Source organism: Mirounga angustirostris, unplaced genomic scaffold (assembly GCF_029215605.1).
Source record: "Mirounga angustirostris isolate CCGP_5_RB_7025 unplaced genomic scaffold, mMirAng1.0.hap1 SCAF_4, whole genome shotgun sequence".
Lineage (NCBI taxonomy): Eukaryota > Metazoa > Chordata > Mammalia > Carnivora > Phocidae > Mirounga > Mirounga angustirostris.
The window spans coordinates 157,408,561-157,676,385 of NW_026991712.1; the positions used below are offsets into that span (position 1 = coordinate 157,408,561).

General features: G+C 41.6%; 4 protein-coding genes, 1 long non-coding RNA gene and 2 pseudogenes across 14 annotated transcripts; 2 read left to right on the forward strand and 5 right to left on the reverse strand.

Annotated features, from left to right (window-relative positions):
- Window positions 1-397: 397 nt before the first annotated feature.
- On the reverse strand, window positions 398-50,757 carry LOC129046467 (uncharacterized). Of its 2 annotated transcripts, XR_008507857.2 has the most exons (5): window positions 50,511-50,757; window positions 42,982-43,071; window positions 40,585-40,684; window positions 40,365-40,493; window positions 23,704-24,090 (listed from the first exon to the last, which is right to left on the reverse strand). It is a non-coding gene; the product is annotated as an uncharacterized LOC129046467 (long non-coding RNA). The 2 variants fall into 2 exon arrangements; XR_010410963.1 differs by lacking the exons at window positions 23,704-24,090; window positions 40,365-40,493; window positions 40,585-40,684 and adding exons at window positions 398-3,113; window positions 7,525-7,964.
- On the reverse strand, window positions 27,829-28,754 carry LOC123858387 (peroxiredoxin-1-like; annotated as a pseudogene). The gene has a single exon (XR_006794153.3). The product of XR_006794153.3 is annotated as a peroxiredoxin-1-like (transcript).
- On the reverse strand, window positions 32,690-33,284 carry LOC123858388 (large ribosomal subunit protein eL39-like). Its single transcript, XM_045895443.2, has one exon. It carries the CDS (start codon window positions 33,282-33,284, stop codon window positions 33,129-33,131), a length of 156 nt encoding a protein of 51 aa, XP_045751399.1. The 3' UTR covers window positions 32,690-33,128.
- Window positions 49,921-195,833, forward strand: FOXJ3 (forkhead box J3). 7 transcript variants are annotated; one of them, XM_054512936.2, is made up of 15 exons: window positions 49,921-50,101; window positions 54,245-54,398; window positions 73,067-73,127; window positions 92,260-92,584; window positions 104,952-105,026; window positions 132,994-133,077; window positions 152,068-152,169; window positions 166,599-166,727; window positions 168,987-169,028; window positions 169,823-169,997; window positions 173,532-173,948; window positions 177,595-177,696; window positions 178,082-178,273; window positions 190,682-190,789; window positions 192,825-195,833. In XM_054512936.2, the coding sequence occupies exons 3-15, from the start codon at window positions 73,084-73,086 to the stop codon at window positions 192,938-192,940; spliced, it is 1,911 nt and encodes a 636-aa protein (XP_054368911.1). In that variant the 5' UTR covers window positions 49,921-50,101; window positions 54,245-54,398; window positions 73,067-73,083; the 3' UTR covers window positions 192,941-195,833. The 7 variants fall into 7 exon arrangements, with proteins under 7 accessions (XP_054368911.1, XP_045753900.1, XP_045753898.1 ...); XM_045897944.3 differs by lacking the exon at window positions 54,245-54,398 and having other exon boundaries at window positions 92,148-92,584; XM_045897942.2 differs by lacking the exon at window positions 54,245-54,398.
- On the reverse strand, window positions 172,453-172,583 carry LOC123860559 (U4 spliceosomal RNA; annotated as a pseudogene).
- A 6,649-nt stretch (window positions 195,834-202,482) lies between the features above and the next one.
- Window positions 202,483-207,192, forward strand: GUCA2A (guanylate cyclase activator 2A). 2 transcript variants are annotated; one of them, XM_064587495.1, is made up of 3 exons: window positions 202,483-202,719; window positions 206,380-206,575; window positions 206,971-207,192. In XM_064587495.1, exons 1-3 carry the CDS (start codon window positions 202,654-202,656, stop codon window positions 207,033-207,035), a joined length of 327 nt encoding a protein of 108 aa, XP_064443565.1. In that variant the 5' UTR covers window positions 202,483-202,653; the 3' UTR covers window positions 207,036-207,192. The 2 variants fall into 2 exon arrangements, with proteins under 2 accessions (XP_064443565.1, XP_045751400.2); XM_045895444.3 differs by lacking the exon at window positions 202,483-202,719 and adding an exon at window positions 205,621-205,883.
- Window positions 207,193-210,099: 2,907 nt separating this feature from the next.
- Window positions 210,100-212,794, reverse strand: GUCA2B (guanylate cyclase activator 2B). The gene is made up of 3 exons (XM_045899116.2): window positions 212,711-212,794; window positions 211,456-211,642; window positions 210,100-210,780 (listed from the first exon to the last, which is right to left on the reverse strand). The coding sequence occupies exons 1-3, from the start codon at window positions 212,792-212,794 to the stop codon at window positions 210,719-210,721; spliced, it is 333 nt and encodes a 110-aa protein (XP_045755072.1). The 3' UTR covers window positions 210,100-210,718.
- Between the last annotated feature and the right edge of the window lie 55,031 nt (window positions 212,795-267,825).

The window sequence follows — 267,825 nt, forward strand, 5'->3', positions numbered from 1 at the left end:
TTGTTTCTACCTGTAGTAGGTACTCTGGTATCTGTTGATAACAGTGATGACTGTCATTAAGAGACATCATTGCAATTTCAGTTGACAAAACTGAGGTCAATTACAGATACACAGTTGGCCTTTGAATAACATGGGGGTTAGAGATGACCCCTTGCACAGTCAAAAATCCATGTATAACTTTTGACTCCCTAAAAACTTAACTACTGGGGCACCTGGGTGGCTCAGTCATTAGGCATCTGCCTTCGGCTCAGGTCATGATCCAAGGGTCCTGGGATCGAGCCCCGCATCGGGCTCCCTGCTCAGCGGGGAGCCTCCTTCTCCCTCTCCCACTCCCCCTGCTTGTGTTCCCTCTCTGTCTCTCTCTCTGTCAAAAAATAAATACAATCTTAAAAAAAAACTTTACTGGGGCGCCTGGGTGGCTCAGTTGGTTAAGCGACTGCCTTCGGCTCAGGTCATGATCCTGGAGTCCCGGGATCGAGTCCCGCATCGGGTTCCCTGCTCGGCGGGGAGTCTGCTTCTCCCTCTGATGCTCCTCCCTCTCACGCTCTCTGTATCTCATTCTCTCTGTCTCAAATAAATAAATTAAATCTTAAAAAAAAAAAAAAAAACTTTACTAATAGCCTTCTGTTGACCAGAAGCCTTACTGATAACATAAACAACACGTATTTTGTGTTACACGTATTTTATACAGCATTCTACTATAAAGTAAGCTAGAGAAAAGAAGGCGTTATTGAGAAAATCAAGAGGAAAGGGAGCCTGGGTGGCTCAGTCGGTTAGGAGTCTGACTCTTGATCTCAGCTCAGGTCTTGATCTCAGGGTCGTGAGTTCAAGCCTCATGTTCAAGCCAACTTGAAAAAAAAAAATCAAAAGAGAAAAAATACACTTAGTACTATACTATATTTATTGAAACAAATCCATGTATAAGTAGATGCACACAGTTCAAGTCTGTTGTTCAAGGGTCAAGTATACTAGGTCTTGTAACCTGGGATTCTGGGGCTCTATTTCTTGTCTTACTTCTAACCTTCAGTATATATTGGCACAAAAGGGTATTGAGATGTGGGTCTGGACAGTGGAAAGAAAGTGATAGTCTTCATAAATATTACATATGACCCCAAGCAGATGGATGTGCCAAGTATATAGAAGATCAAAATTCAATTGACCTCAATAAATTAGAGAAATGGTCATCAATGGCAGGTTAAAATGCATTAGGGAGCAAAAGAAGCATCACACACACAAGAATTCAAGAAAGAAAAACTAGCCAGGCAGAAATGTGGCCAAAAAGACCTGATAGATGTGCAAAACCAATAGCAAAATGAATAGAAAAATAGCAGGATATATTAACAGAAGCCTATGAAGCCAAATTCATCTTCACATCCCTGGGACCTCGCATATCGCATAGCGCCTGGTACACAGTGGACACTGGTAAATATATATTGAAAAAAATGTGTGACTTTGCCTTTGGTCGGATCGTCCATGCTGTTCCCTTCCTCTGAAAAGCCTTTGCATGACCAATTCCTATCCATTCTTCAAGGCCCAGCTCAAATGCAACTCCTATCATGTTGCCTTCTTTAAATTCACCCTACCCTCAGCTAGAAGAAAGCTCTTTGTTTCTGAATTTTCATAATTGATTAATATGTGCTAGTGATGAGTAAGTATTCCAGTAATGGGCACTGGGTCATTATTGGGTGAATGGTAACTCAGATTAAGACAGTCCAGGACACATAATTGCAAATTACAGAATTAATGACTAACAGAAAGTATCTGAAATTCTAGAACCGTTAATCACTGGCATTGACTCTCACTTTCTGTGTTCTAGTTTCTTCTCTCTATGCTGTATGTAATCCAGATGTCAGCATTTCCCTCATCCTCTCACTCAAACTCACACCCCTTATGCCTCCTCAGACCAATATCTTAGTGAACAAGACAGAATTTGCTGAAGGGGAGACATGATTCACATCACGTAGGCTGTTGCAACTGAAGACCCCCATGACATACCTCTTCTCCAGAGTACTTTCTCTCTGCTTCTGCCACAGGGGTCTTTTCGCATCCCCTACCCCAGCCTCCAGCCTTGCTGCTCTTCACCACCACCACCCCCAGCCCTATGCAGATTCCTCAACCCTTCATTACTGAGAGGAATGCCTTTTATTCTAGTTTCTACTTTCCAAACCTGCGCCCGGCAAATCACCATGTTTAGCAAAACAGAAGTTCTTCCAATTAGAGAACCCATCCTCTTTGGGAAATAGAAGGCGATTATAAATAATATTTTTCTTCTGCAAACATAATTAACACAAAATGACTGAGTCGGGTTTGTCCTCGAAGTCTTCAGGCGAAGCTTGTTGGAGTCGGCTTTTGAAGCTGACAGCGCACCTGGCTTTGCAAGGCAGAGTACAAAGAAGACATTCAGGAGGTTGCTTGCTGGCTGCTGTCCTGGATGAACTTGGCTCTCAGAGCCAGGTAGAAGTCTATAGTTCTCAAGGGGCCTTCCCTCTCTTGCGACAAGACTGCATGATTGCTTATCTCGCTGTCTGCCAGCCCCAGCCCCGTTCAGCTCTCATCATTAAAGACAGACCGTGTTTTCTCAGCCTTTCCCAGCTCCTTAGCCATTGCTGACCGAGTCGGGAATTCTCTTAGAAAACCTAACACCGGGCGCCTGGGTGGCTCAGTTGGTTAAGCGACTGCCTTCGGCTCAGGTCATGATCCTGGAGTCCCGGGATCGAGTCCCGCATCAGGCTCCCTGCTCAGCGGGGGGTCTGCTTCTCCCTCTGCCCTCTTCCCTCTCGTGCTCTCTGTCTCTCATTCTCTCTCTCAAATAAATAAATAAAATCTTTAAAAAAAAAAAAGAAAGAAAACCTAACACCATCTTTCCTTCCGTCTCACGTTAAGGTACCCGCTATGCTGCAATAAGAGCCCCCAAAGACTGTGACTCAACAAGAAATGTATTTCTCTCTCCTTCAGTAGTCCAGTAAAGAGGATGTCTGGGATGAGGAGGTAGCTCACGGGTTTACCCCAGGACCCAGGTTCCTTCCATCTTTAGTGCACCACCTACCCCAGGGCATGGTCATTGTTGGCATGTCTGAGGTTGGCTCTCTTGGCCACATCTGTGTTCCAGACCCCTAGAAGGAGAAAGAGAGGAAAAAGAAAGTGGAGAACGAGTGGCTTCCCTTGAATGCTGTAACATGAACATTATACTCCTAACTTCCATTCACACCCCAAGAACTTGGTCCCATAGTCGCATCTACTACAAGGGAGGCTGGAGACTGTACTTCCTAACTGGGGAGGTATATGCTCAGCTAAAACTCAATGTGGGGAAAACTCAATTACTAGAAGGAAGAGGAGAAATGGACACGAGGATGACAAATAGCTCCCACCAAACCTCCCTACCGCCATGTGGGATAAACATCTTAGCATGGCATAAGAGACTCTTGCCACTCTAGTAATATCCAGTCTCTTGAAATGCCCTGATTGTGCTTTTCTGTGTCCCACCTCCATGACTGTTCATGGTAAATTTTTCTCACTTTTCTTTGCCTGCTAGAATCAGCTCAACTAGCATCTTCTCCAGGAAGTCTGCCTCAACCTTTGTTTAGGGTCAGTGACCTTTCTTTGTGTTCCCACAACACACTATGCATTCCTCTCCTTCGGCACTTGTCAAAGTCCTTCAGTATCTGCACATATTTTAAATCATCTCTTTAGGCTCTGTCTCCATCTAGATTTTAAGCAATTTGAGAGCAATTATGCTATGTCTCAGTCTTTTCTGTATCCTTACTACCTAAGTCGAGCTGAATTCCTTTTGCCTGCCAGTGAGTAAAGTAAGTTGCACCATCGCCTGACCCCCAGGCATGCCCACTGAGTTATAGCTTTCATCCGTAATGGCCAGGCTGGATAAGTGCACATTCTTCTTCCTATTTGGACAAAAGGACTAGCCTGAAACCCCTGCTAGTCTAAACTCCTGATCCTCTTCTTTCTTATTTTTTTTTTAAATGACATCTATGGCACCATGAGCTCTATCAGTCTCTGACTGTGACACACACACACACCCCTTCTGAAATGTATTCTAGTCTGATGCTCACGTTTATTTATTTATTTATTTGACAGACAGCGAGAGAAGGAACACAAGCAGGGGGAGTGGGAGAGGGAGAAGCAGACTCCCTGCTGAGCAGGGAGCCCGACGTGGGGCCCGACCCCAGGACCCTGGGATCATGACCTGAGCCGAAGGCAGACGCTTAACGACTGAGCCACCCAGGCGCCCCCTGATCCTCTTCTTAGCTTTTTGCATTCCTGCTTCTGGGGAGCCCAAGACCTATTCTTGTTACCTCCTAGGGGCTGACTGCCAACCTCGAACCAGGGTATGACTGCCATTTGCTGCCATTGATCTTGGACCCCTCGGTTGCTAGGCTTCACCTACTATGCATCTCCTTGATACTGAAACCAGCTGGAACTAGTCCTGGCATATTTTTAATCTTGGGACATTGACAAATGACCCTTTAGTTAGGTCAGTTTTCCCCAGTTCTGCTCTTAGTGGGCTCTGGCCATTTTTCCTTCATCACTGGTCATCCTGCTAAAGTTCTATCACGCCTGATCTGTGAAAGAATCTGCCCATGTAAGAATTAATAAGTATTGTTGGTACCTTCTGTTTGAAGTGAACTAGTCCAACATAGGAGTGGATTCTTAGCTTTGTGGCATATCACTGGCACAAAATGATATATACTTTTTCTTTATATAGACTTTCTTTGGATGAAGAAATACAAGTGTTTGTGTATATATTTTTAAATTTATTTCATAATGTACATACATAATTATAAAACAATGTACATTATAAAATAATGTGCATTATAAAATATAATATATAAAATATATTTATAATATATATAATAAATAATGTACATTATAAAATAGATATTTTGAAAAATATATATCTGTAGCTTAAAATATAAACATTTGAGTATGCAAAACCAGTGTACTGAGCAGGTTACTCATTTTGCAAACATGTTTTATTTTACAAAAGGATTTACCAGTAAAATCTTAGGAATAAATATGTCTCTCTTTTGGTAGAACTTTAGTAACTGTTCAGTGAGGCAGAATTCCCAGTTCAGATGGATGATTTGGTCAGCCACATAATCTATCCTTTTGTATACCAAAGCAATGGGTTAGAAGCAAGGGGATTTAACCATAAAAAGTCAGGAATGTGGTGAAATCATCCAAAGACTTCGGCAATATCCAGGGAACAGAGAGGCAGTTAACTCTAGCGTTCTCGAGATGAAGATGCATTGGCAGTTTGTAATGAACTGAAGGCTCCCAACTCTAAAAGGTCACTTAAGAGTTAGAGATAGATAGGTTTCACCTGCATAGCTCAGGTGCTCAGAACCCTTCCAAGTTTCCCTGCCTGTATTCATTAGAAGCCATTCATTTATAAATGACAGAAATTCGTTCAACTAACATAAGCAAAAAGGGAATGTGCTGGCAGCTTATAACCCTGAAAGTCTAGGAGTGGACTTCAGTTACAGCTAGATCTAGGGGACTAAAAATACATTTTCTGAATTGGTCTTTCTCACTCTTTCAATTCCTTTCCCTTCCTTTTTCTCACTCTTGCTCTGCTTCTTTCTTACATTGACCCCATTCTCTTCTACAAGAGATACCTTCCTCTAGGGCACTGGGTAGCTCAGTTGGTTGGGTGTCTGCCTTCGGCTCGGGTCATGATCCCAGGGTCCTGGGATCAAGCCCCACGTTGGGCTCCCTGCTCAGTGGAGAATCTGCTTCGCCCTCTGCCCCTCCCCCCTCTTTCTTTCTCTCTCGCAAATAAATAAATAAAATCTTAAAAAAATATTTAAAAAAAATTTTTTTAAAGAGACACCTTCTTCTATATTGCAGAGAAGATGGCCATTCACATTCTTAACACTCTTTATCTGGAAGGCCAGATGACTTTTCTTCTACCTCTAAATGAAAAAAACAATCCTCCAGAAGAACTTGATGGGCTGACCCCTGGGCTAATCATAGCCAAGGCTATGGGGTTCCTTGGTTGCTGGGCCCTGTGGCTGTGAAGTGGGGTTGCGGTCATTGGCAGCCTGACCAGACTCCCACAGGGCAGACAAAACAAGAAATACCACCACACTCTCCTTTCTAACACCTGAGAGTCCCCGGTAAATATTTCGAGTGTTCCCACCAAACGGCCCAGGCTTCATTTCATACTTCTGCTGTCTCTACTCATACGTAAGGCTCCACACTGCTCACTGCTTGCCTGCTGCATGGATCCCTGCTCCATGGTTCCCTCGGAGCGCCTGTCACTTATGCTGATACCACTTAGATGGACCATGGTTGGCCACTCTGCTGCTCAGGCCAATGCCTGTGCTCTGTTTCTTTCCTGGACCTCCTCTCACTCCTCTATTTGGAGATGTGCCCATGATTTGACAGGGGCCAGTGCACAGAGCTGTGCAGTTATGCACAGTTGTGTAAGTTGTTTAGTGCACAAGGGCACCCAGTGAGGGCATGCATGGGGACCAAAGTCTAGCACGAAATGTAGTTCACTCCCGTTAAGCTACCCAACCACCCGCATGTGTTCTCCAGGAGGAAGAAGCACTTTTTCTATTTCTGCAAGGGTCCCGAGCCATGCCTGCAGGAGCTGTGAGTGCCCATAGGCAGCTGAAGGCACAGCTCCAACGGTCTCCTCTGAAAAGCAGAGGAACAGCTCCCTCTCTTGTTTGCCAGTGTATCAGAGAGAAGCCACTACCTGAAACATAACGCTGGGGGGGCAGCAGGGATCACAGGCCCAACCCACCCTGTCATCCACCCATAACATCCTCATATGCCCGCCCAATAGGCCAGAGCAAAAAATCATGAAAAACCATCATGAATGTGACAGAGCTGTCAAAAGCACACAGACATCAACCGTGGAAATTATAAAGCATTTTGGGTTCTATGTTTTCTAAAAACGGGCACATTTCTTATCAAGATAGAAAATAAAATCTAGGAGCTCCTGGGTGGCTCAGTTGATTAAGCATCTGCCTTCGGCTCAGATCATGATCTTGGGATGGAGTCCTGCATCGGGCTCCCTGCTCAGGGGGGAGTCTGCTTCTCCCTCTCCCTCTGCCCCTCCCCCTGCTTGTGCTCTGTCAAATAAATAAATAAAATCTTAAAAAAAAAAAATGAAAGAAAGAAAATCTAAGAAAAAACTGTGAGAACCAACTCATGGCAATACCGACGACCACCACGTGTGAGCAACCCATGTTCACATCTAGAGACGCAGTCAGATTGTGACGGCTCTCCCCTGTACAGGACTTTCCATGTTACAAGCAGCTTAAACTTGCCCCTGTCCCGCTCCCCAGAACATAGGGAAGACCCTGATGGCGAGTGGCTGGGTTTGACAAGTTTAGGTAATAGCTGCCTGTTGGTCCCAGAACTACCAGACTAACCAGACCTGGAGCCCTGATGCTGCAGGTGGCTGATGACCCCACACCCTTTCTGTTGTGGAGAAAGCTCTCCTAGGAATCTGGAGTCCCTCTTGCTTTCCCCCAGCCCCTCAGACATACGTACATAGAAAGTGTGGATGTGGCTTGAGTTCTTTTCCTGAAAGGCTCCTCCGCAGTCAGGCAGCACGGGAAGCAACAGAAAACTGGAGGAGGTGCCATCTCCCTGTACCCCAGCAATATCCAGATCCCACTTCCGTCCCAGGGGGCAATCGCTTCGGTAGGAAGAGGGGGCTGTGGCCACTGTTGCCACCTGGTGCACCCCCTGGAGCGGTGACTCCGTGAGATCAAAGGTGGTCACGCACACGTGTACATTTCTCAACCTGTGTCATTGGTAGGGCTGCCCCAGGGCTTTATTTTTTCGGTAGAAGACGTAGGAGTGCTTTGTAATCGGCCACTCAGACGTTTTCTTGTTCCCCTTGTGTGTTATCCTCAGTAAGACGAAATCGGACGTGTTCTAGCCAATGACAGAGGCAGGTGTGGAAGGGAGGTCTCCTGAGGTGGTTCCTGAATACATCAAAGAGAGAAGACACTCATCTAGAGACAGTGCATGGGGTGTGAGAGACGCCGTGAACTGCAGGAGCTTCTATCCGACTCAAGAAAAGATTCAAGAAGAGAACAAATGGCAGAGAAAAATCATTTCAGTAATGCGAGTGACACAACTGTGAGTAATTCCTTTTCAAACTGAATTGCCAACAGAGAGCAGTCCTATACCTCCTGAACTGAACCCCCAGTGAAAAGCAAAGGTGACGTGAGTCACACCCATTACTTGGGAAAACTGAGAGTCATTGACTCTGTCCCTTCTTGCCTGGGAAGTGGGCAACACACTGTGTGGTATTTATTTTGTCATGTCTTGCTGAAGCCTTTAGATTGTATTATTTTTTAATTCTTGATGCCAGCTAACGCATCAGATAATTTAGTCGTGTTCAGTAGAAGAGAGTGTACTATACGCAGCAGACATGAGGTGGGATATGTGGGAGGCAGCACAGGTAGGAGGAAAAATCCCCACTGAATCAGGAGACCCAAGTTCTTCTCCTGCCTCGCTAGCCCTGCTAACTAGCCAGCAATGGGATGTCAGAAAAGTCACTTAACCCTCACTAGCCTTATCTGCAAGATGAAGAATTTTAAATTAGATAACTCATTATTTAAATTAAATAACCTCTGGGGCACCTGGGTGGCTCAGTCAGTTAAGAGTCCGACTCTTGATTTTTAGCTCAGGTCGTGATCTCAGGGTTGGGAGATGGAGCCCCGTGTTAGACTCTGCACTCAGCAGGGAATCTGCTGGAGCTTCTCTCTCTCCCTTTCCCTCTGTCCCTCCGCCTCTAAAATAAATAAATAAGTCTTTTTTTTTTTAAGATTTTATTTATTTATTTGCGAGAGAGAGCATGGGGCAGAAAAAGAAGCAGTCTCCCCGCTGATCAGAGAGCCCGATGTGGGGCTCAATCCCAGGACCCTGGGATCATGACCTGAACCAAAGGCAGATGCTTAATGACTGAGCCACCCAGGTGTCCCAAATAAATAAGTCTTTTTTTTTTTAAAGCATTTTTTTTTTTTAAGATTTTATTTATTTGCGAGAGAGAGAATGAGAGACAGAGAGCATGAGAGGGAGGAGGGTCAGAGGGAGAAGCAGACTCCCTGCTGAGCAGGGAGCCTGATGTGGGACTCGATCCCGGGACTCCAGGATCACGACCTGAGCCGAAGGCAGTCGCTTAACCAACTGAGCCACCCAGGCGCCCCCAAATAAATAAGTCTTTAAAAAAAAATTAATTGGGGTGCCTGGGGGTCTCAGTCAGTTAAGCTTCTCCCTCTCCCTCTGCCACTCTCCCTGCTTGTGCTCTCTCGTGTGCTCTCTCTCTTTCTCAAATAAATACATTCTTTTTTAAAAATGTAATTAATTAATTAAATAAATAACCTCTAAAGCCAGCTCTAAAATACTATAATTCTGGGATGCCTGGCTAGCTCAGTTGGTAGAGCATAGGGCTCTTGATCTCAGTGTTGTGAGTTCGAGCCCTGTGGTGGGTGTAGAGATGACTTAACATCTTTAAAAAATAAAATAAAATGCTATAATTCCATAGTCTCATTAGAAGCATCACTAGGTATTCAAGAAACTCATAGATAAACACCAGGAGCCAAGAGTAAATGAACTGAACTGAGCCAACTACCAGCAGGAAACAAGCCCAAGCTGGTGAAGACCAGAGAGACAGCTGTGAAGTCTGTCCTTGTTTTCCCGGGAGGAGCGTGATGACTGGGCACTGTAGCCACGACAGACAGTCCTGGGGAAGTACTTAGTCCTGGGGGTCACTAAATGTTCCTTTCAATCTAGGTGTGAGATTAAGATACATCTAAATATTTTATTAAGATATTCTACATCTAGGGCGCCTGGGTGGCTCAGTTGGTTAAGCGACTGCCTTCGGCTCAGGTCATGATCCTGGAGTCCCGGGATCGAGTCCCGCATCGGGCTCCCTGCTCAGCGGGGAGTCTGCTTCTCCCTCTGACCCTCTCCCCTCTCATGTGCTTTCTCTCTCTCATTCTCTCTCTCTCAAATAAATAAATAAAATCTTAAAAAAAAAAAAAGATATTCTACATCTAAAATTCTATTAAGATACATCTAGGGGGCGCCTGGGTGGCTCAGTCGTTAAGCGTCTGCCTTCAGCTCAGGTCGTGATCTGGGATCGAGCCCCGCATTTTGCTCCCTGCTCCGCGGGAAGCCGGCTTCTCCCTCTCCCACTCCGCCTGCTTGTGTTCCCTCTCTCGGTGTGTCTCTCTCTGTCAAATAAACAAATAAAATCTTAAAAAAAAAAAAAGATACATCTAAAAATTCTCTGTGATTTACTTTTTTGGTCTTTTGTCTATTATATCTCTAGAGAAATCTATCCAAAAAGACCTACTCACACAGTAAAGTTCTTCATGTACCTGTAGAGCTGAGGTTGTACACAATATAACAGACCAGTAGTTAACACCAGCATAAAGAATTATGTTGTTGTAGCCATTCTAGATATACCCAAATGTGGCCCAAAGGTTACTGGTTACCTCCCAGCCTTCCTTGGTCTATGGTACTGTTCATGTTCATAATATACGATCTGTACTTTGTTGATGGCACAGCTTAGGTTCCAAATGTCCCCTTAGTTGTCTACAACGATAGGAGATAGGAGAGGGGTGCCTGGGTGGCTCAGTCGGTTAAGCGTCCGACTCTTCTTTTGGCTCAGGTCATGATCTCAGGGTTGTGAGATTGAGCTCCATGTTGGGCTCTGTGCTGGGCTCTGTGCTTATGGTATGGAGTCTGCTTAAGATTCTCTCTCTCCCTCTCCCAATGCCCTGCCCCCGCTCAAGCTCTATCTCTCTAAAAAAAAAAAAAAAAAAAAAAAGACACTTTTACAGACTTAACCTTGTTTTTGGTGACCATGGTAGTTTTCAGGACAATTGGTCAGTTATTTTTTTTTTAAGATTTTATTTTTAAGTAATCTCTATACCCAACATGGGGCTCAAATTTACAACCACAAGATCAAGAGTGGCATGCTCTACCAATGAGCCAGCCAGATTACTGCCTTTTGGGAGGAAGACCACAAGAGGTAAGGTTTGTTAAGAAAACAAATTCAACTGAGTAAATTTGATGATCTAATTCACTTTATTAAGTGAGTCATGAGTTGGACAGCATCCCACCCTAACAAGTAGGAAGGAATTGAAGGAGTTGTATAAAATAGATTTTTGTAGGAAGGAGGGTGGGGCAAGGAAGTTATTAGCAAAAGAAAGAAAAGATTGTTTCAGGTTAGGTCTCTTTCCCTTAGGGGGGAAGAGCAGGTAGTCTTATCCTGCAGATTACCTCCTCTTTCTTTGGGGATGGGGAGGAGGATGGAGAGGCCCATGTGACAGATTATCTCATTGGTGCTTATCAGAAAAAAAGGGGTTTTTTTGTTTTTTTTTTTTTTTAAAGATTTTATTTATTTATTTGAGAGAGAGAATGAGATAGAGAGAGAGAGCATGAGAGGAGTGAGGGTCAGAGGGAGAAGCAGACTCCCTGCTGAGCAGGGAGCCCGATGCGGGACTCGATCCTGGGACTCCAGGATCATGACCTGAGCCGAAGGCAGTCGCCCAACCAACTGAGCCACCCAGGTGCCCCAGAAAAAAAAGTTTTAAGTAAGCTCAGTGCCCAGCATGGGGCTTGAACCCAGGACCTCAGGATCAAAGAGTCGCATGCTCCACTGACTGAGCCAGCCAGGCGCCCCAGAAAATTCTTGACTGACTGTTAAGACTACGTTTCTGGGGGGAGGTTGAAATTGCAGTTAGGTTAGGTATTAAGCCTGGGTTTGGTGAGTTGGCCTAAGTGACACCATTTTGGGTCTGTGGTTTTCTTTTTAACAGATGTCATTTTTCATCACATTATATCAAGGATACATACTATCAATATGACTTGTTACTACTGATGTTGACCTTGATCACCTGGCTGAGGTAGTGTTTGTCAGGCTTTTCTACTGTAAAATGACACTTTACCTCCCTTTCCATACTGTACTCTTTGGAAGGATGTTACTCTGTGCAGCTCACACTCAATGGGAGTTATGTTCTACCTCCTTAAGGGCAGAACATCTACATAAATTACTTGGAATTTTTTTGCACAGGACATTTGTCTTCTCTCACTTTTACTTATTTATTCAATCATTGGTGTCACCCACGGACTTCTTATATTCAATTGCTGTTCCTGTCTGGAAATGTAGTTTTTTTTCCTGGTCACATGCTCAGAATTTAGGAGAGAATCACATTGCATTCTCATGGATATTTATTCTGTACATTGGGTTATAACCCAATACTAATTTGTTTATTTTGTTGCTTAAATTGTTCCAGCTTCGGCCATTAGGAGCTCTTTCAGGTGGTTGCTGTATCTCTTTGACATATCCCCATCATTGTCTTACTGTTTTTTGTTTTGTTTCGTCTTTTAGCACTTCATTACTTTTTGGTACTACCAAGATACTTCAGGCTCAGGGCGCCTGGGTGGCTCAGTCGGTTAAGCATCTGACTCTTGCTTTTGGCTGAGGTCTTGATCTCTTGGGTTGTGAGACTGAGCTCAGTGTGGGGGCTCTGCGCTCTTCCTGGAGTCTGCCTGAAGATTCTCTCCATCTGCCCCTCCCCCTACTCGAGAGCTTATGTGCACAAGTGTGCACTCTCTCTCTCTCAAATAAATGAATAAATCTTTTTTTTTTTTTAAAGATGCTTCAGGCTCATCTTGAATATTTCCTGTCCCAATGCTAGAATCAGCCATTCATCCAAGGAGCCAGAGTTCATTCCTGATTTGCATATTTGTATCTAAAATGAACTCATTTAAAGTGGCAAGGGACAGAGTGCCTGGATGGCTCAGTCGGTTAAGCGTCTGCCTGCCTGCCTTCGGCTCAGGCCACAATCTCAGGGTCCTGAGATTGAGCCCTGTATCAGGTTCTCTGCTCAGTGGGGTGTTTGCTTCTCCCTCTGTGCTCTCTCTCTCTCTCAAATAAATAAACAAGATCTTTCATTAAAAAAAAAAGTGGTGAGGGAGGCTGGGAGTAGAATGAATGGGACCCCACTTCTGCTTGATTCAACTATTTTACCATGCTTAACCCCAAGAAAATTTGACACCTATATTAGTTTCCAAATATTGCTGTTACATACATTATTTCCTATTGCTGCTGTAACAGATGACCATAAACTTACCTTAAACTTTGTAGCTTGAAACAACACAAATTTATTATTATCATCATTATTATTATTATTTTAAATAATCTCTACACTCAGCGTGGGGCTTGAACTCAGAACCCCGAGATCAAGAGTCACATGGCCCTCCAACTGAGCCAGCCAGGTATCCCACAAATTTATTATCGTACAGTCCTGGAGGTCAGAAGTCTAAAAATGGGCCCTACGGGGCCAAAATCAAGTGTTGACAGGGCTGCACTCCTTCTGAAGACTCAAGGGAGAATCCGTCCCTGGCCTTTTTTAGCTTCTAGTGGCAATCCACATTCCTTGCTTCCTGGCCTCCTCAGTGGCATCACAACAATCTCTACAACCTTTAAAATATTCTTGTTTTAAAACCTCTCATTTAGGGGCACCTGGGTGGCTCAGTCGTTAAGCGTCTGCCTTCGGCTCAGGTCATGATCCCAGGGTCCTGGGATCGAGCCCCGCATCGGGCTCCCTGCTCGGCGGGAAGCCTGCTTCTCCCTCTCCCACTCCCCCTGCTTGTGTTCCCTCTCTCGCTGTCTCTCTCTCTCTCTCTCTGTGTTAAATAAATAAATAAAATCTTAAAAAAAATAAAAAAAATAAAAAAAATAAAACCTCTCATTTAATCACACTTGCAAAACCCTTCTGCCATGTGAGGTGACATACTCACAGGTTCTGGGGATTAGAACATGAACATCTTTGCAGGGTCATTCGTTATTCTATCTACCACAAAACCCTACAATGAAAAAGTGACATTGGCTGATAAATCACAGTCTTACCTATTTATACTACACAGGACATTCTGAATCTAAATATTTTGAAAGCCTCAGACAATCATTTCTCCTTTTCTCAAAAGGAGATATTAAGAAAATTATCTAATAAACTCTTTTAAGCAACTTATGTCAACTTTCTGGTACTTTGCCCATAAAAAGTAGCACAATTTTCCTCACTAATTCTAGTGATATTATTCCTAGTAGCAATTTAGAACATGTGGGTTAAATAGTCCATGTAGTTGATTTCCTACTTTAACCAAATGCTCTCTAGACAAGAAACACTAAAGCCTTTATCCAGGTTCATAGGGTCATAATGGCTCTCATAACCTGTCCCTTTACTATGTGTTTTTCCATCCTGACAGTAGAAGGCCCATCAGTCAATCATGTTGATCAGAGACTCTCCAACTCTGTGTCCCATAAGGTGGACCCACTGTATTAGACTTAAATAATTATGGATTTTTTCCAAATGGGAAAGAAGTTACAGTGATGAATAGATTGTTATACATTTCAAAAATGTTCCCCATTCATCTTCCTTAACACTGGGGCCTCCTACTGCTTGACTGTCAGCACATGCTAGCTGACAACAAAAGGAATGCACAGGAAGCCAATTAAAATTAACAGAAAAAGTCAGAGATAAGAATAACAAATCATGCCTGGTTCGACAGCTCCTGGAGCTCTTCTGTAATTGTATGTTCCATACATCTAACAGAGAAACATTTTGCTACCCAAGATGCCTTATCACATCAAGGACTCTAGATGTAAAGGATAAACATCTTTCCCTAAATATGATGGAACCTACCACTATTTCTTCATTGCATTGCAGAATCTTAACAAAAGGATACCATTTTTTTTTAAAGATTCTATTTATTTGTCAGAGAGAGAGTGAGAGAGAGCACAAAGCAGGGGAAGCGGCAGGCAGAGGGCGAAGCAGGCTCCCCGCTGAGCAAGGAGCCCAATGTGGGACTCGATCCCAGGACACTGGGAACATGACCTGAGCCGAAGGCGGATGCTCAACCGGCTGAGCCACCCAGTCATCCAAAAGGATACCATTTTTGTCTCATAAAAGACTAATTTAATCCAGGAGGGGCAAGAATATGGGCTTTGGAGCCTGGTAAATCTGAGTAAACATCTTCCTAGCTGCATGACTATGAGTACATTGCTTAACTGAATAATTTGAGTTAGTTACGAATTACATTTGGTTGTTTGTAGGTCATAAAGCAGCTGAAATGTGAAAGAGGCTGATCTCTCCCTCAAAATAAAGAAATGAAGAGTTAGGTGGTTCAAGATTGGGATGGTGGCTCCTTGATCATTACGTTTCTAGGTTCTTCCTTTCGGCATGTCCCCATCATCTTTAGCACATTCTAGGTCACTCATGGTCTAATATGGCTTTTGAAGCTCTGGTCACCTCATCTGCTTTCCAAGCAGCAGGCAGGATGAAAGGAGGAAGGACAACAAAAATTTTCCTGGAAGCCCCACACAGTGACTTCTCTGTATATCTAACTGGTGGCTCCTATCTGCAAGGTAAATGGGAAATGTAGTTTTTCCTCTGCACACACTGCTCAGAACTTGGAAGGAAAGAATCATACTAGATTCTGGGCAGAGAGGTCTAAACAATCCTCAATGTCCATGATTCCCTTCTTTTAGTCACAGAAGCACCACCATACCTATCTACCACTAGTTTTACCTTGGCATGGGACCACTGAGTAGAGGTTATATTTTTCAGCCTCTCCTGCAGTCAGTTGTGGCCATGTGACTATGATCTTCCTGGACAAATGGGACATGAACTGCAGGGTTTGTGTGGAATTTCCTTAAAGAAATGGCCTGTCCTTCATCCTCTCCTCCTCCTTCCCACAGGCTGGGGCGTGCGTGTGTGGTGGTGAGCCAGCTTTTACCAAATAGGTGAGGACAGCACCCTGGATGATTCAATGGTGGAGTAATGAGACAGAAGGTACTGGGTCCCCGGATAACTGGGTGAGGCCGAGACACCCGCCACCTGGACTTTTTGCCTGTCTCTGTTCTGTGAGAGAGAAATATACCTTCAGCTTGTTCAAACCACTGTATTTTGTTATCTCTTTGTTACAGCAAGTTAGCCTATATCCTAAGAAATACAGGCCACCTTTCTAGGCCTCAATTTATTTTCCTGTAAAATTGCAATGGCATTATGTACTCCACTGGGTTATAGCCAGAATTAAAAATAATATAAGGAAGGCACCTGGCAGGGCTATTAGAAGTAATAGTTACTAGCATGGGTTTCATGAGAGGATTCTGAGGAGCCGAGGAGCTGAGTAAAGCACTGGGAGGAAATCGGCAACTTGCTTCCCCACCAGTATGACTGGGAACTATTCTGTGTGATTGGATTCTTGATTTAGCAACAAAAGCATAAGAACCATAAATGTCTTGGATTTAAATGCTAGTTAAAATGTTTAGAAAATACCTCCGGATGCATTTTTCCCTTCTTAATTTGGATTATTTCCCTGCCTGAGGTTGGCACAGAGAAGTGCAGAATGCAGAGATGATGGATCTCAGTAGTAGACAGCGGAACAATACTGCAAAATATAAGGTAGGACCAGCTTTTCCTCAGCGGGCTTGAACAGTGGGATCAGGGAAGGCCACAGGATAGTGTGGGGTTTCTCCCCTGCTGTCATGAGGAGGGAAAAACAGCCAGCAGGAAGTATAATTCTGAATTGACTAAATTCAATTTGAACTCATAGAGACATAAACATAATTAAAAGGGTTTTTTTTTCCCATGCTATTAGCAGAAGTAGAGCTTGAGTCTAACATAGATTTAGTTGTAGAAAATAATGAACATTATATTCTTTTGCACATCTGAGTCATAGTATGCAAATTTCTATCCTGCTGCATGATACTTACAAAGTTGGTACAAAAAAAGCACACATATAGTCAATTTCATTTATGAACAGAGATTCCATAATCTTAAATAAAACATTGACAAATTTAATCCATTAGGACAGTAAAAAGAATAATACATCACATCCAAGTAGCATTTAGCTCACAAATGCAAGTGTAATAGGATTTTAAATTGGAAGTTTCAGCCAGAAACCCTAAGACAGTAGATATTAGATAACGAAGTTGTCAGCAGGCCATCTTGTAGGAGTTTCAGAGTAAATGGTCAAAAACGAGTTGCACATCTCAACCCCCTCACCATCAGGGGTATAAAGGTTGCTGTAAACTTTGTGAAGAGGACTTTTCTGAAAAGAACTAGGCTGTATCTCTCCTCCCCTCTCTCAGGGAGCAGGGGTAGGGGATACTTTCCCCTTCTTAAGTCAAGAGGGAACCATTTCAATGGGACCACCTGGAGACTTTGATCTGTAATTCCTCCAGGTAGTAGGTCAGTGTCTGCCTCATGCCTGGAACATGGGAAGAGCCGAGATGGGCTAGCTAGCTGTTCAAACCACAGGGGAGGAGGGGCATTGATTATGTCAAGAGGCCTGCACTCCAAGAGTTAGCCAGGGTGGAAGATTTCTTTGGAAGGGGAGCTGGCTTAAACCCTATTAACTCTTGCCCAAGAGAATGGCTTGGAAGAGTCATGGGACTCCAACAGAAAGAGCCACAATAGAGTGGGCCACCAAAACACAAGAGCTGAGATGGGAGGAGCCAATGGAAGAAAATGGTATCACCAGCACTGTGGCAGGTACAACAGAATGTATCTACTGGGGGCCTCTGCAGAACCCATAAACATAGCCAAGAAGGAAATAGTCAGTTTGAGTATTTACCAATCCCAAAGAACTTGAAACTATTTAATGAAAGTGTTTCTTTCCCAAACCTGAGAGAAAGTTCTTACTTGACTCTCCCAAACCTGAGAGAGCCACCTGGAAGAGAAGGTGATAACCTAGACAGGGAAAGAGAGCATAACCATGGCCCTACCTCCCTCCATTCCTGTTGTTAAGTGTTCATGCAGAAGGTCCAAGTTAGAGGAGAGGAGTTTTCACTTTAATAAAGTTTGGAATTTTGATTATTACATAGAATTGGGCATTCCAATGCCTGAACTAAAACTGTCATTGATTGTGACCATGGGATCTTTTTATTATTTAAGAGTCATGTGAATGCCTGAGATTCATCAGGACCAGAGGGGAAAGCTTCCCCAATGAATAAATTTTAAAGGCACATTGTGAATGAGATCCAAAAAGCATGGAATTTTTAAAAATTGGTAAATTGGGTCCCATCAAAATTTAAAAATTTGGAGATGTATCCACACAATGGAATGCTAATCAGCCATAAAAACGTGTGCACTAGTGATCTCTACAATAACATGGATGAATCTTACAAACATTATGCTTGGTAAGAAAAGCCAGAGAATACATACTATATGATTTTATTTATATGAAATTCTAGAAAAGGGAATATTAACCTCTAGTGACAGGTACCAGATTAGTGATTGCCTGGGGCCATGATGCTCACTGCAGCATTATTCATAATAACAAAAATATGGAAACAACCCAAATGTCCATCAACTGATGCACAGATAAATAAAATGTGGTATATTTTGGTAATAAAAGGAATGAAATACTGATACATTCTACAGTTTGGATGGCCCTTGAAATATTATGCTAAGTGAAAGCAGTTGGACACAAAGGACCCATACATGTTGTATGATCCCATTTTTATATGAACTGTCCAGAATAGGCAAATTTATAGAGACAGAAGGTAGACAAATGGTTGTGTAGGACTGGGAGAAGGGTTGGAGTGAAAAGGGGATGAGGTTCTTCTGGGGATGATGAAAATATTCCAAAATTTATCGTGGAGATGATTGTACCACTCTGTGAATATACTAAAAACCATTGACTTGTACATTTTATTTTTTTTAATTTTTTAATTTTTTTAAAGATTTTATTTATTTAAATCCCAGAGCGGGAAGCCCGATGTGGGACTCGATCCCAGGACCCTGGGATCATGACCTGAGCCGAAGGCAGACACTTAACGACTGAGCCACCCAGGCGCCCGACTTGTACATTTTAATTTATTTTTACTTTTTTTAAGATTTTATTTTTAAGTAATCTCTACACCCAACATGGGGCTTGAACTCACAACCCTGAAATCAAGAGTTGCATGCTCTACTGATTGAGCCAGCCAGGTGCCCTCATTGACTCATACATTTTAAATGGGTGGGTTGTACGGCATGAGAATTCTCTCTCAATAAAGCTGATGTCCAAAAAATGCAATTGGAGACAATTGGAAATCCTTTTGGGGAAAAGAGTCAAATTGGATTCTTACCAATACCATTAAAAATATGCATTTTTAAAAAGATTTTATTTATTTATTTGAGAGAGAGTGAGTGAGTGAGAGAGAGAGCACACAAACCAGAGGGGAGAGGCAGAGGGAGAGGGAGAAGCAAACTCCCCACTGAGCAGGGAGCCCATGTAGGGCTCAATCCCGGGACCTGGGGATAATGAACTGAGCCAAAGGCAGATGCTTAACCAACTGAGCCACCCAGACACCCCTGTACATTTTTTTTTTAAGTAAACTCTATGACCAACATGGGGCTTGAATTCACTATCCCAGGATCAAGAGTTGCATGCTCTAAGGATTGAGCCAGCCTGGTATCCAAAAAATATACATTTCTGATTAATTAAAAACCTGAATATTAAAAAATGCTATGAAATTATTAGGAAAAAAAACTATAGAAAAATGTTTATGACCTAAGGAGTAGGGAAAATCTTGCTGAGGGAGATTCAAATAGAAGAAAAACCTTAAGGGCGTCTGGGTGGCTCAGTCGTTAAGCATCTGCCTTCAGCTCGGGTCATGATCCCAGGGTCCTGGGATGGAGCCCCGCATCGGGCTCCCTGCTCTGCGGGAAGCCTGCTTCTCCCTCTCCCACTCCCCCTGCTTGTGTTCCCTCTCTCACTGTGTCTCTCTCTGTCAAATAAATAAATAAAATCTTAAAAAAAAAAATAAAAGGAAAAAAACCTTAAAAGAGAAGTGATACATTTGACTATGTCACTATTAAAAACTTCTGTAGAACAATAGATACCATAAGTAAGCTAAAGGCAGCAGACTGAGAAAAAATATTTGTAGTATATGTATTAGGAATTAAGACTCATTATGTATAAAGAACTCCTATAGTTAATAAACAAACAAACAAAAAAGAAAACAGGATACCAACAATTTACAAATGGGAAAACACAAATGGCTAATATACATATTAAAACACACTTTTGATCAATTCTCCCAGGAATCAAGGAAATGTAATTTAAAATAAAAAATTTCAGGGGCACCCAGCTGGCTCAGTTGGAAGAACAAGTGTCTCTTGATCTCAGGGTTGTGAATTTGAGCCCCGTGTTGGGTGTAGAGATTATTTAAAAATAAAATCTTTAAAAAAATTTCACCCATTAGATCAGAATTTAAAAGATTGTTAATATTAGGTGTTAGGAGGGATACGAAAAGCTTTCACAAAGTTGAAATGCCTAATTCTCATAGAGACTGCTGGTAGGAATGTAAATTGGCACAGCCATGGGAGGGCAAATGGCAGCACTGACTAAAATTTTAAATGTGTGTATATTATGACCTGGGAGCTCCCTCTCTCAGCATCTACCATAGTGAAGCACTTACAAGTGCACAAACTGGGGGCGCCTGGGTGGCTCAGTCGGTTAAGCATCTGACTTCTGCTCAGGTCATGATCTCAGTGTCCTGGGATGGAGCCCCAGGTGTGGCTCTCCAGTTATAGATCTTCAGGGAGTCTGCTTGTCCCTCTCCTCCTCCCCTCCCCTTGCCCCTCCCTGCTTCGTACTCTCTCTGTCTCTCAAATAAATGAATAAAATCTTAAAAACAAAACAAAACAGAACAAAACAAACAAACAGGGGCGCCTGGGGGGTTCAGTGGGTTGAGTGTCTGCCTTCGGCTCAGGGTCCTGGGATCGAGCCCCAAGTCAGGCTTCCCTGCTCAGCAGGAAGCCTGCTTCTCCCTCTCCCTTGGCTCCTCCTCCTGCTTGTGCACCCTCTCTCAAATAAAAAAATAAATAATAAAATCTTAAAACAAACAAACAAACAAACACGTGCACAAGCGGCTTGTATAAAGATGTGCATGGCAGCTTTGCTCATCCTAGGACAAACTGGGGGAAAATTTAAAGGTCTAAGTTTTATTGGGAGTGGACTGGCTATGCACGGTTTAAAAGACAAGGTTGATTTTTTTTTTTTTTAAGATTTTATTTATTTATTCATGAGAGACAGAGGCAGAGAGAGAAGCAGGCTCCCAAGGAGCAGGAAGCCCGATGTAGGACTCGATCCCAGGACCCTGAGATCATGACCTGAGCCGAAGGCAGACGCTTAACTATCTGAGCCACCCAGGCGCCCGACAAGGTTGATTTTTATGTGCAGAGAATGACCTCCAGGATTTATTCTTGGTGACAAAACAAATGTTTTGTCGACCAATATGTTTGGTATGATACCATTTAGTAAAATCAACCTCACACAAAACAATGTTATCTGCAGGTATGTGTAGATTTAAAACATAAGAGTAAAGGCTGAGATACTATCAACCTGAAAATAACAGCCAATAATAGCATATTATTGAGTGTTTTCTATTAAAAAAAAAAAAAAACTGCTCTGAGCCCTTTGAAAGATTTTCCTCATTTAATCCTTATAATGACCCTATAAGATGTGTACCACTACCATCTTCATGATGATGAACTGAAGCTGAGAGAGGTTAAATGACTTGATCAAGTCATGCGTAAGTTGCAGAATCAAGATTTGAATTTGTAGGGCGCCTGGGTGGCTCAGTCGTTAACCATCTGCCTTCGGCTCAGGTCATGATCACAGTGTCCTGGGATCAAGTCCCCCATCAGGCTCCCTGCTCGGCGGGGAGCCTGCTTCTCCCTCTCCCACTCCCCCTGCTTGTGTTCCCTCTCTCGCTGTGTCTCTCTCTGTCAAATAAATAAATACAATCTTAAAAAAAAAAGATTTGAATTTGTAAATAATCTCTCTTATATGTGGAATCTAAAATAGTCGAACTTATAGAAGAAGAGAGTAGTCCGGTGATTACAGGGGCTGGGGGGAGAGGGAAACTGGGAGGTGATGGTCACAGAGCACAAAGTTTCAGTTATGCAAGATAAGTAAGTCCTGAAAATCTGTTCTACAGCACAGCACCTATAACTAGCAATATTTTATTTTATTTTTTAAAGATTTATTTACTTATTTATTTGAGAGCTAGAGAGCAGAGGGGCAGAGGGAGAGGGAGAGGGAGAGAAGCAGACTCCTGGCTAAGCATGGAGCCCTACATGGGGCTCAATCCTGGGGACCCTGAGATCATGACCTGAGCCAAACCAAGAATTGGTCACAACCTACTGTGCCATCGAGGTGCCCCACAGGATTATATTTTATAATTGAATTTTGCTAAGAGGGTAGATGTTATGTTAAATGTTCTTACCACACAACAAAAATAATAATAAAGAGAAGGAAGAAAACTTTGGGGGAGGATGGAAACATCTGTGGGCTTGATAGTGGTAATGATTTCACAGGCATATACTTAATCTCAAACTCATTGAATTGTATGCATTAAATATATATCTCTTTTTACATGTTAATCATACATCAGTAAAGTGGGTTTTTTTTTTTTTTGAGAGAAAAAAATCAAAAACCAAACCCAAACCAACCAAACAAACAAAAGATTTGAACTTGGAGAATCTTGCTCCATAGCTGTAAGTCTTAACTTGGGTTATATGTGGGGAAGGGGAGGGACGCCTGTATTACTTTGGCTAAATGTGGGCGGCTCAGTCTGTTAGGCAGCTGGCTCTTGATTTCAGCTTAGGTCATGATCTCAGGGTCGTGAGATCGGGCCCTGCATCACATTCCATGCTCAGTGGGGAGTCTGCCTGAGGTTCTCTCTCCTTCTCCCTCTGCCCCCCGCTCTCTAAAATAAATAAATAAATCTTTAAAAATTTTAAAAATATATGGGGGGACAGGGAACTAGCATTGGGATGGTGGTCAAAGGAGCCACGGCCCAATTTGTAATGTCTTTATTTTGTTTAAAGGTGCATTAATTTTTTTTAAGATTTTATTTATTTTTTTATTTGACCGAGAGAGAACGAGTGAGAGAGAGCAGGGAGCCCTACACCGAGCTTGATCCAGGACCCCAGGATCATGACCTGAGCCGAAGGCAGATGCTTAACCGACTGAGCCACCCAGGCGCCCTGTAAGAGTGCATTAATTAAAAAAAAAAAAAAAAAAAGTAAAGGTGCATTAATTTTTTGTATCAAATTTACTTAAAAAAGAAATATGGCAATTTACTAATTTTTATAGAAGGTGAAAGAGATAACCCTGATCCCACTGTGTTATTCTTAGAAATGACATCAGGATAGGCTTTTTCCTTTTTTTTAGTACTTTTTTTTTTTTTAAAGATTTTGTTTATTTATTTGAGAGAGAGAGAGAGAGCACATGAGGGGGGGAGGGTGAGAGGGAGAAGCAGAGGGAGAAGCAGTCCTGATGTGGGACTTGATCCTGGGACTCCAGGATCATGACTTGAGCCAAAGGCAGTCGTTTAACCAACTGAGCCACCCAGGCGCCCCTCCTTTTTCTTTTTTTTTTTTTAAAGATTTTATTTATTTATTTGTCAGAAAGAGAGAGTGAGCACAAGCAGGGGAAGCGGCAGGCAGAAGGAGAGGGAGAAGCAGGCTCCCCACTGAGCAAGGAGCCCGACACGGGACTCCATCCCAGGACCCTGGGATCACGACCCAAGCCAAAGGCAGACACTCAACCAACTGAGCCACCCACGTGTCCCAACATAGGCTTTTTCCGAAGCGCTTTAGAAACTGCGGATGAGCACTCTCTGACATGACAACTCAAAATATGATGAATAAAGAAAAAACATGATGAGTAAAATGCATTCAATTTGGAAATTACGGTATGCTAAAATTGAGATTAAGACAAAAGTCAAGTACCTCTTTCTTCGGTCTTACCATAACCTTATTTCAACTTCTTTCCTGCTCCTACACATTCCAGGAGAAGAAATCCATGCTCTATTTCCTGTCCATGTTTTGCTGAATTTGCTCCCATTTTATCCTCTGCCCAGAATGCTTGCACCCTCACCTCCTTGGTTCACTCACTCCTTCAGGGAGCCATCTGTACCTAGTTCAATGCATAGCGCGGAGGCTTTTAATATGTGTTAATAGACCTTGGAATGATTACTGAAGAAGTCTTCTTATCCAACAGATCAGGACCAGAAATTGAATAATTCTGTTAAAGAAAGAAATCACAGAATGGGACCTATACTTACGTTTAATATTTCATTCTAACATCAAGCATATTTATATACATTCACACACCAATGTTTGATGTAAGGCAAGGTTGAGAATGAGTCCTCTGGAGCTCTACATTATCTTTCTTGAGCAACTTACAACCACAATATGCATTTTGATGATTTCCATTTTGGGTTTCTTTCTTTCTTTTTTTTTTTAAAGTAGCTCCACGCCCAACATGGGGCTTGAACTCAGGACCCTGAGGTCCAGAGTCACGTGCTACACCAACTGAGCCAGCCAGGCGCCCCACTTTGGGTTTCTTTAAAGTGGAGCAAGAACTTCAACACACCTGAGAAGGAAATCTGTGTCAGGACTTGAAAACTGTGCTTAGAATTATTTACCCAACTTTTTACAATTGTTTTGCCCACACTTATTTCAATGGTAATTTTTGTGCTTTTCTGTTTTTCTGTGACTCAGCTTTTACTGGATCTTTTCAAAGCATTCCACTCAGTTTAGAAAAAAAAAAAACTTAATGAAATGTTGCAAACATACAAGGAGAAAAACAGAAGGAACACTTGTACCCACATTGAGCTTATGAATGCTAACATTTTGCTAAAGTTGCTTCAGAGTTTTCAAAAAGGAATAAACATTACAGATAGAGTTGAAACCTGCTGCACGCACTCCACACTGATTTCATTTCTATTCCACCCTCCGCATCCAGGACAACTATCCCAAATTCAGCATTTACCTTACTCATATGCGTTTGTTTGTTTGTTCATTTATTTGAGGGGGGGAGGGGCAGAGGGAGAGAGAAGGTGGGAATCCATAGCTGACTCCCTGCAGAGCATGGAGCCAGACGCAGGGCTGAGATGAGCCTGAGATCAGGACCTGAGCTGAAAGCAAGAGCTGGACACTCAACCGACTGCACCACCCAGGCAACACCCCATATGTGTTTTTATACTTATTACATATGTGTGCCAATACGTATATGACTGTGTTTGACATATTTGGGCTCTATATGTAAATGGTGTCCCATGCACACATGATTCTGCAACTTGATTTTTTTCTCTCATCATTCTGTGTTTACAATTAATCCTTGTTGTTATATAGAGCTCTAGTGAATACATTTGCATTCAATTCATAGTATTTTGTAAATATTTCAAAACTTGTTTTTTTCTCTTGTTGAACATTTATTTCCATTTTTTTCCATTACAAACAACACCGCAGTGATCATTCCTTCATAAATCTCCTTGTAGATACATGTGGGAGTTTCTGTAGTATAGACAATATAGGGACGCCTGGGGGGCTCACTTGGTTAAGTGTTTGCCTTTGGCTCAGGTCATGATCCCAGGGTCCTGGGATCGAACCCCATGTCAGGCTCCCTGCTCAACGGAGAATCTGCTTCACCCTCTCTCTCTGCCCCTCCCCCCTGCTCATGCGCGCTCTCTCTCTCACAAATAAAATCTTAAAAACAAAACAGGGACGCCTGGGGGGCTCACTTGGTTAAGTGTCTGCCTTTGGCTCAGGTCATGATCCCAGGGTCCTGGGATCAAGTCCCACATCAGGCTTAGTGGGGATCCTGCTTCTCCCTCTGCCTATCTCTCTCTCTGACAAATAAATAAAATCTTAAAAAAAAAAAAGAAAAGAAAAATTGAATTTGGGAGTCAAAGGGCATGCATATCTTTACAAGTATATCATCCAATTATTTTCTAACATGGTTGTAGCAGTTGATGCTCTTTCTAGCAGTGTGTGAGAGTTCATTGCTCCATACCCAACACTCACCCTATCATTCTTTCAAGTTTTTTCCCAGTTAGATAGGTGTGGAATGGTATCTCAAGTGATTTTAGTTTGATAATGAGGTTCCTTATCTCTTCATATGTTTATTGGCAATCCAGAAGTCTTCTAGGAATTGCTTGTTTCTGTCCTTTGCTCACTTCTCTGTTATCTTTTATTCTTGACTTGTAGAAGTTTTTATTAAATTCTGGATACCTAGCCTAGTCGATTAAATGAATTGCAAATATTTTTCTCAGATTGCAGCTTGTAATTTATCTTTGTTCATGTCATCTTTTCTTTTTTTAAAAGATTTTTAAATAAATCTCTGCACCCAACATGGGGCTCGAACTCACGACCCCGAGATCAAGAATCGCACAGTCCTCCAACTGAGCCAGCCAGGCACCCCTGTTCATGTCATCTTTTGTTGAATAAATGTTTCTAAACTATAGGTAATCACATTTATCAATCTTTTCTGTCATCGTTTGTGCTTTTAGGTTTTAAGAAATACTTGCTTATTCTGAGAAAAAGGTTCTCCTAACATTCTCTTCAAAATGTTTTAAGCTTTATTTCTAATGTTTAGGTCTTTATTCCACTTTGATATGGTTTTCAGTATGGTGTGGGGGGTAGGGACCTAGCTTTCTTTTTTTCTGTATACACAACCATCTTACCCCAGGTTCTCTGAAAAATAGAACCCAAGGCACCACCTCTTGCTGAAGTATTGAGAGGAGTAATCCCAAGGCAGCAAGAGTTAAGGAGAAGGGAAATGGAGAGTAGAAGAAAAGAAAACAAGTATCAGTTGATATGTTGCCAAGCTGGCCATAGCATCCCAAGGAAATCCAGCCCGGGTCACCTAGGACATCTTTCCGACATGTTCTGTGTATGCACCACACCTCTGAATAGTCCATCAGAGAGAGGAAGAAGGGCAAACAGTTTATCTGCCGGATCCTCTTTTCTCCTCCCTGTTCTTGGTTGAAGTTTACTCCACTGGAATTTTACTCACTTCCGGGTTGAGTTACACATTTTCTCTGTGTAGCCAGTGGGCAAACCAGTCTCCAGCACTGTTGTATGGAGCTTGATGCTTTATCTGAGCCTGACAGTGATGGAAGAGGCATGAGTTTGGTAAGGTGGGACCTGGGCACCAGAACCACTTCTGCTGTGTTGGGAGCAATGGAAGCCCCACCAAAGCCAGGTTCTCACTCTACGGTGAGATTGAGATAACTAGAAGTAGTACAGGAAGAAACATCAACAGCTTCTGGGGTTTCCAGGGGCAGGTGGGTCCAGGTATATTATTTGAATTCTTTACAACCAATTTCCTTATAATTGAATAGTTCATTCTCCACCCATCCACCCCCTGCCATTATAATGCCACTGTTGAATATATCCAGTCTGCATATATTCACAGACCTCTTTCCAGAGTCTCTTTTCTATTCTGTCCACCAACGTGTCTATCCTCAAGCCAGGATCACACCGTGTTAACTGTAACGTTAAAGTAAGTTGGTAGCTGGAGTGACGGTCTATTTTGTTCTCATCTTCAAAACTGTCTTATCCTTTTTCTCTCCTATATGAATTTTAAGACCAGTCTGTCTAGTTTCACAAATAGTCATATTTGGATTTTATTTAAAATTATATTGGATTTATGAACTAATTTGGGAAGAATTTACATGTTTATGTCATTAAATCTTCCAATTCATGAACCTGGTAGATCTCTCCATTTATTCAGATCTCTTTCTGTGTGTATGTACAGGTATTCTTCAATTTTGTAATTTTCTTCACAATGACACTTTTTGTCAGATTGATTCCTAGTAATCTTATTCTTTTCCTTATTGTAAATGGGATCTTTGTTCTTAACACAAGTTCTGATTATTTACTGATGTTGAAAGACTACTGATTTCTCTGTATTGATCCTGAATACAGCACGTTTGCTAAACTCCCTTATTAGTTTTAGCAGATTCCTTTTTTCTTCCTCAGTTCAAGTTTAATAGAAACAACAAAAGACAAAAAGTGATGCCCTACTACTGTACATAACAGTTGGTCTGCCCCATAACAGCTCAGGCCCTTCTCTCCAGAGGAAGAAAGGCTGGCCTCCCCAACCCCTGCAGGAAAGGCCTGTCCTGTCCCCATACCACATCTGCACAGTGTCTAAAGTTTTATGTTCTAAGCATGACAATAATACAAAAAAGATTTTGTTTTCATGGCCACCCACTGCAGCCCAGCCCTAAAATGACCCGGCACTCACTTCTGCTTAGAGAAATATTCTTTGCTCTTCTGGACATCAGGCTTCATGGTATCACTGCCAGGCTTCCAGCCAGCTGGGCACACTTTCCCACGCTTGTCAGTAAACTGGAAGGCCTGAACCAGTCGCAGAGTCTCATCCACAGAGTGGCCAACAGGAAGGTCATTTACCATGATCTGCCTAAGGATACCTTTATCATCAACGATAAAGAGGCCCCTGAACGAGATGCCTTCATCAGCCTTTAAGACTCCATAGTCCTGAGCAATGGTATGCTTGGGGTCTGATACCAAGGGAATGTTCATGGGTCCCAGTCCTCCTTGTTTCTTGGGTGTGTCGATCCATGCCAGGTGACAGAAATGAGAATCCACAGAAGCACCAATCACTTGACAGTTGAGTTTCTTAAATTCTTCTGCCCTGTCACTGAAAGCAATGATCTCAGTGGGGCACACAAAGGTGAAGTCAAGAGGGTAAAAGAAGAACACAATGTCTTTTCCTTTGTAGTCAGATAGGCTGAGGTCTTTGAACTGGCCATCTGGCATAAAGCCGTGGCTTTGAAGTTGGGGCCAGGATGCCCAATTTTGGCATTTCCTGAAGACATCTTGCTATCAGCGGCTCTGAGAACAAAAACGCGGAAGACAAGGCAGGAAGAAGACCAGTTTTAATAGATTCTATTCTGTGGATTATCTAGGGTTTTTGTATGTAATCAATCATGATATTTGTAAATAACAACAATGGCTTCTGATCTCAGTTTTAAAGATTTTTAGAAATCATGAATGAGGGGTGCCTGGGCGGCTCAGTCATTAAGCGTCTGCCTTTGGTTCAGGTCATGGTCCCAGGGTCCTGGGATCGAGCCCCGCATCGGGCTCCCTGCTCAGCAGGAAGCCTGCTTCTCCCTCTCCCTCTGCTGCTCCCCTGCTTGTGTGTTCTCTCTCTGTCAAATAAATAAATAAATAAATAAATAAATCTTAAAAAAAAAAAGAAAGAGGGGGCACCTGGGTGGCTCAGTTGGTTAAGCGACTGCCTTCGGCTCGGGTCATGATCCCAGGGTCCTGGGATCGAGTCCCACATCGGGCTCCCTGCTCGGCGGGAAGCCTGCTTCTCCCTCTCCCACTCCCCCTGCTTGTGTTCCTGCTCTCGCTGTCTCTGTCTCTGTCAAATAAATAAATAAAATCTTTAAAAAAAAAAAAGAAAGAAAGAAAGAAATCATGAATGAGTATTAAATTTTGTTGATTTTTTTTTGTATTTATTGGAATGGTCAGGTTTTCTCCTTTAATCTGTTCACAAGGCAGACGCTTAACCAACTGAGGTAGTCGGTTTTATAATTTAAGTATACCTGGCATCAATAGGTTAGAAATCAAATACAGCTGACCCTGGATGAGCATAAAACTCACATGCACAGCAGCCCATTACCTACAAGGATTACACTGATGGTTCTTTTTTTTTTTTTTTTAAGATTTTATTTTTAAGTAATCTCTATACCCAACATGGGGCTCGAATTTACAACTCCGAGATCAAGAGTTACGTGCTCCACCAACTGAGCCAGCCAGGTGCCCCGCACTGATAATTCTTTTAAAACAGAATGGAGAGTATCAGTTAAGTGGAAGTCAATTTAAAAAGTGTTCACTTGGTGCCTGGTGACTCAGTTGGTTAAGTGTCTGCCTTTGGCTCAGGATCCCAGGATCCTAGGATCGAGCCCTGTATCGGGCTCCTTGCTTAGCAGGGAGGCTGCTTCTTCCTCTCCCTCTGCCTACCATGCCCCATGCTTGTATACTCTCTCTCTCTCAAATGAATAAATAAAATCTTTAAAAATAAATAAATAAATAAATAAAAAGTGTTCACTGTTTAAGGAAATCTGGTTGTGGTGACAAAGCACATGCTTTATAAGTCGACGTAAGTTGTCTCCATTCAACTAAATTCAAGAAATAGTTACTGGGAAATGACATTAAGTATCACATTAGGCCATCATGGTTAAAAACAAAGGTGAAACAAATAGTTCCTGGGGTGCCTGGCTGGCTCAGTCGGTAGTGTGCGGCTTTTGATCTTGGGGTCGTGAGATTAAGTCCCACGTTGGGTGGAGAGTTTACTTAATAATAAAAACAAAACAAAAAACAAACAAGCAAACAAAAACCAAATAGTTCCTGTTCACAAAATATTTTCCAACCTAGTAGAGAGGTTAAGACCAAGTGCATACAGACATAATCATGATACAAAAAAAGTAAGACAGATGTCTAGGATGTACAAAAACTGTCATGGAGGGGAGGTGTAACTGGGGAAAAGGAGTGATCAGGAAAGGAGTCTTAGAGGAGGTAGATTATGCGGTAAACTAAGAAAGGTGTTAGACCGTTGATGTTCATACCAGCTAGCGCCTTTCATTGCTTCCTATCTGTCGGTGGTTGCCTTGAAAGCAAGGAGAGCTATCTGCCCTGATTACCATTTCTTTTCTTGTTAGCCTTGCACACAGATTCTTCCTCTCTGTCCAGCCCTTTCAGATGAAAGGTCCACACCCTAACCCCTAGAACCGTGAATATGTTATGTTACATGGCAAGGGAGAACTAAGATTGAATGTGGAAATAAATTTGCTAATCAGCTGACCTTTAAATGAGGAGATTATCCTGGATTACCTGATGGGCCCAGGGTAATCTCAAGAAAGCTAAGAAGTGAAAGAGGGAAGCCGGAGAGTTAGTGCCAGAGGGATACAGCCTGAGAAAGACTTGACCTGTCATTGTTGGCTTGGAAGACGGAAGGGCGTCAGGAGCCAAAGAATGACACAGCCTCTAGAGGCTGGAAAAGGTAAGGAAAATGGATTCTCTCCTAGAGCCTCCAGAGGAAAATCCAGCCTGAAGACAACTTAATTTTAGCCCAGTGGGTCCCATTTCAGACTTCAGACCTACAGAACTGTAAGATAGTAAATCTGTGTTATTTTAAGCCACCAAGTTTGTGGTAATTTGTTACAGTAGCAGTAAGAAAATAACACAAAAGTTTAATAAAGTCAATCAGGAGAAAGAACAGGTTTTGAAGGAAAGCTCATGGCTTTGTTCTTGCAAAGCTAAGAAGCTTGTTATTTGTGAAAGAGCCAGAATTTCTGGCCATTGGAAATGTGGGTTTGGATCTCAGAAAAGACACTGGGATTTGCAATCCTAGAATCATCTCATAGAGGAGACACTTGACCCCTAAAGCATGGGTGAGATGGCTTGAAAGAGAAAATTTAGAGCAGTGTTGTGCAATAGAAATATAACACAAACCGTGAATGTGAGCCACATTTGCAATTTAAATTTTTTAGTAACCATGTTAAATACATTAAAAAGGAACAGATAAAATTAAATTTTAATGGCATACTTGGTTGTACTCAACATATCCTAATTATTATCATTTCAACATATAATTACTATAAAAAGTATTAATGAGATATTTTATATTCTCTTTTTGGTATGAAGTCTCTAAAATCTGGTATGCATTTTATACTTATAGCGCTTTTCAGTTCAGTACATCTATAATTAATTTCAACGGCTCTATAACCATCACGTGGTTGGTGGCTACTCTATTGGGCAGTGCTGTTTAGAGAAAGAACAGACACAAAGGATGGAGCCTTGAGAGATACCTGCATTTAGGAGACAGGAGGAGGAAAAGGACCCAGTGAATGAATAGAAATAGGAGGAGAATCAGGAAGTGCAATGTTTCAAAATCCAAAGGAATTTTACTTAGGGAAACATGGGGGGTGAGGGGTGGGAAGCATCACATGCTCTTTTTCTTCAGTGCTCTGGCTCATTCAACTCTTTCATTTTAGAGGGTTTCCCCCATCTGTACTGAAGCTCTATACTACAAAGTCACTTTCCTTTGCTCTCCCTTTAATAGTCTCATATATACATCTAGTTATATATTTAGGGGCTCAAACATAGGTGGCTGGGTAACAGGGTGACTAGGGAAAAAAGAAAGGAGCACTGAGGTGGCATGAGGTTGTTGGAGGATGTGATGATTTGGAACAGGTGCCTGGTGGGAGTAAGATGGAGATCATGTTACCATGACAACTGATTATTTCATTGGTCCAATGACCAGTTGCCATGGTGACAAAATCTTTGTGTCAATGTGACATGGATCCCAAGGGAGAAGAGGCTTGTGCAAAGGACCCTTTGCTCATTGGTAAAGCTTTTATATTTGCAATAATTCCTGCATTGCTTGATGAAACCTCCCCCAGGAACTTCAATCAACACTGATGGCCCCCCTCCTCCTTCCTGTTCATTTATAGCAATCACTGCTTGCAAACTGCACACAGTTTCATTGTTCATGTTCTATATAGTGTTTTCTTATCTGATAGTCTTTAATTGTTTCAGCAATTTATCTCTTTCTCCTACATAGATATAATCCTGTTGAAGGCAGGGATCATTCTTATAATTCAGTGGGTTTTCAAAGGACTGGGGGTTAGTGGAAAAAGGAGACCTTTGGGCCAGACAGATCTGCATTTATATACCACCTCTGCTTCTGCCATTTGCCAATTGTGTGGCCTTAGGAAAGTCATTTTATCTTCTTGAAATCTAGTTTTCTTCTCTAAAATGGGGATAATAAAACTTGCATTGCAGGGTTGCTGTGATGATTACAGATAACCTAAATAAAGTAGCTGGCCTGCAGTAGGGACTCAATAAATAGTTCTAATTATTACAGCATGACACCCAGCCCAGTCCTGGATGCCATGATTAGCACTTAGTAAAACCTGGTGAATAATAAGACAATGATGACAGATGATAGGATAACAGTAGGACTAGATTTAATCTTCCAGGTCCTTAAAGATCAGTTGTCCTATGATGGCCGAACTACACCTCAGCTGCAATTCTTTTTTTTTTTTCAGCCGAGAGGTCTCACACTTATTACTGAACCAACCTGGTTCAGAGGCATAGTAACAGAGAAAAATCATTTCCCTGATAAAACATGGCCAGGTAGGAGGGATGTTTACAGAGTGGTAGGATAGGAACACATGATCTTCATGCAGCTTAAAAATGTGTGCTTATTAGGTGTGGCATCTCATGATGTGTGATGCCTTACAGACCCAGCTTGGTTCTTCTCCAGTGCCTCCTCTTGGAGTTGTACCTGATTTTATTACCAGTTTTCATCCGAATCCACTGGGGAATGGGATGATTCTGCTTTTGTTTCTTGGCCAGGAATCCCTTGATTCCGAAAGTCTCGTGAGAAAACATGACAGAGAACAGTCAGCCACACACACCAAGATGGCGGCAAAAAGGGGGAAAGCTCAGCTGCAATTCTTTTTTTTTTTTTTTTAATTTTATTTATTTTTTTGACAGAGAGAGACACAGCGAGAGCAGGAACACAAGTAGGGGGAGTGGGAGAGGGAGAAGCAGGCTTCCCGCCGAGCAGGGAGCCCGATGTGGGCTTCGATCCCAGGATCCTGGGATCATGACCTGAGCCGAAGGCAGACGCCCAACGACTGAGCCACCCAGGCATCCCAAAGATCTGTCTTAATATATGTCTTCATATATTTATTTTCTGACTTCAGAAATTCCCATTAATTTTTAGATAAGATAATGTTATGATGTGTCAAAATAGCAGTTCTTATCTTTTGGAGATTCACTTTTAAGATATGTGTGTATTGATGAAGTATGGTTTCTGGAATTTGCTTTAAAATATCACAGAAGGGGCAATGTGAGGGTGAGGGTAGTGATCTAGATGAAACAAGGTTGGCTACTACATGATTACTGTCGAAGCTGGATGATGGGGAGGGTTCAGTGTATTATTTGCCTATTTGCATTGGTTTGAAGTTTTCCATAGAAAATAGTTTGAAGAGATTAAGGAATCGTATTTAAAACAGTAAGTCCAGGGGCATCTGGGTGGCACAGCTGGTTGGGCATCTGACTCTTGGTTTTGGCTCAGGTTGTGATTTCAGGGTGGTGAGATTGAGCCCTGTGATGGGCTCCATGCTCAGTGTGGAGTCTGCTTGAGATTCTCTCTCCCTGTGCCCCTCCTGCGTGTGCTCTCTCTCCTCTCTCTACAATCAATCAATCTTTAAAAAAAATAAAACAATAAGTCCATTTATCCAAGACTGTATGCACAGCAAAGATGCTTAGATGTGAAGAAGTACAGAATATTCCTTACTACAGTGTTGGATAACTGCATCATGTTGGTTTAATGAATAAATTAATGTGTATCTCCCCTAGCTGGCTCTCCATAGTGAGCCTTCTACATTGTGCACACAAATAATATTTTTTCTATTTCAAATTACAATTAGTATCATTCATGATGTTGTGTTAAATTCCTTGAAAAAAGACTCTGATAGGGAGTTTGTGGGCAAGAAGTTTTTTGGTGGTGAAGTGTGCCTTTGTGATCAGTTCTAGTGGAGGAGTGAAGTCAAGAGGAATATGTAGAGGAAGGAGTTGACCTGTGATACAGTTGCCAAACAGCGTCATCTGATCTAGCACCCATACCCCTAGGTCCTAAGGAGCTCAGGAGAAAGAAGGCCCTTCAAATATGTACAGCCTGGACCACTAGGTCCAGGCCTTTATACTTGGAATCACCCTCCTGCCTCCCTTGCCCCAGTAAACTTGAATTAATCCTTCAAGGCTGATCTCAAATGTTTCTGTGTCTGCACACTTTTCTTAAAACATCCACCGCCATGTTGCTGTCCAGTTTTCCCAGCACCATTTGTTTAAGAGTCATTCTCTTTCTCCTTGGATAGTCTTTCCTGCTTTGTTGGAGATTAACTGACCATGTAATTATGGGTTCATTTCTGGGTTTTCTATTCTGTTCCATTGATCTGTTTATTTTTGTGCCAATTCCATACTGTTTTGATCATTACAGCTTTGTAATATAACTTGAAGTCCAGAATTGTGGTGCCTCCAGCTTTTTCTTTTTCAAGGTTGCTTTGGCTATTTGGAGTATTTTGTGATTCCATACAAGTTTTAGGATTGCTTGTTCTAGCTCTGTAAAAGATGCTGTTGGTATTTTGATAGGGTTTGCATTAAATGTGTGGATTGCTTTGGGTAGTATAGACATTTTAACCAGTTTCTTACATGATACCCCAAAATAAATTCAAAATGGATTAAAGACCTAAATGTGAGATCTGAAACCATAAAAATCCTAGAAGAGAACATAGGCAGTAACTTCTTTGACATCAGCTATAGCAATTCTTTCTAAATAGGTTTCTCTCTTTTTTTTTTTAAGATTTTATTTTTAAGTAATCTCTACACCCAACATGGGGCTTGAACTCATAACCCTGAAATCAAGAGTTACACACTCCACCAACTGAGCTGGCCAGGCGCCCCTCCAGATATGTCTCCTGAGGCATGGGAAACAAAATCAAAAATAAACCATTGGGACTTCATCAAAATAAAAAGTTTCTGCACAGTGAAGGAAACAATCAACGAAACTAAAAGGCAACCTACAGAATGGAAGCAGATATTTGCAAATGACATACCCAGTAAAGGGTTAGTATCCAAAATATATAAAGAACTTATAAAATTGCGGGCGCCTGGGTGGCTCAGTCGTTAAGCGTCTGCCTTCGGCTCAGGTCATGATCCCAGGGTCCTGGGATCGAGTCCCACATCGGGCTCCCTGCTCGGCAAGAAGCCTGCTTCTCCCTCTCCCATTCCCCCTGCTTGTGTTACTGCTCTTGCTATCTCTCTCTCTGTCAAATAAATAAAATCTTTAAAAAAAGAACTTATAAAATTCAAAACCCCAAAAATGAATAATCCAATTTAAAAAAGGGCAGAAGACATGAATAGACATTTTTCCAAAGAAGACATACAGATAGCCAATAGACTCATGAAAAGATGCTCGACATCACTCAGCATCAGGGAAATGCAAATCAAAATTACAATGAGATATCACTTCACACTTGCCAGAATGGCTAGAATTAACAACACAAGAAACAACAGGTGTTGGCGAGAATGTGGAGAAAGGGGAACCCTCTTGCACTGTTGATGGGAATGCAAGCTGGTGCAGCCACTCTGCAAAACAGTATGGAGGTTCCTCAAAAAGTTAAAAATAGAACTATCGTATGATCCAGCAATTGCACTCCTGGGTATTTACCCAAAGAATACAAAAATACTAATTCAAAGGGATACATGCACCCCAATATTTATAGCAGCATTATTTACAACAGCCAAATTCTGGAAACAACCCAAGTGTGCACTGATTGGTGAATGAATAAAGAAGATGTGGTATATATGTACAATGGAATATTACTCAGCCATCAAAAAGAATGAAATCTTACCATTTGCAACAGCATAGATGGAGCTAGAGAGTATTATGCTAAGTGAAATAAGTCAGTCAGAGAAAGATAAATACCACATGATTTCACTCATATGTGGAATTTAAGAAACAAAACATGTAAGCAAAGGAAATAGAAAAGAGAGAGAGACAAACCAAGAAACAGACTCTTAACTATAGAGAAGAAACTGGCTACCAGAGGGGAGGTGGGCAGGGGGAATGGGGGAAATAGGTCATGGGGATCAAGGAGTGCAGTTGTTGTGAGGAGCACCAGGTGATGTATGGAAGTGTTGAATCACTATACTGTACATCTGAAATAATATTACACTCTATGTTAATTAACTGGAATTTAAATAAAAACCTTAAAATCCACCCCCAGTCTGATCAACTTTCTTCTTCTACTCTCCTTCCTCTATGAACCCTACAGAGGAATAGGAAGAGCTCACATTTATAACACTTCTTAGGATCTAAGCACCGTGTTAAACTCTCTACAAGTGCATGGTTTCAGTTAACTCATAACATAGCTATGCAGTAGGTGCTGTTATTATACCCATTTACAGATGAAGAAATTGAGGCGCAGAGAGATTAAGCAATTTGCCCAATTTAAGTCATTGCGCTACTGAGTGGCAGGGCTGGGATTTTACCCCAGGCAAGGGAGTCCCTACTCACTTATCACTAGTGCTTACTTATCACTACCACATAGTCACGTAATCACTATTATGCTGTACTGCCCCCTAGCTATTGTTTTTATCTGTGTACTACAAACCCTGAGCACAGGACCCAGCCTGAGTCAGCATTTAATAAATGTTTACTGAATGAATGGATAGTCATCACAGCAGCATTTCTAGTAAATTTCATTTCAGAAACAGATCAAATCCAGATGCAATTTACAGGCACAAAGATGACAAATGTATTTCATGTAGCAAGGAACAACAAACCCCACTAGAAGGGTTAAGCTTGACTCTACTTAACATGGAAGAAAAAGCAATTGGATAGAGGAAGTGGGCATAGCAGGCCACAAATTAACTGCTAAGTAGTGAAAAGGAAAAACTGTACTTAAGTACTTAAACATAAACTTTGTGTTTATGTGTGTATATGCATGTATATGCATGTGTATATGCATGTGCACGCATGTGCATGCATGGCATCTCTCTCTTGCTTTGAGAATCTTTGCAAAAACAAACAAAAAACATTCCAGGGCGCCTGGGTGGCTCAGTCGGTTAAGTGTCTACCTTCGGCTCAGGTCATGATCCCAGGGTCCTGGGATTGAGCCCCACACCGAATCAGGAGTCTGCTTCTCCCTCTCCCTCTGTGCATCCCCCTACACATTCATGCCCTCTCTCTTTCTCTCAAGTAAATAAAATCTTTAAAAAAAAAATTCCATATTCATTCTGTGCTGAATGGTGGGAATCAACCATAGATGGATGGATCATGAATTCAGATTAAATGAGATTAAAACAACTTCATGAGTCAGGAAGTAATCAAAATAACTGCCCAAAATGGAGATAAGAGGGGTGCCTGGCTGGCTCAGTTGGTAAGGCATCTGACTTTTGATCTCAGGGTCATGAGTTTGCGCCCCGTGCTGGGTATAGAGATTACTCACCAAAAAAAGTGGAGATGAGAACCTATAATGAAAGGTGAAAGATATAGGAATTGTAAATAAGTTTCCATTATACAGAAAAACTTTTCTCCATTTCCAGTAAAATGTCAGAATCTGAGAAAACACATTTAGACAATCAGTGTGGGTTATTAGCAAAAGGAAAGATTTCAAAGTCATAAGACTGAGGCTCAAGTTCTTACGTTGTCATCCACTAGCAATGTGACCTCAATTTTTTTGCCCGTGAACTGGGGACAATGATCTCCAAATTAGCGTCATTATAGTGATTTAGTAAGGCAAACTGTTACTTCCTTTTTCCACTCCACAGGGAGCCATTGTTCCCTCCTCTGAACTTCTATAGACATGAACATTTTGCCAATCTTATTTCATAGATCTCCCACACATTTTTTTCCTGGAGTATTTAAAAGCAAATCCCAGACATTATTTAAATATTTCAGTTGCAAGGATTTCTGTCATTTTTTTAACCAAAAAAACCTCAATGTAGTCTCCTGGTAAAAAAAAAAATTAATAGGGGCGCCTGGGTGTCTCAGTCGTTAGGCGTCTGCCTTTGACTCAGGTCATGATCCCAGGGTCCTGGGATCGAGCCCCGCATCGGGCTCCCTGCTCTGCGGGAAGCCTGCTTCTCCCTCTCCCACTCCCCCTGCTTGTATTCCCTCTCTCTCTGTGTCTCTCTCTGTCAGATAAATAAAATCTTTAAAAAAAAAATAATAAAGACTCTTGGGGCACCTGGGTGGCTCAGTGGGTTAAGTGTCCAATTCTGGATTTCAGCTCAGGTCATAATCACGGGGTTGTGAGATCAAGCCCCATGTGGGGCCTGCTTAGGATTCCCTCTCTCCCTCTCCCTCTGCCCCTCCCCCCTGCACTTTCTCTAAAAGAGAAAGGAGGGAAGGAAGGAAGGAAAGAAAGAAAAAGAAAGAAAGAAGGAAGGAATCTTTTTGTACATTATTCAATTTGGTTAATCTGCTAAGGTTAACCCAAATAGGTTCACTGGATAACTCTTCATTTCTCTGCTTTGCATTAGCCCTTTGAATATTCTAATTATGCCCAGACACTGTTATACTTCAGAATTAGATGTATATCATATTTGCAGTGTCTTAGCTTTTTAAGTGAATAGTAATAATAACAGATTGAATCTCTTCCTGGTTTTGAAGGACTGATCCATAGATTTGGGCAGTCCTAATTCATTTTCAGAACTTTCTTCAATGCTTGCTTCGAGGACGTTCCAAGGAAAGTTTTTCCAGTTACTGCTCTGTTCTCTTTGGAGATGCCTCAGGGCCCTGCCCCTTTGTTTGTCTGAGTTTGACCTTCACCTGCATATTCTCTTAGTCTGGTCCCATTAAAAAATTGATCCACAGTGCACTTCAAGCTAGATTTCTCATTGCCAAGCCCCCTGGGTTCTTCAAGGTTTTCTACTCTTTGTAATTTACTCAGGGAGGTTTGTGTGCCTTTACTGAATGCCTGTGATACTCCAGCCCCGCAGATGCTAATGCTCTAGACATTTTTTATTTCTGTGGCATTTCAAATAAATGGAATGCCTATAAATTGTAAGGTATTATATAAAAATTTGCTAATAATATTACCATAAATATGACACCTAAAGCACAAACAACAAATAAACCAGTGAGACTACATCAAACTAGAAGCTTCTGCACAGCAAAAGAAACCATCAACAAAGTGAAAAGAAAACCTCCAGAGTAGGAAAAAAAAATATGCAAACCATTTATCTGATAAGCAGATAATATCCAAAATATATAAACAACTCATACAAGTCAGTAGCAAAAAAACCACAACCCAATTAAAAAATGGGCAGAGGACCTGAGTAGCTGTTTCTCCAAAGAAGACATATGAAAGGCCAATAGGTAAATGAAAAGATGCTTAACATCACTAGTCATCTGGGAAATGCAAATTAGAACCACAATGACACATCTCTTCACACCGGTCAGAATGGCCATCATCAAAAAGGCAAGAGATAAATGCTGGCATGGATGTGGAGAAAAGGGAACCCTTGTGCACCGTTGGTAGGAATGTAAATTGGCACAGCCACTATAGAAAACAGTATGGAGGGGCGCCTGGGTGGCTCAGTTGGTTAAGCGACTGCCTTCGGCTCAGGTCATGATCCTGGAGTCCCGGGATCGAGTCCCGCATCGGGCTCCCTGCTCGGCAGGGAGTCTGCTTCTCCCTCTGACCCTCCCCCTTCTCATGCTCTCTCTCTCTCTCATTCTCTCTCTCAAATAAATAAATAAAATCTTTAAAAAAGAAAAAAAGAAAACAGTATGGAGAATCCTCAAAAAATTAAAAATAGAACTACCATATGATCCAGCAATTACACTTCTGGGAATATATCCAAAGAAAACAAAAACACGAATTCAAAAGATATCTGCAGCCCCATGTTCATAGCAGCATTATTTACACCAGCCAGGACATGGAAACAACCTACCTGTCCACTGATGGATGTAGGGATAGAGAAGTTGTGGGATAGGCGGCGCCCGGCTGGCTCAGTCGATAGAGCATGTGGCTCTTGATCTCAGGGTCAAGGATTCAAGCCCCACGTTAGGTGTAGAGCTTACTTAAGAAAAAAACAAAAAAGAAGCTGTGGTATATATACATACAATGGAATATTATTCAGGCATAAAAAAAAAAAAACAAGGAAATCTTACCTTTTGGGAAAACGTGGCTGGACCTTGAAGGCATTATGGTAAGTGAAATAAGTCAGATGGAGAAAGACAGATACTGTATGATCTCACTTACGTGTGGAATCTAAAAATGAAATAAAACTCATACAGAAAGATCAGACTTGTTGCTAACAGAGGCGGGGGGTGGCGGCGGAATTGGAGGAAGGTGGCCCAAAGGTACAAACTTTTAATTATAAGATAAATCATGTACAACATGACTACAATTAACACTGCCGTATGATATATAGGAAAGATGTTAAAAGAATAAATCCTGACAGTTCTCATCACAAGGAAATTTTTTTCCTTTTTTTCTTTTCTCTTTTTCCTTTATTATATCTGTATGAGAAGATGAATGTTAGCTGAACCTATTGTGGTAATAATTTCACAATATATGTAAATCAAACCATCATGCTATACACCTTAAACCTATACAGTGATGTATGTAAGTTATTTCTCAGTAAAACTGGAAAAAAAATATTACCGTAGCCTTCCCCTCCAAGATCCCTTAACCCAAGTGGGCAATACACAACATAGGAAGAGCCTTTGTGGAGAGTTAAGAAATATGAGTTATAATTCCAGATCATTCCACAGCATTAGTTAATCAAAATTTTATAAAAGTATATTGAGTGCTTGGAACACTACATCTAAAACTAATGATGTAATGTATGGGGATTAACATGACAATAAAAAAATTAAAAAAAAAAGTATATTGAGTGCTTTGTGGATGTCAGGCACCTACTAGGGTGCTAGGTTTAAAAATGAACGTGAGAATAGCCAAACTATGGAAAGAGCCCAAATGTCTGTCAACAGATGAATGGATAAAGAAGATGTGGTATATATACACAATGGAATACTACTCAGCCATCAAAAAAGAGTGAAAGCTTGCCATCTGCAACAACATGGATGGAACTAGAGGGCATTACGCTAAGTGAAATAAGCCAATCAGAGAAAGACAATTATCAGATGATCTCACTCATGTGGAATTTAAGAAACAAAACAGAGGATTATGGGGGAAGGGAAGAAAAATAAAACAAGAGGAAATCAGACAGGGAGACAAACCATAAGAGACTCTTAATCATAGGAAACAAACTGAGGGGTGCTGGAGGGGAGAAAGGTGGGGGGATGCTGTAACTGGGTGATGGACATTAAGCAGGACCCATGATGTAATGAGCACTGGGTATTATATAAGACTGATGAATCACTGAACTCTACCTCTGAAACTAGTAATACACTATATGTTAATTAATTGAATTTAAGTATAAAAATAAAATTGTTAAAAAAAAAATGAATGTGAGGATGGCCCTTGTCTCAAGTACAGAGACCATATCTTAATCTTTGTAACTTCCTCTGGGACATGACATAGTCTATGGAACCTATCTTATCCTTATAAAGTCTTATCTAAGCCCGTAGATCAAGACTGAGTTTCAAATCTTCTATTTTATGGGATACCTGGCTGGCTCAATCAGTGGAGCATACTACTCTTGATCTCGGGGTTGTGAGTTCAAGCCTCATGTTGGGTGCCGAGATTACCTAAAAAAATAAAAATCTTTTAACAAAATCTTCTATTTTAAAGATTTTATTTATTTATTTTAGAGAAGGGGGGGCAGAGGAAGAGAGGGGAGGGAGAGAGAACCTGAAGCAGACTCTGCCCTGAGCACAGAGCCCGATGTGGGGCTTGTTCACACCACTGCAAGATCATGACCTGAGCCGAAACCAAGAGTCAGACAGTTAGCTGACTGAGCCACCCAGGCACTCCGAAAATCTTCTATTTTAAACCCTTGTACTAGGGGAGGGGGGTGGGAGGATGGGTTAGCCTGGTGGTAGGTATTGAGGAGGGCACATTCTGCATGGAGCACTGGGTGTTATGCACAAACAATGAATCATGGAACACTTCATCTAAAACTAATGATGTAATGTATGGGGATTAACATAAGAATAAAAAAAATAACATAAACCCTTGTACCACATTATACCCAATCATTCCATTTCCTATCATTTATTTATTTATTTATTTATTTATTTATTTGACAGAGAGATGGAGAGAGAGCACAAGCAGGCAGAGCGGCAGGCAGAGGGAGAGGGAGAAGCAGACTCCACACTGAGCAGGGAGCCCGATGCGGGGCTCGATCCCAGGACCCTGGGATCATGACTGAGCCGAAGGTGGATGCTTAACCAAATGTGCCACCCAGGCGCCCCATTTCCTATATTTTCTCATCCTTCCCAAACAACCTTTTATACTTGGGGATGACACCAGAAATTTGGATCACCAAAGGGAAAAAATTCAGCAGGAGTCTGCATTAGTCAGGATAGGCTCTGTTACACTGTGGTAGTAACTCCCAAATTTCAATGACTCAATAAGCAAAAGTTGTTTTTCTCACTTACGCTTTGTGTCCTTCCCAGGTCAGCTGTAGCTTTGCTGCATGTTGTCTTCACTCTGGGATCAGGCAGCTCCATTAGCTTCTGTCTGGAATGCTGCTGGTCATCGCGGCAGCAGGAAAGGAAAACATAGTGAAGCACACTGACTCTTAAAGCTTCCATCTGAAAGTGGCTCCTTCAGCCACTCACACATTTCATTGGCTAATGCAAGTCACATAATCAAGCCTGCTGTCAAAGGAGTGAGGGAAGCACAATCCATCCCGGATTTACCCATGAAAGGCACAGTAAGGGTTTGGGAACAATAAAATGGTCCATAAATGGTCTCTTGATCTTTTTTTATTTTTTATTTTTTTTTGGTTGCAAAACAAACAGATTTTCAGCTACCTCCCCCCTCCTGCAGCAAAAACTATTTGGACTGTGTGTCCATAGAAAAAATGAAGAGAATTCTTTGGGACTTTGTGTGTAGGTCCCAACCCCAACTGTCTCTAACAAGGTTTTTAATTTTAAAGATTTTATTTATTTATTTGAGAGAGAGAGCATGTGCAGGGGGAGGTGGAGGGGCAGAGGGAGAAGCAGACTCCCCACTGAGCAGGGAGCCTGATGTGGTACTCAATCCCAGGACCCCGGGATCATGACCTGAGCTGAAGGCAGACACTTAACTGAGTGAGCCATGCAGGCGCCCCTCTAACAAGGTTTGAAAGCTTTCCTAAAGTAGTACTTGGATGTAAATACACTCTCTTGCAGTGGCTAGCACCCAGAAGTTTACAATTCTCGTATCTATGTGAACTGATGGTTTAGAGGGTCTTCGAAGATGAGCCTAGAGCCAGCCAGTTCTGGGTTCAAATCCTGACTACCACTGTCACTACTGAGCCTCTATTTCTTCTTCTTTAAAATGGGCATGACTGGGGTATCTGGCTGGCTCAGTAGGTAGAGCATGTGACGCTTGATCTTGGGGTTGTGAGTTTGAGCCCCATGTTGGTTGTAGGGATTACTTAAAAGAATAAAATCTTTAGAAAAACAAATAAATAAAATGGGGATGACTACCTCATAGTTTTACTCTAAGGATTAAATTAAAAAGTATGAAAGGGGCTATCATGTTCCCAATCACACAAGGAACACTCAATAATTATTAGCCACTCTCTCACCATGCTAGGGTTTCTTGATTGTTCTTATTCAGCTCATTAGGCATGAACTAGGTCAATACTTCACAACTTGAAATCAAACAATTATTTTTTAACTACCATGTTTGTACCCAGAGTTTCAGGCTCCTATGAGCTGCAAACCTTGGCTTTCTTTTCCTGCTAACCAGGTTTCTCATTCAGTCATTCCAAAAGATACAACTTGCTAACTGGAAGAGAGATTTCCTCTAAACCTACTTTATTTGAATATCTCCTGACTCACTCTTCCTAGTGCCATCCAAATTTCTTCTACACCATTGCTTACACGTAATGTAAATACTTTATTTAATCTATGTATTTGTTAATATTTGTTCAGCTGTCCTGATGCCCTTGTGTCTTTCTTTATGCTTTTAATTAGCTTGGCTGATTCTGAGTGGAGGCAAGCCAAGGTTTGAGCCAGGTGGTTACCAGGAAGATGGATGGGGGGGGGGAGGTAGTGGGGAAGGTAGATGGTATGAGTGCACTTGAGCAAATGCATGGCTAGAACTTGGAAAAAGTTTAGGCTACTACCTTCTGCTGGGGAGAAAGATTCTTAACTACTCCTTTCTTCTGCCGTACTGATATAATAATCTGAAGTTAATACCAAGTTCTTAGAGGGCAGGAACTCACTTTATGGATGGTTTATATAGAGTGATATGGTCTCGTTTTATGAGTTAGTTATTTCCATCAGTTACTTGTGTTTAATGACCACCTACACGACTGTAATTTCCATGGTTTCTATTTTTCTCATATTCATCCAACCTCTGACTTTATATAAGCTATCCTCTGCTACCCCAGATTTTCTTCCTCTACTCCAGCCTTGCTTCTGTCTCTACACGGCAAATGCCTACTCATTTATTCAGACTTAGTCTTAACCTTACCATTAAAGGTCCAGTTTTTTTTGGTGCCCCCATCCCCATCTAATCCGAGTTAAGCCTTGTTTTTTCTGTTTCCATGGCACAAGTACAAATCTCTACCAAATTGCACTGGGATTGTTTACATGTCTGCTTCTCCAGAAGCCTAGGAGCACATTGAAAATAGAGAATTTATTTATTCCCTTTTGACTCCCTAGTATTCAGCCCAATGCATGGTACAGAGTAGGGTCTCAATAAATGATTAGTGAAGGCTAGTTAAGGATGCACAGTGACCAACACCCAACTCCCAAGTGTTGTCTTTAAATAGCATTTGTGGTGCTGAGAGCTTCCCAGTGGCCTTTGTATATAGGCTTTGTTGTTGTTGTTCATCCAATACACAAAATATAAAGTATTATTTAAAGATATCCAGGGAATCGGGAAGGATCCTCTAGGGCTGGGAATAATAGGAGGGACTCGCTCATGTTTTTCTCTCTTCCTCTTGTAGGTCTTGGCTCATTTTAAATTCATTTCTTATTTTCTGCTTTCCTCTTACAATACACGAAGAGAGAGAAAAGGATCAGGTAAAGCCTCATTTGTGTAAGTGGCTGGGGGTCATGCGAAGTGTTGAACATCCCGCTGTTGATGAACCGCCCATGCAGCTGAATCGAGGTTTTTGTAGGGCAATTGCAGCCCAGCTCAGGGCTGTGTTTCTTTCGGGGAATTTATAATCCACATGAGGCTGGGAAAAGATTACAAACAACACAAAACAATAAAACCTCTATCTCATTGCTGTGAGCAATCTATTTCTCTTAAGGCTCTGTCCCTTGAGTTGATCTCCTCTTTGAGGACCCTCCTGCTCCCCCACCCTGCCGGCCAGCCCACCCCTCCCAGGACTGTGTGAACTACTTTCTTCTGTGCCAACACTCAACCTCGTACATAATAATGCATTTTGGGGCTTTTATTTCTATTTATTTTTTAATCATTATTTTTAAAATATATTTTTAAAGATTTATTTATTAATTTGAGAGGGTGGGGGGAAGGGGCAGAGGGAGAGGGAGAAAGAGAAACCCAAGCAGACTCTGCACTCAGCACACAGCTGGGCGCTGGGCTTGATCTCATGGCCTTAGCTAAGATCACAACCTGAGCCGAAATCAAGTCAGACGCTCAACCGACTGTGCCACCCAGGCGCCCCGGCGGGGGGTGGGGTGGGGGTGTCTTTATTTTATGGCAGCATATGCATGGTATGGTCTCTTTTGCTAGGTAGTTATGATTCTTGTTTCCATTTAATAGGCAAGAAAACAGAGACTAAGTGAAAGTTAATCGCTTGACATAGACACACAGAAAGCTATGGAACACGAGATTGAACCCAGGTCTGCCTTCCCAGTCTGAGTTTTAAGCTTTTCCTCCCTGGTCCTACCAGGTCCCAGAATCCCCCCATAGCACCCTGCTGGCTATGGCCATTAAAATTTTTTGGGGGGGCGCCTGGGTGGCTCAATTGGTTAAGCGACTGCCTTCGGCTCAGGTCATGATCTTGGAGTCCCTGGATCGAGTCCCGCATCAGGCTCCCTGCTTGTCAGGGAGTCTGCTTCTCCCTCTGACCCTCCCCCCTCTCATGTGCTTTCTCTCTCTCATTCTCTCTCTCAAATAAATAAATAAAATCTTTAAAAAAAAAAAATTGGGGGGGGAGGGTGGGGAGGGGTGCGGAGGGGTGCTCCTCCATCTTTGACATTCTGGGACTTGTGTTTCTTTCCTTCTCAAAGACTGCTGATCCGCAAGCCCCCAACCCCATTCTGGCAGCTGTCCAGATACAAGTCTTTCTATTCCTTTACCCCATTATCTGGCTGACCCTGCTCAAGCGGCTCAGAGAGACTTCTGGTTTGGGACTCTGATGACCTCGATCCTAGTCTCAGGTTAAAACCTGGTGACTATGGGCCACAGTTTCTTCCTCTGACAAATAGGGATAATCTCAGCTTTCCCCATATTCTTAATTGCATGACCCAGACTGTTCTTTAGAACCTTTCTGCCTATGGCCCCCAGATGATGGTGGGTTTTGGGACCTGAAGGGCTGGGAAGAAGACAAATTTTAGCCATGTTATCAAGGATTCACCCAACGGCCCAAAAAAGAACTAGAGACATCCAATTCCCTTGGCAACTTGGTAGAAGATGGGTCTTCTACCCTCTCTCAGGGAAGCTGGCAATGGTAGCCCCTTCTTCAGGATTCTCTTTCCCTTATCACAGTGTATTGTGATTGTCTAATCTGTGTGCTTCCCACTATACTGTGAGTTCTTAAAGTATAGAGACTGTTTCCTATTTTTCCTACTCATTCTATTGGTCTGGTCCAAGTCCTCATCTTGAACCAGGATAGTGGAGCCTCTGACTTCCAATGTTGTCGGCTCACTGCTCACTCTACTCCTAGCACGGCAGCTAGAGTGATCGTTTGAAAGCATGAACTGCCCTATTGCTTCTCTGTTCAGAGCCCTGCGGTGGTTTTATTTTAGTCAAGATCCTTACAATGGCCCACAAGACCCCACTGACCTTATCAGCCCATTCCTGTCTCAGTTGCTCACCCTGCTCTGCTGTCCTGGATTCCTCACTGTTTCTAACACTTCCAGGAATGCTTTCGCCTCCAGGCCTTTCTACTAGCTATTCCTTCTGCCTGGGACACTCCCAGACAATGGCATGGCTCATTCCCTCACCTCTTTCAAGTTTCTCATTAAAGTCATCTTGAATTGGGCTCTCCCTCATGGCTGTTTAAAAGCCCATCCTGTAAAACCAGAACTGGAATATTATGAATCTATCTTCATTTCTCTTCCGCTAAATCCTCTTTGCTACCCCTATTACTTTGCTTTACAGGTCTAGATGTTTTGATAAGTCCTCCCTCTCCTCTAAATATTTTCCTTTTCTCCCTCCCTTTTGCCCCAATACCGGCCTAAGGCCATTCGCCTAGATTAATGCATGAGTTTCCATGATGAAAGAGGTGAGGTATAATGAAACAGAAAAATATGAGATCTCAGCTGAGGTGAAGCTAGAAAGGGAGTTGGACTCTGAAGACCTCAGGTTTGAATCCTGGCTGGTTTTTCTCTCCTGAGCCTTAATTTCATTAGCTGCAAACATGAACAGAGGAGTCCTTTCTCACAGACTTGCGAAAAGCATTGCATGAGAGGACACGGGAAAGCACTTGGCATGTGGTCTCCACTATAGCTGGGGAGTCCACCAGGTCAGAGCTTTGGCTTATTCTCCACGGAAGCCCCAGCACCTAACACATGGTTTGGCTGAAGTATTTGTTGAACAAATAAACCCATTATTGATAAATAAACCGCTGTTGTTTAAAAAAAAAATCCCAAGCCCCACCCTCCTCCAGTTTTCTTCTTACCTCTTAACCGTCTATTTTCCCCCATAATGCTAAATACCTTTTAACACACCAAATAATTTTCTTGTTATGTTAATCGCCTTTCTCCCCATAATAGATGAAAGCTCCAAAAGGGAAGGATATGTTTTCTCCTCTACCATTTGCTGATACATCCTAAGCACTAAAATAGTGTGTGACAAACTTAGTAGTAATTGGAAAATATTTGTTGGACAAATGCGTGAATGAATATTTTTATTTTCAGAATCTTGCTACAGTCTTTTTCTTTTTTTAAGATTTTATTTATTCATTTAAGAGAAAGAGAGAGAGCATGCGCCTGCGCAAGAGTGGGGGGAGAGGCAGAGGGAAAAGGAGAAGCAGCCTCTTTGCTGAGCAGGGAGCCAGATGTGGGTGGGGCTTGATCCCAGGACCCAAGGTCACATGACTTGAGGCCAAGGCAGAGGCTTAGCCGACTGAACGACCCAGGGGCCCCTAGAATCTTGCTAGAGTCTTAAATAGAGAAGGAATAAATGCTTGGCAAATGGCAGGTGTTCAATGTTTGCTGAAGGAACTGGGTACTCAGCTCTTTAACTACCTGAGGTCTTTATCTGATCCCTACAAGACCATGTCAAAAACGGTTCCCAAGGCCAATTCACTCAGGCCTCTCCTTTTTCTTTCATCCAATCAACCTAGTATTCACCCAACAGATATCTGAGTATCCAAATACTGAACACCTACTATGAGTTCAAAAGCATCCTTGGTGCTTGCTTATATATATGTGACTAACCCAATGAAGCAATAGCAAATTAGAGGTCTGAATGTAATTAAGTATGAAATTACAGGTCAGATTAGCAGTGCTAGTAGTTTAGAGAATCAGTGAAGATTGACGTAGAAGGAAATTCCAAAGTTCACAAGTATTCCGAACTACCCTTCTAAAGGTTCCACCTGTTGATAGCAAGGACCATAACCTGAACAAGTCTTTTAGAATCAGAAGGGCCTTTAGAGTGCCAGCTGCTCTGTTTTAAGAAGGAAACTAAGGCTAGGACGGAAACGGCCTCGGCAGATGGGTCTAGAACCTGGGACTTGTAAAGTTCTAAAAGGGTGTCCTGAAGGTCTAAGGTGCTCTTATTTGGGGCCTGTAGAACCCGCGCTGTGCAAAGTTGGAAAAGGGGTCTGGTTTCCCCGGAGAGGCTGGGGTGCCTGTCGCTACCACGAGGTGGCGGGGTCCAGGTGGGGGGCAAGGTCACGAAGCGCCATCCCTCCCGGGCATGGGGCCTGAGGAATTCGTGAGCAGGGTCCAAGGCCGAGGGTCCCTGCTGTCCTCAACTACGGGACCGTCCTCGCCGCCCCACTTCCTAGCCGCCACTCTGAAGCGCAGGGACCCCAAATCGTTCGGAACTCCAAAATACTGGCTGCGTTAAGGTAGATATCCCGGCGTCCCAGGGCACTACTTGTCCCAGCGGAGGGATCCCGCGCGCGTCGCCACGGCCGTGCCCGCGGCAGGGAGGGGACGCCGCCGACGCCGTGCCGGTGGCGCAGCGACGTCGCGGGAGGCGGGGGCGACGGCGGGGGCGGGAGAGGAGCGGGTCGGGAAGTAGTTCCGGGTGCGCGGCCCCGGATGTTGGCTGCTCCCGCTGCCGCCGCCGCTCTCGGCGCTGCTCGGGGCCTCGGCCGCTCGCACCAGGCGCCGTTGGGACCTTTCCCGGGAGGCGGAGACGCACGCAGCGGCCGGGGGCTCGGCCGAGCCGTCCCGGCCTGCGCAGCCTGAGGTGAGTGCCCGCCGCCGGGGTGGCGGGGCCGAGGCGGCGGGCGAGGAGGCGGGGCTGGGGCATCTCCCGGGACGGAGGCAGGGGCTGCCCTCCGCGAGACGTCCTCTCCCTTCTCGGCCGCGCCGCGCTGCGGGCGGGCGGCGGGCGGGGCAGGGGGCCCGGGTCCGGGCTGGGGCCTGGCGGGCGGCGAGGGCTGGGTACCTCCCTCCCCCGCGGCGCTTCTCCTCAGCTGCTGCTGCCCCTCAGCCGGGAAGCGGCGACTCCGCGCCTCCCGCCTCTCCGCGCCTCCCGCCCCTCCCCCAGGCGGGGCTCGGGGAGCCAGACGGGGTTCCCAGGGGCGCCAAGTCCGAGGACAGCGGCCGTCTTCTCCTCTCAATGACCTGCCCCTTGGCTTGGGCTGGCCCCCTACCTCAGCACGATGCAGCTTCTTCCCCTCAAGCTTGGGGGGTGTTTTTCGGCCGGCGAGGCGGGCAGTACCTCGAGCCTCGGGGGTGCCCTTCGGGGTGAGGCCCGTGAGAGGGGCCTCCGTTCCCACCCATCCTGACGCCGTGTCCTCTGCCGGCATTGGGGCAGAGGCAGCCGTTCCATGCGGACGTGTTGCTGTCCTGTGTGTGTTGCATCCTGCCCACGTGGTAGGGTGTCTCCCCCCTCCCCCCTCCATTTTTTGCAGCTGGTGAAGAGGGAGGTTTACGCGGTGGTTTTTCCTCTCTGATTTCCGCCCGTGGCGTGGAAGGTGTTAGGGTCAGTTTGCTTTGCTGAGGCCGACTGTTGGTTAGCTGGAGAAGCAAGAGTTGTACTCCCTGAAAATGAGACCAGCAGGGGACATGGCAGGGCTTAGTTTCATAGACCTCTTTCCTCCTCTGCTTTTAGCTGTTATCGTTCTTTTCTCTATTGCTTAATCCAAAAGAGTGTGCTCTTGCTGCTGATGCACTGAGGTGTGTAGTTTTCACTTCTCCGTTCTACTTTTTGCGTGTTTGGTTGGCAAAGGTTCTTTTCTGTATTGTGTGGTTCACGTCTCTGTTGCTTCTAGTTGGATTCCTGAATGAGCTGAGTTGGGCTGGCCCGGCAGTTGGCGTTTGGTGGGCATCTTTTTTGTCTTTTCCTGACGTTTATTTTTTTCGTCTATTTTGCTTCCCAGTGAAACGAGTGCATGTTATGAAAGTATTACATGCATGGCTCTTTACTTGGAACGCGGTACTAGATAGTTTCACTGAGACACATATTTCGTGGGAGCTCTTTTATTTCACTTTTGCTCTTTTTCTGTTGAGTATCTTTACGCTACTCTGTTTTTTGAAACTGGTTTTGAAACGGGTTTTGGGTAGTTTCTTTCCTTAATGTCCGTTCCAGTTTAAGGTTTCCAGTTTCCTGTGTTTCCCTCTTGTGTGACCACAGATTGCTCCCTTAACAGGGAGCAGGCTACAGTAGCAGTGAGAGAAGCCTTATTCCTCCTAGACCATAGCAAATATTTATTATAAAGCAGTAACTCCCTTCATTTTTCTGTTTGGGTGGCATATATGGATGTGGTTGAAGTTTTTAAGTTTTTTGTTTGTTTTTATTATAAACCTGAGGATTTTTGTTTTCTTTTTGTGTCTTTTGGAGGTGAGGTGAATCTTGGTATTGGTTTTTGTTATACTGGGGACTTTTCATGCTTTTATGAGGTATTTGTTGGATGGGTTCAGGACATGTTTGTTTTGGCTCTTTTTGGTTCATTAGTTTGGGTGAAATAAAAAAATCTTAATATTTTGAAGTCACTTTTTAGATTCCAAGTTGGCTAGCATGCTCACATTTTCTTGATTTGTTTTTTGCATTGTGTGTTCTCTTTGTGCGTGTGTGTGTATTCCTTTTTTGTGGTACAATTGTTAGTATATTTTTCTATGCAAAATAAAGATATTTAAATACAGATTCTGTCTGCTTTTATCATGCTAAGTATGGGTGGGGCAGTAGAAAATAGAGACTTTTTCTTATTCTGATTCTGATTATTATTTAGTAAGTCAGCATTTGTATACTTCTGCAAAATACTGTGCTGTGTGTGAAGTAGTCTGTATGAAGAGATAAGGAATAAAATATGTGGTCTCTATAAATGTTTCAACTTTGGGGAAACAACATGTAACATACATATTCATAAATTACCAAGTAACATCAGACTCCTGGTTGGGATAACAATGCAGCCAACTTCAAAGGTATAAGTGAGATTTGCAAAAGACAGGAATTTTCAAAAGGGAGGAGCTGTATTCCAGGAGAGTGAAGGAGTATTTACAGAGGTAAAGAAGTGACAGTGTATAGGGCGCCTGGGTGGCTCAGATGGTTAGGCGTCTGCCTTCGGCTCAGGTCATGATCCCAGGGTCCTGGGATCGAGTCCCACGTCGGGCTCCCGGCTCAGCGGGGAGCCTGCTTCTCCCTCTGACCCTTGCCCCTCTCATGCTTTTTCTCTCTCGCTCGCTCTCTAAAAAATAAAATCTTAAAAAAAAAAAAAAAGTGACAGTGTATAAAAAGATATAGCAAGGGATGCCTGGGTGGCTCAGTCAGTTAAGTGTCTGCCTTCTGCTCAGGTCATGATCCCAGAGTCCTGGGATCGAGTCCTGCATCATCGGGCTCCTTGCTCAGCAGGGAGCCTGCTTTTCCCTCTGCCTTCTGTTCCCCCTGCTTGTACTCTCGAGCTCGCTCTCTCTGACAAAAATCTTAAAAAAAAAAAAAAAAAGATAGCAAGTAGGTTGACCTGTATAGAGAATCTGTATTGGTAATGGTAATATATGAGTTCAGGATTGGTGAGTAGGTGTTGGAGGACCTGTCAAGGATGTAAGGTTTAGTTTGATGGGGTACCATACTGGGTTCTAAAGACTGGGAATAAGATAATGCCTATTGTCCCTGAGGAAGGTTCTGTATTAACTGAGTGTTCTGGAGTGAGGAGACTGACTAGGATGGTCTTGGAGAATTTTAGGAATAAGGTGAGAGTCTGATATAAGGTAATGATTATGGGAATAAAATAATAACTACATTTATTGAGTGTTTCCTGTATGCCATTGTTCTAAACTCTTTACATGTATTTATCTCAAAATCTTCTCAAAGGTCTTAACTATTCCTATGAAAAAACTGAGTTACAGAGAGGTTAGATAGCTTGCCCCAAATCCCGTAGAGAGTAAGCTGCAGAGCCAGGATTTGAAGCCAGGCAGTCTCATCTTTGAGCTTTTGCATTTAATCATTAAGTTACACTGTCCTAAGGAAGAAGCATAGGATATATAATAAGATGAATGTGTGAGTAAAAATTAATTTGAACTTAGTGATGATTGTGGACAAAGGCAAGAAACAAAAAAAGCATTAAAAGATAAAAGCCTGGAGTCCTGGGAGGATGACTGATAATAGGAAATTAGGAAAGTATCACTGTGAAGGAAAATGAGCTAAGATTGGTTATGGGCAACATTAGATGGGGTACAGTCAGTTTTTCAGTAGCAGACTAGTTTCCTGCCAGTCCTGACGGCCTTTTCTCCTTGCTGGTTTGACTCTGGAAATGAAGACTAGTTTAAGCCAAACAATTAGAAAAACAGATCTATTCAGAAGAAAAAAATGTACCCCACATTGCAAAGCCACATAGAAATAGCATAGGAATTATTTTGGTTGAGCCACTGCTGCTTCCCAGCCTTAGTGAAGACAATGAAGTATTGACTAGAGTAAGATTTGAAGTATCTGAAGTATCTGTAGTACATTGTTATAGGATTAATAGAGATGAAAATGTAGATTGTTCACTGACCAGAGGGCTGTGTAGATGGTAGTAAAAAACAGGTGAGTAGATGAGTGATGGGAAGTTAGTAGTATGATGGTGAAAGAGCTTCAAGGTTTGGAATTTTGGGTGACCTTATAGATTAACAGGTAAACATTCTGAGAAGAACCAGGAAGTACATCATTGCTATAGAAGCCAAAGATAGGAGAGGTACTGTGGCTGATAGTATCAGAGGTAGTCTGGGAGTTCAGAAACAATCATCATGATGAAAAGACTATTGAACTAGGATGGGAAGTAATTTTTAACCTTAGAATTTTGAAAGGAAGGATAAGAATATATGTCAGATTTGTTTTCCACAGAAGGATTTGTAGAGACATTATGGTCTGGTTTGGTAATTTTTTTTAAAAAGATTTATTTATTTATTTTAGGGGGTAGGGAGAGGGAGAGAGAGTCTCAAGCAGACTCTGCGCTCAGCGGGGAGACTGATGCAGGGCTCCATCTCCCAACCTGAGATCACGACCTGAGCCGAAACCAAGAGTCGGACTCTTAACGCAGATGCACCACCCAGGCACCCCTGTTGTGGTAATTTTAAGTATTTTCTCCTAATTCTTCCACCAATCTCATTCTTTCTTGTCTACATGTCAGAGATACTCAAATATCAGGAAACTCTCTTTCTTTCTTTAAGAAAGAAACAAATGTATTCTAAAGCTAGTGATTTTATACTTTAACTGTTCTCACAAACTTTTTTCTTACTCTTTTTTTAAAGTTTTTTTGAGGTATAATTCACATACTATATAGTTCACTTATTTAAAGTATATAGTTCAGCAGTTTTTAGTATATTAAGTCGTGCACCCATTACCACAATCATCTTCAGTCATTTCATCATCCCCAGAAAGAGAGTCTGTACCCTGTTCTGTACATTTCATGTAGGTGGAATCATGCAACATATAGTCTTTAGTGTCTGGGTTCTTTCACTTAGCATACTATTTCGAATGGGTTATCCATCTTGATGTTTGTTATCAGTATCTCATTCCTTTTTATTGCTGACGAATGTTCCATTCTATGGCTATACTACCTTTTGTTTATCCATTCATGAGTTGGACATTTGGGTTTCTTATTCTTGTAAAAACCTTTCCCTTTCTTCATCTTAATCCTCACCCTGCCAATTTCACTCTTCCTATGGCTTTTCTTTTAGAGTGTAACCTCTGCTGTGCATTCCTCTAGGCATTGGGGATATAAAAATGAGTAAGACATGGCCCCTGATCACTCATGTAGTGTTTATGGTTTACATAAATTTTCTCATACATCATTTCATTTCACAACAGCCCTGTGATGTGGGCAAAGTATTTTTTAAGATGAGCAATTTGAAGTTTAGATTAAGTGACTTGCCCAAGATTGTGTATCTAAATCAGTAATGGAGCTTTGGATCTTCTTGGTCCATGTTCATTGCTATTTCTACTACTCTGTGCTGCTGTTCTAAGTTAAAGGATTCCTATGTGAAGGAGGGGCTGGGAAATTTCCTTAGTGAATCAGTAATTTTTAATGTTTAATCTTCAGGACTTAAAATGAAGTGTGTGTGTGTGTGTTTTAAACGGATTCTGTCACTTGTTTGCTGTGTGATTTAGGTAAGTCATTTCATATTCCTGCCTTTTCTTCAGAACATCAGTGGGTATTTATGTGGTGATGATAGTGGCATTTTCTGAAGCCTTACTATGGGTCCAAAAGTATTCTGAGTACTTTACATTTTTTATTCATATAATTCTCATAACAACTCTAAAAGGTAGATTTTATTTTTATCAATTTTACAGGCACAGAGAGATTAAGTAGCTTGCCTGAGGTTGTATGGCTAAGGATGGAAAGAGGCAGGATTTGAACGCCTGCAGTCTATTTTCAGAACTCAGTGGCTGTTAATCACTACATTGTACTGCTTACTGTGTTATGAGTTAATAGAGGGTAATATTTCAAGTAAGGGCATGATGAGAATATGAAGATTGGATTTTGAGTGTGTTGGGGAAGCAAACAGCAAAATTACAATTGACATTGTGTCCACATTTTTTAAAACTGTGAACCCGATACCGCAGTGTACAGAGATGTTTATGCTTTCAGGTACACTTTTTGTTTGTCCTTCCTAATAGCCTTTCAACTCAGAAATTGCATTATTTTCAGTGCTCTTCACTGTTGGCTTTGTTAGTCACCTAGCTTTCCACATTGCTGCTGTTCAGGAACCTTGGCTTGAGACAGCCAAAACTCACTTTTACCTCTCCTTAGCCATCCTATAACTAAATTTTTGTTTTCCATTTTCAACAGTTAGTATTTCAGTCCTAGATAAAGTACTCTACCCTCCTTCACTTGAAAACTCAGAAAACATCACAGTGGCATTTTATAACTGTCAAAAAAATTTGATCATCTTAATTGGCATAATTGGATTTTAGTGCACAAATAACAAGAACCAAAGCACAGTGTTTTGGTTAAAGAGATTGACTTATACTGAAATTGGAAAAGGCATCTGCTATACAGGATTTTGGATTTAATAGAATTTGTTATAACCAGATCAGCAAAGCATTATTACTGTGGGCCATCTGTTGGGATATGGAAATAGCTTTGTTATATGGAACCAGATGTTGTATTTATATTTATAACAATGGTATTCTACTTATTTTAAGTAACCTTTTGTGGTTAGGTACCTTCAGCTTCTATTCTACTTGACATGTCAACTGATAACTTGAGAATGTGATGTCTTTCAAAATGGTTATTACTTATAGAATTGAGACAAAGTAACTGAAACAAAGCAAATGAGACTCATATATGATGTCAAACTTTTGTACTGTAACAAGATAAAATAGGATAAATAAGAATATGATTTAATTAGGACCATATTCAGTAAGAACTCTTACTTTGACACATTTAATAAGCATAGATTCTAATAGTTACCAAACCACTCTGGTTGCTTTAAGATTTTAGCATAAATCTGAAGTGATTTTGTTTTGGTATAATCAGACCTACATTGACACTGCCCTGTCTGACTTCTTTCCCATCATCAATGGGTGAAGTAGTCTGTAATGGACTCACGCTTATGGAATGCAATAAGAGGAACTGTTGTTGGAACTAATCTTAGAGGACTCTCTTCTGAGTTGAATGCTAATAGTTTAGGGGTGGGGAAAATCCTTGTGTGGGAGTTTTTGGAGAGAGTATAAACTTTACATGTTGGCTGTCTTAGTCCAGTTGGGCTGCTATAATAAAATACCACAGATGGGTAGCTTATAAGTAACAGAAATTTATTGCTAACAATTCTGGAGGCTGGAAAGTCTAAGATCAAGGCACTAGCATTGTTGCCTTTTGGTGAAGGGCCCCTTCCTGGTTCAGGGCTGGCACATATAGAAGGTGCAAGGGATCCTTCTGGAGCCTCTTTTATGGGACACTAATCCCATTCATGAAGGCTCTACCCTCATGATCTAAGCACCTCCCAAAGACCATTTTGAAATACCATCATTTTTGGGGATTAGGATTTCAACATGTGGATTTTAGGGGGGACAGAAACATTAAAACTGTAGCATAGTATTGGCTATTTTTTCATTATCTTCACATGTAGAGAGGGTCGTGAAGAGTTAGGTCACATATGGGAGAGGGTCACTGAAAAGTTGATCCGTTATTCCAGGATGATCCTATATTTGAAGGAGACTACCCAGTAAACTTTCAGCTAAACTTTTTTTCTGGAGTACATAGCTAAAAGCTGTAACTGAATTCACCTATTGGACAGCATCCTGCCCAGTGATATAGTGATATCAAGGAAATAAGATTGATCTGATTGATATAGTGTTGATGTTACCTTATCAGAGATCTCAGAAGTTGGGATTGGAACTTTTCTTAGAGACCTGCCCTTACTGTATGTTGACACAGATTTGTGAGGGGAATGGATGAGGGGCGCAGACTGTTAGAACTCGCTAATAATTTCAGATTGTTTGCTTACAGAGAGATGGGACTGAGAGGGGAGTGCAATATGTTAAAAATAAGTTATCGTTAAGATCCTAGATTTTGGTTGGTTGGTACGTGGGTGCTTATTAAATTGTTAAAAAATGACTAAAGTTTCTGTGGCTTGGCTGTAGAACTTTGGGAAATATTGACACAACAGTCAAATATGCTGTCGTCAGGAGCAGGTTGACTGTCATAGCAAGAGAATAATACATGGCATCAGTTTCTGCTGGTGTGGTTGGGTCTGCATATCTATAACATGCTTTACCTGTCTATCCTGTGTAAGGAGGTCTTGATGGTATTGTCCCACCAGGTATATACATAGTAATCACCATCAGAAAAGGCATTTTGCATATGTGGTTGCGGAAGTCATGTTTTATATTGTTTATTATATTTATTATAGGGGATGTGTGTTTTGGAAAAATACCCATCTTATAATTGGAATAATACTTTTTGAAAAGCATTTTCTCTGATCTGTTGGATTTTGGAACCTCCCAACAGCCCAGTAATAGAGGTAGGGCAAGTAATATGCTTACTGACAAATGGAGAAAATGGAAGAAATGAGATACAAGCTAAGACTTAGTGTTACTCAAGTTGTTCAATAGAGCAGAGACAGGAACCAAGATTGTGCATTCTGTTTCTGGTCTTGTACTCTTTATAGAAAACTGACAACGTTTTTGTGAAGAACATACTTTGGATTTTTGAGGTAGAAATGAAAGGTTATGGACCCCAAAGGACCTGGGCTACTTGCAGCAGAACTTGTGATAATACCAGACTAAGGGACATAAACCTATTGAGAACAGCTTCTTCCCTTGTTAAATTTGGGTCCATTTCCAGTCATTGGATGTATTTTTACTTGAGTTTGCTTTTTTTGTCTTTGTAGAATTCTGGAAGCAAGGAGGAGACAGAATCAGGAGGGATACTTTTAAGAATGAGAAAATAGCAGATTTGGCCTTATCTTATGGAAGTACACATCTATAACATGTAGACGTTAAGAAAATGTACCTGGACCATGAATCTACTAAGGGAGCTAGGGTTACTGTCATAGTGTGAGTCTATTGTCTCTTGCCCAGTGGGTAGGAAGAGTGATAGTATATAAAGAAGTTATAACTGCACAGGAAAAAAGACTGTGAGGGTCACCTGGGTGGCTCAGTCGTTAAGCGTCTGCCTTCGGCTCAGGTCACGATCCCGGGGTCCTGGGATTGAGCCCCACATTGGGCTCCTGGCTCAACGGGGAGCCTGCTTTTCCCTCTTCCTCTCCCCCTGCTCATGCTCTCTTTCTATCTCTGAGTCTCAAATGAATAAATAAAATCTTTCAAAAAAAAAAAAAAGACTGAAAGAAAGCATCGCAATGGGTAGTCTTTATTTTCTCCTTTGAACTGGTTTATATTTTTTGAGTTCTCTACAATGAGCCTATACCGTTTTTTATAATCAGAATTAAACATATGTGAGAATTTAGAATGAGAATTTAGAGAATTTTAAAAAATCATAGCACTTTTGAAGAGCAGTTTAAACACTTGGTGTTGGGGCACCTGGATGGCTCAGTTGGTTAAGTGTCTGCCTTCGGCTCAGGTCATGATCCCAGGGTACTGGGATGGAGTCCTGCATCGGGCTTCTTGCTCAGTGGGGAGCCAACTTCTCCCTCTGCTGCCACTCCCCCTCCTTGTGCTCACTTGCGCACTCTCTCTCTCTCTCACAAATAAGTAAATAAAATCTTTAAAAAAAAAAACACTTGGTGCTATCAAAAGTATTTTGCTTTTTAGGCAGTTATGTTAATAAATCAGTTTGATAATTATTTCATTATAGTCTATCGGTCAAGTTGTGGGTGTAATAAGTGTTTTGGATTTTTCTTTGCATTACAATTTGGTCATTTTTTTTTTTTTTAAGATTTTTATTAATTTGACAGAGAAAGACACAGCGAGAGAGGGAACACAAACGGGGAGTGGGAGAGGGAGAAGCAGACTCCCCGCCGAGCAGGGAGCCCGATGCGTGACTCGATCCAGGGACTCCAGGATCATGACCTGAGCCGAAGGCAGTCGCTTAACCAGCTGAGCCACCCAGGCGCCCTACAATTTGGTCATTTAGCTCTGCTAATTAAGGAATTAATTTTAGTTCCTTAGAAGCAACCAAGGCCTTAGGTTTACTTACAGTAATTACTTATCAATAAGTAACCTAAAAATAGCACTCCAGTTTATAATGAAAACCAGACTTAAAATCTCCTTGTATACTACCATATCTTTGGCAGGTTTCTTTCTTTTTTTTTTAAAGATTTTATTTATTTGACAGAGAGACACAGTGAGAGAAGGAACATAAGCAAGGGGAGTGGGAGAGGGAGAAGCAGGCTTCCTGCGGAGCAGAGCCCGATGTGGGGCTCGATCCCAGGACCGTGGGATTATGACCTGAGCTGAAGGCAGACTAACAACTGAGCCACCCAAGCGCCCCCTTTGGCAGATTTCTAATAAGAAAAACCATTTGTTAGTGCTTCTTTAAGGTACTGTTTTCATCCAGGGACATTGGACTCATTGATTTCTCTCACTTGTTTGCACATTTATTCACCATCTGCTGTGTCCTGGGCACTGTACTAAATGCCGGGGACACAAGTAAAAGACAGGGTGCTTGCCAGCAAAGACGACAGCTTTTAGTTTGGGGGAGAGACTGCAGAGATAATCCTTGGCATATGGAGGTATCCTGGAATTTCTTCTGTTTTTCTAGTTTTTAACTAAAAAGGTAGAGTGGCTACCTTTGTTTTTTGAAGAACTTAAATGTATTTAGTGGTGTCAGTAGATGGCTTTAAGAGGAGCTAATGACTTCATAGTTATTTCTCTGCCTGCAAAATATTCAAAATCATTTATTCAAAGAATTTCCTCATCTAATGAGCATTATCTTATTGAGGTAAATACCTAGGTATTCAGATTTGCTTTGGGAGCAATCTTGTATTGACTCTTAGGATAGACTGTTTTTTTGTTATTTATCCTCTGTACTTAGCACTGTAAATGACATTAACAGGCATATTATATATTCACTATAGTTGTAAATGAAAGGATATTTCATGTTTAAGTTTAATTTTAAGAATTTTTTTTGAAAGATTTTATTTCTTAGTGCAAGAGAGCTCGAGCATGCTCTCGGGAGGGACAGAGGGAGAGGGAGAAAGAATCTGAAGCAGACTGCACTGAGCAGGGAGTCGACTTGGGGCTCGATCCATGACCGTTGTGAGACCATGACTTGAGCCAAAACCAAGAGTCAGATGCTTAACTGACTGAGCCACCCAGGTGCCCCTAGAATTTTAGTATTGATACAAATATATCATATCAAGAAGTTTTCTTTTGTCTAATACGGTGAGAAATACAGTAGTTCCTAAATTTTAAGAGTTACTCGTTCAGGCCATCGAGATTTCCCCCTAAAGCACTTGATACATACTTATTTGGCTACTCTTAGAACACCTGTAGTCACTGATACCTGTAAGGTAGACTGTCGTTAACTCTAATTGATGTAAAATTTCCTTTAACTTCATCTCTTTCTTCGTTCTCTTTAGAACAGTAGAGACCTAGTTTGTGTTCTTTAACAAGATAATCCTTCAGATATTTCAGTGATTATTCATTCAGCAAATATTTCTTGAACACCTGTGCGTGCAAGACACTGTCCTGGGCATTATGAGATCTGAAGGTAATTAAGAGGCATAGTCTGTTCACAAAGAACTGATACAGAGAAGGAGCCACCAGCTTGTTGGAAAGCAAGTTTTTGCTTGTGATCAGAAAAGCTTTGTGGAGGAGATAATGTTTGAATTAAGATTAGTGATGGACCCTCTAGGCTGACAGCATAATAAAAAACCTAGAAATAGAGGAGCACAGTGCAAGTTAGAGGAGTAGCAAGAGGTTCAGGTTGTCTGTTTCACAAAGTACCCTCCAGAATATTAAAAATGTTCATTGTATCCCCAGCACTTGGAATGTTTGGCAGATAATTGGGGCTTGGTGAATTTTTGTTGAATGAATGAATAAAGGGTTCCTTTTGGGAAATACTGAACATCCTTCCTGAAGAATCATAAAGCACTTGAGGATATTGAACATTTTGATAAGTCTGTTAGAGAAAAAAATATTTGTCTCAAACTTATCTGACAGTGGAATGCCTATTAATACTCTTGAAATCCTCTGGAAAATATTACACTGGGGGTCTCTGTCGTTGAGGTGACAAGGAAGGCTGGGAAGTGTTTTCTTCTCCACACTAAACACACCCACTTTTTTCAGACATTCTGCACTTGACATTTGGCTTCTAAACTCCTCACTAGTCTGATATCTCTCCCTGCAAGCATTCTAGCTTGTAAGTGTTTTTTAAAATGTGATGCTCAAAACAGAGCACAATACTCCATTTGTGAACTAGTAGAGAGTGCATGGGACTGCTACCCTCCTTGATCTGGATACTATTCTTTTAATGAAGTTTAAGATTGTATTTTGTTTCCTTTTAGCAGCTGAGTCACTCTCTTGGCTCATGTTCAGTTCTCATATTAATTTACAAGAAGTTCTTTGAGTAGATTCAGAGAGATTTCCTATTAGTAGAGCTAACAAATGAATGCCGGTTTTCTTCTGATTGAGTCTAGGCTGTTTTCTTCAGAAGTACTAGTCATTCTTAAGCTTCCTGAAATCTGAGAAAGAAAAGAAAAAGAATTAATTTTACAGTGCTGGACTTGACCAAGTAACAGGAAAGTCCACAAGTGCATTGCTGAGCATTTGCAAAAGTAGATAAAATATAATGAATCCCCATACATCACAGATTTGACCATCATTAAGTTATTTGCCACATATGCCTCAACTGTCTTTTTTTTTTTTTTTTTGCTTAAGTATTTAATTTTTTTAAGTTTTTTAATTTGAGAGAGAGAGAATGAGCCAGAGGGAGAGGGACAAGCAGACTCCGTGCTGAGCAGGGAGCCCGATGCAGGGCTTGATCCCAGGACCCTGGGATTATGAGCTGAGCCGAAGGCAGATGTTTAACCTACTGAGCCATCCAGGCCCCCCCCCCCCCCCGCAAAGGTTAGTTTGACATGTACCTGGCCCACTAAGAGCCAGTAATCCAATGTTAGAGACAGATGCATATAAAACAATACAAAGCAGATTATTTGCCTTCCAGGGCACCTGGGTGGCTCAGATGGTTAAGCGTCTGCCTTCAGCTCAGGTCATGATCCCAGGGTCCTGGGATCGAGTCCCACATCGGGCTCCCGGCTCAGCGGGGAGCCTGCTTCTCCCTCTGACCCTCTCCCCTCTCATGCTGTTTCTCTCTCGCTCGCTCTCTAAAAAAAAAAAAAAAAAAAAAAGATTATTTGCCTTCCAGTGTCATGCCTTGATTATATAGCCTCCCCCTGTGTCCCCCCCCCCGGAAAATGCTACCAGGGGAATCTTAATCCATTACTTTAGTCATGTATTGATGAGACCCCCCCTCCCCGGTTGATTTCCTCTTGAATCAACCTAAATTATACTGTTTTTGCTTGGTACTCAGTCTTCCCACTAGCTCCCACCTTTACCTAACATGGAACTCAAAAGCACAACCTTCTTTTTTTTTTTTAAATTAAATTTATATATAATTATGCAGAATTTTCATTTTTCAAACAAGATTATTGGCATTTTGAGAGCAGAAGCCTTGTCTTTTTTTCTCTCTGTAATACTGGGAAGCGTTTTTTTTTTGTTGTTGTTGTTGTTGTTTTTCAAGATTTTTTTATCTATCAGTAAGAGAATGAGGGAGGGAGGGAGAGAGAACGGGAGCATGAGCAGGGGGGGAAGAGGGAGAGGGAGAAGCAGACTCCCTGCTGAGAACTCTGGGATTATGACCTTTGCTGAAGGTAGATGCCTAACCAACTGAGCCACCCAGGTGCTCTTTTTTTTTTTTTTTTTTAGATTTTATCTATTATTTGAGAGAGGTGCTCTTTTTTTTTTCTTTTTAGATTTTATCTATCTATTTGAGAGAGAAAAGCTTAGTAAGTACTTATGGAGAGTATTGATACATATACCAGTGGGCCTATTCTTGCTGCCTCCTACCTAGCTCCCAGAGTCAGCTAAAGCTTTTGCCAGTTAAAAGTAAATAATTCAGATCTAAGTCTCTTTTTCTCTTACCCCAGAAGCCGCCTTAACCTTTCAGTGGTCTGAATCACAGATAAATAATGTGGTTTGCATGTGGCCACTTGCCCATCACTTTGTCCATGGCAAACTACTTTAATTACTGGTTGTTTTTAGACATGACCTCCTCAGTGTAGCACTTCAGGTAGCCATTATCTATTGAGCATAATTGGTAAATGATATGAAACCTTTCTGCTATCCTTGTCCTAAACCAATAGTTCCTGAATTAAGCTGTGTATCAGAATCACCTGAGATACTTTTATTTAACAGATTCCCTAGGTTTCACCCTAGACTCTTGAGTCAGGGTTTTCAGGAATGGGTTATTAGAATTGGTTTTTATAAAGTTGGCAGTAGTTTGTAGACTGGCTTTGGGGACCAGACAGGTAATTTTTTATTTTGTTAAACAGCTCTAGCAGTGGGAGACTGTAGCTTCCCATCTTTTCAGTTGCAATACAGCATGACAGTCCTCTGGTAATCAGTACATTCTGATATGTTCAGTTTACTTTTCAGGGATATGGTAGGATCTCTTGCTTTGAATTACACCAGGCAAAGCACATGAATCAAATGCCCAAGATAAAGATACAGGATCCAGAGAGGTGGCATCTTGGCTTTCTAAATATAACTCAGTTTAAATTTAAAGCCTCAAAACCCTCCAGCCCTCTGAAAGCTTATTCTCTCTGTTTAGTGAATACCTTTAAAAGTTTAAAATAGAAGAGTTCAACATTTTTGGAGTGAACAGTCTTTTGAATTTTTCGTATTTCATGTACATGCAATAGAAGTGACTTAAACATATAATATGATTTAATTTAATATATTTTTGTCAGATTTTCCATAAAAACAAATCTATAAATTGGGAAAAAGTTCTTTATTAGACCACATAATACGATCTTGGGACCGGAAATTGTGGTTAAGTTATTGAGCAAAGTAGAGAGACTGAAGCTTCAGGATTATCCGTGGGTTAATGACAGACCCAGAAATAGAATCCTGTGTTATTTGCTTGGGTTATGATTTGGTTTGAAGAGGGTGGCCTGTGATCTGTTTACATAAATTGCAGGAAGTAAGGTTTGGGGTTTGGAAGAAGCTATATAGCTCTGTGATGTTTGGCCAAGAAGCTCCACTCCCCCCACATTTACCACCTGTTTGATTGACACCGGACCTAAACTATGGAGGGGAAAGAGGCAGTTAGTTCAGACTCTTTAGTCTTAAAACAGTCTTAAAAAGCTAAAGCCGATTGTTGCTTGGCAGGCATTTTTCATATTCTGTTTTAGAGAATAACAAGACCTGGTTTTGGTTTTGTTTTAGGAGGAGAGAGGTATAACCTAAATAGTTGATTTGTAGGTACTAGTAGAATGTTTTTCTGTAGAATTTTGTATAATTTTTTTTTTATGAACCCTAAGTGTATCTTCATTAAACATGTTTAATTAATAGATGGTATGGTTTGGAAATAGTGGAACTCAGCAGCAAACTTTCCTGAACCACTAATGGTTCAGGGGGTTATAGATTTGAGAATACTGCTGTAGTAGCGTTGCTTTCTGGTGAAGTCATTACTTTTACTCTCCCTTTCCTGTTCCAGTTTGGGGGTGGGGGTGGCTCCTGTGGCACTAGTGAGGGAAGAAGCAGGAACTTAACAAGAACATTTGTGTGATGGAGTTCTAAACTTACTCTTTTTTTTTTAAGCTTTATTGAGATAGAATTCATATACCAAACAGTTCACCTATTTAAAGGGTGAAATTCAGTGTTTTTTAATGTATTCACAGGGTTGTGTAACCATCAGTGCAGTCTAATTTTAGAACATTTTCCACTCTGAAAGAAATCCCATACCCAGTCAGTCCCCTTTACTCCCCCACTTTTCAGACCCTAAGAAACTTATCTAATTTAATGTAACTGTTGATCCACAGTGTAACTACTAATAGAAATTTGCCTGTTTTGGACATTTGATGTAAATGGAATCATGTAGTCTTGTGACTGGCTTCTTTCACTTAGCATGTTTTCAAGGATCATGTTGTAGCATGTATCATTCCTTTTTTATTGCCAACTACTATTCCACTGTATGGATATAGCACATCTTATTTATCCATTCATCAGCTAGTGGGCATTTGGATTGTTTTCACTTTTTTGCTATTATGATTTAATGCTGCTATGAACATTTGTGTATAGATTATTCTGTGAATGAATGTTTTCATTTCTTTGGTATATACCCTAGGAGTGGAATGGCTGTGTCATATGGTAACTTTCTGTTTAACTTTTTAGTAAACTGCTCAACTGTTTTCTGAAGTGGCTGCACTGGTATCTCATTGTGGTTTTGATTTGCATTTCCCTGATGACTAATCTTTTCATGTGCTTATTAGACATTTGTAGATCTTAGTAACTTTTATCTTTGCCCATTTTTTTCCAAATGCTCTACCTATGAGCTGTGTCCCCACATCTTTTTTTTTTTTTTTTTAAGATTTTGTTTATTTATTTGACAGCGAGAGACACAGTGAGAAAGGGAACACAAACAGGAGTGGGAGAGGGAGAAGCAGGCTTCTCGCGGAGCAGGGAGCCTGATGTGGGGCTCGATCCTGAGCTGAAGGCAGACGCTTAACGACTGAGCCACCCAGACGCCCTTAAATTGGGTTATCTTTTTATTATTGAGTTTTAAGAGTTCTTCATATATTCTGGACACTTAACTTGCTCTTCTAACTACGGATTGGTTCTAAATTATTTGCCTTGAGGTAGGGAGAAGTATTTGATGGAAGACTTTATTTAAAAGGTCTGGTGAGTTTTCAGTCAGATCTTGTTCTTATTTGAAGTGTACTCTTTTTCCAGCTCTTGAGGAACCTGGTTTATTCATATATTGAACAAACGTGACAGCTAACTGTTATATACCAGGTTTTGGGGACGTAACAGAATGAAACAGACTTTTATGTGCATTCCAGTGGGGAAGAAACAGTAAAACAGAAGTTGTTATCAGTTGGTGACAAGATCTGTGAAGAAGAAAACAGGGTAATGGGGGATACAGTGTGATGAACGTTCTAACATATTCTTCACCTTCTATGATTTCTTAATCTGTTCCTCTCTGACTGCTTGATCTTATTGCACTTCACATTTATCTTCATTTTACATAATTTGTAGCTAAACCTCTATTTCCCCTCCCCTAATTCTTAACCTTTTGCAGTCTGTTTTTGCTTTCACTAGGACACAAAACCCACCCTCTGTACTATTAATGATCTTCTAATGAAAGCCAATATTCTCTTTTCAGTGTGTCCATCTTAATCGACATGTTGCCTTTCTGTGCATTAAATCACTTGCAGCCATTTCCAGTACAATTTTCTCAACTTATTTTTATTTTAAACTAGTTCCTCTTCTCTTAATTATCTTTTAGTTCTCCAAAGTTAAGTTTGGCCTCTCGTCTTCCTTTAATTCTCCCGCGGTGAATTGATCATTCTGACATGATTTTAATTGCTTTCTGAGAGCATAGGACTCTGAGATCTCACTTTTTAGCTCAAGCTGTGCCACTGCCTTTAGGTGTAGCTAGTGGAGGTGAGATGAGCAGCTGATTGCTACTCACTCAGCAGGATTCTTTTCCCCTTACTCCTTCCTCTGGCAGATTTCTTCTGTTCAAGCTGATTAAGACAGGTTATTTCTTTGACTGCTTTAATAATTACCTGTGACTAATGGTGTAACAAGTCACAGTGCTCAGTTAAGTAACATGAGTCAAAGGGGTTGTTTCTTCATGGATGCTAGTGAATTTTATACTTTCAAGTCTTTTGAAAGACAGGTCTAAGTTCAGAAGTTAAAACAAAAAAAAGAAGGAATAGTTTCTTACCTCTAGTGCTGTAGCATTTACTTTCAACAAACTTGTAGTTCTTTTTTCTAATATTATGTTGATGCTTTCATTCAAGCTATGGTCACTGTAATTGAGGCATGGATCTTCTCTTTTGTGGAGAGGAGGAAATTAAGCCTTAGAGAAGTTAACAGTATACCTAAGGTCATAATTGGGATTCCAGTCTAGGTCTTGACTCAAGGTCATGAATGTTGTAAGTTCTTTGTAAACTATAAAGCATTATATTCCTGTGTCGGTGGGAGAGAGGAGAATAAGAATTAAGATAAGGCTTTCTTGGGAGCGGGGCGCCCGGGTGGCTCAGTTGGTTAAGCGACTGCCTTTGGCTCAGGTCATGATCCTGGAGTCCCGGGATCGAGTCCCGCATCGGGCTCCCTGCTCAGCAGGGAGTCTGCTTCTCCCTCTGACCCTCTTCCCTCTCATGCTCTCTATCTCTCATTCTCTCTCTCTCTCAAATAAATAAAATCTTTAAAAAAAAAAAAAAAGAATTTCTTGGGAGCTTTTTCAAAATTCGTCATCACCTCCGGCTCCCAAATAATGCGTTATTATACTACTGTTTTGTTAAACATCTGCTTTCTAAATGGAAATAAGTTTATAATTAAGTTTATTTTATTTTATTAAAAATTTTTTAAGTCATTTCTGTGCCCACTGTGGGGCTCGAACTCACAACCCTGAGATCAAGAGTCGCATGCTCTACTGACTGAGCCAGCCAGGTACCCCTGTAACTCAATATAATATACACTTGAAGACTGCTTATATTATTAAAAGGAATTCCATACTCTTGTGTTGGTGATGGTATGTAGTACAGTTGCTTTTACTGGAGCATACTCATCAGTGAATGGCTGTTTTTTACTACCCATATTCTGGTTGTGCCACTTTACACAAACTTTCTTATATGTTGGTTTTTTAAAGGATTTGGAGAAAATTCTACAAGGTGCTTTTGGCACCAACTCAAACTGTAAATTATGGATATAATTGAACGAGTTAATATAATTATTCAACTATAATTGGCTTCAGAAATGTGAGTTTGTAATTCAGAGGACACAGACTTTCCTGACTGAACTGTGAACTCTAGCTTTCTTTTGTGAGATTTCCATGTTGCTGGTCATTTGCTGGGTAGGGAGAAGATCGGCAGATGTTTGTTCTTTCAGTTAACCAGCCTGGGGCTCACCATTTAGGAGCAGTAATATAGATTAAAAATGGAGAAAACTGAAACTAAGGCATTGAGGCTAAAGCAGATTAGAAAGATATCTGGGAGCTAGAGTTGGTAGTAAATGGTAACTAATTGGGGATCCTAAGGGTTTTGATGTTTTGGGGGACTCAAAATATAAGATCCTTTTCCCTTGCGTAAGTTCTGAACTGAGGAATTTAACAAGAAGCAACAGATGAAAAAATATTACTGCTTTTAAAATTAGTTGGTTTTTTTTTTTAAGATTTATTGATTTGACAGAAGAGAGACACAGCGAGAGAGGGAACACAAGCAGGGGGAGTAGGAGACGGAGAACCAGGCTTCCTGCTGAGCAGGGAGCCTGATGCGGGGCTTGATCCCAGGACCCTGGGATCATGACCTGAGCTGAAGGCAGATGCTTAACAACTGAGCCACCCAGGTGCCCCTAAAATTAGTCTGAGATACAAATTCACATACTGTAAAGTTTACCATTTTAAGGCATAGAATTTGGTTTTATGCTGAAGGTTTTGTTTTTTTTGTTTAAGATTTTTATTAGGGACTTTTGGTCACTACTAATCTACTTTCCAAATATGTGGTCTTTTGTGTCTGACTTCTTTCACTTAGCATAAGGCTCTCAAGGTTCATCCATGTTGTAGCATGTAACAGGACTTCATTCCTTTTTACGGCTGAATAATAATATTGTATATTATGGATATTGTATAGATATGCCACATTTTGTTTATCCATTCATAAGTTGAACATTTGGTTTATTTCCACTTTTTGGCCATTATAAATAATACTGCTATATGAACATTTATGTGCAACATATGTTTTAAATTCTCTTGGGCATGCACACACATGTACCTGTGTGTATCTGTCTATCCATCCCCAAGAGGATTTTATACACACACACACACACACACACACGTGTGTAGCATTGAGTTGCTGGGTCATATGGTAACTTTTGGAGGAGTTACCTTTGTTTTTGCTAAAATTGATATTGTAGAATGTTATAGAATGTGATTTAGTTTTAAAAGTCAAATGGGCTAGCTCACTCTCCGCATTCTTTTAATCCCACCTATCCAATCTAGACCATGGGACAGCCCACCTGATATGTAGATTGTTATTGTCAACGGAGCAGGTGCATCCAGATCACTGCCTGTAGAGTCCTGATGTAGTCCTGAGTTAGCTCTACCCAGTAACCAAGTTATTTATCTTTTTGGTGAGGAGTGGCGTAAGAGCCTAGGAGTGTTTAGGGAAGTCATTCCTCATAGAAATCAAGAATTGGAAAGAAGTGTTCTGTTTTAAAAAAGGCAAAGGAGTTAGGCTAGAAGGCCGTTCTTAGATAAAAGGACTGTGTCATTTTATGATAGGAAATATGTTAGAGATGATGAATTTTGTTTTGGAATGACAGATTTGGGTTTTCCAGGATGGTATGTGATATTTATGGTTGTAGATTAGGAGATTGATCCCTGTTAGAGATACAGATATGAGATTCATACAGGTAATTGAAACAGGAGTAGTTAAATCATCCATAAAGTAAAACAGTAAAGTGCCTAGTAATTACCGTATCTGGAAATCTTTGAGGTTTTGATTATGCAAACTGATGTTTCAGCTATATCTTTCTCTGAGTGGCTTGTTTCTTTCTGGGTTTTGTGATACCCCCCCCCCCTTCTGGGTTTTGTGATTTTTTTTTTTTAATTGTGAATTAATTAGTTAATTTTTAAAAGATTTTATTTGAGAGAGAGAGTGCTCTCGAGAGAGCACAAGCAGGGAGCCCATTGTGGGGCTCAATCCCAGGACCCAGGGATCTTGACCTGAGCTGAAGGCAGACAATTAACTGACTGAGCCACCCAGGCGCCCCATGAATTTATTTATTTTGGTACCTTATCTGTGAGAGTTCTAGGCCTAGATCAAAGGCACATTCCCCAGAGAGGGTTTATATTTGATTTTCTCAAGGATGGGTGGGGAATATTACCATTCTAGGACTACCCTAAACAAAATTCTAAGTATGAAGCTTTTTATTTTTATTTTTATTTTTTTAAAGATTTTATTTATTTATTTGACAGAGAGAGACACAGTGAGAGAGGAAACATAAGCAGGGAGAGTGGGAGAGGGAGAAGCAGGCTTCCCGCGGAGCAGGGAGCCTGATGCAGGGCTCGATCCCAGGACCCTGGGATCATGACCTGAGCCGAAGGCAGACGCTTAACGACTGAGCCACCCAGGTGCCCCTGAAGCTTTTTAAACTATAATCTAGGTGAGAGTCAGCTTATGGTTATAAATATCAGGGGAGATACTGTTTTACTGCAATCATAGTCCCCCATCCCCTCGTTGGCATTCAGTGCCAAGGTTAAGAAACAGTTTTCCTTGCTATCTCTTGGGTAACACCTGGACTTTGCTTCTTGAACCTTGGGCCCCATTTGCCTTCTGAGTGCAAGCTGAAATTCATAGGGTTTGGCAAAATGCCTTGAAGGTGAATGAAAGCTTTTTTCAGTACCCTGCATACTTCTTTAGTTTCTCTATTTAGTTTTTGGCTTTGATCGGATGTTATTTTCCTTCGGGATTATTGATTAATTTATAAAGATTTTAAAAGGTTTTATCCAATGTTTGTAATTTTCAGTGACATGTTGATTAAGCTATCTATTCTGTCATTCTAGCAGAAATAGAAATGCCTTGTCTCGGGGTGCCCGGGTAGCTCAGTCAGTTAAGCGTCTGCCCTCGGCTCAGGTCATGATCCCAGGGGTCCGCTTGCTTCTCCCTCTCCCTCTGCCGCTCCTCCTGCCTGTGCTGTCCTCTTTGTCAAATAAATAAAAAAAATCTTAAAAAAAAAAAAAAAGAATAAGTGCCTTGTCTCTCTCCAGTGCATGCAGGAACAATTAGATGTTGGGAATTTGTTCAGCCTCTAGATTTTTTTTTTAATCTTTTTTTTTTTTAGATTTTATTTTTATTTTTCGGTAGAGAGAACGCCAGCAGGGGGAGTGGGAGAAGCAGGCTTCCCGCTGAGCAGGGAGCCTGATGTGGGACTCGATCCCAGGACCCTGGGGTCATGACCTGAGCCGAAGGCAGACACTTAGCGACTGAGCCACCCAATTCAGCCTCTAGATTAAAGGTTATAGACAGAACCTAATGTTTTGTTTGGTCCACATAGTATTTAGAAAAGAAAAATCAGGAGATTTCAAATAAAATTTTGGATATCTTGCTTCTCTTGAAAAATCAGTTCTTAGAATATTGGGCTTGCAATCCTGCTTAGCAGCAATTGGCTGGAACTGGGACTAGCAGCCGATCCGTCCCCTTCACTGTGACATGTTTTCTTTAGTTGCACATAATCTTCACCATTTGTGCAGTGTATGCATATATATATGCTTATGCTGTTCCAACTTCTCTCATTCATGTTACTTGTAGACATTGTTACTAAATGCTACTTGTAGAGTACTACCTTGTGCCAGGTAGTAGCGCTAATAGACCATTTTGCATTTGTTCATTGAGTTATTTAATTCTAATAACAAACCTGCAATTTGTCCCTGATGAGTAAATAAAATTATATAGGCAGTATTTATCCCTAAGTTACAGATGAAGAATTCGAGGTTCAGTGAGTTTACATAAATTCTTCAAGGTCTCATAGTGTCATAGTTGAATTTGAACCTAGAGCTTCTTATTCAAAACTCCTTCCATTTGAATGCTATTTTTAACTTTCTTTCTTTAAAGCAATGGAACTGTTCTTCACATGAAGTCTTAGTGAATTTTGGTATATAAAACCAATAAAGATAACACTGCTTTGATTGAAGAGTAGATGGGATGGGGGACAATTATGTGGGGATGGGAACCTGCATACTCAGCTCTTCGGTTTCCTTTAGGTACTTCTCTGGAATCAGTAGGATTCCACTAAATAGCTCGGATACACTCTCTGTATAACAAGCATAACAATTTGTTAAATTTTATGAGTTTTCACCTCCTTTGGATATTACAGTTATAGTGTGTCTATTTCTTTTATGCTTCCTGGTATGTCTGTCTTCTTCAGTATAATTCCTCTTATTGTTTAATAGTATTTTTGATTCCTACAGGTATTTGTTCAGATAGTGGTGAATCTTTTAGCCTTCTATTTGTTTTCAGATTGTTTTAATTAGAAATGAATCTTATTTATAGTTTAATTTACTTTGGAGCTTCTGCTAACTAACTCTTTTTTACTTTTCAGATTCTCTTTGTGGCCAGATGGGTTTGTATGGACAGGCTTGTCCATCTGTAACTTCATTAAGGTGAGTACTCTTTTTTTCCTTACTGAACATGTAACGTTTAAAAGTTACGCCATGAATTTCAAGGTGAGGTTCGTAATAAAATATTGTTTGTTTTGTCAGACAGTGCTGTTTGAGGGGTTGGGAGATACTTTTGCCTACAAAGATATTTGTGGTAATGGGATTTGGATTTTAATTTTCACTTAGTGAATTTACATATGTTCTTGTATATGGAATAACAAAATTTTTATACTTCATTTCTTTTTAAAAATACTCTGCTTTCTACATGTTTTAATTAGAAAATACACAGTAAATTTGATTGCTTTTGTAGCAGATTAAATAAGACTTGGTGCTAGTTTTTATCTCTTTCTAAATGATGATATGAACATGATACCTAGATTATCCTCATTTACAGTGAAGTTTAAAAAGTAGGAACTAAATAGTATACAACCCAGTAGTCTTAGATTTTTTTGAAGTTGCTAAATCTTTTCTGCAAATTAAATCTTACGTGAAATCCTGTGAATAAAACAGATACACACAGGACTTTTCTGCTTGCTTATTAGGCTTTAATATTCTACCCTCACAATTGCCCCTGAGGGATTGTTGCAGTTCCCAGAGCACAGTTTGAAAAAATAACCTAAATCTAATCTGTTAATTGAAATCTTTCAGATTAGAACATGAAGTGTTGATGGCAGTATCTACTGGTCACATGTAACTGCTGCAGCTAGGTGTTTTATTTATTCATTCAGCATATTGAGCATCTAATATGTTGTCAGGCACTATTCTAAATGCTAGGACTGTAGCAGTGAACATAACAGATAAAAATCCTATAATCATGGAGCTACATTCTGGTGAAGGGACAGTTAATAAACAAGAAATATCTGTTAGTATATATGGTGCTAAAGCGAGCACAAGAAGTATGTTAGTGACAGTGATGAGGGCTAAGGTGAAAAATAAAATAGAGAAGGGGAATGGGAAATATAGGGGTGTGTGTTATTTTAGCCAAGGAAAGCTTTACTGACATGGTGACATTTGAAAATCTGAGAGAGTGATGGACTTTTCGATTTTGGGTATGTGGAGTATGAGCATTCCTGGCAGAGGGAATCCAGGAACCGATAAGGCAGGAGACTTACCTTATGTGTTAGAGGAACAATATTCTGAACCAAATTTTTTGTGCCTGTAGCTATACATTTAGTATTTAATTAGTATTCGGTGTCTGAGTTGGGTTATTTAGTATCCTTATATACATCTTTCATTTCTGTAATATTCTGTACGGTCCATCTATAAAGCAGAAAGTTGCTATTCTTAAATGTGTGGATAGAAAACCATTGTTTGTCATTGATTTTTTTTTTTTTTTTTAAGATTCTACCTTGAGAGAGAGAGAGAGAGCGTACAAGCGGGGGGAGCAACAGGCAGAGGGAGAGGGAGAAGCAGGCTCTCCGCTGAGCAGGTAGCCCGATGCGGTGCTCGATCCCGAGACCCCGGGATCATGACCTGAGGTGAAGGCAGATGCTTAACCAACTGAGCCACCCAGGTGCCCCTCTGGCTTATCTTGTAAAGCTTTACTGTCTGATATAGTAGCCACTAGCCTCATGTGGCTATTTAAGTTAATTAAAAATAAAAATAAGGGGCGCCACACGTGGCTAATGGCTAGCATACTGGATAGCACACATATATTTCCATTGTTGCAGAAAGTTCTGTTGGACAGTGCTGGCTTAGAGCATCCTAAATGTAATTTAATCTTTGATCTAAGATGACCGAATGCCCTAGGGTTTCCATTTCTGAGTATTAGATATTGAAGAGTATCGTTGACTAGTCATTGACTTAAGGACATACTATTAAAAGTTACTTTTGTGACTAAATACTGACTTTGATATATCTAGGCTTTTATGGTGTTCTCACTACTAGACCAGGCATTATTTAAGCATTTTAAAGTATATTAATTAAATCCCTCTAACAGCTCTATAAGTTTGGTACCTCATTTCATAAATGAGGAAATAGAGATACAAAAGTTAAGCTTAGCTGAAGGACATGCAGTGAATAAAGGGACAGAGCTGGAATTCATATGTAGGCCTTGCTCCAGTGCCCATGCTCTTAATCACGAAGTTCTGCCTCTTGGCTGTCAGTATTCATCATCATTTGAGGTGTTTTTTTAAAATGAGGGATGTCAAAAATATTCCACTTAATTGAGGATACCATAAAAATAATTAGAAAAGGAAAATATCAATGCAGGAAACAGGGAAAAAAGTGATAGAAAACTAGTGATAAAATTGAAAAAAAATCTTATGAAAGTTTTTTTTTTATGGGGAGATGGTGGAGAAATTTGAGTTGTCATGGATTCATATATGTGGGGGAAATAATATCAGAGGTAATAGGGAATAAAAAGCATCACTGGGTATATTGGTAAAGTAAAAGAGGAGTTAAATATAAAATCTGTACCTGTCAACAGTGTTTAAGGTATAAAATAATACTGAAAAATAAAGTGTTATGATTTGACTTAGTAAACTTATTTTAGTCAAGCTTTGCTTGGCTGCAAGTAAAGGAAACCAGCACTGGATATATCAAACAAAACAAAGGGATTTTATTTGTGGAGAATACTGGGGTATTTCACAGAACTGAGGGATAGCTGGATCTCTTGAGGGGATAGAACCCAGGTTCTTAGGAACCTAGGCAGTATACTTTCTTCTTTGTTGCTTTTCTCTGATTGTAATTTATTTCTTCATTTCTACAAACCAGCTTTCTTTACCTTTCTGGCATATGGGCATCCCGTACCTCTCAAGTTCATAGTTTCTTTATTCAGGAGACCAAACCAAACCATTTCAGTCCTAATTCTGAATTCCTAAGGAAGAAAATTCAGGTGAACAACTTAGGTCAGGTGTCAGCCCTGGTTCTCATCCTTTAATTTGTTGTAGTACTCATATAGCTATGGTATAGGTAAGACTTTCAGGGCCCTGGGGATGGAGACAACTCAGTGATAGGGCACGGTGAGCTAGGCAAAATACTACAGGAAGTGTCTGATACAAAGCAGCATGTATCCAGTGTTGGGTGAAAAGAGTTAGGATTTCAAGAGAGGATATTTTTTAGGATTCAGACCCTTTCCTTATAGTCATATGGGTAGTGAATGGGAGATTTGATTCTCACCTTCCTTTTGGAGTTGTAGATTTGGAATTGGACTAAGAGTTCCAGTTTTGTTTAGTTTGACAGATACATATTGAATATGTACTCATTATGTGCTTACTAGCATTCAAGATTCTCCTAGAAACAACAAAAGAAAAGGACAACAGAAAAATTATTTTGCCCCATAATGATGCTTACTTGAGAGCCTGAAGGATAGGTGCTTACGGACAGGTCCCTGTTGAAGGTTATGGTGCTGAATGGAGATTTTTTTTTTTTTAAAGATTTTATTTATTCATTTGAGACACAGAGAGAGAGCATGAGCGGTGCGAGAGGCGGAGGGAGAGGAAGAAGCAGACTCCCCGCTGAGTCAGGAGCCCGATGTGGGGCTCGATCCCAGGACCCTGGGATCATGACCTGAGCCGAAGGCAGACGCTTAACCGTCTGAGCCACCCAGGCGCTCCCGAATGGAGATTTTAAGCATAGGAACCGCTTTCTTCAAAGTTAACACTCTTTCTACAGTCCCCCTATGTATATTTGGAATTTGGAAAGTGATAGCTATGTAAAAAAGCACAATTGGAAGTTACGGAAAGATGAGACTATTTGAATAGGTAGAGTCTGAGAAAAAGATAGTGCTTCTTTATTACAGGTAGGCCTATAGATAATTAAAAAAATAAAACCCCAAGAAGCCCATGCAATGTAATCAGAGGATCACTGGATTGGAAGCCGTATAAAATGGGGATAATCATCCATGCTTTACCTTACAGCACAAATGTAGTTATTTTTGTTATTGATATCAAGATAAAACCTATGGAGTTTAAATTCATAAAGGAAGATACTACTGGTTTTCAAATTGATTTAAACATTTTAATGGGTATATAGTGGTATCTCATTGTGATTTTAATTTGTCTTTTCCTGTTGACTAATGGTGTACATCTTTTCATGTGCTTATTGACTACTTGTATGTCTTTATTCAAATCTTGCACATTTTAAAACTGGGTAGTGTCATCTTATTGCATTGTTAGAGTTCTTTAAATATTCTGGATGCAAGTTTTTTGTTAGAGCAAAAAAGTTTTAAATTTTTTCCTTCCAATTTCTTTTTTCTTTTTGTGTCTTAGCTGAGAAATCCTAACTACTCCAGATTGCGCACACACACACATACATATTTAAAACAGTTTTAAAAAACACCTTTATTGAGATGTAATTGATATAGTATGATTTGATAAGCCCCCCCCCATAAAATTACAATCACAATATATCCGTCATTCTCAAAAGTTTCCTGGTGTTGCTGTGTGCCCTCTTGTCACTTTCTGCAAGATAGCAACTGATCTGCTTTTCTGTCCCTAAATGTATGTTTGCATTTTCTCAAGTTGTATAGAACTGGAACTGTATAGTATTATCCTTTTATTTGTTTGGCTTCTTTCATTTAGCATAATTACCTTGAGATTCACCGGTGTCACTACATGCATCAATAGTTCATACCTTTTTGGTTCATTGGTTATGTGTGCAACAACATTTACCTGTTGGTGCGTATTTGGATTGTTCTCCAGTTTTAGCTATTACAAGTAAAAATGCTATTTTAAATATAGTATAGGAAATATAGTCAGTAATATTGTAGTAATGTTATTACCGGTGACTGTACTTACTGTGGTGAACATTTATATGTATGTCTTTGTGTGGACATACGATATATTTTGGGTGAATACTTGGGAATGAAATAATTGGATCATATGGTAGGTTAATTAAGGTTTAACTTCTTAAACTGTCAAACTGTTTTTGAAAGTGATGTACCATTTTACATTCCCATTAGCAGTGTGTGAGAGTTCTAGTTGCTCCATATTTTTGGCAACACTGGGTACAGTTCTAATAGGTATGTAGTGATACCCCAGTATAATTTTAATTTGTGATTTTTTAATGACTAATGATCTTGAGCATCTTTTCATGTGCTTCTTCGCCATTATATATCTTCTTGTTGAGGTATCTGTTCAGATCTTTTGCCCATTTAAAAAAATTGAGTGTTTTTTATTATTAAGTTTTGAGAATACAAAGGACTTGAGATACAAATCCTTCTTAAGATACATGCTTTGCATTTTCTTCCGGTCTGTGGCTTGTCTTTTCATTTTCCTAGTGGTGTCTTTTGAAGAACAGAAGCTTTTAATTTTGATAAAGTCCAACTTAACCAATTGTTTTCTTCTATGAATTGTGATTTTTTTTTCATGTCCTATCTGGGAAATATTTGCTTAATTAAATGTTAAAAAGATTTTCTCTCATGATTTTTTCTAGATGTCTTATAGTTTTAACTTTTACTTTCTGTAACTCACTTTGCAGGTTTTTGTGTATGATGTGACATAAGGGACATTGTTTATGTTTTTCTCATACAGATAACCAGTTGTTTCAGCATTATTTTTTGAAAAGTCTTTCGTAACTTGTCTTGGCACCTTTATCAAAAATCAGTTGACCAGTAAAATAAGTGAAAGGGATTAAGAGGTATAGAATTCCAGTTATAAAATAAATTAAGTCATGGAGATGAAAAGTATAGTATAGGAAATATAGTCAGTAATATTGTAGTAACGTTATTACTGGTGACTGTACTTACTGTATTGAGCACTGAGTAACATAGAATTGTGGAATCAATATGTTGTACACCTGAAACTAGTATAACATTGTATGTCAACTATACTTCAATAATAATAATAATAAGTTGGCCATATATGGGTGGATCCATTTTTGGACCCTGTTCTGTTGATTTATATGTCTGTCCTTTTACTAAAACCACTTGTCTTGGTTATGGTAGTTTTACAGTAAGTCTTGAAATCTGGTAGTCATAAGTACTCTGTTCTCTTCAAGTTGAGAAAAGAACCTGATAATCAAGTATCTGCTTAGTGGTGGGTTGAAAGTTGAGGTAAAGAAAAATTCATATTTACAAATTGCCAAGTAAATTTTTAGACGATGGTAAAGAACTTGAGCACATGGGAGGAAATAGGTTGTTCCATTAAGAAAAGATTGTGACGATTTATGGAAGGAGTTGCTATGCTTGATGAGAAGAAAAAGGATAAAGTCTGTGTTAAAGACAGCAAAGCTGAGAAACTTTGAAGTGATGATGACAAGAAACAAACAAACAAAAAAACACAAAAATGTGGGGTCTTTAGGAACCGATAGAACAAGCAGGATAAGTCTCTAGGCAGAGAGACTCCCTTAGGGTCTACTAAGTTTAAGCTGCACAGCTTTTTATAGATGACTAGTAAACATTCTACCCTAAATAGCACTGGGATTTCTGTGGAAGTTAGTCCTTTTCAGACCCTTTCACATCATGGAATGATAATCAGTATTGATGTATTATGTAAGCTGATAATGATTGATATGCTCTTAGAACAGAAGGTCTGTTCATTTAGATTTTTTTTTTTTTTTAAAGATTTTATTCATTTATTTGACAGAGAGACACAGCGAGAGAGGGAACACAAGCAGGGGGAGTGCGAGAGGGAGAAGCAGGCTCCACTCTGAGCAAGGACCCTGATGCAGGACTCGATCCGAGGACCCTGAGATCATGACCTGAGCTGAAGGCAGATGCTTAACCAACTGAGCCACCCAGGCGTCCCAACTTCTGCAAATTTTTTTAAAACATTTAATAGAGACAGTTGGATTCTCATCTCTGCCTCTGCATTCAGTCTGATGTGATAACACCCATCACATAGCATGTGAAAAGTTCCACTGTACGTTTATCAGAGGATGAGAGTGGAAAAGGCAGATAACATCTTACTGTGAAAATTGTTTTGACCCTTCAGATTCCCTGAAAGGGTGTCTGGACCACACTTTGAGGACAACTGAATCCTAGACATCACATGTAGAAGTTTAAGCTGTTTAGCATTTTCTGTGCATCATAGTTAACCCTAAAAGGTAAGACAGGATTACCTTCCGCGATGTTAGCCTCTGCCAGCACTGATGCCCTACTACTGGTATAATGTATAGTGAGCTAAAGCAGTATGGTTGTAGAGAGGTTAGGATAAACACTTTAATGAGATAGGATGAACCAGTGGATATGTGTTACTCAGAGGACTTTTATTATATGGACATTATATATATACATATTTTAAACTAAGTATAAGGAGTGTTAATAGCAGGTTCTGTCTGGGTTTTTAACTTTTTTTTTTTTTTAAGGATTTTATTTATTTATTTGAGAGAGAGCAAGCCAGAGAGAAAGCACAATCGGGGGAGAGGCAAGGGGAGAGGGAGAAGCAGATTCCCCGCAGAGCAGGGAGCCTGACATGGCGCTTGATCCCAGAACCCTGGGATCATGACCTGAGCCGAAGGTAGACAGTTAACCCACCAAGCTACATGGGCGCCCCAGGGTTTTTAACTTTTTTTTTCCTTTTTTTTTAAAGAGAGAGCGAGTGCACGCACAGGGCGCACCTGAGCAGGGGAGGGGCAGAGGGAGAATCCTAAGCAGGCTCAAAGCTCAGTAGCACAGAGCCCAATACGGGAATCGATCCTAGGACTCTGAGCCAGAATCAAGAGTCAAATGCTTAACTGTCTGAGCCACCCAGGTGCCCCTGTGTGTGTTTTTTTTTAAATAACAGCTACAAAGATGGCTTTGAGTGTTCTTGTGTTAAAGGGACTAGTGTTCATCAGCCTTTCCAACTACTCAGATTCCAGTAGGTGAGATTTAAATGCAAAATACAGTATTTACTTGATGACAGAATATAGTTGAGTGGTTAATGTCCAAAAATGTTTATATTTCCTTCCTACATTGTGGAGCAAAAGACACCTAAGATGAGAATCACACATATAGTGTGAAAATATCTTTTGGCTACATGATCCCTAAATTTGTACCCTGAATGGAGTTCTAACTATGAGTATGACTTGTCTGAATTTAGAATATAGTTTTATGAATTTAAGATTATATGTGGAGTAATTTGGAGAGAATCTAGAGAAGAGCAATAAATATATTAGGGTTCCAAATTCAGATCCTGTTGGAGAAGTTCTGGACTTTAAAACTTAGAGAAAAGGGAACACAAAAAGTTGTGTTAATATTGTAAAATATGTGGGCGCCTGGGTGGCTCAGTTGGTTAAGCGACTGCTTTTGGCTCAGGTCATGATCCTGGAGTCCCTGGATCGAGTCCCACATCGGGCTCCCTGCTCAGCAGGGAGTCTGCTTCTCCCTCTGACCCTCCTCCCTCTCGTGCTCTCTCTCATTCTCTCTCTCGCAAAAAAAAAAAAAAAAAAAAAATTGTAAAATATGTGAAGCATCATTATGAATAGAACTCTGACCAGTTCTCATTTTCCAAGAGAGAATTTAAAGAAATTTTCTTCTCCGTAGCAAGGGAGATACAGATTAGCCAGTTAAAACTTTTAATTTTTTAAAAAAATTATTTATTTTTAAAGTAATCTCTGTGCCCACCATGGGGCTCAAACTCATGACCCCAAGATCAAGAGTTGCGTGCTCTACCAACTGAGCCAGCTAGGCGCCCCTAGCCAGTTAAACCTTTAAAAAAACCAACCAACCAAACAAACAAAATGCATACCTTAGAGTAACATACCTTAGAACAGATTAAGTTGTGAACTTTTCTTCCCTTGGAGATCTTTTTTTTTTTTTTTTTAAAGATTTTATTTATTTATTTATAGGACAGAGAGAGACACAGTGAGAGAGGGAACACAAGCAAGGGGAAGTGGGAGAGGGAGAAGCAGGCTTCCCGCCGAGCAGGGAGCCCGATGTGGGGCTCGATCCCGGGACTCTGGGATCATGACCTGAGCCGAAGGCAGACGCTTAACGACTGAGCCACCCAGGCGCCCCTCCCTTGGAGATCTTAAAGAATATTGTTAGTCTCGGGGTGCCTGGGTGGCTCAGTTGGTTAAGTGGCTGCCTTCGGCTCAGGTCATGATCCTGGAGTCCCAGGATTGAGTCCCACGTCAGGCTCCCTGCTCAGCAGGGAGTCTGCTTCTCCCTCTGACCCTCCCCCCTCTCATGTGCTCTCTCTCGCTCTCTCTCATTCTCTCTCTTTCAAATAAATAAAATTAAAAAAAAAAAAAAAGAATATTGTTAGTCTCCAAAATAGGTAATACCAGGACTTTAAGAAATGACCGAATGAGGTTCTTTTTCATCTCTGATTTTATGATAAATAGCTCTGAAATCACAACAGTTTTACAAATGACACTTGTATCACTAAATCTCCCGGATTTTTTTTTTTTTTAAGATTTTATTTATTTATTTGAGAGAGAGAATGAGATAGAGACAGAGAGAGCATGAGAGGGGGGAGGGTCAGAGGGAGAAGCAGACTCCCTGCTGAGCAGGGAGCCCGATGCGGGACTCGATCCCGGGACTCCAGGATCATGACCTGAGCTGAAGGCAGTCACTTAACCAACTGAGCCACTCAGGCGCCCAAATCTCCCGGATTTTTGCATTAGCTGTGTTGTGAATATTCTTGGAATTTTAAGGGGGAAGAGAAGTTGTGAAAGTCAAGAGTTTTGAAGAGTGACCTACTATTTGTTTATTGGATTCCTTCTCCTAAATTATGATTCTTCCACCTGTATTTTCACTTCAAACCAGTGAGGATTTTTCCGCTTATTTTTTAAAAAGGTCATTACTTATAGGAAGTATCTTGGTGGAGATTAGTTTGATACTGTCCATTTTTCACCTAAATGGAGCAGAGATCAACTGTTTTGAAAAGCTGGGAGTTTTTACTGGAAGAGAAGAGCAAGTAATTTTGGAGTTTATAATGCCAATATTAGAGGCTTAGGGCATGTGAGATGGGAGAACCAAAGTATAGAAAGTAGTTAGAAGTATGCCAGATATAAACCATATTGAAATTTTGTCAGGATTAAGCTGGTCTTGCACCAGGAAAATGGAAAAGCTGATTTCTTTTTTTTCCTTGTTACTCCTTTGTCTCTCTGCTGCAAGATATCTGACTGGGGCTTTTATACTCAAGAACTGTTGACTTGGAATTCCTTTATGGAATAATAGGATTTTGTGGGCTGCTTCAGGAATCATCATATCATCTTATTTCTATGGGGAAAAGTATGTTCTCAATTCTCATATATAGTCTACAAACAAAATTTTAAAACCTAATACTTTCTGGGTCACTTTAGAGTAAATATGAGGGGCTCATTTCCATTGAGGCTGCTAAATGATTATTGTATCATTTAGGACATGTAAGTCTAAAACCACTGAGTAAGAGTGACAACCATTTAAAATTTGGAAAATTCTGGGGTGCCTGGCTGGCTCATTTGGTAGAGTGTGCAACTCTTGATCTTGGTTGAGTTTGAGCCACACATTGGGTGTAGAGATTACTTAAAATCTTTTTAAAAAATGAAATAAAATTTAGAAAGTTCTGAAGAGTATGCATTTGGTAATAAAATTACTGACTGTGTGTTAGAAACTATTCTTAGTGCTTTGTATGCATTAACTCATTTAATCCTCACAGCAATCCTTTGGGTTGGGTACTATCTTTATCTTCATCTTACAAATGAGGGAACTGAGACATAAAAGGTTAATTTACTTGTGTAAGGTCACATAGCTTAAAGTGGAAGAGTTTAGATTCTAATCCAGGCAGACTTGCTCAGCAGCCTGGTGTTCTTAATTACTAAGTCATACCTTTTCCAATGTAGGACGCTGTTAATTTTGCTGAAATTGAACTAAGAGTAGAAACTTTGATTTTGCTGGTATATGAAAACTAAAGTAACACCAGCTGCTTTTGCTTGGAAATAGCTTAAATTATTACCTCATTTATAAGTTAAAATTTTATGTCCTATGCTTATAAAATATAGAGTCAATCTGTAGTAGATTATTTTCTTTTTTAGGTTTCCACCACAATTTGCCCCTATGGGTACACAAATATTCACATGCGCTCTTTCTTCTATGTATTGAACTTACTTGCTCTTTTCTCAAGAGAGACAACCCAGAGTTTCATCCAGTTACTATAATTAGCTGAAAATCTAAGCTCTTTAGGTACAGTCTCTTTCATCAGATCCTGGTGTGGCTTCTTGTGGATCAAAGATCTATAAACCAGATGAGTTATTTACATTCTACCTAATATGTAGTGGTGGAGAATGATTAGGATAACAGCAATAAAAGGTATTATTCAGAAAAGGGGATAATGGGAAACACTCAGTAGTCATTAGTGCATCATAAAATCTTACTGGGTAGAAGTGACAGTGACTCCTTGACAGTGTAGTAAGTTCCTTGATTTTGCTCTTTGGTAGGGCCTCCATTGTCTCCTATGCCTTCTGAAAGATCCTACCTTGTCCATTATCTTCCATGACCACATCTGAGATGGATATTAGTGAAGATGCCCTTTCTGGGAAATGTACAGCTTTTATAGCTCACTTCTTGTTGATGAGCTTGGGTATTATTTTGGAAACTTAAGAGGCTTTTGCAGTCTGGTCTCTTTGTCTCCCCCAACTTCCCATACAATTAGCTTAAAATACTTAGTTTCTGGACTTTTTGCTGCTTTGATCCATAACACCTGCCCAGACAGAATTTTTCAATGTGAAGACTGTGCCCTTTGTGCTCCGTTTACCGCAGGAATTTCCAGTCTTGTTTTGGTGCCATGGAACCCCTTCAACAGTCTAGTGAAACCTGTGGATCCATCTCAGAATGTCTCAGAATTCACAAAATAAAGTACTTGGGATTACAAAGGAAACCAATTATATTGAAATATGGTTAGCAAAATACTAACTTTGAAACATAGTAATGTGTGCTTTTAACATATTAAATGAGAGATCTAGTGGCAAGTCTAATATACTAGCATAATTTTTAAGTAGTTTATTTTTTTTTAATTTTTATTTTTTTAAAGATTTTATTTATTTGACAGAGAGAGACACAGCGAGAGAGGGAACACAAGCAGGGGCAGAGGCAGAGGGAGAGGGAGAACAGGCTTCCCTCTAAGCAAGGAGTCCGATGCGGGGCTCGATCCCAGGACCCTGGGATCATGACCTGAGCTGAAGGCAGATGCTTAATGACTGAGCCACCCAGGCGCCCCTAAGTAGTTAAGTTTAAATTAAAAGTTGAGATTCTGCAACATTTGCACGTGAGAATGCATTTGTGATTTTTATTGGTGGCAAGGTCACAAGTACTGTTAATGCTGCTATGATTTGTTGTCTAATTTCATAATTAAAGGAAATGCTAAATTTCAGTTACAAGTTAGTGGAAATGAAGAGTCTTTTTTTCCCCATCCAAGTTCATTGACGTCTTCTGGCTTCTGAGGGAAAGATGGTTCTGATGAGGCCATTTGAAACAATGGTGGAAATCATGGGTGGAAAGACAGCACCCTTATGACATTGCTTTTGTGTGGCAAGATACCAGTCTTCTCTACTGCCAAGGCTGCAGTTTTGCAGCTACCATTCAGTTATTTCAGTTTGCTACTTCAGAAGCAGTTGGTGTTTTTTCAGCTATGCAAGGCTTTAAATTATAGGACTCTTAGCTTAAATTGCAGGCCATAGGCAGGGAGTTAACCTCCCTTAGCAAATCTGCATTTTTTTCCCTCTCTACTTGCAACTGTAATCGAAGTTTATTTCTCTCTCAGGATTTTGTTTTAAGTGACAAGAAGAAGCCAACGCATGCCAACATTCTAAATTTTGTCTATATTTCTCTCCTTGCCGTAGCCTTAGTTGGCATATGGTTTGTTCTCTAACTTCTGTAGATGGCCAAATTTGACCAAATCCTTTGTCACTCTTTAAGAAGGTCACCAGTTTTCCAACCTGCAATATCGGAGTTAATGTTTGCCTCATCAACTCCTCCTTTAAGAGTGTTTTATTTTAGGTTCTCTTACTTGTATCCCCCACTTCCTTATCCCAGATTTCATGTTTGTTAAGAATTGCATTCATCCACTGGTGGTATCTTTTTACGGTAAACTTAAGTCTGGAAGGTAGGCAGTTCAGGGCTCAGATGTCAGCTTCACAATTTGACAAAGAACTCAGGGACCCAGATTCCTTCTCTTTGCTCCTATATCCTCAGTGTATGGCACTTTCAAAGATCACCTTATGATCAAAGATGACACTGGAGCAGTAGCTATTGTGTCTTCAGAGAGCAGGAATGGCAGGAGGCACAATGCCATCCAGAATGAAATTGAGATTGTATTCCTCAGGAGGAAGATAAAAACATGTTAGGTGGCACTGAATGGTTTCTGCCATAGACCTTACTTCTGGTTGCCTTGGGTGGTAAGATTCTGTAACAGGAGTTATATATTTAAAAAAGTATATATATAGGGGCGCTTGGGTGGCTCAGTTGGTTAAGCGTCCAGCTCTTTGTTTTGGCTCAGGTCATGTGAGATGGAGCCCCGCATCGGTCTCACACTGGGCAGTCTCGCACTGGGCATGGAGCCTGCCTAAGATTCTTCTCTCTCCCTGCTCTTCCCCCCTCCCTCTCAAAAAACAAGTGTGTGTGTGTGTGTGTGTGTGTGTGTATTCCTTGAGATGCATATGATCAGAATTACTGCTGTGGTAATTATAAGGATTTCTTTTTGAGTTTTTAGTTGCTCAGTTTTTCTTATGAGTCTTATGATGACTCTTTCTTGTGATTTTTCTTAAGTCTTTTAAGATGAAATGCCAAGTGCCAGGAATAGAGTGAGAGGATTCAGGAATATCTAGGTCACGACATCATTATCCTCATTATTCTTATTTTCCTTGATGTCTTCTTCTTACCTTTATTTAGGAAGCCAGCAGTATCTCTACCCATTTCCCCCTTTTTTGATAACACTGTTGAAAACTTGAAGACTTTCTGAGTAATCCTTAGTTACTTGTTGGGAATTAGGGAGGTTGCAGAGGGAGGCCAAGCAATATGTTAAAGTACCTAGAAAGCTTATTTGGGATCCTATTAGTGGCATAAAGTGGGATTAGAACCCCCACCCCTCTCCCCATCTCATGGCTTAATGTTGAGTTTTTATATCTTGATACTGTTTACATTTTCATGTTATGTAGAGAAGATTCGTCATGAAACTTTTTTTTTAGCAATAAATATCATCATAGATTTAAGACATGAGTTTTCCATGCCCTGCTTTCTCCCATAAGTAACATTATCTTTTTATCTTTGCTTCTATCTTCCCATTTTTCTCTGCTATTCCGGAACTGTCTCTGTTCCTGTTTAGTGCTACTTGTCAGTCTGAGTCATACTTTTTTCCAATTCATAAATGACTTCAGTCCTGTGATTATCCTTACCTCATGCTATTGATTCCTTTTTTCTTTTGCCTCTTCCTTTTAGCTTGTCAGTGTGTATGGTTTCACTTGTTTGGGAAGAATCACACCCACACCTTCATTGGCTAGTAACTGTTTCAATCATTTAACCATTATTTCTTGACCCTTCACTTATTATATTCTTAGGGATTGGAGAGAGAGAAAAGAGTAAGAAAGTTTCTTCTTCCAAAGAGCTCATGGTCTCTGGGGAGATAGATATAGTTATAATCTTGTATAAGTCCTGGGATAGAGAGGTGTTGACATATTACTATGGGAGTAAGATCTAGTTCACTTTAGGAGATGGAAGATAAGAGTGGATTGACAAGGCTTTCTGGAGGGGGAAGTGTTTGGTTTGAGTCTTGAAAAAAAGTAGAAGCCAGCTAGGCAGTGTTAGATGGGAAAGACATTTCAGAAAGGAATGTTTTTAATCCAAATACTATGTTATTTTTCAGATAACATGTACCTGGTGTGGTGTTAGGTAGCATCTGAAGTATTAGTTGTATGGTCACTGTTCTCACTGGGGAGGGGGGGAGAGGGTAGTAAGCTTAGGCATATGATGCAATTATACATATGAAACAGCATGGTAAATGCCAAATTGAGGTTATAATTGCTCCAGGAATTTAGAGAAGGATTAATAAAAGATTAATAAAAACTACAGTAGTTGAAAATGAGTTTAGATTTAGTATAATAGGAAAAAGGGAACCCTTGAAAGTTTTCGGGCACAATGACATGAAAACAGTGCTGATAGATTTCTCTTGGGAGTGTATGCATGGACTCTGGAGGTGATTAGCAGAGAGGAGTGGTAAGAAATCAGACTCTAGGAGGCCAGCTAGGAAGCTTTTGGAATGAGGTGAGGTAATGAGGGCCTGACATTTCTTAACCAGATTTCCATAACTAGATTCCTCAGAGCCTCCCATGCTGTTCTTAAATTTACCACCATCTGTTCTCTTATACAAGCGGACTTCTGTCATCACCATTCCATTAAGAGGTTTCTTTCTAAAGTTACTGATGATCTGGTCATACCTAATGGTCATTTTTTGTGTTCTTCGTGCTTAATGGAGAACCGCTGTGGCAACCAGGTGACACACCAACAATGGAAGCACTTTTTACCTTACTACCAAGAATACATAAAATTTAATAAATTGCAAACAGAAGCCCCACTTTTTCAGAGTTTAAATTTAAGATAGATATTTTATAGTTCAGATTTGATCTAGCAGAACTGATGAAGATAAGCACAGCAGTGGAGTGATTCTTACTCCTGGTGTCTTTGATAACTAGGGACCATTTTCTTTCTAGCCTGTTGAGATCTTTACTTTCTTCAAATCTTAGCTGAAGTTCTTCCTTCTCTGCCTCTGAGGGCTGTAGTCCATGTTGTCCTCTCTGTTTTTGTACTGTTAGCAGCACCCAGAGCTCAGCCTTCCTTTCTTCAGTTCTTCTTTATGTTTGACCTTCTTAATTGGACTACAGTTTCCTGGAGGACAGGAATTTTATCATACTTCGTGTGTGTGTGTGTACAAACTTTTACTCTAATAGCCCTGTACATGTGTAATTATAAATTCTTAACTGTTATAACATGTATTAAGTACTTACTATATGTTTACATTATATTTCTGAGGCTCTTATAGTCTCAATTAGTGGCACTGGTGGAAGGAAACAGAAGTTAAAGATGGTTCTCAGTAGGGGGCATCTGCAGTATCAATTATATTCCAGTTTGGAACGTGCATTTATATTAACTTTGAAAATATATGCGACTGACTCCTTTGGGAATTTGAACAAAATAAAGCTACCTAGTGGAGCCTTAATTGAGGCAAATAGAATGACAGTATGGTATAATAATTGCCAATGTTTATAGAATGAAATATGAATAATAATAGCAGCAACTACTATTAGCATAACTACCACCAGTAGCTAACATTTTTTGAATGCTTACTATTTGCCAGTCACTGTTCTCAGTACTTTTCATCAGTGAGGGTAGGTACTATTATGCTCATTTTACAGATGAGGTATGGTAGAAAAACTACTGGATTGAGCATTGGGAGACCTGGGCTCTGGTTTTACTTCTACTGTTAACTACCTTTGTGAATTTGGGCAAGTCTTTAACTTCAGTAGACCTTAGTTTTTCATCTTTAAATTGAAGTGATTGGTTTCTGTTCTCTAGCGTACTTTGCCCAACTCATTTGACAACCTGTGATGTCTAAATTACATTGTTTTCTTTAATTTTTTTTAAAAAAATATTTTATTTGAGAGAGAGAAAACATGAGTGGGGGGAAGGGCAGAGGTGGGGCGGGGGAGAGAGAGAGAAGCAGGTTCCCTGCCGAGCATGGAGCCCACGCAGGCTCAATCCCAGGACCTTGGGATCATAACCTGAGTTGAAGGCAGCTGCTTAACCGATTGAGCCACCCAGGCGCCCCTACATTGTTTTCTTTATTCCATAAGTTCCTGTAACTTATTTCATGCTAGCAATGAGCATTTCATACAGTGCTGCGATTATAGAGCATAATGGTAAGGGTTTTATTGTTTTGTTTTTTGTCTTTGGTTTTTTGATCTCTGAAGGTACTGTATAGAGAACTTAAAGTTCAGATTTCAGAGGAATATATGCAGTAGAGATGGAGGGAATTTGAGAAAGTGAAAAAGGTAAAGCTGTGGATGATCTAAGAGCAAGATAATAGGACTCTACTGGCAGTGCAGATAAAATCCTCATGGCTGTCTCTTGATTTATAATTGCTGTTGCTTAATCTGGTTTACTTTATACTGCATTAGTACCCTCGCCAGATAATCCTATAGTAATATTATTAACTAATACTTAACGGATGTTTTTCCTATGTATATGCTACCACATTTAATTCTCAAAGTAATATTTTAATTTTTAAAAAATTATCTGAGAGCGCGCCAGAGTGAGCATGCTGGGGCTGGCGGGGGGGGGGGGGGGCGGAGGGAGAAGCAGATTCCCTGCTGAGCAGAGAGCCTGATGCAGGGAGGGCTTCATCCCAAGACCCTGACTGAGATCATGACCTGAGCTGAAGTCAGATGCTTAGCTGACTGAGCCACCCAAGTGCCCACTCAAAGTAATATTTTAACTGTAGGAACTATTAGTTTCATTTTACAGATGAGAAAGCTGGAGCTTGTTTGTTTGTTTAAAAGATTTTATTTATTTGTCAGAGAGCGCACGTGCGCGAGTGAGCAAAAGCAGTGGGGAGCAGCAGGCAGAGGGAGAGGGAGAAGCAGGCTCCCTGTTGAGCAAGGAGCCTGATGCAGGGCTTAATCCCAGGACCCTGAGCCGAGCTCAGATGCTTAACAGACTGAGCCACCCAGGCATCCCTAGAGAAAGCTGGAGTTTAGATATATTTATTAATATTTTAATTTCCTGCAGCTGTAACTAGTAGAATTAGTACTTGAACTCTGATCTGCCTGACTTGAGAGCCTATGTTCTTTATCAGTTCTGTATTGCCTCCCAGAAGTTCCTATCCTAAGCACGTATTCCAGGCTGCTCTTTGCTTGCAGCCATTTGGGATGAGGGCCTATACTGGATTTTATTTGCCACAGATTTTTTCTTTCACTGAGGTACTTCAGGTTTCTTGTTTTCTTTTTTCTCGTTATTTTGATATCACTTAGAAGTCTTTCATTCTTCTCTACCCTATTATTCCTGTTTCTTTGATCCCGTGGTAGAAAGGTTTGTATCCTCAGCTGAAAGTTAGCAATTCCAGTGTGAAGTGTCAAGCTTTGTTTCTATATTTTTATCTTCAGTTCTTCAAGCAGCTTTTCCCTTCTCCAGAAAATGTGTTAATCTGGCAGATTTTATTTATTTTTTCTTTCTCTGGGTTGTAATGGTCTGAATTTTTGAGCCTTGGAGAGAAATATGTTACAGAATCCAGATCACTAGATGTTTGTATTAGCCTGCCCTGAGTTTTTAATGCTTCTTGCTGTTCATTTATATGATTTAATTTCATCTGTCCTACACTCCCAGATCTTTAGTTTTCTTAAGCTTGTTCCTTGACTTTTGTGGATTTTTAATTTTTATTTATTTTTTAAAAGATTTTATTTATTTGACAGAGAGAGACACAGCGAGAGAGGGAACACAAGCAGGGGGAGTGGGAGAGGGAGAAGCAGGCTTCCCGCGGAGCAGGGAGCCTGATGGCGGGGCATGATCCCAGGACCCTGGGATCATGACCTGAGCCGAAGGCAGACGCTTAATGACTGACCTACCCAGGTGCCCCTATTTTTTATTTTTTAACTGCCTGGGTGCTGCCTATCCTCCTCTTGTTCATCAGTGTCCTTGAGTTTGCATTCCTCTTTTCGGTCAGCTCCCCCAGCTAGCTTGTCTACTTACTATTCTTGTCTACCCTGCTTGCTTTTCCTACCTCCCACCTGCTCAGCTCTACCTTCTTTCCTCCTTGCAAATTCCTGTGCCTGTTTCTCAGTCACTTCTCTGACTTCTTTACTTTAGGTATTCTTTTGTTTGTATGACTCCCCTAAAATTTGTGTAAAAGAAATGCCAATCTTAAGGTTTTAAAGGGCCTGTGGTGTTGGTGAGTAAAGAGCTGGACTGCGGACTTATTTTTCATACTATGATCCTGTTGCCCTATTTAAAGTGACAGTCTTTTTTAGAAACATTGGCATTGGGATCACTTTGTGTGTATGTATTGTTCCGTATCTAAACATTTTAAAACCAAATTTGTTGTGTTTGGAGAGGAAAAAATTTAAAAAGATTGGAAATGTTGAGCCCTTGAATATTTGTTTTGGTCATTAACATACTCAATCTTTTTCCTCCAGATTTAACTCAGGCTTTCCCTCACTTTGGAACTCCTAGATTTGTGAATATTGGATATTTTGAGAAGCAGGGGTTCTTTCCTTGATACTGACTAAGGAGTCTATTTACCTTCAGGATGACATCTGAACTGGAGAGCAGCCTAACATCTATGGACTGGTTACCACAGCTCACCATGAGAGCAGCCATCCAAAAATCTGATGCTACACAAAATGCACATGGAACAGGAATTTCCAAGAAGAATGCGCTCCTTGACCCAAATACAACACTGGACCAGGAAGAAGTCCAACAGCACAAAGATGGGAAACCTCCATACAGTTATGCCAGCCTCATTACATTTGCAATTAATAGCTCACCCAAAAAGAAAATGACTCTAAGTGAGATTTACCAGTGGATTTGTGATAACTTCCCATATTATAGAGAGGCTGGCAGTGGTTGGAAGGTAAGGATTTTATTTAAATTATTATTTTTATGCTATAAACAATAATAACACTAGCTTCTATTACAGATAAAGCTTTGTGGGGGCTTCTGTGATTAAAAAGTGAAATTTTATTAGTCATTTTTAAGATGTCAGAAAAGGTAATTAAATGTTTTTTATTAAGTGATTAACTTTATTTTTGGTAAAATACCAATTTATTAAAGCTGTATTATGTTACATGACTGATAGAGCATAAAGTAAAAACAGAGATAATGTAGCATTCACTGGAAAATAATACCTACAGTTCAGGTAAGTTGATAGTCTTTGGTTAAAAAAAAAAGTATTACAACTAGTATTGTTTTCATCATCTAAGATTTTTTTTTTTAACTTTTATTTTGAAAGAATTTTAGATTTATAGAAGGGGTAAATCAATAGTCCAAAGGGTTCCCATATGTTCTTCATTCACTTCCTCTATGTTAACATCTTATATAAGCATAGTACAGTGATAAAAACTGAGAAATTAATGTTAGTACAGTACTTTTGAGTAAGTAGTACTGTTAACTACTAAGTAAATTACAGACTTCATGCAGATTAGTTTCTCTCCTAGTGTCAGGATCTAGTCTAGGATCCCGCATTACATGTAGTTGTCATGTCTCCTTGGTCTCCTCTCATCTGTAGTACCTCAGTCTTTTCTTGTCTTTTATGACCTTGACACTTTTGAAGAGTACTTGTCAGGTATTTTGTAGAATATTTTGTAGAATGGTATTGTATAGTATGTTTTATAGTTTGGATATGTCTGATTTTTTTCATGGTTAAACTGAGGTAATGCATTTTGGGGAAGGATAATGCAGAGATAATGTGCCTCTCTCTGTATGTCGTATCAAGAAGTACTTGATGTTAGTATGTCTTATAACTGGTAATGTTAACCTGGTTCTTTGGTTAAGGTAATGTCTTCCAGGTTTCTCCATTATAAAATTAATATTTATTGCTTTGTAAATTATAAAGTGTTTTGGGAGCTACTTTGAGGGTATGCAAGTACCCTGTTCTTAAACTTTTGCTCATTAATTTAGCATTTGTATAGCAGGTTTTTATTGTTTTCTAGTGGTGATTTTTTCTTTTCTCCATTCCTTCTCTATTAATTGGGATTCTTCTGTGTGGAAGACTTAGTCTTTTCCTTTTATTTACTTAGTCATTTATTTGTGTTGTATGCACTCATGGATATTTTTTCTTTGTGTTGTCATTATTTGTTAATCAGATTGTTGCAGCTTTGGCCATTGTGCCCTTTTGAAATGGCCCTGTTATTTTGTTTCTTTAGTACTTTTTAACTTTCTGACACAACAAGATGTTCCAGGTTCATCTTGTATCATTCCTGTCCAGCCCTAGATCTTTAAGAAGTCCTAGTTCCTCATCTAAGCTTTTTGATGAACCATCAGATTGCTTTCCTACCTAATTTATGTTCTACAACAAATAATTCAACTTAACTTTCTTTTGTGTCTGCACATGTTATGTTTATATTCCTATTAGGAATTATCCAGTTGTATGCTATGTAGGGTGTGTGTTTGTGCATGTGGAAGAAGGGAGTTTAGAGAACTTTAGATGGTAGTTACTCTTGTTTCTCTTAAGCCTTCCTATCTCAACAGCTTTGTCTTTTTTATTTGTCTAGATTTACTAAAAGATATTTACTGACTTTTTTTTTTTTAAGATTTTATTTATTTATTTGACAGAGACACAGCGAGAGAGGGAACACAAGCAGGGGGAGAGGGAGAGGGAGAAGCAGGCTTCCCGCGGAGCAGGGAGCCCAACGCGGGGCTCAATCCCAGGACCCTGGGATCACGACCTGAGCTGGAGGCAGACGCTTAATGACTGAGCCACCCAGGCACCCCTATTTACTGACTTACTATGCATTGGTGATGTGCTACACACCGTGCCAGATAGTCAAGTGTCAAGGGAAGGGATTTTTTTTTTTTTTTTTTAAAGATTTTATTTATTTATTTGAGAATGAGAGATAGCACATGAGAGGGGGGAGGGTCAGAGGGAGAAGCAGACTCCCTGCCAAGCAGGGAGCCCGATGCGGGACTTGATCCAGGGACTCCAGGATCATGACCTGAGCCGAAGGCAGTCGCTTAACCAACTGAGCCACCCAGGCGCCCCGGAAGGGATTTTTTTTTTTAAGATTTTATTTATTTGTCAAAGAGAGAGAGAGCGAGCACAAGCAGGGGGAGAGGCAGGCAGAGGGAGAAGCATGCTCCCTACTGAGCAAGGAGCCCGATGTGGGACTCATTCCCAGGACCCTGGGATCATGACCTGAGCCGAAGGCGGATGGTTAACTGACTGAGCCACCCACGCATCCCAAGGGATTTTTTTTTTTTTTTTAAAGATTTTATTTATTTGAGAGAGAAAGAGAGTGAGCGAGCGTGCGCGCGCAGAGAGAGAGAATGCACGAGCCAGGGGAGGGGCAGAGAAGCAGGCTCCCTGCTGAGTAGGGAGCCTGATGTGGGACTTGATCCCAGGACTCTGGGATCATGACCTGAGCTGAAGGCAGACGTTTAACTGACTGAACCACCCAGGCGCCTGGGAAGGATTTTTTATATATCCACCTCTTTTCCATCTCCTAGCACAGTGCTTCCATTTAGTAAGCCTAGTAAATGTGGATTGAATGAAATCCTGAATCCTGGTCGCAGCCTTCTTTCCTAGCGTTTTTTTCTAGTCTTTTCTCATGTACCCCCCCCCCCCCCCATTCCAGCTTATTAGCTGTCCCTGGATATAAAAATGTGATTCTTTTTTCCCTTGCTTTTGTTTGTCTCTTACTTGTCCTTGGACTTTCTCTCTTCTGCCCTTTTTTCTAGTTGGCCTTACCCTATTTTTCTTTCAGCTCATATGTTCCCTCTCTCCTCCCTGTAGAACTAATCTCTTTTGGGTTTCCATATGCTTGATTAATAACAGTATCATAAACTTTTAGATTTTTGTTCAGATACCTTGTTTCATTAGTTTTTTATTTCTGTACTCAAATACTTAAATGACAGTTGCTTTTATTGTTTTCTGTGTGTCAGGTGCTATATGCCAGATTGCCTTATGTCTTTGTCTTTTTTTTTTTTAAAGATTTTATTTATTTATTTGACAGAGAGAGAGATAGCTAGAGCAGGAACACAAGCAGGGGGAGTGGGAGAGGGAGAGGCAGGCTTCCCGCCGAGCAGGGAGCCCGATGCGGGACTCGATCCCAGGACCCCAGGATCATGACCTGAGCCGAAGGCAGACGCTTAACGATTGAGCCACCCAGGCGCCCCTGTCTTTGTCTTTTTAAGTCACACAACATTCTTAGGAAATAAGTACTGTTACTGTCCAAATTTGAAAAGTAAAAAAACTGAGGCTTAGAGAAGTAACTTTGCAGTTTCTCAGAGAATGGAGGAGATAAGATTTGGTATCAGACTTGGCAGATTTGGAGATTTCAGATCTTATGCCTTAACCATTACACAGGGCCTATAATTTTGCAAACACTGTATAAATATTTATTGAATTTAATTTGCCAAGATGAAATGGCCGACTCAGTATGAGAAGCAATTGTTAACAGTATAATTTGAATAAGAATCTACTGTAACAGTATTTCAGTGGAGGAGGTACGTAATAAAATTTGATGCATGAATCAAAAAAAGCATCATTCTAACCAAGTAGTAGTGATCCATCTAACTTGTGTGTTCTGGCTTTACCACTAGGTACTACTATTCAGTAGAGTACTTTTGTCAAGATTTAGGATGAGAGAAGGCTAGCAGATTTGATAAACCTGTTTAGCATTGGAAAAACATGGTGGCTAGGGACTAGAAATGCCCCAAATTTGAATAAGTGGCTTAGAAAGCCCATCAGGGGTTATGGGTCTGTATCACTGATTGTAAATTTACATATTTGCACCGACCAGACAGGTGACATAAATGAGTAAAGCAAAAAAGATGACTGATTGAAGATCGCATCTAGTGTAGAACTGCTGTGCTCTTAGGCAGGCACTTGCAGCATTTTAGGGCATATCTTACAATCCCCCCTCCCCCCGAAAATTCAGAAATCTGGATTTTGTGTGCTGTTTCCCAATTTTTAAATGTTAATTCCAGTTTTCTTAAATACAGTGCAGGCCAAACAGAAGTCTGTTGGCTGAGTTCATTCTATGGACTACAAATTTCCAATCTTTGGTTGAGATTATATCCTCTTGTTTTCAGCTAATTTTAATTTGAAAAGGATTTATTTACGGTATATTCTTATGAGCAGTATGTTTGGCTTTGGCAGTACTAAGAAACTTAGCACAGGGCCCCTAAGGAAGTTTATAATCTTTATTGGATAAGGGGGATATATATAAACAAGCAATTATGATGTTATGTAAACAGCTCTGTAATAGAGAACTATAGAGTGCTGTGCTATGATGGATTGGCTAATTGGGCACACCTAGTGTGTGTAAGCCATAATAATATCTAGTATATATGTGACTTAGTAAAGAGTGTTAAATGAAGGGTGAAGTTAATAAGTGCTGTGAGAATTTAGAAAAGCTTATAGGAGGTGTGATGAGGTTCTAAAGTGAGTGGCAAAAAGACTGAGTGCTGGGAAAGTACAGGAAGGGTGAATCAATAGAAAACTGTTGAGGAAGTGTAATTGAGCTCTATTTTGAAGACGAGTAAGATTTAGGGGGGTGTTTTTTTTAAATAACAAACACTCTTAGGAAATAGTTGCTTATACGGGTTCTTGGTGTAGAGAGCAGTAGAAGTTGGGATAGAGCCAGAATGCAGAGATTCCATGAATATATGAATACCAAGCTCAAGAAGAGCTTGGTCCAAATTTGGTAGTGAATAGTACAGAACGTCAATTATATACCTCATTTACTATCCAATCTCAGCTCAAATGTAAGTCCACCTGAGAGTGCCAAATCCATTCTGCTGAATTTCGTGCTGCTGGCCAGCCCAGCTCATGGCCTGAAAGTGGTTTGGAAGTAACTGATAACAGTTTCAACTGGAAGACATAATGGTTTAGATATAATGAGGAAAGAAGGGGAAAGGGGAGAAATGGGAATAGGTGGAGGATTATATTGCACTTCGAACCCAGGAGATTGTCTGGTCCAGTCTCTTGCTTTAGGCAGATCCTTAATATTTCCAGGGACGGCTATCTCATGTTTATTCTTTTAAAAAAGTCTCTTCCACCCAATTTTAGGTGCTTAGAACTTGTCAGGATTGTTTATAATTTTATTTTTGTAAACAGAGAAATAGTTTAAACATTGCAAATGGAGACAAATGGAAACTGGTTTATCTCCTCCTTTGCTCAGGTGCTAACTCTTTTTTCATGTTTTACAATCTGCTGTTCTTAGATTTGTTTTGCACACTCCTATAATCTGCTGCTCACTATTTCTTCTGTCACCCAGAGGAGAAAATGTTGCCATGGTCATTTGAAAGGATTCAAATAGAACTTTAATTTTTAGGTAAAACTCCCTTTCATTTTGTGCTAGGGCATTGAGGGGAGATTACATACTAAAAATAACTCTTTGAATATTCCAGAAGAGTTTAAAAAACACTCTTTAAATTTCTATGATGGGATGATTTTGTAATCTGAACTAGAGGAAAAGGAATTTAAATTTTTGTGCTATTTACTTTACTAAGAAAATTAACCTTTACTAGAGTTTAGGGTAGTATAAAGAAAAATACAAAAGAATGCTATGTGTATGTGGGGTTGTATTCTACTTTTTTTATGTGGGCAGAAAAAGAAAAATATATATTTATTGTTGTAAAAAGAAACTAGGAATAATAAACCAGAAATGTAGTGAACATAGTTACCTATAGGGGATGGATGGAACCAAGGTGGAAGGGGTGTAGAAGAGAATAAGATTTCGAGTATACTTTTTATTTAGTTTTAAACCATGTAAATGTTCTACACATTCAAAAAAATATATATACACAAAATAAAAAAGGATGGAAAAAGGAAACCTTAGAACTGAATATAAGAAGAAACAAATAAGCTGTATGTCATATCAAATGGATAACATAATCACACAGAGAAAAAATTCCAAGAAACTTGAAAAGAGCATTCTCTTGTTTTCATGGGATACATACTAAGATTGAAAAGAATTGCAAAGAAATTATGACCTTTACTTAATAGATTTGTCTAGTGGTTTTTCACTAGAGGCAGCCTCTACCTCCAGTAACCCCGAGAAGAGAAGTTGGGATGTTGGGAGTATTCTGAAACTGTTGGTAGGATAGAACACATGAGTACATATATTGATGTGGGGGAACCAGGGCTCTCACAATGGGGAAAAAAGAGAGGCAGGTAGGAATGTGTTGGTTAATTTGAATTGGAGGTGCCAGTTTAAACTCAAGTTTAAAATAAAAATCACTTAGAATGTTTTTAACATTTAGATTCCTAGGTCACAACTCCAGAGATTTTGAATTAGTCATCTTGAATGGAGCCTAGAAATTGGCATTAAAATTCATTTTAATTGGTTCTAGTCGAGGTAGATTGTACTTTTGAGAAAACACTTTTGGGGCTGGGGTTTTTAAGACCAAGCAATATGCCTTGATCAGTTATTTAACCTGGGCCATTTTTCTCCAGGTTAACCTAGACCATTCAAATTATGTCTACCTCTCTATTCTCCTAACTTCTTTTCTTGGAGTTATTAGAAGTAGGATCTGGCCAAAATGTGAGGTGTGAAGTAATCTCTTTTCTTAATTTTGTGTGTGTGTATTCATATTTTGACTTTCGTATCTCTCTAGGTATTTAAAAGACTTTTTTTTTTTTTTTAAGATTTATTTATTTGAGAGAGAGAGAGAGAGATCTCGCACGCATGCACTCATGCAGGGGCAGGGGGAGAGGGAGATTTTTAAGCAAACTCTACACAGAGCCCAATACAGGGCTCCACTTGAGATGATGACCTGAGCTGAAACCAAGAGTCGGATGCTTAACCTACTGTGCCACTCAGGTTCCCCTTTCTCTGGGTATTTTAATTTTCTAAATATGCTTTTGGTATTTTTTTCAACAGATTTTTGATTACCATGTGAAAAGCATTATATTCTACGTTCTGAGTTGATAGACAAGGTCCCCACCTCATGGAGCCTACATACATTTTGGTATTAGGATGCAGTATATGAGAAGAACACCATTAAACAAATAATTACAAGTGTGATGAGAAATCCAGGGTGATAAAGAAGTTTATTACAATGAGACCTAACCTATTGAGAAAAGTCAGAAAGGACTTCCCTAAAGGACTGATGTTTAAGCCAAGAATAAATTGAAAGTTGAGTAGACTCAGTTAGGTGAAAGGGATGGAGTTACGGGAGGGGGGGGGCAGTCACCTTTGCAGAGGGAGCAACACATGGAAAGCCTAGAGGTGAGAAGGAACATTGAGGGGATGAGTATAGACAGCAAGGTAGGGAGGTAGGGTCAGATCATGAAAGGTCTTTGGAGGCTCTGTTAAGGATTTAGATTTTATCCTAAATGCAATAGGACGTAATTGGAAAGTTTTAAGTGAAGGGGTAATACTGAATTTTTACCTTGTGAGGAGATCACTGCCTGCAGGGTAGAGCATGGTGGAGTAGGGACAAAGAGAGGAAGGTGGAGGGCGACACCAGTTATGAAGCTATTGTACTATTTTTGGTGAGAATGATGTCCTGGACTGAGATAGTGGCAGAAGAGATGGAATAAAGTAGGTAGGTCAAAGGTAGACTTAAGATCTGCTAACAGATTTATTTTAGATGGTGAAGAAGAGAGAAGAATTAAGGATGTCTTAAAGCTTTCTGATTGGAGCTGTTACATGAATAATTGTCTTTAACCTGAGAAGAGAAAACTGGAAGATCACACTGGGGATAAAGATTGAGTTTAATTTTAAACATAATTGAGTTTAAGGTGTTTCTGGAGATGTCTAGTAGATTGTTGAAAATATGTATTTAGGAACTCCAGTGTAGTTTGGAGGTCTAGATAGATTGTCACAGATGGTCGTTGAAGCCATGGCTGTAGATGAGATTACATAGGCAGCAAATGTGGAAATGAAAAAAGGACTTAGGGCAGAGCCTTGATGATTTCCAACATTTAAGCTTTTTGTAGAGGAGGAAGCCCCAAGGAGAGATGTGTCCTTCCCCTGAGGCCATTTAGAAAAAAACATGTGACCATCTTGATTTTTTTTCTCCCCATCTTGAACTTTTAAGGTGGGTAGATGAACTCCGGTTTGTTTTATTAGTTCTTTTTTTCCTTGTCTTTTTTTAGATTTGGGCTATTTTTTATGATTACATTTTCTCTCTGCTATTATTTTATTAGTTATACCTCTTCCTAAATTTTACTGACTGCTGTAGGGTTTACCACATGTATGTTTATCACAATCTGCCTTCAAATATACCATTTTATGTATAGTGTAAGAACTTTATAAACTTTATATTTCTGATTCTTTTGACCCATCCTTTGTGCTGTTGTTACACATTTTCCTTCATATGTTATAAACCACATAATTATTATATTTTCTTTAGATAATTATATTTTAAAGGTGTCATAAATAAGAAAAAGTGTTTTTAAAATTTACCTTCATTTTTATAATTTCTTGAACTCTATTTCTTTTTGTAGATCCAAGTTTCTATTTGTTATACTTCTGCCTGAAGAGCTTTTGTATAACATTACCAGCCAACTGGCACTAGAAAAAATAAATTCTTTTAGCTTTTGCTTTTCTGGAGGTCTTTATTTTGCCTTCATTTTTGAGAGATGTTTTCACTGCATATAGAATACTTTTTTTTCTTTTAGTATTTTGGAGATGTCATTCTGTTGTCTTCTAACTTGCAGTTTTTGAGACATCTGCTATAATTTTTATCTTTATTCCTCTGTACATAATTTTTTTCCTTTTGGTGCCTTCACAATATTCTCTTCATTTTGATTTTCCACCATTTTGACCTATAATGAATATAGGTGTGTGAATTTTTAATTTCTTCTGTTTGATGTTCTCTGAAGTTCTTGCATCTGTGATTTAATGTCTTGCATTATTTTCAGAAGATTCTTGGCTGTTCCTTCTTCACATTTTTCTTCTCCATACTTTTTCTCTTCTCCTTCTGGGACTCACATATATTGTTCCATGGTTCTTGAATGATCATGTGTGTGTGTGTATTTTTAAAGTACTTGTGCACGCATGTGTGTCAATTTCGATAATTTCTGTTAATATGTCCTCAAAATATCTGAGCCTTTTTCTGGTTGTGTCCAGGCTACTGATGAACCCATCTAGGGAGTTCTTTATCTTTGATCATGTTTTTAAATTCTATCATTTACATTTGGCTCTTAGAGTTTCCACATTTCTGTTGAAGTTCCCCATCTCTCTATGCAAGTTACCGCTATTTCTCCTTGGTCCTTGAACATATTAGTCATAGTTACTTTAAAGTTCTGGTCTCATAGTTCTAACACCTTTCATTTCGGTGTTTATGATTTTTATCTCTTGACAGTGGGTTTTTTGTGGGTTTTTTTGCATTTCTAATGTGTCTTGCAATTTTTGACTGAGTGCCAGATATATGTGTAGAAGAACGGTAGAGATTGAGATAAATGGTATCAAGCAAGTGAGCATGGTTGGGGGTGGGGGTGAGGCAGAGAGAGAAGGGAGAGAGAGGATCTTAGGCAGGTTCCACGACCAATGTGGATCTCAGGACACTGAGATCATGACCTGAGCCAAAATCAAGAGTCAGTGCTTAACCAGCCGAGCCACCCAGGCACTCGAAGATAAATAATATTTATACCTGTAGATGGACAAACATCTTTTTTCCCAGGCCATTTGTTTAGGGAGTTGAATCAGTTTGTCAATAATTGAGTTGAATTTGGGTTTTGTTGTTGGTATCTTTACCTTCATTATACCACAGACTTTACATTCCTCCAGTGGTAGGCTCTTATTACCTGTGCTTGGAAATGAGGGGCTTGGGTACTGTAGAATTTTCTGTTTTCCTGTTTTCTCTTTAGATTTTAGTTGTCTCTTTAGATTTTAGTTGTCTCTGCCTACCTTGCTACAGATGGGGATCTCTCCATGTTCCTGTCCCTCCTCTATCAATAGGCTGTTAATGCTTGTTACTCACTGCTAGGTTTGGGGTAGGGGCTGTTGGTTCTCTCTGTTTTCTTTCTTTCTTCATTTTATTTTTATTTTTATCTTTTTCTTTCTTTATTTTATTTTTCATTTTATCTATGCACAACGTGGGGCTCGAACTATACTACTTTAAGATAAAGAGTCACAAGACAAGCTCTACCCACTGAGCCAGCCAGGTGTCCCTCTGTTTTCTTGATTCAGCCTCATTCTTACTCCGGCACTTGTACTTGGGGTTGGGCCTTTTCAGTGTTTCTTTCCTTTAGCCATACTAGCCTGTACCTGTAGTTGCTTTTGATGTAGGGTCCTGGGTCCAAGGTAGTTTCTAACAGTTGTCCCAGAGGTAAAAGAGGTACTCTTTCTCTACCAGCCAGCAGTGGATCTTTGCTTGTGTCTTGAGAAGGGTTTTCATTTCCATTCTTCCCTCAGAATCTATCTTTGCCAGAGTCCTGTGGGTGAGAAGTTTTGCTGCTCCTACCTCACAGTTAAAGTTGGCTTTGTGAGATCTATTGAAGGTGGTACGGCTTTGTTTCCCACTACAGCTGTCTGTTACCTCCTTTCTGCTTATGCTACAAAGGAGACTTTGTTTTCCTTTCGCATCCCCATTCTTTTTTGTGAGTATATAGTAAAGGCCCATGGAGAAGAGCTTGGAGAGTGAGTGGGAACTTCCCTTATGTTTGGGGCCCTTGCTGTTCTAAACTGACACACCAGCCTATGCTTGACCTTACAAATTTTAGCTACTTTTTTGGATGCTTGGATGGTGGCCACTTCATTCTCCCATACTCTGCCAAAAAGGTAAGATAGTTTGTCTGCTTTCTCCTTGTATGGGCTTGTCCTTCTTAAGAATTTAATTTGTTGGGCTGCCTTGCAGCTTCAACTCTCTGATGTGGCTCAGAAATAGGTTTGTTTTGTTTTGGTTTACCCATTGTTTTCTCATTGTTTGGGAGGGATCATTACTCATTGTAGCTGTTTATATCCCAAGCAGAGGTGGAACTCCCATTCTTAAATTTGAAATTGATGTTTGATAATAAAATAGGCTTGAATTTATATTCTGTGGTCATTTTTATTTTTTAAAGATTTTATTTATTTGACAGAGAGAGACACAGAGAGGGAACACAAGCAGGGGGAGTGGGAGAGGGAGATGCAGGCTTCCTGCGGAGCAGGGAGCATGATCTGAGCTGAAGGCAGATGCTTAATGACTGAGCCCCCCAGACACCCCTATATTCTGTGATCATTTTTAAAAACTTTGTAATCCCAGTATTCCTCTATGAGAGGGAAGTTTTCATATAGGCATTGTTGTTAGAGTTCTGAATTTTATGTTAAAAATAAGATATGCCCAAAATGCTCTCCTAAAATTCTAAGTGGTGGCTAAATGCTGTTGGAGCCCATTTCCCCCAAATACCTGGCCATTTTGGCATAAAAATTATGGGATGGATTTTGGAGCATTTCATTAAAACGAAATGGCTTTTGGGTATTTTCTGTAAAAATTATGGCACAGTCCTACTTATTCATGAAAAGATTGCCTGTTTCACAGATTCTTCAGGTCTCCAGGTGCATTTTCTTGCCATTCAAGATGGTTGTTCTTTCTTGCTGTATTGATGAACCTAGATGTTCTTCCTAGTCCTCTGTAGCCAGTGTCTTCTTTATATTCTTGTAATGGAGCAGTGAAATTTTTTTTGCTTAAACATTTTTTTATCTCATTAGAAAATGATAATACATGTGCCTTGTAGATCATTTAAACATTGCAGGAAAGAGAAAAAAAGAAAAGTTATCATCACCTATAATTCAGTAGAATAACTTAGCATTTTGCATTCTGGCTTATTCTAAGAATGAATGATTGAGAGGCAGGTGCCTGGTTGGCTCGGTTGGTAGAGCATCAACTCTTGATCTCAGGGTCGTGGTTCAAGCCCCACCTTGGGCGTGGAGCCTACTTAAAAAAAAGAATGAATAAATAAATACCACAATTAAAGTTATAATGTGTATACAATTTTATATTTGGTATTTAATATTTAACATTAATCATAGACATCTTCCTATGATTAGATCTTCCTAAAAGGTCTTAATAAACATTTAAAATAGGATATATATTTCATTATTTGGAGTTTTGTAAAGTCTACTAGAAGTCAACTATCAATATTTTGTAAAGTTTAGCTACTTTTCTTTGCAGCATTCATAATTTGAAAATCAGAAAGGTTTAAATTTGAAGTTCATTTAATAAAGCTTATTCCACTTGGAATTGTATTCTAGTGCATAGATATTTAGGCTTCTGATTCTGTTTTTAAAGGTGAGTTTTGTTTTTTGTCTTCCAATGACCCTGTGGCTTTTCTTCTTTAATTTCAGAATTCCATACGACATAATCTGTCACTGAACAAGTGTTTCCTTAAAGTGCCTCGATCAAAGGATGACCCGGGAAAGGTAGGATTCATTATCTTAAGATAAAATAATTGGATTCTTCATTATATGTGTTGTTTGTATCTGAGTAATATCTGTTATATAGAGAGAAAGAGAATTGGGATGAGAGCACTCCAGAACTTGTCTAGTTCATTGGTCATGAACCTTCCTGATCCTCCTTCACCTCACTCCACCTTATCCCCGTTTTAGTTGGTAATTTTCAAGGACCAACCAGGCAGAGAGAGCTTTCTTTTTAAGCATTGGAAAGTTAGCTAGTGTAGAGCTGGTCCTCTGTAATATTTTGCTGCTTCTAATCTAGTTTTTGTTTGGTTATTTTCTTAAGTACTGTGTATTAAGTTAAATTTGGTTTTTGAACTGCTTGTCAGGAACCACAGTTTATTATTTATTGCATATAAGAGGTAGATTTGGTAGATCTTGACACAAGTACAAATAATTCTTCTTCTGAAATAAAATTCTCTATTATTTACCTGTTTTCTTAGTTACTGTTTTTTCCTTTTCATTCCATTTATCTCCTGCCACTTACACTTTTAGTATTTTATCTACAGAGACTTCCCTTCTTTTTGGTTTTAATAGCCATATCAACTGCAGTGTGGCCTGTACTTGGTACTAGTTACTTGGTTTCTAAAGCTCAGAGTACTTTTTTGGACCATAATTTGGTTGTCATGATGAATTATTACATTAGGACTTGGAGATAGTGTATCTGTTGGCAAACATTTTGCTCTTTGGCTGGTTAGACTTTTTAACCAGCCAAAACAGTCTTTTTAAGCTCACCATCCCTGGAAGAATCTTTCTAAAATGTAAACCTGGTTATGTTAACACCCTGCTTAAAAGTACTCCCCAATGTCTTGGAGATGTTGCCTTGTGTTATCAAATACCCTCTATGCTTTTCCTTGATCTACCTTTCTAGCTATGATTCACATTCAAGACTCACTGTGAGGATCTACTTGAAGTTTCCCAAATATGCCTTTCATATGGTTTTCTCTTCTGCACAAACTCCCTTTCTCTGCTTGTCTGGCCTACTCTTTGGGTCTATTAAGGTTGAGCTACAGCATTACTTCTCTGAAGTTTTTGTTTCCACATACTTCAGCTGAGTTTGTTGTTCCCTCTTGATTTCCTGTTACTTTGTCATCATTGCGATAGTTCCTAATCAGTCTGTCCTTGGGTTGCTACCTCCAAATTATAATAAATTTCATATAGTAGCCAGTGCTGTCTTTCAAAAATGTTAACCTAATTACACATTCTCCTTGTTTAAAATCTTTATTGATTATCTACTGTCCTTAGGTTAAGGTCTAAACTTATGAGGGTAGGGATCATATATATATCTATATCTATATATCATATATATAGAGAGAGAGAGAGAGAGAGTTCACTTTTTATCTCCAGTTGCTTGCACAGTGGCTGGTGTCACTGAGGAGACTCTTGTTGAATGAATGAATGTATTGTGTCCTCTGCTAGATAGATAACTTCTTGAGGTTAGAGATGAAGAGTTATTCATTTCCATTGTAAAGAAGGCACTCTTAAGTAATGGTTATTTTATAACACCTTCTATGATCTGCCCCATCAAGTTGGTTCAGTAAGACTGAATAGATTATTATTATAGTCTTCTTATTTGACCCAATTTATTGTTTGTGTTCATAATTCTCCAAGGTTGTGTTTCTTTTCTTTAAAGCAGGTTTGTTATAAAAAAAGAAATTATATAACTTTTTATATTTGCTTCATTACAATTTCTGATGGGCAGTGAGTATATATATCTATCTGACTGAAAATGTTCTTCAAAGAATTCAGAGATTGTGAGTTCTTTGAGAGCATTAATTGAATACTATAAACATTTGGTTCAGATTTAATTTTTACGGGGTGCCTGGGTGGCTCAGTTGTTGAGCATCTGCCTTTGGCTCAGGTCATGATCCCAGGGTCCTGGGATCGAGCCCTGCGTCAGGCTTCCTGCTTGGCAGGAAGCCTGCTCTCCCTGTCCCACTCCCCCTGCTTGTGTTCCCTCTCTCGCTATGTATTTCTCTGTCAAATAAATAAATAAAATCTTAAAAAAAAAAAAAATTTAATTCTTACATGAGGTTTAAATCATTAAAAAAATAAACCAACATACCTGAATGTTTTACTATGTTGTGTACTAAGTCTTAACCAGTTGGAGATCTATTTAAAAAAAAACTTGTGCTGTCAGGTTTTCTTTTGTGCAGAACCCAAAACTTTTCTCCACCTTTAATTAAATAGTATCATGGAATAAGGCATATGTAGAAAACATATGTTACTCTTGCAACTATTCTTTTTGAATCAGGATTGTCTTAACTAATGTGCAACCAAAACAAAATACAGAAATAAATAGAATCCTGAGAGGTTAATAACAGATTTCAACTTTTACCATTAGTCTCCAGTTTTAGTTTTGTTTTAATCAAAGCACATCATTGTTATCATTAATTTTGGTCATAATAGTAAATACCATACATTTAATCTTATAAAGTGCATTATACTAAGAGAGACATTTTTATTTTCAGTCTTCAGGTGAGATTTAAATATCCATTGTTCTTATTTATCTTGGTCAGAAGTAAATGTAAACTGGATCTTAATAAAATACATTTATGTGAATAAAGCCATTTTAATTTTTGATATCAAAATACGATTTTTATTTAAAAATCCCATTACCTAAAAAACACTTTGAAAAACCTCAGATCCATTTGATAGAAAAGGAAACTAAGGCTAATAAATGAGGAATGACTTGTCCAGATTCAGGGTGGAATTAGAACCCAAGTGTATTGGCCAGACTTAGTTGCAGTCACAGAAACCCATTACAGACCAACTTAAAGGAGAAAATATCTACAGAAAGAACTGGAGCCTGGTTCTTAAATTGTGTCACCAGGAATGTCTCTTTAGTCTACTAAAGTCCCTTAGTTCTACTAGCTTCTCTGATGGCTTGTTTTTTCAGCCCAGTTAATGGCAGAGATGACCATCAGCAGCTTCTGGCTTAGGTTCTACTTGTTTACTCACCCTTAGTAGAAAGGGAGTGTTTGATGTCCTCCCCTACCAAGTCACCTGGAATATAGCAAACATCTTAGAATGAATGCTGTACAAGCAGAATACACTTGGTTCCTTGGTTCCTAGACTAATGCTTTTTCCGCTATACCAATCTTCCTTGAGAGGGAGGCCAAAATGTTAGTTAAGTTTTGGTACTTATGAATTGTTTTTTCTTTTTGTATTACAGTGTTTCCTGGCATTTGAGGAGCTTTTCCAAAACCACCCTCACCACAGTGGGAGAAAACCATTGAGCCAAGGTGGGGTGGGAGTAGTTTTTGGTCTTGGGTATGGGGTGGACTTTAACCCCTTAGGATTTTACTAGCTGCTGCCATGACTGACATGGGTCCAAGAGATAGAAGTAGAAGTAGCACATCCAGTATCTTCTTCCCTGTATTTTTATTTGAATAGCTTCCTGTTCAGTGTATCACCAGAGAGGTATGAAGGCCAGCCTAAACTTGGAAGAGTGTTGAATTACTGATGGTTTTTTTTTTTTTTTTAAAGATTTTATTTATTTATTTGACAGAGAGAGAGAGAGACAGCGAGAGCAGGAACACAAGCAGGGGGAGTGGGAGAGGGAGAAGCAGGCTTCCCGCCGAGCAGGGAGCCCTGGGGCTCAATCCCAGGACCCTGAGATCATGACCTGAGCTGAAGGCAGACGCTTAACCGACTGAGCCACCCAGGCACCCCAAATTACTGATGCTTTTATATGGCTATTTATTCCTGACTCAATCCTTCATTTTCTAGAAGTCTTTGTCATAAAATCCCTTAATATTTGAATCTCTCCCATGTACATTAATGGGCTGAAATCAGTCTTATGTTCCCCGAAACTAATTTCAAATAGCCATATTATTGCTTTTTTTAAAAAGAAACACAAAATGAAATTACATTTTGCATCCATAACTCTACTGCCTGTTTTGGGACAGATTTCTATTTTCTTTTCCTTGATTACAACTCTGTTTTTGCATCTTGTAGTCTCTCCATTTTTTTTTTATTACTGTCTTTTATCTTTTCTCTTTTTATTAGCTTTATTTTCTGTATTTCTGTTGTTTTGTAATCTAATTGTTGTTGTTAAAGTTTTCTTTTCTTGCCTTTTATTCACGTATTCCTCTTAATTATCTTAAAGAAAGGTATATTTTCACATTATGGGAAAACAAATCCTAACAGCTAAATTCACTTAGAAAAAAAAAAAGAGTTCTCGTTCTTTGCTTTCTTCCTTCATCTTTTCTCAACCCTTTTTCCTCTTCTTAAGCTCAGAAAAATGAATCTGGTTTTAAAGGAAATAAAAGATTATAGGAAGTGGTTTCAACAGTTGTATAATTAGTTAGCAGCATTGGGTTCTAACAGAACTGAGGTGGTAGCTAAGAAGACCCCAGGAGGGCCACCTGCCTGTTCTGGGAGAAAGAACTTCAGTGAATTCATAGTAACAAGAGTTTTTTGGGGCAGAGGGCAGGGAATGCTTTTTCTTGCCTGGGGATGGGAAGGTCGTAAAGGCTTGGTGGCTGTGAAAATCGGAGTGTTTTGTGAGGAAACAACAAATTCCACTGCTGGATAATTAACTTTTGGAATTTCTGAGACTGTAATTTTTTTCTATTCTTGTCCTCTGTCCTAGTATGGGGACCATAGCATAGTTGACTGATCTCGTTTTTTCAGAGTTTTCTTTTTTGGCCATGTTAGTATTGGGTTGTATTTATTTATAAATTTGTTTTTTATTCATTGGTATCCTGTTTTAGTTACTTTATTTGTTCAGAGATGTAGAAAAACTGGAGAGGTTTGAAAGTACATAAGATATAACATTAAGTTTAGATTAACAGTGTTGCAGAAATCACAGGTTTGTACTCTGAAGAAGGAAGAGTGTAATTTTAATACTAGTCTTAAAGTAGATGCATGATTTTTGTGAAGAATTTGACCTCTTTGTCTTTGTATAAAACCAAATTGGAAATGGGATTTAAAGATAAGAGCAAGAATTTGGTTAGACAAAGATAAGGACATCTTATTTATTTGATTGAAGAAGCACTGGTAGGGTTCCAAGGGATGTTTTAGAGTTTGCCACTTCTTCTTCTTCTTCTTCTTTTTTTTTAAGATTTTATTTATTTATTTATTTATTTATTTGACAGAGACACAGCAAGAAAGGGAACACAAGCAGGGGGAGTGGGAGAGGGAGAAGCAGGCTTCCCGCAGAGCAGGGAGCCCGATGCGGGGCTCCATCCCAGGACCCTGGGATCATGACCTGAGCCGAAGGCAGACGCCTAACGACTAAGCCACCCAGGCGCCCCTAGAGTTTGCCACTTCTGAAGCACTTTAGGAGAAATACAATTAATAACCTTTGTGGTTTTAACTCATGGTAGGTAAGACCCCACTTCAAGGCTGAGAAGAGGACATGATCAAGTTGAGCTGGGGGACCAGTGAGAACAAAGTTGGGATAGAATCAGGAATTAAGGGAATTAATGTAAGTACAGTAGTCCTCCCCCTTATCTGCAGGGGATACATTCCAGGACCCCCAGTGGACACCTGAAACTGTGGATGGTACCAAACCCTATGTATGTCTTTTTCCTATACATATGTACCTATGATAAAATTTAATTTATGAGTTAAGCATAGTAAGAGATACTAGTAATAACTAATGGTAAAATAGAACAATTTTAATAACATACTGTAGGAAAAATTATGTGGCTGTCATCCCCCCCACAACTACCTTATTATACTCTATTCCCCCTCTTGTGATGATATGAGATGATAAAGTGCTTTCGTGATGAGATGAAGTGAGGTGAATGATGGAGGATTGTGATGGAGCATTAGGCTACTGTTGACCTTCTGACACTACGTTGGAGGATCATCATCTGGACCACAGTTGTGACAAACTGCAGAATGTGAAACTGGGGATAAGAGGGGGGACTGCCGTACTCATATGAGATCCAAGAGTGAAGAAAAGGATTGGTACCAGGGAGTACATACTAAGGCAAAGGTGGATTAAGAACGTGAGATGGTTCAGTAGACAGAGCAAGGTTAGAAAGCCCAGAGTAAGCACAGGCATTTGACGAAGAGATTTGAAAGATTGGAGTTAAACAAGAGATGAGGATCATATTCAGAGAGAGAATATTGCAGAAACAGAAAGAAGTGCTGTCATAGAGGTTTTTTGTTTTTTAAGATTTTATTTATTTGACAGAGCACAAGCAGAGGGAGAGAGAGGGAGAAGCAGACTCCCTGCTGAGCAAGGAGCCCGATGTGGGACTCGATCCCAGGACCCTAGGATCATGACCCGGGCTGAAGGCAGCCGCTTAACTGACCGAGCCACCCAGTTGTCCCTGTCATAGATTCTTAACAATAAACTTAAGCCAAGGCAGTTGAGTTAGAATGGCCTTTTATTTCCACGTGCCATATTCTCTCTTCTTTTTTTAAGGGTGGGAAGTAACAATTTGTTGTTGCTGGCCTATTTTTTCCATCTCTAAACTACTTTAAAAAATAGTATTTTGTCAACAAATTAATTTAAAAAATTATATATGGTAAAACTCACTGGTGTCTAATTTTAGTTGTTTTGACAAATGCAAACAGTTTAACCAATGCTGTGATCAAGATATGGAACATTATTGTCCGTTGGTCGTCAGCCTCTTCTTCCACCCCCAGGCCACTACTGATCTGTTTTCTTTCCCTATAATTTTGCCTTTTCCAGAAGTTCAGATAAGTGGAACTCATGCAATAGGTGGCCTTTTGGGTCTGGCTTCTTTCACTTAGCATAATGCATTTGAGATCCTTCCATGTTATATTAGCAGTTCATTGCTTTGTTTTATATATTCTGTTGTATGGATTAACCCCGTTTAATCACCATTTGAAGAATATGTGGGTTGTTGCCAGTCATAATTTCATTTGACCATCAAATTCTTTTCTTTAGGCTTAGACTCAGTAATTAATACTGAGAAATACTGAAGTTCAAGACAATGTTGAATTAACCTAACCTAATATATAATAGTCATACTCAACTGCTTTGTGGATTATGTTAAATACAGGTGAGCATTCTGTCTCTTGGAAATCAGCCGTGATACAGTAAAACCTTATTTTTCTCCATCTTAAAACAAAATTTCCAAAAGGACTAAGCTAAGGCATTGATGATTTAAAAACAGGATATGACCAACTCTTAATTACTTAAGAGAATGTACTGTTTTTAAGTATCCTTAACATTTAAGGAACTGTTTACTACAATAAAAATGCTAATTAATGTATTATTTTTAATCCAGTGATTAAGAGTAGATTCCTTAATAGTCTTTCCTGAGTAATACTTAGCTTAATTTGATAATCAGTATATTTAAATATAAGTAATAAAAGCCTGCATTTGTTCAGGAAGAATGTTCCAAGGACCTGAGTTGGCATTGGGATAGTTTTTGTCCAAACATTCATTCAGCTAACTAGCCAGCCAAGCTGCCTGCCTTTGAGTATATTTGACTGTTTATTATCTATTTTTGTGGTTTGAGTAACTATTTAACTTTCCTAATTATGCTTAGGCAATAGGTATAAACCAAGACCAAAACTTGGGAAGTATGTTCACTCTAAATGCTCTATCATGGAGCTATGGGCAGTTACCAGGCAGTTTACCAGCATCCTGAGATGTTGGAGGGTAAAAAAAAAAACCTTTGAAACTAGATTGACAAATCTAAACTGGAGAGAAATAAAACATTTGAGACATGGTATGAAGCCAAAGAAGTCAGGGACAGAAGGGATTCAGTATTGTTTCTGAGGCTCCTGATGATGTGCATTGAGAGTTAAGGATGAGCAGAGAATGGTCTATGATGATTCACTTTACCAATGAACATGTATATTGGCAGTAGGGTTAGTTAAAACCAAAAACATAAAATTCACAGATTTGGCCATTTGGAGTGGTTGGTTAGTAATTTATGATAGGGACTGCTTTCCCCAGGAATGAAATAGTAACTTGTTGTGTTTATGTTTAATCAGATAATGGCTTTTTTTTTTTTTTAAGATTTTATTTATCCATTTGAAATAGAGAGCATGAGCGGGGGCGGGGGAGTAGAGGGGGAGGGAGAAGCAGGCTCCCCACTGAGCAGGGAGCCCCATGTAGGGCTTGATCCAGGACCCCAGGATCACTACCTGGGCCACAGGCAGATTCTCAACCAACTGAGCCACCCAGGCACCCCATTGGCTTTTTTTTTTTTTTAAGGTTTTTTTTTAAGTAGTCTGTATACCCAGTGTGGGGCTCGAACTCACAGCCCCGAGATTAAAAATCTCATGCTCCCCAACTGAGCCAGTAAGGTGCCCCAGATAATGGCATTTTTATTAGGCTGTTTTTTTAATTCGAAGGCTGTTAAAGTTCAAATTAGTGTGTGATAGAGCAGGGTACTTATTTGACATAAAATTTCAGTCAGAAATTAATTAGGACAGTTGTACTTTATTTTGAGTGATAAATTTTTTGTAATGAAAATAAAGGTATTTAAGTCCATTGCTGGTCTTTGGCACATTTTTATTTCTGATGCATTTTCTGTATTTCGATTACCTTAATTTTCCTTAAGTTGATGAATTATCAGTATTATTGTTTGATCACTTCAATTTAAGAATGCTACCTAGTTTTCAATTGGGTGTCACCCCTTTTTTTTCCACTCTAGAATTAATCTTTGTTTTAGGGTGGATATATGTACATTTTAAGTTTATTATTTTTTAGTAATCTCTACACCCAACATGGGGCTCGAACTCATGACCCTGAGATCAAAAGAGTTGCATGCTTTTCCAACAGAGCCAGCAAGGGGCCCCATGTTTTAGAATATCTTGAAGTTGGCAGTTGATTTCTTTTTGGAAGATGTGTTCAAAGCTGTACAAGTCTAATTTGTGATGTTTGGGACTGTGCATCCTAGGACAGTGCAGTCTTCTCCCTTGGGAGGACATTAACGTGCTGTACCAGAATTGTTGATATGAATTAATAATGTCTACATTTGTATACTGCTTTACAGATTAGGGAGTTGTTTTACAGGTATTATCTCAATCTTTACAACAAGCTCCAGTTTTAGTTTGTGATCTTTAAGTCTATAGTAGAGTTTTCCATAGTAGATTAGTTTGCATAAAACTCACATAATGGAACTTCACATAAATGGAATCATTCAATATACAGTTGACCCTTGAAAACAAGGTTTCAACTGCACAGGTCCATTTATACATGGAATTTTTTGATAAATGTAGTACTTTAAGTGTATTTTTTCTTTCTTAAAAAATTTTTTTTAACATTTTTTTCCCCTCTGGCTTACTCTATTGTAATACAGTGTATAATGCATATAACACAAAGTATGTGTTAATGGACTGTTTATGTTATCAGAAAGGCTTCTGGTCAACAGTAGACTATTAGTAGTTAAGGTCTGGGGGAATCAAAGGTTACATGTAGATTTTTGACCGGGGTGGGGGGTGTCAGTGCCCCCAAGCATGTTCTTGGGTCAACTGTACTCTCTCTTTATATCTGACTTCTTTCACCGTGATGCATCGATGCTATTGCATATATCAGTTGTTTCTTATTATTGCTAAGTAGTATTCCATTTATTCATTGATCTGTTGATGGACATTTGGGTTGTTTTAATTTGGGGACTGTTAGGAGCAGGCTACTAAGAAATTCTCGTACAAGTTTTCTATGGACATATGCCTTCATTTTTCTAGAATAACACAGTATTCGCTCTGTCAAAGGGTAAGTGGAAGATTAACTTTATAAGAAACTGCCAAATCTTTTTGCAAAGTAGTTGTGTATTTTAAATTTCCGATAGCAATGCATGAGAATTCGAATTTCTCCACATCTTGGCCAACAGATGGTCTCACCTATCTTTGATTAAGTCATTTTAGTGGGTATGGAGTGGTATCTCATGTTTTTATCTAGAATTTTCCATGTTGAGCATCTTTCCATGTACTTATTGGTCATTTGTATATCCTATCTTCTGGAGGTTCTTGTAAAGTCTTTTGCTCTTTTTTTCTTTTTAAAATTTGGTTGTCAAAATTATTACTGAGTTGTAAATTTTTTTTTTAATGAACCCAACAGGCTTTTCTTTCTTTCCTTTTTTTTTTTTTTTTTTGATTGAGAGCGCATGAGTGGAGTTAGGAGAGAGGGAGAGAATCTTAAGCAGGCTCCTCACTCAGCGTGGAACCTGATGCAGGGCTCAATTTCAATGATGCTGAGATCATGACCTGAGCCAAAAGCAAAAGTTGGATGCTTAATTGACTGAGCCACCCAGATGCCCTGTAGGTTTTTAAAAAATATATTCTGGATATGTTTTTTCTTAGATTTATAGTATATAAATACTTTTTCAGACTGTGGTTTGCCTTTTTTTTTAAATAATAGTATCTTTTTTTCACATTTTTATATCTTCTTTTTGCTGAATGTAATAATTTCTATTAATAGGTACTCAACACATTTTATTTTTTTTTTTTTTTTTTTTTTTTTTTTTATTTTTTATTTTTTAAAGATTTTGTTTATTTATTTGACAGAGAGAGACACAGCGAGAGAGGGAACACAAACAGGGGGAGTGGGAGAGGGAGAAGCAGGCTCCCCGCAGAGCAGGGAGCCCGATGCGGGACTCGATCCCAGGACCCTGGGATCATGACCTGAGCTGAAGGCAGTCGCTTAACCAACTGAGCCACCCAGGCGCCCAGTACTCAACACATTTTAGTTTCAGAGGTAGAGTTTAGTGATTCATCAGTTGCATATAACACCCAGTGCTCCTTATATTATGTGCCCTCTTTAATGCCCCTCTCCCAATTATCCCTTCACCCCCACCTACCTCCCCTCCAGCAGCCCACTGTTTGTTTTCTAGAGTTCAGCATCTCTTATGGTTTGCCTCTCTGTTTTTATCTTATTTTTCCTTCCCTTCCCCTATGTTCATCTGTTTTGTTTCTTAAATTCCACATATGAGTGAAATCATATGGTATGTGTCTTTCTCTGATTGACTTACTTTGCTTAGCATAATACCCTCTAGTTCTATCTACGTTGTTGTAAATGGCAAGATTTCATTCTTTTTGATGGCTGAGTAATATTCCACTGTGTGTGTGTGTGTGTGTGTGTACACACACATGTGTACACACACCACATCTTCTTTATCCATTCATCTGTTGATGGGCATCTGGGCTCTTTCCATATTTGGCTGTTGTAGACATTGCTGCTTAAACACTGGGGTGCACGTGCCCCTTCAAAGATATTTACTGACTTATTTTTTTAAAGATTTTATTTATTTATTTGACAGAGACACAGCGAGAGAGGGAACACAAGCAGGGGGAGTGGGAGAGGGAGAAGCAAGCTTCCCGCAGAGCAGGGAGCCCAATGCCAGACTTGATCCCAGAACCCTAGGATCCTGACCTGAACCGAAGGCAGACACTTAATGACTGAGCCACCCAGGCACCCCTAATGATTAGTAACTTTGTTTCCCGTCCAGGAAATCAGCCAAGGTCATAAAGATTTTCTCCTCTCTTTTCTTCTGTAGATCTTATAGTTTTATATATTTTTATTTTTTATTTAAAAATTTTTAAAGTAATCTCTATGCCCATCATGGGACTTGAACTCAGGACCCCAAGATCAAGAGTTGCACAGTCTACCGACTGAGCCAGCAAGGTGCAACAGATTTTATAGTTTCAGATTTCACATTTAGGTCTGTGTGACCTAAATGTAAAATGTAAAGTAATTTCAAATTAATATTTTTGCATACACAGCCTTCCTTTTGCATTGTTCTTTTATCTTTATGAAATGTTGTTCTTAAAATATTCTTTGTTTTGAAGCTTACTTTTTCTTCTTCTAATATAGCCACTACAGCTTTAAGTAGCTTCATGATATAGATCTAGTATTTTGCTTTTAGTCTTATACATGCTTTTATATTTATCTATCTATCTATTTATTTATTTATTTTTAAAGATTTTATTTATTTATTTGGGAGAGAGCAAGCACATGAGAAGGGGGAGGGTCAGAGGGAGAAGCAGACTCCCTGCCGAGCAGGGAGCCCGATGCGGGACTCGATCCCGGGACTCCAGGATCATGACCCGAGCCGAAGGCAGTCGCTTAACCAACTGAGCCACCCGGGCGCCCAACATGCTTTTATATTTAAAGTATGTCTCTTATAAACAGCATATAGCCATTGACTCTTGCTTTTTAAATTCAATCTAACAATCTCTGCCTTCTAATTGGGGTGCTTAGTCCATATTTAATATGATTATTCATATGGTTACAACTTGTTTTTCTTTTGTTCCTTTGTTCATTTCTGCAACCTTTGGGGTTAATCAAATAGTTTAAAGTACTTTTATTTCCTCTATTGACTTCTTAGCTGTGATCCTTTTATTTTTAAGTAGTCATTCTAGAGCTTAATATGTAATATTAACTTATCAAAGTTTATTTAGAGGTAATGTACCACCTTTCACTTCATATTTCACACTTCTACCACTTACTGCTTACCTTTTTCCACCGATTTCACAAATGTAATAATCTTACAACAGTATAATTCTTTTTATCTACCCATCCCTTTCTTTGTGCTGTTGTCATATATATACTTCTGTTTATACCACAAATCTCACCTTAGGATTGTTTTCCTTTAGATAGTTGTGTTTTAAGGAAATTATGTTGAAGAATATGTTTTCCTAATGATTTACCTTTTCCAGTGTTCTTTTCTATAAATCTAAGTTTCAAACTGATAACTTTCCCCTTTAGCCCCTAAAGAATGTTTCCTTTGGCATTTCTTATAGTGCAGGTCTATAGAAAACAAATTTTGTTGGCTCTTACTTATCTGAAAAGGTTTTTATTTCATCTTTTGAATACTTTTTCTGGATATGGAATCTTGAGTTTGCAGGGTTTTCCCCCACCTTTCAGAACTTTGAAGATGTTCTTTTGTCCTTGGCCTCCATTATTTCTGGTGAAAAGTCAGGTGTCCTTTATGTTTATTCCCCTGTACTTAGAGTAGAACGGTCTTATCTATGGATTTGCTTTCAACAGTTTCAGTTACCCGTGGTCAACTGTGGTCTCAAAGCAGATGATCTTCTTCTGACATACTGTCAGAAGGTCAGTAGCCTCACGCTGTGTCACAATGCTTACATCATTCATCTCACGGCATTTCATCACATAGGCATTTTATGATCTCACAAGCATTTTATCTCTCACATCATCACAGGAAGAAGGGTGAGTACAATAAGATATTTTGAGAGAGAGAGACTACATTCACATAACTTTTTTAATAGTATGTTATTGTTCTATTTTATGAGTTTGTTGTTAATCTCTTATTATGCCTAATATTTAAATTAAGCTTTATCATAGGTATGTGTATATAGGAAAAAACATACTATGCATAGGGTTTGGTACTATCCACAGTTTCAGTCATCCACTGTGGGGTCTTAGAATGTATGTCCTGTGGATAAGGAGGACTGTTATAATGTGCCCCCTTGCTCCCTCTCTCCCTCTTTTGTGGTTTCCAAGATTTTTCTCTTTATTTTTAGATTGAAGGAGTTTGTGCCTCAGTGTAGTTTTCTTTGTATTCATTCTGCTTGGGATTTGCTAGTCTCCTAGGATCTACAAGGAGAGGTTTTCATCCAAATTTGGGATATTTTGGTCAATAGTTCTTTTAAAAAAATTAGGGTTCCATTTTCTCTCTTCCTAGCGTCCATTTAAAATACAGACTGACATTGTTTCACAGGTCATTGAGGTTTTAATTTTACTTTTTTTTTTCCTCTTTATTCCTCATATTAGGTAATTTTTACTGATCTGTCTCTAAGATTTCTCTTTCACTCTATCCTATCTGTTGTTAAGCATGTTTGGTGAACTTTTTATTCCAGTTATTGGATTTTTTTTTTTTTTTTTTTTAAGATTTTATTTCTTTATTTGAGAGAGAGACACAGCGAGAGAGGGAACACAAGCAAGGGGAGTGGGAGAGGGAGAAGCAGGCTTCCTGCTGAGCAGGGAGCCCAATGCGGGGCTCGATCCCAGGACCCTGGGACCATGACCTGAGCCGAAGGCAGACGCTTAACCGACTGAGCCACCCAGGTGCCCCTGGTTATTGGATTTTTTATTTGTAGAATTTCCATTGGTCTTTTTTTTGTGTGTTAAGAGATAATTGGTGAAATGAGTTCAACCAAGTGCTCTGATGCTGGAACATTAGGGACGTTTTTGTTGGTCCCAGCCAGTTCCTGGACATGAGATATGCCCAGGAGCCTCTGCTTCACTGTGGGTTTTTTTTTTTTTTTAATAATAAGAAGGTATATAGTACTGTCCTGATCTGTATAGGGTTTAGGAAGCCCAGGAACCTAATTCTCTCTCTTTTTTTTTAATATTTTATTTATTTGAAAGAGAATATGACCACGAGAGAAAGAGAGCATGAGTGGGGGTGGGGAGGGGCAGAGGGAGAGGGAGAAGCAGGCTCCCCGCTGAGTAGGGACCCGCGCCCCCCCGCCCCCCCCCCCCACACACAATGTGGGACTTGATCCCAAGACCCCAGGATCATGACCTGAGCTGCAGGCAAATACTTAACTGACTGAGCCACCCAGGCGCCCCGAACCCAATTCATTCTTTCATCTGATTCCTTATATCATCATTAATGTTTTGAGATCCTGGGTTTTTGTATTTACAACAGTTATTAGAAGAAATGAGATTTTTAAGAAATAAATTTACTCATTTTAATTAAGACAAGTTGGATTACTATGTCATCTCTAACTGGTCTCCTTCCTCTAATCTGTTTCCTTTTGCTCTATCTTCTACAGTGCTGCCTTTAGGTATGATACACAAAACCACAAACCTGTCTCTCTTGACACATTTTCATTTCTAGTCCCTAACTTCATGCCCTAAACTATATATTCAAGCTGTACTGCATTATTTTTCTTGCATTTATGATGCAGTTTTATATCTTCTTAATTTTGAAGATCTTCATTGTATTTACAATAGTTTTATATCTTACTCATCCTTTGGTGGCCAGCTCAAATGTCAGTATTACTCTGAAAGTTGTTAACAGTCCTTTTTCTCCCTCCTTCACCTTTTCTTTTTCCCTATTTTTACCTCTCTTTTTTTTGTTACCATAGCTCTTTGAGCGTACCACTGTTACAGTTCTTGAATGATGTAGCCATCTGTGCTTTGATCTGTTCTAATCTCTTGTGAGTTTTTGTTGACCAAGATTGGGTCTTTGAGGGGCACCTGGCTGGCTCAGTTGGAGGAACATGTGACTCTTGATTTTGGGGTCATGAGTTCAAGTCCCACATTGGGTGTGAAGATTGCTTAAGTAAATAAAACTTAAAAAAAAAAAAAAAAAGGGCGTCTGGGTGGCTCAGATGGTTAAGTGTCTGCCTTTGGCTCAGGTCATGATCCCAGGGTCCTGGGATCGAGTTCCGCATCGGGCTCCCTGCTAGGCGGGGAGCCTGCTTCTCCCTCTGCCTCTGCCACTCTCTCTCTCTCTCTGATTCTCATGAGTAAATAAATAAAATAAAACCTTAAAAAAAAAAAAGATTGGGTCTTTGACATCTTCATACCCCCCCCATAGCACCTAGCATAGTATCTGTACATAGTAGATACCTAAATGTTTATCATAAGAATGATGTTTGTCTTTTCCTAGTTAAGTAGCTGTTTTTTGGTGTTTTTTTTTTTTTTTTTAAAGATTTACCTATTTTGAGAGAGAGATTGAGAGTGCCTGCGAGGAGCAGGAGGAGGGGTAGAAGGAAAGAATCTTAAGCAGGTTCCCTGCTGAGCGTGGAGCCTGGAAGCAGGACCCAATCTCCCCACCCTGAGATAATATGTTTTTTATCTGTTCATCAGTTGATGGGCATTTGGGTTGTTTCCATTTTGGCTATTATGAAAACTCTGTTGTGATCATTTTTGTACAAGCTTTTGTATGAACATAATATTTTCATTTTTGTAGGAGTGGAATTGCTGAGTCATATGTTTAATCTTTTGAGGAACTGCCTACTTTTCCATAGGAGTACACTATTTTACATTCTTACAGTTATGAGGCTTCCAGTTTTTCTTCACACCCTTGCCAGCCCCTTTTATTGTGTCTTTTTGATTATAGCCATCCCAGTGGGTGTGCAGTAGTGTCTCATTCTGTTACGAGTTTGATTTACATTGCTCTAATGGGAAACAATGATCATTTTTTCATGTATTGGCTATTTGTATATCTCTTTTGGAGAAATGTCTATTCAGATCCTTTGGCCATTTTTTAATCAGGTTGTCTTTTTAATAGTGAGCTTTATGTGTTCTTTATATATTTTAGATACAAGTTCTGTATCATGTTTTGTGGATTTCCTTCCCTTCTGCAGGCTGTTTTCTCACTTTCTTGATTGTATCTATTTATAAAACACAGGTTTTATATTTTGATAGATTTATCAATTTTTCTCTAGTTGCTTGTGCTTTTGGTGTCATATCTAAGAAGTCATTGACTAATTCAAGGTCATGAAGATTTACACTTTTTAAAAGAGTTTTATAGTTTTAGCCTTTACATGTAGGTCTCTGATCCACTTTGGATTATTTTTTATGTATGGTGTTAAGAGGCCCAATTTCATATTTTCGCATGTGAATATCCAGTTTTGCCAGGACCATTTGTTGAAAAGACTATTCAGTGTTTTAGCTCAGTCTGTGAAAAACTATTTGACCATAAAATAGACTTATTGGGGCACCTGGGTGGCTCAGTTAAGCGTCTGCCTACGGCTCAGGTCATGATCCCAGGGTCCTGGGATCGAGCCCAGCATCGGGCTCCCTGCTCCGTGGGAAGCCTGCTTCTCCCTCTCCCACTCCCCCTGCTTGTGTTCCCTCTTTCACTTTCCCTCTTTCTGTCAAATAAATTAATAAAATCTTTAAAGTATATATATATACTTATTTTATTTCTAGACTCTTAATTCAAATTACCATAATTTCATAGTAAATTTTAAAATTAGGCGATGTCAATCTTCCAACTTTGTTCTTCTTTTTCAAGATTGTTTTGACTATTCTAGGTCAAATACATATTTATTTTAGGATCAGCTTGTCAGTTTTACAAATAAACTGACTGCAATTTTGATAGGGATTGCATTGAATTAGAGATTACTTTGGGGCATATTGCCATCTTAACAATATTAAGTCTTCCAGTCCGTGAGCACAGGATGTCTTTACATCCTTTATTCCTTTTAACTTAAGGAGTAAAATGCTGGGTATGTATAAAAGCAAGTAGAGCTGCAGTATCTTAAGTCCTATGTAGCTCTGGATGTTCTGAATTTTTCATTATTTTAATAATTTAAGTCTGTCTTCAAATAAGACATTTATTGGAATTAAGTTTGGCAGTCATTTGTTATTTATATAAAAAATATATATATTAAATATATATTATAACTTCATGCTAGTTGTAAAGTTTGGCTCTGGAGATATAAGGATGAGTACAAGATCACTACCATTAAAATTTCTGGTCTAGGGAGGAAATCACTTATAAAGAGAATTTCATAAAATATATTAGGTTCAGAAATAAAGATTTTTTTGAAAGTTGTTGACCCCAGTCTTCACTGTGTAAAAGATTTCACTACATAAAAAAGTGATTATAAATTGTGTATTAGCACTTTTTACAGTGTTGCCTAGTTGTGATAGCTTATGGAGAAGTTAAAAAAATAAGTAAAGGCTCTTAAGACTTTGAGTTCTGGATGGGTTAGTATCAATAATATATTTTTAATGAATTTTCAGCATTTATGAATTAATTACAAGAAAACTTAGAATCAGCATGCCACATAAATATTGAAGGAAATAAATAGCATTCAAGTGAAGCAAAAGAAAAATTAAAAAAAAAAATTCTCTTCAGCTATCTGGACTCATCTCTTACCAAGTCTTTTTTTTTTTTTTAACCTAGTCAAATGAACAGATTCTTTAATTTCTTATTCATTCTCATAGATCTGTGACTTTAGCACCAGAATTCTCTGTGTGGTTTATGCCATGGCTTCATTTGGGAGTTCTTTGGAAGCCTGGAAACTCCCTCTCAGAATATTTTTAAATGCTTAAGCTAGAATATACAGGATTAAAAAGATAAGCAGTTATATTAAAATAGTTATAAAATATAACAAATTTATGATACAATAATCTACATGCTTCCTTAGTAACATTAAGTAACAAAATTGAATATGGTAGCATATTATTTTTGAATGTGTAGCATGTTAAATAACAAAAGTAGAAATGAGTAATGAGTAGTAATGACTGACATTTTGAGACAGAACTATTAATGTGACAGGAATTAATCTGATTTTTAGATATTCCTAATATCGTCATTTGTTCCTTACATTCATAATGGAAGGAAATGCTCAATTTCATGAAGTCCCTGAATCCTGCATAGACCCTCTAGGAGTTCATGAATGCCAGGTTAAAAAATGCTAATTGAGCTATTTCCTCTGCCTAAAATTTTTTTCCCCCCTTTTCCTTCTACCACATCTGAGCTTGATTATCCTGAGTTTCAGCTCAGTTGTCTCACTTAGCACTTGCTGATTATTTACTTGCCTTTTATGTGCTATAGTCATTATTCTAGGTATTTGGAATACATAAGGAAACAAAACAGACAAAAATTCATGCCCATAAGGAACTTAGAGCCTTATGGGAGAATAACAGTAAACAAATACATAAATCATATGGAATTATATAGAATGTTAGATAATTAAAAATGTTGTAGAAAAATATGGAGTACTATAAAGTGGATTCAGTGTGGATTGCCATTTTCAAAAGAGTAATAAGGTAAGCCCATTGGGAAAGTGACTTTTGAGCAAGGACATGAAAGTGGTGAGAGTTAACTATACAGGTATCTTTTTGTCCCCCTTCACATCAGTTGAGGACTGAGACTTCCGTTTTATTTGTATTCCTAGTGTTAGCATTGTGAGTAACATGATCAACCCTTCATTAACTGTCATTAAGAGAAAGGTTGTTTACCTTTCTGGTATCTGCCCATAGTTTGAGAAATTTAGCCAGTTTGTGTGATTTCAACATGTGTCATTTTCCTAGTGGTGGGTTAGGTAAATATTCAGGTTATGTCCAGGTAATAGCTTGTTCTTATATTTACTTTCTGATATTAAGCTTCACTAAATATATTTTGGCTGTTATTATTAATCTTTTGTCTTTTCTTGTGCAAAGTAGGAATAAAACAAATGTTAAGTGAAAAGATAAGGGGCACCTGGGTGGCTCAGTCTGTTAAGCATTGACTCTTGATTTCAGCTCAGGTCCTGATGAGATCGAGCCCCGTGTCAGGCTCCACGTTCAGTGGGAATCTACTTTTCCCTCTCCCTCCCCCTGCTTGTGTGCTCATGCTCTCTCTCTAAAATAAAGTAAAAAAAAAAAAAATTTTTTTTTAGAGTTTAACTTTTGTAGGCACAACTCTCTTTGGCAATCAAATAAAAGTTGTAATAGAAAAGCCCTTAAAGGGCGCCTAGGTGGCTCAGTTGGTTAAGCGACTTCCTTTGGCTCAGGTCATGATCCTGGAGTCCCGGGATCGAGTCCCGCATTGGGCTCCCTGTTCAGTGGGGAGTCTGCTTCTCCCTCTGACCCTTCCCCCTCTCATGCTCTCTCTCTCCCCCAAATAAATAAATAAAAAATATTAAAAAAAAGAAAAGCCCTTAAAATTCAAGATTTGCCAAATATTATTGTGCTTCTCTCTTAAATAGAAATTGTAGGAGCTGAAGAGTATTAGAAAATTAATACAAAACAATATGTGATCAAATACTGGAGGAGGAAATACTTCATATATATTTTATTTAATCCTTGTTATATCATCAGGGTCCATTGGATCCAGTTCCGTTTTCGAGTATCTATTTTGAGCAGTCTAATTTGTAAAGACGATTATTTTATTACTTTTATTTCTTCGAAATCTTCTAAAGAACAAATAAGAAAGTTATATTTTTAAAAAAGAATAAAACTTATTCTATCTTGCAATTACCATGTGATTCTTTTATAAATGTAACATGCATTATGGGATTTTATTGATCTTGTTTTTCTTAAATCTTGCAATGATTATGTCACCTTATTTCATCATTGCCCATCAGTTTTTCTCCATCATGCCCAAATATTAAAATCACAAGACTACAAAAGAATGATTGAATGATCTAGAAGGATGATGTAGTAATGAAGTCATCATGGTTATACTTCAATTTTCTTATTACTATGTTGCCCGCTTTCAAGAATGTATAATAAAAGTCTATAGAAGCCATTTAAAATTTTTTTTTTCTTGGGGCGCCTGGGTGGCTCAGTCGTTAAGCGTCTGCCTTCGGCTCAGGTCATGATCCCAGGGTCCTGGGATCCAGCCCCGCATCGGGTGCCCTGCTCGGCGGAAAGCCTGCTTCTCCCTCTCCCACTCCCCCTGCTTGTGTTCCCTGTCTTGCTCTGTCTCTGTCAAATAAATAAACAAAATCTTTAAAAAAAAAAAAAAATTTTTTTTTCTTTTAACTTTCACTGAATAAAGTTGAGAGTTTAGGGTTTTTTCCTGTCCATAAGGACAAAGATGAAAATTGACAAAGGAAAATGGTTTACTTTTATCTGTAGAATCCCAGAAAATGAATACAAAGACAGCAGCACTTTAGACTCAAATTGTCATGTTGATAATCATCATCTAATGATATCTTAATCTTCCCAAATTCAAGAAATACTGAGTTACTGATACATTTCTAAGGACAAAAAGATAAATGTAATATTCTCATCCCTTTAGTCATTCAAGAAGAAGGTCTTCATCATATAGTATTTTGTGACTAGAATCAAAATCATCCTGTTTTTTCTGGAAAGTCTTCTGACAGTATTTTTCATCTTTTATATTTCTGCACCAAAATTCACTTGATATCATAAGAGGACAAATCCTGAAACCTGATGTGTATACAAAAGAGCTTGCGAGGAAATAGATGATCCAGAAATGAAAAAGTTAATCAGGGGCGCCTGGGTGGCTCAGTTGGTTAAGCGACTGCCTTTGGCTCAGGTCACGATCCTGGAGTCCCAGGATCGAGTCCCACATTGGGCTCCCTGCTCAGCGGGGAGTCTGCCTCTCCCTCTGACCCTCCCCCTTCTCATGTGCTCTCTCTCTCTCTCAAATAAATAAATAAAATCTTTAAAAAAAAAAAAAAAAGAAAAAGTTAATCAGAGTCCTCATTCTGTTTGGGGTTTATAAACCAAATATGAGAATGTGTTTTACAATTTTGGAGCAGAGATGGGCATCCTTCACCAAAATTCTGAGCCATCAAAAATTTCAAAAGTACTGGATTTTGAAAACATAAGTGCAAGAAGAACCAGAAGTAATAATATGCTAAATCTACTAAATATATATTTGAAATCTGGAGTCAGTATTGCGTTTTGGTAGTAAAATATAAAGAACCAGAAGTAATAAAAAGTAGAACATTTTAGAGATTGGAAATTTGGAATCAGTATTTCTAAGATAGATGTTTGTTTTAGTTCTATGCATGACAGTTGAACAGTTAGTTGTATTCAGGAGATGTTGACCATTTTGGTGTATATATTTTCAAAACCAGGAAAACTTGAATATAATAAAAACAGTATGTATTGCATATGTTTTAACTTAAATTCCTATTAAAATAGTTCATAAATTTGTGTCCACTGTCCTTTTTATTATTTATCCTGTAAGTTATTTGTAAAATGACTTAACATCTCTGTCCCATGGACACTTCTTGTTTATAGTTAAATAGTAGTAACTAGATTTCCTAGTATATACTTAGTGCTAATTGTCATGATAACTCTGTGATGTAGATATGAGGAAAGTAGATCAAAGGTTTGCTAACTTTTTCAAGATTGTTGAACCAGATCTGGGGTTTGATCGGGTATGTTGATCGATTGATGTTCTCTTTAGGATACCACATGTCCTTCTAAGTATTGTTGTACTTATGTTGGAATTCAGCATGGTTCATTACTCAGGGAAAAATTCATGGAGAACTTGCCTAAAAGGGTAGGAAATGAGAGACTGGTGTCAGTATGGCTCAGGAAAGAGTTAGAGTTATCTCAGCTCTTGAATCAGGTGAACAAATGGCCCAGAGAATGGATTTAGTAGACACAAATTTCAAAACAGCCACTATATAAGTATATTGAAAGAATCAAATAATGTATATTCAAATAATGAATGAATGAACAGACAGGGAATTTCAGTACAGAGATGGGAACAATGAAAAGAACCAAATGAAAATGTAGAGCTGAAAAGAACTATAACTAAATGGATAATTCACTGAGTGGTCTTAACAGCATATCCTATAGATAGCAGAAGAAAAGACCTATGCCTCAGGAGTATCTAAAAATTATAAATGTGTGTGCCCCCCCAAAACAGAGCTGCTTGGGGCGCCTGGCTGCTTCAGTCAATAGAGCATGGGACTCTTGATCTCGACGTTGTGAGTTCAAGCTGTGCACTGGGTGGAGATTACTTAAAGATAAAATCTTAAAAAAAAAAAAAAAAATCCAAACCAAACCCCCGAAAAACTAGAACTTCAAAAAAAAAAAAAAAAAATCAAACAAAAACTGTCCGAACTAAAACAAGAAATAGATCCACAATTATAGGAAGAGATTTTAACACATTTCTCTCAGCAAATAATAGAACAGTTAGACAAATAAGTATTTAAGGATCTGAATACTACATTCATCAAAAGCAGAATATACATTCTTTGCAAAGGCACAGTAAATATTCACCAGGATAGACCACGTGCGGGGCCAGAAAACAAGTTTTAGTAGATTACTAGAGGGTGAGATTTTATAGAGTATGTTTTCTGACTAGTAGAATTAAATTAGAAATCAGTAACAAAAATGTATTTTAAAAAACCCAAATGTCTAGAAATGAAATGATACATTTCTAAAGTACCTCTGGGTTCAAAGACAAAATCATAAGGATATTAGAAAGTATTTTGAACTGACTGGTAATGAGAGCAGAATATATAAAAATCTGTGACATGCAGCGGATGTAGTGTTTAGGAAGAAGCTTACAGCTTTAAATTAGAAAAATCAGAAGGGTCTGAAATCAGTTACGTAAGCATTTACCTTAAGAAGTTAGGAAAATAAGAGCAAATTCAATCCAAAGTAAGTGGAAGGAAACAATAAAGGTAAAATTAGAAATCAATAAAATAGAAAATGAACAAACAAAAGCAATGAAACCAGAAGCTTTAATATTTAAGGAAAAAGCAATGCCAATCTTCCAGAAAGTAAAAAAAAAAAAAAAATAGTGGATGAAGGAGCAGTTTACAGCTCATATCATGAATTCAGCATCACTGTGATACCAAAGTCAGGCAAAGAAATAATAAGAAAACTTATCCAGTATCCTTTGTGAACATAGACCCAAAGATCTTTAACAAAATATTAGCAAATTAAATTCATTGATATATGAAAAGGAGAATATGTTGTGATCAAGTGGGGTTTGTCCCAGGAACGCAGTGCAGGTTAAAATTAGAAAACCAATTGATATGTATAACTCACTAAGTAGTAGAATAAAACAGAAAAATCATATCTTAAGTGTAGAAAAAAAAATTGAAACTCATCTAGCAAGCTAGGAATAAAAAGGAATTTGCTTAATTTGATTAACAAGGCATCTGTCAAAAACAATTTACATCATATTTAATGATGAGAAACTGAATGCTTCTGAGATTGAGAAAAAACAAGGATTTTTGCATTCACCGTTAGGCAACATTCTAGTAGAGGTCCAAGCCAGTGGAGTAATGCAAGAAGAAGAAAAGACATACAGGTTGAAAAATACTAAGTGAAACTGTCTTTGTTTGCAAACAACATTATTGCATATGTAGAAAATCCTAAAGAAGCTGTGGAAAAGCTCCTAGAACTAATAAGTGAGTTTAGCAAAGTCACAAGATACAAGGTCAATATAATTTTTTTAAACTACCAAGGAACCAGTGCAGGTTAACAAAAGCAATTCCATTTGCAGTAGCATGCAAAACAATGAAATACTTTAGGGATACATTTTAACAAAGTAAATGCAGACCTCTTCACTGAAAACTAAAACATTACTAAGAGGAATAAAAGAAGATCTAAGTAAATGGAGAGCTATAGCGTGTTTATTGGTTTGTGGAATAGAGAACTCATTGTCGGATGTCAGTCTTCTCCAAATCAATTTATAGGGTTAATGCAATCCCAATAAAAATCCTAGCAAACTTTTTTTTAAGAAACTGACAAGCAGGTTCTCATGTTATGTGGAAATGCAAAGGACCTAGAATTGGCAAAACAATTTTGAAGAAAACCGAAGCTGTAGGACTTGTAGTGCCTGATTTCAAGGCTTTTTATACAGCTAGAATAATCAAGACACAGTGGTATTGGTATAAGGATAGACATGTAGATCAATGGAAGAGAATAAAGTTCAGAAATAGACCCATGTATATATTCAGCTGATTTTTGATAGAGGTGCCAGTGTAATTCAGTGGGAAAAGGATATAGTCTTTCCAAGGAGCGGTGCTATATATGTGGGTGGTGGAAAATTTATATTGATCCTTACCTTATACAGACAGTTAACCCTAAGTGAGTCAGAGACCTTAACAAAAAGGTTAAGACTATTTTACGAAACATCTAGAAGAAAACGTGGGTGAAAATAGGGGCGCCTGGGTGGCTTAGTTGGTTGGACATCTGCTTTTGGCTCAGGTAATGATTCCAGAGTCCTGGGATGGAGCCCCACAGAGCCCCACATTGGGCTCCCTGCTCAGTGGGGAGCCTGCTTCTGCTCCTCCCCCCTTCTTAATGTGCCCTCACACTCACTCTGTCTCTCTGTCTTAAATAAATAAATAAAATCTTAAAAATTTAAATACATACTCCAATGAAGTTGATTTTAAAAATAAAACCACACAACAAAAAACTGTCGTTTCCTACTTGCTGCACATGAGCCTAGAGTAGTAGGTCTTACTCTGGGAAGAAATTGGATGGAATGTATGTTTGTTGGTAGACTGTATTTGGGCAGTTCAGTTTCTGTGAGAAATATTATTTAATAAGGAAGAGCAAAAGTAACTGCTTTTTAAAGGTAGCTGAAAGGGACCCTTTGTGGTAAGATACAGGACATAAAATTTACCATTTTAACCATTTTTTAAGTGTATAGTACAGTGGCACTAAAGACATTAACATTGTTGTACAACCACCACCGCCATCCATCTCCAAAACTTTTTCATCTTCCCAAACTGAAACTGTATACCCATTAAGTAGTAATTCCTTATCTTCTCATACCCCAGCTCATGGCAGCCACCATTCTACTTTCTGTGTCTATGGTTTTGACTACTCTAGGTACCTTATGTAAGTAGAATTACATAATATTTGTCTTTTCGAGATTGACTTATTTCATTTAGCATGATGTCTTCATGGTTCACTCATGTTATAGCATACATATGTCAGAATTTCTTTCCTTATATTTTTATTTATTTTTTAAAAAGATTGTTTTAGAGAGACAGTGAGCAAGCACGTGTATGCATGTGAGCTGGAGGAGGGGCAGACACAACCGACTGAGAGAGACCCAGGCACCCCAGAATTTACTTCCTGAATAATATTCCATTGAATATATGTCCCACATTTTATTTATCCATCTCTTGATGGAAATTTGGATTGCTTTATGTTTTAGCTATTGTGAATAATATTACTATGAACATAAGTATACAAATATCCATTCAAGTCCTTGCTTTTGATTCTTTTGGGTATATATGTAGAAGTGGAACTGATGGATCATATGGCAAATTCTGTGTTAATTTTTGGATGAACTGCCACTTACTTTCCATCGTGGCTGTACCGTTTTACATTCCAGTAGTGATGTACAGGGGCTCCAGTTTGTCCACATCCTTGCCAACACTTTCTGGTAATAGACCTCCTAATGGGTGTGAAATGGTATCTTGTGGTTTTGATTTGTGAAGGGAAATTTTGAGGTTATTTAATTTAAACCTGTGATTTCACAGATGAAATTCAGACAGTAGGTTAGCAAGTGCTACTTAAGGTGGAAGATTTTACAATTTCTTTTGTGAATCATTTCAGCTGTTTGTATTTGCATTTGGGCATTTAGGGTTTTGTGAGTACATCCTGAATAGTTAGGCTTATGAACAATAATTTTCTTTGTTGTTGATAGATTTGTGACAAGCCACAGCCAATCATATTTTGTGTGGAAGAACAGATACTTTTTTATAGTTTTATTAAAATGTTTAATAATAAGTCAGTCTGATGTATGGACAGTGAGCAGTTTCCCCAGATTAATATACAAATATACACCCATGAAAACAACACTAAACACTGGAATTTGTCATTTCTGTGAACAGTGGATTTTAAACTATTATCTGATGAGTGTTGGTTTTTTCTTCCTGCTTTATTTTTCAACTTGTGCAACAAGTGAGTATAAAACTTTTTTCCTCCTTTGTTTATTTTGAAACTTGCTAGCTGAACCTACTCATAAAATCACTTTTTATTTTTAGTGCTTAATTTCTGTACCATGTACATTTTACATGGTTCTTGGCAAGTTTACATCAGGTCTGGTAGACTAATTAGCTGAAACTACAGTGACTACTTTGAAAAGATATCATGGGAGAATCCTCCAGTAATGGCTGGGTGATGAAATGAGTGCTAAGTTCAGGTACTTGCATAGACCAGGATCTGGGAAGGCCTGGTATCATACCCTGTACTCTTTAACATTGTTGGCACAGTTTGTTCAAATGCTTTTCTTCCCATTTTAACAAGTGTTTATTGAGTACTTGCTATGTGTCTGACATTGTGCCTGGCACAGTGGATATAGAAATGAGTTTCTGCTGTTAAGGAACTCAGCCCAGAAAGGATATAGACCTACAAATAAGTTTATAAATGTTAAGTGCAGTCAACAGTCTAAATGTATAAAATGTATGGAGATCTTAATGGAGGGATAGAATGATGAATTCTTAAGGACAGTGGGAGGATCAGAGGTAGGATACCTTTAGATAAGATCTGAGCTAAATTTTGAAGGTGGAATGTGAGGTTGTTAGTGATAGGGTGGATATTATAGGCAGTGAGATCAGCATGTAGGGCAGGCAAAGCTGTGTGAGAAAGGACGTGGTATGCTTAAAGAACTCTAAGCAGATAATTCATATTGGACACAAGTTTGAGGATTGATGGATGAGTGCTGTATTTCCCCTCATTGTCAAATACTGCCTGAAAAGGAGCCTGGGAAGCTGAGATGCATATCTCCCTTCCTTCTTTTCTTTTCTTATTCTCTCCTTCATTCCTTGAGAGAGAGAGAGAGAGAGAGAGAGAATGAATGTGTGTGTGTGTGTAAACAAATTGAGGGAGAAGGGAAGCAAGACCTTGATTCTGGTCCTGGTTCTTATACCCTTGGTTGAACAAACCACTTCTCTTTTTGAGCTTTGGTTTCTTCATCTGTATAACAATGTGTAAACGGTATGATCTGTACTTTCCAAATATTTTTTAAAGGAGTCACAGTTTTTGAGTGCCTGGAACACAGTAGGTACTAAATATGTATTTTCAAATGAGTGGTCTGAGAACTTGTGTCTAAGAGATGATAAATAGTTAAAAAGTTGTGACAGAATAAGCAATAAAAGATTTATTTACAGACCATTGCTTCCCAGGATGCATTTATTATATAATATGTGTTCAAGCAGTTTGTCTTTATAAATTGTTTCACTTACCATTTAGATTTGTGAGGTCCCAGAGTATAGAAACTATAGTATCTTTATACATAAAACTCTATTAACCTTGAATGTCCTGTGCTGTTGTAGTTATCATATATGTCCAATTAAAAATCAGTATATATTTTAAAAGTGTGTTCAGTTGGTCACTGCACTTTACTTTGGCTGTGGCAGAAGTTCTTGGACCTCACTACTTCAGATTGTGATTTTTTTTTTCTTTTTTAATCTAGTTGTAAATGGACTTTTTTTCCTCATATAAACTACTTTTCTCAGTGCAAAGCCTAGTGTATTTTCTCATGCTACTTTTCCACTGTTGTGTCTGCAGAACATTTGCTACTGGAGCAGAGGATTATAAAAATCCATTCTTAATGGTGTAGAGTTGCTGTAATATACTGTTAATATAATTTCTTTTTTTTATCTTTAGGGGTCCTACTGGGCAATAGACACCAATCCGAAGGAAGATGCACTGCCTACTCGGCCAAAGAAGAGAGCACGATCTGTAGAACGGGTAAAAAGCTCTTTATCGCAAATTTAGTATGATAGAATTTATGTCAGCAATATAGATTTTTAAAGTTCATTTCTAATATAAGTACAACCTTAATGAAGGTAGTATTTTATTTGTTTAGCATTTCTGTTTCTTCAGAGCACTTTCAGACTCATTTTATTTGATCTTAATAACTCCTTGAGTGAGGTAAGTAGTTTAGGAATTAATTAAAAAGTTTGTTTTATAATTAGGGCACAGCTCCTGTCTAACTGAGACTTGAATCCAGATCTCTTAAATTTTAATTTGGTATTCTTTCCTGTGTATCTACAACATTGAGGACAGGTTTTATGTAACAAAGCTATCCCTTTCACTGCAGATAATCAGTCTAATTACATTGAATTTTCCTGATTGTCTTCACAATACTTTTTCCTGCTTCCAGCCATGTAGTAATTTTTATACCAAGTCCTATGTGTAAGTGTTGCTTGTAAGATCATTCTTGTGAATTTATGGTTAAAATTAATTTATAAGAATGAAAGAGAAAAGGAGCTCTAGTTGATATCCTCAGTTATTTTTTGGAATAGACTTGGTCAACACTTTGGCGGTCATCAGACATTAATTTTACCTTTCAGCTTTCCCCATTCTGTATTTTCATCATCTCAACTAAAACACATATACATACCATTCTACCCTGCTCTTCTTTAAGACTCATTTCAAACCTTAACTACATTGTGAAACTTTTCCTCACATCTTTATTTTTGTTCTTGTAGAACTTTTACAAAGTTCTTTTATAGAATTTCTCACACTTTGTAGAAATTATTTGTCTCTATATTTGTCTCCTTCGCTGGACTGTGATCCCTTAAGAGCTGAGAAAATATATTTGTATCTCCAGTGTTAGTATTTTTCACAGCTTATAGTAAGTATCAGTAAATGTTTGCAGAATAAATTAGGGCAAGGGGAATAAGATAAAAGAAACTGGGTAATCATTTGGTCAAATAAATTTGTCTTCTGCCTGTTCTTGGTAGTGAGATAAAACTTCCCGATCTCAAAGATAAGGACCTTAAGCTGGGTTTAAGTTGGGGTCAGGTAAGCTCATGAAGTATAGCAACAGTGGGATTTAGTGAGGCAGATTTATGGAGCCAGCAGAAGGAATTCAATATTCCAGTTATCAAGCTATAGAATTAGAGGTGAACTTTTAGGCCAGAACACCTTTTGGTTTTATACATACCAATGTTTAAGAAATTAAAGTTTAGGGGCGCCTGGGTGGCTCACTCGGTTAAGCATCTGCCTTCAGCTCAGGTCATGATCCCAGGGTCCTAGGATCGAGGCCCATGTCGGGCTCCCTGCTCATTGGAGAGCCTGCTTCTCCTTCTCCCTCTGCTGCTCCCCTGCTTGTGTGTTCTCTCTCTGTCAAATAAATAAACAAAATCTTAAAAAAGAAATTAAAGTTTAGTATTGGTGGGATGGTTTTCTGGTAAGTTTTAAGACTGAGATGTTGATGAGCTATGTGTGTAATGTATGTATGTAAACCATATGTAATGGTTTGAGAGGGAATGAACCTCAGTTCCTGCCCTCCAACTTCTGCCTTTTAAAGGAGACATAGCACTTGGGCTTTAATTGTGTGAAGATAACGGAGTACAAAACATTTAGCTTCTGTTGCCAGAATTTGAAGGAAGGGGAGAGCTATCCACATTGTTAACCCAGAGCATCAACAAGGATGTATATCTTGGAAGGCTGAGGAATTGTGGCCTTCTCTCCCATTTGTTCTCTTCTTCTGAAGTTCCTGGAACTTGAATTATTTTTGGAAATTTGAATTGGTAGTTGGGTCGACAACTGTGCATTTCTTTTGGATATCAGCCCTGAATTTTATGGTTACCTTGTTTCATAGTTCTTAGAGCGATCACTCTATTTTTGAGAGTCCTTTTTTTCCTGAAGACCATATTGTCCGTTTTACAGTGGAAGTTTATAGAAGTAAAGGATTCAAATTACAGAAGTATGTTTTACATACAAAGCATGTGTTCTTCAGTGTATATTTTGGACACATATTTTCTATATTTTCTACTGTTTATCTTTTTAACTTCATTTTAAGTTAAAAAGCATGTAAAAGCTTCAACAACTTACCTTTGTAGTATAGTTCCATAAAAGAGCCAGTCTTTTGTTTAATACTATTGATAATTATTTTCACCTGAGCTGTGTATTGGTTGCTCTAAAAGATAGTCTTCATACAAAGCATAATTTCTTGCTCTGACAAACTAGTTATGTCTATTTTTTCATTTAGCGGTGTTTTTGGGAGTTGAGGGGAGGTAGTAGTATTTTTATTAGAACAGTTTGTATTTTAAATGACCATTGGGTTTTATCTAAGGAAAAGCATAAGATAGTCAAATAGTGATGGTTCTGAATATGATATTTATATGTTAAAGTTTTCTCAAAAACTAAACATGGCCCATAAATTGAAACTTTTAAAAAGATTTTATTATTTATTTATTTATTTATTTGAGAGCGTGAGAGAGAGCGCGAGTGAGCAAGGGGGGAGGGACAGAGGGAGAGGCAGAGACAGAATCTTTAGCAGATTCCCTGCCCAGCGCGAGCCTCACAGGGCTCGATCTCACGACTCTTGAGATCATGACCTGAATCACCCAGGCACCCCTATTTTTATTTTTTAAACTAATTTTTACACACCCAGCGTGGTGCTCAAACTCACAACCCTGAGATTGAGTCACATGCTCTACTGACTGAGCCAGCCAGGCGCCCCTAAACTTTTAAAAGTTTTTAAAATGTAGATGGTAAATATGTTGACATTCTTGAAAGTTTATTAAATTTCTGAAATTTGTAATTTTTCCCCATGTGTAAACATGAGAATTCTATGTGAAAAATCAAAATATTTTACACATTTTTGAAGAGAGATGAGCTTTGAGAGGAACAGAATTGGCTTTCTAAACTGCTAAAGAGAATGGATTTTTAAAAATGAAAGTAACCATATCTTTATGTCCTAAATAAAAAATAAAGCGTGATAGTTAACGAAAAATAAAGCGAGATAGTTATCTCCAACTTAATATTTGTAATTTCTCTGGATCACCTCCTTGGCCCTTCCATTTACATGAACATAAGCCCATGTTGTGTCTTGATCATTACAGCATTCCTTTCTTTTCTTAATTCTTGCATATATAAACGTCTCTCATTTCCCTTTTTCTTACTTCTTTCATCTTCTTACCACTTTTTCTTTATCATAAAATGGACCTGCAGACTTAAAAATATTATTAAATCAAGTTTAGCATGGTGAAATGAATACGCTCCTTTACTAGGAGTCCTTTGTTTCTCTTCTGGCTTTACAGGTTACTTGTTCTTGTGACTTTGGCAAATTGTTTTTTGTTTTGAGTTTCAGTATCCTTAATTTTAAAGTGAGAGGATAGAAGTCTTTTTTTTTTAAAGATTTTATTTATTTATTTGAGACAGAGAGAATGAGAGAGAGAGAGCACATGAGAGGGGGGAGGGTCAGAGGGAGAAGCAGGCTCCCTGCCGAGCAGGGAGCCTGATGCGGGACTCGATCCAGGGACTCCATCCAGGGACTCCAGGATCATGACCTGAGCCGAAAGCAGTCACTTAACCAACTGAGCCACCCAGGCGCCCCGAGAGGATAGAAGTCTTAACAGCTGCTTTGAACTGAATGTTTGTGTCCCCCCCAAAATCCATATGTTTGAAACCCTAATTTCAGTGTGACAGTATTTGGAGGTGTGGGCCCTTTGGGAGGTAATTAGGTCAAAAGAATGTAGTCCTCATGAATGGGATTAGTGCCCTTAGAAGAATAGGCCACAGAGCTAGCTAACTCTCTTTGCACCATGTGAGAAACCAGTGAGGATACCTTTAACAGGCTTCTCACCAGAACCTGACCATGTTGGCACCATGATCTTGGAGTTCCTGCCTCTAGAACTGTGAGAAATACATTTCAGTTGTTGATAAGCCACCTAGTTTATGGTAATTTTTTATAGTAATCTGTGCTAAGACAAAATTATAATAATAATAGATAATTATATTGAGTTTATGTGCCAGATGCTTTTTATTTTTATTTTTTTTAAAGATTTTATTTCTTTATTTGAGAGCGAGCACACACATGAGCAGGTAGAGGGAGAGGGACAAGCATACTCCCTGCTGAGCACAGAGCCCAACATGGGGCTTGATCCCAGGTCTTGATCCCGGGACCCTGAGATCATGACCTGAGCCAGAGTGAGACACTTAACTGACTGAACGACCCAAGCACCCCCAGATGGTTTTTAAAGAATTTATGTATATTAACTCATGTAATTTTTATAGTAACTTCAAATAATGAAGCTGATAGGTATGGATGTTAAGTAAGTTGTCAAAGGGTAGTAAGGACAATAAGTACCAGGTAGCATTATGAACCTAGGTAGTCTGCCTTTAGAGTTTATATTGTTTACAACTGTCCTTTCCTACCATTAGTATTTGCTATGTTGAAAATCACAACACTGCATCAGATTTCTTTGTATATATACATATCTTGTCAGCTAATGGTCCATGATTTTAGAAGAGAACCCCCACATTGAACATATGTATATATAAAGTTGATATATGTACACACACAGAGACAAACACACATACATGATTATAAATGACAGAACAAGTACTAACTGATAAGTCTATTAGACCAGGCAAGGATAACTAAAGTGACTCAGAATAGATAATGCTGCCCTCAGAAAGCCTCTGGGAAGAGGAGTGAAACTTGGCATGTAAATTTTTTGGATAGAAATGGTAAAGGATGTTGTTCCACTTGGAGAAAACGGTGTGCAGGGTTGACGGGGCAAGAAGTACGGGTGGGCATAATTGAGAACCTTTTTAACTATAGTGAAGAGTTTAGGCTAGGGTGTGGACATTTAGATAAGGAGTAGAAAGCCTAAAGCCTTGGGATCAAGGAAGTTAACTTTGATTTGATAGCCTGTAGTGTTGAGAAAGGAATCAAAACAGTTAAGAAAGATACTTCTCTTTATAAAATACTCCTTGCAAGAGGAAGATGCTGTAGGGGAGAAAAATAACTTTCCCTCTACCCTTCTAGGTTGTTGGCTGAGACTCCCCCTCCCCCATAATAAAAAGGCAGATTAATAGGAGAAAACCAAATTTAATTACATATGTACATATGGGAGTCCCACAAAGATATGAGACTCAGTGACAGCCAGGCATTTGAGGCTTATATACCATCATGAGCTAAGGCAAGGGATGTGGGTCTGGGGCTTTAGAGAAGAAGGCAATTTACAGGAAGGTGGGAGAAGAGCAAGTGTTTGGTAAATAAATGTCCTGCCATGCAGATAAGTCAGATATAAAAAGTTATCTCTGGTAATAACTTTCTTCCTGGTATAGGCCCCTTTCTAAATTCTTTTGGGCAGTTGAGGAGGAGGTGGTAAAAAGTTTTTCCTCAGTCTACTGGATCTTACTTGCCTTCAGCTCAGAATAATCCTCATGCCAAAGTGGCATGTTCTGGGATGGCTTGTTCTGAACCCCCTCAATGCTGAGTAGATGGAACTGCCATTGTGAAATGACAATGGCCTGGGCTAGGGATATATGCATGAATAAGTAAGTTCTCTAGAAAATTAGCATTAGCATGGTATCTGGTCTCTTAATATGTACTCATAATTGTGTGAAATGCTGCCATTTTACCAGTTTCATTTGACACATCTTTGTTTTCTAGATACTGTGTGTCAGGCATTGTGCTAAAATTCTATGCAGTATACCAAGAAAAATGAAACACGATAAAACACAGAATTCTAGCACAAGGTCAAAGTATGTATAGAAAGTATTATAAAAAAGGTATGACAGATTACTGTATGCAGAGGAAGGAGACATTGTTTTACTGGGACTATCTGGGATGGTTTCATAGGGGTTCTGTGCCTTGGCTTTCAGGTAGAGATAGGCAAGGCAAGATAAGGCAGCATTCACTGAGCTTTAGGCACTGCTTTAGGTGCTGGGGAAACATCATTTAACAAAACATTCTCTGCTCTCCTGAAGTTTATATTCTGATTGGAGGGGTTTTGGATAGGGAGGCATGAGATAAGAGGTCATGATCAAGGATACGATATGGGGTGAAATAGTATCAGGATTTGGGAGAGAACAGAGCAGTTCATTTTATCTGGATGAGTTTTTCCTCTTTTAAATTAATTTGCATTATTCATGCTCTTCATTGAGAGAGCGAGCACATACCTTTTACATTTTAAGCATAGAGCGAAGTATTGGAGGAATAGAGGTAGGCAAGACAGACTCTTTCCTTGTGAAGCTCTTAGTTAAGCAGGAAATCTAAACATAATTCATAATATTGCTTGCTGTCTCAGCATAATTAATAGTTCCCTATTCATTCTCAAAATAGCATTTGGAGGATAAATTATGTGGTCACTCTAAAGATGAGGGTCTTGAGAACTTTGGGCCCATATAGCAGAGAACTGATGTTTCAGTGAGGTCTGTTAAATGAAATAAGGCAGATGAGGATGATTGGCAATGTGAAAGAGTGAGGGGGAATTACATGTACAAGCCTAGTCATTTAAAAAAAAAGTGCCCAAAGGGGCACCTCGGTGGCACAGGTGGTTGAGCATCTGAGTCTTTTTTTTTTTTTTTAAAGATTTTATTTATTTATTTGAGAAAGAGAGAATGAGAGACAGAGAGCACGAGAGGGAAGAGGATCAGAGGGAGAAGCAGACCCCCTGCTGAGCAGGGAGCCCAATGTGGGACTCGATCCTGGGACTCCAGGATCATGACCTGAGCCAAAGGCAGTTGCTTAACCAACTGAGCCACCCAGGCGCCCTGAGCATCCGACTCTTAATTTCAGCTCAGGTCATGATCTCAGGATCATGAGATTGAGTCCTACCTTGGGCTCAGCATGGAGTCATCTTGTCCCTCTCCCTCTGCACCCCCCGCACCCCCCACTCGCATGCGTGTATGCCCCGCCATTTCATTTTTTCTGTCCTATTTGTTTTTATACCGATTAATTTCTCTTTAACCTTTTGCATTTATTTTGCTTTTTAATTTGGTTTTGCTTGTTCAGTTCAACCAAAGAATATATTGAAAAGTGCCCTGTCTACTGGAAGCTGCTGAGGGTAGAAAAAAGCAAAATTAGCTGGGTATTACCTACGGAGATTTTTTTGAAGACTGGAAAACTGAAACTATTCCAAGTGATGGGGTTTTGGACTATAGGTTGAGGTTCAGTGGGGTGGAGTCCGGAGCCGACGACTAAGAAAGAATTCTTGAGAGGTCTTTGGTGCAAAATGGTTTATTAAAGCATGGGGACAGGACCCTGGGCAGAAAGAGCTGCTGTACTGGGGTTGAGGGATGGCTGATTATATACTGTGGGATTGGGGGAGGTAAGGAAAAGGGATGTTTCTAAAGAACTTTCATATGCTAAAGACTCACAGGATGGGGGGTGGGCTTGCCATTGTCTAGTTAAGGTTGTTTACCCTTCTAGTAAGGTATTAACATTAAGATAGTTGGGAACTTCCTGGAGGAACATTACACTCTTGCCCATTTCAAGTATCTGTAGATGGGCTGCAGGTTACAAAGACATTTAATTGTATTTACGTTCCCTTCTGGAAGCTATTGCTAAGGCTTTTATAAGTAAACTGAGGGAGACTCTTGTCTTGTAGGATTGTTATCTCTATAAGTTAACTATTTGTTTTTCCTTTAGGGCAGCCAGGGGTGCCTGAGGAATGTCACATATATCCCATGGTGGGGGGAGGTTGTGGGATGTCAGCTTCTGCTTTGTCCTCAGCTTGCCTTCTGTTCCCTCATCACAAGGGAACTGAATGGTAAGGAATAGAAAAGGGAACTCAGGTTTTAAGCAGTTCTTTGTTAAAAAAAAAAAAGTGCTTGAAAGAATGAGTGCTTCACATTAGTACAGTTTATCTCTTTTATCATGTTGATAATCACAGAAACATATTCTTCTCTGTTCATTCTTTGATTGTCCCCTCCCCCCCACTTAAATCATCTTTGCTTATAGGAATCTGTTATGCTAAAGCAGTGTGAGGCCCATTCAGGGGGTCCATGGGGTGAAAATTGTGTTCATAATACTAAGATGTTCTTTACCTTTTTTACTCGTAATTTTTCAGAGGTTACATGACCTGTGATTTTGCCATAGATTGAATGCAGAGGTCTTCTGTTAAGCAAAGCATTAAAGCAATTTGTTTAAAAATGTAAAATAATGCCATTCTTCTCATTGTTTTTTTTTTTTTTGAGACTATATTTTTCATACAAAACAGTATTTATGTTAACATGCAGTGTGTCACTGTTTTAAATGAATTAATAAATTTTGTCTCAGTTTAAAATTCTAATAGGTAAATAAAAATAGATATGTCACATAAATAAAAGCTCTTTGGGAACCTCAGTAACTTTTAATAGTGCAAAGGAGTTCTGAGATCAAAAAATTTGAGGACTGTTGTGCTAAAGGAAGATTTCCTGTCTCTTCCAGGAGACATTCTTTTTGAGAAAAGAAGATCCCTGTCATGATTTGAGCTCTTTAAGTAGACAAGAAATTGAGTAGAGGTAGTTTGAGGGGTGATACTAGGAAAGTGGGGCAATTATCAAGTCGCTTATCTGTGTGGACTGGCTCAGTCAAATTGGGAAATGCTGGGAGGTGGTTTAGAACTCTGGGCAGCAAGCTATCTATCTATCTGTCAGCTCTTCCCCCTCATTGAATGATGCTGCTGCTGGGGGCATTACCTTTTCTGCACTTCTGGCCTGTCCTGCACAAAGCCAAATCATGGTCCTCAGCTGAAAACAAAACAAAACAAAACAAAATCAGGTGGAGAGGTAGACGTGTTTGTAGTAAACAGGGTAGAAAGGAACGCAGAGGGGAATGTGGTTGCTACATGTCTTTTCTGTTGGTGTAGTGTATGTGTGTGTTTTCAGATCTGTGTGCACCCTTTGTTTTTTGTAGCCTCTTGCATTTTCATAGCCTTTGACTTATTTCTTAAATTGGATCCAATCCAGGAAATCCTTTAAAAAATCTTGTCTCTTCAAGGTGTGTATGGGCGCACAACTGTTAAATTAGTAGACCGAAGGTGCATCTTTTTGAGTATATTGTTTCTTGTAATTGAAAGAGACCCTTCCTGGTCACTGGTTAGGGTTTGCCTAAGTGCCTCATTCAGGGTTTTAAAATAAGTGGACAAATTTAGTATTGTTGTAGAAAAAGTTGAAATGGTTGTATGTAACTGTTGCTTATGGATAGTGAGGGCACATGTTTACTGTGTTTCTCTTGTATGCTTGGCAAGGTAAGGTGCTTTGAAAGGATTCTAAGTAGTAAATAATGCTCCTGGGATGCCGCCAGTGGTAGGAAATAGAAACTCTAAAAACAAAACCAAAAAACCCCCTGTAGATTGTGTTATATTTTAGCAGCATTTAATCATCCAGAGTTCTTCTGTTTAAGAACATAGTAAAATTATGAGCAAAACCAAGTCATGTTACAAAGTCATGAGGTGTCACTTTTATTAATTCCAAGTTTAGGGGAAATAGAACTTAGGAAGTTAGGAGACCTAGTTTTACAGTTACTGTGTTATAATTTAGATGTTTAATTTTTCTGGCCATAGTTTCTTTATATATAAATGTAAGTGGATTGTCAGCTCTGTAGGCCCTGGAAATCCCACAAGTGCAAAGGCTCCAAGGTAGAAACATACCTGGGATCTTGAGAAACAACAAGGAGGTCACTGTGGCTGTTCTAGTGTGTGGAGGGAGGGAATAGTGGTTTGGAATATAGGTGAGGTTCGGTGGGCTGACGACCAAGAAAAAATTCTTGAGATGTCTTTGGTGCAAAATGGTGGTTTATTAAAGCAAGGGGACAGGACCTGTGGGCAGAAAGAGCTGCTGCCCCGGGGTTGTGAGAGGAGTGACTGATAATATACTTGGGAGTTAAGAGAGGTAAGGAAAAGGGATATTTCAAAAGGATTTTCCTATGTTAAAGAAGACTCACTGGATCCCAGAGGCCTTGCCATTGTCAAGTTAAGGTGGTTTTTCCTCCTGGCAAGGCATTAACATGATAGTTGGGAACTTCCTGGAGTAACATTACACTCTGCCCACTTCAAATATCTGTCAATGGGCTGCAGGTTATAAGGACATTTAATGGTATCTACATTTCCTTCTGGAAGCTAGGTTATTGATAGAAATGCTTTGTTCCTGTAAATTGCTAAGACATTTGTAAACTGAGGGAGACTCATGTCTTGCAGGATTGTGATCTCTAAGTTAACTATTTCTTTTTCCTTTCCTTTGTTTAAGGGCAGCCAGGAGTGCCTGAGGAATGTCACGTATATCCCATGGAGGGGGGAATGTGGGGTATCACTTTCTGCTTTGTCCTCAGCTTGCCTTCTGTTCCCTCATCAGTAGGACTGTAGAAGTAAATGGTGGGAGCAGGAAGTAGATTGTGTAGAGCCTTGTATGCCTTTTGTAATAAAGACTTGGGTTTTACCTTGAGGTAGGGGTAGAAGGCCATTGGAAGGCAAAGTAGTGACACAGGAACAGTGTAGCTGCTATAGGAGAATGGTAGAAGCAGAGAGATAGGAAATTGCTGTGGATGGTTTTGCTAAAATCTTCTAATGCATTGTTTGGAAATTATCTGCGGGAGTAAAAGCCAGATAGAATATATAAACTCACTCTCTTAAACATTTGGCCTCTGCAAAAAAACAAAACAAAACAACCCATATACTCTGCAGTTATCCAGCTTTTATTGGGACAAAAATGGGGGCATATACATTACTTTTTCTTGAAGTTATATGTGACAGTTCAAAGATGATTACAAGTTTAATTAATCAGGAAGATAACTGGAGGATGGATAAATAGAAAAGAAGATATTCTTCTAGGCAGAATATTCTACATTTTCTGCATATCTGGGATTGTTGTCATTTTGTGACTTAGTTTCTGTTATTGTTATACAGAGTGGTTTTGTTGGTTAAATGTTCCCCCATTGTGTGCCTTTTTTCATCTCTAAGCCTGAGTCTGAGTAAGGCGGGATTTAGTTAAAGGTATAAGTGAGCAGAGGAAGGAAAGCAGTCTACATTCCTACTCTTAGAACTCCTAGAACTGAAAAAAACATTTATTTCAATTGGGTGAACATGTACTGGGTGTACATTATGTGGGAGGAACTACATGTTGCCTCCAGGAGGTAGGTGTGAATAGAATTTCCTGGGGGTTAAAAAGTCAGAGAAAGGGCGCCTGGGTGGCTCAGTTGGTTAAGCGACTGCCTTCGGCTCAGGTCATGATCCTGGAGTCCCGGGATCGAGTCCCGCATCGGGCTCCCTGCTCGGCAGGGAGTCTGCTTCTCCCTCTGACCCTCCCCCCTCTCATGTGCTCTCTCTCTCTCTCATTCTCTCTCTCAAATAAATAAATAAAATCTTTAAAAAAAAAAAAAAAAGTTCAGAGAAATCCTATCCAGTAAGAGATTGTAAACCAGGAAGTGTTTTCATGAGGGTTCATTCCAGTGAATGGGTAGGATTTAGTTTAGTTTTGTTTTTTGACAATACTATTGAGAGATTGTTTATGTACAATTCATCAAATAAAGTTTACAATTTGAGAAGTCTTCACATGTGAAATTACACCAGTATCAAATGAACATTTTAGTCACCACCAAAAGTTTCCTCTTTCCCCTTTGTCGTTCATGCCTTCTTCCATTCTCATCTCCAGGTACCCCTGATCTGAGGGGTAAAGGGTGGGGCAGGAATTGACATCTTAACAATATTGATTATTCCAAGCCATGAAAATGTTGTATCTCTTCATTCATTAGGTCTCTTAATTTCTATCAGGAATGTTTTTTTTGTGTTTTTTTGGTTTTTTAAAGATTTTTCATTTATTTGACAGAGACACAGCGAGAGAGGGAACACAAGCAGGGGGAGTGGGAGAGGGAGAAGCAGGCTACCCGCGGAGCAGGGAGCCGGATGCGGGGCTCAGTCCCAGGACCCTGGGACCATGACCTGAGCCGAAGGCAGATGCTTAACAACTGAGCCACCCAGGCGCCCCAGGAATGTTTTTTAGTTTTCAGTGTAGGGGACTTGGATATTTCCAGTTAAATTTAATCCTGAATATTTTGTTTTTAAAAGCTATATATTTTTAAATCAGTTTTCCAATTGCTTGTTGCTGGTATATAAAAATTTAATTAATTTTTATATGCTAACCTTGTATCCTATAATCGTTTTAGGTTTAGTAGTCATTTTATAGTGCCTTGGGATTTTCCATAATAAACAGTTATGTGATCTGCAAATAGACAGTTTTCCTCTCCCTCTTACTCTTCTGTCTCTTCCCACCTTATTAAAGTGAACTAGAATCTCCAGTATAGTGTTAAATAGAAGTGATGAAAGTGGTCATCCTTCCCTTATTTCCATTTTGAGGGGGAAAGTGTTCAGGATTTCACCCCTAAGTGTGACATATCTGTAGGGCTCTTGTAGATACCCTTTATTAGATTGAGGAAGTTCTCTAGTCCTAGTTTGCTGAGAGTTTTTAATCATGAGTAGATAGGTGTAGGATTTCATCAAATGCTTTTTCTATACCTATTGAAATGATCATATAGCTTTTCTTTATTCCATTAGCATGTTGAATTACACTAGTTGCATTTAGAATGTTAAACCTGCATTCCTTGGATAAACCCTACTGAGTCATGATATATTATCCCTTTCGTATATTGTTGGATTCAGTTTGCTCTGTTTTGTTAAAAGATTTCTGCATCTGTGTTCATGAAGGATGGATTTATAATTTTCTTCTTTTGTAATGTCTGTCACGTTTTGGTATTAGGATTATATTGGCCTCATATTGGTAGTATTCTTTCCTCTATTTTCTGAAAAAGTTTTTGTAGATTGGTATATCTTTCTTGAATGTTTGAGAAAATTCATTAGTGAAACCATCTGGCCCTACAGGTTTTTTTGTGGGTAGGTTTTTGATGTTTAATTTATTTGATATGGGACTTTTCAAATTTTCTCTTTTTTATGCCACTTCTGATAAATTATATTCTTGAAGGAATTTGTCCCTTTCATCTGAGTTGTTGAATTTGTTGGTATAAAGTGGTTCATAATATCCTCTTTTAATATTTATAGAATCTGTAGTAATAACTCTTCTTTCATTCTTGAAATCAAGGATATGTATTTTCTTTTTTTTTCCAGTATAGCTGTTTCTCAATTTTGTTAGTCTTTTCAAAGAACCAGGTTTTGTCTTTGTTAATTTTTTTTGTCTGTTTTCTATTTGTTTATTTCTATATTTATCTTTATCATTTACTTCCTTCTACTTATTAATTTGTTCACTTAATGATATTTCTAGCTTTTTCTTTCCAGCGTAGGTAATTAATTGGTTTGAGACCTTTCCTCTTGTAATATAAGAATTTAAAGCCACAGGTTTACCTCTAAGGCTGTTTTAACTGCATCTCACAGATTTTGGTATGATGCATCTTTTTTATCATTTAGTTCAGAATACTTTAAAAATTCCCTTGTGAGTCCTATCTGACCCATGAATTATTTATATAAATGTTAATTTCCAAGTGTTCCAAATGTTGAATTTTCCTAGATATCTTACTGTTTTATAATACAATTTTTTTTCATTTCACTCTTTACATATTTATTGAGACTTATTTTGTGGCTCAACATGTGCCATATCTTAGTGAATATCTGTGTGCACTTGAATAGGTATTCTACAGTTTGGCAGAGTGTTCTCTAATATCAGATCAAGGCATTTTCTAATGTATCCCAGTGTTCTTTTTCTTACTGATTTTTAATTGTCAGTTTTTTTGCTTCAAGTATTTTTAAGCTCTGTTATTAGTCACATTTACATTTATAATTGTTATGTCTTCATCAGTTCTTTATCAAATGTTATTAAAATGTCTGATATAATCTGTCTTAGCATCTGTTTTATCTGATATTAATGACCTGAGTCATTTTATCCTTATGCTTACTGTTTGCAGTGTATACATTTTTCCATGTATTACTTTCAACTCATCTGTGTTTATATGTTTGAAGTTGTGACTGTTTTGGGCGGCAGTTTGCTAAGTCTTTTTTAGTATCTCTCACGGTCTTTTTATTGGAGGGTTTAGATTATTAACATTAATGTAATTAATGATCTTGTTAGATTTAGGTCTACATTTTGTTTTCTGTTTGACCTCTCTGTTTTTAGTTCCTTTCTTTCCCCCTTTCCTGCCTTCTTTTAGATTACTTAGACATATTTTAGGATTCTGTTTTATCTATTGGCTTTTTAGCTATAGATTGGGATTTATATATTGGGATTTCAGTATACATTCCTAACTTTTTGAAGTCTACTCAGAGTTAATATTTTACCATTTCATACAAAATACAGAAGTCTTCCGACATATGGGTCCCTTTTGCCTCTTTCCTCATCATTCCTTCTAGTTGTAATATGTATGATACCTGCATATACTGGAAGTCTTGCAAGACAGTGTTACAATTTTGCCTTAAATAATTATATGTGGTTCTTGAAGCCTAAGAGGAAAGCAACAGTCTTATATTTACCCAAATATATGCAGGTCTCCTGGCACCAGATTCTCTTAGTTTTTCTTTCTCTGAAAATGTCTTCCTTTGCCTTCATTCCTAAAGAATATTTTCATATGATATACAGTCTAGATTGAAAGGTTTTTTTTCTTTCAGTACTTTGAAGATGTTTACTGTTTAATGACCTCTATTTATTTTATTTTATTTATTTATTTAAAGATTTTATTTATTTGCGAGAGAGAGAATGAGAGACAGAGAGCACGAGAGGGAGGAGGGTCAGAGGGAGAAGCAGACTCCCCGCTGAGCAGGGAGCCCGATGCGGGACTCGATCCCGGGACTCCAGGATCATGACCTGAGCCGAAGGCAGTCGCTTAACCGACTGAGCCACCCAGGCGCCCAGACCTCTATTTTTTTTTAAAGATTTATTTGAGAGAGAGAGAGAACGAGCAAGGGGAGGGGCAGTGGGCGAGACAGACAGAATCCACAAGCTGACTCCCCATTGAGTGCTGAGCCCAACTTGGGGCCTGATGCCAAGACTCTGAGATCATGACCTGAGCCGAAATGAAGAGTCAGCTGCTTAACTGACTAAGCCACCTGAGCGCCCCGGCCTCCATAATTTTTATGACAAATCTGATCATTTCCAGTTAGTGTTCTTCTGTACGTGAAATGCCATTTTACTTTGGCTGCTTTCTGTCTTTATTTTTCAACAGTTCAATTATGATGTATCCAAGTGGGATTTCTTTTTAACTGATCCTGATGGAGGTTCACTGTGGGATTCTCAAATCTGTACATTTGTCTTTAAATAAATTTCCGACGTTTTCAGTCATCAGTCCTTCCATATTTTTTCTTTTTCTCTTTCCTCTCCTTCTGGAACTCTAAACATGTTAGACCGTTTGAGATTATCCCATAGCTTTCTGATGCTCTGATCTTTCTTTTTTAAAATCAATCTTTCGGGGTGCCTGGGTGGCTCAGTCGTTAAGCGTCTGCCTTTGGCTCAGATCATGATCCCAACCCTGGGATTGAGCCCCGCATCGGGCTCCCTGCTCAGCGGGAAGCCTACTTCTCCTTCTCCCACTCCCCCTGCTTGTGTTCCCTCTCTCTCTGTGTCTCTCTCTGTCAAATAAATAAAATCTTAAAAATAAATAAATAAATAAAATCAGTCTTTCTTATTTTTGTTCCTTAGATTGGGTAATTTTTGTTGATCTGCCTTTGAGTTCACTGATTCTTTACTGTTTTATCTCCATTCTAATATTAAGCCTATCCATTGACTTTTCAAATACAGATAATTATGTATATTTCATTTGTAAATTCTGATTTTGTTCCTTTTTATATTTTTAATTTCTCCACTGTGATTTCCTTTATTACACTTTCATTCAGGTGTGCTATGTTTTTGTTTTTTACTCAATGAGTAAAAAACTCATTGAGCATGGGATTGTAATAGCTACTTTAAAAATTTGTCTCATAATTCCAGTATCTCAGTCTTCTTGTGGTGGTTTCCATAGATGGTTTTTTCTCTTGACAGTGGATTGCATTTTCCTGTTTCTTGTATGTGTTGTAATTTTGGATTGTATCCTAGTGGACATTGTGTTATGTTATATAGACTCTGGGTTCTGTTATATTCTTCCATAGAATATTGATATTTTTGTTTTAGCTGGTAGTTTACCATGTTAGACTCAAACTGTAAGTTCTCTCTTCTGTGGACAGTGGTTCCAATTTCAATTTGATTCTTTAATTCTGTGCTTTAGTTTGCGTTTGCATGTCAGGGGTCAGTCTTTTGTGGTGACTTGTGTGGTGTTTCATATATAGTATTAGGGTATCCCTTTTGACTTTCTACACTGTCAGATTCTGTTCTCTCTTTGATATCTGGCAGTGTTTACCTGAGCTCTTTTCCCTAGTTCCTCCTGACAGAAAGACAACGCCAGCCACTCATGCTCCACAGCTGCTACCCAGCCTTGGGGCAGAGCTGCAAGAAAACAGGAAACTGAGGCTAATGTCTCCAAGTTTTGACTTCTCTCCACATCTGCCTAATCTTCAGAATCCTCAGCTCTTTGTCCTCCTGTGGTCCTTGCTTTCCTCCCCCACCCCCCAATTTGTAGTTGTTATCAGCAGAAGGTTGATCTGTGGGGATTTCACACCACCATACTGGAAGTAGAACTTGGGTGGGTAGGATTTTGGCAGGGAGTAAGAGGAAACCCCAGAAAGGACCTTTCATAAGCTGACTGGTTCCTCCCAGATTAGACTCATTGATACTTTCTTTGCCCAGAATTTTCCTCTTGGCTGTAATAATAACAGTTATCGAGATATGTTTTGGGATACCTAGATCCTCTGGCTTTTCTAATCAGACTACTTATTGTCTTAATAACATAGAACCAGTGTGCCTATAACTAAAAATATATACTATACTATTGAGTATATCAAAGCATGTAAAGAGAATGTTGTTTATTCTCTTGATTGAACCAGACTGAAGTATCCATAAAGAATATCTAATTAAAAGATTTTAAAAATTTACTGTCTAATTTATAATAGCTGAAGCTATGAATCTGGCTTTGTAGGAAAATAGTGTCTCATACCAAATCTGTGCCTTTTCTCATTAATCACTATTAAATATCCCTTTGTATCAGAGATCCTCAGCATCAATAGCAGGTATGTTTTACTAGTCATCATAGCAGCTAGCCCTTACTGTGCATTTCAGGTACTATGCTGAGAGCTTTGCATAAATTATTTCATTAATGCTCTTAATAGACCTCTAAAGGAAGTGACATATCCTCATTTTTATAGATGGGTAAAAGAGCATAAAGGTTGAGTAATTTGCATGCCATCACACAACACCGGCTTTCCTCTTCTACCAGTGGGGAGGAGTGAGAAATAGTGAACCAGTAGTTGGGTCAGAGAAGATTCAGGTGAGTTAGAGGAACATATTTGCAGTGTTCTAAAGTAATCTTATATGTTAATTTAGGTTTAGCTAAGTTGGGCTGGCATCAAAATTGAGGCATAGACAAAGTTGTCTTTGTAGTTCTTTCACTTGTATTTCATATGAAGCTCTTTGCCACTTTGACCCCACTCTCAATGTATATGCAGCACGTAAGTGCTAGATTCTATCTTCTGGGTGAGGGTGGGGGGTGACCCTTGTCTTTTTCTTTTTTTCATTGCAGTCAAACTGTTCTCCACCGTCATAGGTTATCTGATGAAAGAAATTCATGATGGAGTATTAAGTAATAAATAGATGAATCTTAGAAACGTGGTCTCAGTGAAATTGTTCTCTTTTACATGCAGTGTGATCTTTTAAAAACGCATCTCCACTTGGGACCATGTGTGGCACAGATTTTTTTGGGAGGGGGTGGGGCACAGGAGGAATATACACGGAACTAGCATCATAGCCACAGATTGTTTATATCTGTCATTAGCTTTCAGCATTGAAATTGAACACTCTTGAGTCTTCATCAAAGCCATAAACATCATCTCTTACAAAAGAAAGAGGAGTTATCACAGTTTATATCCCAGATTCTAAATACAAAATTTTGACCCCCCATATTAGCTTTATAAACAGTGTGATGGGGCGCCTGGGTGGCTCAGTTGGTTAAGCAACTGCCTTCGGCTCAGGTCATGATCCTGGAGTCCCGGAATCGAGTCCCACATCGGGCTCCCTGCTCAGCAGGGGGTCTGCTTCTCCCTCTGCCCTCTTCCCTCTCGTGCTCTCTGTCTCTCATTCTCTCTCTCTCAAATAAATAAATAAAATCTTTTAAAAAAACCAAAAAACCCCCAGAAACAGTGTGATGAGTTGTGTTATTCAGTACTGTTCAGTTGCAGTAATAGACAAAAGAAGAAAAAACAACTGAGAACCTTAAATCAGAGTTTTATTTCTCTTTCAAGTAGAGGTTCATGCTGATAGATTAGACGGATAGCCATCTGTGTCCCACCAGTTCATTCACATGTTGATGTTCCTTCTAATCTTGTCTTTTCAGTGTTCCCTAGAGTACTACCCTTGGCATTTTGATTAAGCAAGATGACCACCACCGTGTCTGTGTCCCAGCCTGCAATAAGAGGGAAAGACAGAGTAGAGGAAAGCAGGTTCTTTTCAAAGACATGATCCAGAAGTTGCACATATCACTCTTGCTCATATCTCCTTTACACAAGTTAGTTACATGGCCACATACACCTTAGTCACATGGCCACAACTACTTGCAAATGAAGCTGTAAAGGTAGTATTTAGCTGGGCTGTCATAAGTCAATAACTATGGGTTTTATTACTAAAAGGGAGAATAGGGGAAATGGATATTAGAGGACCGTTAGCAGTCTCTACTACAGAAGTTTAGAATTTTTGCTCAACTATGCCACAGTCAATTAAAAGAGCTGGTAAGAAGTAGCCAGGCCAATGGACTTTGTGATACCAGGTCAGTAACATATTAACATATAGTACAAGAGATTTCAGTAGGGATTGAAATTCACATTTTCAGAAACAAAGCACAAAACTAGATGTTGGAGAATTTGATGAAATACCTTCAAATTGTGTTAAAGTTGCTGGATATATGAGCTAATAATTATTTATTTTGTTCTTGTATTTTAGGCCTCAACTCCATATAGCATAGATTCAGATTCTTTGGGAATGGAGTGTATTATTTCGGGAAGTGCCTCTCCAACTCTGGCAATCAACACTGTGACTAACAAAGTAATTCTGTTTTTTTTTAAACACTTTTGAAATGTCATTGAATAATACATTTAATTTGCCTTTATAATAACAATAGAGTTCTATATGATTGAGTTTAAAGATGACATAATTTGGCTAGCTTATACATGGCAGCTTGAAAGCTTGAATCCACAATGTTTTGAGGTTATACACAAATCAGAAGAAAATATTTCTCTAAAGAAGTTGGAGGATGCTTATTGGGAATCTCTATTTAATTTAAATTCTTGACAGTGCCAGTTCCCAACTGATAGAATTTTTGAGTCAGTATTTTATTGAATCAGTTTGTTTCAAAAACCGTTCATTACCCCTCTAAATATGTTCTTGAAAAAAAATTGTCGGGGGCGCCTGGGTGGCTCAGATGGTTAAGCTTCTGCCTTCGGCTCAGGTCATGGTCCCAGGGTCCTGGGATCAAGTCCCGCATCGGGCTCCCTGCTCAGCGGGAAGCCTGCTTCTCCCTCTGCCTCTGCCCCTCTCTCTCTCTGACTCTCATGAATAAATAAAACATTAAAAAAAAAAAAATTAAAAAAAAAAATTGTCAGATTCCCAAGGGGTCAACAGAATCCAGTAAAATGAATAATTTGGACAAACTCACAGAGTTCTTTGGTGGTCAGCCTATTTCATGATATTCAAGTGTAGGTGCATATCCAGAAATAGCATGTAGTAGTTTGCTGTCTTTTCCTTTCTTTTCCTTCCCTTCCTTCCCCTTCCTTTTCTTCCCTTCCCCCCGTATCCCTTTCCCTTCTCTTTTCTTTTTGAAGCAAGGGCCAAAACTTCAAAATTTTATGCCAAGTCATTAGATACCTAGTGGAATACAAGTGTTTCTTCTTTACAAGGTAATTTCTTAAGCTCATATCTCAAAACCCTAAAAAGGCTCTGGGAGATTCGTGAAGTAACTAAGTTCTGTGCATGTATTTCTTCCCTTACTAGACCACGAGCATCTGAAGCCATATATGTCTCATGCTCCTACTCTCTCTCTCTCTTTTTTCTTTTTTAATTTTAATTTTAATTTTTTTTTTAAGATTTTATTTATTTATTTGACAGAGAGATAGCGAGAGAGGGAACACAAGCAGGGGGAGTAGGAGAGGGAGAAGCAGGCTTCCTGCTGAGCAGGAAGCCCATGCGGGGCTCAATACTAGGACCCTGGGATCATGACCTGAGCCAAAGGCAGATGCTTAACGACTGAGCCACCCAGGCGCCCCAACTCCTACTCTCTTTCAATCTCACTTTCAAATCTTGCTTTTACCCTCCCCTCCTCCCTCCCTTGCTTTCACTTGTTTTTGCTTTATTTCTTCCATTTTATCATGCACACACATAAACACACACACACACATATATATACATAATTGTACTGATATATACATAGGATCTTTTTATTTGTAGAAAGATAATAAACCAGTAGAAGCATACTATCATCTTAGTGACTGATCAGATTTACAATTTAGAAAGGAAACTGACAGCTGAGGTATAGAGTATTGATTTTTCCCAAATACCAATCCATGGAATGATTCCATCAGAATCACTTAGGGGAGGAATATGTGGGTGCATGTGTGCGTGTGTTTAGCGGTGCTGGTGGTAATTCCAAGGTATTATTACAGGCCTGCCATATCATTTATTTTATACTTATAGATAGGGTTCAGAAATCTGTACTTTAAGAAATCATCCCTGGGCACCTGGGTGGCTCAGTTGGTTAAGTGTCTGCCTTCTGATTGGGTCATGATCCCAGGGTCCTGGGATCGAGCCCCACGTCAGGCTTCCTGCTCAGTGGGGAGCCTGCTTTTCCCTCTCCCTCTGCCATAACCCCCAGTCGTGCTCTCTGGCTCTCTCTATCTCTCTGTCAAATAAATAAATAAATAAAATCTTAAAAAAACAAAAGAAACTATTCCTAATGGTGCCCAACTAAACTTGAGAATTTCTAGTGGAGCATATGGGCTAGAATCATAAATATCTGATACTGTTCCTTATAGTAGTCCAAGTAGGAGATAACTGAGGCCTAAACATAGTAGTAACTTTTAGGAAACAATGACGAAATAGTAATGCTAGGACTTCATGATGAAATAATACAGGGGTCAAAGGAGCTGGAGTGTTTGGACTTCTGCTTCTAGATATGATGGAATAGCTAGTATTAGATTAATCCTTCTATCTATATAAAATACCACCATCCCCCACTATTAATAAAAAAGAGGGGAGAGGCACTGGAGAACAAAAAGCCATGACTTCAGGGCTAAAGATCCCAGGGAAAAGGGAAATACATTGAGATAAGCCATGCATATTTCCCTTGGGACATTCCTCAATTCTCAATGTGTGGCATAGAGGCTAAATAGAAAGCAGAAGCTTAGAGCAGTCATGGGGCTAGGAAGACAAAAACTGGAGTTTGAGGCTACTGAACAGCCAGGGCTTGAGGACTAAGATCCCCTTGAATCTCAGAAATGAGTTCAACTTCTTGCAAGTAATATCCACTTAAGGCACTTGTTAATTCCTAACTCATATGTATTTGGGCTCAGGCATAGATAAATCAAGTGGATTTTTCACTACTTAGAATCAAGCAGTCTCACAGAGAAGAGGGCAACAAAAATTATTGTTCATGATCTTCAAGGAGGAGGGGAGCCATGATAAACATTCCAGCCTTTCAAATCGATAGCTCAGAATGGTTACGTTCTGTGAGTAAGAGCAAACCAAAATTGACCAGCTTCAAATTGTTACTTAGGGTGGTTGCTAATATTTTTTCTGCTTGCCAAAAGAAAACTAAATCCTTTCTGGAATAAATTAACATCATCCTGAGCTTTTACAAGTTTTCATAAGTAAGATCTCACTTTCAGTAAAAAAATTTTAGACATTACAGGAAACAGGACCAATTAAATAACCATGGGATAGGTAAGGAAAAACAGCATAAACATATTTACAAGTGATCTAGATAATGATTTTAAAATAACTGTCACTAATATGTTTAAGAAAATAGTTGAGTTAGAGAAAATTTATCAGAGAATTGGAATCTGTGTGGAAGAATCAAGAGGAAACTCTAGAACTGCAAAATATAGTAACTGAAATTAAGAATTTGGTAGATGGGTTTAACAGCAGATTAGGCACACCGGCGGAGAGAGAATAGTGAACTGGAAGAAATGTCAATAGAAAATACGGAGATTGAAGCACAAAGAAAAACAGTGGAAAATTCAGAAAAGCTTAAGAGATAAATGGGATATGGGGGAAGAGGTCTAACAAACTTGTTATTAGGGTTTCAGAGGAGAGGAAAAAGGAGTAAAGAAGAAACAATATATTAAAAATTTTAAACTGATGAAAGATAACACAGTATAGATTCAAGAATTTCTTGAGAGCCTCAAGAAGAATTAAACAAAAACCTTACCAAGCAAAAAAAAAATATTGAGCTGCTAAAAACAAAGATAAAACAAATCTTAAAATCAGAGGCAAAAACAGGCAACTTCAGAGGAACAACAGTAAGCCGGGCATTGACTCCTGAATAGAAATGATAAAAACCAGACACGAGAATGAAATCTGTATACTGCTGAAAGGTAATACCTGCTAATCCAGATTTCTACAATTAAAATTTCTGTGAAAAATGAAGGTTAAATGAATAGGTTTCTACAGAAACAGAATCAAAGAGAATATGTTACTAGTATACCAGTATTAAACAGTTAAAGGGAATTAATTTTTCAGATAGAAGGAAATTATCCTGTGCGCTAAAGAATGAAGAACACCAAAAGAGTATGTCTCTTGATAAATCTAAATGTGTATTGAGTGTTTACAACAATAGCAGTTCTGTTACATAACACAATGCCTTTGGGTCTAAAATACTATAGAAGTTAAAAGACATGACAGTACAAGGGTAAGGCAGAAAGAAATATGGTTGACCCTTGAACAATGTGTTTAGGGGTGCCGATCCCGCCACCTCCTGCACAGTTGAAAATCTGCATGTCTACTTTTGACTTCCCCAAAACTTAATAGTCTGCTGTTGACCAGAAGCCTTACTGATAACATAAATAGTTGATTAATACGTGTTATGTTACATGCATTTTATACTGTTGTTCTTACAATAAAGCTAGAGAAAAGAAAATGTTAAGAAAATCTTAAGAGAAAAATATTCTTACAGTCTGTACTGTATTTTTATTTATTTATTTGTTTGTTTTTAAAGATTTTTATTCATTTGAGAGAGCACATGCCAGTATGAGTGGGGGGAGGGGCAGAGGGAGAGGGACAAGCAGATTCCCAACCTAATGGTGGGGCTCAATCCCAGGATCCCAACCATGATCCAAGCTGAAGTCAGACGCTCAACTGACTGAACCACCCAGGCACACCTATTTATCTATATTTTTAAATCAAACTCTTCGCCCAACATGGGGCTTGAACTCACGACCCTGAGATCAAGAGTTCCGAACTCTACCTACCTACTAAGCCAGCCAGGCACCCCAGTAACTGTTCTGTATTTATCTTTTTTCTTTTTTTTTTTAAGATTTTTTTTTTTTTTTTTTTAAACTGGGATGAGAGGCAGGGGGAGAGGGAGAGAGAATCTTAAGCAGGCTCCGTGGCCAACCCTGAGATCATGACTTGAACTGAAATTAAGAGCCAGGTGTTTAACTGACTGAGCCATCCAGGTGCCCCTGTGCTGTGTTTATTAAAAAAATTCTGTATATAAGTGGACCCATGTGGTTTAAATCCATGTTGTTAAGGATCACCTGTAGGTACAGTTAAAGTCTTTGCATTGCATTGGAAGTGGTAAAAGTACTAAGTCAAGAGCATGTTGTAATATTTAGGGCAGTGGTTCTTTTAATACATCAACATGTCACAATAACTAAGAGGGCTTGTTAAAACCCAAATTGTTGGGCCTCACCTGAGAATTTCTGGTTTAGTACATTTAATTGGGGTCTGAAATTTTGAATTTCTTTCTTTTTTTTTTTTTAATTTTAATTTTTTATTTATTTTTATTTTATTTAAAGTAATCTCCACACCCAGTGTAGGGCTTGAACTCAGCCCTGAGATCAAGAGTCACATGCTCCACTGACTGATCCAGCCAGGTGCCCCAAAGATTTTATTTTTTTAAGTAATCTCTACACCTAACATGGGCTTGAATTCACAACCCTGAGATGAAGAGTCAACACACACTCTACCAACTGAGCCAGCCAGACACCCCTGAAAATTTGAATTTCTGACAATACTCAGATACTGGTTGTTTTATTGTTTACTACAAGAATAGTAAAAGAATATAAAGTAAGTAAGAAAAAATAATATATCCAAAAGTAGACAAGGAGAAAAATGAACAAAGAAGAGATAGGAAAAACAGGAAAACAAATATGTATTTAAATTGAGTTATGTTGGGCGCCTGGGTGGCTCAATTAGTTAAGCATCTGCCTTCAGCTCAGGTCATGATCTCAGGGTCCTGGGGTTGAGCTCCACGTTGGGCTCCCTGCTCAGCGGGGAGTCTGCTTCTTCCTCTCCCTCTCCCTGTCTATCAAATAAATAAAATATTTTTAAAAAAAGATTGAGTTCTGTTAGGAAATAAATGTAAATGTACAAAGTATTCCATTTAAAAAGTCAAAGATTGTCAGACGGGATGAAAAAATAAAATTCAACTGTGTGCTGCTTACAAGAGATGTATCTTTTTTTTTTTTTAAGATTTTATTTATTTGACAGAGAGAGACACAGCGAGAGAGGGAACACAAGCAGGGGGAGTGGGAGAGGGAGAGGCAGGCTTCCTTTGGAGCAGGGAGCCCGATGCGGGGCTCGATCCCAGGACCCTGGGACCATGACCTGAGCTGAAGGCAGACACTTAACAACTGAGCCACCCGGGCACCCCTGAGTTTATTTATTTATTTATTTTTAAGATTTTAGTTATTTATTTGACAGAGAGAGACACAGTGAGAGAGGGAACACAAGCAGGGGGAGTGGGAGAGGGAGAAGCAGGCTCCCTGCTGAGCAAGGAGCCCGATGTGGGGCTCGATCCCAGGACCCTGGGATCATGACCTGAGCCAAAGACAGACAGATGCTCAACGACTGAGCTACCCAGGTGCCCCACAAGAGATGTATCTTAAAGAATTATACGCACACACACACACATTTAAGGATTTTATTTATTTATTTTAGAGAGAAAGAGATTGTGAGTGGGGGGAGGGAGAAGGAGAGGGAGCTGGAAAGAATCTCAAGCATACTCTGCGCTGAGCATGGAGCCAGACGTGAGGCTCGATCTCACAACCCCTGAGATCATGACCTGAGCCAAGAGTCAGACACTTACCCAAGTGAGCCACCCAGGCACCCCACAAGAGATATATCTTAAAGGACAAGAAACATTACTGAAAACAAAAATATTTTATTATGCAAAAGGGATCATTTCAATAAGAAACAATACTAAATTTATATATGCCTCAAAAGCTGACAAAACTAAAAGGAGAAATGGACAAGTCCTTGACCAAAGAGGAAGATTTTAATGTATGTCTCTTTATAACTCATAGAAGAAGCAGATCAAAATCCAAAACCCAACTAATCAAACAAATCCCATTAAAGATGTAGAAGATTTGAACCAGGAAATTAGGATATTTGATCCACTTGATTATATATATATAGAATATTATACTTAACAGTTGCAGGATATACTTAAAAAAAAAAAAGATTTATTTATTTTAGAGAGTGAGAGAGTATGGGGGAGAGAGGCAGAGGAGAGTCTCAAGCAGACTCTGTTGAGTGCAGGGCCTGACTCGGCTCGATCTCATGACCTTGAGATCACGACCTGAGCTGAAACCAAGAGTTGGACACTCAACTGACTGCACCACCCAGGCACCCCTAGAATATACATTTTTTATGTGCACGTGGAATATTTACCAAAAATGATCATGTAATACTGATTTATGGTAGACCATAAAGGAAGTCTCAGCAAATTTCAGAAGACCAACACCATATAGTGTGTATTTTCCAGCACGGTGGAATTAAGGTAGAAATTATAATAGCAAATAGATGATCAGATAGTCACCCAAAGTTCGCAGATTAAGCAGTATAGTTATAAATAACCCAGTGATCAAGAATGAATCCTTAGAAAATACTTTGATGACAAACAGAAATACAAAATATGAAACCCTGTAGATGGAGTGCAGTTAAAGTATTAGCTTTAAATGTGTGTACTAGAATAGAAGAAATATTGAATATTAATGATTTAAGCATCTAGATAAAGAGCAAAAGATATCTGAAGAAGACAAAGGTAATAAAAAATATGTCAACAAACAAGAAGTTGGTTCTTTGTAAAGATTTGTCGGTTCTGGCCAAGGTGGAATAACAGGGCCTAAATATACTCCGCTACCTGAAACAACTGACAAAATAGACAAAATATATGAAACAGTGGTTTTCAAGAGTTTGGACCATAGGACAGTGATCCCTGAGAAATTGTTAACAAACAAGGTCAACCCTGTGATTGTTCTAGCTTACTGTCTAGAGAAAGTTTCTAAGGCCCAGAGGTCTCCTTGAGTGGAGCCAGGTGGAGCTGGGAGATCATGAAATCCCTGAGGTGGCTAGAGTTCACAGGGCAGCATATCAGAGAAGAGAAAGCTACACCAAGAAAGAATTCCAGTGATATACTGAGGGTGCTCCCTGAGTCTTCAGTTGGGTACTTATCAGTGCCTGAGTAAGGAAGACTAGGGAAAGAACCACCTGCAAGGGGGTGCCTGGGAGGCTCAGTTGGTTAAGCGGCTGCCTTCGGCCCAGGTCATGATCCCAGAGTTCTGGGATTGAGCCCCACGTCGGGGGGGGTCCCTGCTCAGCAGGGAGTCTGCTTCTCCCTCTCCCTCTGACTGCTGCTCTGCCTACTGGTGCTCTCTCTCTATCTCTCTGTCAAATAAATAAATAACATCTTTAAAAAAAAAAACACGTACAAGAATTAGTGTGGAAAATTACTGATACTCCTATAGGGCCAGGCATAGTTACTGTTCACACAAAAGTGAAAGTCTTCATAATTCATAGGTCATTAGGTAAAATAGGATTTTGTTTCAGTAGTGGAATAAAATTAGCCCTGGGGCACCTGGGTGGCTCAGTTGTTAAGCGTATGCCTTCGGCTCAGGTCATGGTCCCGTGGTCCTGGGATCGAGCCCCGCATTGGGCTCCCTGCTTGGCGGGAAGCCTACTTCTCTCTCCCCCACTCCCCCTGCTTGTGTTCCCTCTCTCGCTGTGTCTCTCTCTGTCAAATAAATAAATAAAATCTTAAAAAAAAAAGCCCTAGACTAAAATTCTGCTCTGGTCCTGTCTACATACCTTCAAAGCAAAACTCAAAAGGATTGATCTGTTTTCAAGTAATTCTACTTTTAAAATTTGATTTAAAGTTTTTAAGATGTAATTCAGAGACCATTATAAAATTTCTCCTTTTAAAGTTTATAATTAGTGGTTTTGGTATATTCACAAGGGTGTGCAACCATTAACCGCCATGTAATTCCAGAACATTCTCATCACCCCAGAAAGAAAAGCCTGTACCCATTACCATTGATTCCCTATTCTATCCATTTCCTGTAACTATTAATTTACTTTCTAACTCCATGAATTTTCCTATTCTGGACATTTCGTATAAATGGGATCATATACATAACTTGTTATGTCTGACTTCTTTCACTAAATACATTTTCAAGGTTCAGTTACAGCACGTATCAATACTTCATTCCTGTTGTCAAACAATTTAACTGTGTTGCAGAATAAAGCTCAAGAATGTTTATAGGAATACAAAAATATCTAGCACTTATCCGTGTAAAATTCACAGTGGTCTGGCATCCAATAAAAAATTACCAGGCTGACAAAGAAGTAATAGAACAAACAAACCAGGGCACCTGGGTGGCTCAGTTGGTTAAGCGGCTGCCTTCAGCTCAGGTCATGATCCCACAGTCCTGGAATCGAGCCCTGCATCAGGCTCCATGCTCAGCGGGAAGCCTGCTTCTCCCTCTCCCACTCCCCCTACTCTTTCTCTCTCTCGCTGTCTCTCCCTCTGTCAAATAAATAAATAAAATCTTAAAAAAAAACTGACAAAAAAATAAAAACAAAACAAAAAACCAACCATGAGTAGAAAAATATCAAAACTGACCCAGAAATAACACAGATGATAGAATTAGTATAAAACAACGTAAATAATTATCATAAGCCAAGATACAGAAATAACCTATCAGTGGATGAATGGGTAATGAAGCTGGGGGCAGGGGTTGTACACGCACATACACACACATACAGAATGGAATATTATTTAGCCATGAGAAGAAAATCCTGCCATTTGAGACAACATGAATGGATCTTGAGGGTATTATGCCAAGTGAAATGTCAGGCAGAGAAAAACAAATACTGTATGATATCACTTATATGTGGAATCTTAAAAGGCCTAATTCATAGAAAGTAGAATGGTGGTTACCCGGGGGCTATGGGGCAGGAAAAATGGAGAAATGTTAGTCAAAAGGTATAAACTTTTCAGTTACAAGATGACTACGTTTGGGGAATCTTTTATATAGCATGGTGATTATTGTTAACAATACTGTATTCATGTATACATGAAAGTTGCTAGGTGAATAGATCTTAAATGTTCTCATCATAAAAAGGAAATTGTAATTATGTGACGTGATGGAGGTGTGAATGCTCTGGTGGTATTTATTTTGCAGAATATAAGTGTATCAAATGAACACATTGTACACCTTAAACTTATATGTTAATTATATCTCAGTAAAGTTGGAAAAAGCCCAGTTTTTATACCTGTATTCCATGGAGAAGTAAAAGGATAGGTTGAACATGTACATGTAGACACATGGAAGGTATTTTTTTTTTAATCCAAATCAAACTTCTTGGAGATAAAAATTATGTCTGATTTGAAAAATAACGCTGGATGGAATTAACAATAGATTAGACATTGTAGAAGGAAAGATTATTGAAGATATAGCAATAAAAGTTAGACAAAATGAAACACATGAAAAGACTAAAAAAGTACATAGAATATTAGTGCTCTGTGGTAACAACTAGAAATCTGGACCTACAGAAGGGAATTAAGGACCAGAAATGGTAACTATGTAGGTTCAATGAAGCATTTTTTAAAAATTTAAATCTCATTAAAAGACAATAAACTGTTGAAAGCAAAAATAACAAAAATATATTGTGGGTGTATAATATGTAGAAGTAAAATATAGGACAACAATAGTATTCAGGCAGGTAGAGGAGAAATGGAAGTGTTACAAAACAAATGTTAAACATAAACTTTGAGAAAGAAAGAAAGCTATCTTCACAGATGACATGATTGTTTATACGGAAAATTCAAAAGAATCTACAGACAAACTCTTAGAATTAATAAATGAACTTTAACGTTCTTGATACAAGATCAGTGTTTGACTTTAGAAATCAGGGCGCCTGGGTGGCTCAGTTGGTTAATCGGCTGCCTTCGGCTCAGGTCATGATCCCGGGGTCCTGGGATCGAGTCCCGCATCGGGCTCCCTGCTCTGCGGGTAGCCTGCTTCTCCCTCTCCCTGCCTCTCTGCCTACTTGTGCTCTCTATCTCTCTGTCAAATAAATAAATAAAATCTTTAAAAAAATAAAAGAAATCAATTGCATTTCTGTGTATAAGTCAATTAGAAAATAAGATTAAAGAGATAAAACTTACGTTAGCATTCAGAAACATTAAATACCTAGGATTAAGTGGAAGATGAACTCTACACAGAAAACTATAAAAAATTACTGAGAAAACGAAGATGTAAATAAGTATATAATTTCCATAGGGAAGATTATTGTAAAGAAGTCAGTTTTTCCTAAATTGATCTACAGATTTAATATCCCAATCAAAGGTCCACAGTGCTTTTTGGGGGAAGGGATGGGAGTAGAAAATGACCAGCTGATCTTAAAATATAAATGGGAATCCAAATGGCAAGTGGTAGTTGAAGATAATGTTGAAAGAAAAGGTATGGTAGAGGATTTATACTTCGAGATACCAAGAGTAAACCTACAATAATTTAAAGAGTGGTATTCGCAGAAGACAAATAGACTTATGGAACACAACTCAGTGATGTCTTTCAACAAATAGTGCTGAATCAATGGGAAAATCAGATTTTCCGTTCACAAAAATAAATTCCAGATGGAGCTGAGCTATAAATGATAAAACTATAAAGGTCTCAATTGGGTGAAAAAAAAATGAATTTTAAGGAATGTAAGAAAGGAAGTAATAAAGATGTAAGAGCAGATATTAGTGTAATAGAAAACAAAGCTTTGTGTAATCCTTTACCTGATTTTACTGTAAAAGGACAGAAAAGGATATACATTCCATGAGTCCATTTATACTTTGTTCAAAAAAAAAAAAACAGATAAACCAACTAATAGTGGCAGAAGTTGGTATAGTGGGTGTCTTTGTCAGCGATGGGGATGGATGGTGCATGATTGGGAGAGCAAATGAATGGGCCTTCAGGAGTCCGTGTTATGTTCTATATCAGAGGTTCTGTGGTCTGTGAACACCTAGGTAACTAAGACCTTTTTTAGGGATTCCATGAGGTCAGGCTGTTTTTATGATAATACTAAAATATTATTTGCCTTTTCCTTTATTTTTGTATTTTCATTGATGCAGCAAAAGCAGTAGTATGTAAATGTTAGCACAAATCAAAGCAGTAATACCAAAGTGTACTAGCAGTTATTGTATTCTTCACTGCCCACAGCCCTCAGGTTGAAAAAAAGAATACCAGTTTAACTTAATGATATCCTTGGTGAAACAGGAAAAATAGTTTTATTAAGTTGTGACCTTTGAGTACATGTCTTTTTGCTCTTCTCTGATGAAATGGGAAGTATGCATAAAACACTTAGACTACATGCTGAAGTACATTGGTTACTTCAAGAAGAGCAACCTTCCTTGTGTGGTTGTTTGAGTTGGATATGGAGCTGCTGCTTTGTTCATGGATCTTTGTTTTTACCTGAAAGAACAATTGACACTGATTATTCAGATTTGGCAGATGTTTTCTTGATAAGAAACAAAGTGAGTTTGTCACCTCAAGGAAAACAATTGATAGTATCCTTTGCCAGTGATAAAATTTGAGCTTTTAAAGCAAAAAACGGAAGTTTGGAAAACTTTTATCCACCACAGTGAGTCTGATAGCAGACTTTAAAGACTTCTTTAAAAAAAATCATTGGTTATGTTAGCACATATGAGTTTTAATGTTGTATAATGAAATGTGTCAGTATTTGGAAGATCTGTATAACTTTGTGAACCAGTATTTTCCAAATGGCTAATGCATAATGTTATAAAATCATGCTTGGATGAATGATCCATTCAAAGTACAAGGTAGAACAGAGGATTTTAGTGTAACAGTATGAAAAATTTATTGGTATGTTTTTAGATCCACATTGCAACTCATCTTTAAAAAATTATCACTTGTCACGTTTTGGTGTAGTATCAAAAAAGACCATCCACTATAATCTGAAAGTCTGTTAAAATTTCCCTTTTCCAAATAGATATATATGTGTTGCTGGGCTTTCTTTGTATTGTTCCACCTAAAAAACTTATTGCAGCAGATGGAATACAGAAGTGGATAAGAGAATCCAGCTGTTTCCTGTTAAGCCAGGCATTGAGATTTACAAAAATGTAAAACAAGGGAACTCTTTCTAATTCTGTTTATTGGGAGAAAATATTTCTTATGTTAACATTTAATTGGGTTTATAATTGTTATTTTTAAATTAATATGTTTTAATATATAATATGCCAATTATTATTTTTGGGGGGACATAATATGCCAACTATTAATAGATGTATCAGCACAAACAAGCTCCTTGACTCTTCAATTTTTTAAGACTGCAGAAGTGTTCTAGGATCAAAATTTGAGGCTGTTCTATACTTGTTCTACATTACTTATTACTACATTACTTATGATTACATAAGTATGCCCATTTTGTAATAAATAAGTAATCTGTATACTTTGTGTATATCTTACATTTTAATAAAAATGTTTATCCTCTTTCCAGATAAAAAATAAGCTATTAAGATTTTGTCCAAGATTTCTGACTTGAGTGGTAGGTAACTGAGCATGGACAGGAGAGAGTGTGAATGGGGGACAGTTCAGTTTTGCCCTCAGTAGAGAGAGATACATGCCTAGTTTTCTACATATTTGGCCTCTTTTGGCAGATGTTTGTAGCATTTAGCGTGATCCCATTCTTAGCACAAACAGAAGGATGGTGATAGCTCAATTGGTTTATTTAGTCAGCAAATATTTCTTAATTGTATACTGAGTAGAAAGCACTTATGTTGCTTATGATTCCTTACTGGGGACTCAAGGAGCTACAATCTAATAGTGGGTAAAAATTAGTTTTACCGTAAAGCTAAATGTATTGTGTCCATGGAAGTAGGAGCATAGAAAGGAAAGTTGGTTGTACTTTATGAATAGAACCTTGAGGGATAATTAGGCTAGTTATCTGTTTTAAAAGTATTTTTTTGTTTCTAATTAAAAATTATGATGGTAATATCAGTGATAAAAGTCTTCAGGAATACCTAGCCCCTTGTTAATTTGATTTATAGTCCTTAGCATCTAATGTATAAGTTAGCATCTTATTGTTATTTTTTTAAGATTTATTTATTTATTTGGGGGGAGGAGGGGCAGAGGGAGAGAGAATCTCAAGCAGACTCTGTGCTGAGCGTGGAGCCTGATGTGGGGCTTGATCCCACAACCCTGAGATCATGACCTGAGCTGAAACCAAGGGTCGGATGTTTAACTCACTGAGCCACCTAGGTGCCCAGTAATTGTTGCTATTTTTAAAAATTAGATCACATACCTATGATTTTGCAAGTACATTGGACAGTTGAGTGTCCAGTTTTCAGTAATATAACCAGTATGATGCGTGTGATTTTTAAAAATTCCTTTTTTGTGTTCTTTTCAATGCCTAATATTTTGATAGAAGAGAATAACAGTTTTGCTTAAAGCTTGAGTAAAAAGTTTATACACTGTAGAAATACTTAACGGGTGCCTGGGTGGCTCAGTTGATTAAGCGACTGCCTTCGGCTCAGGTCATGATCCTGGAATCCTGGGATTGAGTCCCGCATCGGGCTCCCTGCTCAGCGGGGAGTCTGCTTCTCCCTCTGACCCTCCCCACTCTCATGCTCTCTCTATCTCATTCTCTCTCTCAAATAAATAAATAAAATCTTAAAAAAAAAAAGAAATACTTAACAGTGAAAACCCGTAATCCCCTTATTAAATGTGGATGAACTAATTATACTTGATAGTATATTGAATTTATGTACTTTCGGATAGGATATTTTTCAGTTTGAGAGTAATTTGTTTCATGGTAAACATAGAGTTAGTAGTGAAGGGCATGGAGTTGGGGTAGGAAAGACCACTAACATTTTGTCTTTAAGCCATATACCAACCTAATTGTTTTTTTGTAGAGTTGCTTAGAAAGTACTCTTTACAGTGAAAAGTACTTATGCTAATGTTTTTCTTTTCTAGGTAACGTTGTACAACACCGATCAGGATGGTAGTGATAGCCCACGCAGTAGCCTTAACAACAGTCTCTCAGACCAGAGTTTGGCATCTGTTAATTTGAACAGTGTTGGAAGTGTGCATAGTTATACACCGGTAAGTCTTGGTGAAGTTAACTTCTTTGTTGAGACTCCTTGAGTGCTTAAAACTAAGCCAAATGTCATTGAAGTGCGAATAAAAAGTGAAGATGTGTATTTTTCACTAATTCATTTAGCTTAGATATGTAGAGCAGATTCCTACCTTGATAGTGTTTTAATGGGTACTTATATTTTACCAGGTTCGATACACATATGTGGTTATACTGTGTTTTATTATTTTGGTCTACTTACTTGTTCTCTGTCCAAGTGAAAAGTAATTGGAATAGGAAAAAAAGTTGTACTTTAGGAAAGCTGTATTTGATGATACTTTACAGTCCTTTGTAAAAGAGTTTAGAGAATGTGTATACTGCCTTGTTTTCCAGCTATAGACCTGAGAAGGGAATTCTACAAGCCTCAGAGGTTAGGATGACTTGGTACCCAATTGTTAACCAGTCTTACGTGTTTAATTTTGGTCTGGAAAACAAAGCTATACTATAAAGGGACCGGTGTGTGCTGATTTTGTTACCTATTATAAGAACATGACCCTTGTGTTATCTGATACCTCTTTTCAAATCATCTGGCAACTGTCCTCCCTAGAAGACAGAACAGAGCCCAGGAGCCATCCACTGCACTGTACATTGGTTTAAATTTGATCTCACCAGATCACTGCCTGTTCCAGGATGAGTAAATAGGTAAAATCTTACATGGGACAAAGATATATAGCGGAGGGGAACCTTAAATAAGAAAATAACACAAAGGAAACCAAAACTGAGGGAGCAGAATTAAAATTCACATTGAATGTAGGAAAACAAAAGGTGGCTCCGTAAAACTGTTATCAGTGCTCTGGGGGAAAAAACCTAAAATATTCTTCCAGAATGCAGAAGTAACAGTTAAAGGAATAACAATTATGTCAGAGAAGATAATAGATCTGGAGAATTGAGAATTACAGGTGTCCCTGAAGAAGAAGCTAGAATAGTTGGTACAGAAGCAGTTTTCAAAGAAATAGAGATTATAAAAGTGTTACTGAGCAACAGCAAAAGTTAATGGGGGAAAACCTGTGTCTAGACCCATCACAATAAATTAAAAAATTTTAAAAGTTATCATCCATGTAAGTACTCTAGAAGAAGAAATTAGATGCATTCAGAGAAATCGTAATTCTCTTCTATAATGTTAAATACAAGAGGATAATGGAATAATACTGCACGTAGAGTTTTGAGGGAATAGGTTTGGATTTATAAATAGTATGTCCAGCCAAATTTACATTCATATGTGAAGTCAAGAGAAAGACACTCTTCGATACACAGAGCTTAAAAAGCTTTCCTATCTTTGTTTTCATGTGCCCTTCTGAAAAACATTACTTTGACAATCAAGAGGTGAACTAAATTAAAGCACTCAGTAATTATGAAATCATAATATAAAAGGACTAGTTGGAACATTGAAGCAAACTAAGCAAAGATTTAATTATTTTAAGTTGTTTTTAAAATAATGTGAGTGTAGAAAATCTTGACACCAAGAGTCCAGTATTACAAAATATAATGAAAGGAAAAAGTTAAATTTGTAGAACTAGGTGACAGAAGAAAGAACAAACGTGTCTATTATGCCAGTACATGCAGGAGGGTTAAACTTTACTTTGGAAAGCTAGACATCGTCTACTGTGCTTTTTCCTTTAACAAGACATCAAGTGGTCATCAAACATTCTGTAAGCAACAGGACAGCACCAGCTGCTGGTCGGGCTTGCCACATGTATATAGATTGATCCTATAAGGACACAGTGAGTCCAAATGCACAGAGATATTGTTATTACTTATGTGTAAGCCAGATGGGTATGGTTCCCCACATCCCCCAGGATGACACTGAACTGGAGGAGCCAGATGACAGACTTCACAAGTAGTGAGTCACTGTAGTGGAGGAACAAATTCCATATTACAGCTAAGCAGTTGTATGACTCGCAGCCCTACCCTAAGAGAGTAAAGTAGAAAGTCCCCTGCCTCTCTGGAAATAGGGAGGCAGTTGAGAAGTGTCTCTTGGCAGCTTCCTGCAAGATAGACAGGTGGACAAGAAACTGCCCCATGGCTGCCTCCTGCAAAATAGGAAGGCAGAGGAGAATTTGCTGCTCATAAGACCACTCATTCCATGTTCCAGAATAATCACCAAGGCTTAGGTCATCCTGCCATTGAGCCTTGCCTCCAGTGGCCTGTGTGGAGATGTGTAAGGTCACCAGAGTGCCAGTGGTGGAGCCATTCCCCTACACAAAATTCATATTTTTCTGTTATTGCAGACTTCTTGTGAGCATCAGTTTGAATGGCTGCATAAATTTACAGTGAGTGTTCATATTTTAATTTTTCAAAGCACTAAAAAAATGGCAGTTTACCACCCCTTGATAAAATCTTTAAGAGATACAGCTGATCTTTTTTTATTTCTAGTTGTGCTGCCTTCAGTGATAATTCTTATTTTCTAGGAGTTTATGGTGCTTTTTCTTTTTCTTTGCATAGCTCAAAGCCATGCTCTATTCTCTTTTTCTCAGAATCTTCTTTATCTGTTACCCTCATTTCTCATTTCTCCTTAGTTTCATTAAAAATTTTTTTTTTCTCTAGAAATGAAGAGTTAGGTGTATTGAGGCTCCTTGCTGCTTTGGGCAGCACCATGCAACCTCACCGTACTCACAGTATTTGAGTTTAAATACTTAAAGATTAATTGAATAAATGAACAAGACATGTTAGTAATATCATAGTAGAGTGGAGTTTGAGATGAAATTGCTTCAGGAGAAATCAAGGTGAAGATTCTCCAGAAACTGGAAGGGTTCCATGCCTAGCCCACCATTCATTTGTATGATCTTGGGAAGGTTATTTAAATTTTTTGAACTCTTTCCCCTCTTATGTGAAATGTGGAGATTGGATTAGAATCCTGTGGTTCTTCAAAATCCAAGTTAACGATTTTGTGCTCTTGTCCTTCATGTGTACGCAACTTAACAGAGGATGGGAAAGCCAAGGACAGGGACATTATTTCCTTTGGATTCTAGAAACTGTTTTAATATTTTCAGTTATATATTTTATGTAACAGACCAATTCTGATATATAGAGCTACTAAATTAGTAGTATTTTCTTTTAATGTTAGGTGACAAACCATCCAGAACCAGTCTCTCAGTCATTAACTCCTCAACAGCAGCCACAGTACAACCTTCCAGAACGAGACAAACAACTCCTTTTCTCAGAATATAATTTTGAAGATCTCAGTGCCTCATTTCGGAGCCTTTATAAGTCAGTTTTTGAGCAGTCACTTAGTCAACAAGGTGAGTGTTTACTTGGGGTGGGCGGTTTTTGTTTAATTGAAGTATAATTGACATGCATATCCTATTAATTTCAAGTTGAGTTTTTAAAATACCGTTTTATAAAGTAAATTTTTATTGAAAAATGTTCTTAAGAATTATTTTCACATAGCAGCTGTTGTATTTCTTGAATCATTGAACAGTATCATTGTGGTCAGGATTGAATAGTCTTTGTGCCTTTACTATACCCTGTATATATTTACATAATAGCACAAGAATGCAGATAAATTTCATCTTGCATACCTAATTCACTTACTAGTGGTGTCCTGGAGGCATAGTATTGAAGAATTTTGGCACTGCATCTGTGCCATGTAGGAGAAATCCTGCCGTGGTTAGTGATGTCTAGCACGTGTTTGAGTGGTAAATGTTGCACTACAGGAATAGATGTACCGTTCCTGTCTGTACTGACTGTTATTAGCAAAGAGGTAGTGGAATATGGTAGCACCAAATTTGCAATTTCATTTATGGCGCTTATAAATGAACATACTGGTTAGTGGGAAGCTCTGGGTCACTGGTTTTTGTTTTTTTTTTTAAAGATTTGATTTATTTATTTAACAGAAAAAGGGAACACAAGCAGGGGGAGTGGCAGAGGGAGAAGTAGGCTTCCCGCTGAGCAGGGAGCCCGATGTGGGACTTGATCCCAGAACCCCAGGATCATGACCTGAGCCAAAGGCAGACGCTTAACGACTGAGCCACCCAGGCGCCCCTGGGTCACTGTTTTATACAACATACTTAAATCAGATTTTAACACTAAAAGTGATTTTGGTTAAGATGCTCTGTTACATCTCAGCCAAATGCTAGATTGTTGCTATTATGTGTTACTGTCCTTTAGCTGCTGGTTTTATTTTAGTCAGAGTCATGTGATAGGATTAAGATGTTGCATTGTCCTTCCCCCATAAATACTAATCAGAAATTGTTGGGAACTCTACTATTGCAGCACTTCCTAATTGCTTTGTTTGGCAGATTATTTCCACCCCAACTCAGAGAGTGTACCTGTTCACAGTTAGTGAACAAAATAGACAAAAATCCCTGTGTTTATAGAACTTACGTTTTAATACTTAACCATTGTCAGATACTTCAAAAGTTAATGTTATATACAAGTGTTATATATTGATGAATATCAGTAACTTGTACAGGAAGCTGGTTTTTCTGGTTAAAGTAAGATTCATGTATTTTTCTCATTTTGAATTTTCTATTTATGAAAGTAGAAAAAGAACTAATAAAAGACTTTGCTAAGGAGATCCAGATGTGGTGATCAAAATCGAAAAATACTGGCTTTGAAATAGAAATGACAATTTCTGAAGCTCTTAATGATATTTCATTACACTAATTAAATATTTTAAAATATATTTATTTATTTGGGGGGGTTGGGCAGAGGGAGAGAGAGAATCCTAGCACTCTCCCTGCCAAGCGTGGAACCTGATGCAGGGCTCAGTCCCATGACCCCAAGATCATGACCTGCACTAAAACCAAGAGTCAGATGTCCAACCAACTGATTCACCGAGGCACCCCTTAAATTTTATTTTAAAAACAGTTTGGGGGGTGCCTGGGCAGCTCAGTCAGTTGATTAGTCCAACTCTTGATTTCAGCTCAGATCTTAATCTCAGGGTTGTGAGTTTGGGCCCTGTTTTGGGCTCCATGCTGGACATGGAGCCTACTTTAAAAAAAAAAAAAGTGGAATTGAAAAGGTTGGTGTAGATCATACCTGGGTTCCCTTTTAAAGTGCTAGGACTTTATTGGAAATAGACAATGAAATAACTGCTTTTTCTCATCTTACTGTAAGAACCCTATAGATTCCCTCCAAATGACAGTTTTCCAGGGCCAAGTCAAGTACTTTTATATTAACTCTTCTGCCTATAAAACTATCTTAACTTACTAGGTTCTAAGATTATCTTACAATGTACTCTAATACAATTTTGTTATTAATGGGCAGTGTGAGAATATTTTCATTTAAAATGTTTGATTCTTTTATTAACTGATACTGTGCTGCAGGATTTTATTTTTCATTTAATAAATTCGTTGTGTTTTGGTTCAGTAAAACATTGTACGTGCCATCCTTTGGGATATGAAAATAGCCTAGTTGTGTTGAACCAAATATCATAATAAGATGTATGAAAATGAGCATCTACCTGCATGCAAACCAAGAGTACATTATTTTTAACATTAGACACTTCTGGCCTAATCATAATTATCATCATAGCAGCTAACATTTACTGAGCTCATCTGCACCCTGCACTTCCACCATGGCATTTAATCCTCACAACAATTCTGTGACAGATATATCCATACCCATCTATAATTGAGGTAATTGTGACTTGCAGAGATTAATAACTTCCCAAAGTTACCAGGTGTGCAGATGGCAGTACAGAGACTTTAATCCTTACTTTCTAGTGCTATAAATTATGCACTAAAATATGTGTCTCAAGAACATTCCATAAACCAAATGAAAAAGCAGTGAAGATGGCTGTTTTGTTTTGCTTAGTCTTCAATTAGCAATAATCGCGCCTTGGATAAACCTCATTGGCTACAATACTGCCCCTGCGCAAAGCTTGTTTTGCTTAGTCTTTTTAAAACATTTTTATTTATTTGAGGAAGAGGGAGAGAGCACAGAGAGAGAAGCAGACTCTTGCTGAGCAGGGAGCCCGATGCAGGGCTTGATCCTAGGACCCTGAGATCCCGTCCTGAGCCGAAGGCAGACACTTAACCAACTGAGCCACCCAGGCGCCCCTGTGTTCCTTAGTCTTGAGAATTCAAGCCACCTTTGACTTAAAAGTTTTTGGAGCCATCAAAGAAAGAGTTCAGAAATAACTGGGCCTTATTTCTCTCCTCCACCTCTGTCAAATCCTTGGTCTTCAGGCCTGTAGAGAATCATCCGGAATGTGACCCAATATTCACACACTTTTCCCCTAACATTTCCTCAGTCTTTCAAGACTTCTTCTTTTTCTTTTTCTTTTTCTGAGAGGGAGAAGAGAGAGGGGCAGATGGAAAGGGAGAGAGAATCTTAAGCAGGCTTCATGCTTTGCACAGAGCCCAACGTGGGGCTCAGTCTCACAACCCTGAGATCATGACTTGAGCCGAAATCAAGAGTCAGATGCTTAACTGATTGAGCCACTTAGGCACCCCAGGTACTGCCTTTTCAAGGACGGCTTTTCCAAATCTTCAGCTCCTTCCTAGCTGAACAGGCAAGAAGCAGTGTTCCTGAATGCCCTCGGTATACTTCTGCATTAGTACCGACATTATTGGACATAATCTCCTTAAGTGTCTGTCCCTTCTACTAGATCATGAGCTACTCGAGGCTAGAGGGTGGTGTTTCTTACTCTTCTTAGTAATCCCAGAGACTGGTGTATGGTGGATGTTCCATCAACACTTTTTCAACTGAGCCAGTATTGCTTCCTGACAATGTATGCCTCTGCTCTATTAATAATTTTGTACATGTCTGCCATAAAATATAACTGAAATCTGACTGTGAATGCTCTTGCTTTCTCTGACTGTGTCTAGGTTTGATGACCATCCCTTCCGACTCTTCCCAGCAGTCCCACACCTCGTGTTCGTATCAGCACTCTCCTAGCAGCACAGTGAGCTCTCACCCACATAGCAACCAAAGCAGCCTGTCCAACAATCATGGCGGTGGCCTCAGCACCACGGGCAGTAATTCGGTTGCACAAGTCTCACTGCCCCACTCCCAGATGCACACACAGCCGTCTCCACATCCGTCCCATCGACAGCATGGTTTACCACAGCATCCGCAGCGTCCCCAGCACCCAGCATCACACCCGCAGCAACACAGCCAGCTCCAGCCCCCTCACCCCCAGCACCCCTCTCCACATCAACACATACAACATCATCCGAATCATCAGCATCAGACGTTAACACATCAGGCACCCCCACCCCCACAACAGGTATCCTGTAATTCTGGTAAGTTTGTGTCTCCTGACTTGCGTTTGGCAGTGAATTAGGATCTGTTCTTTGTTATCTGAGGCTCATGTGTATTTACTACCGAAACCCTTCTCATCTGTCTCCTTTTATGTTTTCTTGTTATAATCCTATAGTTGTAACTCATTCAGTCCATACGTTGATCTGGAGATTTTTTTTTTTTTTAAAGATTTTCTTAGCACAAGATGGGGGAAGGTCAGGGGGAGAAGCAGACTCCCCACTGAGCAGGGAGCCCAATGCAGAATTCGATCCTGGGACTTCAGGATCATGACCTGAGCCAAAGGCAGTCATTTAACCAACTAAGCCACCAAGGCGCCCTGGAGATTTTCTTGATTAAAATTGATTGTGACAACATAGGCAAACTCAGCAACCCTTACAGGTTTTGGTGTTAACTCTCATTTTGTCCTTCTGGAAAACCAGTGTTTTTGTGAGCATTTGAAAGAAGAATGGGATACACAATCTGTTTGCAATCTATTATGATTCGGAGTCGTATAGATGAAAGAGAATAGGTCAGAAAAACCTGTTTTTGAATCTTCATTATGACTCGTATGACCTTGCATTACTTCTTTTAGTCTTACTATTTTCTCATCTATAAAAATGGAACTAAAATACCCTGATATACAGTGTTGTTATGAGGATCGCATCGAGAATGCAATAGGAAGTGCCTCGTCTGGTACCTTGCCTTATAAATATTCAGAAAATGTTCCCACTCTTCCTTTCTTTGCTTATTCCTGCCCAGGATCTCATTTTAGAAAGATAGATTGCAAAGGAAGAAAATATTCTTCATATCCTGGTTTTTAAAAAATCTGTTGCTCTTAAGTTAGGTCTTGATGGTTTCTGGTGAGATGCTTAACTGACATGGCTCACAGACCAGACATCTGCACTGCAGAACTCCCAGGGGTGCCTGGGACCACATAGACTACAAGGTGAATGGGGCCCTTTGGAGTTGAACATATACAGATCCTTCCCTTAGCTTACTTGGCTGTCCACTTACCAACCAAATCACTGATGAGATTTTTATCCTGGAGGGACAATTTCTAAATGCTAGCTGGTGCTAGTTCTTGCCAATTAAAATTGATCATTATTTCAGGCAATTAAACTACTGTCGGAAATGATCTTTAGATACTGCATACTGTCTCTTATATTCTGACTTCGCTATAAAGCTTAAGTTTTTCTGAAACTTGCCTTTTTTACAAAGTGGAAAAATAATACAGTATTTTGGGGAGAATTACATAAGGTACAAAAATGCATATCAGGGTATTTGAAATTTATTAAGTTCTTTTCACAATTTTGTTTTCGCAGTTAATAATTCTAAGTAGGTTCTAGAATAAAGTTGAAAATTGGGTATAGTTCTTGATGGAAAGTCTCTTAAAACATCTTGAAATTATTTTTAGGTCTAACCTAGAGAAAAAGGTACAAGTATAGCCTCCCCTTTTTTTACTTTGTTAGTCACTGTTGTCTCCCTTAAAAAAATTTTTTTTTTATTTAAGTATAGTTGATGCGTAATGTTACATTAGTTTCAGATGTACAACACAGTGATTCAGCAACTCTGTACTTTATGTTATGTTCACAAGTGTAGCTGTCTGTCACCATACAATACTATTAAAATGACACTGACTGTATTTCTTATGCTATACCTTCTATACCAGTGACTTACTCATTCCATCACTAGAAGCCTGTACCTCCCACTCCTCTTCACCCATTTTGCCCACCTCCTCCCCCCAACCCATTTGTTCTGTGTATTTAAAAATGGGACTGTTTCTTTTTTGTTTTGTTTTCAGATTCCACATATAAGTGAGATCATATGATATTTGGCTTTCTCTGTCTTAGATCACTTACACTACTGCCTACCTTTTAATGTCAGTACACCCTTCAGAAAGTTAAGCTTGTTCTTAATATGATTTTAAGGATTGACTAATGATTGTAGAGATTTGGCGTCAGTAGAAGTCTGATGCTCTGGTCATACCTTTCTGTTAAGTCTAATGATTGCCAGGTGAAAACAGCTGAAAACAATCCATCATGTGCTCTTAGTGGCCTGTTGTTATACCAATGGTAGCTTACCAGAGAAGGAAAATAGCTTTTCACCTGGGGGAGTTGGGAATAATCATTGTGGCTGTGATAATCTCTTTGAGTTATAAATTTCTCATTTATAAGATGAGACTAAGCAGGTTGTCTTTAATAGGGAAGGAATGGAAGAAACAGTTTTTGAGTTCCCATTATGTGATAGGCAATTTAGATACATTATCTCCTGTTACTCTCCCAAATCAACTATAAATTGCCACATTTAATAGATAGGAAAAGTGTAACTCAAAGAAGTTAAGCAGTTTGCTCAAGATCAGAACTAATAAGTGGTAGAATTGGAGTTTATATTCCTGGCCTGTCAGGACTTCAAAGCCCGTAACACCAGTAATTCCAAAAGGACTAAAATGAGTAAACATTTACTGAGTGGATCTTGCAGAGATTGCTTTGTATTGCCAAGTCAACATTTATTATAGGTAATGGACTTGAAAGTTTCATAGACTTGAATGTGGCTCACTGGAGCATTACTTACTTTTCCCTAACAAATTTCTCCCTAAATTATGAGTTGCCTAGGGGCAGAATCATGTTGTCTCTGGTTCGTTGTTTATTTGAAAAAAATCCATAATTGGCAGATTTTTGTAAATCAAGTAACCAATAGTTGATACAGAGTTATCTGTAATGTAGCAAAACATCCTTTTTATTAGTTCTTACCTTCATCCATCCAGGAGTGATTCTGATAACAGAATAATTTGTGCAGCAGTCACTGAATGGAGGATTTTCTTCCTCTACTCAGCACTATCTCTGAGTGCAGCTCAAACCCCATGCCCCTGAGTGGTGACCACTTTGCTGACATACAGACTGTGGAGTCTTAACCCTCCTGATGATACCACACCAGAGGATACTATTCCTGACTAGAAGTGCCCTGGTTTGGATTCATCAGCATTTCTTAGAGATGTCTCAGCCCTTTCTTTTGCTACTTTGCCAGGAGGACTGTGCTAAGGCATTTCTCTCTCTTAAGGTTGCCTTGTAAGAAATTTGTTCTCTTGCTGTACAATGTAATTTACCTCCCTTAAGTCAGTGCTTTAAATTATCCTGTGTGTTACTTCTAAATGTGAACCTGCCTCTGAATTATAAAGAACGTATCTCTTAATGTCATAACAAGACAGGAAAATGAACTTCATGTAGTGGGGAGGGAGGATGTATTGATTTGCCTGACTTGCCCTGCCTGGTCATTCATTTGTACTATACAAATGTAAAAAGCGGTAATCAAGTTTGACATTATAAGGTGATAGGGCAATTTGTAAGCTGTCAGACTGGAGCATAGAAGCACTGGGTTCAAGGTTTAGATTCATCATAGTGACCTTGCTAAGTTATGCCACCTCTCTGGGTTCAGTTTCTTTTTATTTATAAAATGAAGAGAAATAAGACCCCTTGCCTGTTTCACAGAGACGATTGCCCCAGCACATGATATGATGGGTGTGAATCCATTTGTAAAACTGGATGGGGATCTATCAATGTAGGAATAAGCCCAGCTCATTGTCTTCCCCGTACCATATACTTCAAACTTAGCCTATCCAAGATTTATGTACTGTCGATATTATTTCTATAGGTGTTTCAAATGATTGGTATGCAACACTTGATATGCTAAAAGAAAGTTGTCGGATTGCCAGCAGTGTTAATTGGTCAGATGTAGACCTTTCACAGTTCCAAGGTGAGTATGGATTCTTTCCGACCTACAACCAAAAATACATGATCCCTTTTTCTCTCATAGATAAAATTTTCTTTGTAGTAGAAATATCTCCTTATATAGTGTTTTTTTTGTAGTTAGTAGTACACTTAAAAATAACATTGCAAAATTCATGATTAAGTCTTTCAGTCAATTGATGCAGCAGAGGATCAGAGGTAAGAGTTCTGAAAGAAGTTTGGCCACATTTAGAAGTAATTAGGCTTTGAAGAATTTTTAAATATCATTCTTCGTTGCATGGTAAATCACTACCAGTGGAAATTTTGAGGGCTGAAAAAAATTGTGTCTTTATTTTCCTTGCAGTGTTGTAGAACAAATGATGCTAACTGTATTTCTAATGCTTTCCTCATAGGTTTGATGGAGAGTATGAGACAGGCAGATCTGAAGAACTGGTCTTTGGATCAGGTTCAATTTGCTGATCTCTGTTCTTCTCTTAATCAGTTCTTTACACAAACTGGCCTTATCCACTCACAGAGTAATGTTCAGCAAAATGTCTGTCATGGTGCCATGCATCCAACAAAACCTTCCCAACACATTGGAACAGGTATGGGTTTAATTATCTTCTTGATTTTCTCTTTCTCATTTGTGTAAAATTTAGTAAGTGAGGCAATTTGGTATGTTGTTAATGGTGACTAATCCATTTACATCTTTTTATTTCTAAGAAATTAAGTAAAATAACATATATATAATATTTTAGAAAAATTGAGGTAAAGAGACTTTTTCTGTCATGATTTCTATGATTATTTTATTATGATTGACTTTCCTTTGTGATCTTTAACCTTTTAAGTTCTCAAACAAGAATTAAATGTTTTAAAGATACTTACATTTTTATAAGAACATAGTTATGAAATTATATCAATTTAAATTTGTTTAGACTTCCAATGAAAATCAACATGTCTTATTTTATATATCTTCTAAGAATGTTAAGATTAAAGTTCAAAGTTTACTTGAAGAATACAGTAATGGTAAATAGTCTTGTCGGTGTTTTACTCTGGACTCGAAATTCGTGCTCTGTATTTTTCATCTCATTCTTCCTTTTCTCTTTACCCTTGTAGCCATCTCTTTTACTCTGATTGCAGCGCCTTTTCATTCTGTAGGTATTTAATATCCAAGTGCTTTTTCATTTAATTTCTTGCCAAACTTTTGGGGCGCCTGGGTGGCTCAGTCGTTAAGCGTCTGCCTACGGCTCAGGTCATGATCCCAGGGTCCTGGGATCGAAAGCCCCACATCGGGCTCCCTGCTCAGTGGGGAGTCTACTTCTCCCTCTCCCACTCTCTCCACTTGTGTTCTCTCTCTTGCTGTCTCTCTCTCTGTCAAATAAATAAATAAAATCTTAAAAAAAAAAGTTCTTGCAAACTTTTATCTCCAAGTTGACTTACTTTCTGTTCATTATTTTGGTTTTACATATGATGCATTTTTAAAAGTCTTTTTCTTTCCTGAGTGGCTTTCTTCAACCATTATCCTAGCTTATTTCACATATTTGGTCTTTCCATATTCTCAAGACCCCCAGCCAGGCTGTATCTTTCTTTTTGAGAAATCTTTATTTCTGTGTCTTTTTTTTTTTTTTTTTTTAAGATCTATTTATTTATTTTAGAGTGAGAGAGAGTGTGCAAGTCGGGGGTGGGGGGACAGGGGAGAGGGAGAATCTCAAGCAGATGCCCTGCTGAGTGTGGAGCCTGACTCAGGGCTCAATCCCACAACCCTGAGAACATGACCACAATCAAGAGTTGGGCACTTAACCGACTGAGCCACCTGTGTCTTTTGATAGGAATCTTACATCATCTTTGCCGCTTCCATTTGAATAGTTTACCTAACTTGAAACCCTCAGTGGCTGTTTGATTTTGGTGACTTAATTCATTTCATAAATTATATCCATGCAAGAGCCTCATTCATTGCTTGGCATATTGGAGGTACTTTATTTTTTGATGACTCTTAAGTTCCTTTCTCCTTCTCCCTCTTCCTCCCTCCCTCTCTCTCTCTCTCACTCACTCACTTCCTTTTTGGTATCTTTCGGATATATACCCTTTGAAAAAAAAATTTTTTATTATAAAATGTAACATAGAATTCACCATCCCAGTCATCCATAAGTATCTAGTTCAGTGGTATTAAATATATTCATAATGTGCAACTGTCATCACCATCCATCTGCATGGATGGTGATCTTGTAAAGATCTTTTTTCATCTTGTAAAGTGGATATTCTGTACTCATTAAACAATACCCCCCACACCCATTCTAACCCCTGTCCCCCTGACCCTCCGCCAAGCCCCTGGCAACCACCATTCTACTTTCTGTTTCTGATTTTTTACTACTCCTATGTATCTCATGTAAGTGAAATCCTACAGTATTTGTCTTTTTGTGACTGGCTTACTTCACTTAGCATGTCTTCATCCATGTTGTGGCATATGTTAGAATTTCCTTCCTTTCTATGGCTCTGTATAGCCCATTGTATGTATATACATTTGCTTATATACTCATCTGTTGATGAACACTTGGGATACTTTCATGTTTTAGCTATTGTGAATATCATGTTCACACCAATATTTTTTCAAGGCCCTGCTTCCAGTTCTTTTGGATATATACCCAGAAGTGGAATTCCTGGATCATATGGTAATTCTGTGTTTCATTTTTTGAGGAACCACCATACTGTTTTTTATGGTGGCTCTACCATTTTATATCCCCACTAACAGTGAATAAGGGTTCCAGTTTTTCTACATCCTTGCCAACATTTTTTTTTTTCTCTTTTCTTTTTAAAAAAATAGTAGCTATTTTACTGGGTGTGAGGTGGTATTTCATTGTAGTTTTGATTTGCATTCCTTGATGATTAGTGATGTTGAATATCTTTTCATCTATTTATTAGCCATTTTTGTATCATCTTTGGAGAAATGTCTGTTCAGGTCCTTTGCCCATTTTTTAATCTGGTTTGGTTTATTATTGCTGAGTTTTAGGAGTTCTCTATTTTTTTGGATATTAACCCTTTATCAGATGCATGATTTGTGAATATTTTCTTTCATTCTTTTGTTTTTTATTATGTTGATAGTGTCTTTTGATGCACAATTTTTAAATTTTTCACTAAGTCCAACTCATCTATTTTTTCTTTCGTTGCCTATGAGTTTGGTATCCTATCCAAGAAATCATTGCCAGATCCAGTGTCGTGAAGCTCCTGCCCTGTGTTTTCATCTAAGAATTTTATAGTTTAGGTCTTACATTTAAGTCTTTAACCCATTTTGAGTTACTTTTTATATGTGGTGTTAGATACGGGTCTAGTTTCATGCTTTTGCATATGGATACCCAGTTTTCCCAGCACCATTTGCTGAAAATACTTTCCTTTCCCCCATAGAATGGTCTTGACACCTTTGTGAAAAATCATTTGACCATATATGCAAGAGTTCATTCCTGGGTTCTCTATTTGATTGCAGTGTATACTATTTGTTTTTATGCCATTACCACACTGTTTCAACTACTATATTTTTGTAGTAAGCTTTAAAATCAAGATGTGTGAGTCTCCCTGCTTTGTTGTTCTTGTTCAAGATAATTTTGGCTGTTCAGGGTCTCTTGAGATTCCCTATACATTTTAGGATGGGATTTTCTGGTTTTGAAAAAAAAAAAAAAGACTGGAATTTTTGATACGGATTACATTGAATCTGTAGATCACTTTGGAGAGTATTGACATCTCAACAATATTGTCTTCTAGTCATGAACATGAGATGTGTTTCCGTTTATTTATTTCATCTTAAATTTTTTTCAGCAATGTTTTTGTAGTTTTAATTGTACAAGTCTTTTCACCTCTAATTCCTAAGTATTTTTTATTGCCATTATAAATGGAATTGTTCCTGTAATTTCCTTTTCAGATTGTTCATTGTGTAAAAATGGAACTGATTTTCGCATGCTGACTTTGTATCCTGCTACTTTGCTGAATTTACTTATTTTAACAATTTGTTTATTTTTGGGGTGGAATCTTTGGAGGTTTCTACATATAAGATCATATCTGTGAACAGAGATAAATATACTTACTCCTTTCTGATTTGATTTGGATGCCTTTTATTTCCTTTTCTTGCCTAATCGCTCTGGCTGGAACTTCCAGTATGTTGAATAGAAGTGGACATCCTTGCTTCGTTCATGGTCTTAGAAGAAAAGCTTTCAAGTTTTTCACCATTGAGCATGATGTTTGCTGTGGGATAGTCATAGATGGCTTTTATTATGTTTAGGTAGTTTTCTTTTATTCATAATTTGTTGAGTGTTTTTAATTATGAAAGGGTGTTGACTTTTGTCAGTTACTTTTTCTGCATCAATTGAGATGATCATGTAGGTTTTTTCCCTTTCATTCTGTTAATGCGGTGTATTAAAGTGATCACTTTTCATATGTTGAACCATCTTTTTATATTCCAGGAATAAATCTCACTTGATCACGGTGTTTAATCCTTTTAATACAGTATTGAATTAATTTTGCTAGTATTTTGTTTGGGATTTTTGGATCGGTGTTCATAAGGGATATTGGTCTGTAGTTTCCTTGTAGGTGTCTTTGTCTTGCTTTGGTATCAGGCTGATTTTGGCCTCATAGGATGAGTTAGGAAGTACTTTCTGTCTTTCAGTTTTTTGGAAAAGTTTGAGAAGGATTGATGTTAGTTCGTTAAATATTTAGTAGAATTCACCAGTGAAGCTATCAGGTCCTGGGCTTTTCTTTGTTGGGAGATTTTTGGTTACTAATTCAATCTTACTAGTTTTAGGTGTATTCAGATTATCTGTTTCTTTGTGATTTAGTCTTGGTGGCTTTTGTGTTTTAGGAATTTGTTCATTTCCTTTAGGTTATCTAATATGTTGGTGTGCAGTTGCTCATAGTACTCATATGATCCTATTTCCTTCCCTTTTTGGTGGTGGGGGGAAATCCTGCTTTTTGTAGAATCAGTTGAAGCATCCCCACTTTCATTTCTGATTTTAGTTATTCTCTATTTCATTCATCTCAGCTCTGATCTTTATGATTTCCTTTTTTCTGCTAGCTTTGGATTTATTCTGTTCTTTCTGTAGGTCTTTAAGTTGTAAAGTTAGGTTGACTGAGATCTTTCTTGTTTTTTAATGTGTTTTTTATAGCTATAAATTTCCCCCTTGACACTACTTTTGCTGTTTTCCCTAAGTTTTCATAAGTTACGTTTTGATTACATTTGTCTCTAAGCATTTCCTAATTTTCCTTGTGATTTTCTTCTTTGATCCGTTGTTTGTGTTTAATTTCCACAAATTTGAGAACTTTCCAGTATTACTTCTGTTACTGATTTCTGACTTCATCCTCTTGTGGTCAGAGAAGATACTTTGTGTTTGTGTATCTGTTGTTTAAAATCTGTTGAGACTTAATTTGGAGCCTAACATATGGTCTATCCTGGGAAATGTCCTATGTGCACTTGCGAAGAGTGTGTACATTGTTGTTGGGTAGAATGTTCTGTACTTGTCTATTAGATCTAGTTAGTTTATTGTGTTAAATCCTCAGTTTCCTTACTTCTATATGGTTGGTCTATCCATTATTGAGTGTGGGGTATTTACATCACCAACTATCATTGTAGAGTTGTTCATTTCTTCTTTCAATTCTGTCAGTTTTTGTTTCATGTTTTGCTGCGGTCTGTTTTTAGGTGCATAAGTGTTTATAATTGTTACATCTTTTTTCTGTCTTGAACCTTTTATTGATATGTAATGTCCTTCTTTGTCTTTGTAACCTGTTTGATGTAAAGTCTATTTTGTCTGATACTAGTATAGCAGTCCTTACTCCCTTTTGGTTACTTTTTCCATCCTTTCACTTTTCATTCTATTTGTGTCTTTGGATCTAAAGTGAGGCTCTTACAGATATGTGTTGTTACTCAGTCTGCCAGTCTCTCTTTTGATTGGAGAATTTAATCCATTTACATTTTTTAAAAAGATATTTATTTGAGAGAGAGAGAGAGAGCATGAGCTGGAGGGTGGGGACAGAGGTAGAGGGAGAAGCAGGCTCCACACTGAACAGGGAGCCCGACATGAGGCTCAATCCCAGGACCCTGAGATCATGACCTGGGCTGAAGGCAGACGCTTAACCACTGAGCCACCCAAGCGCCCATAATCCCTTTACATTTAAAGAAGTTACTGATAAGGAGTGATTTCTGTCATTTTGCTGTTTCTTTTCTATATGTCTTATAGTTCTTTATAGTTTTTGTCCCTTATTTTTTGCATTACTCTTGTCTTTTGTGTTTCATTGACTTTTTGTAGTGAAATGTTTGAATTCCTTTTGTGTATATTGCATAGCTCTTTGTAGTTACCATGGGGATTGGGTTTACCATCCTAAAGTTACAACATTCTAATTTGAATTTATATCAGTGTAACTTTTATAACATAAAGAAATTCAGCTCCTTTACAGCTTCATCTCTACTCCTTTTGGTTGTTGATGTCACAAAAATCACATCTTTATGCATAGTGTGCCCCAAAACATACAAATAATTCCTTTAAATATATTAGTCTCTTAAATTATGTAAAAAACAACACATGGAGTTACAAATGAAAGTTATAATAATACTAGCTTCTAGACTAATTACTTTTAGAAAATATATTAGTCTTTTCAGACTCCTTTAGCTTTTGTTTATCTGGAACTGTCTTAATTTCTCCCTCGCTCTTGAAAAGGACAGTTTTGTTGGGTATAGCAGTTCTCAGTTGATACTTTTTCTTTTAGCACTTTGAATAGATTGGCCTACTGCCTTCTAACTCCTAAAGTTTCTCATGAGAAATCCACTGATAATCTTATTGAGGCTCCCTTGTGTGTGACAAGTCACTTCTCTCTTGCTCCTTTCCAGATTGTCTCTTTATCTTTGGCTTTTGAAAATTTGATTATAATATGTCCCTTGGTGTGATTCTCTTGTGGGTCTCATCTTAAGAGTTTGTTGAACTTCTTGGATGTTCTCATTCTTCTTACATCAAATTTGGGAAGTTTTCAGCCATTATTTTTTCAGATATTCTTTCTGTCCCATTCCTCCTTCCTCTGGGACTCCCACAATGCATAGTTGGTTTGTTTGATAGTGTCCCCCAGGTCCCTTAGTCTCTGTTTAATTTTTTTCAATTTTTTTTCTTTCTGTTACTTAGCCTTGATAATTTTCATTGTCCTGTCTTCAAGTTCACTGATTCTTTCTCCTGCCTGCTCAGATTTTTCTTTGAATCCTGTAGTGGATTTTTCATTTCAATTATTGTAATTGTCAGTGCTAGAATTTCTTTGTTTCTTTTTAGGTTTCCTATTTCTTTATTGATATTTCCAGTTTATTCATACATTGTAATTACGATTTTTTCCACATCTTCCTTTAGTCTTTGAGCATCTTTAGGGCACTTGTTTTAAAGTCTTTGTAGTGGATCTGCCATCAGATCTTTTTCAAGGACAATTTTTGTTGATTTGTTTTGCTTTGAATAGGGCATACTTTTCTGTTTATTTGTATGCTTTGTGATTTTGTTGTTGAAAACTAGACATTTGAATCTAATAGTGTGGTACCTGTGGAAACTAGATTCTGTCCCTTCCCCAGGGTTTGCTGTTTTTAATTATTCTGTCTCCTGTTTTTGTTTTCTTCATGGCTGCAAGGTATCCTTCTGCTGAGGTTCACCCTAGGGTCTTCTCAGGTCTTCTCTGAATCTGTGCTTTTCTCTTGGTATAGGTAGTCACTTTCTAATTTTCCCAGTATATGCAGGGAATTCCTAGCTTTTTCAATGTCCTAGCTTTTAATGTGTGCCTCCTGAAAGGGTAAAAAGAGAAAAATGAAAGAGCAAGGAAAGGAGGGTTGTAGCCCCCTTATAACTCCTGGAAATCAGTTTATTTGGAGGGGAGGTGCTTGCAGCATTGGTGGAAGGTTCAACAATGACCACCTTCCTTTACATCTGCATCTCTGTGATCAGAGCACAGATCCGTAGTATTTGGAGAACAGAGGCCTTTTTGCCTACATTGGCTCCTGCAAGCTGTGTAAGTTGTTCCAGGAACACATGCACAGCTGCCTGCCATGGGGGTAGGGATGAGGGAATTGACCAAAAATAACTGCAATTTATTATCTAAGCCTTCCTCTACGAGTTGCAAACTGTCAGTAGATTTACAGAGTTCCAAAGTTCCAAAGATTCCAGTGTTTTCTGTTGTACCAGACTCTACCAGTGCATTTTTGTCTAGGTTGGGAGACAGATTCCTGGTGCTTCCTACTCCACCATCTTCTCAGAATCCTCCCTATATTCCTTTTTAAGTATCAAGATCTGTATAACTTAGCATGCATTTTCACTTATTTTCTTCCATTTCATCTTTTCATCTCTTCTTGTACATGGACAGCTTATCTTCTTTGATCCTCTGATAGGTTTCAAACCCATAGTTTGTCCCCTTCAGGATACATCACTTTTACTTTTCCAACTTGCATTAAATCCCTGAGGCTTACCATCCCTCTGTCCTTTGTTCCTTGGTTTTCCTTTCTTTTCTTTCCCTGTTCATCCAAAATAAATTATGAAGTTAGCTCTTCTAAGTGCTGCCATGTTCTCTGCCAAATCATCTCAAATCATTTCAGCCAGCCTTAAAATGTTAAGGGTGGAGGTGGGTACCTATGTTGCTTATAGATTATTGCCTGCAGCAAATCGGAAAGTTCTAGGAAGATAAGAAGATGTGGCTCAGTCTTAAAGAGAGGACTGTTTCAAGGGCCATTGTACATGTTAGCCAGTAGCTCCCCCTTTCTGGGATTTCAAAGCTTTTGTGGTGAAACAAGACTTTCTTCGATTTTGTGGCCTAAATTTCTAAGTAATGTCCAAGTGTACCTTCTGGTTTTGGAACTTGGCACTCTTGGTCATGGAAAAAGCACTAACCGTCTGTTGGTGTCTCATGTGAGAGTGGCCAAGCACCTCTTCTGGATTCTTTCTAGACTGAGATCATGGATTATTTCTTAAAGCCCTTTGTTACTAGATCTCCGTGGTCATCTCTTCTTGACCTTTGACCTGGATTTCTTTGGATCTGGTACTCTGTGATCCTTTAAAATTTTTCTGCCATCCTTCCTTTTTATTGCCAGCACCTTCCTTCTCTAGGGTCCCCACAACTCATTCTTGATTCTTAGTGCTACTCCACTCACAGCAAAAAAAGGGCAGAAGACCTGTCATTTTTCGTGTTTATTCCTCTCCCAACTCCCCTTCTCCTTTCATCTTTTCCTTCTGAGTCAAAAGAACTTTACCAGCCTTGGCCTGCCAATCCATGTTGGCTTTTGTCACCACTTTCTCTGATTAGCACTGGTGCTGCAGGTATTCGTCACTCCATGCCCACTGATGTCTTCTCATAGACTCCCAGGTTTTTTACATGCCCAGCCTGCTTGCTTCTGTTTTAAGTCTAAGCCTCTTTCTATCATTCTTTTACTCTCCTTCTCACATCCCTCTGTATCAGATCTATTCAGATATCCCACTTCCTGTCTCTCTATCCCCCAGCACATCTTTGCCACAAATTCAAAATGAAGTGTAAGAGGGGACTTCAGAGAGCTGTTAATTTTATCCTTTTATCTAACAGATAAGGAAACTGTGACCAGTCTTTTTGTGGCCTATATAGCCTCACACAAACTGTGACTAGAAAGAATCCAGAAAAGAAAGCAACTTGCCTAAAATTACAAAGTTCATTTGGGTATAGATCTTGACTCCCAGAATATAGTCTCTCCGTGCCCTTCAAACTTTTGTCACTTCTGTCTTCAAGATTCTCCTTTTCGTAGATACCTCTTTGGGCTCCTTAGAGGTGTTGTAATGTGTTAGGGTGGAAGAGGGGAGGGAAGGGAAGGAGAAAAGGATGTTATAGTACACAGTGTCTCTCCTTTCTAAATCGTTTTACCTGTGTTTACAATTTGTCTTGTTCCAATAATGTTTAAGTCCTCTAGCTGTGCTGTTCTTAATGAGGGCTCAGCTTAAAGATCATTAAATAAGAGTAGGTGTACATTCATTCAGCAAATATTTACTTAAACTTTTTCTGTGCCTAAGTATTGGGCAGTAGGGATGAAGAAATAAGTCCAGATAGCCCCTAATCTCAAGGAGCTCGTAGCCTGGTGTGATGAAGACTGTGCTTCTGCCATAGAGCAGTGGGAGTAAGAGAACAGGGCTTTATAACTGTCTTGGGAAGATAGAAAAACTTCGTTGAGGAAGACAGCTTGAAGCTGGACTTTGCAGGATAAATGGGATTTTTACAAGACACAAATCTGATCACTTCTGTGCTCAAAACCCTTCATTGGTGCCCAGTTTTCTCAGTAAAAACCAAAGTCTTTTTGTGGCCTTTATAGCCTCACACAATCTGGTCCCCCTTTACTGTCTGACCTTATATCCTTTTCCCCTCTCCTCAGCCCCCTGCTCCCACACCAGTGGCCTCCTTGCTATTCTTTGAACATACCAGGCACACTCCACCTGCCTCAGGGCCTTTTTTATACCTGTTCTTTTCTCTGTCTAGAGTGATCTTCTCCCAGATAGACACATGGCTCACTCTTGTCCTTAATCTTGTTTTTTTCCTCCAAAAGCACCTACTCAAGTGATGCCTTCCCTAACCGTTCTATTTAAATAGCACTTACTGTCCAGCACTGTTTGTCCCTTCTCCCTGCTTTATTTTTTTCTGTAGCGTGCATAACATACTAAATTATTTTGTTTGCTGCCCTCAGCCTGAGAATATGCTTCAAAAAGAGGGAGTTTGTTGGGGCACCTGACTGGCTTCATTGGTAGAGCATGAGACTCTTGATCTTGGGGTCATAAGTTCAAACCCCAGGTTGGGTGTGGAGCTTACTTAAAAAAAAAAGGGGGGGGGGAGTTTGTTTTCTCTTTTTTGTTTATCCAGTGCCTAGAGCAAGGCCTGGAACAAAAATAACTTCTTGAATGAATTAATGAATGGTCATTCAATAAGAGTCCACTTCCAATAAATACATTGTGTGATTAGATTTTTAAATTTTCATAACTGTGTTCTAAATGTTGTAGGATCTCAGAAGTCCTTGAAAAGTATATTGGAAGTTAATTTCTTGTTTAGAAATTCCAGGTTGACTCTCATTGTTTAGAATAGAATGAGAACATGAGAAAAAAAGGAGTAATGAGAATTTCTATATGAAAATTAAAGTGTCAGGAATGTGACAGAATTTCAAAAAGTTAGGCTATTTGTTTAATGTGGGTGACTATTTATTTCTGTGATCCTTGTTTATTCCCATAATTCTTCTCTAATTGTTACCTCACTCCCCCTTTAAGGTAAGAATTACTAAGCCAAAAAAAGAGAAATGAAAAATAAAAACAGAATTTCCATAAAAATCAGTTGTCTTTTGATTGTGATTTGAGCTCTTACGGATGAGTAGAGAGCTAAGATTTTATAACACAGGCTGAGAAGTAATTGATGAATGAGTGAGCGTATTACTCAGAGTGGCATGGCCCCTCCAGCCTGCTGCAATTTTTAAGGTGTGCTGGCCACTCATGTGAAGGCTGATCAGCACTTCGGGGTGCTGATCATAGTTTTTTCCTCTAAGAATGTACCAGAGCTACAGCTTGGTATAATTCTTCTCTCTTTTCTTCCTAAATCTTCAGTATGGCAAATTGGTCAAAGAGCTTAGTTCTGACTGTAAACTTCACTATAAAAAGGCATGTCATCTTGGGAGGTAGTGGCTGGAAGTCAGAAGTGCTGGGTTCTGTTCCCTGGTTCTGTCTCATTTTCTCTCCAGTCTTACGTACTCATCTGCATGAGCAGAGGTAGGCCTGAATTAGGCTGTCTCAGAGGCTATTTTAAGCTTGACAGTCTGACATTCCAGTGACAGGTAAAAACTTGTGAGTAGCCGAATAGAGTGTTCCTACTTTTGAGCATCTTTTAGTTGCCTCTGGGAAATGGTCGCTGTTTTCTAGTTTGATTACAGCACTGCTAGATGCAATTGTAATTAGTGTGACACAGTAGAATACCTAAGGGAGAAATAGCCTTTCCAGAATTCCAGATGTTTCATACAATGTGAGTCAGTGTTATGGTTCTTCTTCCCCAGGAGTAATTGGGGGTGGGCATGGGATGTTTGCTCCCTTCCCTTTCTACTTCGCATTAGGATGCAGTGTAATTGACATTTTAGAGCTGTTACACTTAATGGCTCCTGTCGACGAAAATATATTAATTTAAGAACCTTCAGAAATGCCATTCAAATAAGATCTGTTTCCCATCTTCACACTTCTAAATAATACATTTTTCATCACCTTTACTTGGTATAGCTCTTTTAAATTTGTGCAAATTTTTCTGTCACTTTGTGCCTCCATTCATTTTGGTAATCAGTCTACTTTGAAAGTGAGAAAATCAGGGAGAAAGGGACAGTGGGGGCGCCTGGGTGGCTCAGTTGGTTAAGCGACTGCCTTCGGCTCAGGTCATGATCCCGGAGTCCCAGGATCGAGTCCCACATCGGGCTCCCTGCTCAGCGGGGAGTCTGCTTCTCCCTCTAACCCTACCCCTCTTGCGCGCTCTCTCTCTCACTCTCTCTCTCTCTAATAAATAAATTAAAAAAAAAAAAAAGAAAGGGACAGTGGTTAGTAGAAAGAGCCTTTGGTCTAGGAGAACTGGTTGCTAGTCACACTGATGTGCCTTTGGGCACGTGAGCTTAGTCTTTGAGCCTCAGTTGCCTCATCCATAAAATGGGGATGATCCCTGTCTTGCTCTCATTTTGGACTTAGTGGGAGGCTTAGATGATAAAACATATGAAAATGCTTTTGAACTGTTGTGAGGTCTGTAACAGCAACAGTAAAGACAACTTGACTGCAGGCTTCCAGACAGAAAGAGGCAATGCCAGAATTAGCATCAGTGTACTCCCACTCAGCCTGGCACCACCTTCGCTATTAGCATCTGAAAGGAGTAATTTTTCTTTCCCTTTTCTCATCTTACCTGCTTAATTTAGTTTTAGGTAATAATTTTATTAAGGTTTTAATGCTTGACTTGTTTTATTTATTAAGTATGTTTTCCTTCATTCTGCTTTTCAATCTGGTTAGGAAATTTGTACATAGACTCCAGGCAAAATCTCCCTCCTTCAGTGATGCCGCCCCCTGGTTACCCTCACATCCCACAGGCACTGAGCACTCCAGGAACGACAATTGCAGGTAATTTGGGGTGTGTTGTATTGCAGTTCTTACTCAGAGTGTAATGTTAAAAAGCTTCAGCTGTCCCGGCGTGAGCAAGGCTGTTCAGGAGGGAGTGAGCTCCCTGGTAAGGGAGGATGGAATGACAGTCTGCACAGTTACTTGGCTTCAGTGCTGGGCAAAGAGATTCAAGTGTCACTTGTTGTTTGGACCATATGACCTGAGTCTCTTTGATGCTATGATTCTAATTATTGTCTTGCCTCTCTAGAGAGGTCCCGGGCCATAGAGCTTGTTCTGGGGTCTTAGGTATCTTTGAAGCTTTTTGACTCTGACGGGACTTGAGCAGGCTTCAAGAACCCGCTTTGATTACCTCCTGTATATTCTCCATTCATTCTGCTGACGTCCCCCCAGCTCTAGTTTCTGAGGAAGTCTCTTACAGAGGAGGTAAGTTGCAGGAGTCACGAGTTCATGAACTGTGCCCCCTGGGTTCCTGAATGCAGGATAAGTTACATTTATCAGGGCAGCAAAGGCGGGCACATGGTTAGAGGTGGAAGGTAGCTTAAGGATGATCTAGATGAGGAAGTGCCAGCTCAGGAGTGGAGATAACTTGCCCAGAGCCACCCGTTTTGCTAAGTGACCAAACCAAGACTCAGGTCTTGATATCTGGATTCAGAGTTCGTTGTTGTTCTCATGTACCATACTGCCCTCCACTTAGGCTGCTTGAGGAACAGAAAGGTCATGTGCAGATGTGAATTTAAAACCCCCAAAGAAGTGTGTGCCAGATAGTAGTGAAGGAGGAGTTGGGGCCAAGTGACCTGTTTTTGGATGAACGGGGAGGAGTAAGTGTTATATGTCCTCAGCACTCACCAGGAACTTGTAGGTGGCAAAATATGGTAGTTCAGACTCTGGAACCAGATTCCCAGGGTTTGCATTCTGGTGCTTTGCCACTTGATAGCTGCCTTAACTTCCTAGTCAACCTCCTTGTCTATTAAAGGGAGCTCATAACACTGCCTAACTTCTAGGGTTGTTAAGAGAATTCAGTGAGGATTAGATGTAAATCACTTAAATTAGTGCCTGGTGCATAGTAAGAAATTTATAAGTTAAAAAATAAATAAGCAGGCATTTCTGCTATACTGTGATATATTGAAAACTGTAGTATTTTATAAAATGGTGCATTAAAAATTACAGGGCTTATCAGAAAAATGAGTTTAGCCTCAGGCTGCTTGAAACTTTATAATCAGATCAAGCAAATCAAACAAAACTGCAATAATCCAGTAAAAATTCCACCACATTAAAAGGATATGTTTAATTCCTAATAAAAGAATGAATTCTGCAAATAAATAGAAATTATTACTTAAGAAAAAAGTCTGGTTTGGAAGGGTGTTTGTCAGAGCTTTGGAGACAAGGGCAGAATGCACCAAAATTGGGGAGCACAAGCTGCACACGGCCACAGTAATCTAAGAAGAGGAGTGTGGAGAGGGTGGGCATCCTGTTCTCCACCCTGGTCTACCATGGCCTCCCTGCACTCAGCTGTATTGGTGTTCTGTGTTCACCCACTGTTAACTTGGTGGCCCAAAAGTTAACTTGCTGGTGAGAATTCAGGATGACCCAGTGTGACTTCACTGGTACGCTGACATCATTCTCCCATCACCATTCTCATGGGAGCCAGTTCATGTTACCGAAATATGTATTGATGCAGGACAGACCAAGAGAAAGGGTTGCATCAGCACTCGGGCACTCCAGCGTTCTTTTTATGATGTCCTTGCTGCCTCCTGGTGTAATCAAAACAGGCATGGGTTTTGGAGTCAAGTGAACTGAGTTCAAATCTCTTCCCCTTACTAGCTGTATGACCTTGGGTAACTTGCTCCATTCTCTTAAATCCAAGCCCTGCTATCTATAAAATGAGGATCATAAGAGCCACCTCTGTGAAGGCTTCTGAATGGATTAGGAGATCATGTGCGCCAAATGCCTGGCACAAAGGAAGTGCTCAGTAGGCGTTCATTTATTCCTTTCCTCTCTACCCAAGTCACTACTGACACTGCCTCCTTCCTTCCAGGCCATCACGGAGCCATGAACCAGCAGCACATGATGCCTTCCCCAGCCTTCCAGATGCGGCGCTCTCTGCCTCCAGATGACATCCAGGATGACTTTGATTGGGATTCAATTGTGTAGAGCTTGTTTCTGCAAGGCACCAGACTCCAGCGTCACCTTTCTGTGCAGTGAAGGGAAAGGTTGAAGAGAATCCAGTTGAGAAAACAAAGTTGCTAATCACTTTACCAATGTTGTCAAAATTTCTTTTGAAGACAATCAAAAAGATTTTAGCTGGATAACTTACTGCTTTTATCTGACCCAGACAAGTACTACATGTTTGTCTCCCTGCCAGCTGCCCTGTGTAGCTCCTAACTGTTGTGTGATTTGAACGGCTTTTGCATATTTGTGTCCGTTTGATGTTGACCACAAGTGCCAGACTGATTTTTCAGGCAGAGCCTATTTTGCTGCAAGCAGTTTATAGATACATATGTGTAAATATATGTACAAAAATTACTGAAAGGCTTCAGTTTTTCTAATTGGATTATTACGTCTTGAAAAGAAAGTTACTGTGAGTTTTTATTCCTTCTTAGGCTATTTTCTGCAGGATGCTTTTAACTGATACAGGCAACTGAAAGGAAATAGATTTTTTCAAAGCCCAGTTCCCCTTATTTAATCTTTTTCAGAAATGTGGGTATTGAGTTCTACTCAGTAAGTCAAAGAACCCAGAGTTTGATACTCTCCAAACAATCCAGAGGGGCATGTTTTTCCTGAGCAGCATAAAGAACTGACCAAATTTGTTTTGATGGTTGGGGGATTGCGGAGTTTATGTTGTACTTAGTCAATGTCTGTTTTCCGAAATCTGCATTATAACAGTTCTAAAATGTATTTGATCAGTTAGCAGCTGGGCATTGCTTGGCTCTTTAACAAAATCATTGCCTCCATATTCACTCATGTATTTATTATTTTCAAAAGTATTATTTTAATATTTATTGCTGCCTTCTGTGAATGCTCAGCTCCTGTTGGGTTCATTAAGGAGAAGTGCGGTGTCTGAAAGCACAGAATTGTTTTTCTTAAGAGTTTACAGACAAGACAATCAGAGAGATTGTGTCGTTCTCTTTATCGTCGCTCCTTTTACCATGTGAGTATATTTCTCTATCTTAGCATTCCTGCTGATATGTATTAGCTACATAGGATTTTTCTGGAATTCGAATCAGAGTTCATTTGGGCAATAGAACAACAGGGCACTGTTTATAATGCAAGTTTCCTCACTTATTCTCTTTCCATTTAGGAAGCACTGAAAGGAGGATAGAGCCACACACAGATTTTATTTGCCTTAGTCTTCAGTGCAGATATCCTTAAGTGGTCTGCTGTTTCTTTTGTCCTGTGTGTCTGTGTATGCATGACATTGGGTTACTTTCTTTGAAACTCAGCGTGCCTCGTTGGGGTTTTTATTGTTTTTTTTTGTTTCATCTTGTATCATAGTTACTTTGCATGGATTGATTGTCTTAGTTTTATAATAAAAGTAACAGAAATGAGATTTTTTTTTAAATGAATAGATTTTGAATTGGTTCTTTAGACCATAAAAAAGGCAGAATTTCTTTCAGTTATAATGGGGGAATGATATGTTCCATCAAATCAAGGATTAATAACTGCTCACTGGTTGCTTTTTAGCATCTGTAGTCTCCATCTTTATGCTTTAAATCACTTTAGTTAGCCTTAGTGATAATGTGGTTGAGTGTTCTCTACTTGAACTAAACAGACATCTTTGTTTCTGTATGTGTGTATGTGAGAGTGTTTGTCAACGTGTGTGGGTACTTTTTTTTTTTTTTAATGGAGTGTTGCCTTTAATGAATCACTGGGAAGCCAGCCACAGTAAAGGCTGGTGAGGTTGGGGAGAAAGGAAGGGCTTTATGTTCCTGTTGTTTGGACCCTGCTTGGCATGAAAAAAGAAGCTCAGTTCCAGCCCCTTGGATCAGTGAAAATCCCAAGATTCTGGCAAGGCAGCCAATAGGCCCCTCTTACACAGATCAGAGGCGAGATGAGATAGCAGCCTGCAGAGCAAAAACTTGAAAAAATGGGGGGGAGGGAGGACTTTGAATAGTCTGCTCAAGTCACTGTTTTCTAGATACCAGAATAGCTGTTTTGAAACTTTAAATTGCTTGGGTAGCAATGTGCACTTTAAACAATTTGGGTATTGGAATGCAGTCTTACCTTGAATGATTTGAGTAGAAACCACTGATGAAGATTTTTACAAATTTTGTGAAGCTAATTTCCCATTTGGCAATCATTTACTGATTTGCAGTGATCAATATTTTTATGAGAATTTAAACTTACCACAAATGGCCCTGGAGGCAGAGCCTCCACTAAGACCCATCACACTCCTGTGATGCAGGTGGCCCGGGAGCCCAAGACAGGCCTTCTCAGTGGGCTTTAGCCAGCCAGAGCTACCTGGTGAGGTGCAGAGCATCCCCTCTAGTGGCTGTTTCAGTTGGTAGTTGTTATGCAGAGCAAGTTCTGTTTTGGGCTTAAATTGAAGACTTTTGGGGAAAAGAATAAATGCATATAATCAAACGGGGGTACTCTGTCCAGGAAAATAATCCGACTGGCATTTGTGGCAGTTTTTTGAAATGTAAATGTATTCATGTGTGTTCTTGTAAATAATACGTCTCTCAGATGTCCTTTTGCAGTGGGAGGGAATCGATCCGGGGATTATTTCAAATGGAATAGAGTATTTTGATATTGTTCATTCAGAGGGTGATGTGTACATATCTATATTGTATATATGTGATGAAAATGCATTGGCTTTTTGTGCAAACACAGTCTGCTCTCTGTGCTGCTGTCGGACAGTCAGTGTTTTAATGTTTCTACAATTTTGCTATTGCACGATTTCATATTTTGCCTCTATGATGAACGGCACCCCTTCTTTGTAACTGTTTAGTGCTGTAAAGAAATACCCCAAGTGTCATTAGGATTGTTGCTGCCAGAACTGATATGCATGAATGGCACTTAAAATAAATATATTATGTTAACTCTATTTGTAACACCAGTTGGCCTGTGTCATTTGCTACAATTGAGGGAACAAGATTGGAGCCAGTCCCGACGCAGAAACTTGGAGACAGTCCTTGTGGTCTTGGAGATTGTGTCCCAGGTGTTGCTGCCTTTAGGGATATCTCACTAGCTCTATAAACTTGGGGAACCTACTTAGTTTCTCTGAGCCTCATGTTCCTCATTTGCAGTGTCTTCAAAATGAGGATAATACCTATCTCCTAAGAGTTGTAGTGGGATTAAATTAATGCATTTAAACATTTAGAACAGTAAAAGTGCTCAGCATGTGCCAGGTGCTGTGCTAAGTAGATACTGTTATCTTCGTTTTACAATGTGGTTACAACTCGGAGGTATAGTGGCTTACCCAGATCCTTTATTGGAAGTGACAGAGCTGAGTTTGAATCCAGGTTATTTGATTCCAATATCATGTTCTTTTACACCATCCTCTGTTACTTCCAAGAAATTCCCCTACTCTACCCGCATCCTTGACCCCATTCTTGCCCCCACATGTGCCTGCCCAGAGAGCTACCTCCTAAAGGTGAAAGTGGAGCTTCTTAACGTTTGTTGAACACACGCTCTGTCAGCCTTCCCAGGAGAAAGCCACAACTCCTGCCTTTCGTGAGTGCAGACTTAGCCAGGACAGGCAACAGACACCAGCTCAGGGGCACAGCCCAGGGGAGTTGCTCTGAAGGTGCACCCTGGCAGGCAAGATTCTGGTGGTGAGGAGTTAGGTTATGCTGAGGGCTGAGGCAGTGGTCTAGGAAGGCCTCAGCCTGACATGGGCTACTTAAGTTTGAGTCTTCAGAGGGTCCTGGACAGATAGGAGGTTTTTCCATTTATACCACTGCTATGAGCCAGGCATGAAAGCTAGACTAGCATAGGGGTGGGGATTGAAGCGGAAGAAGTGATGGTTTGCTGGTAAAGAACAAAGCACAGCAATCCTATAAGTGGTGGGGTCCCAACTTCATTGATACAGAAACAGGTCAGAGGCTAAGCACTAGGCAGACCAACAATACAGGTGGAAGTGGACTTGAAGCTGCAGTCTGCCTAACTCGAGGGGGAGGGCTTCCTGCCAATCCCATAATCCTGCCCAGGGCCTCTTGCTACTTCTAACTGAACCCATCCATCACTGCCAGGAAAAGCTATGTATTGCAATTTTACCGCTGGGGAAACTGAGGCTCAAAAAGTTTAACTTGTTTAAGTTCTCACAGCTAATAGAGGACCTGGGATAAATCAATCTGGGTCTGACTTCATGCAAAGCTCATTTCTTTTTACCTCACTGCCTTCCAAAAGGGAGTTTTCCCAAAGCCAGAGGTAATGCCTGTCCACCAGTGTATGTGTGTCTCTCGGAGGGAGGAGCTCTGGTTTTCTGCCGTTACAGGTAAATTTTGGTCATTAGCAGTGCCTCTGAAGGGCTGTAGTAGGGGCATGGTTAAACCCGGTCACTTTGTGCTGATTCAGGCACAGCTGAAGTGCAACTTTGGGCTAATCAAATGAAAAAAGTAGACAAGATCATTAAGATGCATGTTTAATTCTCAAGGCTTTGACATGTTCCAGTGTGCGAAGGGCTGCTATTTATAGATGTGCCCTTACCAGCTGGATAAAGCAGTCCTGTGAAAGCCACATAAGCATCAGTTAGCTAAGGCTTGACTGCATCTTCACTCCCTAGAATCATAACTATCTTGAAGGCTTCAAGCTAAAAGCAGCCTTTGAAATCATCTAAGACAGCTCCTGCATTTTGCTCTTGAGAACACAGACCCAGAGAGGGAAGTGACTTGCTCAAAGTCAGTATCTAGAGGAAGACTTGGGGAAGAGGGGGGAGTGGGGAGTGTCATCTACTTGGCAGGAACCTGATGCTGTGGTCCTGTTACCGCCCCATTTTATGGGAGAGAGGCGGGCACGGTGCAGCTACATCCTGCGTGCGCGCAGTCAGGGCTTTCCAAGGCAGTGGTACACACTCGGCCAAAAAGAGAGGACAAAAATACTGACTGTCCCCCTGTGATGAGCGTGTGCCCCCTTGTGAGTGTGAGGTGGCAGATCCGAACCTGAGACTGTAACTGGTAGCTGCTGCCCTGTGCCGTCCGCGTGAGCACCTGCGTCAGCGCCGAGACTGACTCCGGTGGCTAAAGATGCACATGTTCTGCGCAACAGGGCCTGTGGATACAAGTCAGCTACCTCAGAGGCAGACCAGAACCAAGAAAAACTGGCCACGTTTGCCTTAGTGAGACTTGGCGTCTTTATCCCCAACATGGTACCTTCCGAAAGGGTTTTCGAGTGATTTTGAACTTACCTCCCTATGTGTCTCCTTCCATGTATGACATGTAACCAGTCAGCATGTGCAGAGCGCAGACCTGGGGTGACTGCAGCAGTGCCCTTAAGTAACGGTGGCCCAGCAGTGTAGACTAGGACAGCTACCGTTTATTACTTGTTACTTAATATTACTTCTCCCAGCGCTGTGGAGATGGTATTTACTCTTTAAAACGGCTATGTGGTAGATAGTATTCTCAAACTCATGTTGTAAATGAATCTGAGCCAGAAAGCGGTAAGTCACTTGCCCAGGGTCATCCAGCTCGTAAGTAGTAGAAATGATGGTGGTTATAATAATAGCAGCAGCAGGGACAGCAGAGCTGGGATTTCATGCCTAGGCCACCCAGCCACCCTCTTCACCACAATGTGCTGTCAGTTCCTCGCTGTGTCCGCTGCTGTGGGGCAGAGCACGGGGGCCTTAGAACAAAGCACTGAGGCTGCAGTGAGCACCGGAGGCCACCAGGGGGCACAGGGCTGCCAGCTGTGTGCCTTTCCCATTTCCGAAGGTCGCTTTGCCCACTGGGGGTTGTGCTCCCTTTCTCCACAACCCCCAGGGCTGGGGGCTCCCAAAGACAGGCAGGGAGCCCAGTGGCCAGCCCCCAGAATCTTCTCCCACGTCAGAGGTTGCTAGAGGGAGCCAAGGAGTCCCTATAGTTCTCATCAATGAACATACTGGTGGGACCCACTGCGGTGCTGCCCCTGAGCCTGCTGCTCGCCCCCGTAGGCTCCCAGGGCAGAGCGGGAAAGGGCACCCCACCTCCAACCCCTAACTCTTTGAGTGTCCTGAGGCTCTGCCTTTCTGGGAGCCGCCGATGCTGAGGGCTGGCATCGTTTCGGCAGGTGTGGAGAGGGCTGTGGCTTGGCCATCGGCGTACCTTGCCCTCCCAGCCCTGCCTCAGCCTAAGCAGGCTTTGGTGTCCCCACACACTCACACTCTCCTGCGGCCATCACAAGCATTGTGATCACTGCGGCCACTTACCAGGGCCCCTAGCCAGTACCAGAGCCATTATCTGAATTAACACCCCCAGCTGCTCTGGGGGCTGAGTCGTCTCCCTTTTACCGCCGGATGGTGCTGTTGACAGACGTGAAGCCATCTGCCCAAGGTCACAGCCAGTGAGAGAGGCCGGTGACAGATCAGGAAGCCAGCTGTGCCTCCCTACAGCCTGCTCTTCCCACCGAGGTACGCTGTCTCTTCCACAAAACTCCCCTGTGCCCTTGACCTCCCTCAAGGCTAGTCACCACACCCATCCCGCCCCACCCCACAGGATCCCACCCCAGCGCAGGATCTGAGCTGACGTCACGGAGGGTGAAGATGCCCCTCTCTCAATGCAGGCCCCAAAAGGTCAGTAGGCAACTTCCTGTCCTGGACAATGGCAATAAAGACGTCTGAGGACACTTCCCACCCTTCCCCTGCCTGCTGACGTTCACAGGCCAAGGCCGCCCTGGGAACAGCCCTCTGGTTCCGTGTGAGTGTAAGCACACAAAACTGTGACTCCGGGGCACCTGTAACCCATACCTGGGTGACTAAGGGTGACCACGGATGGCCATGTGACTGATGGTGCCCACGGGGCCTTATGTGTGTGTGTGAGACTATCCGGGAGCGAGCCCTTGGTGTGTGTGCTTGTGTGCTTGTGTATCTGTGTGCTCATCCGTGGCAGCTAGAGAAAGCATGCTGGGGGGGCGGGCGGGGGAGATAACTCCTTGCTCCAATTCTGCCTCCCTCCTCCCTTCTGAGCCTTCTTAGTCACTTGAGTCTCCCCAGGGGCCCACGTCCTGGGGGGGACACTTGCCTGGGAGAGAGCTGGGTTCCCAGGCCCTGTCAGCGTTGGGGACTCTGGGTGCGATACACATGAATCTTCCCCTTTTCTCATCTCGACCCAGCTCCCTACTGATCAGAGCTGGATCCCAGATCTAGCTCTACCTGCTCCTGCCCCCAGGCAGCCCCCACCCTGCCCCACCCAGAGCCGCCAGGCCAGGCCAGAAGCCGGTCCCTCCTGAGCTGCCCGCCTGTGGCCGAGCATATTCCCTGTAGGCCCCAGAGGGCAGAAAAACGCAGCAGTCAATGGAAAGAACACAGACTCTGCTGTCAGAAGAAACTGGAATTCCATCTGGGCAAGACGCTGTCCTCTCTGAGCCTGGGTTTCCTTATCTGTAAAATGGAGATGGAGTGCCTTACGTCGAAGTGTTGAGATCGTCCCCGAGGAGTCAGATGGAAGGCAGCCGGCGCGGGCCCCGGCACATCACGGTCCCCAAGCCTGCCCTGCCCGCTCTGCCTGCCCCCCCTCCTGCACAGGCAGGCTCCCGCCGCCCTCACACTGTCCTCGCCCCCCGGAGCCCTGGCGGGGGTGAGCGCACCCCTGCTGCAGCCACACCCAGGCAGCCCGCTCCCGCCCCTCGTGCCATGGCAGTCTTCGGGGAGCGACGCGCTTCTCCGGGTCTCACCTGCCCTGGCAGGTTTCCCACTGTCCCGAGGTCAAGGGCAGCGTGCCTTAGCCCGGGATTTAAATTCTCCTTCCCTGGCTGTCGCCCACAGCACCTCTTGACACATTCTCGGCAGCAGCAAGCCCCCCCACTCCCCTTCTGTGCTTCCCGCTGCCATGCCTTCGCCCCACAGCCCCCGTCTCTGTGGGTCCAAATCTGCCCGTTGGTCAAGGCCCAGTTCTAACACCACGTCGTCTGGCAAGCATTCTCAGACCTGGCCCCACGGGACCTCTCTGGTGGCTCTCAGTCGACTCCCTCGGGCCTGTGGCCTCCAGGCCATGGGGCCAGGGCTCCAGCTGTGTCTCTTCCCTTCCTGACAGTCTCCAGGGAGGTAGGGGGTCTCCGTGGCCGATGCCCAGAGCAGACCGAGGGCTGGGGGGAGCAGGAGGCAGCTGCTGGTGGACGGAGCGCCACCACGGCCTCATCTTGGCCAGGCCACAGGGATGTGACAGGAAAAGCCAACTGCCCCCTGGAGCCTGGAGGAAGGAGCCTGCCTCCCAGGGCCTAGGGGAGGGGAGGGCACCCTCCAGCCCAGCCTGGACTTGGGTCAAGCCAATAGGCTTCAATCCAACTCAGCAATCATTTTCTGTGTAACATGGGGCACTCTCTTCTGAGAGCCTCTGTTTCCTCCTCTGAAAATGGGCATCATGGACCCGCTTCACAGAGGCTGATGCAGCAGCTGCTCCTTTCTTCTCCCCCTTCCTTAAAGATGGGAGTCTGGGGCCCGGAAGATACTGCAGGACGTATGCACCGAAGTAGCTGTTTAAGGCTTTCCTTGGAATTTGTGAGAACTGGCTTCTGTTCTGGAATTTTCAGCTTTGAGACTGCAGCTGCTGCCAAGTGCACCTGGCTGTGAATGCGAAAAGTTTTGCCTTCCCCTAGGCCTAGGTAGCCACACGGCTTGCGTCCACACTGATCCTCTCTCTTGGCTGGGTGCCCTGGGCAGTGCGCTACCAATACAACTGTACCTGGCTCCTGTGTATTATGCGCCCTTGGGAAAGTCATGGTCTCTTAAGCTCTCTGGGCTTCTGAGCGTCAGTTTAGCCATCGATAAAATGGGGTTCTACAGTTACTTCTTACATATTCACACACACTGCAAGTCTTCCTCAGGTAGTTCTGGGCTCTTAGAGGAACCAGAGCTTGTTACACCCTCCAGGACACGTTTATGAGCAGGATGGGGAGGCTGTGAGATGTGAGCCACACCCTCCCTCCTCAAGGTCACACAGGGCAGCATGGAAGTCTCTAGACTCCCACCTGGGCTCCATACCGGGGCCTTTCCTGCTGGGGTCAGCTGGGGCCTCAGGCCCGCCGGGAAGCAGAGCCCAGCCTGGCGGGGACGGGGCTGCGGTGGACACAACTTTAACGTGCATGCTGGAACCACGCCGAGGTCACGCAAACCCGAGAATTAACTTCTGGGCTGAAAGGAATAGCATGAGGCATCTTCAGAGAGACCTGAGCCCCCTCCCGCCACGACAGCTGCCGGTGCTGGGGAGGGGTGGCCTGTTTCCACACTGTAAAGCACTCGATCCATAGTGAGTGTTAGGATTATTGCAAATAGCACGACCTTCCTGATGCCCTAAGGGCTCAGGGGCACCCACTAAGTGCCGGGCCTGTATGAGTACTGGGGTCGCGATGGAGAATGCCACAGGCTCTCCTTTCAGGAACTCAGAGGAAAGCGGGCAAGACAGACAGTTTGGCAAGGTTTCCAGTGGGAACTTGTCGGTGGAGCCCAGAGGAGGTGGAGAGGGCCTTAAGCCAGGCTTGCTGGAGCTGGGCGTCAGGAAACTTTTCTAGACAATCTGAAATGCACAATGTAGTTCTTGTCTCCCTTTTTCAGATGTAGAAACAGAGTCTGGGAAAGGCCACACAGCTGTTCCCTGAAGGAGCCGGGACTCTGACCCAGGGCTGCCCCGTTTCAAAGCTGGGGCTCTGTCACCTACAGCAGATCCGGGCCCTTCTTCCCGATTCACTCCTAGGGGCGCTTTGGGGATCCTGATTTGAAGCGTGAGCAGAGGCTGACCATGAAGGGCCTTGAATGCCAGGCCAAGGAGTCTGGGCTTTCTTCTGAAGGTCTGGGGCTGCTGCTGGTGAGTTTTCAGGTGGGGCAGCAGGTCGAAGAGGTGGCACAGCCTGGAAGGCTCCAGAGCTTGCCAGAAGGGATGGCCTTGGATGTGGGAAGCCCAGCAATCCCAGCCCCACCTGCTGCCCATAGGAATGAAGAGGGGTGTGAGGGTCCTGGGGACCAATGTCTCAGGACTTAGGTGTGGACCTGGGGTTCTGGAAGGGCCCCCGCCGCTTCAACACAGGAGCGCAAGGAGGGGGCCTGAACTCAACCTGGGCAGGGGCTGGGCCAGGAACTGTGAGGATACGGGAAGGGGAGTTGGTTCCCATTTCCCAGGGCAGACGTCAGAAGTGGTTAGTAGGGCAGGGCCCAAAGGTCTGAGGCCTAGGAGCCATTTCCTCTTTCCCACAGCATGAACTACATCACTCCCGCAACACCCCCCACCCCAACCCGTTCCAGTTCTACCTTGTACCAGGTAGGCCCTGGCTAGGAGGCTAGGGGAGAAGGAGGCTTTAGGAACCAAAGCCCCTCCAGTCCCTCTGTACCTGGGGAGGGGAAAGACTGAAAACCAAAGCCAGCCAGAAACAGGGCTCTTCCAGCGCACAGCAGCCCCACCCAAGCCCCCTCCTTGACGCTCAACTACATTTCATTTCGCTTGAGCCCCATACTGATCCAACCTTGATCCTGAACCCAATCCTAACCAGCCTCCACATCATTTGCAATCCCAACATCAACCCAATCCCAGCGGCTCCCCATTCCAAACCTAACCCTGACATCCCCTCCTGCCCTCAGCTCCATTCTAACCCTGCCCCAGACTCAAACCCCACTTTGAGTCCTGTTTTGAACTCCTACCACTAACCGCTCCTCCATCTTGCCCCAGCTTAGCCCCAACCCCAACCCAGAACCTCAGGCTGACCCTAACCAGCTTTCACCCTAACCCAGCTCGACTCCACCCACCCCAGTTCAGTGCCAGGGCCAACCTCAACTGTACTCCAGATCTGTACCTGGTGTTCACCTCCATCCCAATCACAGCAAACTCTACCCTTACGCAAAACGTCTAGCCTCACCTTCAACCTGGACTCCATCCATAACCCTCCCAGAGCCTATCCAGTTCCCCCGACCCACTCCGGTGCACACTCCCACCCAGCGCTCAGTGAGCAGAGGCCACCATGTGGCTGGACTGGACGCGCACACACATCCTTCAGCATGTGTGCACACATAGACACACACACAGAGACACACAGACACACACACACACACACGCAGGAGAGGGGAGGGAAGTCCAGTCCAGCTGGCCTGGGAGGGCAGGTAGGGCAAGTGTTTCCTGCCCCCCCCCCACCTCCCCCACCCCCCGCCTTGGGCCAGACCCCTTTGTAGTTTCCTGCCTGTCAGGTTCTGCTCCTCCAGTCCCTTCTTCAATACTTACTCTCTCCATCCAGGGATTCCTGCCCCTGTAGCCTTCCTGAAAGCTGTCCTGGCTTCGGGCCTGGCTTGTTTGTAGATTAGAACAATGGAGCGCTGAGGGCTTTCCTTCTTCTGTGTCCTGGGGGCCTTGCTCACGAGAGAACACGAGGAACACCCACTGAGCCAGAGGGTCCGAGTCTAGAGGGACAGAAACACACACCCAAGTAATCCTACCCAACAAGACCCCGGGGGTGGGGGGGCGGAATGTATCTGGTTCTACGGGAACTTAGGTTATTTTGCTGGGGACGCAGTGGAGGTTATTTGGTCTGGGCCTTCAAGTTTGAGTAGGAGTTTACCTAGTGACAAGGATGGAAAAGCCTTCCAGGCAGATAAAACAGCATTTTCAAAGGCAGGGAAGCCTGTTCAGGAAGGGCGGGGGAGGTGAGCCTGGTGAGAAAGGTCAGGATGGGGATATTAGGCTGGTCTAGTTGGGGAAGAAGGGAAGCAGAAGGGGAGGGCACACATGGGGGGTGGTAGTTGGAAGGCAGAAACAGGACTGAGGAGGTTAGGGGAGCAGGGGCTAGGGTATCGGGAGGGAGAGGGGAGGAGTTCATTCTAGGACGATCTGACGCTGAAGGACAGGCAAGGTCAGCACAAGATGAGGACAGGCTGTGGCTCAGATGGGCAAGTGGTCACCAGAGGGGTCAACGGGGACCAGAAGCTGCTGCTGCTATTGATAAAAATAATAATAATGGGAAGACCTTCACCGAGTGCCTTCTGTGTGCCAGGCACTGAGCTAAGCATCTTTACAACATCTCTAATCCTCAGAATAAGCCCACAAGGTAGGTGTTATTAGTAGTATTGATCCACAAGGGGCGCTGAGGCTCGGAGAGGAAAAACAATTTGCCCAAGTTCACACACATTAAAATCATGCAGTGCAGGTAGCACTTGAACCCAGGCCCGCGGGACAGCAGAGCTGAGTCCTTCCTTAAAGTCATAGTGGCCAAACCTAGTACCTACCTTGGTCCACAACTCATCTCTCAGCATGTGAAGCCCCCTTGTACCCCCCTCTTCCCCTAGGCTGAACTACGCACATTCCCTGAACATTCCAGGCCTGTTTACCTCCTGCTTGTTCCACATGTAGCGTCCTTTGCAAGAAAGGGCCTCTCCCTGGCCCCTTTTCTAAGAAAATTCCACCCATTCTCCAGAACTCAGTGCTGACACAACCTCCTTTGGGAAAGCCTCCTGAACTCCCTGCCCCTGGGCTGGGTGGGATGGCTCCTCCATCCACGCCCCAACCCCCACTCCCCTAATCACCCTGCATTGCCCCAGTCTGGGCCTCCCTCCTTAAGGGCTGGGCTGGGTCTGCAGCCCCACCCCGGCTCAGGGCCTGGCCTAGAGCAGGCCTCAGTGAGTGTGTGTGGCTGGTGAACGGACACAGGACCTAGCCTGGCTGGGGGTTAAACTGGGAGCCCAGGGAGGGGCAGGGGCTCTCCGCAAGGCTCCCGGGACTGATCTCTTATCTTCCAGGGCTGTCTCGAGCCTTATCTGATTAGGCCTGAGTTGACAGGCTAGCCCTGAGTTGACAGGCTAGCTGATGAGATGCTGATAGGGCTTCCTGGTTACTCAGTAACCCTGCCCTCGTTAAAAGTCCCACTGTTCCCTCTGGCATCCAGAACCAACCGTTCCTCCCTCTTGGGCTCTGCTGCCATGAATACCTTCCTGCTCTCTGCACTGTGCCTCCTTGGGACCTGGGCTGTCCTGGCAGGGGGAGTCACCGTGCAGGTAAATCCTCTGTCCCTCCCTTGGCCCAGCTCTCTGCCCCCAGTGCCCAGGGCCTGTCCCCGGAGAGAGCACCCCCTCCTTAGGGCTGGAGCAGGGCTGTGTCTCAGGTGTGGCACTTTCTCAGGAACCCGTCCCTCAGCCCTGCCTCATACCCCTTCCCCTTCAAACTTGGAGAGAAGAGAACCATTTGGGAAAGGGAGGTGATTAGCCAATTTACTGAGTGCTTGCCATGAGCCAGGCTCCTCAAGTGAGGCCCCACGCTCACACTGCGAAAATAAGATTATTAATCCCATTTTTCGGAGCTGGAAAACAGCCTCAGAGAAGTTCTGTAACTGGCCCTAGGCACATGGCTGGGAAGTGAAGGAGCTAGATTCAATTCTAGACTTTACTCCTCAGTCCTGTCCCCAGCCAGAGACCAGACCTGGGTCTTGGGAATCATGCGGACATCCTGGGCAGGCTGCAGCCTGACCTCACACGCTGGACATGTCTCTCTCAGGATGGAAAGTTCTCTTTTCCCCTGGAGTCGGTGAAGAAGCTCAAGGACCTCCGGGAGCTCCAGGAGCCCAGCACCTGGAAGAGCAGGAAGAGTGGTGGGCCCGTGGTTCCCCAAGTCTGCAGCCACCTGAAGTTTCCGGAAGAACTCAAGCCTCTCTGCAAGGAGACCAATGCCCAGGAGATCCTCCATAGGCTGGGTGAGTAGCCTCCTCTCTGGAGGGTGGGGCCTGGGAACTCCCTGATTGGTGGCCCAGGAGGGGGAGGTGTGCTCTGATTGGTGGGTCTGCTGAACCTGCTGGAAGTAGTTCTAAGTTGTAATTGGCGAAGGTTACTTTTGAAAGATCCTCGCTCTGACCGATGACTGGTTGGGAGTTCTGCGCCGCGGGCCGTCTGGCCTTGCTATTGCTCCTTCTGGGTGGAATCCCCACTCTGACTGGCTGGCTTGAGCGGTACCTGTTGGGAGCGGAAAGACCAGCGGGTGGGAGGGGACAGGCCCGGGTTTCTCCTGGGGCCTCAGTGGCAGACGTCCAAGCTCTGGTGCAAGGGAAGCGGGGGGCTCTGACTCTCCCGGCACCCCATCTCTCCTGCGCAGAGGCCATCGCCGAGGACCCGGGATCGTGCGAGATCTGTGCCTTCGCGGCCTGTGCCGGATGCTAGGACACAGGCCTCCTGGCCCTCCCCCGCGGGATGCTCGGCCGGGCCTCCAGGGGAGGAGTGAGGAGGGGGTGGCCTGGGGCGGCCTAGCCCCTGACCCATCCGAGTTGCCGGCGCTTCCCAAGATCCACTGCAGCCCTCAGCTAATAAACCAGTTGCCAGAGTCCTTCTGATGTCGCTTCCTTCCTGCCTGCCTTTGTCAGTGGACTGGTCAGCCAGCTTTATAAGGGTGCCTGCCCTGCCCCGGCAAGCTCGGAGTTGAGTGTGTGCTTCCGGCTGTTAAGCTGCCACGGCCCTGGGGCTGCCACCCCACACAGGCACCCAGGGGACCTCAACCTCCAGACCGCCCGTGGGGGAGGAAAACCTCTGCTTTTCCTTCCCAGCTCTGCGGGAGGGGGAGAACCCCAGAGCCGCTACGCCATGACCATGAGTGAGCACAGGAGTCTGTGCCGGCTTGGTGTCCCTCACATAGCTGGGGCGGTGGACACATAGCTGGGGCGCCCATGAGACTGGCCCGGGGCTCTGGAGCGTTCAAGGTCCCTCAGGCCCTGCCCCTCCACCCCCACGGCAGTGTAGCCTCCTGCCCTCCTCGAGGGGACCACACCTCCAGCCCCAACCCTCACCACTTCCTCAGCTCCCCTCGCCTGTGCTCTGCTCCTCTTCCCACACTCCTGGCCCGAGAAACTCCCACTGAGGCTCCAAGGCTGTGCTCCCACGGCCTCTCAGGAGCCTCTCCCTCGCAGGAGTCTTCGTGCTCCCACTCTGTCCCCGGTGCTCTGTGGGCACTTTGATCAGCCCCGCTGGGCTGTACTGGCTTCTGTGACCCCCGGAGCGGGGAAAACCCACCACACCGATGATGCCCGAGGATACGACCCAGGGCGGGGGAAAGCCGGAGCTACACAGGCTGGCCTCAGGTCTTGCACATACTTTGCCTCTCTGTGCCTCAGTGTCCTCCCCTGTAAAACTGGGACTGTGATGTAGCTGCCTCCCAGGCTGGGTGAAATAATGCTGCAAAGGTGTATGTCATGCACATCAAGTTCAGGCCATGCGCAGGGAATCGATAAATGGTAAAAACAAACCAGAAGATGGGGAAAGAGGGTCAAGCTGAGACCGGTTCAGACAGGGGCAAGGAGTTGAGGCACGGAGGGCTGTTTGTTAGCAAAGTTAGAGGGAATGTGAAAAGACGAGGTGACCAGGGCATTTCTTGGGGAGTTGGCTGGAGGGGAAGTGCCACAGGGTGATTCAGGCAGAATTCCTTGGGCTGCAGAATTCAGAGGGTGAGGCGTCTTTAGGGCCAGGCCAGAAGAGGCTTTGTGAAGGGGGAGGGGAGGCAGGCATTTGCATTCGTGCTTAGGATGTGCACTGGGGTGGATGGATGATCAAAACCAATCTGGAGGTAGGGAGGCAGAGGGCATTCCAGAAGGTGGCGTAGGTGCTGAATGGCGAAGGTCCGAGGCACTGGCAGCGTCCGGTCAGGACAGGGTGGGTCCTGGGAGGCACACAGGGCTGGGTTTGAACCTGCCCATGTTACTTACAAGTTGTGAACCCCTCTCTGAGACTTGGTTTCCTCATCCGACAATGAGGATGCGAACGGACCCCACCGCCCAGGGTTGCAGGGGGATTTGATGAGATGCAGGGTAGGACAGGGTCATTCAGCGCTCCCACTCCGGACCTGGACTCTGGGGCTGGATCCTGGCTCTGCCTATTACCAGCTGTGTGACTGTGGCCGGCGCTCAGCCTCTTCTCCCCTCAGGCTCCTTGTCTGTAAAACGGGGATGACGAGAATCCCTACTTTGTAGGGTTGAGCGAGGATTAAATGAGGCGACACAGGAAAAGCTCGAAGAGCCCTGCCGAGCCCATAGCGGGCCCTCTTGCTACTGCTGCTCTTACTATTTCTGTGTAGGTGGCTCAGCCTGAGCCTGGCACTCGTGCTCCGACAGAGACAGTTCTCTTCCCTGCCTCATCCGCAGGCAGGTGGGGACCCAGCGTAGCTGAGGGGAGCAGTGGGAGCCGAGGCCAGCTGGTGCTGGGGCTCAGTTTAGACACGAGAGGGGGCACTGGGGATCCACAGAAGGCTAAGGGGCCCCGTTGGGGCCGTGCTGCCGTGTTCCTCTGGCATGCTGGCCCGAGAGACACAGGAGGACTACGAAGGCCCCAGCCAGCCTTGTCTGCGGGGCGAGGGAGAGGAAGGAACTAGAGCTCTGGGGTCTGTGGCCTGTCGGAGTGGGAGGCTGCAGAGCTCATGAGCAGAACTGAGCAGCCGGGAGCAGCGGCTGGTCTGGGGGAGTTCGCCATGGCCTTGGCCCTGGGTGAGCAGAGTTCAGAGACCACGGCGCCTTGGTGCCTGGCACTCCTCTCTGGCTGCCCGGGACAGCGGCTCTGGAGGAACCCAGCCTGTGGAAAGGCCCAGGAGTTGGCCGCAGCTGTGAGAACGCAGGGGCCCCTCTGGTAGGCATCTCGGTGTGGCCCGAGCCACAGGGAGGCCGTAACATGGTGGTTCAGAGTGTGGGCTCTGGCCCAGCCTGCCTGGGAAGAAGCCCATTTTGCCACTTTGCTGAGGCTGTGATCCTGGACTAGCTCGTTCTCTCTCTGTACCTGGGTCTCTATATTTGTAAAGTGGAGTGGTTATTGAACAGTACCTGCTTCATTAGACCGTTTCGAGGACTCAGTGAGTTTAGAATAGGGCCTAGGGTACAGCAAATCCTCAATAGACTTTTAATTTTTTAAAAATTTTATTTATTTGTGAGAGGGAGAGATAGCGAGTGAGAGCACACAAGGAGGGGGAGTGGGATAGAGAGAAGCAGCCTCCCTGCTAAGAGGGGAGCACGACACAGGACTCGATCCCAGGACCCCGGGATAATGACCCGAGCCGAAGGTGGATGCTTAACCGACTGAGCCACCCAGGCGCCCTGACATTGATTATTATTATTCCTCAGGGCTGCCAGGACAGAGAGAGGGAAGAAAGGTCTGGAGCTGGCCTGATGGTCCTGGGGAGCCTGAGAAGGGAGGAGCTCAGGAAGGTGAGGGTGAAGGCCCAGGCCCATCTTCTCAGGAGCCCTGGGGCAGAGGCAGCCCAGACACCCAGCCTGGGAGGGGGCACCAAGTTGTTCTTCCCTGCGCGCACCCACCAGGGCAGCCCCACCTCCCAGGGGAAGCATAGCAGCCCTGGCTCTGTCGCTGGGCCAGGCCTGGAGCTCGGCTTGCAGGGTCAGATGGGTCCGGTCACTCTGCAGCGTCTTAGCTCTGTGATTTGGGGGGACTCATTCCATGCCCCCCGTCAGCCTCCCTCCTCCTATGTGAAATAGGGCTTGCTGATCCACCTCCGCAGGTGCTGGAAACTGGGAAGCTCCTGACTGTATCCTGAGATCAGCCTTTCTCCTCACATACCAGCTTCCCAAGCCCCTCTGCCCGGGGCTCCCGGGGATGGACATAGGGTCTCCAGACTCTGGGTGTAGGTAGGTGGGGCATCCTTTTTGGGCAGCAGGGCTACCTCAGGGACCAAACTCCCCTCCAACCATGTGTCCAACCGCTTCGTGCCACGTCCAGCTGCTCGGTCCTCTGGCCAGTGGTGCTGATGCGCTCAGGGGCCCCACTGGGGCTCGGACGGGGCAGTGGGGGGCTGATGCGGGCTGGGAAGGTAGCGGGCTGGGGGCGGTGTCCGAGTGGGCTCAGGGCAGCCAGTCGCCTCAGAGGCAGCCGGTGCAGGCGACATTCACGCACAGCTCGCAGTCGTCCTTAGCGATGCTCTCTGGGCAGGGGAGAAATCCGGTCAGCAGCTGACCGTGAGGCACTGGGGCGCTGGGGAGCTGCATCTCCAGGGGCTGGGGGGGTGGGGGAGGTCTAGCACCAGCATCTGTCTCACAGGTCAGGAGCCTGATGCTTCAGGAGCAGAGGGCAGCTCGGGGGCGAGTCCCAGGCCCCCCTGCTTCTCTGTGCCTGGGCCAGCCCCTTACACCCTGGGGGCTGGGGGTATTCCTGTTGGCTCTCTCGGGGGGACAGGGGGCCGGGCACTTCGAGGGTGCCACATTTGCTGGCCAGCTCTGCTTCCTCCCTCATGTTTCGGCTTAGATGTCACCTCCTCTGGGAACTCTTTCAGACCCCTTATGCCACCCCAGACGTGAGCCATCTCTCCTCGGGCCCCTGTACTTCCCCCATGCCCCCCGTATTGCAGTCCTTGCTTATGGGGCCCTGGCCCAGAGCCCCCTTCCCTCCCATCTGTGAAGTCCGCTAGGATGATCAACGGTCCGGGGTGCCAGGGACCGAGGGGGTCCTGGCATGCCTGACTTGCAGTGCCCAGACAGTGAAGGCCAGAGGCTAAGCTTCTTGACTCTCCCTGTCCCAGCCACTGGGTGCTTACTAGAAGGAACATGAAGTGGCAGAGCTGGGGGGTGGGGAGGAGAGCGAGTGAGGGGCAGGAACTCACTCAAGGCCTGGAAGATGCTGGCAGCTTCCTTGGATGCGCAGACCGGCTGGAGGTCCGGCGGCAGGGCTGGGTGGTGACACATGGAGGGCACAAAGCTCTGGGTCTGGAGGCGGGGGTTGGGCCCCCACTGCCCCTCCAGGTCACTCAGCTTCTTCACTGATTCCAGCTGGACCTGGAAGCCTTGGTGCTAGGGGGCCGGAGGGGACAGGAGATGAGAGGGTATGAAAACCTGGGCCAGGACGCCAGAGCTCCTCAGGCTCCGCAGAGCCTTCCCTGTTCTCACGAAGGGTCCTGGGACGGGGGACAGCCTGGGAGGGGGGAGCTGGTGCCACAGGCCCCCAGTAACTGTACATGAGGTTGCAGCGAGGCTGGGGAGCAAGTGATTCAAGGTATGAGCTTTGCAGACCGGTGAACCCCAGTTCAAATCCCAACTCTTCGCAATTGGCCGCCTGTATCTTCCACACTCGGAGCCTCATCTGACGAATGAGCCTCCCTAGTGCCTGGCACCGGGGCCACACTCGGTAACTGGGTGATCACCCCTGAACTGGACATGGCAAAATGACCACCCCCAAGCTGGCTGGTTCCAAGGCCAGGGCTGCAGGGGGAAGCTGCCTCTCCTCCACCCCTGACAAGGAGGCCCCACCGAGAGTCAGAAATGTGACGGACACTCGGGGCCACAGACTTCCCCATCCTTGCTGGCCAGTGGCATCCTGCCACCCCACAGGAAGGCCCTGGAAGGAGCCCAGGCCCCCTGCTGTCTTCACTCTGAGCCTTTGTGTAGACTGTGCCCTCTGCCCGAGCAGTCCACACCCTCTGTGCCTGGCTGCCTCCTGCTCAGCCTGCAAGGTCAGCTCAGTTACCCGCCAGGGAAACTTTCTAGTGACTATCCCCCATCCACCCGTATGTGGGTGAATGTAGAGAGCTGGGGGAAGACCCCTCTCCTCCGGGGCTCCTTAAGGGCGGGGACCACGTCTTGTTCCAGCTTCTGACCTCTGACCAGGACCTGCCTTCTGAGAGGGCAGTGCTGACTAGCAGAGGTTTTGTTATTGCTATCATCACCTTCGTCATTGCCATTGGCACTCTGGCTGCCCCCACCCACCAGCTGTCTTGGTCCCCGGGTTGTGATTAGGTGTTGGGGTGAGCCCTGGGCACTTGCTCCCCTGTATCCCATGACTTTCCTAGCGTTCCCTCTCCATCCCAGCCTCTCCCCCGCCGGGGACCTTCAGGCAAAGGGCTCGTGGCCGAAGGGACTCACCCGAATGTAGACTGAGCGTGCGTCCTGCAGCAGCAGGAGGAGGACCACCGAGGACAGGAGCCCTGACACCGGGCTGCCGCGCATCTTGCTCCGTCTGTATCCTACTGCCACTGTTCACCAGCTCCCACCCACTTCCCCCACGAGGAGCTCTTTATAGACCAGGCTCCAGTGCCCTGATCACTCATTAACTGGCCAGCTGGGGTGGGGTTGACAGCTGGATGGCCCTTTGACAAGCCCCAAGCCCATTCCCAGGAAGGGGACTGGGGTGATAAGGGCAGGGAGTCCCAGAGCCTCCTCTACATAGGAAGAGATACTGTGTGGCAGGCACCTGGGGGGAGGGAGGCTCTCTGGGAGGGCCGTGGACACACCACTCAACCTTAGCTCCAGAAGACACCTATTCAAGTAGAAGGATGGAGAGACCATTCTACAGACAGGGAAAATGAGTCTCAAGAGGTGAAGTAACTTGCCCTAGGTCACCAAGCTAGTCGATGGCAGAGTAGGGACTCGAGTGTCTTTGACTCAGGTCAGCCCATGGTCCTTTCTCCACAGCCTTGGAGACAGATGGACTTGGGCTCAAATCCTGGTCCTTCTGCCTCTGTGTGAGTTTGGACAAGTCACACCAACTCCGACTGATCCTGTTTTGCCCTTCCATCAAGTGGGCATAATGACAGAATCTGCCGTGGGAGGTTGCTGTGAGAATGACGGGGCCAGGCCCACTTGAGTTCCCCGGTAACTCGAGCTCCTTAATCTCCCTCTAGGCAATGCCTAACCCACTACCCCAATGGCTGATCGTCGATTGGAGAGAAGAGGGCAAAGTCCCCAAGGGCGTTATCACCACCGCCACCCAGCAGCTGTAAACAGTGCTCCAGCCAGGGCTCACCTCTGCTGGACAGGGAGCCTGGCATGTGACGGTCACCCCACTCATGACATTAAATTGAGGCCCAAATGGCCCAGCGAGGCTCACTCTCCAACCTGTAGCTAAAATTTGACATCATCACATGCCCTAATCCCTACTTGCCCACACTTTTGCTGATGCATTCCACCTGCCTGAAATGCCCATCACCCCCTTTTTCTTATCTTGGGATGGATGGAAAAGGGCTTGGGCGAGCCCTGGCATTTCCTATGTCTTGCTTTGAATCCAGATTTCAGCCTTTACTCTAGAGTGTGAAGGAATTAATGGACTCTTCCATGCTTTTTCACCTGTAAACTGAAAATAATCGGTAACAATAGCTTTCATTTCTTGAACATGCACTGTAAGCGAGCTAAGCGCAGTGCTCATGCACGTGAGCGTGATTCCATCTAATCCCCTAGGAGAGGTGTAATGGTGGTCTCCATTTTCCAGACGAGTAACCCAAGGCCCAACCAGGTCAAGCACTATGTAAGAGGGGGCAGCAGGCTTTGTCTCTGGAATTCTTGCATCTGTTCAGCTGACTGAAAAAGGAACCTGGGCCTTGGAGGCACAAAGATCTCAGCGCTTCTCAACCGTGTGACTTTGGGTACCTTACGTAGCTTCTCTGAGCCTCTGTTTCTTCATCAGGAAGTGGAGGAAATCATGGACAGTTTCGTAGTGGTTGTTGTGAGGAAACACTAACCAGGCCCGTCCCAGGGGAGCCCGTGACTCTCCCTGTCCCCAAGCTGACCATTTCCCCAGCTAGCATCTGTCCGTGGCGGCCACACAGTCCGTGGAGGCGCCTCTGCCTCTCCTTCTCCAGGGAACTCTCTGTGACAAGCCCCATTTCTGAACCTACAGCTGAACAGTTCTGATCTTTAACTCCCACATCCTTGCTCTTTCAACCAGAGCAACCTCAGCCCCACTGGCCCTCCAGGAAGGGAGAGGAACGAACCCACAGGGTCTGGAGGCCCCTCTTTCTCTTCTCTGCCTTCCGGCCCCTCCAGCCCGTCGTGTGTTACTCTTTTCCTGGGAATAAGTTGTGACTTCCCTATCTGCTTAACGTGACTCAAATTCCTATTTCAGCCCACCTCCTCCTAATCACTTCATGAATGACCCACCATCCATCAAAACTGAGTCACAGGTGCAAACCCACGCTGCCGCCCCCATTCAGCCAGGGTGCTCTGACGTTTCCCAGGGAGCTCTGATTGGGAAGCTCTGACCATCACACCAGCCTGGATTCTGGTCTCTGTGTGGAAGTTTCAAATGCCACAGTAGAGTGAGTGACCGTTCGCCTGTGTGTGTGTGTGTGTGTGTGTGTGTGTTCGGGCGTTCCGCTCTCCAAACCCAGCTCCCCGCCCAGGGCCCACCACCGCAGAGCCCCGGCACCTGTGACCCTCCCTGCACCTAAATGGACCACTTCTCGAGCAGCATTTGTCACAGCCGACCACTCTGTTTCTCTTGGAATAAAGCATTTTCTCCACTTGCCTTCTGGGACGCACGCTCTCCAATCTCATTGGCTCATCTCCTTGGGCTTCTCTGTGGGTTGTCCCTTCTCTTTTTGACCTCTAGACCTCAGAATGCTCCCGGGGCTCCAGCGCTCAGTCCTGGGACCACTCTTCTGTGTCTGGTCACCAGTGATCTTATCCCGTCTCAGGGACTTCAATGCCATCAGTTCCTGATTCTCCCCCTAACCTGACCTCTCCCCTCAATTCCAGACTCCTTTATTTACCAGCTCAGCATCTCCCATAACAGTCAATAGTAAAACCAGTCACACTGTTGCTCAGGCCGAAAATCTGAGAGTCATTCTTGATCCCTTTTTTTTTTTTAATTTGCCAAATTCAATTCATTGGCAAATCCAGTTGGCTCTATCTTTAAAATATATCTAGACTTTAATCATGACTCACCATCTCCACTGCTACCCAAGGTCCAATAGTAGAGTGAGTCTCTGATCGTTAATTTCATGGATTATTTCATGGATTATTACAACAGCCTTGTATTAGTCAGAATTTTCCAGAGAAACAAAACCAATGTAGAATATATATAACATCTGCTACTTTCCCAGAATTCATCTTGTCAAGGTCACCAGCCACTTCCAGGTTGCCAAACCCCGGGGGCAGTTCTGGGTCTTCAACCTACCAGAGCTAACTACAGCCTTTGACCCAGGAAATCATGTGCTGGTTTCTGAAACACTTTCCCCATTTGGCTTTGAAGACACAGCTCTGGAACTGGGCTCTTATCTACTACTGCTCCTTCTCCTTCTGCTGTGCTGGTTCCTGCCTCTCTGCCTTACCTCCAAATGTCACAGTGCCCTCTTATGGTTCTGTCTTGGGACATCTCCTCTCTTCCATCCAGTCACTCCCTCAATCCAGTGTCAGAGCTCAATGAATCATGTACTCCCTGATGATTTTACATATATATAATTTATGTCTCATCATTCATTTCTTTCTTCTACCTACCTACCTATCATCTATCTATCAATCATCTAATCTATGCCTATCTATCTAGATTTATTTTAAGAAATTGGCTTATTTAATTGTGGGGCTGGCAAGTCTGAAATCTGTAGGGCAGAGTGCAGACTGGTGGGCTGGAAATTCAGGTAAGAGTTGATGTTGCGTTCTTGAGTCTTAGATCTGTAAGGCAGGCCAGCAGGTGGCAAATGCAGATAGGGTCTTTATGTTGTGATCTTGGGGCAGAATTTCCTCTTCTTTGGGAAACCTCAGTCTTTGCTCTTAAGGCCTTCAACTAATTGGGTGAAGCCCATCCACATTATTCACTCAAAGTCTGCTGATTATAAATGTTAATCATACCTGAAAAATTACCTTCACAGCAACATCCAGACTGTTGTTTGACCAAACAACTGTGCACCATAGCCTGGTCAAGAGAGACTTTCAACCAGGTCTCTCTGTATCCACCCTTGCCCCTCTTCAGGAGCCTTCTCCACACACAGCCAGAGTGATCTTATCACAATCTAAGTCACACCATGTCCCTCCTCTGCTCTAATCTGCTAACAGCTTCCTACTTTACTCAGGGTAAATCCAAAGGCTTCCACTGTTCTACAAAGTCCCTTTGGCACCCCTCCAAAAATTTTGACCTTATCTCCAAGGAGTCTGCTCTTCACTCTCTGGGTTCTGGCCACACTAGCTTCCTTGGTGTCACCCAAACATGCCGAAGTTTGCTTACTTCGGGGTCTTTACTCTTCTCCCACATTTATATGGCTCACCTGTCACTTCATCCAGGTATCTGCTCAAATGCCACTTCCCCAAAGAGCTTTTTCTGGCCATCCTACCTTGTTTCCTTGCTTTCTTGTAGCACTGGTCCTAGGTATACATTTCGTTTCTTGCATTTCCCTCCCCTACTAGATTGTAAGCTCTATTAGAGTAAAGGATTTGTCTATTTTGTTCTCCCAAAACAATATCTGGCACGTAGCTGGGGCTCAACCAATAGCTGATGAGTTGAGTGAATGAATGTGTTGGAAATACTGACTCCAGGAACCCCTAGATGTTTGGTCTGGACAGTTTCCTACTTCTCTGAGCCTCATTCATCACATCTAGCATGTAAGGGGCCTGGCCCATGCTGTGTGTTCAAAAATACTGGTTATTATTCTTTTCATAGTTGTGAAATCATTTGTTTACCAAGAAACACAATCCTTTTTGTGTCTTAGGTTCATAGCAAACTCTAAGGCATTCGATAACTTGACACATATTTACTGGTGGCCTACCATGTGACAAGCACCATTCTAGGCACAAGAGATGCAGCAACCAGTGAAATGGACAAAGTCACTGCCCACCACACCATACTGGTGGCTCGGACAGGGAGTCGGAATCGAGATGTGAGCAGGCGTTCAATTCTAGAGATTCTTTGAAGTTGGAGCCACAGGATTATTTTGTTACCTTGGATGTCAAGGGTGAATGAAGAGAGGAGTCAAAGACAACTCTAAAGTTGTCCCAAGTCAAGCGGTGCTGTCATCTATTGGGATGTGAAACAGAAATGAGCAGGTCCAGTGAGGGTATCAGGAGTTCTGGTTGGATTTGTTAACTTGGAGATGCCTGTTTGACATCTGTAAAGACGAGGGCCACAGACATACATGTTGTGGTCATCAGGGAGTACATGATTCATTGAGTTCTGACACTGGATTGAGGGAGTGACTGGATGGAAGAGAGGAGATGTCCCAAGACAGAACCATAAGAGGGCACTGTGACATTTGGAGGTAAGGCAGAGAGGCAGGAACCAGCACAGCAGAAGGAGAAGGAGCAGTAGTAGATAGAGCCCAGTTCGAGAGCTGTGTCTTCAAAGCCAAATGGGGAAAGTGTTTCAGAAACCAGCACATGATTACCTGGGTCGAAGGCTGTAGTTAGCTCTGGTAAGATGAAGACCCAGAACTGCCCCCGGGGTTTGGCAACCTGGAAGTGGCTGGTGACCTTGACAAGATGAATTTTGGGAAAGTAGCCGATGTAAAGCTGAGTGGAGTGGGATCGAGAAAGGAAGACAGGGAGTGGACCTAGTGGGAGTACAGTTGGCTCTAGAGGTAGAGTTTTTAGCTATCACTTTAAATTAAAGGCTAAAATGGAAAGATGACAAATTTAAAGAAGGATCAGCATATTGGGTCCAACACACGAGCAGAGTTGATCTGGAAAACCCTGTATGGGGAGCTGATTAAACCAAGGTGCAGTGGATTTCCCAGCAGTCTCCCAAATGAAATTTTGGCCTGTCCCTGGAAAAGTGGGTGACCTAGGGAGTTGTTCTATTTTTGCTATGGCCAACAGGAAACTTAGAACCAAATGTGTACCCCAATATTAGTAATCATACCAAATCTCATTCAATCTGTCTTCCCCTTTGGCTCTTTTCCCAGCCTATCCATATTGTACTGATCTTGCTCTGCACACACCCACCCCCACCCACATACATACCCCCACCCTCCCACACACACCCACGCACCCGCACCCACACCCACCCACCCACAATACACACCCCCACCCTCCCCCCCACACCCACGCATCCACACCCACACCCATCCACCCACACATACACACCCCCACCCTCCTACACACACCCACATATACACCCCTCCCCCTCCCACACACACCCACGAGCCCCCTCTCCCCCCCACCCCTTTCTGGTTTATATTCTCACCAGCTTCGTTGTTTTTATGGACTGGGGGTTGGGTAAGAAGTATTTAAACGCAAATAAGTGAATCAGGGTTGCCCCCTGGTGATGGGCAGGTGACACTGCAGGCAGAGAAAGCCCAACTGCCCTTAATCCTCAAAGAATACATCTTTCTGAGGCACTGCTTGAGAGTTAATGGGAGAGCAAATGGGTGAACATTTATACTCTCTGATTTGAGGGGCATTGGGAAGTCTCTGTCCCCATGTCTACGCCTGGGTGGTGGCGGTGGGGGGGGGATCCTACCCGTGTGATCATGATGGTGACCGTTAGTGATGCTCCTTGGAGATGCCAGAGGGAAAATGTGTGCGGTTGTTATAGAAAAATTCCTGCTTGCTGGCTGATGCCCAAGTCCTGTGGTCTCCAGATAGCAGATGCTGAGGTGGATAAAAAGGCTGAAATGGGGAAGGGAGGGAGGAAAATTTCAGGCCATGGGGGTGGGGGGACCTGGCACTGAAACCGGGTCTTGGGGCCAGCCAAGGGGTAGCTGAGGCAGCAAGAGAAACAGAGGATGAGACATGTGGGCTTCCAGAGACCAGTGTTGCCCGAGCTGGGCTGCTCTGGGAGGAGGGGATGGTGTGTGCCTCTGACCCTGACTTCTGCTGGCATTTCTGACTTCCTTCCCCTGCAGTCAAAGGCAGGCGTGGCAAGGGGTGTGAATCGTGTGTGCTTGAGCGTGTGTGTGTGAGTGTGCATACATGTGAGTGTGTCTGTGTGCATCTGTGCGTGCATGGGCGAGAGTGATGTGTTGTGAGTGTGCACGTGTGGGTGTGTTTGTGCGTGCATGTGCATGCATGTGTGAGAAGAGTGTGTTGGTACGTGGGTGCTTTATGTGTCTGTGTGTCTGCAGGTGTGAGAGCGTGGGTATGTGTGTATGCGAGGGCGCGTGTACAAGTGTGTGTAGGCACGTGCATGTAAGCACGAGTGTGAGCAGATATGGGTGTGAGTGGTGTCTGGGAGCATGTGTCTGTGTGCGTGTGTGCAGGGGAGGGTGTGTGAGCGTGTGTGGTGTTGGAAGGGAGGCCGTGCGTGTTTGGCTGAGAGAGCTCTGGCTGGTGCAGGGGGGCCCCGTGGAGCCAGCGCGGGTGGAGGGCGCCCCGTGGGGCGCGAGGCGGCCGGGAGCCAGGGGGAGGCGGCCCGGGAGCAGCGGCCCTGACGCTGGGGGCTGAATGGAGGAGCCGGGAAGGTCGGTCCAGCCCGCGGCAGCCCCATCAGAACGTTCTCGCTCCTTCCACGCCCCGCTCCCGCCAGCAGCCGGCCGGATGCGGTGGCTCTGAAGTCAGGCAGAGCGCGGCCCAAGAAGCGCCCACGTCTCCAAGTGTCAGCTCCCGGTTGCGAGGCGGGGCGAGCACCCTTGGCCGCAGAGCCGGGGCGGTGAGGGCGAAGGGGAGCCGTCGTGCCTGCGAGCGCCCCCTGGCGGCCGAGGAGGTGCCAGGCCCCACGGGAGGGCCTTGCAAGTGCAAACACGCGGCTTCCTCACGCGATCCTGCGCCGTAGAACAGTCGGCTTTCAGCGAGAACGCCGGGGCCCGGAGGGCTTTGCTCACGTGCCTGAGGACACACACCTTCCAAGGGGCAGGGCCCCGAGCTGCCGTCCTCAGCACCGACCACTCAGCCCCCGGGAGAGCAGGTGGCTCTAGAGCGCGCCTGCGGGTGCTGGGCGCGTCCCGGACCCTCCGGAGGCCGCCCCCTCGTCCCCTCCGCCCTCCATCTCCGCCCCCCGTCCCTTCTAGGGGTGAAAGGGGACGATCGAGGGAGAGGATGCGTCCTCTTCTCATCCCGGGTGAGCACTACCTCGCTGCAGAAGTTCCTGGGTTCCTGGAATTCTGGTCGCTCAAAGAACAGACACGGATGTCGGTTCTCGTACCCACCCTACTGGCAACGCGACGGTAACAACATAGTGCGAGTGTACAACGTGCTCAGGCGCGATTCTTCATTTCACCGACAAACATTTATTAGGCTCCAACCAGGGTCTGGAAATGGCAAAGACAGTCGTGCCCGCAAAGGGCCCGCAGTCTGTAAGGACAGCTGAGGACAGATGCAGGGAGCGGGGAAGCTGGGGGCGGGGGCAGGACCCCTGAGGAGGTACCACCTGCCTCCAGTGAGGAAGTGGGGGAGCGCTCAGGCTCCTCCGGCCCTTTGCTCCCATCTCATGCCCGGGGTGCCCCTCTACCCTCTCCTACCCTGCTAGGGCACCAGCCCAGACCACGGCCCTCCCTCCTCTCCTCTCCTCTCCTCTTCTTCTTCTTCTTTTTTTTTTTTTTAAGATTTTATTTATTTATTTGAGAGAGAGAGAATGAGAGAGAGCACATGAGAGGGGGGAGGGTCAGAGGGAGAAGCAGACACCCCGCCGAGCAGGGAGCCCGATGTGGGACCCGATCCAGGGACTCCAGGATCATGACCTGAGCCGAAGGCAGTCGCTTAACCAACTGAGCCACCCAGGCGCCCTCTCCTCTCCTCTTCTGAGGGACTCCAGCAGCCCTTGTGCCCCCGCGGTGGAACCGAGTGTCTGCTACCTTTATAGGCCCTGAAACCGGCCCTACCTGGTTTTCAGTGCAAGGGACCCATCTCCACCGTTAGACTGCGTACCCTCCAGGGCACAGGCTCAATTTCACATTCCTCAGACACCCGCGCCTAGGTGGCCTAGACTGGGACACACTCATCCTTACTGATGCTTGAGTCTGGGGGTTCTTTATCTGCGCCCCCCGCCCCCCCCACAGGGCTGAACCGCTGAGGAAATCCTAAGTGCTGAGTCAGGGCCCAGCTTTGGCAAGCAGGCCGGCGTCTCATTAAGTGGGAACAGGATACAAACTCCCCGCAGCATTCATGGGATCGATGTCCAAGGCGCAGCTGCCATCTATGTTTTAAAATTTGCAGTTGGGGATCATTGTGAAACTTGATTGCTCTGTCTTGGGGACTTCTTGAAGTCCAACTCCACAATAAAGCCAATCAGACTCAACCATCAGATGTCAAATAGGGGCTAATGAACCATTCACGGGCTTGGGAGAGAAATCAGGCAATCTCTTATTTCACGATCATCCCTTCCAAATATTGAATCTGAACTGTAAGCAGAATTTGCCGTAATTGCATCCCCCTCCTCTCGGGCGTGGGGGATCATTGGCATTCACGGCATGTCTCGGCTTTCTGGAAAGAGGCTTGACGAGCCGACCCACTGCTTTCCAGAGGCACGTGCTTCTAGGGCATCGTGCTGACAGGGAGCAGGCAGGGCAGGGAGCGCTGGGATTCCTCCTGGCCTTGTGATTGAGCCTGTCGAGCTTGATGTTGGCTGGGCATCCCAAGTCCTCACGTGGCATCCTCTTTGTGGGGGGGGGGCATCTGCATGGAGGGAGGGGGACCCCCTCACAGAAGCCCCACCAGGAGCTTGGGTGAACTTCAGGAGGGTAGGTGGAGCTCAGGGACAATGTCCTGTGTCTGGTCCCTATCTCTCTATCAGCTGCATTAGGGACTGCAAAGACTAGCGTCTTGGCCCTACCTGATGCCCCAGTACCTACACGGCTCCCTGTGCCCATCTGAAGTATCTGGCTGGGTGATATGGGTTTGTCGTCCCCTCTACCTGGGGCAGGGCCATGATGCAGGCCATTATCACTCTCATTGTCATTCCCACAGGGATTTAGGGTAGTACAATGGTGAGTCACTCCCTGAGTCAGAGACGGCTGGTTGTCCACTGAAGTCTCCTCTCCCCTCCCGAACTATACAGTCAGGGGTGGAAAGCAGCTGTGGAGCTGGGGAATGCAGCTAGGCTTGGTCACGTAACTAGCTGTCATCACTGGACTGTATGAGGAAGTGATGTGGGCCACTTTTTGTTCAAGGCTCTTGAGAGGCACCATGCCTCCTTCATCCTTGTTTTCCTCTTTTGCTGATTAGTTGCCAATGACGACAAGGCTCTACAAGATGGCGGAGTCACAAGATGGAAGGAGCCAGGGTCTTTCAATGGACACGTTCAGGATAGGGGCCATGGTGGATAGAGTGCATCAAATAGTTCCACTTCTTGTCCCTCTGTGCATCTTACTGTGATGCAAACTCACAATCCCTCCTGCAAAGGTGGAGGATACTGCTCACGTCAGTGGAATGAGGGATCAGTAAAATGAAGCAGAAGTTCCAAGTCTAAATGTCATGAGATCCTGCATGCTTCTGTGTGTTGGCCTCTCTGCCATCTGACTAGTCTGCTAGAGGAGAAGAGATGAGCCTAAGAAGCTTGTTGGAGATGTCACGGTCTGTAAGTAGAGCCAGGCCTTGGACCCAGAGAGACTGGCAGCAGAGCCCACCACCCCACTGAATGGCCACTCAAGAGTGTGGCTCACATGGAGTGAGCCTCGCCCCCAAGTTGTGCAGCCAAGGCCAGTCTAGAGCAGCCTTCAACCATAATCCCTGACATGCTGAGCCCAGCAAGATCAGCAGAGCTACCTAGCTGAGCCCCATCTGACTCCGGATGTCTGTGCCACGAGCATTTACTGTTGTGCGCCACTGAAGTTTTGTGGTTGTTTGTTATGCAGCATTAGGATGAGAGGTCACGGATACAGTGGTCTACCAACCAGGAATGACTCTATGCCTTGGACTGTGATGGGAGAGAGAAATTTCTGTCCTACGTTTTGGGGTTGACTTGTAATAGCAGTTTGGCTCACCCTGATTCAAAGTCTCCACTACTTCTGTGGCTCCCCCATTGCTTCAGGATGAAGGGTCCAGAAACATCTGGCCACTGAGTGCCTCTCCAGCTCCCCTGAGCATGCCTCTCTCCTCTCCTTCTACACACTAGCGGTACGGGCTTTCTCCCAGGAGCTCAGATGCTCCAGACAGTCTCCAACATTATAACCTTATCTTGTGTTTTTCCCTCTGCTTGGAACACCCCTCCTGCCGACTTAGCGTAACGCTCAGCTAAAATGTGCCTCCTTCTGGCAAACTTGTCCTTATTCTCAGAGGAGGTTGGTCCCCGTTAAGATGGTCCCAAATCTCTCTGCATTTCCTCATGGCACTCAGTGCCTTGGCGACTCCTGACTGGGTGTGTCTTCTCCATCACGAGGCAGGAACCCCGTGTGGTGTGCCTCCCATGGGCACATACCTGACACATTGCACATGCTTACTATTTCTTAAATAAATGGGTGACACAGTGGTGTAGTTGACATTCTCTAGACTAGGGTTACAAGCTTTTTTAACAGACACCCCTAGCTTGGGAGGACATATTAGGGACCCCCTTCTCCATGTATCGCCTAGTTGTATGTTCGTTTCCCTCTGAACCTTACTCCCCAGCTGAAGCTCTCCAGTGGCCATTCAGTGGGGCAGATGCGCTCTGCTGCCAGTCTCTCTGGGTCCAAGGCCTGGCTCTACTCCTTACCGACTGACTGTGACATCTCCAACAAGCTTCCTAATGCCTCCCTGCCTCAGTTTCCTCATCTGTAAAATGGGGATTGCTCTGAGGAATACATGAGCGCGTTTGCAGAGCCTCACATTTGGTGTGAGTTATAAAAGCATAAGCTATGATGATTCAAGTCGAGGACTGTCTTTTATTCATTTTTATATCTCCTGTGTGCTGGCAGAATGCCTAACGCAGTGCTGGCAGAAAGAATGTGCTCAATAAATGCCTTTTAAAAAACATCCCAGAGGTCTTTAAAAACACACACACACTTTTTTTAAAGAGCAGTTTTAGGTTTACAACACAACTGAGAGGAAGGGGCAGAGATTCCCCATGTCCCTCTGTCCCCCACACGTGCACAGCCTCCTATTACCAACACCACTCACCACATGGCATAGTTTTTTTGAACCAAGGACGTACTCATAATGGCACATCATAACCACCCAAAGTTAAAGTTTATAGTTTATCTTAGGGCTCACTCTTGGTGCAGAATATTCTATGAGTTTGGACAAACGTAGAATGATGTAGATCCATCATTGTAACGTCACACAAAGTACCTTCACTGCCCTCCTCCTCCTTCTCCTTCTTTTCCTTTTTTTTTGCACCTGTTATGCCAAGAATCCAGGCTCCTTTCCAGTGGTTCTCGCAAGCGTGCTTCGCTGGGTGGAGAGGCTAGCCTCAGCTGAACGGTCTTTTTCTGATCGTTTTCCTTCAGGCCTTTCAGGAGGCCAACTCGGCTCTTAGAGAGGGTGCTTAATACACTCGATATATACACGAGTTCTCTTGGCAAGAGCCTTGCCTTCAACTTGTTTACAACAATGCCAGCAGCATCCGGGCAACACGGGCTCTTCTGGTTTTGCTGCAGTGACATTTACAGGCCATTGTTTTCTTTTGTGAACAGTGCCCCCCATTCCCTGCCTTCCTTGACATACCTTCTTTGTAGATCTGCACGGAACAACTCCGCGTTTTCCAGAAGGCCTGCCTCCCCTCTTTCCCTTCGTGTTCGTCATTTTGGCGAATTACTGGAAGGCAGTGGTTCCAGACGAATGGCAGTAAATGCCTTTTGAGTGAGTGAATCAAAAAAAGTCATGGAAATAGTATGGAGAAGAAAAGATCAGAATGTAGACATTGAAACAGTTATTCAACTGCAAACCCAGCGCCTGTCCCAAGGTTACCGCCATGTTTCTCCATTGCTCAGTCTGGGCTGGAAACAATCATCAGAGAAAACGAATTTCATGGTGTTCCTTTTGCACCTTCTTTGGACCCCACATGGCACCCCAGCTTGGTCCCCAACTTCCTTCCCTTGTCACTTGCTACTCCCAGGGGCTCCTGAAGAAATGGCACAGGAATCGGCAGTGATTGGAAGTCTTTGAGCATCGCTGAACACCCAAGGTGGTGCATTCATATGGGCAGCATTCATTGCTCTATGTTCTGACCCGCTCATTCAAAAGTCCACCGTGTTTTTTTTTTTTAAAAGATTTTATTTATTTATTTGTCAGAGAGAGAGAGGGAGAGCACAAGCAGGGGAAGAGGCAGGCAGAGGGAGAAGTAGGTTCCCTGCTGAGCAAGGAGCCTGATGTGAGACTCGATCCTAGGATCCTGGGATCATGACCTGAGCTGAAGGCAGACGCTTAACCCACTGAGCCACTCAGGCGCCCCTTCATTGTGTTATTGATACCTATAGCCCCCACTTGTCCCTCTTCTTTCTACCATGATTTGGGAAAAGACTTGGCAGCTAGCTGGGAGGTTGTGACCTTCCTAGAAATTGTCACCATCATATCAACTCTCAGCAGTGACTGAGCGCTTAGTTTGTGCAGACAGTTGTCTGTATTTTACCTGCATTCACTCATTGACTCCTTACAACACCTCCGCGAGGTGGGTCCACCCCACTTCAGAGATGCAGAAACGTAGGCTCTGAGAGATTATGTGCCCAGGGTGGGAGAGCCAGGATCCCTGACTCGAGCATACATCACAAGACAGGTGTGGCACCTCCCGGCGGGCCACACGTGTCATCCTGAAAAGGCTTGGCAAACGGTGCCCCAGAAGACCTGCATCATGACAGCCCGTTCTTTCAAAAACATTTGCTGAGTGTCTTCATTGTGTCAGGAAGCTGCAGGGAGGCAGGAAGGGTGTCCCCCGACTGGCGCTGGATAAGTGGAAAGCTCCCTCCCATACCAAGCAGGGCCAAGAGTGATCCTGGGGAGTTTGGTGTTAACAGGAAGCTGAACCGAGGGACCCTGAAGAGAGGGTCTTCAGGTTCCCCCTGAAGAGAGGCAGGTTCCCCCACTTGAAACAAGGTCCTGAGCAGGTCTGCAGTCTCCCACCAGGACAAGTGGATTTGCAAGGCCAGGGGCAGAAGACCCACGTGGTGTTAGAAATGGCCCACTCTATTCATTGGCAAGGAGTCCTTTCTGGGAAAAGGGCGAGTGTGGGCTGACGGTGACTAGCATGGATTTGGGGCCAAACAGACCTCAATTTGAATTTTAGCTCAGCCACTCCCTGGCCACACTGGGTCTCCGTTTCCTCATATGTAAAATGGGGTTAATAGTTGTACCTCCTTTTTTAGGTTGTTTCAGTGGGTAAATGAGTAAAGTTTGTAGCCCAGGACGGGCATAGAAATAAATGTTTATCACAACAACAACAATCGTGCAGGTATTTTGCCCCACGATGGTGTATTTGGCCTGCACGGACATCCTTAGTGCGAAGTCATGATGCCAGGTAACGCAGCACTAAGTGCAAGGCACGGTTTTAAGAGCTTGACAGGTACTAACTAATTTAATTCCTACACCAACCTTATGATGTGGGTATTAATGATCGTCTTCATTTTGCAGATGAGAAAACGGAGGCCCAGAGAGGTCTCTCCCAGAAATCTTTTGGGGAGGCCCCATATGGCTGCAGGCCGCTCATCAACAGAATGCTTTTGTTTGAGATGAGAACGTATTCTACACATTCAGCGAAGGAGCCCTAATGGATCCCCCAACATCTGCGAAACCTCTTCACAATCAGGTAAGTCTTTTTTTTCTTTTTAAATTAAAAATTAAGAACTCTTGTCCTTCAAAAGACACTCTTAAGAGACTGAAAAAGATGAGCACCGGGCTGGGAGAAAATATTTGCAAATCACACATCTATAAAAGGTTTGAATGCAGATTACATAAACAACTCTCAAAAGGCAACAACAAGAAAACAAATAACCCAATTTTTCCCCCAAATAACCCAATTTTAAAAAATGGGCAAAGTTTGACACCTAGATTCCTTTCTTTCTTTCTTATTTATTTCTTATTTATTTTTTATTATTATGTTCAATTAGCCAATATATAGTACTTGGCTCTAAGGTAAACTAGATGAGTGATTATTCTTAAGTTCATTATCTGTAAAATAAAGATGATGTGGCCAAATTCCCTGAGTTGGCGAAAAAGAAAATGTTACAATAAAAATTGAAGTACACTCTGAAAAAAATAATAAATAAAAAAAATAAAATGGGCAAAAGATTTAAACAGACACTTCAACCAAGAAGTTCAGTGGAGGAGTGCCTGGGTGGCTCAGTCGTTAAACGTCTGCCTTAGGCTCAGGTCATGGTCTCAGAGTCCTGGGATCGAGCCCTGCATTGGGCTCCCCACTCGGTGGGAAGCCTGCTTCTCCCTCTCCCACTCCTCCTGCTTGTGTTCCCTCTCTCGTTGTGTCTCTCTCTGTCAAATAAATAAATACAATTTTTTTTAAAGATTTTATTTATTTATTTGACAGAGAGAGAATGAGAGACAGAGAAACAGACCCCCTGCTCAGCAGGGAGCCCGATGCGGGACTCGATCCCGGGACTCCAGGATCATGACCTGAGCCGAAGGCAGTCGCTTAACCAACTGAGCTACCCAGGCGCCCTACAATTTTTTTTTTTTAAAAGAAGTTCAATGGATGGCAAATAAGCATGTGAGAAAGTGTTCAATTGTCCTGGTTTAAAGGCGAATTCAGTCCACGTGGAGCTGCTTTGCACTCCGTAGAAGAGCTACAATGTAGAAGATGGAGCTCCCAGGTGTTAGCAAGAGTGTGGAGGAATCAGAGCCCTTCTCCACTGCTGGCTGGAACACAAAGCCGTAAAACCATTTTGGAAAACAGTTTGGCAATTTCTTAAAAAGCTAGATTTACACGTATCTTAGGATCCCAGCTATTGTCAGGTAAATACTCCTCGGTATTTATCCAAGAGAAACGGAAGCGCATATCCATGGGAAAACTTGAACCGGAACGTTCACAGGAGCTTTATTTGTAACAGCCCATCCAATGAATGGATAAACAACTTTTGGTATATAAAATATATGAAATTAGAGGAAATGCAAACACACCCCTATCGACAGAAAGCAGATCGGTGGTTGCCTGGGGACGAGGGGCGAGGAGTGAAGGGGGCAGATTTCAAAGGGGCCGGGGGAAATTTTAGGAAGGATGGGTAAGTTTACTATCTGGGGGCGGCAGTTGCTTCACAGGTGTATACATTTCCCCAAACTTACCCCGCTGTAGGCTTTAGAGATCTTCAGTTTTTGTCTGTCAGTTATACCTCAATAAAACCGTGGAAAATGAGATTCATATGTGAAGAGTCGGGGGTTTAAGAGCGGTTGGAGGCCCTGAGTGGTTCAACTCTGGCTCCGTCTAGGTTACTCCTTATTAAGAAACTGTTTTTTAAAATTAAATCTCCAATAGAGGCCAGGCCCTCCCTGTACTAGGCACTTCTGCTTTGTGTTCTCGGGACCTGGGAGGAGCCTGTGCAAGCAGGTGGCCCCCAAAAGAGCATGGGGTGGGGAAGGGCTTGGGGAAATCCCTTCCCATCTCCATTCGGCGTTCAGCTTCACAGGTGTGTTGTCCTGGCCCTTTTAGAAAGCGAGTTCCGTGGAGCATTTCCCTAAACCTCCTTCTAGACGCTGGGGGAAGTTGAAGGATCAGTGTGTTCGAGCGAGACTGGCAGTTGGCCGCGCGATCATCCGGGCTCAGAGCTAAGCCAGGGACGGGGAGTCTCGGGGGGCAGGGCCCTGGGTGTTTGCTCCGTGTGCTCGTCATCTTCCAGCTCCCCGGGGACGTGGGGCTGTCTCACGCGTATCGCAGCCTGTCTACTGTGAAGGCAAACTCGGCAGGCAGACTGGGCTCGGCTGAGACAATGTGTCTGTTCACGGTCTGGTGCTCTTGCCCTCCCTGCACCAACTCAAGTGAGGATTTTTAATGATGCTCAGAAATGGTTTGCAATGGAAATCACCACTGGATCCCACCCACAGCCTCTTGGTGTATGTGTGTGTGTGTGTGTGTGTGTGTAGGATACAAACCCAAGGCGGATGCCACTTGGCTCCCGACCCATCTCCAGGGGCAGCTGTGCAAGTCTCCCCTCTCCTGGCTTGCCAGTCCTTGGAAGGCCCTGCTGGATGGATGGATAAAGGCGGGCTCAGCAGGAGCTGAGTTGTGAGTCTCCAACTGGACCAGCTGACAGTGTAGACAACAGAAGGAACGGGCTCTGAAGGCAGGAGGGACTGAGGGAGTGACGAAATGAGCATGGGTGTAAGTCCCAGAGTCCTTGCTATAACCCCGAGCACTGCTGGCCACCTCACATCAGAGGCCGTGCTGCACAGTGGAACACTTTCAGCAACTTCCTTGGCCTCCACCTAATAGACGCCAGCAGTATTGACCACCCCGCTGCCCCCACCAAAGTCAGGACAAGCAAAACTGTCCCTGGACATTGCCAAATGTCCCTTGGGGGAGAGATCACCCCGGTTGAGAGCCACTGGACTAACCACTTTGGACCTCGGTTGCATCACCTGTGAAATGGCCACACTGGACCTCCTTGAGGGCAGAGGGTTGGACTAGACCTGCACCGTCCAATATGGCGGCCATGAGTCACATTGGGCTACTGAACACTTGAAACGCGGCTCATGTGACAGAGATATCCTGTGTGTGGAAGACACAGGCTGCATTTTGAAGACTGAGTATGATAAAAATCATGCAAAATATCTCATCCATAATTTTCATATTGCTTCCATGTTGAAACGATATTTTGGATGTATAATAAACTAAAATATGTTATTAAAATTAATTTCACAAGTTCCTGTTTACTTTTTAAAATGTGGCTAAGAGGAAATCTACGATGGCTTACGTGTCTCACACCGCATTTCTATCAGGCGGTGTTGGTGTAGAGAAGAGACAAATGTGAATCGAAGAGTCACCAGAGAAAGTCACCAAGAGGATGCGCTGCTCATAAGGGCCGGGAGGACACAGTACTTGGAGCGGTGGAAGACACTGACAAGCAACGCCGTGTGGCAGATGAGAGCATGGACCGGGGGATGCCAGGGGTCAGGGGCCTGGGCTCAGGGAAGGCTCCCTTGAGGAAGTGATGCTACAGAGAAGCTCTGAGGGAGGAGGAGGAAGAAGAGCACTTGGTGCAGAGGGGACAGCTAATGCCAAAGCGCTGAGCTGGGTGGGAGCACAAAGCAGCTGAGACAGCATGGTGGGGAGTAGGGCAGACCATGCCGGGCTTCCTGGGCTGGGGTGAGGAGCCGGTCTCCATCCTGAAAGCAGTGGGAAACTGTCAAAGGGATTTTAAACAGTGGGGTGACATGATCTGATTTGCATTTTAAATACACACTCTATCTTTGCTGTTTTATCTCCTCTCCTAAGAGGTCACAGAAGGTTCTAGAACAGGCTGCTGGGTCCAAATCTGAGCTCCATTACTTGCTACCTCTGTAATCTTGGGTAAGTAACTTAAATTCCCAGTGCCTCAGTTTCCACATCTGTAAAATGGGGATGACGATGATAACAGCATTTACTTCGTGAGGTTGTTAGGATGTTTAAATGAATTATTACGTGGAGAACACGTAGAACAGAGTTGGGCGCCGTAACCACTTGGTGTTATTCGATATTAACTTTCTGATGGTGGAGCCCTCGACCTTAGAAGTCTCAGCTTTTCTTGTTCTGAGGGACACAGGGAGAGAAGTCCGCCAAAGACCATGATCCCAAGTTTTCTCCTACAGCGGGATTCCTTGCAGTTCCTCCCAGCACTGCTTCCTTTTAAAGCCAGTCGAATAAAGAGGTGCCATTCCAGCAGGAAGGAGAAGAATGAGCTTCCCTTGGTTCTTGTCCCCCCACCCCCCGAGAGCGCCCCAAGCTGCCAGGCCAAGGCGGGGAGAAGGCACATCTTTCACAACTTCATGCACGTATTTGGAAAAGTCCTTGATTGTTAAGTTCTTTGACCACATTCCAAGAACCCAGCAGTACCTCCTCAGAGGGTGACCCCTGGGAGCCAAGACCGGTCTAGGATATGTTGCAAATTGCCCAAGGGTTTATAGCAGCTTTGGCAGCCTGACATGTGTACATAAGAGCTCAAAATCTTGAAAATCCATCTGGGTACTAAGCTGGGTACCTCTGGAGCTCTGCAAGCTAATTCGAGCAGAAGCTTCCTAGCCGTGCTTAGCCGCGAGCCTGACTTGCCATAAGTGGATAGCTTTGGGCAACTCTCCACTGCGCCTGTCTCCTGGGAGGATTAAGTTCATGCTGTGTGCGCCAGGGGCAGAGGAAGAGAGGCTCCTGTCAGCCTTGACCCAGGGAGGCCCAGACTTGTCCATTTATCTTCTTCCTCCCTATACAAACAAGAACTAAATTTGGTCTAAGCTTGCTTGGGAATTTTGCTCACCCTGAGATAGACCTTGGGAGCTTAATCCTTTGGGGTCCCAAGGGATTCTGGATCAACTTCATTCTCTCCAAAGGATAGCCTGGGGGTGGCATGATCCCGTGTGGTGGGGCAGCTCCAGACACAGCCTCCCTGTGTGACAGTTACCCAAGCAGAGGGGAAAGGGTTGTGAACAAACCTCTTTGCACGCTGTGATAGAATAAGAAATAGATTTGCCTTCGTCTCTGCTCCTGTCACAGTGTTCCTAAAACCCTTGTAATTTCCTGAGGGATAGTGGTGCTAGGTCTTTGACCCTGGGTCCTGACAGAAGAGCTTCTAATACCCTTGGAATCTCGGGGTGATGAGTGTGTCTTTTTGTATGTTAATGAGATGACTGGTGGCTGGGGGCCCCTAGATAGCACCAGGATGGGGGCTGGCCACCAGAAAGATCAAGTCATGATTAGAAGCTGGGAACTTACAGCCCCACCTCTAACCTCCGGGGAGGGACAAGGGGCTGCTGATTGAGTTAATAATTGATTATGCCCACGTGACGAGTGCCGCATAGCAATCTCTAACCTATGGAGTTCAGAGAGCACCTGGGCTGGTTAACGTGTGAGGTGTGGGGAGGGCAACACACCTCGAGAATGAATGGAAACCCCACGCTCCCTTCCCACATCTTGTCCTATGCATCTCTTCAGCTGGCTGGTCACCTGCATCCATTGTAATGTTCTTTGTAATAAGTCAGTAAGCATCGATAAATGTTTCCCTGAATTCTGTGAGCCATTCTAGCAAATTATCAAACCCAAGGAAGGGTTCTAGAACATTTATAGCCAGCCAGCCAGAAGGATGGGTGACAACCTGAGACTTGCAAGTGAGTCCGAGCCGGCGGCCAGTGGGACTGAGCTCCTAACCTGTGGGGTCTGCCCTAACTCCAGGCAGAAAGTGTCAGATTTGAGTTAAATTGTAGGACGACCATCTCAGTGTCCATTGAGAACAAGAGAATTGCTTGATGTGGAGAGGTCTGGTTGAATTGGAAGTGTTCTGAGAGCCAAAGAAAACAACTTGCTTTTGCATGTTCTCTCTTATCAGAGAACTTTCCCTAAAGTGCCCAGCAGACCTTGTCTTGTGTCTGTTGGTCAGAACCGTGTCACCAGCGCACCCCAGAACAATCCTTGGAGTTAGGATGGCCTGGCTGGGTTAGACCAGCCATGACGCATGCCTGGGGGCCAGCCAGGCTTTGGTGGCAAGGAAGCCCTGGAGAATGGATGCTGGTAGGAACTCTATTGTCCTGCAGAGCCTTTATCCCAAGAGCAACAGGGAGTCATTGTAAGGCGGGATGCAGCAGAATGACATGATCAGATTTGTGTTTTTAAAAGGCTCTTGGGCAGGAGAGTGGCGAACGGGTTGAAAGGAGGCAAGAACAGAAGTGGGGAGATTAGTTCCAAGCTGTCCAGGCTTTTATAACAATGAATAAAGTCAGCTAGGATTTCATTCTAGCTATACATACTTTTTGTTAGGACTTTACTATTTCGCAGGATAATGCTTTGAAGAACCTCCTGATAGATTTTCCCTTCTTAACAATTTACTTTTTTGCTCTCTCGCAGCCCTTAAAACTGGGCTAGGAGACCAAGCTCATTGCCCAGGAAAGAGGAGGTTCATTGTTTGCCCTAAGTTTCAAACTAGACTTTCTAAGTCCATGGAAAGACAAGAGTCTAGAACAGGAGTCAGCAAAATGTGGCATGCAAGTCAAATCCTAAAAGATTTGCCATCTGGTCCTTTATGGAAATGTTTGTCGTCCTAGTCTAGAAAGGCAGACTTTGGAGAGAGGAGGCATTTTCTTGGAACATCTAAAGCTAACTTCTTCATATCAAGATCCACGGCTTAGAAGAATTACCACAGAGCAGGAGGGACTAGGATCTATCTTGAGGGAAGTTTGGCCACACAAGATTGGGGAATGTTCCTCTAGTGTTGAGGCAGGCAAGGCAGGATGGGCTTTAGATGTGAATGTCCTGACTTACCCAGAGTCAGAACTCCCAAAGGCCCATGGGCATATATCCGGGGAAACTTTAAGACACCCATTTGCATTTTCATGGACGGCTCCAGTGTGGCTCAGAGACAGCAGAGGTAAGTGGCTGGGGGAGACTCTTTGGAAAGGTGGACGTCCAAGCAGCCTCACCTAATTCCACACACTCTGGTCTCTGGACAACTTTGACATTTCAGGAAGGCCTTGCCTGATCCCCCTTCCTCATTCCACGAAGCTAGCTCCCCCGTTATATCCTTACAAAGAGCTCCAGCCTTCCCCTTTCATAATGCTCATTACACCTGTAATTCTTCACGATCTGTTTAGCCTAGCAGACCATTAGTTCTATGAGGCAGGTGCTGTAACTTGTTTGTGGTTTTATCCTTGTCATGTAACTCAGTGACACCACTGACTTGGTATGCCACGAAAGAATGGTGTGCCACGAAAGAATGAATGACTAGCTCAGAAGACCACTGCTTAGTCGATCCCTAGCTGTTGGATATTTCATTGTCCAGTAGCTCTTGGCACCATCCCTATGAAAGGCAGGATCCCAATTTAAGAGAGCAGAAGAGAAAACCATTAATGGAGGGGCCGCATTTGCAGGCAGCCCTCAGAAACCACAGAAAGCCTTAGAGCGTTCTTGACATTTAAGCGTCCACACTGACATATGCCCATTACTGGACTCTTCAATAAGCCGTGGCTGGTATCTGTGGTGAACGAAGGCTTTCCCCTGTCAGTGTCTAAGCAGAAGAGGTGAAGCCAACTGGCCATCATGTCGCTGACCCAATTAGCTTGAGGCATGACCCCGGTGTGGATGGACAGGAACGATGTATTGTAGGAGGCGTTGTCTGGCGGCAGTGTCCTTGGACAAAGAGAAGTGGGGTGGGGATGTGCCCGAATAATTCAAACATTTCTGTGCTTTTCTGTATGGGTGTTATACTTCGATTACAAGTTAAAAAATGCAAAAAGGAGGGCGCCTGGGTGGCTCAGATGGTTAAGCATCTGCCTTCGGCTCAGGTCATGATCCCGGGGTGCTGGGATCGAGTCCCGCATCGGGCTCCCTGCTAGGCGGGGAGCCTGCTTCTCTCTCTGCCTCTGCCTCTCTCTCTCTCTCTCTCTGACTCTCATGAATAAATAAATAAAAAAAATTAAAAAAAAATGCAAAAAGGAAAAGACAACAGTCTTGACAAGTTTTTACCCAAATCAATAATAATAGTAAAAAACAACATTTGTTTCATGTTCGACAAGGGCTGGATGCTCTGCAAAACAGTTGGCCTGTGTTTTCTTGTTTAAGCTTGAGAACGGTCCTAGGAGATATTTATCATGGATTGGAAAACTAGGCAATGAACCCTGCTTGTAGGAGACATTGCCCAGGTCCTGAGACAGAGCAGCAAACAAGGGTCTGTCCCCATGCAGCTCATATTCCAGCAGATAGGTACCCATATCAGCTCCAACCTGTAATTTAAAAAAAAAAACCCAAAAAACACAACAACAAAAAACAGGTTCTGCTTAAATTCTGTTTCTGGTAATTGATCAGGCCAGGATTCATTTCCAGAAGTCTCTGACTCCAAAACTCCTAACCACTCTGCTGCTTTCTTCACGTTGATTCTCCCCAAAAGTTGTGCAGACAACTCTCTAAACTAGCTCAGGGGTTCTTCAGGATATTGTAAGACAGACAGATCCTTTTGATTTATTTTTAAAGCAGAAAAGTTCCGTGTCACTGCAGAGTGTGAGGGAGGGTGGGTTGAGGGGCTCCAACATTGTTTCAAGGACGCCCCTTGGTGTCAGCTTCCTTCTCTGCAGGAACTCCCCACGGAAGCCCCAGGCTTGCATCGTCCCTATGACTGGCCATCCTGAGAGGGCTGGCGTACCCGTCTCCTCGGCTGTGGCACAAATCAGGACAGTGTCTGGCTTGGGGCATGTACCTTTCCCAGAACAAACTGCTCATAAGGCCAAGGGTATGGGCATTCTTTTTATAATTTTATTTATTCTTTAAATATGTTATATAGTCAAGTGGCACAAAATTCAAGGTCAAAAGGAAAAGGCTACAATGGAAAGGTGTCTCCCCCCCCCCCCCCCCGCCACCCTGTACCCTCAGTACCCAGCTTCCCTTCCTGGAGGGTCTTGTTCTTCGTGTATCAAGAACACTCGAACACAAAGGGAGTAGAGGCATCGCTGGCTGGCCCTGCTTAATAGATAAAGAAAGATGGTGGGGCTTGGCCTGAGCTTCCTAACACTGTGCTGCTCAAGTGTGATGGGACCCTGAAATACTTCCCCACTTCCGACGGAGGCCACCTTTCCATGAGTCCCCTCCTATTCCACGAACCCTGCTTTCCAGAACCTCGGAGAGGCCAGGCCAGTGATTGGAAAGAGTAGTCCCTGCAGGAGACAAACACATTGGTGTTCTGGGTTAAGTTCTGGGGTCTTGTGATTTGGTTTACTGAAGGCTGACCGTGGGGTTGGTGCTCAGACAAGAGTGTCGCTGGCAGGGACAAGACCTAGGAATGGGGCGACCACTCTAAAGCACCACATTACCTCAGACCCTGTGAGTTCTCCTCACTCTTGGTGCCTGTTTCTCCCTAATAACTTTTTTTTTTTTAAAGATTATTTATTTATTTGTCAGAGAGAGAGAGAGAGCAGAAGCAAGGGGAGCTGCAGGTAGAGGGAGAAGCAGGCTTCCCGCTGAACAGGGAGCCCAATGTGGGGCTCAGTCCCAGGACCCTGGGATCATGACCTGAGCTGAAGGCAGACGCTTAATGACTGAGCCACCCAGGCATCCCTCTAATGACTTTTTAAATGACTTTTCAAAATACCCTAATTCTCTCCTATCCAGTTCCTATGCAGGTAAGAGACATTTGAAACATTGAGTTATTAGTTTTAAGAACAGCCAGAGTGATTAGTTGTCTGAATCTTTGGTGAGAAGAAGCAGATCGATTCGGGTCACCAGCAATAGGCCATGTTCTGGAGAGTCAGTGAGCCAGCGTGCATTCTGTAAGCTCATGACTGGGGGTTGATTTAGGGTTACGGTTGGGCCATTTGGCAGGACAAGATCATTATTTCTAATATCTGCTGAATGTAGTAGCTCTTCCCTCAGCTTCAAAAGGACCAAGAATATGTTAGAAATGAATATTTCTTGACCATCCTTTCGAGATCATACATAGTATTTTAACTCCAACATATAATGAAATAATAAATATTCAAGGTCATAAAGTTGGCATGCTGTTTTGTCTTATCTTTTATTTAAGTGGATGTTTTCCTTTGCAATGAAACATTTTGTTGCCAAAGACCATTTGGCTCTGTTTCCGTGCCCCCATCAAATTCTCCAGACTCTTGCTAACCCAGAACCTATTTAAATAAATCATATGCATATTGGCATTCTGTGGGAACTGGGGTCACAAGAAAAGCTGTCCATTTTCTTCTTGTGTCAATCCTCCAAACACTCTCCAAATTCTCTACCCATGGCTATAAGTTGTTGACAAAAGAGTGTGAGTGTTGGCACATAGCAAGAGTGGATGACAGGTCAAATACTGACCTATTCCAGCATTCACCAGGCAGGAACCAATGTCTGAGATCAGAATTATTCAGAGACTGGCTAGAGATCTGGGACTCTCACAGGGTTGGCTGAAGAGTGCTGGCAGTGGAGGGTGGAGAAAATTCAACATGCTGCTTTCAGAACAGAACACAAAGATGATTGACATGTGGTCCCATCTTGGGGACCCTACAGTCTAGGATGGGAGATGGAGGTTCATTCCGGAAATATTTATGGCACATCTACTATGTGCCAAGGACAGGGGAGACAGAGGTAAGATGGGGGTCTGCTTGCTTGTAGCCCAAAACTTGAAGGGAGACAGAAATGTAAACAGAGATCCGTGACCTCAAATGGGAAGTGAATGCCAAGGGCTCTTGGGAGAACAGATGGGGGGCATGGAGGATCAGAGACAGCTTCATGGAGGAGGTGACAGAAGCCTTGAAAGATGAAAAGGAATTTGTCAGACACACGAGATAGGAAGGACATTGGGGTAGAAGTCGCCGGGAGGGAAAAGCATGGAGAAATAGAAAGTGGGAATGTTCAGGAATAACAGTAATGATAATACTAGCCGACATTTCTGTAGCACCAACATCAGGCACTGCTTTTAGATTTCAGGGATACTGGCCCGCTCAATCCTTCTGCACAGATGGGACTGGACCACGTGCCTGTGATCACAGAGTTTATGAGTGGCAGAGCTGGGACTCAGACCCTGGCAGACTGGCTCTGGAGTTTGTGCCCTTCACCACCACACCATGGTCCCTGTCACCATGAGCCCTGAGCCCGTGACACAGGAGTGGAGGGATGCCGTGGAAATGACAGCGGCACGTATGTCAGGGCTGGATGGTGGTGAGCGTTGTCTGCCATCTGCCCGAGCTGAGACTTTACCCTGTAGCAGAGAAGGAGTCTGCGTAGGAGAGCTTGCAAACTGAGTGTGCTTTGGACAAATCACCTTGGCATCTGTGATGGTGACCTAGAGCCGAGGAACTTGCAGGTTGGCTTAAGGCAGCTGGGCAGCTGCGGGTGTCCGGGTCAGACCCGGTGACACCTGAAGGGCAGGAGCCGTGGGCTGAGAGTTTTTAAGGAGTAAAATGACCAGGCTTAGGGGAACAGTTGGATACAGCGAGGTGACAGGGGTAGTCAGAGGCTGAGGCTTATAGCTGCTTCTCTGGGCTGTTGCCATGTGGGGAGTCTATTCCTCCATTGACATGTTGCTATGCCCCCCCGCCCCAGGCTGTCCCAGTGTGGACCAGTTAGCTCCCTTTAGTCCTGCAGACCCCAGCCTGCAGAAATAACAAAGGCGCGGAGGTCTGCGTGTGACAGAGGCATCAGAGCAGAGGGTTAGCTGTGTCCTCTCAGGGGGTCTGAAGCTCTTCCCACCGCAGAGTCTGCTAAACCTAGATCCTCTTCCCCCAACCCCCCCAGTCTTAGAGCCCCAAGTCCCCATTTCCTTCCACCCAAGAAAGCAAAAATATAGTTGGCATTATTCTAGCTTCAGCACCCCAGGAACACTTAGCATTTTCTGGCAACGCAGGTATCTCTTCATTGTTTTGACCTCCCCTTCCAGACTAATTTCTTAGCCTCACCTCTGCATACCCAAGAGGCTCATTAAAGCATTTCCTGAACAATAGAGCAAATCTCTCCCAGAGACGAATTTTGCTACCACCCCTGGAAGGCAAAAACAGCCACAGGCATCTCTGAAAACTGCAGTTTTCGTTCCTCCCATAATATTAAATATTATGAAAAAGGCCAAGAACGGAGACCATCTGATTTATCTCGTTTGTCACCGAACAAACACTTATTGAGGGAGAATTTCCACCTCTAGTAATAGAGGGTCAATCTTCTTGCTAAAGATGGTGAGAAACACTGTACAAACCAAAAAATGGTCAGTTGTATTGAGAGCTCAGCCAGCTCTCGTCCAGGCTTCAGTCCAGCTCCAGACCACCTTGGTGGCCCAGAAAAATCTCAATTCCTGCAACTGGATTAAGATGGTCCTGGATTGCTAGTGCCCCCACCCCTCGACCTCCACCCCCTGAGCACCAGCAACAGCAAACATAAATCTTCTCTGGTGGAAGGGATCATCATGTGAAGCCTCAAGTTATGCCTACAAATGATTTTTCTAATACAGCATCCAACATTCAAATTAAAGTAAACCAGGCATGTCGTGGAGTAAACATGATATGGCTGACATCTGTCAGAAAAAAAGACAAGAGAAATAAGTTCAGATATAAAAATTATCAGACACAAATTTAAGATAGTTTTTGAGGGGCCCCTAGGTGACGCAGTCGGTGAAGCATCTGACTCTTGGTTTCAGCTCAGGTCTTGACCTCACGGTCATTGGGCTCCATGCTCAACGTGGAATCTGCTTGAGACTCTCTCTCCCTCTTCTTCTGCCCCTCCCCCCTCAAATAAATAAAAATAAATCCTAAAAAAATAAAATAAAATAGTTTTTAAGTAACTCTTATATGTGAGCCTTTCATGCTAGGCATTGAGGATAAAATAGGGAGCAAACAGAGCATAATTCCTGCCCTTATAGTGCTTTATAGTCTCCTCAGGGAGACAGACATTCATCAAATAAATCACCCTGTGGTAGATTGATTGCAAAACTGGGTCCAGTTCTGAATGTACAGTGGTACCTATGGTTACTGTGGAAAACCATATGGAGGTTCCTCAAAAAATTAAAAATAGCAATACTATATGACCCAGCAATTCTACTTCTGGGTATATACCCCAAATAATTGAAAGCAGGGTCTCAAAGAAATATTTCTACACCCATGTTCTAGTGGCTTTACTCACAATAGCTAAAATGTGGAAGCAATCCAACTGGCCATTGGCAGATAGACGAATACACAAAATGGGGTATATACACAAAGTGGAATATTATTCAGCCTTAAAAAGGAAGGAAACTCTAACATGCTACACCATGGATGAACCTTGAAGATGTTTTGCTAAGTGAAATAAGGCAGTCACAAAAAGACAAACACCTTATGATGCCACTTACATGAGGTATGTAGAGTCACCTAAATAATAAAGACAGAAAGTAGAAGGGTGTTTGACAGGGGCAGCGGGAGGGAAGAACGGGGAGGTATTGTTTAATAGGCATCAAGTTTCCACTTTACAAGATGAAGTGAGTTATGGAGACAGATGGTAGTGATGGTTGCACAACAACATGAATATATTCAATACCACTGAACTGTATACTCAAAAATGGTTAAGATGGTAAATTATATGTTAAGTGTGTGTTTTTAAAAAAGATTTTATTTATTTGAGAGTGAGAGAGAGCATGAGCTGGGGGAGAGGCAGAAGCAGACTCCCCGCTGAACAGGGAGCCCGATGCAGGACTTGATCACAGGACCCTGGGATCATGACCCAAGCCGAAGGCCAACACAACTGACTGAGCCACAGGCGCCCCATATTTTAAGTGTGTTTTAACACATTAAAAAAGAAAAAGAAGACAATGGACCCATCCCACTCTTCCTTGTATCCACACCCTTTGTGGTGTGAGTCTTCAGCCCTCCCAACAGGGGAAGGATTTCCCCTTCCTCCGACTGAGCTAGCACTGCATTTGCTTCAGCAATAGAATGAGACAAAAGTTCTTAGAGTTTTCTGATCATTTCAATTCCAGAAGTATTTGTGGGTTTTGTTCTGATGTTTGTGGTGTCTGCTGGTTTTACTCACTGATTTTTTTTTAATGCTCTTATTTATCTATGATTATGTGCTGCTCAATGCCCTAAGGCATGGACAGAGATTGGCAAACTTCTTCTGTAAAGAACCATGTAAGTATTTTAGGCTTTGCAGGCCATATACTGTCTGTGTCACTCCTTTGCCTTCTCTTCCTCCTCCTCCTCTTTCTTGTGACAACCCTTAAACATATGTAAACTGTTTTAGCTTGTGGGTCTTACAAAAACAGGCTGCAGCCCAGATTGGCCTTTGGGCTATAGTTTGCTACCATCTGGCCTAGGATGTCTTTCTCCAAAGAGTTTTGTGTTTCTTTCAAGTGTGTAGGGGCATTATCAGTCTGGAACTACTTTAATTAAATTTATGGCTTATTTTTTTATTGGACCACTTAGGTGATGTGAATAAGGGCTTCCAGTACATGAGGGCAGTTTACTTTTTTTTAAACCCTAGTATATAGGTAATGTATAGTGTTATATTAGTTTTAGTTGTACAATATAGTGATTCAACGATTTTGTATATTACTCAGTGCTCATCATAAGTGTACTCTTTTTTTTTTTTAAGATTTTATTTATTCATTTTAGAGACAGAGAAAGAGCGTGAGCAGGGGGAGGAGAAGAGGGGAAGGAGAGAGTCCACAGCAGACTCTGTACTGAGCGTGGAGTCCAATGTGGGCCTTGATCTCAGGACCCTGAGATCGACCTGAGCCGAAAGCAAGAGTTGGATGCTTAACTGACTGAGCCACCCAGGTGCCCCATGATAAGTGTATTCTTAATACCCTTCACATATTTCACCCATTCTCCCACCTCTGCTCTGGTAACCATCAGTTTGTTCTTTGTACTTAAGAATCTGTTTTATTGTCTTTTTGTGGTTGTTGTTCATTTTGTTTCTTAAATTCCACATATGAGTGAAATCATTTGGTATTTATCTTTCTCTGTCTGACTTATTTCACTTAGCATTATACCTTCTAGGTCCATCCATGTTGCAAATGGCAAGATCTCATTCTTTTTTATGGCTGAGTAGTATTCCATTGTATATATACCACATCTTTATCCATTCATCTATGGATGGACACTTAGGCTACTTCCATATCTTGGCTATTATAGATAATGCTGTAATAAACATGGGGGTGCATATATATATATATATATATATATATTTAAAGATTTTATTTATTTATTTGAGAGAGAGAGAGTGAGCACGAGAGGGGGGAGCAGGAGAGGGAGAAGCAGACTCCCCGCTGAGCAGGGAGCCCGATGCGGGACTCGATCCTGGGACTCCAGGATCATGACCTGAGCTGAAGGCAGTCGCCCAACCAACTGAGTCACCCAGGTGCCCAGAGGGTGCATATATTTTTTTGAATTAGTGTTTTTATTTTCTTTGTGCAGATACCCAGTAGTGGAATTACTGGATCATATGGTAGTTCTATTTTTAATTCTTTGAGGAACCTCCATACTGTTTTCCAGAGTGGCTGCACCAGTGTGCATTCCCACCAACAGTGTAAAAGGGTTCCTTTTTCTCCACATCCTCACCAACACTTGTTCCTTGTGTTTTTGATTTTAGCCATTCTGAAAGGTGTGAGGTGATAGCTCATTGTGTGTGTGTGTGTTTTTTAAAGATTTTATTTATTTGAGAGAGAGTGAGCACGAGCGGGGGAGGGGTAGAAGGAGAGGGAGAAGCAGGCTCCCCATCGACCAGGGAGCCTGATGCGGGGCTCGATCCCAGGACCCTAGGGTCGTGACCTGAGCCGAAGGCAGACGCTTAACGACTGAGCCACCCAGGTGCCCCTAAGGAAGTTTTTAGAAATATTTTACTCATTACTTTTCGTTGTTTGTAGCCAGGAGGACAGTCCAAATAACCTAGCCTGCTATAATGGAAACAGAAGTGTTGGATGAAAGAATTTTATTCTTCTAAAAATTACATCAGATAGCCTTTATGGGAAGAGTGACCTGAGAGACCATTTAAATTTGTTTCATTCAGTTATGTTAGTAAGTCTTAGTGGTAAATGAAACATGCTGTCATTAGGAGAGGGGTGCACAGCAAATGAATGCTGAAAAAAAATCAATGTGAATTTATGACCTTAAAAATAAATATCTTTCAAGCTCTGTTACTAAAAGTGACCCAACAGTAGCAGAAGCACGGGGCCATGAAATACGGTTTTGCATATTTGAAATCTGCTAAGAGAGTAATTTTAAAAGTTCTCATCACAAAGAAGAAAATTGTAACTCTGTGTGGTGACGGGTATGAACTAGATTTATTGTGATCATCACGCCATATATACAAATATCGAATCATGTTGCACACCTAACGCTGACATGCTGTTATATGTCTATTATACCTCAAGAAAACAAACAGACAAAAGAAATCTCAACCTAGCATCCAGACTTTGATGAATGAGCATCATTCTCTGCTTAAAGAAGTGGGAAAGATTAGAATGATTCTGGAAAATTCTGGAAAATTCAAGAAGCAAGGATAATTTCTGATATGTTTGGATTGAAAGGACTTGAAGAGGCTTTTACTCAACAAGTTGTGACAATCTGAGCGTAAATAATAGAAATAATTATGACTGTAACTGTTTTGAAAAAATTCAGTACATGGAAGTCCACAAGTTCCTAATGACACTCAAAAGACAAAAGTTAATATAAAATGTACAAGAAAGTAGTCATAGTACAAAAGAAGGGATAGGTGTAATCAAATATGCTTAATTTTCATTCCTTTAAGTGAGCATGAGAATCTTAATATTTAGAGTTTTTGGTACTTTTTCACTACATGTTGGGTTATTAAACAAATACATTTAGTGTTTTAATCTATGTAAGCCAGAAAGAATGAACACAAACATGCAAATGAGGCAAGAATCCTGGAAAAAATCAGAAAGGTACCAAGATCAAGAAGGAATGTTTGAAATCATAGGCCAATCAAAAGAACCAAGTTGATAAGGGGTCAGCAATTATTCTGCATCAGTGGTCATTTCCAGTAGGACGGAAGAGATAAATTGGCCAAGTTTCCCAAAGAGGAGAAATGATTGCACAGACAGACTCTCATTTAGGTGTTCTTGCTAATTATGATGAGATTCTGACAAGGCCCACTTAAATATTCCAATAATCCCAACAGAGTAGGTCATTAGATCACAATGATAATCAGTTAGGTAACTCTGAACTTGTGAAACTTAAGGAGTGTATCATATCTGGGAAAGAGAGGAAATGTCACAAGTCTGAATTTTTCGTGAAATCAATTCCCACTGATGTAGTGAGTGAAATTTTATTCTGAAAGAAGCGCAGGGCAATGACTGGGGACCCAGGTTTGAATCTCCTTGGACCATGCAGCCAGGTTCCATGTTTCAACCAAGAGCTAATAGGTTGACACCCCAGATTGTGCAAACTTAGTTTCTCTGAGGCAGTATTTGTTTCTTCTTTGAGTCTAATAAAAGATGACTACAACCCAAAGAATGTATACATCAGTTGTATCCAAAAGAAACATCTGCAGTGGTGGAAATAATCTATATTGATGCTCCCCACATACTAGCCACCAGCTACATGTAGCTACTGAGCACTTGACATGTAGCTAATGGGAACTGAATTTTAAATTAAATTAAAATTAAATTAAATTAAATTTAAATACCATATGTGGTTACTGGCTACTATATTGGACAAAGCAGATATAGATATTTTATCTGGCAAAATTATTACAGTCATAGGAGGTAACCCCAGGAAAGGGGCACATTATTAAAATGTAAATCAGTGGTATTAGTATTTTTTAAATGTGTTTCAATATAACAGTAAGAATCAGATTATGCATGTGATACTTTGGGGGTGTTTAAGATCTTTAAGAAAATCTGATATGAGAGCTACCATCTTAAACACTCAGAAGAAAGATTAAATGAGTCAGTAATCAGTTTTTTCATGTTTGTGGAAACCTCATTTTGATAAATCCATCTGTTGTGATTTGTATTTTGTGCGAGTCATGTGTGACTGAGAGGAATGCTAATGGTTTCAATGTATTAAAAGATGCTAAGTGCTTTGCAGAATTATGAGATCAATAAGCTGGATATTAAACAAAGGGAGTAGTGAGTGTTCCTCTCCAAAGCTCCTAGACACGTTTCTTCCTTTGGATTTTCCTATCCTGACTCCTTACATTTTGTGTTTCTAAATATAGATGCACCTAGCTTGAAGAAAACTCAGAATGGGGCTCTGAGACTTCCCACCTTGACCATTTCTATCCCGGGATTGTAAATGTTTTCAGGAAGGTCCAGTGTTTTTAAGAAGACAGTATCCTACTATTCCCTCCACTTAGCCTTTGTAAGTGTACCCCGGTGGATCACCGGCTTTGTCCACGTGGAGCTTATCCTACCAGTAAGTCCTGCTGAAGACTCCATTGCTGGTCTGTTATGCATTTCCCTACTCACAGGCTGGAGGCTTGCTCCAGAGCGGGGACTCTGGAGCCAGACAGATGGAAGGTTGAATCCCAGCTTTACCACTTAAATCTATGTGACCTACGGCTAATGATTCTGAGCTTGGTGATAATGATAAAAATAGCTACTTCTTAATGGGTTTTGTTAGGATTAAATGACCTAGTTAATGTAAAGCCCTTGGCATCATTATTGATTTTTCAATACATATCTGAATTCTGTGTACTCAGTGAATCAGCTCAGATCCTACCTCCACCCACAAGAATCATACTTATGGCCCCTATTGTCTGACTGACCCAAAATGATATGCCACTTTTCGCTCTGACCAAGAGCATCCAACTCTGCCCTTCTTTTTGCAAATTGGAAATTGCAAATTCGGACTGTGTATTAAGCCTACTGTTCCCACATTCATTCAGTTAGTGAGATTCTTCCCCTGTCTGTGACTTCTCTGTCCTCGAGCCCTAGCACTGGTAGGTGAGCCCACTGTCAGAGAAAACAAACCACCAGAAGAAACTTGTGCGGACATCCCTAGCTGCCACCAGTAGCTTCCAGCATCTGTGGCTCTGGCTTCTGCTCTCTCCCCCTTCCCGTTCTGTGGATGCAGGGCTTGGGCCGCTGTCTCTGGCAACCTGTGCAAATACTTCTGGCTCCTTAGCTTATCTCCCCCCTCTCTGGCATCCTTCCCATGTTCCCACTTCATCATTTCCAGTGGCCAGCACATGGGGAAAGGTGTCCCTTCTCTGCTCCCTGTTACAGCAGAATTCTACTTAAAGAGTGGGATGTTGTCTCCACTTCCTCTTCTCCCCTGAGCTCTCGAACCCTCTCCAATCAGGCTTTTGCCCCCATGGACACGACTTTCACCAAGGTCATCAGTGACCTCCCCACCGCTGTAGCCCAAGGTCAATCCTCAGTCTTGCCATACCTGATCCTTTAGTGGGTGTTGGCACAGCTGATCTCTCCCTTCTCAGGAAATGTTTCTCCCCCTGCCTTCCAGGACATCTAGGTCTCCCCATCTCCCACAGCCGCCCTCCTGTCCCGGTCTCAGTCTCCCTCCCTGGCCCTCTGCATCTCCCAGCCTCTAAACGCTGTAGGTGGTCCAGGGCCCAGGCTTGGACCTTTTCTTTCTTCCCCACTTGCTTGGTGGTCGTGTCCAGGGAAGTTTCAAATGCCATCTGCATGTGGACAACTCCCAAGTATTGCCTCTCACTCAGGCCTCTCTGCTGGACTCTGCCTTAGGGGTCCAACTTCCTACGAGCCTTTTCCACTAGGCCATGTAATATCTCAAATGTAGAATGTCCCAAATGAACTCTTGGTCCAGCCCCTGAAGCCCGCTCTTTCTCATCTGAGTGAAGGCTTACTCCATCCTTTTGAGTGCTCAGACCCATCCCCTCGGAGCCTCGGCCGCCGCTGGCTTTCGCTCACCTCACATTCAGTGCTTGAGGAAATCCCGTTGTCTCTACCTTCAGACATACCTGGATGTGGCCACCACTCTCCACCCCCACCTCCCAGCCCGCTGATGTCCCCACACGGTCTCTAGGGTGTGTTCCTGTGTGAGCCTCTTTCCACCCTTGCTCCCTAGCACAGAGGCCGGGGGGGCCTGGTTAGGACCTACCCCAGACCTCATCATTCCTGTTCAGAGCCCTCCACGGCTCCTGTCTCATGCAGAGTGACAGCCAAGGTCCAGGCGGTGGGCCCTGCTGCTCTCTGACCCCGTCTGCTGCCTCCCCCCACCCCGCTCTGCCTTTTTTTTTTTTTTTTAAGAGAATCATATGGTGGCTTTATTCTTCTTGCTACTTAAAAAAGGTGATGTGTTGATGGTTAGCATCATACAGGGAAGACCAAGTCCACACTTTGTCCTGCATCATCGGCTGCCGCGTGGGTCTTCTCTGTTGTTGCTTGCCTCCACAGTGACAGATTAGGTCTCTGGGAATACTTCTAATGTAGAGGTCCTTATGTTCTCAGTCGGCTGGGACACCTCTAGAGCACACTCTGACACTTGAGAGATGCCTCCAAGACCAAGGGATGTGTCTTTATTCTGACCATTCCGGATGTCCAAGGCCAGCCTCAACTTCCCTCTGGGATCACCGTAAACATGGTTGCCCCTCTCTCCTTCCCCGCCGGGAGAGGGTGCTGGGGGCTGGCTGCTGGCCATCTTTCTTGGTAGGGCAGTTCCAGGGGAAAGCACTCTCGAACTGCCCCTGGCCTCTCTGCTGCTCTTGACCGTGATGGAGGTGCTCTGGCTAGGGGCTTGCTTCTCACTCATCGCTGCAGCAACCTTCCCTGCACCTCTGATCAGTCTGCGTTGGCTTGCTTCTTGGCTGTTTCTTCAATATGCCAAGCTCACTCCCACCTCAGGGCCTTTGCACGTGCCACCCCACATATCTTACTCCTGTACATTTGAAGTTTTTTGGTCTCAGTGAGGCTTTACTTGGCCCCTGTCTTTAAAATGAGAACTCTCACCTCCTGATACTTTCTGTTGTCCTTTACTGCATTATTTGTTTATCCGTTTCTCTCAACTCCCATCCCTATTGGAAGGTAAGCTCCGCGAGGGTCAAGGTTTTCCAAGTCCCTGTATGTTTTAAAAATAATCATCTCTACAACCAAGGCACATAGCAGGCACTCAAAATACTTACTGAACACATGAATGAATGAAGTTAACTGAGCTTAGTTAGCTTTTGTGACAGGCAGGAATTCTTTGAAATAGGATTATTTTCAATTAGTTGGTTAAAACCAGAGTTTTAAAAACTGTTTTTAGTGTTTTGTATAATTAGTGTTCCTTTCTGACAAGGCCTTGTATAATAGAAAAAGATCATTTTTGTGAGATGAAAAAAAAAGGCTGAAAAGAAACACTTTTAATTTTAAGTTGACGACATAAGACTTCTTCCTCTCTCCTCCAAGTCCTGTATAGATTGCAAATTGTTTTAAGGGGAGAATCACAAAATTAACATTTCTTTTGAATTCCTGCAGCCAGACACACAGTGGCACAAAAAAAAATCATTGTAGTTTGAGTACATTGTGATAAGTTCAAGCTTCTCATGGTGGGGAAATGGCTTGACTAAGGTTATGCTTTCAGGCAAGACCACTGGGTGGTGGGCATTACTGAACCTCAGAGGCAGGTGGCTGGGGTGGGGGGCTCCCCCTTTCACATAGGGGAAAACGACATTCAAAGAGGGTCACTCCCAAAGTCATTCTCTTGTAAATGGAAGAGTCAGGATTCGAATGCAGGTCTGAGCTTTTTCCAGAAGTCTCATACTCACGTCCAGCCTTGTACAGACATTTGCAGACATTGTCAGGGAACTGATAGCCAGAGAGGAGGGGAGATTTGTCCAGTGTCTGAGGGTACATTGATCCCGGTGACCCTGTCCCCATGGTCACCCTCCTTAGCAGCCTCTCCGCCATCTGGCAGAGCTGGTCTGTCTTCCAATCTCCAAAATGGCTTTAACTTCTTACTGCTTTTCATGCCTTCAAATGCAAGAGTACATTACCAAACAATTCAGATGTGTCCCATCCAAACTGATAGCTCCCTATAATGTCCCTTCTAAAGAAAGCCACCGCCATCAGCTTGAAATTACCCTCCATGTGTTTTTGCTCTAGACACACACAGACCCACACTGACAGGAGTCACACCACATGCATCATTTGCTAACCTGCTAATTGCCCTTTCTGGTATCTTCTGGGAATATTTTCATGTCAATAAATGGTCCAACTTTATTCCAGCTGTGGCATACAATTCTACATATGAAGGCGCCATGTGCCATGCTTTATTGAACTAATTCCCTCCTGATGGACATTTAGGTTGTTTCTTTGGGATACATTTCTATAGATTGCCCTCCAAAGTATGGTTTCAATTTTTTGTTTTCACCAACATGTAGACATAGCCCATTTCCTCACCTCTCCCCAGTGATGTATTTTAACAATCTTTCCAGTGGGAAGAGAATCAGGACCCCAGGATCAGCCTGGGGTCCGGAGGGTCAAGGAGCTCATGAGACTTAGCAGGAATGCCAGAACACGATGGACTGAGCACTTGAGAAAGAGTGTGAGGATGATGGAAACACCACCAACCTGGTCCATCATCTAGCCCCGGCAGAAGATTTCCAGTTCTAGATTCTTTTTTTTTTTTTTAAGATTTTATTTATTTATTCATGAGAGACAGAGAGAGAGAGAGAGAGAGAGAGAGAGAGGCAGAGGGAGAAGCAGGCTCCCAAGGAGCAGGGAACCCGATGCGGGACTCGATCCCAGGACCCTGAGATCATGACCTGAGCCGAAGGCAGATGCCCAACCATCTGAGCCACCCAGGCACCCTCCAGTTCTAGATTCTTTTCACACAGTAATTCAGGGCTCTCCCCTGCTTAAAACCCTCTAGTGGCCCGTAGCTTTATCTAAGGACCTTCCTTCGCAGGGTCTACGAGGCCCTCTGGTATGACCTCTGCCCCCATCCTTAATTTGCACCACAGTCCCACCACACGTTCCACAGTTCTGTTTCTCAAATGGGTACACTGGGCAGGTGTTACCACTTCCTGTGCAGTTAAGGGTTCTGCCTTCTATCTGTCCCCAGGCCCCTCTGTGAGTCAGGAACACCACCTTATGTTTGGAGATTACACATGACCTGGGTTGTTGACCAAGGGATAGCTCCAGTGACACTCAGCACAACTTTGGGGTCCAGCTACTTCTGTACCATCACAGGTGTCCTGCAGGAGTTGTCATTGAAAGCTCCTTCCCAGAGAGTGGGGATGGCACTGTTTATGGGGCCCAGGCCTGGCTCAATGATGGTCTCTGGGCCTTGGCTTGGCTTCTACGCTGCCTTGCCCTTGCCTAGGACACACCAGTGTCCTCCATGGAGGATGGCTCCCGGTTCAGCTCCCCTCCCCCACTCAGTGCCCGGGAAAGGTGTGGTTGGTCTTTTCTCTCCTCTCTCCATTCCACAGCTAAGGTTTGAGTTCTGCATCCTTTCCTTTTGAGGTCTCAAGAGAGACTCTTTTTTTCTCCCAGTAAAACCCTAATTCTTGCAAATAAAAAACTTTGGCCTTCAAAACTATCATTTCTGACCTGGGATTCAACACAGAAACCTATTTTAAGAGCTGAAAAATAGAGCATTAAATATTTGCTTTTGCATTCCTGATATAAAAGTTTTAATTATTTTTGCAGCAACCAGGATGCTTCTGACTGGTTTTTGAAATGTTTACAGGTAAGGAAATACGGAAAAATAAAGGGCAAGGGTGATTATGTCTATATGTTATCATGTGACAGACAACTTTCTTCTTACCACAGGGCCTTTGCACATGCTCTGGCCTCTGGCTTGAATATTTTTCTTCTCCCTCTGCATGATGATGCTCCAACGCTTCCTCCAGATCTCAGTTCAGTGATCACTCCCTCAGGCAAGCTGACTCTGTCTATCCTCTGGTTCCATGACCTCTTAGCACATAAACTCCCCTTCCTTAACACTTATCAGAGTTACAGTTTTACATTTGTTTTCATGGTTTTATGATCAAATGTCTATCTCACCACTAGATTGAACTGCAAGACGATGAGGACCAAGTCTCTTTTTCCTTCTGATGGATCCCCAGCATTTAGCACAATGCCTGGCATATTCTTGATAAAAGAAAGCATAAGTGAATGAGAACAATCACAAACCTTGCCCGTGCTACACCCAGGGGCGTGCTGGAGCTGGCTCATGCCTAGTGGTGGAGCTGTCTGTGCATGTCTGTCCCCAGCTCTGCATCCCGTGATGTCACAACGGCCAAGGAATCCGCTATGCTGGCAGTATTTACACCACAGAAATCAGCAAATGCTACGAGCCAGGTCTCCTTTGCTTCTCTTCACCCTCCATCTGTTAAATGTTTATCAGCTCACCACCGGGTACATCTGGTTTCTAGAAGTTTTTCTCCTTAACGTCTATAGTCACTTCCACACTTTTGATGCAGTTATGTCATTTTCATTTGCCCATGGTCAATTCTTCATCAGATTTTCTTCCAGTGAGCATGCATTCTTTATTCTACGTAGGCGTGCAATGTAAAATCAACCAAATTGAAATGTGTGATAGCTGAATGACTGCCGTCATAGAACCTACGGATTTTGCTGCAGATCATTCCACCAAAGGGTGTACGGATTTCAGGGAGCACGGAGGCAGAAGGCAGACATCCCTGTTTTCTCTGCCGAGAAACTACAGGTGTGTTTATCTGGTGGCGGCATGAGGACATGAGACAGGCAGTGCGCAGAGGGGCAGGAGAGCTCCGCTCCGTGCTCCATTCCACCGTGTCAGGGCTGTGCAGCTCTGGGAATTCCCCTCGTCTCTCTGGTTCTGTTTCCCCAAGTGAAACCTGATAGGGTGGAGTTGAATGATTCAATTAAAGGCTTTGCTGAAAACAGGTGTGGGCAAGGTTAGCCACGTAGCCTCCAGGTAGAGGAGAAAAGTTGAAGGCTGTGCTTAGCACAGATGGGTGGACTGGTGACACTCTGCTTGGGGATGCCGAAGCACAGGTGAGAAAGACACCACTGTGCTTGCATTCCCCCAAGTCCTTGGGGGCACGCAGGGGTGGGGTGGGGGCACCTGCCATGCGCCAAACTTTGAGCCAGGTGCTTTGCTTCTTAACTCCCTCGGAATATTCCTGCCCCCAAGAGGTTATTCTCTTCAGGATGGGAGTAGGAGATTCAGGAGGGGGGATTGCAGCTTGATGGGAGGGTGACAGCCTGGTAAATTGGAAGTTTAAAGTGAGGCACCAAGATACATTTCATAGTGAGGGGCCAGTCCCAGACGTTCATTTTCAAAGGTGATATAATAAAACTGGCTCGATGACTCCTAATGCCCTCGCCCGTGGCAAGTGTCCTAAAAGGCCAGACTGCAACCACTGGTGGAGAAGACTTTTAGAGAGAGCTGTAGGTGGGCTGTAAGCCCCCCAACACGAAGGGGGAGAAGTGGGAGTCGTGGTGTACCAAGAGGTATATCGGGAGTGGTCTGCCCCAGTGGGGAGAAGTATTTACAAGTGAAGGACGCCTGAGTGTTTTGTATACACCAGCTTTGGGCCACGTGCTCAAGTTGCTGCAGATGGAGTCAGGATAGGTCCCATCTGACAGGTCTGCTGGAGGAACAGACACACGGGGGATGCTAGACCAAGAGAATGGCAGGTGAGAGTGATGGGTCGGGGGCCATCCCCGAAGAAACTACAGAAACACCCACCAAAGGAAGGTCAACTTTAAACACCTGGCTGCCGCAAAGAGCCCCAAGGCCACAGGCATCATGTGCATCAAATAAGAACTTTTCTGTCTTTTCCTAACCTGCTCCCTTCTCACTTACTGCAGACCTTGGGCGGGGTGGGAGAGAGAGGAAAGAAGCCTGCCCGGGGCTCCCCACCTGCAATGGTCTAAGCTTGGCAGATGGGGAGCAAGTACCTGTAACGTTTAATGGATTTGGAAGCATTGATAACTGGACACCTGAATGACTGCACGGGACACCCTGTGTTACCCAAAAGGGACCGGAGCCGTGGAAGACAAGAATACAGTTGCTTTGGGCCATTAGTCCTGCTTGTTCAACACAGTGCTACATAAAGAACCTTCTAACAGAACTCTTTACCCCACTAGGTCCCAAGTGTCAAGAGCGCCAGGTTATGGCTTCTGTCTTGTTCATCCCTGCATCTTCAACACCTGGTGCATATAACCATATACTAGCCCATAAATATCTGTTGAAGGAATTGGGAAGTATTAATGAAGCTGGTTGGGCTGCATTGTGAAGGGGTGAGTTTCTTTCTTTCTTTCTTTCTTTCTTTCTTTCTTTCTTTCTTTCTTTCTTTCTTTCTTTCTTTCTTTCTTTCTTTCTTTCAAGATTTTATTTATTTGGGCGAGAGAGAGAGTGAGAGAGAGAGAGAGAGAAAGAGAGAGATTGGGAGAGAGAGAGAGCGTGCATGAGCTGGGGAGGGGCAGAGAAGCAGACTTATCGCCGAGCAGGGACTCGATCCCAGGACCCTGGGATCATGACCTGAGCTGAAGGCAGATGCTTAACCGACTGAGCCACCCAGGCGCCCAAAGGGGTGAGTTTCTTGGGGAGAGCAGAATGGAAGCAGGTGGTCCCTGTGGTGGTCGTGCTTTGTGGAGGGTCTTGATTTGCTCGGAAAACTGGCCAGATGGTGCCTACGTTTCCTGTCTGCACTCTGGGTACATGGTCTAAGCTCTGGCACGGCTTCCTTATTTTAGCAATAAGGAGCTGACACCTAAGCCCAGGATAAGGCCAGGGCTTAGAGAGGGTGTGCTCTTTGTTTCTGCTGTTGCTTTTTAGCAAAAATGAAATTATGGAGCAAAGTGCCAATCTTTGTGATTGGTGTTTACACTTATTATCTCTCATCCTTGAAACAAACCTGAAAAGCAGGTATTATTTTTAATCCTTAACCTCAGGAAGGTTAAGTGATTTACCCAAGGCCACTACCCCAGCTAGCAAGTTGCCAAGATGGGAGTCAAGTAGAGGATGATTCTCTTTAGGAGATGGCGTGTGGGTTCTGTGATAACCTCTCCTTATTAATGAGGCGGGAAGCTTTCTCAGGCGCATGGGCCCAACGTTCAGATGGTTTGGGGGAAATCATGTGTGGCTTTAGGACTGGAGGAGGCAGGTTTATGAGAGGAAAGAGGGTACACATTCTGAGTGCTTTGAGGCCAAGGAAAGGAAAGGTGTGGGAGGACTCAAGCCCCTTACCTGCCTCTGCAGCTGGGCACTGGAACATGCTGGGTGGCAGTAGATTCAGGAACAGGAGCTAAAGCCCACTGCATATTAGGATCTCTGTACATTTTGAGGAGTGGCCAGCGGGTTTCTCCAGGCCTGAGAATGCGTGGCAGCAGATATCAGGGCCACACCACTAGGAGAGACTTAGGGTGTAGACGCCATTATAGCCAAATGTATCTCCTTCTATTTGCCAAGCACACATCCTAAGTGCCCAGCTCAGTGACTTACTGCAAAGTGGGTACTCCCGAGCGGCTACCATCCAGGTCAAGAAACAGACCATAGTGAGTGCAGACCCCTGAATTCTGTTTCTCCCGGTAGTCACCAGTCCCCCCAGAAGTAACCGCTACACTGCTTTCCAACCATACGTAGCTTTGCCTGGTTTTGAAATTTCAACAAAAGGAACCGCGCAGTACGCATTTTTCGTGTCAGGGACTTCTCCTGGTCGGCATCATGTTTGTGAGGTCCGTCTCAGCCGCTGCATGCAGCAGGCTCCGTTCTATCGCTTCCAGTAGTTCACTGCAGGGCTTGGCCACTCTTTCTTTTTTCCATTCTACCAATAAACATTTTTTCCCAGTCTGGGGCTATGGCAAATAAATGCTGTAGGGGCACCTGGGTGGCTCAGTCGGTGAAGCATCTGCCTTCGGCTCAGGTCATGAACCCGAGCTCCTTGGATGGAGTCCCGTGTTGGGCTCCCTGCTTATTGGGGAGCCTGCTTCTCCCTCTGCTTGTGATCTCTCTCTGTCAAATAAATAAATAAGATCTTAAAAAAATGTTGTAGACATTCTTGTACCCATCTTTTGGTGTGCATATGTCCATTTTCTATTGTGTGTACCTAGAAGTGGAAGTATTGGGTCCTAGTGTATGCCTATGTTCACCTTTACCAGATGGCGTTGAACGGTTTTCTGAAGTGAGTATACCAATTTACACACCCACCAGCTGTGTATGAAGGTTCCAGCTTATTCACATCTTTGGCAATACTTAGTAATAGTCCATTTATCTATCTGTCTGTCTGCCTATCTATTGTGTTCTGAGAGTTTTTACTATAAAGAAGGTTGGATTTTGTCAAATGCCCTTTCTGTGTCAATTGAGATGATTGTGTGGGTTTTTTCCTCTTTGTTTTATTAATGTGATGCACTACATTGATTAATTACTTATGTTGCACCACCCTTGCATTCCTGGGATAAATCCCTCTCGGTCATGGTAAATAATCCTTTTAATGCTGTCGGGTTGGATTTGCTAATTTGTGGTGAAGATGTTGTGGCTATAGTTGTAAGTGGCATTGGTCTGTAACTTCCTCTTTTTAATTTTTTTTTGGATGTCTTTGGCTTTGGTATCAGAGTCATGCTGGCCTCATAGAATGAATTAGGAAGTGTTCCCTCCTCTTCCATTTTTTGAAAGAGTTTGAGAAGGATTGGCATTAATTCTTTAAAGTTTGGTAGACTTAACCAGTAAATTAATTTGGGCCTGTGCTTTTCTCTGTGGGAAGTTTTTTTTTTTTAATTATTATTATTAATTTAATATCTTTACTTGTTACGGGTTTATTCAGATATTTTGTTTCTTCTTGAGTCAGTTTTGGCAGTTTGTGTTTTTCTAGGAATTTGCTTATTTCATCTGAGTTAGCCCCAAATTTAGCTGATCCTCGATGTATGCGGTGTTATTCAGCCATTTAAAATGACCCTGTAAACAAGTATTTAATGATAGGGAAAAATGCTCACAGTATATCATTAAATGAAAAAAACTAGGTTTCAAAATATTATTACATTCTGATTCCAGGTTTGTAGAATGCATAGTATGTATGTATATATGCTTAGAAACGAACAGTCCAGAAGAACATGTTCAGGGAGATTAGCAAGGGGTGGTGGGATTACTGGTGGATTTTTGTTTGTTTTTATAGGGTGATATTTATAATCTTTGGGTTTCTCTGTATTTTCTTAAGTTTCTCAGTTAAATATGCCACTTTTGTAATATGAAATAAATGATAAAATTTTGTTTTTAAATTTATTTCAACTGAAGTTCATTCATTGGGGTTAAGATTCTGTATCTTCAATGTAACCCATGATTACAACCAATTTTCAGGCTGTGAACCCTCAGCAGAGCTCTAGTCTGTTAGATAACTAATTATCACCTTGGAAAGATGCGAGTGGGGCAGCATGGTCCTAAGAGAACTAGACAGGCCAGGTTGTGGTAGTTGTTTTGTTTGTTTGTTTGTTTGTTTTTAGAAGGGGGAGGGCAGAAGGAGAGAGAGAATCTCAAGCAGACTCCCCACTGCACATGGAGCCCGATGCGAGGCTCAGTCTCATGACCCTGAGATCATGACCTGATCTGAAATCAAGAGTCAGTCACTCAACGACTGAGCCACCCAGGCAACCCTGGTTTTTAAAATTTATTTATTTATCTATCTATCTATCTATTTATTTATTTATATTTTTAAGTAATCTCTACACCCAGTGTGAGGCTGGAACTCATGAGATCAAGAGTCACTTGATCCACCGATGGAGACAGCCAGGCGCCCCTGGATTGGTTTTGAGGAAGGAATTGGAAAGGACGGTGGGGTATGACTGAGGAGGCAGGGCTGAGCTTGACCTTGGCAAGGACCGGGAAAGTCAGGTGGAGAGGGGCGGTGGGAGGGGTGGGATAAGGACCTTCCAACTTTGTTTACAACCTGTCATAACATCAGGGCACGTCTGGAATTCTGGGTCCTGAGTTTATACAATTTAGGGTGCCCTCTTTCAGAAAAATGACTCATGAATATAAAGTTAAGTACTGAAGTGTTTTCTTTGAAGGAAAAAAGGAAATCACAGCAAATTGCTGGGTCCAGGAACTCTAGGACCCTTTCTTCTGGGAGTTCTTTCAGCCACTTACCAGAACTGCATGTATATTGTTTCTGATTACCACCTGGCTTCCCCTCTCCTTCTGGAACCTTCCACCACTCCCAGCACCTCCAGCTCACACAGGGATTTACCTGCCTGAGAGGCCCTGGAATACCAGTCTCAGTAGCTTCATGTGAACTCTGCTTCTGCTGGTCTTTCTCACTACAAGCCCTTTCACGTCTTCTCCTGGTTAATTCTTGTACTTTTAGGTGAAACTAGGACAGCAGTGACTGAATTCTTGTAGGCTTATCTTGCTTGTGGGCTGCTCATCCCTCAAGCTGGACCCTTCTCTTAAAGCAGAGGCTTTTATTTCTTTCCTGCTCTTCTTGGAAGAAGTGAAACTGAAACTAGGACTTGCTAAAGAGGAGGTCTACGGTTCTGTCCAAAACAAAGGCTATGGAAACTAGGTAAACAGTATTAATTCATTTTTTCCTCCTCTCTGATATTATGCTGGGCGATTCAGAATTTATTCCAACTGTCAAATCTTGATTTCTCAAGTGAGAAAATTGTAGGTCAAGGGGTCACACAGATAGGCCCAGTTTTTTTTTTTTTTTTTTAATATTTAGGTGAAATATGCAGCCAAGCCTTCCAAGTGCTCAGGGAAGGTGTCACTAGAAAATATATTTCCCTGGATGGTAGATTTCCAAGTAATACTGAGTATCATGTGTCATTTTTTTTTACCCGGGGAAATTCAACATGCAGAGCAAACATTTATTACTTAAGCCTCATATCACTTCTGTGGAGAAGGTTCAGCAAACATTATCTTTGTTGCACAGGTGGGAAAAACCGAAGCATGACAAGGTTTACGGGGATATATGTCAGGCTTGTAGAGCGAAGCTGAGCTACCACGGAGGCTCCTGCCAGTCACTTGCTCTTTTCCCTTCCCTGTTCAATGGCTCAGGAGAGAAAGTGTAAGGATGCTTGTGTAACCGGCTCCTTTGGCCGATTAAGTCAGGATGCCTACCACCTTCTGCTCTTGCTCTTTGTGGGCTGGAAAAGTCCATGGCACTCTTTTGGTTATGAGGAACAGAAATCCAGTTGAGTAAACATGACCTGGAAAGGGGGACTTTGCTAGAAATGCTTAGGGGTGTCTCATGGGCGTCCAGAGTGGGAACATAGCCACCTCAGGAAGAACTGAACCGGGGAGCTGGAAAGGGTCTGGACGTTCTTTCCCTCCATCCCTCACCTCTGTTTTGGTCTTTATCGCTGGTGACACACGTTCTCTATCTCTTCCATTCATGGAAGAGAGTGTGGTTTCTGACTTTTAGCTACAGGCAGGGACTAATTCGCTGGGCTTCTCTGTGCCAGTGGGAGAGAATCTGATTGCCCCGGGGACAGGTGCTCTCCTGGGTCCCATCCTACACAGTCACATGGCCCCAATGTGGCTGCCAGCAGCCTGCCCTGGGGGATCGGAGGCAGTTCCAAGAAAAAGGGGAGGGTTATGAGGAGTGGGGCCAATCATCCCTAAAATGCTTATTTTAGGTGGAAATTTTATGAGAGCATTGGAGACCTCCTTGAAGTCTGCCATGGGGACATCAATCTTCACTTGATGATTCTTCACTTTGATTCACTTAATCAAAATAGCACAGCAGGATCCTCCCTCAGAAGACTGCCTGGTCTTTCCACTGCTTTCTAAACATGCACAATGTGTGACTAGCATCAGTAGCAGCAGGGCCTTTAAGATGCTTGGACATCCTTTAAAGGAAGTCGTTTTGGTCCCTCAATGTGCGAGATGAAACTGCCTTCAGCAATAGTGGCCTGGAGGGGCTGGGCAAGATTCTTTGAAAAGCGTCATAAGGAAAGCAGAATTTAATTATTAATTCTTCTAATAAATACTGCTGAGGCATGGGGATGCAGTAATGGATAAAATATCATCCCTGCCATCAAGGAAAACAGTCTATTGGGGGTAAAACACATACACAAACCGGTAATTAACATACAGTGTGGCAGGATGGAAGGGTATACGTAGGGAAGGGAGGGTGGACGGGGACCGTGGGAACACGCAGAGGTGTTTATTCATCATCAGACTTGGGCTGAGGGGCAAGACTTGGAGAGAAGGGGGACAGCGGTGGTTATGGGGCAGTTTCTGGGAAGCAAGGGGATCTGAGCTGTCTTGAAGGACACAGAGGATTTCCGAGTCAATGAGGAGAGAGAAGAGAATGGCTTCGAGAATACGTCAGAGAAATAGGACTAACCCCCCAAAAAGGGCACACACAAGTAGCTTTTAGTATAAGTAAGTGCACCCTGTATGCTCAGGAAATTTGCTGATAGACACACTGTCAAGTGTATGTACACACACACACACACACACACACACACTTAGCCAAGTGGGTGAAGGAAATTAGGGTCAAGGCCAGACCTTAAGAACCTTGAGTTCTGTTTGTGCTCTGATTATATTTTCTAATGTAACTTGAGAGAAAATGTGGTCATCTCATCCAGTTCACTTTAAAATTTTAAGTAAAATGGGCTTGATATTTTGAAAGGCTATCATTTGGTCCATGTGATGGTTAATTTTATATGTCAACTTGCCTAGATACCCATGGTATCCAGATATTTGGTCAAATACCAGTCTGTATGTGCTGTGAACATTTTCTAGGTGAAATTAGCATTTAAGGCAGTAGACTTTGAGTAAAACTGATTACCCTCCATGATGTGGGTGGGCCTTATCCAATCAGTTGAAGGCCTTTAGGGAAAAAGACTGAGGTCCCCCAAGGAAGAAGCAATTCCGTCTCCAGACAGCTTTCAGACTCAAGCTGCATCATCAGCTCTTCCTTTGGCCCCCAGCCTGTTGGCTTACCCTGCAGAGTTTGGACTTTTGTCAGTCTCCAGTTCCTCAAAATCGGTCTCTATCCTATTAGTTCTGCTTCTTTAGAGAACTCTTGACTCATACAGTGTGTCTACTTGTATCCCATAAGGTCTTATTTTTATTTATTTATCTTAAAGAAGAAGTCCATGCTGTCTACTGTACTATCTTATGTACAACTCAAGAAAGAGGCTAGAAAGTGGGATTTGATGTCGGTCTCCAACAGAGGTTACCTGTAAGGGGGCGCTCTGGGGAACTTTTGAACTGAGCTGCTCACACTGTTTGGCCTCTTCTTCTTTCTTTCACTGCCCATTCATAGTTTTCACTTAAACACTTGACCACATTGTAAGAACAGAGTTTTTTCTTTTCTTTCTCCTTCTTCGCTCTCTCTACCTCCCTCCTGTGCACAGATAACCCATGTTACTGACATGATCGTATACAGTTATACACACTCACATACTATTTTTGTCTTTATAGTTTTTATTATATAATCTCTCAATCTTGCTTCCCACACTTAGTAGTTCTGCCTGGAAATCTCTCCAACGATGTGGGCAGAGACGAAGCCTGTTTTATTTGCCGCATTACATTCCATAGCGTGCACATGACAACTCTTCTTCGACCAGTTCCCAATGACAGCCTTGCACTCCGTTTTGAAAATTTTTTTTGCCCCCACAGTGCTGCAAAGAACATCCTTGTACATATGTCCCTGCAAATTTTACCACCACTTAATTACTTCCAAAATATGCCCCAATTAACCTGCTTTGGTAGAAAAAACAAAATGTGCTGTGATTTTTAATAAAATACCATTTAATTAATCACCCTAAGAACAGATTGGGCTTTCAATATCTTTATTTATATTTAATTTCTCATATTTTGGCATCTCTCAATATGTTCCTCTTGTTCTTAAGGAAAGCTACAGGGGCCCCCAGCACAGTGTTATTAAAAACTCAACTTTCAAGAAGTTTATTTATAATAATTTAGATTAAAAAAATAAAATGTTTCCCCTTGCCCCCCACCCCCCAATTTGGAACATAGTTTTAAGATGTGCACATTTTAAGGGTATGACTATACATGAGTTGTTTCTAATTGTATACATGGCATTTGATAGACAATTGTCTCAGATCATCATTTTATTTTATTATTTTTATTCAAGTACACTTGGTGTACAGCATTATATTCATTTCAGGTGTACAACATATTAATAGAATAATTCTGTACATTGCTCAGTGCTCAGTGATAAGTGTGGTCACCATTTGTCTCCATACAACACTATTACGGTACTGTTTACTATATTCCCTATCCTTGAGTCTCAGATCATCTTTTAGAAAATTTTATAAACCGGAACAGAACAGGTACCTGTCAGCTGTCTCCTTGCAACAGTCACAAAGATTGTAAGTAAAGATAATCTTTTAGGAAAAAAAGTAGAATTTGGTGGGTGTTGCTGCAGAATTCCAACTGGAGTCCAGAGGCACAGTGAGCCATGCGGTGCCTTCAAATACCACCATGGGCAATGGAAATGGCAAGGTCGGTTTGGGGTAGTAATTCATGGAAAGGTTTGTGCTCCGAAATGGGAAATCCCAGTTCTAAGATCATTCAAAATACAAAAATATATTTTCATAAAGTTTTTGTCATGGATTTTTATTTCTATGAATATGAATTGACAGAAACCTAAATGTCCAATAATAGGAGAAAGGTTAAATAATTGTGGAAAGATGGGATGGACTGTTCCACAGACAGAAAGGAAGGTTAGCACATAGCACTAAGAAGATGTGATACGTAGACAGAAAGGAAGGACCGCATAGGGATATTGACTTAGCAGAAGAACGCAGACTGCAGATCGAATTGGTGCAGATTGGTTACAACGGCACTAAAACATACACAAGCATAAAAGACTAGTGAGAAATAGAATAGGTGAGTGTATGGCATTTTGGGGAGGGGAGAATTTTAAGCGATCACTGTTTCCCAACTTTTCTATAATTGTGTTATATTACTTCTATACTTTGTTTTTCCAACCAATTAATCAGTATCTATGAAGAGCCCACTAAGCCACTTCGATGTGGCTTCTTCTCCACATTTAGTCATGGTTTAGTCATGGAGTTTATTCTGCTGGTCTTTGGGTCATTTTCTGGGTTATTTACACTGATGGGAGTGTTCTCTAGTTGTTTCTAAGGGACGAGGTGAGCCTAGGGTCCTCCTACTCTGCCATCTTCCTGGAAGTCTCTTACTTCTATACTTTTTTTTTTTTTTAAGATTTTATTTATTTGAGAGAGAGAGAGAGAGAGCGAGTGCACGAGAGAGGGATGGAGCAGAGGGAGAGGGACAAGCAGACTCCGTGCTGAGCTTGGAGCCTGACACAGAGCTGGATCCCATGACCCTGAGACTATGACCTGAGCTGAAATCAAGAGTCGGATGCTGAACTGACTGAGCCACCCAGGTGCCCCTGTACTTTTTTTTTTAATTTTTACTTATTTATTTATTTTTTATTTTTTTTAAAGATTTTATTTATTTATTTGAGAGAGAGAGAAAGAGCACAAGAGGGGGGAGCGGGAGAGGGAGAAGCATACTCCCTGCTGAGCAGGGAGCCCAATGCGGGACTTGATCCTGGGACTCCAGGATCATGACCTGAGCCGAAGGCAGTCGCTTAACCAACTGAGCCACCCAGGCGCCCACTTTTTTTTTTTTAAAGATTTTATTTATTTATTTGACAGAGAGAGAGACAGAGAGGGGGGAACACAAGTGGGGGGCAGTGGGAGAGGGAGAAGCAGGCTTCCCGCCGAGCAGGGATCCCGATGTGGGGCTCGATCCCAGGACCCTGGGATCATGACCTGAGCCAAAGGCAGACACTTAACGGCTGAGCCACCCAGGTGCCCCACCTTTTTTTTTTTTTTTTAAAGAGAGAACCAATTAAGAAAATAGATTTCTGATGAGATTACAAATTCACCCTTATGAACCAGTGAGAATTCTTTGGATCTGAAGTGACATAAATGAGGTGACAATACAGGTTTTCACAGCAACAGCATCTTTTGAAGACAAAGAATATTTGATAACAGATAATACAAGAAAGATTTTGATTGTTTTGTTTAGGTTTTTCAATTTATTAACTCGGAAGTAATTCAATCACACAATATCACAATCTACAAGTAGAAAGAGGGAGAGGACGGGGTTAACTGTGCTGAAGAAATTATTATTATTTTCTTTCAAAGATTTTATTTATTTATTTGAGAGAGAGAGACCACAAGCAGGGGGAGCGGCAGGCAGAGGGAGAGGGAGAAGCAGGCTTCCCGCTGAGTCAGGGAGCCCGATGTGGGGCTTGATCCCAGGACCCTGGGATCATGACCTGAGCTGAAGGCAGATGTTCTACCGAGCCTGAGCCACCCAGGCGCCCCTGTGCCGAAGAAATTGTGATGAAATGCAGAAAAACATGGAGAGTGCCAGCAAGCACCTGTGCACCCTACAACGAGCTCTGGCAAGACCTCATACTTCCCTTTTTCCGCTTATGACAAAAAAATTTAAAGTTTGAATTGAAGCCCTTGAGAACTTCTTCCTTATCCCACTTCCCCTTTTCCTTCCCAGAGATAATCAACAATTTTAGGTTTTATCATTCCCATGCATATTTTAATATAATCACTACATTTGTGTGTATCCGAATTATAGATAGCACAATTTTCAAGCTTATTGCCAATATTATCGTCCCAAGCACATCATTATGCAACTTGCTTCTGCACTCAGCGTCATGTCTTAACATTTATGGACATACGTAGCTTTATCTATTTGCCTAGTATAGAGTAGTTCACTGAAGAAGCATGTCATAATTTATTTATCCTTTCTTCTATTTATGGACATTTAGGTTCTTCCCATCGTATGCTTTTATTACAATGCTACAAAACATTCTTTTTTTAATTGGAGTAATTATTATTATTATTATTTTAATTCCAGCATAGTTAACACATGTTATATTAGTTTCAGGTGTACAACAGAGTGATTCAACACTTCCATACATCACCCAGTGCTCATCATGATGAGTGTGCTCTTCATCCTCTTTATCTATTTCGCCCATCCCCTTACCCCTGTCCCCTCTGGTCACCATCGCCTTGTTCTCTATAGTTAAGAGTCTGTTTTTGGTTTGTCTCTTTTTTTCTTCGTTCATTTGTTTTGTTTCTCAAATTCCACGTATGTGTGAAATCATATGGTATTTGTCTTTCTTTGACTGACTTATTTCGCTAAGCATAATACCCTCTAGCTCCAACCGTGTTGTTGCAAAAGGCGAGATTTCATTCTTTTTTATGGCTGAGTATATTCCATTATATATTCTATAATATTATATATACTATATTACATATATCATATAATATATATTATACATTGGATATATTTATATTATAAATATTATGTATATATCTCACATCCTCTTTATCTGCAATTGACATTCTTGTCTGCTTCCACACACGTATGAGTTGCTCTGCAGTACATACCTAGGAGTGAAATCGCTGGGTTGCAGAGTAGCTTCTACAAGATGAGGTCAGGTTATTCTCCAAAGTGGTTGTACCAGTTTATACTTGCATAAACAGTATGCGGGAGTTCAGTTCTTGTAGCTAGCTATAAGTAGTCCCCTCTGCTCAGTGTTAACAATTTTTTTAAATTGAAGTATTGTTGACTTACAATGTCATATTAGTTTCAGGTGTACCACATAGTGATTTCACAGTTGTATGCGTTACTCCATGCTCACCACGATAATACAGTCACTATCTGGCACCAAACCACGTTATTACAGTATGAATGACTATATTCCTTATGCTGTACTTTTCATCTCTATGACTTAGTTATTTTATAATTGGAAGTTTGAACCTCTTAATCCCTTTCAACTATTTTGTCAATAAAATTTTTAATTTTCACAATCTGGTGCTGTAAAATGTACTTTGCAACTTTCTGATTCCCAGGGTGCTCATGTATTTTTTCATTGATTATGGTCCACTCAAGTTTGCTCTTCTATGAATTGTCTGTGAGGTCCTTTTCTCACTTTCTCATTGTATTGTTTGTCATTTTGTTATCAAACTGTAGATGTTCTATATGAATTTTGGACACTAATCCTTTGTCAATTATATGCATCACAAATATTTCCTTTCATTTTGCATCTTTAACTTTGCTTATGATGACTTTTGTTGGACATAATAGTTAATTTTAATGACAAATATATCAGTCTTTTACATTATGGTCGGTCCTTTTTTGCTTCTCATTTAAGAAATCTTTTTTTAAATACTTCTTTCTTCATAACCTTAAATGTATTCTATATATTTTTTGAAATTTTAAAGTTTTAATTTTAAGTCTTTACCTGGAATTTATCTCATATAATGTGAATTAATGATTAAATTTTAATTTTTTCTTTTGGATGTGTCACAGCATAAATTTTTAAACAGCCCTTCCTTTTTGCATTGGTTACAAAGCTGCCTCTGTCATAGGTGGTTTTCATATGTGTGTTAGTCTGTTTCTACACTCGGTCTTGTTCCATTGATGTAGTTGTCCATTTGGGGGCCAATTCCAGATTGTCTTAGTTGTTATGTCTTCAGATAAACCTAGCTTTCTGGTAGGCAAGCCCCCCAACCTTCTTCCTTTTCAAAATGATCCCATTCAGGTCTTCTTACTCTTCCAAATGAATTTCAGGATCAATATTTTTCTGTTGGGATTTTGATTGGAATTGTATTCAATATCAGAGTATTTTAGAGAGAATTGCCACCTTCACCATATTAAATCTTCATTATCCTTAAACATGTTATGCCTTTCCATTTATTTTGGTCTTCCTTTATATCTTTTAAAATGTTTTATAGTATTCTTTATAAGGCCATGCACATCTTTCACTAGATTCATTCCTAGGTGATTTGGGTTTTTGTTGCTATTATGAATGATAACTTTTGTCTATTACATTTTCTATTTGATCATTACTGGTATTTAAGAAAATTATTTTTTTAAAGATTTGTTTATTTACTTTAGAGAGAGAGAGAGTGTGGGGAGGGGAGGGCAAGGGAGAAGGAGAAGGAGAGGGAAAGAATCTTAAGCAGACTTTCTGCTGAGGGTGGAGCCCTATGTGGGGCTCCATTGCACGACCCTGAGGTCATGACCTGAGTCAAAATCAGCAGTCGGATGCTTAACGGACTGAACCACCCAGGTGCCTCTAGGAAAATTATTAATGTTTGTTATCCTTGTGTTTAGAACTTTGCTGACCTCTCTTATTACTACTAAAGTTTTTCTGTAGATTCTCTTACATTTTCTATTCAGATAACAAATCAGTTGCAATTGGTTTTTACTCAACCTTTCAAATTCATATACCTCTTGATTCTTTTCCCCCCATTGTGAATTGACATTGATCCCCGGTACAATGAAGAATAGAAGTGTTTATAGCAAACATCCTTGCTTGTTCCAACTTGTATGCTTTGTGGTTTCACCATTGTATACACTATTTACTTCAGGTTGAAAAGAAGGTATAACTGTTACTTGTTGGAGGCACAACCATATATATTTATAAGATCTGTGTTTTGTAAATTGTAGGTCACAATCCATTCTTGGGTTGTGAGATCAATTTAGTTGGTTGCAACTCACATTTTTTTAACAAGTGAAATAGAATGGAATGAAACAAATTGTATCAGAATGTATCACTTGTATTAAAGGTGCATATTGTTTGTAGAATTATCTATCTATCACCTATCTATCTGTGTATGTGTGTACTTGTGTGCATTTGTATACTAGGCTTTGCTATAAAATATATTTCTTAAAGGGACCACATTAAAAAAATCTGGAAAATTCTATATTATATCATGGTTTTAAATTTTGTTCTTCATATTTACCATAGTCTTACTAATTTTTTGCCTGATTGATCTATCCATGTTTGATAGAAGTGTTTCAAAAATTTTGGACTCTGGGGGCGCCTGGGTGGCTCAGTCGTTAAGTGTCTGCCTTTGGTTCAGGTCATGATCCCAGGGTCCTGGGATCGAGCCCCGCATCGGGCTCCCTGCTCAGCAGGAAACCTTCTTCTCCCTCTCCCACTCCCCCTGCTTGTGTTCCCTCTCTCGCTGTGTCTCTCTCTGTCAAATAAATAAATAATTTTAAAAAATAGAATTAAAAAAAAATTTTGGACTCTGATTATGGATCTGTCCATTTCCCTGTAGTTCTATTTTGCTTTATATATTTGGAAGCTATGTTTTAGATGCATATAAATTTACAATTTCTCTATCTTCCTGGTAGATTGTTATTGTTATGTAATACCCCCCCTTAATTCCCATTAACTTTTTGCAGTAAATTAACGTTATCTCACCAGCTTTATTTGGAGATAGACATTTATAAATTTTTTCCATTTCTTTACTTTCAATCCATCCAATCTTATATGTTAATCACTGTTTTGTAACAAATGCATTTAGTATAATTGCATTTATGGTGATTTCTGATATACTTCAACTTATTTTGTATTTTCTTTATTGGCATTTTCCTTGTGTTACTCCTCATGCCCCTCCAGTCCTTTTTGACTCTTTATTAGCTTGGCAAATTAATTTTTAAATATTTCTTGTATTTTTTCCTCTATTGATAGTTAATCACGTCTTTTAATTTTCCTAAAATTTTAACATAGCCCATTTGAATAAAAAATATTCTAACAAACATACTGCATTTCTCTCCTTCTAACCATAGTATATGCATGGTCAATATTTAATTAAGCATAGAAGCATGTTTAGTGAATTTTTTCTCCCTGTTATTTCATTGTTTCTTCTATCTCCAACCTCTGCTGTAGTTTCATAGTTCTTTTTACTGACGTGCATCCTTTACTAGGTATGCAAATGTGAAGCCTTATGTGGGAGGACTCGTTTAGTCTTCATGCTTTTGAAGTATCTTTTTTTTGTCCCCACTCTTAGATAATAATTTACCTGCATGTAAAATTTTAGGCTGACAGCTATTTTCCTTTAGCACATGAAGGATGTCACTAAATTGTCTTGTGGCCACAATTGTTGCTGAAAATAAATCGCTGTCAACCTACTGGTTTCTTATGGGTTTTTTTGTTTTTGTTTTTGTTTTTTTTTGTTTTTTTT

Coding starts and splice junctions, on each gene's coding strand:
- LOC123858388 (XM_045895443.2), bottom strand. CDS start 33,284: ATGTTTTCTCACGAGACTTTCGGAATCAAGGGATTCCTGGCCAAGAAA.
- GUCA2A (XM_045895444.3), top strand. CDS start 205,701: ATGCTGATAGGGCTTCCTGGTTACTCAGTAACCCTGCCCTCGTTAAAA. Junction 205,884..206,379: donor CAGGGGGAGTCACCGTGCAG/GTAAATCCTCTG, acceptor TGTCTCTCTCAG/GATGGAAAGTTCTCTTTTCC. Junction 206,576..206,970: donor GGAGATCCTCCATAGGCTGG/GTGAGTAGCCTC, acceptor TCTCCTGCGCAG/AGGCCATCGCCGAGGACCCG.
- FOXJ3 (XM_054512936.2), top strand. CDS start 73,084: ATGGGTTTGTATGGACAGGCTTGTCCATCTGTAACTTCATTAAG. Junction 152,170..166,598: donor TCAACACTGTGACTAACAAA/GTAATTCTGTTT, acceptor TTTCTTTTCTAG/GTAACGTTGTACAACACCGA. Junction 190,790..192,824: donor TCCAGGAACGACAATTGCAG/GTAATTTGGGGT, acceptor CCTTCCTTCCAG/GCCATCACGGAGCCATGAAC.
- GUCA2B (XM_045899116.2), bottom strand. CDS start 212,794: ATGCGCGGCAGCCCGGTGTCAGGGCTCCTGTCCTCGGTGGTCCTCCTC. Junction 211,643..212,710: donor CACGCTCAGTCTACATTCGG/GTGAGTCCCTTC, acceptor CCGGCCCCCTAG/CACCAAGGCTTCCAGGTCCA. Junction 210,781..211,455: donor CAGCATCTTCCAGGCCTTGA/GTGAGTTCCTGC, acceptor TCCCCTGCCCAG/AGAGCATCGCTAAGGACGAC.